Genomic DNA, 258,080 nt, shown 5'->3' on the forward strand with positions numbered 1-258,080 from the left:
TTCAGAAAAGTTATCATACTGCTATTAAGTGAAAAAGCCAGGACTCAAATCCAGTCTTGACTCCAACGTCTAAACTGTTAACCACTATTCTACTGGCTTCATTGTCAGGATCTGGGCTAATCCATCCTGACTATACCTAGAAGGATGATGAAGGGAACAACAGACTTCTATTCTGCTGCTTACCACCTATATGTCATTAGGGTGGGGCATGAATTCCCAGTTCTGTTCCTCCACTTGCTGCACTATTGACTGCAGATATGAGTTCCCCTGGTTGGGAAGTTTCTCATATTATTACTAAAACTAGAGGCCTGGTGCACGAAATTCATGCATGGGCGTGGGGGTCCCTCAGCCTGGCCTGCACCCTCTCGCAATCTGGGATACCTTGGGGGATGTCCAACTGCTGGTTTAGGCCTGATCCCAAAGTCGGGCATCCCTCTTGCAATCTGGGATCGCTAGCTCCTAACTGCTGGCCTGCCTGCCTGCCTGATCGCCACTAACCATTCTGCCTGCCTGCCTGATCACCCCTAAACACTCGCCTGCCTGCCTCATCGCCCCTAACTGCTCATCTGCCTGCCTGATCACCCCTAAGTGCTTGCCTGCCTGCCTCATCGCCCCTAACCACTCTACCTGCCTGCCTCATCGCCCCTAACCACTCTGCCTGCCTGCCTCATCACCCCTAACCACTCACCTGCCTGTCTGATCACCCCTAACCATTCACCTGCCTGCTTGTTTGCCCCTAACCACTTGCCTGCCTGCTTGATCGCCTCTAACCACTCGCCTGCCTGCCTCATCGCCCCTAACCACTCGCCTGCCTGCCTCAACGCCCCTAACTATTCTTCTTGCCTGCCTGATCGTCCCTAACCACCTCTGCCTTGGCTCCGACTGCCGCGGCTTCGTCTGGAAGAATGTCAGGAATGATGTCCGGAAGGTCGTTTGGCTGTCTGGTCTAATTAGCATATTATGCTTTTATTATTATAGATGCCTGTGTCTCTGAGCCTGTGGGCTAGGAAATCTGGCTAGCATCATGCCTTCACACTCCAACCTTCAACATTTTCACAAAGGTGCCCATGTCTTAGGGCAGAGCTATGGTTCTGAACAATAACTCTGTGACCATATAGTTTGGTATAATAGAAAAACCCCAGGCTTTGGAGCTACACAGACCTGGGTTCAAATTCAGACTTTGCTCCTTCCTTATTGTGTAACATTGGCCAGTTGCCCTTTCCACTTTCTTAGCTGTAAAGTTAATTTATTTAAGAAATAGTTGAGTGCTTACTTTGTGCCACACACAGTGGATACAACAGCAAACAACAATAGTCTCTGCTCTCACAGCATATTCTACAGGAAATGCCAACAGCTATCTCCAGTTGTTAGGAATCATTCATGCAAGAAAGACTGATTGCCTTCTGGTAGGGCAGTGGTTGGCAAACTCATTAGTCAACAGAGTGGCAAGCCGCAGTTTGCCGACCACTGTGGAGGGGAATATCTATCTTAAATAATCAGCAAGTACATCAAATACAATAATCATAAGGCTATGATGGAAAACTACAGGAAGCCATGAGTGGGGACTGAGGTCTGGTGGTAGGAGAAGAGGGAGGATTTTCTTGACCAAGTGATATTTTAGCTTAACCCTCAAGAGTAAGCAAAGGGTCAACCAGATGAAGGGGGTGAGGATGAGGAACATGCCAGGCAGAGTGAACAGTGACAGCCCTCTACCTACACTTGATCTTCCATACAACATTCAATCAAATAGTTATTGAGTGACCAACATACCATGTACTGTGCTATATCCATATAGTGAGGAATAAATACATGCAGGCTGCACTCATAACACTTGCATATTAGTGTGGAAAACAGGATATAGTACCCAAGAATCACCTGGAACCCAAACCTGCCCCTCAACTTTCCTTCAGCTCTCTCCCTCTGCACCTCTTGGGCAACTCCACGCCCTCCTCTGGATAGCACCCTTCAGAACTTTGAAAAGAGGAGCTGGTATGTCTTTTCTGAGTCTTTCCACCCCCAGGCATACAACCCCATTCCCTTCCTTTCTTCCGGACATATACCAGAAGATCATTGTTCTAGACATTTTTATGAATGTGCCGAAGACCACATTGGCTTTCTGTTTCAGTGGCCACTTCCCCCTCATCTTATGGTGGCCTGCCACCAGAAAGTGGGCCATCCCCCTGCCCTCATGGACCTTATATTCCAGTCAGCCATAAATAAACAAATATCCATAAAGTAATGAGATTGGCATAAGTGAGAAATAGGAAATGTGGTAGAGGGAGATAGGGACAGGATAGGTGTGGGAGGGCTTGTCAGGTGGCCTTGCTCAGGAGGTAACAGTACCAAGGCTTGAAGGAGCTGGGCAGGCAGAGAATAGAGGAAGAGTGCTGGGAAGGTCTAGTTTAGGGTAGATACTCAAAAGAATGCTTGTTGAAAGGAGTGAAATGTCTTCCTGACCTTTGAGTTGGATTTCGAAGGTCAGCATGGTAGCATAGGAGTGATATAATCCACAGTCCTAGCCCTGTCTGCCACTGGGTGCTTTTAGGAAGCTACTTAAACCCCTCTGAGCCTGTTTCTTCCTTTAAAAAATGATGACAGTCCATTGATTCAGTAAACATTTATTGAGTTGCTGTCATATGCCAGCACTGTGGTAGGTACTGGATTATGATCCAGCCCCAAGTAGCTGCCAGGTCTGTCTAGGGAATCAGATGAAATGATATACATTGAAGCATTTTGACCAGGATTCAGAAGGCTCTTGAAACTGAGGTTGAGTATTCTGTGATGTCTTGCTGATGAGGTGCTATATGAATAAAATATGGAAAACTTTTCACACCATGCTTCTACTCTGGGCTGCTTTCCTACAGAAACTCCAGTTCAGCGAGTTGGAGGTGTCCCAAGCGGTTGCCATGGCAAAGACTGAACTCTGAGACCTGGCTTAGCTGGGACTGTCATGGCTGCAGACTGAACTCCATGAGACCTGACAGTTTCTGGCCAATTCTGTCTGCCGAGTGAAAGAGCCATATCTTTACCATGCACTCATACTGCAATTTCAGCTTGGGAGTCCTGCGCTTGGTGTCCTGGCTGGACACCGGGTCTGCTCATTTTCCACTTGGTGCTGTCTGATGGGCACTGGGACCCACTAAAGAGACGCAGCTTAGTTGTGCATGTTATTTCTTTTGCAGTGATGGAAAATTGCATTGAAGGCTCTGTGAGTGCTTCTTGGAAACAAGGTTTAATTTCTCCAGATTTGTTGGAACTGAAGTGATTCACTGTGTTTTTAAATTCTAATACTACAAAAATTGCTTGAGAAGTATTCAATTCTTGGTTGCTTTGGGAGTCATGAGGCTTTATTGCATGATTTTTTTATTTTGTTCATTTGAATTTCCTATACAGCTGTGTTCCCATGTGGACTAGGCCAAAAGCATGTGAGCTGTTGTTTTCATTTGAAAAATCTGGAAGTCTTCTGTCAGATAATGGAAGATGCCTGTTTTTCCAATCTTAGAGCTTGTTTAGTATGAGATTGCAAGATAATGACAATTGGACTCCCAATTGTGCTACAAAAAAAAATGAACATAATCGTGAAACCTCAGCAATCACAGTTCCATTTTCTAGGGGGAACCAAGAGGTTGATATTTAAGCATTCCAGTCAAGTAATCTTTACTCACTTCCGGTCACAGACACTGAGTACCTCACATGGGCTGTGCGCTGGGCCAGGCACTAGTGGCACGGAGGTGACTAAAGCATTATTTTGATCTAAAGGCGACTGTGGCCAATTAGGTAAAAAGTATTTCAATTGTATGAAACTCATTAGAAAGTGATTGCTGTATGGAATTCAGGTCCCTCCCTAATTGTGGTTTATACTTGCCAGAATAATGAACCCCAAAGATGACTACACTGTAATCCCTGGAGCCTGTGAATATGTTGTTAAAGGAATTAAAGTTGTAGATGGAATTAAGGCTGCTAATCAACTGATTTTGACATGGGGAGATATTCCTGTATTATCCAGGTGGGCCCAATCTAATCACACAAGCCCTCCAAACTTTCCTGGCAGTATTCAGAGAAAGAGATGTGATGACAGAAGCAGGGTCAGAGAGATGCTACATTCCTGGCCTTGAAGATAGAAGAAGGCGGCCCCTAGAATCTGGAAAGGGCAAGGAAAAGGTTTCTCCCTTAGAGAACACAAGCCTGCTGACACTGGTTTTAGCCCAACAAGATCTGTGCCAGACCTGTGACCTACATAACTATAAGATGACAAGTGGGTGTTGTCTTAAGCCACTGAGTTTGAGGTGATTTTTTGTTACAGGGTCAATAGGTAACTGACACGCTGACTTGGAGGGAGAGGTGTTGTCTATGTTATATGCTGTTGTGAATGCCTGCTCTGTGTCAGACACTATGAATGGTGCTGAGGATACAAAATTTAACAAGATCCAGAGTCCACAATCCAGTGGGTAAGACTAGCAAGTATAGAGACAATGTGGCACCACAACGAAGGAAAGCCCGTATGATAATCGTACAACCTGGAGAAGGATGGGGAGGCTAGAGAAGCCCTGTCATTTCTATGACTTTAGCCTAGCAGCTTTAACTAACACTTCCACATTACTCACTGGTGTAAGAAAATTTCCCAGGCTGCCATGCCCACTACATTACCAGGAAGTGACAATGTATGGGATAACTGATCAATTTGGGTTCTAGAAAGATCACTCTCATTGTGGCTGCAGTGGGAAATATGGATTATTTGGATAGGGGCAAGAGTGAACACAGATGATGGTTAGAAGACTTGGCCTGAGGGAGAGTTGTGGGCTGGGTTAGAGAAATGTCAGTAGAGATGGAGAAGAGGGAATAAATGCAAGAGACATTTAGTCCAATTCAACAGAACTTGGACACTAATCCAGCGAAGGAGTGAGAGGGGGCCATTTACAATGATTCTCAGAAATCTGGATTGGGCAAATGGGTGGGTAGAATGGTAGTAACTATAGTTTTAGAACATAACTTTTATGACAGCAAAATTAAAATATGTAGCAGTAAAGGTACAAATCTAAATTTGCCTTTGGATCACATAGGTAAGGACAGATGGAGCCCAATTGGGAAAAGGAGGGTAGGAGAAGGGGACTAAGTGCCTCAAACAAGAAAGTTGGGAGAGGATGCAAGTTTGAAAAACACCGGGACTTGTAATCCATTCTCCCATTATAACCTAGGAACATCTGGAGTTTCCTGATATGGGTGGTGTCTGGGGAAAATAAGTGTTTAAACCAAAGCAGAAAGCTTCCAAAGTTCTCAGGGAAGGAGGGTGGTGTTAGGAATGTTTTAAAAGTGCCTTGCTCTGGATTTCGGTGTATCCTCCACTGGTCTAGCTGGAAGAATGAAAATATATGTTGTGGGATCTCTAAAATGCAGTTCTTAGCATTTTCCAGGAGGGTAAAGGGCCAAGAAATGAATACTGGATCTTGAAAGGAAGCCATGGCTAGTTAGCCAGACCCATTCTGGTTCTGTGGAGGATTATGTGCAAGCGAGGAGACTGCTTCACTTAGTGCTTTTCCCCAAAGGCTGTTGCAAGAGTTCTCTAGCGAATCCAATCTAGCATCCAAAGCCTTCGGGTATGCTGTTTTCAAACACTGTGTGCTTTTAGCTTGCTGAAACAGTCAGCTCCTGAGCCGCAGTCTTTGTGGACCTTTGAGCCAATTAGCAACAATTGGAACAGAGTTCACCAAATATACAGAGATACAAACTTTTTCAAAATCGATTTTTGCCTCAATAGAAGGAAATCAGCAATCAACAGTGTAAGTGACAAAAGAAACCGTAGATGCCTATATTACCATGAAGGAAACATCTGGTTTTTGTTTTCTTAATTTTCATTAATTCATCTGAGGTGTGAGTCACCAGCTCACCAGCCAATGTTTCCAAACTGAAGTCTTCCTTGCCTCTGGAATCGTTTGGAAAAGTCACTAGAGAACTACCTTGAGGGAAAGATGATTCACAGAAAGGTGTCATTTTAAAAAAGTAATATTAGTCCTGATCGGTATTTCTTGAAATTGCTTTTATGTTAGCCCATGATTACATTCATTCCTCAGCAGAATTTTATTTCTCCACCCAGAAATTGTAGGACTCATGTGCTCACTTTAAAATGTATATTCAACTCAGAACCTCACAAAGTACATCCTTCACTTATAAAGAAAATTTTATTGGCTCACTGTAGTCTTTCCCAGTAGCTGATGGAGTTAGAGCTGTAGCCCCTAGCAACACTAAGAAAGGAGACATTTCTCCTCTCCCTCTCGCCAAGGTTTTCCTGAACTGACACCAGTCTCACCCTACAAGGAAAGTTCAGGTGGAGACAGCAATGAGAGAGGAAGATTACTTCCTGGGGATGGTTAGACCCTACCACCATTTGGATTAGTGATTCTGTGTTGCACCCACTCCTCTTGATAACCAACATCACGTTTTCAAGATGACTGGTCAGAGTTCACAGCTGGCCTATGGTTATTATCTAGGACAAACCTGTCTGGTCTATACAATGATGGAGCCAGCAACTTTGCTCTCATTACACTGTATTCTCTCCAGCTGAACTTTACTCTTTCTGACTCATTGGTAGGAATATCTGCAATGGGGTTCAAACCTCTACCTTTCGTAGGAGACTAATTACTTGATTCTACTAATCATTCATTCATTCAACAAACTTTGAGTGCCAATCCTAGGTACTAGAAATTCAGATGTGAATAAGGCATGGTACCTGCCCTCAAGGAGCTCACTGTCTAGTGGTAGAGACAGATTTGTAATTAGATTAATTATTATTCTATGGTTCCTGAAGAAGGTGGAGTTGAATTGAGCCTTAAAAGATAAAGTATATACCAGTATATAAGCCTGAAGCACAGGAGAGAGGTCTTGATTTGGGCAGTGGATGAGATCACCAAGAGAAAGTATATAATAGAAAGAGTCCTAGGAAAAAAGCCCAGCAAAAGCAGTGGCATTTAAAGGGAAAGTAGAATAAAAGGAGACAGAAGGAATAACTAGAGAGGTTGGTGGAATACAAGGGGAGACTGGTATTACAGATATCAAGGGAAGAAAGTGTTCATAAGTTATTGTCAAAATCAGTAAAAGATGAAGTAACACATAGGAAGAAGAGCATCCATTGAATTCAGGAATATGGAGACATCACTGAACTGACCAATGGTGACAGTAAAGGAATGGAAAAAGCAGGTTTAGGGGAGACCTATTGACTGCTTGAATATGAGAGGTGAGGGAGAGTGGGTTGTTAAAGATAACTATCAGATTTCTGCACTTAGTGAGTGGTGGTTCCATTCCCAAGATGTGGAATCCAAGAAGAAGAGTATATTGGGGGAGAGGGAAAGGGAAGGAGTTCAGGTTTGGACACATTGAGCATGAAGTACCTGTGGAGCCATCCAGTAGACCATTAGCTATATGGGTCTAGAGCTTAAAATTCCTAGTTTGTAAATAAAATAGGCTATCATGGCCATTTTCCCCCATAAAGAACTCCATGCTATATTTTCATAATGCCCTTTACCAGGATCAATCTCTTAAATATTTTCTAATATTTGGTATTTCTCTGTGATTTCTCAACTGTGATTTTATTGAACAAGGAGAATCTGTACACACAGTTTCTGCACCATGCATTTAGAGCTACTTCTAAGGAAAACAAGAAGTGCTTACAGGTAAATTAAAAAGTAACTGGAACAGCTCTTCTCTCTGTATTGAACTAGTTGCCCATTTCCTTTCCAAAGCGCTGATATATATATTTTTAAAATATGTTTTACTGATTTTTTACAGAGAGGGAGAGGGACAGAGAGGTAGAAACATCAATCAGCTGCCTCCTGCACACTCCCCACTGGGTATGTGCCCGCAACCAAGGTATGTGCCCACGACCGGAACCGAACCTGGGACCCTAGAGTCCGCAGGCCGACACTCTATCCACTGAGCCAAACCAGTCAGGGTAGTGCTGATATATTTTAAAACTTTCTCTTGTTGTTAATTTAAAGAAAAAACAAAAGGGTAGGTTCAGTTTCTACCTCAATTGTACAGCATCTAATGTTAGTACTTACAGACAATCTATAGTAAATAAAACACAAAACAGTCCTAAATATTTACATGATGCAACTAAATTTGAAAAACAGTGTCTACCCTGGTAATTCAGGACAAGAATTGTAGCACCTCTCCCTATGTCATAAACACAGTAGGCCCTCAAGTCCTTATGTCTGAGGAAGGTCTTTACCTAGGTAGCTCTCTTCCCTTCATCAGATAATCTAAATTTCTTGCCACCTTCTGGCTCATATAGTTTCCTTCTCTAAAATAGTCTTTATACAGTGTTCCTTGCAGTAAATGAAAACTCAATCTTCAGAAAGAAAATTAGGTCATTGGCTTGCCCTTTTCTTGATTCCCCAACAGATTGAATTGAGATAGGATACTGGCAAGAGCAGCAGGATAAATTATCATTTGTGAAGTGTCTGGTCCAAAAGGGATTATTTTGACAGTCTGTTCTAACCATCCAAGCAATGTTTCCAATAAAAACTTTTATTAGGTATTGTCACAGATGTAAATGTTTCATAAAGATATACTCCAGTTGTAAATCATGTACTTGAATTCATACTAAAGTCATCTCATTAAATACCAAGAAAAACGATGTCTTTCACATAAATCCTGGTCTCAAGTGACTTAACAAAAAGGAGAAAAGAACAAAAAACAAAACTCAAGCCCCAGCCACCTAAAGCTGAACTTGGGGAGACTGACAGGAATACAAAATTTCCTTTATCTGTTTCTTTCATCTTCTTTACGAGATCATATATTCCAAGATTTTATTATAATTTTTTAAATTTCTTTATTAAGTTATTACATATGTGTCCTTATCCCCCATTACCCCCCCATCCCCCCGACTCATGCCCTCACCTCCCTGTTGTCTTTGTCCATTGGTTAGGCTTATATGCATGCATACAAGTCCTTGGTTGATCTCTCCCCCTTACTCCCACCCTCCCCTACTTTCCCTCTGAGGTTTGACCGTCTGATGCATGCTTCTCTGTCTCTGGATCTGTTTTTGTTCATCCGTTTATGTTGTTCATTATATTCTATAAATGAGTGAGATCATGTGATATTTATCTTTCTCTGACTGGCTTATTTCACTTAGCATAATGCTCTCCAGTTCCATCCATGCTGTTGCAAATGATAAGAGTTCCTTCGTTTTTACCACAGCATAGTATTCCATTGTGTAAATGTACCACAGTTTTTTAATCCACTCATCTGCTGATGGGCACTTAGGCTGTTTCCAAATCTTAGCTATGGTGAATTGTGCTGCTATGAACATAGGGGTACGTATATCCTTTTTAATTGGTGTTTCTAATTTCTTGGGATATATTCCTAGAAGTGGGATCACTGGGTCAAATGGGAGTTCCATTTTTAGTTTTTTGAGGAAACTCCATACTGTTCTCTACAGTGGCTGCACCAGTCTGCATTCCCACCAGCAGTGCATGAGGGTTCCTTTTTCTCCATATCCTCACCAGCACTTGTCATTTGTTGATTTGTTGATGATAGCCATTCTGACAGGTGGGAGATGGTACCACATTGTTGTTTTGATTTGCATCTCTCCAATGATTAATGACTTTGAGCATGTTTTCATATGTCTATTGGCCTTCGGTATGTCCTCTTTCGAAAAGTGTCTATTTAGGACCTTTGCCCATTTTTGGATTGGATTGTTTATCTTCCTTTTTTTAAGTTGTATGAGTTCCCTGTAAATGTTGGAGATTAAACCCTTATCGGTGATATCATTGGCAAATACACTGAGTGGCCAGATTATTATGATCTCTGAACGTATAATAATCTGGCCACTCAGTGTATATCCTATATAATAAAAAGCTAATATGAAAATTGTCTCCTCAACCAGGAGTTCGACCAGCAGGCAGGCCAGCCAAATACCCATGTCCCCTCCCCATGGCCAGGCTGGCCAGACCCCTCCCATGCACAAATTCATGCACCGGGCCTCTAATATATATATACTGAGTGGCCAGATTATTATGCATTCAGAGATCATAATAATCTGGCCACTCAGTGTATGTTCTCCCATGCACTGGGCTTTCTTGTTGTTTTGTTGATGGTTTATTTTGCTGTGAAAAAGCTTTTTATTTTGATGTAGTCCCATTTGTTTATTTTCTCTTTAGTTTCCATTGCCCTAGGAGCGGTATCAGTGAAGAAATCGCTTTGGCATATGTCTGAGATTTTGCTGCCTGTGGATTCCTCTAGTATTTTTATGGTTTCCCATCTTATGTTTAAGTCCTTTATCCATTTTGAGTTTATTTTCGTGTATGGTGTAAGTTGGTGGTCTAGTTTCATTTTTTTGCATGTATCTGTCTAATTTTCCCAACACCATTTATTGAAGAGGCTGTCTTGATTCCGTTGTATGTTCATGCCTCCTTTGTCGAATATTAATTGAGCATAGTGGTTTGGGTCGATTTCTGGGTTCTCTATTCTATTCCATTGATCTATATGTCTGTTCTTGTGCCAGTACCAGGCTGTTTTGAGGACAGTGGCTTTGTAACACAGCTTGAAATCTGGTATTGAGATCCCACCTACTTTGTTCTTCTTTCTCAGGATTGCTGTGGCTATTCGGAGTCTTTTTTTATTCCAGATGAATTTTTGGAAAGTTCATTCTAGGTCTGTGAAATATGCCATTGGTATTTTAATGAGGAGTGCATTGAATCTATAGATTGCTTTGGGTAGTATGGACATTTTGATGATGTTGATTCTACCAATCCATGAACACGGTATGTTCTTCCATCTGTTTATGTCTTCCTCTATCTCTTTTTTCAGTGTCCTGTAGTTTTCCGCGTATAGGTCTTTTACCTCCTGAGTTAAGTTTATTCCTAGGTATCTTAAGATTTTAATTATCTTCCTACGTCTATCAGATTCTCCTGAGGTAATAAAACTGGAGAAATAATTCAGATTCTAACTTTAAAAGACACTCTGATTTATTGTGTGGAGTCAAATCCTTTTTCGTGAAAAGTTCTGTGAGTTTCAAGAAACATATACAGTCATGTCACTATCATTACAATAAAGATACAAAACATTTCCATCACTCCAAAAATCCCCATGTCCTTTTGTAGCCCCTCTTGCCCCAGGCTCCTGGCAACCACTGACCTGTTTCCATCCCTATAATTTTGCCTTTTCCAAAATGTCGGATAAACATAATCACACAACTCATAACCTTTGGCAGACTGTTCACTTGTAAAATTAATATTATTTTTCAGATAATAAAGATTAATACATGTTCATTGTAAAAAAGAATATATTTAACTAAGAAACAAGGAGATATAAAAATGTTTCCCAAAGATAAACACTGTTAATGTTTTGATGGGTTTCCTTCCAGTCTTTTTCCTGTAGATGCATATGTATTCCCAGGTACAGGAACAAAATGTACAAAATTGGAATCCTACTGTATACAGGATTGTCTTTATTTTGTATTTTGTTACTTAATATTGTGAGCATTTTCTTAAAGATTAACTGCCTTGAGGATTGGAGGCAAGAGCCTAATCAACAGGTTCAGGGATGGACGAGAAATAGAAGCAGAGTCATCATGACCCAGACAAACCAGCTCCAAAGCTGCTTTTGCAGCCTCTCTGCATTCTGCATTGGTTTCCTGGACTGCTGAGTTCCACTAGTTTTCATCAAAACCTCTTTCTTGTTGTTGCTGCTTGCTGTTTCTCAGACGAAAACATGCGCCCCCTCCACCCCCATTCTTCTGAGGACCCGACAGTACCCTGTGTTCCTCTCTGGCAGAGAACGTACCACACCACATTAGAATTATTCATTAACTTTGTCCATCTCCCCTACTCGACTGTGAGCCCCTTGTCTCATTCTTCTCATCACCCCCCCCCATGCTTGTGTCATGTTACTCAGCCAAGAGTAGATACTTGCTAAGAATGTAATGACAAAACTAATGAATGAACAAATGAACACAGCAAGATGAAAACTGTCCTTCACTGGACTGGTTGCTGCCACTAATTTTTTCACCCTTTTGCTTTATGCTCAGAAGAAGGTGTGGGAGGGGGGGTGGAATCCCTTTTGGGGCATTATTTTTGGTGGCCAACACAGAAGGGTTGGATTTTTCTTTCAAATGCCTTGGCACTTCTGACTCACAGCTACACAGCCTGGCAGGAGAGCCAACAAACTACTTGTCACATTGCTATGTCATGCCTCATGTGTTGCTCCGTGGAGCCGGGCCAAAGTTGTATTGTCAAGGAGATGTAACATGCAAAAAATGGACCAGGCAGGGAGGAAGAAAGAGGCAGTACGCTCAGAGTTGCTGTTGATGGGCACACCGGCCTGTGAGTGATTGATTTGTGCTTCTCGATGGCCGGATCAGCTCTTGCTTGCCCTGCCTGCCCTTTTAGGGGTGGGGAGAAATTGCAAGAGTCTGTGTTAAGAGCCAAGAAGATGAGGTGAAAAGAGTGAGGGTGAGGGAAGACAGAAGTCAGAGCTGACACTGTTCTAATTTCCCCCTTTATTTTTCACATGAAATAATACTAATACTAATAATAGTTGCCACTTATTGAGTACCTAATATGGGCCAGGGACAAGGTTAAGACCTTCACATGCATTGCCTCATTGAATCCTTACAACAACCCTCTGAGCTAAGCACTGTTATTATCACTCTCTTACAGGTAAGCAAGAAATTGAGGCTCAGAGAGGTCCAGTGAATGTCTAAAATGACACAGCTACTCAGTACAGTGCCTGGACTACAATGAACACTCTATCAATGGTAGCGGTTATGGATATTATCATTATTATTAATCATAAGAAATAGCTGATGCCATAGTTGCAGAGAGTCAAAGCAGGCTCTGAGATACAGACTCCTGTAGGCCTCCTTGGAGCTTTCAGAGGCCTGCTCTACAAGCAGGAAGTCCCCTGACTTCTCTTTGCCTCTTCAAGAATTTGGAAGGTGTCTCCTTGGGTGGTGGGAAAAATGATGCCATGCTTGTGTTTGGCTCCTTCTTGGTTCCCACAAATGCCCTTAAACTTTTCCATTTTCTGAGCGCTTTTGTGAAACAGCTATGATGTGGTTGACAGTATTTGTAGTCAGAGCCAAGTCAAGCCTGCCTCTGGAGGAAAGCTGGAAGCCTTTAAGGGTCTTGTCAGGGCTCACGTAGCCCACAGGCCCCTTCTCAGTGTCGCTCAAGTCCGAGGCTTTCCCAGCAGGCAGCTGCCGAGCACAGTGCCCTCATTGATCCCTGCGCTGTTTCCCTGGGTGGGGAAACCAACACTGTATTGGCAAGGCTGGGACCTTTCTCCAGGGAGGCCTTTGCTGGAGCCCCTGATCTGCCTGTGATGCTCTTCGTGGTTTAGGGACCGCTGCAGACAGCTCAAGATGATTTCCCTTTCCGTGTTTTCTGCAGCTTTCCCCTTCCCCCCCCCCACCCCGGCCCCAGGACCGAGGAGAAACTTTGAAACTTAAAAAGTTATCCACGTGCCAGGAATCCACACAGCCTCCTTGTGAGGGGTAGATGAGCACCATATGCTGTTTATATAAAACTAAATGGCTTCCCCCCATGAAGCACCCAGGCCTGAATCCCTGGCTAACCCCTCTTTTATCTTAGCAGCTGGAGCAGTGGCCCTCTGGATGAGAATGTGTATGTAGAAAGCACTTTGGCATGAAAAAGCCCCCAACAGTTTGTTTGTATGAGCTGCGTCTCCTAGGAAGGCAGGTGGTAGGCAGGCCAGTGGCCCCCTGTGGGACCAGCTGAAGAAGACAAGAGAAGACAATCAGATAGTGCTGTACAATGGCCTTCTGCCTCCCCAAGCAGATTTTCAGAGGGGTTCCCCTCATCCTCATGACCCCCCTGTAATATTATGAGCCCTAGGAATAGGGGGAGAGGGAAATATCTGTTTTTGGGGGAGGGGACTTCAAACACCACACCACAGAGCTTGGCTTAGGCAATTGGTGCTCATTCATTCATTCATCAAGCAATTATTGAGCACCTACCACATATACATCTTGACATTGCACAAAGTCCAGACCCAACCATTTGCTCTCTCTGTGATAATCCAACCAGGACACTGAGTCAAAACTAAACGTTTGGATGTGAAGCAGGCTGAAATTCAACAGCCTGGGCAGCTAGTGAGTGAAGGCATCAGTTTCTGCATTTCAGTGAGTTTTCATTCATTCAACAAACAATTCACGAGTGTCTATTATGGGCCAGACACTGTGGTAGAGACTAGAGTTATCGGAAGGGAGAATCCCAACTCTGATAGAAGGCAATTTCAGATAACAGGAGCTAACATTTATTGAGTGCTATGTGTACCAAGAACTATGCCGAGTACTTTTTGTGCCTTATTTTTTTGAATCCTTATTCCAGATCTGTATAGATGGGTAAACTGAGGTTCAGAGATTTTACTAACTTACACAAGTTCACTTAGCCAAAAAATGGCAAAAGTAAGCTTGAAAACTCAAATGAGTCCAAAGGCCTGAGGATGTGTTCTTTGTGCACCTGCTGTCTACTGCAGGGTCAGTCAATTGCAGCCTGCAGTGTAAATCTGGCCCACTGCCTGGTTTTATACTGCCCGAGAGCTAAGAATGACTTTTATTTATTTATTTATTTATTTATTTATTTATTTATTTATAATATATTTTTATTGATTTCAGAGAGGACAGAAGAGGGAGAGAGAGATAGAAACTCAATGATGAGAGTATCATTGATTGACTGCCTTCTGCAGGCCCCACACTGGAGATCAAGCCCACAACCCGGGCATGTGCCCTGACCGGGAATTGAACTGTGACCTCGTGGTTCATAGGTTGACACTCAACCACTGAATCAAGCTGGCCGGGCTAATAATGACTTTTAGATTTTTAAACGGTTTGAAAAACCAAAAGAAGAATATTTCACAACATAAAGATTATATGAAATTCAAATTTCAGTATCCATAAATAAAGATTTATTAAGATACAGCCATACCCATACCCATTTATTTGCATATGGTCTAAGGCTTTACCACTGTAACAGCAGAGTTGAGGAATCTTGACAGAGGCTGTTTAGCCAGCAAAGTCAAAAATGCTATCTGGATCTTTGCAGGAAGAGTTTGCAGTGTCCCTGGCCACATAGGTCACTTGCAGAAAAGGAAGCAGGTCTCAGCCCATATCTGAACTCAGGTGGTTTCAGGACCTCTGTCCTCTGACCTCAGCCTCTTCTTCAACAACTCAGGCAGATCTCCAGGGAGGCTTAAATGAGCATTTCAATGATGGCTGCCTTTGAATTCTTTCAACACTTCTTTTTTTTTTTTTTTTTTTTTTTTTTTTTTTTTTTTTAAATATATTTTATTGATTTTTTACAGAGAGGAAGGGAGAGGGATAGAGAGTTAGAAACATCGATGAGAGAGAAACATCGATCAGCTGCCTCCTGCACACCTCCTACTGGGGATGTGCCCGCAACCAAGGTACATGCCCTTGACCGGAATCGAACCTGGGACCCTTGAGTCCGCAGGCCGACGCTCTATCCACTGAGCCAAACCGGTTTTGGCTCAACACTTCTTTTAAGAGTCTCTGAGGACTGAGATGTTTAGGGTAGTATTAGGTTTTTTCTAATGTTTAGATGAAAATGTAGACAGCAGATCTTGGGTTATTTGTGAACAAAACCATGTCCTGTTGGTCTTTGCTGAGAGATGCCAAATTATCTCAGGCTCCACTGGGAGCTGCCTGCGGGGGCCTTATATGGGCATAATCTCCTAACCCAGGCCTGTCTCCTTTTCTGCGGTATGGTCACATCCACTTTTAAGGTTATGTGTGAACATTTCTGGTCTTTCCATTTGCTCAAGATGTGGGGAATTTAGCTTCTGCCGCATTTGAAGGAAACATGACTGCTGTCAACTTCTGCACATGTCTTATTTTACACAAAAGAGGACAGTTGCCTTCCTTTTGGCATTCATATTTATTAACATTCTTCTGTAGGTGCAGGGGAAAATTTTGGAAATGCTAGAGTGGGGAAAATGTAGTTTGAATACTCTGTTTTTCCCCCAGGGATTAATGTGTTTGAAAAGATATTGATAAAGCAAACATTTAAAGTATGACTATAGGCAATGGGTTCTGTGTGAGGTATCCCAGGTATGTTACTCAGATCTCACAACACTCATCTATTCAACAGATATTTATTGAATATCTTTAGTAAATATCTGAATATTTACTAAATGCCCTATCTGTGCTAGGCCAGGGCTACAACAATGAATGAGATAGACAGTCCCTGTCCTCATGGAGCTAACCCTCTTGTGGGAGAAGCAGTTAATAGACAAGTAAAGAAATCTTAGAAATCAGGACAGATTATGATGAGTGGTATAAAGCTGAAAAACAATGCACCAAAACTGAGTAATTGGGTGACCTACCCAAGACTATGGAGTTAGGTAAAGCCTCTCAAAAGAGAACACATTAAAGATGAGAAATGAAGGATAAGAAGGAGCTGGCTGGGGGACTCTAGGTGTTTGGACTGGAAGTCTTGGTGATTAAGAGTTTGGTTAAGGAAGTTAATGAAAGAGCTATGACAGTGCCCGGCTGGTGTGGTTGAGCATTGACCTATGAATCATGAGGTCACAGTTCAATTCCTGGTCAGGACACATGCCTGGGTTGTGGGCTAAATCCCCAGTGTGGGGTGTACAAGAGACAGCCGATCTAAGATTCTCTCTCATCATTGATGTTTCTGCCTCTCTCCCTCTCCCTTCCTCTCTGAAATCAATAAAAATATAAAAAAAGAGCTATGACAGTGACTCAGTTGACTGATGCCTCACACTAAGGAATACAAAGCTACAGATGGTTATGTTCTAGCTAGGGCCTTTAACCTGGAGTCCTAACTAGGCTAGCCCTGGAAAATACAGCTCTGGTTCAAAAGAGAACATTTAGGCAAGTAAGGTGCCCCACTATTGGACATCTAAGTCCACATATTTATGGAGCTCTTTCCATGAGTCTAGCACTGTCTAGGCTCTGGGGATCTAGAAAAGAATCAGACAGCAAAGAGCCCACACTCTAGTGGAGGAAATAAGTCATATAATCAGGTAAATGAATCCATAGTGTGGTAAATACAACAGAATATGTGCAAGATCTCAAGGAAGCACAGAAGAGGGGGCACTCAACACATTTGGGAGAGCCAGGGATCAGGCAAAAGAGGCTGCATTTTGAAGGGCTAGAAGGGCCTTATAAAAACGAGGAATGCCAGTGAGAAAGGCCCAGAGGCATGAAGCCACATGCCCCGGGCCACTGGAGAATTAGAAGTCATTATGTTATGAATTTCTGAGCCTGGAGTACAAGATGGAGAGTAGTGGAGATTGAGGTTGGAGATTTCAGCAGGAGCAGGTCATGGGAGGGCTTTGTTGAATAAATGTTGTGGATTTGAACTGCACTAAAGGTATGTAAAAACAAGAAACAGATCTCCCCATTGATTTGCCTTGATAATGCCCCTCTTGTTATCTAATCCCATGAGTTTAGACTTGATTTTCTAGGAAGCTATGGCATTTCAAAGAAACTGCCTGATCCTTTTCTAGACAAATTTCATGCTTTTGGAAATAACTTCCCTCCCCCCCCCCCAACTACTTTATACTTTTCTTATAACTTTTCAAAGCATTACCATATGGTATTTCTCCCAAGTGAGAGATTATTATCCCTTTATTTGGGGGAGCTGAAATGAAGTCATCTGTCCTCTGGAGTGACAGCTGCAAGCAGAGATGTACTCTCCAGGGCAGCAGGCCTGCCATCGGAGCATCTTCTCTGTGAGTGTCTGTCTCCAATCAGCCGCTCATTGCTGCTTTCCCTTTTTCCCTTGCTTCCCATTATGTAAGATCATTTTTTTTTTTACAGAGATGAGCTCTGGGCTTGTTCTGAATATTTTAGGTGTCAAACATCCTGTTTTTCTCTCAGCAATGTGACCCTGTCAATGACCCGCTGCATTTCAGAATGACATCATGGGATTAAACTCAGAATGGTTGAAGAGAAGTGATTATGGGAGCCTAGGGACCTCTGCTTGTCTCTTTACCTTTCAGCAAGTTGTTTGAAGATGTTGAACAAGAAGTCTGCAAATGAGTGTTTGCTTTGCAGAGAACAGGGGTCATAACCTATGGCCTATGGACTAAATTCTGCCTACAGAGCAAATCCAATCTGAGCTGTTTTTGTAAATAAAGTTTTATTGGCACTCAGCCACACTCATCAGTTTGCATATTGTCTATGGCTGCTTTTGCACTGCAAAAGCAGAGTTGATCCTATGTCACAGAGCTCATATGGCCCACAAAGCTGAAAATATCTACTATCTGGAACATTTTGCCAAGCCCTGCACCGAAGCCTTCATCCTTCCCCTTAGGAAGAGAGCATGTGAATTTAGTGTTGTCCCCCGTTCCCTTCCTCTCCTCCCAAACACATGGCACACAAAAAGTAGAGATTGAGTTTTAACAAGCATATCAGAGTTTTCGTATTTATTCAATTACATCAGCACTTTTACATTTATTAAATGTGTTGCCCTTCCAAGAAGTTCCCTTGGGACATTGCACACTTATTCCGATGCTGCTGCCAGTGTGCTGGACATCTTGGGGGCTGCTCTTCAGAGCCAAGTTATTTGATACCTGAGAAAATTCCCTTCACCTTCTTTTTGGAACCAAAGTAATGCAGCCTTGTCAGAACATGTGCCCAGTGGCCATGGAAAAATGTTGGCCAATTTAAAAAATTTTCAATCTACCACTCAGGCTATCCCAAGGAATTGGTTGCAGGTTCTGAAGATAGTTCCCTAATAAGTGCTTTGCACATGATTTCTTCAGATAAAACAGGTTTGCCTCACCCAAGGAATTAGGAGTCAAGATTATGTTTTGGAAACACCTTTTGGAATGTTGGTGGGCGTTTTCAGCATTTGGGCCATTTGATTTATCACAAAATAAGACACTCAATGTGTGGCTTTCTCCTCCCTATTCAGAGACTGTTTTTATATTCCAAACGCCTTTACCATCTGTCCCACATTTCCCCAGCTCTTTATAGCCGCTGGCAGTGGGTTTTGCTGTGGCTTGCTGCATTGTACCCATTTAGCTAAAAACAGAATGGACTAAGAGATGAGGGAACCCTTTGCTCAGTTCCCTTTCTCACAGCCAAGTCTGAATGGGAAAGAGTCTCCTAGGAGCTGGGATGTGGTATACTGTGGGTGGGCCAGGGATTGCTGGGAGAGCATAGAGGCAGTGGACATGTCAACTTTTGGTAGTCACTCTTGTCTCACGAACCGCTGTGTGTTCTGGACTGCTGTGGTAGAGAGGGTCTGGAGTTTGGTGGTTTCTGAAAACCATGAAATGCCTACTTATTGTTCCACATTTCTGCTTTTATATTTTCCTTAAACTCTTTCTGCAATGGGAATATTGTGTGGCCAGCCCTGAAGCAAAAAGATAACCAGTTAAGCAAGTTGCTTTTTTTTTTTTTTTTTGTCCTTTATTACTTTTTCCCTCCAAGAGCCACTGGCTCCCACACAAAATGTCTACATTTCATGAGCTCACAGTTGCTTCACTGATTTATGCTCTGCCAGAGTCTCAGATGCAGGCCTCCGGGGAGTTACTCATACCATGTTTATATTTGTACTAGAGGCCCAGTGCATGGATTCATGCACCGGTGGGGTCCCTCAGTCTAGCCTAGGGGATAGGGCCTCCAACATCCCCCGAGGGGTCCTAGATTGCAAGAGGGCACAGACCAGGCCGAGGGACCCCACCAGTGCATGAATCCGTGCACCGGGCCTCTAGTATGCATATAAGATATTTGGTTAATCTCTTCCTGCCTACCCTCTTCCCCCTTCCCTCTGAGATTCATCAGTCTGTTCCATGTTTCCATGCCTGTGGTTTCAGCTCCTGCATTGAGCATCTGTCCCCTGGTGGTCAGTGCATGTCATAGCTGCTGGTCAGACAGTTGGACAGTTGCTTAGGCTTTTATATGTAGAGAGATTTCCCATTGAAATAGCTCTGCTTGTGTGATGGGGTATGACTAGGTGGATTACTAAGAATCAAGGAGGATTAGGACTGGAGCCACAAGTGTACATTCATCGCCAGTGCTCCCAGATTGGCATCCCACCACAGTTCTGGGGGCTGAGGGGCTGCTTTCTAATCGAACCTTAGTCAAGTTGGGGGGTAGTTTCATTTGGAAGATGCTTTTGCTTTTCTTAGATTATCTTGCTCCATGAACCAGAATTTAAATTTGAGCTGTTATTTAGAGCTCTGGGTGGGAAACTGGTCCTGGTCTTGGTATTCTGGAGCCAGATCTCTTGTGTCCTGGGTCCCTCAAGGAAAGCTGAGAGCCTTAGGCCACTCACAAGAGGTGGTGCAGAGAGAGAATGCTGGGCATGCCATATGTATCTGTACTACACATTTTTCATTAACAAGTATGCTCTTCACACATATGGTAATCTGGTCCCACTGTACCCTTTTGAGGGTAGAAATTATGTCTTCTATTGTTTGGGCAGCACCACACAGGGTCTCTTGGATCAGAGGATACATAATGCTCTGATTTGTCTGCAACAATGTGTGAAATAGCAAATAAATGGGACTTCAGGGCATTTGGTTTTATATTTTAAGCTTATTGTCTATTCTGGTAGTACTTAGTAATCAAGTGGCCTTCGGGTGGGAATCCTCTAAAGGTCGAATCCCACAGGACTTCCATCAATCAGGCAGCATTTGAAGCAACTTGTACTTTGTTCACAAAATGTCTGGCATAAGAAGTCTGGTCCTTGGGAAATGTCCAACTGGCATGGCTCTCCACCAAAGCGAGAAGTGGAGGAGGGGCTTTTTGCAAGAGAGTTCTTTAGTTTGCCATTAAAAAAAGAAAAGAAAAGAAACAGGGCAGCTTCGGAAATGTTTGCTGGAAAGCTAAGAACCTTGATTTTGATGTTGAGCAAGAAAGAAGTTATGTTGGCAAGAGCACTATTGAGTTTCAGTTCTTAGTATTCATAGGAGTTAAGAGCTTGATTTAGTAGGTTGGACATGTTCCTGTGGACAGAACTTATGGAGTTGGAATGATGGCTTTCTGTTCTTGCTATTGGTGGTACGGGTAGGGGGACATGCAAGGTAGGGGAAAGAGAGCGGAGAAGTTGAAGACAGAAGCAGGGCAGTGATGGAATGCAGAAATATTAGCTAGTATTCCTCTTCACTGTCCTCCAGAAAACCTGAGACTGTTCAAAAGAGCCATTCGACACCGGGGAGGCTCAGTCCTTCTCTGGGTCTCATCACTAGCGAATGGTATACTTGTTTTCAAGTTTACCAGGCCTTATCTGTCACTGATTTAACCAGTCATCAGCACCCATTAACAGTTCTGAGAAGCCACCCTCTGCCACCCCTTCCTTAAGCCCTGGGGGTTATTTTTTCTTCTTTCCATTTTTCCTTGTAGTGTTTGCCCCATTTGGAAATTTAAAAAACAGTCTTCCCCAGTGTTCTCCTTTCATGAGTACCAGAAGCAATTCATACTGGGAGAATGTAGGCCATGGCCCTTAGGCAACCACTGATGACCTATCTTAGGCCCCAACTGAGGCTTCACAGGCTCTTCATTTATTTTATCGTTTCTACTTGAAGACTGCTACTCTCCTCTGAGGGTTGCATCTGATTGACTGAATCATTCATTCATTCATTCATTGGTTCATTCACTCAATTCATCCAACATGTACTCATCCAACTTTCATCCTGCCACATGCCAAGCTTTAATCTAGATGCCATGTTATAATGTAGGGCAAAACCAGACAAGTTCTTTGTTCCCATTGAGCAGATATTATTGCTAGGGAAGAAAGACAATAAACAGACCAAAAAAACCCACATGAGCAAGGGAAATATCCAAGAGTAGCAAGAGTAACACAAAGAATGAAAGTAGGATGTTATAATGGAGTAACTAGGTGACTTATCTCAGATAGTGTGGACAGCATCTATGAGGAGATGACCTCTAACCTGAGATCTGAAGGATGAGCAACCAGACTTTTAAAGAATGAGAGTGAGGAATATTCCAATGTAATAATGAGCTGCTGCAAAGAGCCTACTGTGAGCTAGACACAAGGCAGACAGAGATTAACAAAATAGAACAAGTCTTTGCCCTCCAAAGCTTCTAATATAAATGGAGATACAGAAAATAGATAGGCAATTACAATGCAATTAGATCAATGCTATGACAGGAAAAGTATGTAGAGTTAGAGCAAGGGCTCTGAAGGCTAAGATGGAGGGTTAGAGTAGGCTTCCTGGAGGAAGTAGCATTTAAGCTATTACAAGAAGGATGAGGAGAAGTTAGCCAGGTCAATAGGTTGTAGGTGAGGTTAGGAGAAGGGACAACATACCTGAAGGGCCAGTGATCACAGTGCATAAATGTATCTGAAGGACCAGGGAAAGTTCATAGACTTTGAGGAAGGAGAAGGAGTCGTAGGCAAGGAGACTAGAGAGGTAAACATGGTCATGTTATGAATTTGTGATTTGTATTCTAATAATAATGGAAGAACTATTAAATAGTGTTATGTTGGGAAGAGACATAATCCAATTTATGTTTTGAAAAGACCATTGTTCTGGCTGCTATGGGAAGATTGGATTGTATGTAGAGGAACAAGGGTGGAGGCAGGAAGATCACTTAGGAGATGGGTCCAGTCATTCAGGTAAGAGAGGATGTTGCCAAGGACCTGGGTGGTGGATGGAGATGAAGGTAAGTGGACAGATTCATGAGATACTGAGAAGACAAGACTGGCTGGGCTTAATGAAGGATTTTTAAATGGAGGTACATGAAGGATAGAGAGAAGTCAATGGTGTCACCTAGGTTTTTGTCCTGAGCAACTAGATATATGTTGGTGCCATGGAGATGGAGGAGACACAGTATGAGATTTGGTGAGGGAGGTGGAGGCAAGATGAAGATCTCTGTTCTGGACAAACTCATGGGGTTTGCATTCCAGTGGGAGAGACAAAAAATAAGAAAATAAGTGCCCTAGCTGGTTTGACTCAGTGGATAGAGCATTGGCCTGTGGACCAAAGGGTTCCAGGTTTGATTCCAGTCAAGGGCACATACCTTGGTTGCAGACTCCTCCCTGGCCCAGGCCCTGGTCAGGGCGTGTGCAGGAGGCAACCAACCTATGTGTTTCTCTCACATCGATATTTCTCTCTATATTTCCCTCTCTCTTCCACTCTTTCTAAAAATCAATGGAAAAATATCCTCAGGTAAGGATTAATAATAATAATAATAATAATAATAATAATAATAAAGAAAGTAACTAAATAAGTATGATATTTTCAGATAGTGTTGAGTGCATTAAAGAAAACAACATAGAATAATAGGATGCACAGCAATGGAAAGGGGAGGAGACAGAGTGTAAGAGAGGCTCATTTAATCAGGATAACCAGAGAAGAGTCTCTGAAAGGGAGACATTTGAACTCTACAGAACTTCACTTGTCTCCTTCCTCCTAATAAAGAAATAACAAGGACATGTGCTGGAGCTGCTGCCACAACATCTTCTAATACCACCGTGCCACTTCAATACCCATAAGGAAGAGCCTTCCATCCCTAGCCTTTCAGTTCCTTGACCTCCTTTCCTCCAACAGTCTTGTCTAACCCTTGCCCCACCTCAGCCACTCAATTCCATGATCATACCTTATACTGATCATTACCAATTTTTCTACCAAAACTTTCACTGTCTCATTTCACTAGCATCTCCTCTCTGTCCAGCTCATCCCTGTAGTGACCCCAACTATTTTTTTACTCCAGTGATCCTACTACTGTCCATCACCCCATTGATGTCCTCTCTTCCCTCCATACTTAACTTACATTCCATTGTCAGTCATTATAGAGATGAGTAGTAGAGGCAGGAAAAAAATAATTGTATTCACTCAGTTGCATATGCTCCAACTCGTTGTCCTTCTCACATTAACATACTTATTTAGCAACACCCCAAACCCGGTTAAGTTCATTAATCTCTCTCCCTACTTTGCACCTGTAGCTGAAATGTGGCTAAAGGAAAATACAAAACCATGATATCTGGTCTCACTTTAAATTCATGACCACTAACCACAAGTAGGTCCTTGGAGTTGCCTGGCAATCTAACCATTTCCCTAGATATTAACTCTCCAATTCTTGAAAAATATGTCACATATACTCCTCTCTCCTCAAAACTCCATCACCTCTTTCTCTATTTTTCACTTTCAGTAGGTGATCTAGTTTTCTATTTTATTGGAAAAACAGAAGCAAGCAGAATATAAAAAGAACTTCCAAAAGCTCCCACAAACAAATCTGTTACAATGGAAGAGGTGTTTGTCTCCTATCTAAGGGCAACTCTTCCACTTCTTCATGAGATTCCCACCTCCTATCATTTACTCAATGACATAGCTATAAAAATTCTCCCCAGTGTGATGTTAACAGCTATTGCTATTACTAATCTAATGCATAATTTCAACTGAGGACTGCAAAGTGTTGATGTTAGAATTCTGCCATACCATCTTCATTTATTAGCTGGAAATACTTCTATAAATAGAAATGTCCCTACATCTACTATATGCTTTTACTAGTATAATGGTATAGTGGTACCATTTAAAAATTTTTAAATTTATTGATGTTAGAGAAAGAGAGGAAGAGAGAGAGCAAGATATTTGTTGTTCCACCTATTTATGCATTCATTGGTTGATTCTTGTATGTGCCCTGTCCAGGGATCAAACTTGCAACCCTGGTGCATCGGGACAATGCTCTAAAAAAACTGAACTACCAGGCCAGGGCCTAGTGTTTCATTCTTTCTCTCTATTTACCAATTTTCAAAATAATGAGTTAAATCCTAGCATCCTCCAACAGTGATAAATGGCTCTACCCTCCCTCCCCCCCATCTCATGCCAGTCAAGTTTTCACCATCACCATTCCACCTAAATAGCTTCTGTCAAGGTCATAAATGATTTTCATGATGCTAAATCCAATCATATAGCCTCAACCTAGTTATGTCTCAGGAGCATTTGACATACTCCTATTGAAACTTATTTTTCTCTTTCCTTCTAGGACAATCTACTTTCTTGATTTTCTTTCCACCTCACTGATGGCTCTTCAATCTCTTTTGTTGGTTCCTCCTCTTCTCTCTTCTTTTTTAAAAAAATTAAGATAGAATTTAAAAACCATAAAATTTGCCATTTTATAGTGTACAATTTAGTGGTTTTTAGAATACTCAGAGTTGGCAATTAGCACAATGATCTAATTCCAGAACATTATAATCACCCCAAACAGTAACCCCTTATCTACTAACAGTCATTCTTTATCCCCACTCCCAGCCCCTGACCACTGTAATCTATTTTCCATCTCTATGGATGTGCCTATTCTTCTCCTTGACTTCTTAACATTGGAGTACTCCAGGGCTCAGTTCCTCTTCCTCTTTATCTATCCTTACTTTTTGGTGATCACATCCATTTCCATGGCTTTAGGTATAATCCATACACTGATAACACCAGCATGGACCTCTCCCCTGAATTCTAGACTTGGATACCCAACTTCCTATCTAATCTGTCCACATGGATGTCTAAAAGACATCTCAAACTTAACATGGTCTGCCCTGGCCAGTGTGGTTCGGTGAATAGAATGTCAGCCTGTGCACCGAAGGATTGCGTGTTCAATTCCCGATCAAGGGCATGTACCTAGGTTGCTGGTTCCATCCCCAAAGGAGGTAACCAATTGATGTGGCTCTCTTACATTGATGTTTCTCTCTCTCTTTCTCTACCCACCCTTCTACTCTCTCTAAAAATCAATGGAAAAAATATCCTCAGGTAAGGATTAACAATAACCACCACCACCTCAATATGGTCAAAACAAGCTAATGGTCTCCTAGAATCTATTCCACTTGTATAGTCTTCATTTCAGACTATGACAATCCCACTCTTCTAGTTGCTCAGGCACCAAAACCTTGCAGACATCTTTGATAACTCTCTTTCACTTACACCCCACACTTACAATTAGGAAATCCTGTTGGTACTAACTTCATAATATATCCAGAATCTGACCACATCTCACAACCTCCACTGCTGTTACTCTTGTTGAAGCCACCATCATCTCTCACCTGGTTATTTTAATAAACTCCCTGTTACCACCATTGTGCCTTCTATAGTTTTCAGCTCAGAAAAGGATGATTCTTTAATATTTATAACATTATATAGTAACACCTATTACATATATAACACCTGCTACATGCCAGACATTACGAGGCCTTACAGGATATGGCTCCCATTACTTCTCTGACCTCATCTGTAACTACTATCCCCATCATTCATACCACTCTACACTGGCCTACCAGCTATTCTGAACACCCTATGCATATTTCTGTTTTAGGGTTTTGAGTGTTATTCCCTGTGCCTGAAACATATTTACCCCAGATATCCTCCTGGTTCATGGCTCATGGCTCACTCATTCACTTCCTTCAGGTCTTTGCTTATATGTCATCATCTTAGGTAACCACGCCCTCAAAAATTGCATCCCCACTCGGTCCCAGGACCCCCTAATCTCCTTTTCTGCTATGTTTTTCTCCATAGAAATTATTGCCTCTAGCAAACTATATGTTTTACTTATTTATTTTATTATTTCTTTCCTTTCTGTAGGTTTACAATCAGTTAGTGAAGGGATTTTGGTTTCATTTTTCACTGCTGTATTCCCAGCACCTAGAGCAGTGCTTTGCAAATAGGTGCTCAATAAGTATTTGTTAAACTACTGAATAATAGTACCAATTAACAGACACAAATTGTGTAGCTATACACCTTACATTCATGACATCACCTAGTTTTCATAACAACCCCAAGAAGTTATATTATATACATATTTTGCAGATGAGGAAACTGAAGTTATGTGAATTGCTCAAACTCACACATCCAGAAAGTGCTAGAACTCCAAGCTTCCACAGGTTCACAATCTGGCCTCTCTTGCCTCCCCTCAAAGTGCCTTGTCTGAAAAGAGCATTATTCTATGGGTATTTCTGGAATCTCAATGCAAACATGTAAATGGGACCAAAATAATGACATTTAGATTTTAGAAGTTGCCCAAAAGCAAGCTGTATTTTGTGGGTTTATTTTTATTTCATGGTTTTTCATCTTTGGAGCTACAGCCACAAAGGACAAACTCGGTCCTGCTCAGACTGCAGAGATGAAGAAACTGACATCCGCATCAGTGGGAAAGAACAATGTGATGGGAGTTGGAGATGAATTATCTTCTGGAATAAAAATTGTGCACAGCAGAGGCAATTTATCATGTCATATCATTTGTGAAATCATCTCCCTGCTGCCTGCCAGCCCATCAGAAGCTTTGCTTCAGTGGCTTCCTTACTGTTCTTTAAGCAAATGAAATATGCTTGCTTCTAGCTTTATTTGTTTATGTAATTTTTGTATTGTTTTAGTAAGGGAATGTGTTTTAATAACTTTATGTACTTTACAGATAGTCATAGATACTTGTGACAACATTTTTGCATCTGTATAATAAAATAAGCATTGCATTCTGGACAGGGTCAGATTGACTAAAACTTGCTGGCATAATCTTTTATATTTGATGCCAACTCTACTAAATTAAATACAGTTAAAGCAAAAACACTTTATAGTGAGCATAAAGATCTGGTTTTCCACATAGTTGGACTTTAGTTTTGGAGGAACAAGAGGACTGTGGTTGAAGAGGATGTTTATAAAAGGGCCATAATAAGCTGTTTACTATGCAACTTGACAGGGGCAAGATTTTGAAATGGGTGGCCCCATAAATGGACTGGAGAGTCTCTACTGCATTTGGAACTGGTCTCTCTTCTGAAAACATCATACTGAGGGGTTCATATGAGCTCCATTCTACAGAGATGCCTCGGGGAAATTACAACCTTACTTTCCATCTCTGGTCCATTTGTAGTTAAAAATGTTTGGTGTTTCACCTTTATAGACATCTCCACTGACCACTTTTAAGAAATTGAGAATGGATAGTAATGATTGAACATAAGTGTTAGCATGTTTCCTTTCTCATTATCTTTGAGATTTCACCTTCCTTCTCCTTAGTGCCATTCTTCACCTCTCATCTAGAAAGAGGCACTATGCAGCAGGAGTCCTCTGAGCACTATCCAGCTCGTGGCCATTCCATGAAGGCTTAAACTCTTTCATGATGGTCAGCTCTCTTTCTTTTGCAGGGTCCCGGGTATTAGGAGATCACTTCTTTTTTTTAACTTTTTATTTTTTTAGTTTTTAAAATATTTATTGTTGAGAGTATTATAAATGTCCTCCCCTCTTTTCCCCCTTGCCCTCCAGCACCCAGTTTCCACCCCATGCAGGCCTTCACCACACTATTGTTTGTGTCAATAGGGTGGCAATGCATATATGCATATAAATTCTTCAGTCAATATTTCCTACCCCTTTCCCTCTGAGATTCATCAGTCTGTTCCATGTTTCCATGCCTCTGGTTCTATTTAATTTAATTAATTAATTTATTTATTTATTTTGGCTTTGAAATGCATTACATGCTCACATTTTTTTTAAATAAATCTTTATTCAGATTATTACAATTGTTTCTCCTTTTTCCCCCCATAGCTCCCCTCCACCCGGTTCCCACCCCACCTTCTGCCCTTACCTCCCCCCTACTGTCCTCATACATGGGTGTATGATTTTTGTCCAGTCTCTTCCTGAACCCCCCCATACCCCTTTCCCCCTGAGAATTATCAGTCCACTCCCTTTCTCTGCCCCTGATTCTATTGTATTCACCAGATTATTCTGTTCCTCAGGTTTTTAATTCACTTGATTTTTAGGTTCACTTGTTGATAGATATGTATTTGTTGTTCATAATTTTTATCTTTACTTTTTTTCTTCTTCCTCTTCTTTAAGAATACCTTTCAGCATTTCATATAATACTGGTTTGGTGGTGATGAACTCCTTCAGCTTTTTCTTATCTGTGAAGCTCTTTATCTGCTCTTCAATTCTGAATGATAGCTTTGCTGGATAGAGTAATCTTGGTGCAGGTTCTTGCTATTCATCACTTTGAATATTTCTTGCCACTCCCGTCTGGCCTGCATAGTTTCTGTTGAGAAATCAGCTGACAATCGTATGGGTGCTCCCTTATAGGTAATTAACTGTTTTTCTCTTGCTGCTTTTAATATTCTCTCTTTGTCTTTTGCTCTTGGCATTTTAATTATGATGTGTCTTGGTGTGGTCCTCTTTGGATTCCTTTTGTTTGGGGTTCTGTGCACTTACTGGACTTGTAAGTCTATTTCTTTCACCAGGTAGGGGAAGTTTTTGGTCATTATTTCTTCAAATAGGTTTTCAGTATCTTGCTCTCTCTCTTCTTCTGGCACCCCCATAATTCTGATGTTGGTACACTTGAAGTTGTCCCAGAGTCTTCTTACACTATCTTCAACTTTTTGGATTTTTTTTTCTTTTTGCTTTTTCGGTTGAGTGTTTTTTGCTTCTTTGTATTTCAATTCTTTGACTTGATTCTTGTGTTCCTCTAGTCTGTTGTTGGGTCTCTGTATAATATTTTTTATTTCAGTCAGTGTATGTTTAATTTCTAGTTGGTCCTTTTTCATATCTTCGAGGGTCTTGTTATATTTATCGGCCTTTTCCAGGATATTCTTGAAAAGCCTTATAACCGTGGTTTTGAATTCTATATCCAGTCGTTTGTCCTCCTCCATTTCTTTCGTTTGTGATCTGTTTCTTTGACGCCGCATTTTCACTGCTTCCCCGAGTCGGCAGGGTAGATCTGTGTGCTAGGTTTCCTATATGGCCCAGTGGGTCGGCCTCCCCAGTTAACCTGAGGTGGACACTCTTGGTGCACCCCTTTGTGGACTGTGTGTACAGCCTTGTTGTAGTTAAGTCTTGATTGTTGTTGGTATCACTGGGAGGACTTGACCTCCAGGCCAGTTGGGTGTAAGGATCAGCTGTGTCTATGCTGGGAGAAGTTCGGTGCTGGAGACAGCCTTATAGGATTAGACTTGCCAAATTGCAATAGCCTCTGTGCTCAGCTTGGATGGGGTGGAGTCTCAGGGCGGAGCAGACAGTCTTGGCTTCCAGTCAGCCTTGCCCTTGCACACGTGCGCGCCTGCAGACCTCTGCCTTCCCCGGCTCCCGAGACTCCTCCCTAGAGTCCAGATTCCCCCCACAAGAGCGTGGGTCCCCAGGGGCTCGCCTGGAACTGGGGTTCAGTGCAATCAGAACTGGGGCTCAGTGCAGTCAGGAGCTTCTGACTCCCTTCCACTAGGGAAAGCCTGTGGCAACCTCCGCAGCCTTTGTGCGCACTGGCATGCGCGCGCCTGCAGACCTCTGCCTTCCCCGGCTCTCGAGTCTCTGCCTGAGAGTCCAGATTCCCCCCCGTAAGAGCCCGGGTCCCCAGGGGCTCGCCTGGCACTGAGGTTCAGTGCAGTCAGAATTGGGGTTCAGTGCAGTCAGGAGCTTCGGACTCCCTTCTGCTAGGGAAAGCCTGTGGCAACCTCTGCAGCCTTTGTGCACACTGGCGCACGCGCCTCCAGAACCCTGCCTGCTGGGGTTCCCCCAGGTCTCCCCTGGGTCTCCGAGTCTCCGGGTGCCTTTCTCTCTACCTGACAGTCCAGACTCCCCCTGTGTGAGCCTGGGTCCACGGGGTTTCGCCCGAGACTAGGGTTCAGTGCAGTCAGAACTGGGGTTCAGTGCGGTCGGGGGCTTCCTTCCCCCTTCCGCCAGAGAAAGTCAGCCAGGCTCTCAGCCACCCTTCCTCTCTGCGCGCACAAAGACCCTTGGCCGTACCTCCAATTCTCTGTGAGCTTTTCTCCTTCTAGTTGTAGAATTTTCACTCAGCCAGCTTTCCTGTGGTTCTGGATGGTGTCCGTTCTGTCTTTTAGTTGTAGTTTTGAAATTGTTGTGCGTGGCAGCAGTTTAGGTGCTTACCTATGCCGCCATCTTGGTTTCTCTCCCTCTGGTTCTATTTTATTCATCAGTTATTTTGTTCATTAGATTCCACATATAAGTGTGATCATATGATACTTGTCTACCTTTGACTGGCTTATTTTGCTTAGCATAATAATCTCCAGGTCCCTCCATGTTGTCTCAAAGGGTAATAGATCCTTCTTTTTTATGACTCAGAGAAATCCACTGTGTAAGTGTACCATAGTTTATTTTTTAATTGATTCATCTAGTGATGGGCACTTCTGCTGTTTCCAAATCTTAGCTATTATAAATAACACTGCTATGAACATAGGGGTGCATATATTCTTTCTGATTGGTGTTTCAGGCTTCTTAGGATAACCTCTTAGTACAGAACTCAAGTCAGATTCACCATCACACCTACCTGTAGGTTTAGCTCTGCCATCAGGAGTGAACAGATATGCCTTTTTCCATATGCCAGCTCTTTCAATATTAAAAAAAAGTCCATGTCCCTCCTCAGTTGTTTGTCATAAGCTCCTCCATATATGACAGGGCCACCTCTAGTTACCATCCTAACTCTTGGCCTCTGTATCCTCTTAAATTTGTCAACAACTTTTGGAGAGTGTTGCTTCTGGTCTCTACGTCTAATTATAGTTATAAAGAAAACAACTCATTGGACTTTTGCTCAACACTAAAGATTGTTATCTTAGTTAGAAAGATAGTTCCAAGACTTTATTTTCCTAGTTAAGAGTTCTTTCTGCAACCCCATTCTGTCCTACATGACAGAATTAAGAGCCAAAGAGATTTCAAAATGAAGGGTTAGAACCAACAAGATGAAGTATAACAGAGACTTTTGCATCTGCCAAAGCAGCTTAAATTACATGCACTTTTAAAGTTGTCATGTCACATGGTTGACTCATGCAGAACTTGTGGTCACCTAAAGGCCCCAAGTCTTTCTCCGTACTGGCAAAGTAGGTCTTCCTCATGTTCTGCTTTAAAATTCTTAGAAATTAAAGATCATCTCTTTGTTTCAAGTTATTATTCTAGCCTAGCTTGATATTTTTTAAAAATTTATTGAAGTATAATTTAAGTGCATAGGTGTTAAATGTACAGTTTGATTGATCTACACACACACACACACACACACACACACACACACACACACACACCTCTGTAATTACCACTCACATTAACAGAACATTATCAGCAACCAGAAAGCTCCCTTGTATCTCTTTCCAGTCAATAACTTCCACCTCAAGGTAACTACTGTCCTGATTTCTAACACAGTAGATTAGTTTTGGCCTGCTTTTTAATATCATATAAATGGTTCACACACTCTTTTGTGAATGGCTTTTTTTTTGCTCATCCATTATGTCAGCGAGTTTCATCTGTACTGCTGCATACAGTAGTAGGTTATTCTTTTTCTTTCTTTTTTAATGCATTCATTGGTTGATTCTTTTTTAATTTTTTTATTGATTAAGGTATTACATATGTGTCCTTATCCCCACATTGCCCCCCACCCCCCACTCACCCCCCTGATGTCTGTGTCCATTGGTTAGGCTTATATGCATGCATACAAGTCCTTTGCTTGATCTCTCCCCCTGACCCCCACCCTCCCCTACCTTCCCTCTGAGGTTTGACGGTCTGATCAATGCTTCTGTGTCTCTGGATATGTTTTTGTTCATCAGTTTATGTTATTCTTTTTTATTGTTAAGTAATAGTTTGTTGAGTGGGTGTACTACAATTTGTTTATCCATTTTCCTGTTGATAGAAATTTGGGTTGTTTCCAAGTTCAGGTCAATACAAATAATACTGTCATATTCTTGTACATGACTTTTGGTGGATACATGGATTCATATTAATTATAAACAAGAAGGATACTTGCGCCAAAACCGGTTTGGCTCAGTGGATAGAGCGTCAGCCTGCGGACTGAAAGGTCCCAGGTTCGATTCCGGTCAAGGGCACGTAACTTGGTTGCGGGCACATCCCCAATAGGAGGTGTGCAAGAGGCAGCTGATTGATGTTTCTCTCTCATCGATGTTTCTAACTCTCTATCCCTCTTCCTTCCTCTCTGTAAAAAATCAATAAAATATATTTAAAAAAAAAAGAAGGATACTTGCTGGGTCATAGAGTGCATGTATGTTTAGTACATGCTGTAAAACAGCTTTAAATGTGATTGTAGCCTGGCCAGTGTGGCTGAATGGTTGAGTGATGACCCATTAATCAAGAGGTCATCAGAACGAATCCCAGTCAGGGCACATGCCCAGGTTGTGGGCTTGATCCCTGGTAGGAGGCTAGCAGGATTAATGTTTCTCTTTCATCGGTGTTTCTCTCTCTCTCTCTCATCAATAAAAACATTAAAAACTTTAAAAGTTAATTGTGGCAATTTACAGCCTGTGCTGACCTTTTATGTGTCCTTGGCTAGGCTACAGTCCCATTTATTCAAGCAAACGCTAACTTACATTGTGCTATAGAAGTATTTCATTGATGTGACAAGTCCATAATCAGTTGACTTTTAAGTAAGGGACATTATCCTAGATAATCCTGGTGGGCCTGATTAAATCAGATGAAAGGTCTTAAAGGTCAAGCTGAGATGTCCCTGAAGAAGAAATTCTACCTCTGGACAACAGCTTCAGCTCATGACCAAGTTCCAGACTTTCCTGCTGATCTGTGGATTTCAGATTTGCCTAGCCAAATCTCTCTCTCTCTCTCTCTCTCTCTCTATCTATCTATATATATATATATATATATATATATATATATGTGTGTGTGTGTGTGTGTGTGTGTGTGTGTGTGTGTAGATAGAGATAGAGATAGAGATAGAGATAGATAGATAGATAGATATAGAGATAGATAGATAGATAGATAGATAGATAGATAGATAGATATAGATATAGATATTACTGATTCTGTTTCTCTGGTTCTCTGGTTGAACCCTGACTGATGCAGATTTTGCCATAACAAATACCTAAATATGTGAAAGTGACTTTGGAATTTGGTAATGGGTAGAGGCTGAAAATTTTTGAAAACCATGGTAGAAAAATCCTACATTGGCTTGGACAGACTGTTGACATGGATGTTAAAGATTCTGCTGTAGAGGCTCAGGAGGAAGTCAGGAGCATGGCAAATCATCTTATAGAATTCATATGTCATCATAAAGAGAATGCTGGTAGGATAGTTTATCCTCTTCATTTTTCAAATATAAATAAATCAAAATGTAATTCTAAAAAAATGTTCAAGTGATCCATAGGAATACAGGAAAAAACAAACAGAGAGAACAGTAAGAAAACAAATAATGAAATGGCAGACTTAAATCCTAACACATCAATTATTATATTAAACTACAGGCATGTTGCACGGATTCGTGCATGGGTGGGGTCCCTCTGCATAGCCTGTGGGGATCAAGCCAAAACTGGCAGTCCAACATCCCCCGAGGGATATAGTAATGTGTGAAGCGGCGGGCAGCCGAGGAGGAGCCCGAGCCCAGGTAGGTGCCATATCACTCCGGCTCATCCCGGCCCTGCTGCTCCTGCCACCGCCGCCACTCCACTGCAGTCTCTGCGCCCGTCCTAGGGCGATACCGGCATGCCTGTGACTGAGAAGAGGCCATGGGCTCAGGCTCTTGCCCAGTTAGTCTCGATCCCGGTCCCGGTTCAGATGGGGGAGGAGGACGCAGGGGTGTGTCTGCAGGAGAGGCTCATGCCACCACAGCTGTGCTCGCCAGCCATGAGCCCAGCATCTGGCACCCCTCGGTCAGCTGAGCAGTGCTCCCACTGTGGGAGCACGCTGACCACCAGGGGACAGCTCCTGCATTGAGCGTCTGCCCCCCAGTGGTCAGTGCGTTTCATAGTGACTGGTCGAACAGCCAAATGATCGAACGGTTGCTTAGACTTTTATATATATACTAGAGGCCCGGTGCATAAAATTCGTGCACGGGGCGGGGGGGTGTCCCTCAGCCCAGCCTGCACTCTCTCCAATCTGGGACCCCTTGAGGGATGTCCAACTGCCTGTTTAGGCCCAATCATGGTGGGATCAGGCCTAAACGGGCAGTCAGACATCCCTCTCACAATCCAGGACTGCTGGCTCCCAACTGCTCGCCTGCCTGCCTTCCTGATTGCCCCTAATCGCTTCTGCCTGCCAGCCTGATCACACCCTAACCACTCCCCTGCCAGCCTGATTGATGCCTAACTGCTCCCCTGCCAGCCTGTTGCCCCTAACTGCTCTCCCCTGCAGGCCTGGTCACCCCTAACTGCCCTCTCCTGCAGGCCTGGTCTCCCCCAACTGCTCTCCCCTGCAGGTCTGGGTCCCTCCAACTCCCCTTCCCTGCAGGCCCAGTCACCCCCAACTTCCCTCCCCTGCTGGCCTGGTCACCTCTAACTGCCCTTTCCTGCAGGCTTGATCGCCCCCAACTGCCCTCCCTTGCAGGCCTGGTTCCTCCCAACTGCCCTCCCCTGCTGGTCTGATCACCCCCAACTGCCCTCCCTTGCAGGCCGGGTCCCTCCCAACTGCCCTCCCCTGCTGGCCATCTTGTGGTGGTCATCTTGTGTCCACATGGGGGCAGCCATCTTTGACCACATGGGGGCAGCCATCTTGTGTGTTTGAGTGATGGTCAATCTACATATTACTCTTTTATTAGATAGGATAGAGGCCTGGTGCATGGGTGGGGGCCAGCTGGTTTGCCCTGAAGGGTGTCCCGGATCAGGGTGCGGGTTCCCTTGGGGTGCAGGGTGGCCTGGGCAAGGGGCCTGTGGTGGTTTGCAGGCTGGCCACGCCCCCTGGCAACCCAAGTGGAGGCCCTGGTATCTGGGATTTATTTATCTTCTACAATTGAAACTTTGTAGCCTGGAGTGGAGCCAAGCCTCCTGCTCGATCTGTGGTGGCAGCCATTTCTGTTGGGATTTATTTATCTTCTATAATTGAAACTTTGTAGCCTTAAGCGGAGGCCAAGACAGGCCAGGGCTGCAGAAGCTTGGCTTCCTCCATTGCTGGGGGCAACCCTAGCCTCCTGCTCTCTCCACTCTGTGGCTGCCGCCATTTTTGTTGAGATTTATTTATCTTCTATAATTGAAACTTTGTAGCCTTGAGTGGAGGCCTGGGCCCACCAGGGTGTGTGGAAAGTTTGGCTCTTCCATCACTGGGGAAACCCAAGCCTCCCTCCTGCTTGCTCTGTGGCCGCAACCATCTTGGTTAGGGTTAATCTGCATACTCACTCCTGATTGGCTTGTGGGCGTGACTTGTGGTTATAGTAGAGTGATGGTTAATTTGCATATTACTCTTTTATTAGATGGGATACATATATATATACACACATATATATATGTAAAGAGTCTAAATATATCAATTAAAAGAGGGAAAATGAAGAGTGAATGAAAAAGCATAATCTGCTAGAAACTATATCCTCTCTACAAGAAACTCTTCCACTGTAACAACAAAGTAAAAAGACAGAAAAAATTGTATTGTCCAATCACTAATTTTTTAAAAAGAGTGACTATATTGATATTATATAGAGCAGGCTTCAGACTAAAACCGAAAACTTACCAGGTAAAAGAGAGAAATTACACAATGATAAAAAGATCAATCCACCAAGAAGACACAGTGATTCTAAAAGTGTATTTATCAAAGAAACATCAATCCTAAATGACTCACTAGACCAGATGAAATTAATTGACATCTTCAGAACATTTCACCCCAAAGCCACAGAATATACATTCTTCTCAAGTGCACATGGGTCATTTTCAAAGATAGACCTTATATTGGGACATAGGCAAAGTCTCTTCAAATTCAAGAAGATAGAAATCATATCAAGCATCTTCTCAGACCACAGTGGCGTAAAACTGGAAATCAACTACAATAAAAACAACCCAAAGAAATCAAACACATGGAGACTAAACAGCATGCTATTAAACAATGATTGGGTTACCAGAGAGATCAAGGAAGAAATAAAAAACATCATGGCAACAAATGACAATGAAAACACTACAATCCAAAATCTATGGGACACAGCGAAAGCAGTCTTGAGAGGGAAGTTCATAGCTCTACAAGCCTACTGCAAAAAACAAGAAACAATGGTAATAATTTACCTAACCCAAAAACTCAAAGAGTTAGAAAAAGAGCAACAAGAAAAGCCCAGTGTAAGCAGAAGGAAGGAAATAATAAAGATCAGGGCGGAGATAAACGACATAGAGACCAAAGAAACAATACAAAAGATCAACAAAACCAAGAGCTGGTTCTTTGAAAGGATAAACAAGATTGATGAACCTCTAGCCAGGCTCACCAAGAAGCAAAGAGAGAGGACCCAAATAAACAAAATCAGAAATGAAAGAGGTGAAATAACAACAGATCCCGCCGAAATACAAAGGATTGTTAAAAAATACTAAGAACAACTCTATTCCAACAAACTGGACAACCTGGAGGAAATGGACATATTCCTAGAAAAATATAACCTTCCAAAACTCAATCAGGAAGAATCTAAACAGCTCAATATGCCAGTAACTATGGAAGAAATTGAAGCAGTCATCAAAAAGCTTCCAGCAAACAAAAGCCCGGGACCAGACGGCTTCACAGGAGAGTTTTACCAAACATTCAAGGAAGAACTAAAACCTATACTCCTCAGACTATTCCAAAAAATTCAAGAGGAAGGAACACTTCCAAGCTCCTTATATGAAGCCAGCATCACCCTAATACCAAAACCAGATAAAGACAACACAATGAAGGAGAATTACAGGCCAATAACCCTCATGAACATAGATGCCAAAATCCTCAACAAAATTCTAGCAAATCGGATCCAGCAGTACATCAGAAAGATCATACACCATGACCAAGTAGGGTTTATCCCAGGAATGCAAGGATGGTACAATATCCGAAAATCAATAAATGTGATACATCACATAAACAAATTGAGAGATAAAAACCACATAGTCATATCAATTGATGCAGAAAAAGCATTTGACAAAATCCAACACCCTTTCTTGATAAAAACTCTCAACAAGGTGGGAATACAAGGATCATACCTCAACATAATAAAAGCTATATATGATAAACCCACAGCTAACATCATACTCAATGGGCAAAAACTAAAACCATTTCCCCTAAGAACAGGAACAAAACAGGGATGCCCACTCTCTCCACTCCTGTTCCACATAGTACTGGAAGTATTAGCCATTGCAATTAGACAAGAAGAAGAAATAAAAGGCATCCAAATTGGAAAAGAAGAAGTAAAGCTGTCCCTATTTGCAGATGACATGATATTGTACATAAAAAACCTGAAAGACTCCATCAAAAAACTAACAGACTTAATAAATGAATTAGGCAATATAGCAGGATACAAAATTGACTCCAAGAAATCTATGGCATTTCTATACACCAATAGTGAACTTACAGAAAGAGAGTCTAAAAAAAGCAATCCCATTTACCATCGCACCAAAAAAATTAAGATGCTTAGGAATAAACCTAACCAAGGAGGTAAAAGACCTATATTCGGAAAACTATAGGACACTGAAAAAAGAGATAGAGGAAGATGTAAACAGATGGAAGAACATACCATGTTCATGGATTGGTAGAATCAACATCATCAAAATGTCCATACTACCCAAAGCAATCTATAGATTCAATGCACTCCTCATTAAAATACCAATGGCATCTTTCACAGACCTAGAAAGAACTCTCCAAAAATTCATCTGGAATAAAAAAAGACCCGGAATAGCCACTGCAATCCTTAGAAAGAAGAATAAAGTAGGAGGGATCTCAATACCAGATTTCAAGCTGTATTACAAAGCCACTGTCCTCAAAACAGCCTGGTACTGGCACAAGAACTGACATATAGACTAATGGAATAGAATAGAGAATCCAGATATCGACCCAAAGCAATATGCGCAATTAATATTTGACAAAGGAGGCATGAGCATACAATGGAGTCAAGACAGTCTCTTCAATAAATGGTGTTGGGAAAATTGGACAGATACATGCAAAAAAATGAAACTAGATCACCAACTTACACCATACACAAAAATAAACTCAAAATGGATACAGGACTTAAATATAAGACGGGAAACCATAAAAATACTAGAGGAATCCACAGGCAGCAAAATCTCATACATATGCCGAAAGAACTTCTTCACTGATACTGCCCCTAGGGCAACAGAAGCCAAAGAGAAAATAAACAAATAGGACTACATCAAAATAAAAAGCTTTTTCACAGCAAAAGAAACCATCAACAAAACAACAAGAAATCCCACTGTATGGGAGAACGTATTTGCAAATGTTATCACTGATAAAGGTTTAATCTCCAACATCTACAGACAGCTTATAAAACTTAATAAAAGGAAGATAAATGATCCAATAAAAAAAATGGGCAACGGACCTAAATAGAATCTTTTCGAAAGAAGACAGAAGGAAGGCCAAGAGACACATGAAAACATGCTCAAAGTCACTAATTATCCGAGAGATGCAAATCAAAATGACCATGTGATACCATCTCACACCTGTCAGAATGGCTATCATCAACAAATCAACAAACGACAAGTGCTGGCGAGGATGCAGAGAAAAAGGAACCCTCGTGCACTGCTGGTGGGAATGCAGACTGGTGCAGCCACTGTGGAGAACAGTATGGAGTTTCCTCAAAAAACTGAAAATGGAACTCCCATTTGACCCAGTAATCCCACTCCTAGGAATATATCCTAAGAAACTAGAAACACCAATCAGAAAGGATATATGCACCCCTATGATCATAGCAGCACAATTTGCAATAGCTAAGATTTGGAAACAGCCTAGGTGCCCGTCAGCAGATGACTGGATCAGAAAACTATGGTACATCTACACAATGGAATACTATGCTGCCATAAAAAAGAAGGAATTATTACCATTTGTAGGCACCTGGATGGAATTAGAGAACATTATGCCAAGTGAAATAAGCCAGCCAATGAAAGAAAAATACCACATGATCTCAGTCATTTGGGGATAATGAAAAACAGTATAAACTGATGAACAAAAAGATAGATACAGAGGCAGTAAAGCACCAAACAGACTGTAAAATTACAGCGGGAAGGTTAGGGAGAGGTGGGGGAAATAAGAGATCAACTGAAGGACTTATATGCATGCATATAAGAGTAACCAACAATGCAAAACATTGGGGGGGTGAGGGCATGTATGGGAGTGGGGTAGGGGGGGCAATGTTAAGATATGTACACATATAATACCTTAATAAAAAAAAATTTAAAAAATTGTATTTATCAAAAAAACAAAGCTTCAAAATATCAAGGAAAAACTGACAGAGCTGAAAGGAGAAATAGAAAATCCACAATTAGAGTTGGGGAATTCAACACCCTGCTCTCAGCAGTTGATAGAACAATTAGAAAATCAGCAATGCTATAGTACAGTGGTTCTCAACCTTTCTAATGCCACGACCCTTTAATACAGTTCCTCATGTTGTGGGGACCCCCTACCATAAAATTATTTTCGTTGCTACTTCATAACTGTAATTTTGCTACTGTTATGAATTGTAATGTAAATATCTGTGTTTTCCGATGGTCTTAGGCGACCCTGCTAGCTGTTCTCAACCTGTGGGTCGCGGTTCATTAACAGTAGCAAAATTACAGTTATGAAGTAGCAACGAAAATAATTTTATGGTTGGGGGTCACCACAACATGAGGAACTGTATTAAAGGGTCATGGCATTAGAAAGGTTGAGAACCACTGCTATAGAATAACTCAACAAAACCATGTATCAAGAGTATCTATTTGCCCTAACTGGTTTGGCTCAGTGGATAGAGCATCAGCCTGTGGACTCAAGGGTCCCAGGGTCGATTCCAGTCAAGGGCATGTACCTTGGTTGCAGGCATATCCCCAGTGAGGGGTGTGCAAGAGGCAGCTGATTTATGTTTCTCTCTCATCAATGTTTCTAACTCTCCCTTCCTTTCTGAAATCAATAAAGATATATTTAGAAAATTTTTAAAAAGAGTATCTAATTGACATTTTAGAACACTCCACCCAACAACATTCTTTTGAAGCATCCTATATAATAAAAGGCTAATATGCAAATTGTCCCCTCGGGAGTTCAATTGCTTGTTATGACGTGCACTGACCACCAGCAGGCGGTGCGAAACATGGTGGGCAACCAGCGGTGGTGGCCGGGCACTGAGGGAGTGAGGGCAGGAGGAGGCGGGGAGGCAGGGAGGTGGGGAATGGCGTGGTGGCGGCCCACAGGCTGGGAGGGAAGGAGGAGGTGCGGAGGCAGGGAGGCAGGGAACATGATTGGCCCTGATCGCAAGCCAGGCCTAAGGATCCAACCCGTGCACGAATTTTGTGCACTGGACCTCTAGTTTATATATAACATTCACCAAGATAGACTCTATCTTTAGCCATAAAACAAACCTGAACAAATTTAAAAGAATTCAAATCATATAGAGTGTGCTCTTTAGCCACAATGGAATCAAACTAGAAACCAACTAGGGAGAGAAGAGGGAAGGAAGAAAGAAAGGAAAGAAGACCAACAGCAAGTGCATCACCAGCTAGCTTGTTACACATGCAAAATCTCAGGTCCACTACACACCTGCTAAATCAGAATCTGCATTATAAGAAGATCCTCAGGTGATTGGTGCCCATATTAAAATTGGAGAAGCATTTGCCAAGGCTAAATGGGAATAGAGAGGAAGTTATAGATATGAGAGAACTATTAAGGTGGAACTGACAGGATTTAGCATCACATGTAGTGATCCTTTGCAAATTAACTTATTTCTCCATCTGTTGACATATCCACTTTTTCATCAACTAGAGTTCCAACTGACCACACACTCTCCTGGATTGGGTTCACACCACAGCTGAGGAGCTGGCCTTCTCTTTTGGGTTAGAGCTATCTGTAGACAGAATGTTGGTTTCTTTTCAGGGGCCCCAGCAGATGGACCCTTATGCAGTTCAAAATCAATAAAATGTAAAAAAGAACAATGCAGGATATTTCCACATATTTTCTGTTTTTGCCAAAGCAGATTTAGACTTCAGCTGTTTCAGTAATTTCTTTAAGTTTCTTCAAAGACAACAGTTGACTTTCATTTAAAAGCACTGGAGGGGTGGCAGGAATTGAATTACCCTGAGAAGTTTTGAAAAGTAAAATGTAATCTCTTTATTTGAGTTGCAAAAGACAAAATGCATCCTTGCTTTCATTGTGAATACATATCTTAAAATCATGAGTTCATGGGTTTCTATAACTATTTTTTTAAACCTCACCTGAGCATATTTTTCCATTGATTTTTTTAGAGAGAGCTAAAGGGAGGTAGGAAAGGGAAGGAGGGAGGAAGGGAGGGAGGGAGGGAGGGAGGGAGGGAGGGTGAGAGAGAGAGAGAGAGAGAGAGAGAGAGAGAGAGAGAGAGAGAGAGAGAGATGTAAGAGAGACATCGATTGGTTGCCTCCAGAACCCGTCTGGACCAGGGCTGGGTATCAGACCTGCAACCCAGGTATGTGCCCTTGACCAGCAATCAAACCCACAAACCTTCAGTGTGTGGGTCCAGGTACCATGCTCTAACCACTGAGTGAGCACACTGGCTGGGGCTCTATAACTGCTATTTAAAACAGGGAGAATGGTGGGTAGCTTGACCCAGAGCATCCAGGCAGGATTCCTCCCCGTGAATAATAATTACAATATGCCAGTTTTAGAAGGACATTGAATCCCTTCATGAGTCAATATGTTTATTCCTGTGAGATTAGGATGACAGTTACTTCAGTTGTTGACCTGTTCTCTGTCCTTCAAAACCTCCAAGGAAAGTTGTCAACGAAAAAGAGTACTCGCCACTAGTCCACAGCAGCCATGGTGGAAACGCATGAGACTCCTTGCTGAGTAATTTCAAGTTAGGAGGAAACTTAATCAGAAACTTATTCAGCAAAAACTTATTGAATGCCTACCAAGTTCAAGATGTTGTGCTTAAAGGGTTCATAGTTTCAGTCTAGACTAAAGAAACCAACTCTGGTTAAACTAAGGAGAAAAGGAATTCACTGGCACAAAATCAGATAGCAAAGAGAATTGATAGAAAGGCTGCTGAACCAGGCTTGGAAACAGTCTAAGGCTGAGGGAAGCTTGGGGTCAGGGTCCCAGCCAGCCAAGCTCACATCACAGGAACAGACTGGTTCAGTGCTTCTGTCATACTCACTGGACACTGCATGCTGACACTATCACTACCAACCACTGCCAATGACTACTTTGATGCCCCAGCTGCTGCCATCAGAATGAATTTGGAACTGTCCCTTGCTTCTTTGCAACACTGACTCCAGATTCAAAGTCCTGCACAGTATTATTAGGTTGGTTGAGCTTAGATCACATGTCTATGCTTAGGCTGCTAGGGGTCTGAGACAGTGAATGTGCAGCACTTTCAATTTCTTCAGTGGAAGATGGGCCCTGCCTCCCATCACGATTCACACAATGGGGATTCCCCAACACACTCTCTCCCTCAGTGATCTCATCCTGCCCCTTGGCTTTAAATACTGCAGCATACTGATGGCTCACAGATTCCTATCTCTATCGAACATCTCTACGAGCTCCAGACTCTTATGTCTGCATGCCCACATGGTATCTCCATTCGGATATTTTATTGACAAATTAAATTCATCATGGCAGACAAGAATTTCTTGATTCACCCATCTCCACCCCATATAAGCCTGCATCTTCCACATATTTTCCTTCCTTAGTAAACAGCACCACCAACACTGAAGCCAACATCATAGGAATTTCACTCCATTCTTTTCTTTCTCCTATCCTCCACATCCAATCCATAAGGACATCCTATGGTTTCTACCTCCAAAACATACTTCGTATCTGCCCTCTTCTCATACTTCCAATGCTGTGGTTCAAGCCATAAGCATCTTTTTGCCTGCATCAGTCACTTATGCCATTCACGGCACCAGTATGAAACAAATGGTTTAACCAAAAAGAGTGTAATAACTATTAATTATAAACCATTATATATTATCCTATATAATAAAACCCTAATATGCAAATCGACCAAACGGCAGAACAACCAGCGGAACAACTGGTCACTATGACACACTGCGTTGAGTGTCTGCCCCCCAAGAGGGAGACGATCTGCCAGTGGCAGCGATCGGGGGGTGGGGCCAGCCAGTGGGTGGCGCCAGGCCTCCAGCCAATGCAGGTGCCCCCCCAAACGCCCCGCCTGCTGATCACCCCACAGATGGCCCTGATAACTGGCCAGGCCTAGGAACCCTACTCTATATATTGGGAACAGTCTCTTTTATTTAAAAATTAAAACTTGGCAATGCTACTCTAACACTGAAAAAAACAGGATGATGCAGCGATGACATGCATGGACTCTGGCTAGCACATTTTGGGGTCAACCCTGATTCTGACCCCTTTTTCACACAGCAGAGTATCACTTTGAACTTATGTATCATCATATTTACTGGTGAAATACTTTTTTAATTTTTCTTTATTGATTAAGGTATTAAGGTGTTCTTATCGCCCCATTGCTCCCCACCCCCCACTCATGCCTTCACCCCTCTGTTGTCTGTGTCCATTGGTTAGACTTATATGCATGCATACAAGTCCTTTGGTTGATTTCTCCCCCTTACCCCCACCCTCCCCTACCTTCCCTCTGATGTTTGACCATCTGATCAATGCTTCTCTGTTTCTGGATCTGTTTTTGTTCATCAGTTTATGTTGTTCATTATATTCCACAAATGAGTGAGATCATGTGATATTTATATTTCTCTGACTGGCTTATTTCACTTAACATAATGCTCTCCAGTTCCATCCATACTGTTGCAAATGGTAAGAGTTCCTTCTTTTTTACCGCAGCGTAGTATTACATTGTGTAGATGTACCACAGTTTTTTAATCCACTCATCTGCTGATGGTCATTTAGGCTGTTTCCAAATCTTAGCTATGGTAAATTGTGCTGCTATGAACATAGGGGTGCATATATCCTTTCTGATTCGTGTTTCTAGTTTCTTGGGATATACTCCTAGAAGTGGGATCACTGGGTCAAATGGGAGTTCTATTTTTAGTTTTCTTGAGGAAACTCCATACTGTTCTGCAGAGTGGCTGCACAAGTCTGCAAACCCATCAGCAGTGCACCAGGGTTCCTTTTTCTCCACATCCTCGCCAGCACTTGTCATTTGTTGATTTGTTGATGATTGCCATTCTGACAGGTGTGAGAGATAGTACCACATTGTTGTTTTGATTTGCATTTCACGGATGATTAGTGACTTTGAGCATGTTTTCATATGTCTCTTGGCCTTCCTTCTGTCTTCTTTCAAAAAGTATCTATTTAGGTCCCTTGCCCATTTTTTGATTGGGTTGTTTATCATCCTTTTGATAAGTTGTATGTGTTCCCTGTAAAAGTTGGAGATTAAACCCTTATCGGTGATAACATTAGAAAATAAGTTCTCCCATGAAGTGGGCTTTCTTGTTGTTTTGTTGATGGTTTCTTTTACTGTGCAAGAGCTTTTTATTTTGATGTAGTCCCATTTGTTTATTTTCTCTTTAGTTTCCATTGCCCTAGGAGCAGTATCAATCAGGAAGAATCTAACAATCTCAATAGGCCAATAACTATGGAAGAAATTGAAGCAGTCATAAAAAACTTCAAGCAAACAAAAGCCCGGGGCCAGACAGCTTCTCAGAGGAGTTTTACCAAACATTCAAGGAAGAACTAAAACCTATCCTCCTCAGACTATTCCAAAACATTCAAGAGGAAGGAACACTTCCAAGCTCCTTATATGAAGCCAGCATCACCCTAATACCAAAACCAGATAAAGACAACACAATGAAAGAGAATTACAGGCCAATATCCCTCATGAACATAGATGCCACAATCCTCAACAAAATTCTAGCAAATCGGATCCAGCACTACATCAGAACGGTCATACACCATGATCAAGTAGGATTTATCCCAGGGATGCAAGGATGGTACAATATCCGCAAATCAATAAACGTGATACATCACATAAACAAATTGAGAGATAAAAACCATATAGTCATATCAATTGATGCAGAAAAAGCATTTGAAAAAATACAACACCCTTTCTTGATAAAAACTCTCAGCAAAGTGGGAATAGAAAGATCATACCTCAACATAATAAAAGCCATATATGACAAATCCACAGCCAACATCATACTCAACGGGCAAAAACTAAAACCATTTCCCCTAAGAACAGGAACAAGACAGGGATGCCCACTCTCACCACTCCTCTTCGACATAATACTGGAAGTATTAGCCATTGCAATTAGACAAGAAGAGGAAATAAAAGGCATCCAAATTGGAAAAGAAGAAGTAAAACTGTTCTTATTCGCAGATGACATATTGTACATAAAAAACACTAAAGACTCCATCAAAAATTATTAGACTTAATAAGTGAATTCGGTAAGGTAGCAGGATACAAAATTAATGCCAAGAAATCTATGGCATTTCTATACACCAATAGTGAACTTACAGAAAGAGAGACTAAAAAAGCAATCCCATTTACCATCGCACCAAAAAAATTAAGATACCTAGGAATAAACTTAACTAAGGAGGTAAAAGACCTATACGCAGAAAACTACAGAACATATCTACTATAGAACATATTTGCAAATGTTATCACCAATGAAGGTTTAATCTCCACCTTTTACAGGGAAATCATACAACCTAATAAAAGGAAGATAAATGATCCAATAAAAAAATGGGTAATGGACCTAAATAGAATCTTTTTGAAAAAGAGATAGAGGAAGACGTAAACAGATGGAAGAACATACCATGTGCATGGATTGGGAGAATCAACATCATTAAAATGTCCATACTACCCAAAGCAATCTATAGATTCAATGCACTCCCCATTAAAATACCAACAGCATATTTCACAGACCTAGAAAGAACTCTCCAAAATTCATCTGGAATAAAAAAAGACCCCGAATAGCCACAGCAATCCTGAGAAAGAAGAACAAAGCAGGGGGGATCTCAATACCGGATTTCAAGCTGTATTACAAGCCACTGTTCTCAAAACAGCCTGGTACTGGCACAAGAACGGACATATAGACCAATGGAATAGAATAGAGAACCCAGAAATCAACCCAAACCACTATGCTCAATTAATATTTGACAAAGGAGGCATGAACATACAATGGAGTCAAGACAGTCTCTTCAATAAATGGTGTTGGGAAAATTGGACAGATACATGCAAAAAAATGAAACTAGACCACCAACTTACACCATACACAAAAATAAACTCAAAATGGATAAAGGACTTAAACATAAGATGGGAAACCATAAAAATACTAGAGGAATCCACAGGCAGCGAAATATCATACATATGCCTAAGCAATTTCTTCACCAATACCGCTCCTTGGGCAATGGAAGCAAAGGGAAAATAAACAAATGGAACTACATCAAAATAAAAAGCTTTTGCACAGCAAAAGAAACCATCAACAGAACAACAAGAAAACCCACTATATGGGAGAACATATTTGCAAATGTTATCACCAATGAAGGTTTAATCTCCAACTTTTACAGGGAAATCATACAACCTAATAAAAGGAAGATAAATGATCCAATAAAAAAATGGGCAACGGACCTAAATAGAATATTTTTGAAAGAAGACAGAAGGAAGGCCAAGAGACATATGGAAACATGCTCAAAGTCACTAATTATCCGAGAGATGCAAATCAAAACGACAATGCGGTACCATCTCACACCTGTCAGAATGGCAATCATCAACAAATCAACAAACGACAAGTGCTGGCGAGGATGTGGAGAAAAAGGGACCCTGGTGCACTGCTGGTGGGAATGCAGACTGATGCAGTCATTGTGGAGAACGGTATGGAGTTTCCTCAAGAAAACTAAAAATCAAACTCCCATTTAACCCAGTAATCTCACTTCTAGGAATATATCCCAAGAAACTAGAAACACCAATTAGAAAGGATATATGCACCCCTATGTTCATAGCAGCATAATTCACCATAGCTAAGATTTGGAAACAGCCCAAATGCCCATCAGCAGATGAATGGATTAAAAAACTGTGGTACATGTACACAATGGAATACTAAGCTGCTATAAAAAAGAAGAAATTCTTACCATTTGCAGCAGCATGGATGGAACTGGAAACCGTTATGCTAAGTGAAATAAGCCAGGCAATGAAAGAAAAATACCACATGATCTCACTCATTTATGGACAATAAAGAACATTATAACCTGATGAACAAAAAGATTGATACAGAGGCAGTAAAGCCTCGAACATACTGTCAAATTAAAATGATAAGTTTGGGGAGTGTTGGGAAGGGGGGGAAAGAGATCAACCGAAGGACTTGTATGCATGCATATAAGCACAACCAATGGACACAAGACACTGTGGGAAGGGGGGGATGAGGGCATGTGACAGGGCTTAGGGGAGGCTGGGGGAATGTCAATGGGGAAAAAAGGAGATATATGTACTACTATATGTAATACTTTAAACAATAAAATAAAACTTAAAAAAAAAAGAAAGAATGACTGACTTCTGGATATTGCTGAGAGGCTAAATAATATAAAGACAGAATAACGTTCCTTTGATTTGCCAACATGGAGTTGGCTGCCTCAGCAAGAGTAGTTTCTGTGTAGTAGAGAAACTGGAAGACAGATTGGGGTGATATGAGGCATGGATGGTAGCTGATGAAAAAGAGGTAGTGTAAGTGGATGAGTCCTTGGAAAAGTTCAGCTGTGAAGAGGGCAGAAAAAAGAATATCAGATGCAGAGAGCTGTGGGATCAATGAAGGACTATGCATGACCTAGTGTTCCTGCCACACTGTCCTTCTAATAGTTCTCCCCAACTTGCCTCTGTCCATACTATTCTTTCCACATGCAAAATTACTCCATACTTCACCACCTGATAGGATCTTATCCTCCAGCACAGAGGGCAGGAGTGCTTAGCTTGTGAAAATCCATCTATCTCTACACTTAGACCAAACAAAAAGCTTTTTAAATGCACAAAAATAAGAAAATGAAAAACTGTTTCCCTACCCATTGTTCTTTAGTTTAAAATCCAATTACTGAATATCTACTATGCTCCCAGCCCTATGCTAGGTACTTAGATGACCCCAGCCTCCCTGTCTTTCTCCAGCTCTTAGTCTATGCTGTCTGGAGTCTGGAAAAATCATAAACATATCTTGCTTCTAGGACTGTGTTCTCCAGAATGGTCAAATTCTTGCTTGGCTCTGTAATATAATTTACAAGGAGTTCAAAAATGCTGGATAAACAACGAAGATAAATTTATAAATGTTTTGGACTGCATGCTCTACTTCTGTTAGTATATTCTGGAAAACAGCAAGGTCTTTTGCCATAATATATTCATATTTCATATTCTGCTTGTGATGATTATCCATAAATTCCTGTTGGACCACATGCAATTAACCTATAATAACAAAATTCTGAGAAACTGATTTCTGCACCAATGTAATGGAATGTTCTACATACTTTTTAAAGGTTCGAAATAAATTTTTCATATGTTGCACTAAAAATAAAGAAGCAAACATAGTATTTCTTTATTTGTAGCATTGGAGTATATTACTCACACTTAATCTGTATTTAGCAATTTGAAATGGGGCCTTAAGGGTATTTGAACTCCTGGAGCCCTTTCACATTTCCAGACATCAATTGAGTGAGATGAACACACTACAAGAGTAGTCGTCTATAAACAGGGAAAATCAACCCATATTAAGCCATTGGAATCAGAATGTGGTTTGTGTAACAGTCCAGTTAGAAGCCTAATTCTGGCTAAATGTCTGCTTCAGCTAAATTGTTCAATTTCCCTTTTCCTTAGGCTCTCTAGCTTATAAAATGGAACTAATACTATGATCTTTAAGATTAGTAATTAGAAAATATATACTAACAATTATAGAGCTGTTTGCTAAGAAAAAGTATGATTACCCATATGAATCACTTTATCTGAAGGAAAGATAATTCTGTCCTCCAACTACAAAACCTCCTTAGGTGTTTTTATGTAGAAATCTTTAAGAAAACATAGGGGCATAGGGAATTGTACATTTAAAACAGGTTAATTTTATGGTGTGTTAATGATACTTCAATAAAGCTGCTTTTTTAAAAAAGATATAGGTCCATTTGAGTACAATGTCCCCAATATAATAGGACCCACAAGAGATATTTCTCTCAGGCTTCTATACCAGAAATAACTATTCTTTTTTTAAAATTTCTTTATTGATTAAGGTGTTACATATATGTCCTTAATCCCCCATTACCCCCCCAACCCCCCACTCATGCCCTCACCCCCCTGTTGTCTGTGTCCATTGGTTAGGTTTATATGCATGCATACAAGTCCTTTGAATAACTACTCTTATACTGAGCAATATTATGGTTTATCATATTGACCCTGAGAAAAAGATACCCACCAAAAAGGGCTATTGGTGGCTAACTGGGCTCAAATTTAGAAGCAGAGACTACTAGTAATTTATAAACAGGAGCTTCTCACCCAAGTCATGCTTCAGGAAGAAAACTGCACTAAGATACCTGCCACCCCCACTGAATTACCTGCCTGCACTCTGTTCCTGTCATCTGAGCCAGCTCTTAAGAAAGGAATTCCTAGCCGAAACCGGTTTGGCTCAGTGGATAGAGCGTCGGCCTGCGGACTAAAAGGCCCCAGGTTCGATTCCGGTCAGGGGCATGTGCCTTGGTTGCGGGCACATCCTCAGTGGGAGGTGTGCAGGAGGCAGCTGATCGATGTTTCTCTCTCATCGATGTTTCTGGCTCTCTATCCCTCTCCCTTCCTCTCTGTGAAATATCAATAAAAATATATTTAAAAAAAAAAAAAAGAAAGGAATTCCTGAGGAGAAACCAAGATGGCGGCATAGGTAAACACCTAAACTGCTGCCTCGCACAACAATTTCAAAAGTACAACTAAAAGACAAAACGGACATCATCCAGAACCACAGGAAGGCTGGCTGAGTGGAAATTTTACAACTAGAAGGAAAGAGAAAAGCACACTGAGACTCAGAGGAGCTGCAGGAGGCAGAGGTACTGAGACACGCATGTGGAGAGGACTGGCAACTGAGTATGCGGCTGGCTTTCTCAAGTGGGAGGGAGACAAAAGCTCCCGACTGCACTGAACTCCAGTTCTGGGCGAGACTCTGGGGACCCAGACTCATACGGGGTGAAACTGGGCTGTCTGGCAGCAGGTGGAACTCGAGGGCGACTTTCTCTCAGAGGTGCTTGCAGCGATTACCATGGGACACTGAGACACAGGGGCCTATTAGGGCAGGGCTGACGGGAAAACAATGCTGTCTGCTCCGCCCTGATACTCCGCCCCATCAAAGCTGAGCACAGAGGCTTTTGAAAGTCTTGTCTCATAAGAGTGTCTCCAGCACAGAAGTTCTCCCATTGTAGACACAACTGGTCCTTACAGCCAGTTGGACTGGAGGTTAATTCCTCCCAGTGATACCAACAACAATCAAGGCTTAACTACAACAAGACTGTGCACACAGCCCACAAAGGGGTGCACCAAGAGTGTCCACCTCAGGTAATTAGGGAGGCTGAGCCACTGGGCCCTATAGGACACCTAACACACAAAGCCACTCTGTCAACTCAAGGAAGCAGCCAAAATGCAGACACAGAGAAACAGGTCACAAATGAAAGAAATGGAGGAAAGAAAACAACTGGATATGAAGTTCAAAACCACGGTTATAAGGTTTTTCAAGAATTTTCTATAAAAGGCCGATAAATTTAGCGAGACCCTCGAGGATATCAAAAAGGACTAACTAGAAATTAAGCATACACTGACTGAAATAAAAAATATTTTACAGAGATCTAACTGCAGACTAGAGGATCGCAAAAATCAAGTCAAAGATTTGAAATACAAAGAAGCAAAAAACACTCAACCGGAAAAGCAAAAAGAAAAAAGAATCCAAAAATATGAAGATAGTTTAAGGAGCCTCTGGGACAACTTCAGGCGTACCAACATCAGAATTATGGGGGTGCCAGAAGAAGAGAGAGAGTAAGATACTGAAAACCTATTTGAAGAAATAATGACAGGCCCTAACTGGTTTGGCTCAGTGGGTAAAGCATCTGCCTGAGGACTGAGGGGTCCCAGGTTCAATTCTGGTCAAGGGCTTGTACCTAGGTTATGGGCACATCCCCAGTAGGGGGTGTGCAGGAGGCAGCTGATCGATGTTTCTCTCTCATCGATGTTTCTAACTCTCTCTCTCCCTTCCTCTCTGTAAAAAAAATCAATAAAATATCTTAAAAAAAGAAATAATGACAGAAAACTTCCCCCACCTGGTGAAAGAAATAGACTTACAAGTCCAGGAAGCACAGAGAACCCCAAACAAAAGGAATCCAAAGAGGACCACACCAAGACACATCATAATTAAAATGCCAAGAGCAAAAGACAAAGAGAGAATACTAAAAGCAGCAAGAGAAAAACAGTTAGTTACCTAAAAGGGAGCACCCATACGACTGTCAACAGATTTCTCAACAGAAACTATGCAGGCCAGACGGGAGTGACAAGAAATATTCAAAGTGATGAATAGCAAGAACCTACAACCAAGATTACTCTACCCAGCAAAGCTATCATTCAGAATTGAAGGTCAGATAAAGATCTTCACAGATAAGAAAAAGCTAAAGGAGAGGGGGAAAAAATGGCGGCAGAATAGACAGACGTGTCCCGAGACTTGTCCTGGAGTAGATAGAAAGAACAGCTGAGGGTCGCACGGGAAGTGTCTGTTGGTGAGTTAAGGGACAGATATACTTCAGGAGAAGGTGGGGGAATGCTGGATGGGGCTCCCCTGACCGGGCAGGAGAAGCATGAAAATCTACAACTGCAGCACCCACAGAACAGCTGCGAACCCAGAGCACCAGTCCCCAATTGGCGCAAATACGTGGATTCAGAGGACCTCTACACTCCAACACGGAAAGGAGAGAGAGAACTACATAACCAGACACCCGTAGAAGAGAGACCATGGGGAGACAAAGAAACAGCCCACATACGAAAGAAAAGCAGAAAAGGAAGTAAAAGAAATGTAGGCAAGCAACCTGTCAGAGAAAGAACTCAGAGAAATGGTCATAAGGTGGCTGAAAAGAATGGAAGACAAATTCGACAATATGAGTAAGAAACAAGAGGAAATGAAGAAGAACCAAGAAGAAATGAAAAATGATATCGCTGTTGTAAAGAACTCAATAGAAAGCATCAAGAGTAGACTAGAAGAAGCAGAGGTCCGCATCAGTGAGCTAGAAGACAAGGTAGGAAAAAATACCCAAGTAGAGCAGCTTCTAGAAAAAAAATTAAAAAGCAGGAGGAGAGCCTAAGGGAACTTTGGGACAACACAAAACAAACAACATCCGCATAATAAAGGTTCCAGAAGGAGAGGAAACTGAGCAAGGAATAGAAAACCTGTTTGAAGAAATAATGACAGAAAACTTCCCTGATATAGGGAAGAAAAACCCACACAAATCCAAGAAGCTCACAGAGTCCCAAGCAAAATGAACCCCAAAAGACTGACACCAAGGCACATTATAATTAAATTCGCAAACACCAACGATAAAGTAAGAATCTTAAAGGCGCCCAGAGAGAGACAGAAAGTTACCTACAAAGGAACCCCCATCAGACTAGCGACTGATTTCTCAACAGAAACTCATCAGGCCAGAAGGGAATGGAATGAAATATACAAAGTCATGCAAAAGAAGGGTCTGAATCCAAGAATACTGTACCCAGCAAGGCTATCAATCAAAATTGAAGGTGAAATCAGGAGCTTCACAGACAAAAAAGGACTAAGGGAATTTATTACCACCAAACCAGCAATGCAAGAAATGCTAAAGGGTCTGCTGTAAAAAAAAAAAGAAGAAAAAGAAAAAGAAAAAGAAAAGAAATAGGAGGCGAAGAAGGAACATAGGGGTAAAGAAAAAAAATGGTGACAAATAAGCACCTATCAATAATAACTTTAAATGTAAATGGATTAAATGCCCCAATCAAAAGACATAGGGTAACGGATTGGATAAGAAAACAAGACCTATATATCTGCTGTCTACAAGAAACCCACCTCAGAAAAAAAGACACACACAGACTGAGGGTGAAGGGATGGAAAAAGGTTTTCCAGGCAAATGGAACTGAAAAAAACCTGGGGTAGCAATACTTATATCTGACAAAGTAGATATCAAAGTGAAGGACATAACAAGAGATAAGGAAGGCCACTTCATAATACTAAAGGGAGCAATCCAACAAGAAGAAATAACTCTGGTAAACATATATGCACCCAATACAGGAGCACCCAAATACATAAAAAATCTCCTGGAGGATATCAAGGCAGAGATAGACAGCAATAAAATCATAGTAGGAGACTTTAATACCCCATTATCACCATTGGACAAATCCTCTAAACAAAAAATCAGCAAAGAAATATCAATCCTAAATGACTCACTAGACCAGATGGAATTAATTGACATCTTCAGAACATTTCACCCCAAAACCACAGAATATACATTCTTCTCAAGTGCACATGGGTCATTTTCAAAGACAGATCATATGTTGAGACATAGGCAAAGTCTCTTCAAATTCAAGAAGAGAGAAATCATATCAAGCGTCTTCTCAGATCACAGTGGCATAAAACTGGAAATCCACTACAATAAAAACAATCCCAAAAAATCAAACACATGGAGACTAAACAGCATGCTACTAAACAATGACTGGGTTACCAGAGAGATCAAGGAAGAAATAAAAAACATTATGGCCCTAACTGGTTTGGCTCAGTGGATAGAGCATCGGCCTGTGGACTGAAAGGTTCCAGGTTCAATTCCGGTCCAGGGCATGTACCTTGGTTGCGGGCACATCCCCAATAGGGGGTGCTGGAGGCAGCTGATTGGTGTCTCTCCCTCATCGATGTTTCTAAATCGCTATCCCTCTCCCTTCCTCTCCTTAAAAAATCAATAAAATATATTAAAAAACAAAACAAAACAAAAAAAAACATCATGGCAACAAATAACAATGAAAACACAACAATCCAAAATCTATGGGACACAGCAAAAGCAGTCTTGAGAGGGAAGTCCATAGCTCTACAAGCATACTGCAAAAAACAAGAACCAATGGTAATAAATTACCTAACCCTACAACTCAAAGAGTTAGAAAGAGAGCAACAAGAAAAGCCCAGTGTAAACAGAAGGAAGGAAATAATAGAGATCAGAGCAGAGATAAAAGACATTGAGACCAAAAAAACAATACAAAAGATCAACAAAATCAAGAGCTGGTTCTTTGAAAGGATAAACAAGATTGATGAACCTCTAGCCAGGCTCACCAAGAAGCAAAGAGAGAGGACCCAAATAAACAAGATCAGAAATGAAAGAGGTGAAATAACAACAGATCCCGCCGAAATACAAAGGATTGTTAAAAAATACTACGAACAACTCTATTCCAACAAACTGGACAACCTGGAGGAAATGGACATATTCCTAGAAAAATATAACCTTCCAAAACTCAATCAGGAAGAATCTAAACATCTCAACATGCCAGTAACTATGGAAGAAATTGAAGCAGTCATCAAAGAGCTTCCAGCAAACAAAAGCCCGGGGCCAGACGGCTTCACAGGAGAGTTCTACCAAACATTCAAGGAAGAACTAAAACCTATCCTCCTCAGACTATTCCAAAAAATTCAAGAGGAAGGAACACTTCCAAGCTCCTTATATGAAGCCAGCATCACCCTAATACCAAAACCAGATAAAGACAACACAATGAAGGAGAATTACAGGCCAATATCCTTCATGAAAGTAGATGCCAAAATCCTCAATAAAATTCTAGCAAATAGGATCCAGCAGTACATCAGAAAGATCATACACCATGACCAAGTAGGATTTATCCCAGGAATGCAAGGATGGTTCAATATCCACAAATCAATAAATGTGATACACCACATAAACAAATTGAGAGATAAAAATCACATAGTCATATCAATTGATGCAGAAAAAGCATTTGACAAAATCCAACACCCTTTCTTGATAAAAACTCTCAACAAGGTGGGAATAGAAGGATCATACCTCAACATAATAAAAGCTATATATGATAAACCCACAGCTAACATCATACTCAATGGGCAAAAACTAAAACCATTTCCCCTAAGAACAGGAACAAGACAGGGATGCCCACTCTCACCACTCCTGTTTGGCATAGTACTGGAAGTATTAGCCACTGCAATTAGACAAGAAGAAGAAATAAAAGGCATCCAAATTGGAAAAGAAGAAGTAAAGCTGTCCTTATTTGCAGATGACATGATATTGTACATAAAAAACCCGAAAGACTCCATCAAAAAACTAACAGACTTAATAAATGAATTCGGCAATGTAGCAGGATACAAAATTAACACCAAGAAATCTATGGCATTTCTATACACCAACAATGAACTTACAGAAAGAGAGACTAAAAAAGCAATCCCATTTTCCATCGCACCAAAAAAATTAAGATACTTAGGAATAAACCTAACCAAGGAGGTAAAAGACCTATATGCGGAAAACTACAGGACACTGAAAAAAGAGATAGAGGAAGATGTAAACAGATGGAAGAACATACCATGTTCATGGATTGGTAGGATCAACATCATTAAAATGTCCATACTACCCAAAGCAATCTATAGATTCAATGCACTCCCCATTAAAATACCAACGGCGTATTTCACAGACCTAGAAAGAACTCTCCAAAAATTCATCTGGAATAAAAAAAAGACCCCGAATAGCCACAGCAATCCTTAGAAAGAAGAATAAAGTAGGAGGGATCTCAATACCAGATTTCAACCTGTATTACAAAGCCACTGTCCTCAAAACAGCCTGGTACTGGCACAAGAACAGACATATAGATCAATGGAACAGAATAGAGAATCCAGATATCGACCCAAACCAATATGCGCATTTAATATTTGACAAAGGAGGCATGAGCATACAATGGAGTCAAGACAGTCTCTTCAATAAATGGTGTTGGGAAAATTGGACAGATACATGCAAAAAAATGAAACTAGATCACCAACTTACACCATACACAAAAATAAACTCAAAATGGATACAGGACTTAAATATAAGACGGGAAACCATAAAAATACTAGAGGAATCCACAGGCAGCAAAATCTCAGACATATGCCAAAAGAACTTTTTCAGTGATACTGCCCCTAGGGCAATGGAAGCCAAAGAGAAAATAAACAAATGGGACTACATCAAAATAAAAAGCTTTTGCACAGCAAAAGAAACCATCAACAAAACAACAAGAAACCCCACTGTATGGGAGAACATATTTGCAAATGGTATCACTGATAAAGGTTTAATTTCCAACATCTACAGGCAGCTTATACAACTTAATAAAAGGAAGATAAAGGATCCAATAAAAAAATGGGCAATGGACCTAAACAGAATCTTTTCGAAAGAAGACAGAAGGAAGGCCAAGAGACACATGAAAACATGCTCAAAGTCACTAATTATCCGAGAGATGCAAATCAAAACGACAATGCGATACCATCTCACACCTGTCAGAATGGCTATCATCAACAAATCAACAAACGACAAGTGTTGGCGAGGATGCGGAGAAAAAGGAACCCTCGTGCACTGCTGGTGGGAATGCAGACTGGTGCAGCCACTGTGGAGAACAGTATGGAGTTTCCTCAAAAAACTGAAAATGGAACTCCCATTTGACCCAGTAATCCCACTTCTAGGAATATATCCTAAGAAACCAGAAACACCAATCAGAAAGGATATATGCACCCCTATGTTCATAGCAGCACAATTTACAATAGCTAAGATTTGGAAACAGCCTAGGTGCCCATCAGCAGATGACTGGATCCGAAAACTATGGTACATCTACACAATGGAATACTATGCTGCCATAAAAAAGAAGGAATTACTACCATTTGTAGGCACTTGGATGGAATTAGAGAACATTATGCTAAGTGAAATAAGCCAGTCAATGAAAGAAAAATACCACATGATCTCACTCATTTGGGGATAATGAAAAACATTATAAACTGATGAACAAAAAGATAGTTACAGAGGCAGTAAAGCATCAAACAGACTGTCAAATTACAGGGGTAAGGTTTGGGAGAGGTGGGGGAAATAAGAGATCAACTGAAGGACTTATATGCATGTATATAAGAGTAACCAACGGATGCAAAACATTGGGGGGTGAGGGCATGTATGGGAGTAGGGTGGGGGTGGGTGGCAATGGTAAGATATGTACACATATAATACCTTAATAAAAATTTGAAAAAAAAAAAAAAAAAAAAAAAAAAAGCTTCAAGCAAACAAAAGCCCGGGGCCACATAGTTTCACAGGGGAGTTTTACCAAACATTCAAGGAAGAACTAAAACCTATCCTCCTCAGACTATTCCAAAAAATTCAAGAGGAAGGAACACTTCCAAGCTCTTTCTATGAAGCCAGGATCACCCTAATACAAAAACCAGATAAAGACAACACAATGAAGGAGAATTACAGGTCAATATCCCTCATGAACATAGATGCCATAATCCTCAACAAAATTCTAGCAAATCGGATCCAGCACTACATCAGAAAGATCATACACCATGACCAAGTAGGGTTTATCCCAGGAATGCAAGGATGGTACAATATCCGAAAATCAATAAATGTGATAAATCACATAAACAAATTGAAAGATAAAAATCACATAGTCATATCAATTGATGCAGAAAAAGCATTTGACAAAATCCAACACCCTTTCTTGATAAAAACTCTCAACAAGGTGGGAATACAAGGATCATACCTCAACATAATAAAAGCTATATATGATAAACCCACAGCTAACATCATACTCAATGGGAAAACACTAAAACCATTTCCCCTAAGAACAGGAACAAGACAAGGATGCCCACTCTCACCACTCCTGTTTGACATAGTACTGGAAGTATTAGCCATTGCAATTAGTACAAGAAGAAGAAATAAAAGGCATCCAAATTGGAAAAGAAGAAGTAAAGCTGTCCTTATTTGCAGATGACATGATATTGTACATAAAAAACCCGAAAGACTCCATCAAACAACTAACAGACTTAATAAATGAATTAGGCAATATAGCAGGATACAAAATTAATGCCAAGTAATCTATGGCATTTCTACACACCAACAGTGAACTTACAGAAAGAGAGACTAAAAAAGCAATCCCATTTTCCATCGCACCAAAAAAATTAAGATACTTAGGAATAAACCTAACCAAGGAGGTAAAAGACCTATATGCGGAAAACTACAGGACACTGAAGAAAGAGATAGAGGAAGATGTAAACAGATGGAAGAACATACCATGTTCATGGATTGGTAGAATCAACATCATCAAAATGTCCATACTACCCTAAGCAATCTATAGATTCAATGCACTCCCCATTAAAATACCAACAGCATATTTCACAGACCTAGAAAGAACTCTCCAAAAATTCATCTGGAATAAAAAAAGACCCTGAATAGCCACTGCAATCCTTAGAAAGAAGAATAAAGTAGGAGGGATCTCAATACCAGATTTCAACCTGTATTACAAAGCCACTGTCCTCAAAACAGCCTGGTACTGGCACAAGAACAGACATATAGATCAATGGAATAGAATAGAGAATCCAGATATCGACCCAAACCAATATGCGCATTTAATATTTGACAAAGGAGGCATGAGCATACAATGGAGTCAAGACAGTCTCTTCAATAAATGGTGTTGGGAAAATTGGACAGATACATGCAAAAAAATGAAACTAGATCACCAACTTACACCATACACAAAAATAAACTCAAAATGGATACAGGACTTAAATATAAGACGGGAAACCATAAAAATACTAGAGGAATCCACAGGCAGCAAAATCTCAGACATATGCCAAAAGAACTTTTTCAGTGATACTGCCCCTAGGGCAATGGAAGCCAAAGAGAAAATAAACAAATGGGACTACATCAAAATAAAAAGCTTTTGCACAGCAAAAGAAACCATCAACAAAACAACAAGAAACCCCACTGTATGGGAGAACATATTTGCAAATGGTATCACTGATAAAGGTTTAATCTCCAACATCTACAGGCAGCTTATACAACTTAATAAAAGGAAGATAAAGGATCCAATAAAAAAATGGGCAACGGAACTAAATAGAATCTTTTCGAAAGAAGACAGAAGGAAGGCCAAGAGACACATGAGAACATGCTCAAAGTCACTAATTATCCGAGAGATGCAAATCAAAACGACAATGTCATACCATCTCACACCTGTCAGAATGGCAATCATCAACAAATCAACAAACGACAAGTGTTGGCGAGGATGCAGAGAAAAAGGAACCCTCGTGCACTGCTGGTGGGAATGCAGACTGGTGCAGCCACTGTGGAGAACAGTATGGAGTTTCCTCAAAAAACTGAAAATGGAACTCCCATTTGACTCAGTAATCCCACTCCTAGGAATATATCCTAAGAAACCAGAAACACCAATCAGAAAGGATATATGCACCCATATGTTCATAGCAGCACAATTTACAATAGCTAAGATTTGGAAACAGCCTAGGTGCCCGTCAGCAAATGACTGGATCCGAAAACTATGGTACATCTACACAATGGAATACTATGCTACCATAAAAAAGAAGGAATTACTACCATTTGTAGGCACCTGGATGGAATTAGAGAACATTATGCTAAGTGAAATAAGCCAGTCAATGAAAGAAAAATACCACATGATCTCACTCATTTGGGGATAATGAAAAACATTATAAACTGATGAACAAAAAGGTAGTTACAGAGGCAGTAAAGCATCAAACAGACTGTCTAATTACAGCGGTAAGGTTAGGGAGAGGTGGGGGAAATAAGAGATCAACTGAAGGACTTGTATGCATGCATATAAGAGTAACCAACGGATGCAAAACATTGGGGGGTGAGGGCATGTATGGGAGTGGGGTGGGGGGGCAATGGTAAGATATGTACACATATAATACCTTAATAAAAATTTGAAAATAAAAAAAAAATAAAACCTATCCTCCTCTGACTATTCCAAAACATTCAAAAGGACGGAACACTTCCAAGCTCCAGCTATGAAGCCAACATCACCCTAATACCAAAACCAGATAAAGACAACACAATGAAAGAGAATTACAGGGCAATATCCCTCATAAACATAGATACCAAAATCATTAACAAAATTCTAGCAAATCGGATCCAGCACTACATCAGAAAGATCATACACCATGACCAAGTAGGATTTATGCCAGGAATGCAAGGATGGTACAATATCCGCAAATCAATAAACGTGATACATCACATAAACAAACTGAGAGATAAAAATCACAGTCATGTCAATTGATGCATAAAAAGCTTTTGACAAAATCCAACACACTTTCTTGATAAAAACTCTCAACAATGTGGGAATAGAAGGATCATACCTCAACATAATAAAAGCTATATATGATAAACCCACAGCTAACATCATACTCAATGGGCAAAAACTAAAACCATTTCCCCTAAGAACAGGAACAAGACAGAGATGCCCACTCTCACCCCTCAGTTTGACACAGTACTGAAGTATTAGCCATTGCAATTAGACAAGAAGAAGAAATAAAAGGCATCCAAACTGGAAAAGAAGAAGTAAAGCTGTCCCTATTTGCAGATGACATGATATTGTACATAAAAAACCTGAAAGACTCCATCAAAAAACTAACAGACTTAATAAATGAATTCGGCAATGTAGCAGGATACAAAATTAACGCCAAGAAATCTATGGCATTTTTATACACCAATAGTGAACTTACAGAAAGAGAGACTAAAAAAGCAATCCCATTTACCATTGCACCAAGAAAATTAAGATACTTAGGAATAAACCTAACCAAGGAGGTAAAAGACCTATACACAGAAAACTATAGGACACTGAAAAAAGAGATAGAGGAAGATGTAAACAGATGGAAGAACATACCATGTTCATGGATTGGTAGAATCAACATCATTAAAATGTCCATACTACCCAAAGCAATCTATAGATTCAATGCACTCCCCATTAAAATACCAACTGCATCTTTCACAGACCTATAAAGAACTCTCCAAAAATTCATCTCGAATAAAAAAAGACCCGGAATAGCCACAGCAATCCTGAGAAAGAAGAATACAGTAGGAGGGATCTCAATACCAGATTTCAAGCTGTATTACAAAGCCACTGTCCTCAAAACAGCCTGGTACTGGCACAAGAACAGACATATAGATCAATGGAATAGAATAGAGAACGCAGAAATCGACCCAAACCACTATGTGCAATTAATATTTGACAAAGGAGGCATGAACATACAATGGAGTCAAGACAGTCTCTTCAATAAATGGTGTTGGGAAAATTGGACAGATACATGCAAAAAAATGAAACTAGACCACCAACTTACACCATACACAAAAATAAACTCAAAATGGATAAAGGACTTAAACATACGACGAGAAACCATAAAAATACTAGAGGAGCCGCAACTGGTTTGGCTCAGTGGATAGAGCATTGGTCTGCAGACTGAATGGTCCCGGGTTCGATTCCAGTCAAGGGCATGTACCTTGGTTGCGGGCACATCCCCAGTAGGGGGTGTGCAGGAGGCAGCTGATCAATGTTTCTCTCTCATCATTGTTTCTAGCTCTTTATCCCTCTCCCTTCCTCTCTGTAAAATATCAATAAAATATATTTTTTTAAAAAAATACTAGAGGAATCCACTGCCAGAAAAATCTCTGACATATGCCGAAGCAATTTCTTCACTGATGCTGCTTCTAGGGCAATGGAAACTAAAGAGAAAATAAACAAATGGGACTACATCAAAATAAAAAGCTTTTGCACAGCAAAGGAGACCATCGATAAAACAAGAAAGCCCACTGCATCGGAGAACATATTTGCCAATGATATCAACGATAAGGGTTTAATCTCCAACATTTACAGGGAACTCATGCAGCTTAACAAAAAGAAGATAAACAACCCAATCAAAAAATGGGCAACTGATCTAAATAGATAATTTTCAAAAGAAGACAGAAGGAAGGTCAAGAGACATATGAAAACCTGCTCAAAGTCACTCATCATCAGAGAGATGCAAATCAAAACAACAATGTGGTACCATCTCCCACCTGTCAGAATGGCTATCATCAACAATTCAACAAATGACAAGTGCTGGCGAGAATGTGGAGAAAAAGGAACCCTGGTGCACTGCTGGTGGGAATGCAGACTGGTGCAGCCACTGTGGAGAACAGTATGGAGTTTCCTCAAAAAACTGAAAATGGAACTCCAATTTGACCCAGTGATCCCACTTCTAGGAATATATCCCAAGAAACTAGAAACACGAATCAGAAAGGATATATGCACCCCTATGTTCATAGCAGCACAATTCACCATAGCTAAGATTTGGAAACAGCCTCGGTGCCCGTCAGCAGATGAGTGGATTAAAAAACTTTGGTACATCTACACAATGGAATACTATACTGTGGTAAAAAGAGGGAGTTCTTACCATTTGCAACAACATGGATGGAGATGGAGAGCATTATGCTAAGTGAAATAGCCAGGCAGAGAGAGATAAGTATCACATGATCTCACTCATTTGTGGAATATGATGAACAACATAAACTGATGAACAAAAATAGATCCAGAGACAGAGAAACATCAATCAGAACGTGAAACCTCAGGGAAGGTAAGGGTCGGGGGGGTGGGTAAGGGGGATTGATCAACCAAAGGATTTATATGCAAGCATATAAGCCTAATCAATGGACACAGACCACAGGGTGGTGGGGTCATGAATGGGAGGTGGGGGGTAATGGGAGGATAAGGACACATATGTAATACCTTAATCAATAAAGAAATTTTAAAAAAAGAAAAAGCTAAAGGAGTTTATCACCACCAAACCAGTATTATATGAAATGCTGAAAGGTATTCTTTAAGAAGAGGAAGAAGAAGAAAAAGGTAAAAATAAAAATTATGAACAACAAATACATATCTATCAACAAGTGAATCTAAAAATCAAGTGAATAAAAAAATCTGATGAACAGAATAAACTGGTGAGTATAATAGAATCAGGGGCATAGAAAGGGAGTGGACTGACAATTCTCAGGGGGAAAAGGGTGTGGGGGTTCGGGAAGAGACTGGACAAAAATCGTGCACCTATGGATGAGGACAGTGGGGGAGGGTAAGTGCAGAGGGTGGTGTGGGAACCACATGGAGGGGAGCTATGGGTAAAAAAGAGGAACAATTGTAATAATCTGAACAATAAAAATTTATTAAATTTTAAAAAAAGAAAGGAGTTCCTGTGTTACATTTACACAATGGAATACTATGCAGCCATAACAAAGAAGGATCTCTTACCCTTTGAGTCAGGATGGAGGGACCTGGAGAGTATTATGCTAAGCGAAATAAGCCAGACAGAGAAAGATAGGTATCACATGATCTCACTTATATGTGGAATATAATGAACAAAACAAATGCAGAGATATGGAAGTATGGAACAGACTGTGGAATCTCAGAGGGAAGTGGGGAGGGCAGGAAGAAATTAACCAAAGAACTTATATGTGTAGATGCATAACCCATGGACACAGACAATAGTGCGGCAGGCCTGCTGGAAGTGGATGCGGGTTAGAGTGGGGTCAATGGGAGGAAAAGGTGGGCATCTGTAATATTTTCAACAATAAAGGTAATTATTTTAAAGGAGTTCCTGCAATTGTATTTCAACCAAGTGGACTGAAACTTTCCCCATCCAATCAGAGCTGTGCGGCTGTATCCTCATCAACATCTTCACAGACCAATCAGAGTGGCTCCATTTTGACCAAACAGGACAGTGGCTTTTGGACCAGTTGAACTGTGAGAATTTGGAGTCCTCATTGGCATGAGGATGGACCAATCAGAGACCAGGAGCAGGGACTTCTTTCTATATAAGTCAGCTCCCTGGGGAGCACATTTTCCCTTTCCATAGGAAAATGAAGACTGCGTTTTCCAGCTGGAGCTGAAACATCAAAGACATCTTGCCAGAGCAGAGTGTGTAGACAGGAACAGAGCACAGCAGAGTAGGTAGAATGAACAGAGCAGAGTAGAACAGGTGGAGCAGACCAGAGTAGGGCAGAGCAGACAAGCCTAGAGAATAGGGAAGCAGACATGTCTGAGAGGCAACTGCCTGAAGCCATGTTTTCCACAGCTGTGCTGTTTCATAAGCTGTAACACTATTGAGCTATTTCGCAGCCATGCGGTTCTACAGCTGTGCTGTACCACAATTGAGCTGTTTGAACTGAGTAAAATTTCATTTTTTACCGCACCCCAAATTGGGGATTCCTGTTGGCATTGAATTGGCACCAATGACCATTGGTTGACAGTCTTATAGGCAATATGAGCTTGGTCTTGTTTACTTCTTTTTTTTTTGTCCACCAGGCATCCCCTATCTAGGTTTGTGATTTGTTTGTAGCATTTCAGCATACTGTTTTAACCTAACTTTCAGTTTTCTTTTCCTACCCATATTTTCCTTTGGTCTTGAACTTTATCTATTGATTACTTTTTTATCCTGTTATATTACATGAATTTATGTGACCAACTTCACATCCTCTTTGGAAGTAGGAAGTATGTAACTGACCAAACTACCACTTAGTTACTTAATAACAGAAGAAGGCAGTATGAGCACAACGAATATTACTCCATGTTGAAAACACCATCCCTGCTAATCATTTTAGAGAAAGTGAAGGAGGAATGGACTTGGCTTTACCAGGTTACTTGGTCATAATGATCTACAAGAATAGGTTTGCATATAACCACTGTACTCAAAGATTCAGTAGGATATCTGTTAAATATTTAAAACCAAGGCTAATTTATTATGCTTTCAGACATTGCACATTTCAGACATTTTACCTGTACCCATCTGCCAAATGAAAGTTTATGGAGAAAGAGCCACTCTAGAACAGAAGACCAAAGAACAGTAGACTATAAGCAGCTTTTTCATTTTCTCAGTGCACTTAGAATAAGAACCCCACTCCTCCCTGTGGACTAGAGCTGGCCCTTGTCTGTCTCTCCACCCTCGTTTCCTTCCAGTCTACCTTTTGTTTACTAGGCCACACTGGAAATGACCAGTATTTTCCCATCTTGGATATGTTGAATGTTGTTTCCCCAGCTGTGGGCCAGCTAGTTCCCTCTCACCCAGGAGGCCTCAGCTGAAATAGCACCTCCTGGGAGAGGCCTTCACTGATCACCATTTGTTCCTTTATTTCTTAATTAGGTTAATTTTTTTTTGTCTACTTGTTTTTTGTCTGTCTCCCTCACTAGACTGAAAACTTCTCAGGGCAAGGCTGTCTTATTCATATGAGAGATGTTGAACCTCCATAGTAGTCTTCTCCCCTCCAGTGACTTTTGCCATACCTCCCTGTTTATTTCCATCATAGCTCTACTCACAACTTGAAATGTTCTCTTTTTGTTTTCTTGTTTATGGTCTTACTCTCCCTACTAAATTGGGAGCATCATGATGGCAGGGAGAATGTCTGTCTTGGTCCCCTTCTGTATCTTAGTGCCCAGCACAGGTCTTGACACTGGATGAATGACAGAGCCCTAGTGTTTGTATATAAGAAAAAAACATCAGACACCTTCCTGAGTAAACACTGCCTGCTTGTAACTGTAAAGTTTAGAATTGCCATGGTGTTGGCTGTTGATTCCAAAGGTGTTTTAGTCTGTTTGGGCTGCTATAACAAATTGCCACAGATTAGGTGGCTTATGAACAACAGAAACTTATTTCTCACAGGCTGGAGGTCCAAGGTCAACATGCTGATAGATTTGGTGTCTGATGAGAAGCCTCTTCCTGATTCATAGACAGCTTCTTCTAGCTGTGTCCTCACATGGCAGAAGGGATAGGGGAGCTCTCTGTAGTCACTTTTATAAGGGCACTAATCACATTCATGAGGGCTCCACTCCCATGATCTAGTCACTTCCCAAAGGCCTCACCTCCTAATAGCATCACATTGGGGGTTAAGATTTCTACATACAAATTGGGGAGAGGGAGATATAAACATTCAATATATAGCAAAATAATAAGAAATGAGATGTTATCTTTCCTATCCCTGTAGTGCACTGAAATCATGGAGGACTTAGCACAGCTTTGGAATGGTATCATAGGAATGCTAAAGTACATAGCACATGTTTAGGAGATTGGACAACTATTTGTGTTACTTAGCAGCTGCAATGTTGAGAAACTTTTATGCCTTGTGGGCACTGAGACAGTACAGTCTTTCATTTCTTAGCACGCTCCCAATTCTTAATTTTAAAAATCTTTTTCATATTACAAAAGTAGTAATGAAACCAAATAATATAATACAAGTTACATTGACTAGCTTAGAAATTCCAGGGGTTAACAGGAATTAAGTGTTAACTGCTACAAGTTGAAGCAAATTGCGAGGGTCCCAAATTTTGAAGGAGGTATTTTTTGAGGTGAAGCAGCCACTGAGAGTTGTGATGGAATGGACCTGGCTGGGGATATTAAGAAATCAATGAGGCCAAGTAGGGAGAGAGAAAGCAAGTGCAATCCCCAACTTGCACCCCTCTGCCACTAACATGATTCTTGTTTTCCTCCCCTGCATGTGTCTTCTTGCCTTGGTAACTTGATTTTGTGCAGTTAACAGATATGTTTTATTTTATAGATACAATACAGTGTCATGCTCAAATAAGATTCTAAACTTAAATGTCTAGGGATGTGAAGCCACTACACATAGATGAAATAATTTAGTCTATAACCTGCCTTATAATTGCTGAGATGGTGGGATTTATATAGAATCCAGCCTTGCTTGTGTCTTACTAGAACTTCTGCTTAAAAGTTAAAGTGTCAGAGTTCAGAGAGGATTCAGGAAGTGAGCTTGCAGATGAAATATACACTGAGCTGTTTTCATCTAGTGGGTAACCAACATCTTTCTTATTTTCTAATATAATGACGCACATTGGCACTGCTTATAAACAGTTGTTGTATAGCTTGATCTAATACTTCTCAGGTGCTTAGACTCTTGGAATATTTCTTTCTCAAATTCCAATTAAGCCCGTGGGGATTATACAAAATTCTCTTCAAACACTTTGCTTGAAAATATCTGGATCATGGTTTTTCAACTCTGCATTTGATCAGGGTCTATTTGTTAGAGATAAAGATAATGAAATCTTGGAAACCCTAAAGCTCTTAGGTCCAAAGAGAACAAGCCTTGCCCTCCGTTCCCTCTACCCCTTTACCTGGGAATGCACACATCAGGATTACAGATTTTGTCTGTGCTGAAGTGAGCTGTCGCCCTGCTTCCCATAAGATTGAATCTCACTGTATTCTGCCTTTTCTAGGGAAAGGAGAGACAAGAGCAGGGGTGGGCAAACTTTTTGACTCGAGGGCCACAATGGGTTCTTAAACTGAACCGGAGGGCCGGAACAAAAGCATGGATGGAGTGTTTGTGTGAACTAATATAAATTCAAAGTAAAGGAGCGGAGGGGAGAGCAAGAGAACCCTCTGCTCTTTCGGCTCCGCTGGCCGGATAGAACAGCCGAATGGGCCGGATCCGGCCCGCGGGCCATAGTTTGCCCACGGCTGGACAAGAGTGATGTGGCTATTGTTTTGTTGCCATCTAAGGAGGATTTCATTTTATAACTGAGCACCATTTTAGGAATCCGAAAGAATGCAATTTGGCCTTGCAAAAATGTGTCAAGATTTATTCATTCATTTATTCAACAAATATTTATCAAGATTTTACAAGTGCCAGGAACTATGATAGATGCTGGGGATACAGCAGTGAACAAAATAGACAAGGTCCCCACTCTGAAGATGTTCTAATGAGACTCCTAACAGAAAAATGTATTTGTGAATATAAATGGAATAAATCTGGTTGAACATTTTTTTGACCAGCCTAGTTCAGACCCTTATTATCTTAGGAATATTGCACTATCCTTCCAATTAAGTTGCTTTTTTTTTAATCCTCACCCAAAGATATTTTTTCCATTGACTTTTAGAGGGAGTGGAAGAGAGAGGGAAAGACAGAGAGAAATATCAATGTGAGAGAAACACATCAATTGGTTGCCTCCTGCATGAGCCCCGATCAGGGCCTGGGCCAGGGAGGAACCTGCAACTGTGGTAAGTGCTCTTGACCAGAATGTACTCTTGACTGGAATCAAAGCTCTTGACTGGAATTGAACCTCTTGACTGGAATCGAACCTGGGACCCTTCAGCCCGCAGGCCGACACTCTATCCACTAAGCCAAACTGGTCAGGATCTAATTAAGTTTCAATCCTCTACAGGACAATCTTCACAGCATACCCAGAGTTAGAATTTGTATAAATGTATAATTGAAAATATGTATTAATATAACATGAATATTATAAAAACCAAAGAATTCAGAATCAAATATCACATAATGACAAACTACAGTTCCCCTATCCACATTTTTCTACACCCTAATTCTGTTCCACAGAAGCAACCACTTAAATACTTTTAGCTGTTTCTTCTAGTAATTATAACTGAGTTTCTTTACAGTATGATTTTACTGGTATTCTTAGATTCATCAGTTTCAGACATCACCTATTGACTTCTTGTTAGGCTAGAAAATTACCAAATAGATTAAAATCTAACCATCTGACACTATATAGTTGTATTGTAATTATAGTTTAAAATAAAACAAGTGTTTACACTATTACAATTATGTTAATACTAGAGGCCTGGTGCACAAAATTCGTGCACAGGGGGCGGAGGGTGTCCCTCAACCCAGCCTGCACCCACTCCAATCTGGGACCCCTTGAGGGATGTCCGACTGCCTGTTTAGACCCGGATCGGGCCTAAACGGGCAGTCGGACATCCCTCTCACAATCCAGGACTGCTGGCTCCCAACTGCTCGCCTGCCTGCCTTCCTGATTGCCCCTAACTGCTTCTGCCTGCCAGCCTGATCACCCCCTAACCACTCCCCTGCCAGCCTGATTGATGCCTAACTGCTCCCCTGCCAGCCTGTTTGCTCCTAACTGCCCTCCCCTGAAGGCCTGGTCACCCCTAACTGCCTTCCCCTGCAGGCCTGGTCTCCCCCAACTGCTCTCCCCTGCCGGCCTGGGTCCCACCCAACTCCCTTTCCCTGCAGGCCCGGTCGCTCCCAACTTCCCTCCTCTGCCAGCCTGGTCACCCCTAACTGCCCTCCTCTGCAGGCTTGATCGTCCCCAACTGCCCTCCCTTGCAGGCCTGGTCCCTCCCAACTGCCCTCCCCTGCTGGCCATCTTGTGGTGGCCTTCTTGATTCCACATGGGGGCAGGATCTTTGACCACATGGGGGCAGCCATCTTGTGTGTTGGAGTGACGGTCAATTTGCATATTATTCTTTTATTAGATAGGATAGAAGCCTGGTGCATGGGTGGGGGCCAGCTGGTTTGCCCTGAAGGGTGTCCCGGATCAGAGTGGGGGTTCCCTTGGGGCGCGGGGCGGCCTGGGCGAGGGGCCTGTGGTGGTTTACAGGCTGGCCATGCCCCCCGGCGACCCAAGCGGAGGCCCTGGTATCTGGGATTTATTTATCTTCTACAATTGAAACTTTGTAGCCTGGGGCGGAGCCAAGACTTCTGCTTGCTCCATGGTGGCAACCATTTCTGTTGGGATTTATTTATCTTCTATAATTGAAACTTTGTAGCCTTAAGCAGAAGCCAAGGCAGGTCAGGGCTGCAGAAGCTTGGCTTCCTCCATTGCCAGGGGCAACCCTAGACTCCTGCTCTCTCCAGCTCCATGGCTGCCGCTATTTTTGTTGGGATTCATTTATCTTCTATCATTGAAACTTTGTAGCATTGAGTGGAGGCCTGGGCCGGCAAGGGCAGGCAGAAAGCTTGGCTTCCTCCATTGCCAGGGAAACCCAAGCCTCCCTCCTGCTCTCTCTGTGACCACAGCCATCTTGGTTGGGTTTATTTGCATATTCGCTCCTGATTGGCTGGTGGGCGTGGCTTATGGGTATAGCGGAGGTACAGTCAATTTGCATATTACTATTTTATTAGATAGGATCATTTACTATAGAGTTGAGTAATATATTATTTTTCTTTTTTGTAGTATGTTTTTTTCTGGAACTTCTAATTATGTTTTGTTTCATTTTCTTTCACCTGAAGCTATCATCCACATACCCTAAATCTTCTACATTAGATATTCCATCAAATCCTCTTTCCCCCCGTCAGAAATCACCTTCTTAGGGTCTCCCATCTTCCTGCACCAATCTAAGCTGGTTGTTTTTCAGGTTTGCTGCACAGTTGTCATACTGAAACTTCCCTACACCATTCTCCTAGGTGGGATCAAGTTTCCTAAATCCTATTGCTTCTCTAGTCTTGTTTTATTCCCTCGTTTTGCTAGAGTGCATCTTCCAGAAGTTTCTAAGAAAGAAGCATAAAAGACAAGGCTTTTGATCCCTTGAATTTGTTTCATTGAATTCATGGTTGAATATTATTTTCTGTCACATTTTTATGGCATTGCTCAATTATCTTTTAGCTAGTGTTGCTCTTGAGAAACTTGATACTGTTCTGATTCTCCTTTGTATCATATATGACTAGTTTTTCAGAAGGTTTAAGAGTTTTTTGTAATCCCTACTGTGTGATTCAGGATAGGGTGAGAGTGGGGTGGACGTAGGGTCAGGTGGCAAGGGTATATGTCTAAAGCACAGTTCTGATCATGTAACTCTCTTTCTCAAAAGCCTTCATGTTACTCTCTTGCCCAGTGAAGCAAATCCGAACTTTTTAGCATGGCATTCAATGCCCTTCAAGATATGGCCTAACCTGCCTTTCCTGTCTTAGACGGTAACTATCCCCAAGATTTTACCTTCAGGCTAACTCAAGTAATTGACATTTCCTAAATGCAATTGATGCTTTTCACTTCCATTGTTTCTGCTGTGCATTCCTACTGGATCCTGCCCTCACCCCACCACACACAGCTAGAATGCCTTTCTCACTGAACTATACCTGTCAAAATCTCAGTACTCTTCAGTGCCCCTAATGGCACCCCCCCCATTTAGAATAGATCTTATACTCATCATAACTTTTGGTACCCCTTGGGGTTCAGTTCTCACTTTCTTTCATGTATTGTAGTCATTGATGCACAGGTAATGTAATGAAAGCTCTTTGAGACAAATTTGACTAAGTGTAGTGTTTTGGCTCCAAAAGAACTGAGCACAGCACATGGCATATAGTAGATACAATGTTTGTGAAGTAAATAAGTCTGCTATTTGTGTAAATGTGGAAGAACACCATCACATTATAACAGCTTTATTTAGATACTAGAGGCCCAGTGCACAAAATTCATGCACTTGGGGGGTCCCTCAGCCCAGCCTGATCCCTCTCACAGTCCCAGAGCCCTCAGGGAATGTCCCACACGAGGAGCAGGCCTAAGCCATCAGTAGGACATCCTTAGCACTGCTGCAGAGGCAGGAGAGGCTCCTGCTACTGCCGGTGTGCTCACCAGCCTTGAGCCTGACTTCTGGCTGAGCAACACTCCCCCTATGGGAGCACACTGACCACCAATGGAAGTGCACTGACCACCAGGGGGCAGCTACTGCATTGAGCATCTGCCCCCTGGTGGTCAATGTGCATCATAGCAACTGGTTGATTTGCATATTAGCCTTTTATTATATAGGATAATTCACATACCAGACAATTCACCCACTTAAAGTGTACAGTTCAATGGTATTTATCTTTCATTTAATATTCACATAATTGAGAAATCATCACCACAGTCAGTTTTAGAACATTTTCATCACCCCAAAAGGAAAGTTGGTAGCCATTTAGCAGACACTCCCCATTTCCTCCCAAACCCCCAGTGTGAGGCAAACACCTACATTCTGTCTCTATAGATTAGCTTATTTTGGATATTTCATGCAAATGGAACCATAAATATGTTTTTCACAACTGGTTTCTTTCACTTAGCATGTTTTCAGGTTAATCTATATTATACCATGTATTAGTACTTCCTTCTCATTGAAAAAAATATTCCATTGTATGAATATACCACATTTTATTTATCCATTCATCAGTCAAATGACATTTAGTGGTTTCCCCCTCCCCCCGGCTTTTTGGCTATTATGAATAATGTTGGTACAAACATTTTTTTCTGGTGGACATCTCTCCTACTTGGACATGTTTTCTGAAATATGTAGTGTTATAAGCCTTTTTCATAGTTTGGGGCAGGCAGATGGTGCCTGCTGACTCAAGATGAGATGAACCCCTTTCCACCTGACCAACTAGTGCCCTCCCCCCCTCCACTTGACCAACTTGCACACCCACACCTTGACCCTATACGGCATACTTTTACCGTATATAAGAGAACCTAACCACACCCTTGGGGCTGACACTGACACAATGGTCTCAGCCCACTGTAAGAGTAGCTTTACAGCAAGTTTTGATATTGGGAAGTGTGAGTCTTCCAACTTTCTTCTTCTTTTTTTCAGTATTGTTTTGGCTATTTGGGACTCATTGTCATTCCATATGAATTTGAGAATGGGCTTTGCCATTTCTACAAAAAAGGCAGTTGGACATTTGGCAAGGATTACATTGAATTTGTAGATTGGTTGGGAGTACTGCCATCTTAAATATTATTACCATATTAAACCTCTGCTCCATGAAAGTGGAATGTCTTTTCATTTATTTAGGTATTTTTTAATTTCTTTGTACAATTTTTTGTACTTTACAGAGTACAAGTTTTACAACTCTTTTATTAAATTTATTCCTAAGCATTTTATTTTTTTATGCTATCATAAATGAAACTCTTCTTAATTTTATTTTCAGATTATTACTGTAAACTCTTGAATAAGAGGCTAAAATTTACATTGATCAGCCTGGCCAGTGTGGCTCAGTGGTTGAGCATAGACCCGTGAACCAGGAAGTCACCAGTTCACATCTCTAGGTTGTGGACTTGATCCCCAGTAGGGGTCATGTAGGAGGCAGCCCATTGATGTGTCTGTTTCTCTATCCCACTCTCTTCCTCTCTCTCTCTAAAATCAATGAAAACATTTTTTTTTAAATTACCATGATCAAATTTTAGGTTTTAAATCAAAGGGTGTTAATATTTTTAGGTTGTTGTTTTCAGTGGTCCCAATGTTTTACAATGGTCTTCATGGTAATAAAGCTTAAAAATTATCCCATTAAAAATTATTCCATTAGCATTTTTGGTAATGTAGAAACAAATGACTTCACTAATGGATGTAATATTATCATAAAAATTTCAAGCCAATCCCATCCTATCTGAGAAAAGTTAATGTGAAAACTGCTTACTTTGGTTCTTCCAGAAACTTGTTGGATAATAGTGAAAGTATTTAATATTCTTTTTGGATGAGTGGGTAGTACTATATAGTTCTTTGTCTAAAGGACATGGAAAATTCCTGGGTGCTGGTATTAACCTCCTACTTTCTTTAATGAACTGAGAATCTGATCCAATGTGATGAACATTTTCTCAAATATCAAGATAAGACTCAGCTGTTAAACCTCTGGATGATGCCCTAAAAGGTTTGGCTCAGTGGATAGAGCTTTGGCCTGCAGACTCAAGGGTCCCAGGTTCAATTCTGGTCAAGGGCATGTACCTTGGTTGCAGGCACATCCCCAGTGGGGAGTGTGCAGGAGGCAGCTGATTGATGTTTCTCTCTCATCGATGTTTCTAACTCTCTCTCCCTCTCCCTTCCTCTCTGTAAAAAAATCAATAAAATATATATTTTTTAAAAAAGCTCTGGATGAATTTTGTTTTTTGCATTAGACATAAATTCACACCAACCCCTCACCTACAGAGGTTAGTTTGTTTGTTTCTACACCATTCAGGCCTTGAAACATCATAGCTAGCATACTCTCCTCTCTTTAGATTGCTGGCTCCCCTTGTTCTGTGCTTAATTAAATAGTGAACAACTTTATCAAAACATCTAGTATAATTGGTCAGAACTTAAGTACACATTGAATATTAATGTATTTGACTTGAAACAATGTCTTCTTTTGATCCTAAAAAAGGATTCTATGCTAATAAGGGTTTTAAACTGTGTACTCAGTTTTTGTGTCAACTTTAAAAACAATTTCATAGACTAGAGGCATTTGAGAAGTTGGAAGGAACCTTAGAAAGCCAGGGCAATGGTCTGTGAGCCAAGTTCAGCCTGTAGACATGTTTTATTTGGCCCCTGTGGTATTTTAAAACTATTTAGATTAGTTGCCAACATTGAAAAATCAGACAGTTTCACATAAAAATCTGGATTTGAAAAGGGAACCCTCGTGCACTGTTGGTGGGAATGCAGACTGACTGGTGCAGCCACTGTGGAAAACAGTATGGAGTTTCCTCAAAACATTAAAAATGGACCTGCCTTTTGACCCAGAGATCCCATTTTTAGAAATATATCTGAAGAAACTGGAAACGCTCATTTGAAAAAATATATGCACCCCAATGTCCATTGCAGCATTATTTACAATAGCTAAGATTTGGAAGCAACCCAAGTGGCCATAAGTAGATTAGTGGATAAAAAAGCTGTGGTATGTTTACACAATAGAATACTACTCAACTGTAAAAAAAGAAGGAAATCTTACCTTTTGCAACAGTATGGATGACCTGAAGACTATTATGCTAAGTGAAATAAGCCAGTCAGAGAAAGATAAATACCATATGATCTCACTTATGTGTGTAATCTAATGAACAGAATAAACTTATGAACAAAATAGAAACAGAGGTATAGCTATATGGAACAGACTGACAGCTGTCAGAAAGGAAGGGGCTGGGGAGCTAGGTAAAAGATGTGACACATGGACACAGACAACAGTATGGTGATAGCAATAAAAAAGGGGGTGGGGGAGATGGAAGTGGGCAAAGGAGAGAAAAATAGGGATGGAGAGAATTGACTTTGGGTGGTGAGCGCACAATGTAATATGCAGATGATGTTTTATTGAGTTGTATACTTGAAACCTGTATGGTTATATTAACCAGTGTCACCCTAATAAATTCAACAAAATTTAAAAATGTTTTTAAAAATCTGGATTTCTGGCTTATCCTGGAAAAAAAATGGGTAAACCTAGCCATGTCATGGCCAGAATGCTGTATGGCACATAATGGTGCCATGCATGCTCCAGTTTGTTAAGATCCTCCCTGTATCACCCACCTGGCCCCAGGAAGACTTGTGTCTATGACTCCTGAGCTAATTCAATCTCCTCCTGAGGTTCAGAGAAATCATTACTGATCAAAATTAGTCAACAGCTGATTAGTTATCATTTTCTCAATTTGTTTCAACTCAAATACCAAGAGTATTATTTGTAAACAAATAACGTTAGGAAAGGGCCAATTATTCTAAATGTTCAAAGGCTTTTCTTGCCTGAATGGTGTTCTTATTGATGAACTTAGACTTTTTAAATATAATTAACTGATAGGAGTTAAAATAACGACAGCTAAATAAAGATTAATAACATCTAAAAACAATAAAATGTGCTCTGAATCATCATTTTTCAAAATCTATCTCTCAGTTTAACTCTCACTTCCTCTTTAAAATTTTCTTTTGCCTGGCCAGTGGCTCCATGGCTGAGTGTTGACCTATAAACCAGGAGGTCATGGTTCAATTCCCAGTCAGGGCACATGCCTGGGTTGCAGGCTCAATTCCCAGTAGGGGGTGTGCAGGAGGCAGCTGATCAATGATTCTCTCTCATCACTGATGTTTCTATCTCTCTCTCCCTCTCTCTTCCTCTCTGAAATAACTAAAATTATATATTTTAAAACATTTTATTTCACTTCTCTTCTTCTGAACCTCTATGATTTTATTTACCTAGCTAGGTAACAAGTTAGCACTTATTCATTCATTTATTCAATAATATTTATTTGAGCACTTGTTAGATGCCAAGTGCTGTTCTGGGCACTTTGGATAATACAGAGAAAAAGAAAAATTTTTGTGTAGCTTCCATGCCAGAAGCAGAAAAAGATAATAAGAAAACCAGTTCTAAAAAACAAAAAACCCAGTTCTGCTAATTAAAGGAACTATCTCTCTATATAAAACCCTAATATGCAAATAGACCAAATGGTGGAGCAACCAAACAACCAAACAGCCGGTTGCTATGTCGTGTGCTGACCATCAGGGGGCACACGCGGAACATGGTGAGCATCAGCCGTGGTAGGATGGTGGAGCTGTCATCGGGGCAAACCTCTGGTGATTACTGAAAATTCTTTGCTTCCGCATGCCAAGGTCCCACCTGGCACTTGCACCTGCTGCTGGTGCCAGCCCCGCTCTCACCCGCTGCCAGCACTGGAGCTGCCACTCGCACCTGTTGCCAGTGCCCGGCACCGTCCCCAATCACTCAGCGCCATAAGCGGGTGCAAGCGGCGGCTGCCAGCCCCGATCACCCGTCAGGGCTTCTCCACCTCCCCCTGCTCCTAAGGGCAATTGGGGCTGGCAGCTGCCTCTCACACCTACTGCCAGCGACTGCCCTGCTCACACCTGCTGCCAGCGCTGGAGCCGCCATTCGCATCCACTGCTGGCGCCAGCCCTGCTCACACCCACAGCCAGTGCCGGAGCCACCACTTGTACCAGCTGCCAGTGCCTGGCGCCGGTCCCCATCGTTCAGCGCCGTCAGCGGGTGCGAGCGGCAGCTGCCAGCCCTGATCACTCCTCAGGGCTTCTCCACCTCCCCTTGCTCCTGAGGGGCGATTGAGGCAACAGCCGCTGCTCGCACCCACTGACGGCACTGGCACTGCCCAGCCACAATCACTCTGTGCCGTTAGGTGCCAGCAGGGCCAGCGCCCATCAACCATGGTGGTGGGAACGGGGCTGCTGGCAAACAGGGGACTGGGGGCCACAACGGGAGGGGCTAGGCAGGGGCATGGAGGATGGGCCCATCAGAGCCTCACGGCCCACAATTCCTTTCAAGGTGCACAAATTTGTGCACTGGGCCTCTGGTCTATATATATAAAAGCCTAAGCAACTGAATGACCGGAACAACCAGTTGCTAAGATGCACACTGACCACAACGGGGCAGACGCTCAATGCAGGAGCTGCCCCCTGATGGTCAGTGCGCTCCCACAGCGGGAACGCTGCTCAGCTGAGACCCATCCCAGCAGCCCACTGGCCCACCGGCCCACCGGCAGCCATTCACTCCCTCAGTAGTCCTGCAGGTCCAATCTCTGGAGAACGAACCAGACACCGATGGACCAGCGGCGCCAGCACAATCCTAACAGCGCTGCCGGCCTCCTGGAAGTCAGCCTCAGGCACTGCAGCTGCTTCCCCTCCCTAGATGCTCTGCAAGGAAGAAACAATATAAAAGCGGCCGCCAGGTGGCTCCTGATAACTGGTGCGAATGTCAGCAGGACAAATCTGGATCCCGGGATGGCAAGGGCGTCCCACAGCCTGCCCGGAGGGCCAATTGTGTCCCAACCTCTCCATCCCTCTCGGGAATGCCCCCATGCACAAATTCCCCATTGGTGGGGTTTCCATTATAGGATAATGTGAAGGTAACCTGGAATTGAATGTTATTTACATAGAGTGATTAGAGAAGAATACTTGATGACAAGGAACAATCATAGGAAGGTATGGGGGAAGATTGTTCCAGGCCAGGGGTGGGGAACCTTTTCTCTGCCAAGGCCATTTGAATATTTATAACAGCACTAGAGGCCCAGTGCACAAATTTGTGCACCAGTGAGGTCCCTCAGCCTGGCCTGCAGGATCAGGCCAAAACCAGCTCTCTAACATCTCCCAAAGGGTTCCAGATTGTGAGAAGGTGCAGGCCCAGCCGAGAAACCCCACTGATGCACAATTGAGGCCGGGAAGGGATGTGGGAGGTTGGCCAGCCAGGGAGGGCTCCAGGGTGTGTCCAGCTCATCTTGCTCAGTCCCAATCCATCTTGCTCAGTCCTGATCAGCCAGACCCCAGCAGCAAGCTAACCTACCAGTCGGAGCGTCTGCCCCCTGCACATCACAGCAAGTGGTTGAGCGTCCTTAGCATATCATTAGCATATTACACTTTGATTGCTTGAACGGCCAACTGGATGACCGGACACTTAGCATATTAGGCTTTTATTATATAGGATTCTCAGGCCATATAAAATTATCAGCTTAATCGCCAATAAGGGTTTAATCTCTAACGTTTACAGGGAACTCATACAACTTAACAAAAGGAAGATAACTCAATCAAAAAATGGGCAATGGACCTAAATGGATATTTTTTGAAAGACAATATACAGAAGGCCAAAAGACATATGAAAACATGCTCAAAGTCACTAATCATCTGCGAAATGCAAATCAAAACGACAATGCGGTACCAACTCACACCTGTCAGAATGGCTATTATCAACAAATCAACAAATGACAAGTGCTGGCAAGGATGCAGAGAAAAAGGAACCCTCGTGCACTGCTGGTGGGAATGCAGACTGGTGCAGCCACTGTGGAGAACAGTATGGAGTTTCCTCAAAAAACTAAAAATGAGCCCTAACCGGTTTGGCTCAGTGGATAGAGCGTCGGCCTGCGGACTGAAGGGCCCCAGGTTCTATTCCGGTCAAGGGCATGTACCTTGGTTGCGGGCACATCCCCAGTAGGGGGTATGCAGGAGGCAGCTGATTGATGTTTCTCTCTCATCGATATTTCTATCTCTCTATCCCTCTCCCTTCCTCTCTGTAAAAAAATCAATAAAATATATATATTTTTAAAAACTACCTAAGAAAATAGAAACATGAATCAGAAAGGATATATGAACCCTTATGTTCATAGCAGCACAATTTACCATAGCTAAGATTTGGAAACAGCCTAAATGCCCATCAGCAGATGAGTGGATTAAAAAACAGCGGTACATCTACACAATGGAATACTACACTGCTGTAAAAAGGAAGGAACTCCTACCATTTGCAACAGCATGGATGGAACTGGAGAGAATTATGCTAGGCAAAATAAGTCAGTCAGAGAAAGATAAATATCACATGATCTCACTCATTTGTGGAATATAATGAATGGCATAGACTGATGAACAAGAACAGATCCAGAGACAGAGAAGCATCAATCAGACCATCAAACCTCAGAGGGAAGGTAGGGGAGGGTGGGGGTAAGGAGGAGAGATCAACCAAAGGACTTGTATGCATGCATATAAGCCTAACCAATGGACACAGACAACAGGGGGGTGAGGGCATGAGTGGGGGGGAGCAAAGGGGGGATAAGAACACATATGTAATACCTTAATCAATAAAGAAAATTAAAAAATCATAAAAAATTATCAACTTAAAAATTAGCCTGCTATATTTGGTAAAACATTTAATTAAGTCACCCCTAATGGCTTGGAAGGGCCAGACCAAATGATTTCTCAGGCCTTCCTTATATGGCCAAAGGGCCAGACGTTACCCACCCCGTTCTAAGCAAAGAAAAAAGCAAGCACAATGGCCCTAAGGTGGAAATAAATTCAATATGTTCAGCCAGTGTCGCTGGAGCAAAGGAAAAGAGGAGGAGACTGGTAGGAGCTGAGATGCAGGAGGGAGGCAAGGGCAGGCATGCAGGGCCTTGTGGGTTGTAAGCCATAACAAAAAAGTTTAGATTTTATTCTGCTTTAGAAGCCATTGGTGGGGTTTCCATTATATTGGCCATGCCTTCTATTTATTCTGAGTCTTCCACAGCAGACTGCACAGTGTAAGGCAGTGAATAAATATCAATTGATTATGATATTCCAATCTCTTCAAAGCAGGCTGTCACTATGAGAACCTGGCGTGGTAGGGTTAAGAACGCTCCATTTGCAAGAGATAATTTCCCTAGGATAACTCAAGGGGAATAGAAGTAAGCATGAGGCGTTCTTTAGTCTGCATCTTGTATGATGTCATGATAACTCTGTAATGCCTCTGTGGAGAAGAGAACAAACCTACAACTCAGATCCTCAAATGAGAAAGGAGAAACTGTAACTGGATGTCATCAGTGTCTATCCTCTTGTGTATGAACGATGAAAACAGGTCTCCTCAAAGAGGAAGAGCAGTGATTAGGTGGGGCTCAAGTGTTTGGCTGTGGACAAGCCTCTTATCCTGTGGCCCTTGGAGAACTGCAACTGACAGTGGTTGTTGTGGTTGTTATTGTTGTTCTTGCTGTTGTTGTTGTGTGAAGGGGATTTGGCTCTGGAATCTGCTCAGACCTTTTGAAATAGTTTAGACAAAACTAGCAACAGAGGTAAGAGAAACCAGTGCTGGTCATATATGATAATTATTAAATAGTATTGAGTAAAAACCAAAGGTGTTCCACTGAGCTCCTTCTGGTTGCATTCTGTGAGTTCTAAACTTTCCATTCACTGATTTATTAAAAGTGACAAGGATAAGGGAATCTTGCTGATCTATGATCAAAAATTCCTCTCAAACAATAATGTAAGTCAATGGCAAATCATGATCCAATCTCTCTCTCTCTCCATATATATATATATATATATATATATATATATATATATACACACATACATATATATGTATATATATGTGTGCATGTGTGTGTATACACACACACACACATACATACATACACAATGGTGAGGAACACATATATGAAAAGAAGTCTATCTATGCAAGCATAGAGGTCAGAGTACCTGGGCTTGGATATCAGTAACCCTTCTTAATAACTGTGTGACTGGCAAGTTGCTTAACCTCTCTGAACCTTTAGTTTCCTCATCTATGAAAAGTACTATACTATCCTATTTTATTTTTTAATTTATCTTTATTGTTGAGAGTATTACAAATGTCCCCCATTTCTCCCTCCACCCCTTACTCCCCTCTACCCTTCTCCTACCACCCCAGGCCTTCACCACTCTATTGTCTGTGTCCATGTGTTATGCATATTATCCTATTTTAAAAATATTTTTATTGATTTCAGAGAGAAAGGGGGAAAGAGAGAGAAACATCAATGATGATAGAGAATCACTGATCAGCTGCCTCCTGCATGCCCCCTACTGGGGATCAAGCCTGCAACCCAGGCATGTGCCCTGACTGGAATTGAACCATGACCCCCTGGTTCCTATTTTAAACCAGGGTTATTGTAAGGATTCAATGAGACTATACATATAAAGCTCTTAAAACAGTGCCAGGCAAAGAGTGATCAACAAACATTAACTATTTTTATTTCTTTCTTAATTCTTGCATTGTTTATAAAAGCACATAGAGCAGCTGACATTTGCACTGAATTGGCAACAATTAACAATGTGTTTATCTGAGCTAAGAAATTTGAAGGGGGCAGACAGAAAAGAAAAAGTAACTCCTTAAACTGATGGTAATTTCAGTTGCTGCCTTCTACTTTGTGGCTGTCTTCATAATGAGCTTTAAATTTTTTATTTTTTCTTAAATTACAGTTGACATACAATATTATATTAGTTCAGGTATACAACCCAGTGATTAGACATTTATGTAATTTATGAAATGATCCCCTCCTGATAAGTCTAGTACCCATCTGACACCATACTAGTACATAGTTATTACAATATTATTGACTCTAGTCTCTATGCTGTCCTTTATAGAGAAGAACCTCTTACCCAATTCCCAAATATAGGCCTAATCTCAACTGAGAATGGCTCATACTCCTAAAACATTACAGTCTAGAAAACAAGCGAAGAATTTATTTGCCTCCATTTTTATTCCATTTTGCCAAAGCCATCAATCCATAAACAACATAAAGTGTCTAGCTCTTTAGAATTTAACAGCTGTTAATATTCAGCTGACTCTAAACTCAATTTAAACTCAGGCTGAGAGGAGCTGTGCATATTCATACCATAAGCATATATGGTAGAAGTCTGCCTGTGGCAATCTGGACTAAGAAAATAATTACATTCATGTGATTTAACCCTAAAGAGAAAAAAACCTCCCAAGCCTAAGTGGGCTCTACCTCAGTGGGTTTCTCTGGTTTCCCTCAGCACTCATAATTCTATAATCAGTGGCTTTCAGTTCTGAAGTAACAGAAAAATGGCTCAATATTACATTTAAATGTTCTGAAAATGGATGTACTTTTGTCTTGAATTGCGTTGTCTTCAATGATATTGTTGGCGCTTAAACAGTGAACAACTGAAAAATTAATGGATGAAAAGTAATATTTAATTAACTTGCTCTTATCAAACACCATGTCCAACTGCTATATTTAGCAAATGAACTAACAGAGAAAGCTGCTGCAGAATTAGTCAGCACATCAGCCTGTTAAATATCAAAGAGCAGAGGAGGACTTTTGTCTCAGCCTTGAACCAGAGACTGAAAATGCATCTAATTTTAGCATTTCCAGAGGAGGATGAAAAGATGTGAAACACAATAATCAAGAAAAATGTCACGCACAGTCCAAGTACACATTCATCAGAGGAGAAATGCTGGGAGGGTGGCAGCAAGTAAGAGGTCTGCCTGGAAACCAGAATTCATCACAAGTGAATTCTTAAAAAGCCAAGACTCTCATCTATACAAGAGGTCCAAGGGAGTAACACAGAGTATTGAGTAGGTGGCAGGTTGTTTTTTTTCTAGAAGCAGTTTCATGTGGTCTATGTTAGCATTTAAAGGCTCCAGAGTTTCATCAGTGCAATTGAAGGGAATGATTAAAGGAATAAAGGAAAAGCTTTCTTTTCAGGGTGAGTTTTTATTTTCTATTAGAAAAGTTCCTTTTATTTTGAGAGTGATATCCAGGTGTAGGAGTGGGGCAGGGAAAGGAAGTGGGTGAGATGAGTAGTCCTTCAAGAGAGCCTAGCAACCCTAATATATTTATTTAAAAAGGTTTTATTATATTATGAAGACAGGGTGCACATTCTTAATAATGTGTAAAAAGAAAAAATGTGAACTTTGATTTAGTTTGATGTCCCAAGGCCCTGGAACAATGGTTGGCAAATAGTAGGTCTCAAAAAATATTTGTTGAATAAATGAATTAATGGTTTCATGTCAAGATGGAGAAGTGAGTATATACATAATTCTCCCCATACAATTTAAAACACATAGGGCCCGGCCAGAGTGGCTCAGTGCTTGAGCATTGACCTATGAACCAGAAGGTCACAGTTTGATTCCTGGTCAGAGCATATGCCTGGGTTGCAGGCTATATCCCCAGTGTGGGGCGCACAGGAGGCAGCCAATTGATGATTCTCTCTCATTGATGTTTCTATCTCTTTCTCCCTCTCTGTTCCTCTCTGAAATCAATAAAAATATATTTAAAAAAATAAAACATATAGGAATTATTTATAAGGCATTTAAAAATATATTTGAAAGTACATAAACAATTGTGAGAGGAAAATAGGCATGGACCTAAACAGAGAGAGAAACTGACTAGTAAGTCACAAGTAGTTGGGGCCATGGCTTCAAGTCCATAGGGGAATGGAGCCATACTTTCCCAGTATGTGTAAGCCATCACCTAGGACCATGGTTTCTCCCTAATCTTACTTTGTAGCATTGACCCTCCCCCTCTCCTGGGGGTGGTGTGGAGGTGCGGGAGTTCCAAACAAAAGCACTAGCCAAAATAAGGGTGATGGTATAGAAAAAAAGTGAATGACCCTAATCACTGCTTAGCAAGACCTTTTGCTTTTCTTTCAAGAAAATTGCTGAAGGATCTAAGGGAATTGCCAGCAAATAAATCATTAAAATTAATGTTTGATGATAGATCACAATCAGATTTTTGATACACAATTCAGAAGAAATGCAAAGAATTGTTTGACAATGCTGTGAGAAATTTTTTTCATTTAATTCTACCCATTTCTGTGAACAAAGTTTCGTAGCATTTACATTTTTAAAGTAAAAAAAGAGAATTAAAATTGAATCAATACCGAACCCTGTCTCATTCTAGCAATAAATAATATTTAATTCCAAATGCATGAACTAACTGAAAAACACCTCATCCATCTTTAAGAGATTCAGTTCCAAAACAATTTTATATTGTATATTTAAATTATTTTTAATTTTAATAAAATTTTAAGTTCTTTTACTAATTGTGTACTAAGCATAATTCGATCTAGAAAAATTGTTTTTAAACACATGGAGCCTTATGGTGATAAGAAATTTTTAAAATTAATTTTAACTGCTATGGCTATTGGTGGGATGTAAACTGATGCAGCCACTATGGAAAATAGTATGGAGTGTTCTAAAAAAATTAGAACTATCATATGACCCAGCACTCCAACTCCTGGGTATTTATCCAAAGAAACCCAAAACACTAATTCAAAAGGATATATGCATCCCTATGTTCATTACAGCCTTATTTACAATAGCCAAGATATGAAAACAACCTAAATGTCCATCCACAGATGAATGGATAAAGATGTGAAATATAGTCCTAGCCAGTTTTGTTCAGTGGCTAGAGGATCAGCCCGTGGACCAAAGGGTCCTGGGTTCATTCAGTCAAGGGCACATAACTTGGTTGCAGGCCCCTCCAAAACCTGGTCAGGGCTGGTGCAGGAGGCAACCAATTGACGCTTCTCTCTCACATCATGTTTCTCTCTCCCTCTCCCTCCTACTCTCTCTAAACATCAATGGAAAATTATCTTTGGGTATTAACAACAACAACAACAACAACAACAAAAAGATGTGTGATATATATACACAATAGAATATTATTCAGCCATTAAAAAGAATGAAATCCTGTCATTTGAGACAACAATGGATGGACCTTGAGGGCATTATGCTAAGTAAAGTAAGTCAAACCAAGAAAGACAAATACCATATGATTTCTCATATATGGAATCTAAAAAAATAAATAAAATAAAAACCAAGCTCATAAACACAGAGAGCAGATAGGTGGTTGTCAGGACCAGGGGACTGGGGATGAGAGAAATGTGTGAAAGGGATCAAAAGATAAAAAAATTAATTTTAACTTATGTTCATACTTGAGGCCCAGTGCATGAAATTTGTGCATTGGGGGAAGGGGGTCCCTCAGCCCAGCTTGCACCCTCTCACAGTCTGGGACCCCTCAGGGGATGTCCACCTAAGCTGGCAATCAGACATCCCTCTCATAGTCCAGGACACCTTGCTCCTTACTGCCCGCCTATAGAGGCTCCTGCCAACGCCGCTGCGCTTGCCAGCTGTGAGCCCAGCTTCTGGCTGAGCAGCGATCCCGCTGTGGGAGCGCACTGACCACCAGGGGGCAGCTCCTGTGTGGAGCGTCTGCCCCCTGGTGGTCAGTGTGTGTCATAGCAACCGGTCATTCTGCCGTTTGGTCAATTTGCATATTAGGCTTTTATTATATAGGATTTTTGTTGCAGAGAAATTATAGAGTGATCAAAGGCAGACTTACAGGCATAAAATATATTACATTAGGATGAAATTCTGTGGGAGAATTGGAATGGAAATGAGTTTAGGGAGAAAAAAAGGAACAATGTAAAATTTCCAACTCTTAAAAATATATTAAAAATGTATTTTTTAAATAGCTCATGGTGGGCATGAAAAGGCTATTATATTAATATTCAATTGGACAGACTAAAATAAGGTAAGGCAACCACTTTATTTTAGAGTGTCCATATTGGCTATATACAAAAATAACTTACTTTGTAACTATTTAAGCATGGGAGGAAAACGTTTAGCTATCAACTTACAATATGTGAGGGGGTAAACATTATTTTAGGGAGTATGTGAGCAAACACTTCTTGTTTTTAATCTTTTAAAAAATCTCCCCCCAGCCCTTTTTGCTATAGTCACCAGCAAAAGTTTGAAGATACTTGAGTTTATAATTTGCCCTGGGCCACACAACCAATAAGTGGCCAAGCTCAAACTTGAACCCATGTCTGCAAAATTCCAAAGCCTATGGTCCTCTGACTATACCCAAGGGAGACAAAGGATTCTATGCTTTATATTTCAAGGGTGCTTTAAATTCTGTTGAAATCTAAGACCCTTCTCCTCATGCCTGTTTCCTTACTCAAAAAGAAACGAAAAAGATCAGCTATGAGATTATACCATCTGAATTTAGTCATCCTGAAATAAATTAAACAAATTTCTTTTTGCTTCTTGGTGCTGGAAACATTACCAGAATGTAACACACAAGTTCACAATTTGGGCAGCCTCTTTCCTTTTATCTATTTTGCTTATTCTGCAACAGAGTCCCCCACATATTTTAAGTGGAATAATGTGGCCACATGACCCACAATAGTTGAGTTCAAATCCAAAGAGATGAAGTGTTAAGAGGCAGGCAGGACGGACCAATCCCAAGAAATGTGGGAGATCACTGACTGGCACCTAGTAGAACATTACAAATATCTGAAGAAGGGAGGAAGGAAGGGAAGAAAGGGCAGAAAGAAGAGGAAAGGAAAGATGGAGAAAGGAAGGGAGAGAAAGAAAGGGGTCTTGTGAGAAATGACCCACAACTAACACTGATTGAGTGCCAAAGGATGGCCAGATGGTTCCCTGGGAGAGGGCCTTTCATCTGAAGCCCTCCAGCTTGGGTGCCTCTTGGCTATTTGGGGCTGCACACTGGGCTGGTATTCTATTTGGGGAGTCCTTGCTTTGGAGTTAATTGTTCTCAGAATCAGGGTGGGGCAGATCAGCTCCTTCTTTTCCTAGCAAGTGTGAAGGAGAGTCTCTCTTACCACCCAGAAAGACGAACTTCAGTGTTTCACAGGGCTTAAAATGGGAAAAGGGGAAGGCCCAGATCCCTGGTGCCTGGGAGATAGAAGGGAACTTTACAAGGGCTTATGCTTTCTCCTAAAGGAGGCCAGTGCCCAGTTTGTGAACCCAGTGGGTTGGGGGGAACAGAAGTCATCAGATTGGAAGTACACAGCACACTTCCTACACTCCATCCCCTGATCAGCATATACCTTCCTGGTCTTTACAAAGGAGAATGCCCTTTAGCAGGTGGAGGGCCCATCCTCCCAGTGCAATCCAGCTCTCACATGGCAGGGACTACTTTAGTAAGCCCTTCCTTCTCATCAGCAATCCCTCCCTACTGATTTATTCCTAAACACACTCTCATCTTTCAAATTAAAAAGAAAGAACTTAACCTTCTTTTGTCCCTACTTGTCCCTCTGTTCTACTCTACTTCGGTTTCCCTTTACAGTGAAATGTCTACACTATGTTGTGTCGACTTCAACTCCAATTCCCTCTTCAGACCTGTTCCATCAAACCCTTAAACTTCCCTCCACAGGCACCATCTTCAACTGAACCACCATCAGTTTTGACAAAGACTATTGGGAAAGCCTTCTAACTAGTCCTTTGATTCTCAATCTCCTCTAAACCTTTCTGATATCCAGGTGGTCTTTGAAAAATATAAGTCAGACCTGTAATACTACTCAGCAATAAAAAATAATGAAGCTGAGTGAAAAAAATAATCCCCAAAGGTTACATACTATATGATTCATTTACATAACAGTCTTGAAATGACAAAACTGTAGAAACAGAGGACAGATTAATGGTCACCAATGGCGAGGGACTGGGAGAACTGGGTAGGAGGCTGTGGCTATAAAAGTAACAGGATGGATCCTTGTAATGATGGAACCATTTTATATCTTGATTGTGGTGGTGGATACATGAGCCTACACGTGATAAAATTGTATAGAATTAAACACACACAAGTAAATCCAGGTAAATCTGAGTAAGATTGGTAGATTGTACTAATGTCAATATTCTGGTTGTGATCATGTATTTTAGTTTTGCATGGGAGCAGGAATGGGTAAAGGGTACATAGGATCTCTGTTTTATTTCTTAAAAATGAATGTGAACCTACAATTACTCCAAAAGAAAAAAAGAATTATAAATCAGATCATGTCATACCACAAGGTAAAACCATTCATTCAATGGCCTCCCATTTATTTTGGAATAAAACGGTCTGCCCATTGACTAGATGCAACTTGTCCAACATTTTGTTATGCTACTCTCCCCAGCTCTTTTGGTGTCCATCATAATCACCACCTTAGTTCCAAGGCATCGAGGTTTGTCCTCTGTTTCTGGCTTTTGTACATCTGCTCCTTATTTCTGGAAGGTTTTTCCCTGGCTGTTTTTATGGTTGCTCCTTTCATAACTTTCAGGGCTCAGCTTAAATGCCACCTACTCCTTCCTAACCACACAATTTGCACCCTGTTCTTTTCCTGCATGGGTCTTATCCCAGATTTGATTATTTTATCACTTCTTTATCATCTGTCTCCCCGACCAGATTGCAAGCACCCAGGGCAGGGTGGAGAGTGTTCTAGGACTCTGCGCTGTCTCTCCAGCGCCTGGCATAGTTCTTGGCACATAAGTGAGGGCTCAGTAAACTGAATATTAAGTGAATGAATGAGTGACCACGTGCGGCTGCCATCAGTGTTTTTCTGAGTGATGTAAAGCCCTCTGGATGGTGGCTTTGGACTTATGGATGAGGCTCCTTTCGCCCCTTTCCTGCTTGTTACTAAGGGGAAGGGTCGCTGGTGGGTCCCTAGGCGCCACTCTGAACCACGGAGTTACGCAGTCGGGGGCGAAACGAGGTACGTTCCGGGCCCCGGTCGCTTTGCAGGGAGTACGCAGGTTAGCGGAGGCCCCTGGCCAGGCCACCTTCTCTCTACTCTCTTTGTTACTCCCACCTCCCCAGCACTGGGCGAGGCTGCCTGCAGTGACTCGTGACTCCCCACCCTGTTCGAAGGCTGCAGCGCGAGGGAGGAGGGCCCCGGGAGCCCCTAGCCCGCCCTCCTCTCCAGGCCAGGGTCGGCCCTACGGAGAAGCGCTCACCAACACCACCCCGCAGCCGCCTTCTCCGCGCGCCCACGCCTTTTAGGCAGCACCGCGGCTACTGAGAGCAGGGCACGTGGACGCGCGGAGTGCGCGGTGCTCCCGCCCCCAGCCCCCTGCCAGACCAGCCCCCAGGCGCTCGCTCCGCACAACAGCCCCCCTAGGCTGGCGTGCGCCCCGCCCCGGGCCAGCGGCGTCCGCCCCTGCGCGCGCTCCCTCCCCTCCCCGCCCCCTCCCGCGCCCCTCCCCTCGCGTCCCTCCCGCGCCCTACATCTCGCGCCCGGCTGAGGGGGCTCAATCCGCCGCCGCCACCACCGCTGCCGCCGCCACCGAGCTTCGGTCTCGGTGCAGGTAGCGGCTGCCGCCAGGACATCTACGCTGCCAAGCATCCCCAGGCAGTAAGCCCGTTTTCTCACCGCGAGTGCGTGCATGTGCGCCTCCCGCCCACCGGCTCGGGTCCCCCGGGAGCCACTGCCCTATTGCCCCGCCGCCTCCGCTGCTGTCGCTCTGGTCTGCCCGGCCTTCAGGGGCCGGCTACCTGCGGCCTCTGGCCCCAGCCGCTAGGCCGGGGGAGGGGGCTGGTATCTTGTATGATATCAGCGTGCAACGGGCTGCACGCTGCAGGACCCCCATACGGGGTTCCCCTCTGGTGTAGGCTTCGGCCTCCCGGGGGCTTTCGCTAAGGTGGTGGGAGATGGTGGGCGGTGGGGATGGGGAACGACTGGGGAGGGAGAAGGTGGAGATGGGGGGAGGGGCAGGAGCGAAAGGGGGGCTCTCCGCGCTCTCCTATGCGGAATGATGGGGAGGAAGGAGGGAGAGAACAGGGCTCTAGGTTTTCTCCCCAGGATGTCGGGCAGTGGGTGTGGGGCAAGTTGGGGGCACATCTTGTTTTCTCAACAAGGAGAGTTAGCAGGGTTTGTGGGGAGCGGGTGAAGTGGGGGGCTCCCCTTGGTTTTCTAATCAAGGATGGTGGGGATTGGGGAAGCAATGAAGGGGGACCTGCCTCAATAAGGGTGGTGGGGGTGGGGATTCGAGGGAGTGGAGGTAAAGGGCTTGCCTGGGTTTTCTCCATGGAGATGCAGAGGGGTTGGAAGAGTGGGGGAGGGTGCAGGGAGAATGGGGAGGGAGGGGAGAGCCCGCTGCGCTTCACTATAAGGGAAGGGCGGGGGATTGGCGAATGGAGGTGAGGAGAGTGGTGGATTTCAGCTCCAGCGTGGAACCCAGAGAAGCTAGAGGAAGGTTCTATCACGTGGGTTGAGCCTTAGAAGGTGGATTTTCAAAACTGCAGGGTGTAACCTTTCCGCCTCAAAATGCTTGAAATCCCTACAAGGTGCCTTCTGTTCTAGGCTCTGGGGGAGCGCTTTTTGCTTTCGAAGTTTCTCTTTCCATTCCTCAAGGCCTCTTATCCTCCAGGACGAGGTGGACTTGTGGAAATCTGCAAAGGAAGTCTGTGTGTGGTTCGGGTTCAGTGCTACATTATTTTCTGCATTTTGGGACTGTGCGAGTCTCTCGGGTTTGTTTTGATTTTGCCCTTTACAATAAAAACCCTGTACCAGGGAAACCCCTTGGGAAAAGAAGAGAATACAGTTTATTAAAGGGACTCCAGGTTTGGATTTTGAATATCCTGAAGGGCAAGAGATCTGTCGTAGCATTTTTGCTTGGCTTTCAGAAGAGGTAGAAATAGAATAAATATCGAATGTCTTTGCTGGGAGTCCCCTATATTCATTTAAATTATTCCATCGGGATTGTCCAAGCCCCCTTTGATTTGAATTTGGAATAGATCCTGTTTTCCTAATTGGAGTCATCATTTTGCAATTGCCTGTAATTCTTCCCTGGGTTATCAAATCTATGGCAAGCTTATAGAGCAGCAGGAATAATTTTTTTCTGTTATCTTGATTAAGACAGTTTTAATGTAAGTTTTATGTTGTTACTTGGAAATGTGAACATTTGCAGAATAGCATAAATTTAAATTATGGGCCTCTTGGAATTTTGCAAAGCCTTTCCATCCCCAGCTCTTCTCAGGAAACAGAATCCCCCTACACACCCCATTCTTTACACTGAAGAAGCAAGGGCTTCTGGGATGGTAGCTTTGCCTTGGAAACTCATGCTCTTATTTGCTTAAGAAGAATACATATTAAAGAGGCTAAGGCCTTTAATGTGGTGATGCTATATACTGCTTTCCCATTTTGGTTACATAAGGTTCCAATCTAGTCTTTACCTTCAGTCTTTAAAATGCTTATTTAACATTTTGAAGAGCAAGTACAATCTTTATGCAACAGGAAATTGGTCAGATAGGCCATGATTTGTACAAACCACCTCCCAACAATTACAGTTTAATACTACCATATAGGTTTTGTAGCCATATCTTGTTTTTTAAATTCTAAGCTACCATTCCCCTATTGAGTTTTTGGAGAAGGAAGGAGTTGTGTGTTTTTTTATTAACCAAGTCTAGATTTTGTGTGAAACATTAAAAAAAATGTGTAAGATTTCAATTGTTAAATTTTTCTCTTTTATGATACCAGTGTATTGGAGCTAATTTAATAAGGATCAAATTAGTGAACCACTGAAATAAGATAATTATTTGTTTACTGGAAATGCTAACTTGAAAATGTTTAAGTAGAGATTTGCATCTCAAAGATTAATGCAACTACATTTAAATAAACATTATTATATGCACCATTTCTAATGTTAATGTGATACGAATTCTATGCATAAGCAGCAGTCTAAAAATAGTACAGTTGACACTAAAACAACACAGGTTTGAACTTCAAGGGTACACTTATAAGGTGATTTTTTTTTCAGTAAATACCCGTACTGTTTTCCATCTGCCTCGAGAGTCCACAGATATGTAGGGCCGACCTTCTGCATTGATCTACACAGTTTTATACAGACAACTTGAACATGCACAGATTTCGAGTATCTGTGGGGGTCCTGGAACCAATCCCTTGAGAATAACCAGGAATAGCCCTTAGGGAGTGAAAAGTTAAACTTTTTTTTTTGCCTTGGGGATTTAACTCTGGTTGTTTTTTCTCTTAGGAATAGAATCCTGAGAGGTAAAATCTTTTAAAGAGAGGAGAATGTTGATGGGTGGTGGGCCTCAAGTTTTTGTATTTAAAAAAGTGTAAATTGAGTGTCTTTTACCCAGCTTTTTGAGAACCTGTTGTTTGCCCTGTGGGACTGGAAGGGGAAAAAAAGATGACATTTCAGAAATTAACAAATATATGATCAAATATCTTTCTAAATAGCCTTAAAGATTTTGTTAACATCCATTTGAAAAGTAATTTGTGAATCAAGACTTTGTGTAAGAAATTGCCCCACACCATTTAAAAAAATGACATTTTGTTGAAGGAATGGAAGCTAACATCCGGAGAGACTGATCCCTGTTTTCCTGCCCTCCACTTCCTGGTTCCCTTCTTCTCCACACCCTTCCCTTTCTCCCCTCCTGTGTCAGTAACATTGGCTTTTATAACCTTGTGGGAGTTGAACAAATGTTGGCACTTGCTGGCACTTAACTCTTTGGCTGCTTTCCCCAACTTTTGCCTACAAAATTTTTTTGGTTAATTGAACTTTCCAGTTGTTGGGATTTGGGGTAAAAGGGAGTCAACCGTAATTATTTTCTCTTAAAAGAGCTTTTCTTTCAGCTCCTGTTGGATAAGAGCAAAGAAAGGGTTGGGTTGTTTTTTTTAGTCAATAGAATACTTAATTAAGCAGAATATCTGACCATTCATTTATTCAACAAACATTACTGAGTTACCTCCTCTGTTGGGGCCTCTGTGCTAGGTGCAGCAATGCACAGTGGATAAGAAATGACTTCTGCCTTCTGGTGCGGTTACTAAATGAAAGATAGACAATAAATTTGTTGTGAATAATTGAGAGTTGTCCAGTCTTTTGGACATTAGCATAGCACTTTATTAGATATATTAAATATGCTTTAGCCATGCAAACAGTGGAGTCATTTCTTTCCAGAGAATTGTTCCCTGCATAAATTTTATCTCACCTCCCCAGCTAAGACATACTTTTCATTTTGAGTAATAATATAATTTTTAAGTCTTAAGCGTTATGGTCTTTTTTAAAAGATAAGTTTTATGTAAAATAAATAGGATATAGTAAAATTCTTGATATTTCGGTTCAGCATTTTGTATCCCTTAATAGAGTAGTGAGAAGATGGCCAGACCAGCATTCCTTTCTGTGACTTAAAGCATCTTCTGACAGCATATTGGGCCAAAAAATTTATTTTTCTGTGATCAACTTAGAATTATCCTATCCTATATAATAAAAGGCTAATATGCAAATAGACCGAACGGCGAAACAACAGGTCACTATGATGTGCACTGACCACCAGGGGGCAGATGCTGAACGCAGAAGCTGCCCCCTGGTGGTCAGTGCGCTCCCATAGGAGGAGCGCCACTCAGCCAGAAGCCGGGCTTCTGCCTCTGTGGCAGTGCTAAGGATGTCCCACATACCCCGAGGGCTCCCAGGATGGCTTCCAGACTGCGAGAGGGTGCAGGCCGGGCTGAGGGAACCCCCCACCCCACTGAGTGCATGAATTTCGTGCACTGGGCCTCTAGTGGATAATAATAGATTATGGAGCCCAGAAGAATGGTTAATACTAAATAGTAGCTCCAGTAAACCCTTGCCCTCCTGAAGGGCTACCTCCTGAGATCTTTGAGAATTCCCCTTTTTGTGAAGAATGCAAGACCAGTGATTTCTATCAAGGGCAGTTTTGCCCCCAGGAAACATTGAACATTGTCCAGAGACATTTTTAGCTATTACAGCTTGGGGCTTGGCATGCCTCTGAGAGGCCAGGAATGCTGCTTTAACATTCTATAGCACACAGAGCTGGCTCTCACATCCCCCACCAACAAAGTGATCTAAACCAAAAAGTCAATAGTGCTGAGGTTGATGTAATTTCCTCTACAAAATGCTATAAAATGTAACTTCAGGAGAGTAGAGAACAATGACAGTTTCTTGATGTGACTTGAGTAGTTTGTTGAGCTCACTTTACTAGTCTTAAAAGTGACTGATTCCCATGCATGGACCTAAATAATTAAAAGACCAATAACAGCTACCATTGATGGTAATTACTCTGTGCCAGGCACTTGTATGCATGGTATATCCTCTTCATTTTATAAATGAGGAATCAGGCTCAGAGTGGTAAAGTAACTTGCCTTAGGTCTCACAGCTGATCGAGGTTGGAAGTAGACATCAAAATATTGTTTACTCCTCAGAAGTTCATGGTTTTAAGCACAATATCATACTGTCTCCCTTGGGGCATGTGCTCTATTCAAAATCTTGCTTAACAAAATTAAAATTATTACATGTTCTATATATCATTGAACTTGCTTGAGAGTAATTAAAACCATGAACCCTAAATTTGATCATACTTGGTATAAGTAGCCAGGAGTAGGGGGGAAAAGGGAACCAATATTACATGGAGGCCTATTACAATTCTAGAAAATCCATGAGTTGAATTTACACCCATTATGTAATTTTATCTTCCAGCAACTCTGCAAAGTAGTTATGCACATTTCACAGGTAAAATTAGTGAAGTAACTTGTCTAAGATTGCACAACTAATAATCAGCAGAGTTGGGATTAGAACTTAAGTCCCACGACTAAGCCACTTCCCCTGCTGCTTGATCTAAAAGTATGGGGTTGATGAAAGGAGTGAGTTGAGGAGCAAGCTGCAGAGAGGTGAGTAACCAGTCCTATAAAAAGTAATTTCAGCGGTAATGTGTTGTAGTTGCTGGATTATATTCAGGTAGAGAATGGAGAGGTGAATTGCTGTACCTTCCTCAACAGATAAGAACTGAGTGCAACGTGGTATTTGTTCTGGAGATCTACCCAAACTAAGCCTGTCATCATTTTAGAAACTTCATTTTCTATCTTGAATTTTTGGAAAACTTTTGATAATTGTACAACTGGAAGGTACTAAATTGTGTTTAGATCCTTTCTGCAGCTTACCTTCTACCTTCTCCAGGACTGCCATATAAAACGTAGTAATGCAATATTTGGTTTGTCATCTTTTTACACAATTTAAGCATTTTTTTCTATGAAAGTTATTGGAAGTTGTTTTTATAAAAAAAATTCATCAAATTCATACTTGCGTTTTTCATATGGGGGTGTGTTTTGTTTTGACAGCTAAATATTTCACTTTTGATATGTTGTGTTTTAGAGCATAAAAAGAGGAAAAATAAGAAACAGCCATTAGCAATCATATTTTGTCTGGCAAGCTTTTTTGTGGGTAGAAGAAGAACCTCGTGTTTCATTTCCTTTACTTTAAATTGGAAAGGAATTTTAACCATGATTCTCAAGAGCCAGTATGCTGGGGGAGAAAAGAAATATTATTTAGATAAAATGCACGTTTTGATTTCCACTTGGGACTGTGAACTGGAGATTTTGATTGTAATAATAATGTCCTGATTCTGACTACAGCAATCAGCCACTTGGGTAATCAACCACTATGTATGGATACTCATTGTGATACTGTCTGATTTTGTGACCCCCTCCCATTGATTTTAGAATAGACTTGAGAGATCAGATCAAACTTGTAAGAACACACTAGTCCTTTTGAAAATCTAATTTTTTAATTATGAGTAGTACTTTTTCATTGTAGGGAAATTCAGAAAATACAGAAAAGTCTAAAGAAGAAAATAAAAACGAGTTACAATCCACCACCCAGAAGTTAGTGACAATGTTTTGTATTTCTTTATATTATTTTAACTAGAGGCCCAGTGCAGGAAATTCATGCATGGGTGGGGGGTTCCCTCAGCCCAGCCTGCACCCTTTCCAATCCGGGACCCTTTGGGGGATATCTGACTGCCGGTTTAGGCCTGATACCGGCAGTCAGACATCCCTCTCACAGTCCTAGACCGCTGGCTCTTAATCACTCACCTGACTGCTTGCCTGATCACCCCTAACTGCCTCCGCTGCTGGCCAGGTTGCCCCCAACTCCCTGGCAGCTTTCTCATTTCACTCCTTATGCCCATGAGTTCTATCTAGAGCTGCAACAATAATTCAGAAATTTTGTTAAAATTAAAAAAATTTAATTTAGACTACACTTATAGGTTAGAGATTTTTACAAAGAACTTGAGTTCACAATTTAAAAAAACAACAACACTGCATTTTAAAAAGAAATACAGCCTGGCCAGTGTGCTCAGTGGTTGAGCGGCAACCCATGAACCAGGAGGTCATGGTTCAATTCCAGTCAGGGCACACACTCGGGTTGTCAGCTCAATCCCCAATAGAGGGCATGCAGGAGGCAGCCAATCAATGATTCTCTCTCATCATTGATGTTTCTATCTCTCCCTCTCTCCCCCTCCCTGCCGGCCTGGTCGCTCCTAACTGCCCCTCCTGCCAGCCTGGTCACCCCTTACTGCCTCCCCCTACCGGCCTGGTCACACCCAACTGCACCACCCCCGCCAGCCTGGTGGCCCTTAACTGCCCCCCCCTGCTGGCTTAGTCACCCCTCACTGCCCCCCCTGCCAGCCTAATCACCCCCAACTGCCCCCCCCCGCCAGCCTGGTTGCCCCTCCTGCCCCCCCCCCCTGTCAGCCTGGTCACCCCATGCAGCTTGCTGTTCAGTCCTTTGGTCGTCCCTCACTAACCGCCCTGCTGGCCTGGTTGTAGGCAGCCATCTTGTGAGGGTGAGGGTTAATTTGCATATTACCTCTTTATTATATAAGATACGTTTTTATTGATTTTAGAGAGAGGAAGGGAGAGAGAGGGAGAGATAGAAACATCAATGATGAGAGAGAATCATTGATTGGCTGCCTCCTGCATGCCCTCTATTGGGGATTGAGCTGACAACCCGAGTGTGTGCCCTGACTGGAATTGAACCATGACCTCCTGGTTCATGGGTTGCCGCTCAACCACTGAGCACGCTGGCCAGGCTGTATTTCTTTTTAAAATGCAGTGTTGTTGTTTTTTTAAATTGTGAACTCAAGTTCTTTGTAAAAATCTCCAACCTATAAGTGTAGTCTAAATTAAATTTTTTTAATTTTAACAAAATTTCTGAATTATTGTTGCAGCTCTAGATAGAACTCATGGGCATAAGGAGTGAAATGAGAAAGCTGCCAGGGAGTTGGAGGACTGTCCTGTGTCATGTTCATGCAATCCCCTTAAAATTTCTCCTCCTCAAACTTGAGTGATAGAATTTCAGTGCTAGAAGGGACTATCAATACCCACCCCCTTCATTTTTCAGGTGAGGAAAAGGAGGCTCAAAGAGGTCAAGCACCTGTTCCAATATCATATAATGTGTTAATGTTGGAGTTCCAGTTTGAAGTTATAGTTCCTCCATATTAGGTAAGTTTTTATTTTCTAATTACAAACTTCTCATAGCCAAGAACTTTTTGTTAGCCTGTCCCTCAAAAGAACAGGCTTTTATGGTGGAAGTAAATTAACTATACTAAAGGATACCAAAAAAGACCCAAGTATTTCCTAATTTCAGAAAATGATCAAAACAGTTGTGATCAATACAAGAATTTTTCATATAATTTACTCTGTTGAAATTGAGTATCAGTGATCAGGAACCTCTTTTGTGCATCTGGCCCTCCTCGGTTTAATTTTCCCTGGCCTATGGGGCAAGTACCAAGGCATATCAAACAGGCCAAACAAGAGGAACGGAAAACAACTTTTATGAGTCTTTACACATGGGAGCCAGAAGAACACAATTAAAGCTGTTGCTGTACAAAATTATTTGTTTCCTTTATAGAATGAGATATCTGTTAAAATTGTGGGAAAGAAATTTTAAAGATTGCATCTGCTTCCAAATTTAGGTAAGAAGTTAAGAAATTATAGCAAATGCTGACAATGTGGCATCATTAACAAACATAATTGTTGTTTGAATTTGGCACTATTAAAAAAGTTTTTCAGCTTTCCTCCCTCTCTGTTGCCTGCTCTCTTTGTCTCTCTTTGTAGCTGTGTGGCTCGCTCTCTCTTTGTGTCTCCTTTGCCTGTGTGTCCTTTTCACTCTTAGGGTGACTTTTTAGTACAGTTGACTCTACCCACTTTCTTTTTTCTTTTTCTGGTTCTCAGTGTATCCACATCATCATTTTCACGTTCTACTGTGTACCCCTTATCCCATTCACCAGTATTATAGTTACCAACCTGGACTGGGCCAGGTCCTTTTTTTCAGCCTAAGATGGGCAGGGAAGCTGCTGTTGGGAGCAAATCTGGGCTAAGAAGAGCTGGTGTCATTCAATGCAGAAAGTCACTGATAGAATAGAACTAAACAAAAATATGATCAGAAATAACATAGGCTGCATATACAGAGTGGGACAAAAGTAGGTTTACAGTTGTGAGTACAAGAAACAGTTTGGTGGTGTATTATTTTTCATATGAACAACTAAACTTTCTTTTACCCCTATACTTGTAAACCTGTGAACACAAAATTATCCCTTCTCTATAGCCAGGACCCCAGCAAATGCTAACCCTGTGTGAGATAATGCATATGAATACTCAGTGCTAAGGGCTTACTATTTGAACAAATGAGGAAATTTTACCCTTGCCTAGGGGTGTGTTCTTAAAGAGTTTTTGCTCCTGTTTCTCATTCATGCCTGTTAATGAATGTGTGCATTGTCAGCTCTTCCAAGCTTCCTGTAGCACACTGTATGCCTAGTAGAAAATGGGTTTTCTTCTATATTTAAACAATGATATTTATTGTACTTTATTTTTGAACTTCTGTAGGTGGGAATGCACAGATAGATAGAAGATCTGTGTGTACTTTTTTTTTTTTAATGCAGTGAAACCTACAAAAAGAAAAGAACAATTGCCTGGCCCGTGTGGCTCAGTGGTTGAACATCAACCCATGAACCAGGAGATCACAGTTTGATTCCTGGTCAGGCCACATGCCCAGGTTGCAGGTTCAGTCCCTTGTTAGGGGGTGTGCAGGATGTTTTCCATTGATGATTATCTCTCATCATTGATGTTTCTCTCTCTCTCACTCTCTCTCTCTCTCTCTCTCCCTCCCTCCCTCCCTCCCTCCCTCCTCTCTGAAATCAATAAAAATATATTTTTAAAAACATTTTCTTAAGAAGAAAAGATCAAAATAAGTCTTTGTGGTCAGCACATTACTTCTTGTAGAATTTATATTTTAATTATCCACATAAAACTCTGGATTTTATATATATTCCAAGACACAAAATGATCCATTCATAGTCTAATCACAAGAATTTATAGTATCCGCAAGGTTTTACATATACTTTTCAATACTAAGGTAGTGATAGCTAAGGATACTTAGATTTTATCATCAACGTTTTTTAAATTGATTTTTAGAGAGAGGAAGGGAGACAGAGAAAATGAGAGAGAGATGAGAGAGAGAGAGAAAGAGAGAGAGAGAGACATCAATGTAAGAGTGGAACATAGATTGGCTGCCTCCTACACAATTCCCTATTGGGAATTGAGCCTGCAACCCAGGTATGTGTCCTGACCAGGAATCAACCAGAAACTTGATGCCCAGCCAACTGAGCCACACTGACCAGGCCTTATCAAGGTTGTTTTGACAAGGATGATACAAAACTAAGTATCTATACGTTTTGTCATTCACTTTCAGTTTTAGAGTGTGGATAAGGCTGCTTGACTCCTGTCAAGTTTAAAAATGTGTGCTTTGCCGAGGCCGGTTTGGCTCAGTGGATAGAGTGTCGGCCTGCGGACTGAAGGGTCCCGGGTTCGATTCTGGTCAAGGGCATGTACCTTGGTTGCGGGCACATCCCCAGTAGGAGGTGTGCAGGAGGCAGCTGATCGATGTTTCTCTCTCATCGATGTTTCTAGCTCTCTATCCCTCTCCCCTCCTCTCTGTAGAATATCAATAAAATATATTTTTTTAAAAAAATGTGTGCTTTATGCCCTGGCCGGTGTGGGTCAGTTGGTTGAGCATCATCCTGTACACTGAAGGGTCACCAGTTTGATTCCTAGCCAGGGCACATGCCTAGGTTTCAGGTTCAGTCCTCAGTTGGGGTGTGTCAGGGTTGTTGTGGTCAGAAACCAATTGGTGTTTTTCTCTCTCTCTCTCTCCCTCTCTTCCTCCCTACCTCTTCCTCTCCCTCTCCCTCTTCCTTTCTCTCTCTCTAAAATCAATAAAAACATTTTTTAAATGTGTGCTTTTATTAGGAAGAAATTAAGCATTGGTTTGTCAGTGATTGTGGGGTCTAGTTTTACATATCATTCTTGCTTGTGAAACTGTTAGCATCTGCCTATAGACATGATCAATCATATGGCTTCTCATGTGTCCAGGTGAGCTGAAGTAACAGGTGTCCCCTGCCCACTCAGGTTTCTAAGAGACTAAAGAGTACACACAGACACAAAGATACATACACATGGATTATAAAGTCTCAAAAATGTTATATCCCTAAGCCATAGTAGTGGATTTAGACATATAAATTAACAAAATTTTATTTTTCAACATATTCTAAGAAATGTCCTATAAAAAATTATAGCTTTAAATACTTGAAATGATAAAGTTCCTAGCCAGATAGCTTCTGGAAACTAAGGAGACACTGTAAGTTCTTTGTCAAAGATTCCACATCTCCAGATGCCAGGGTTAATTCAAGTTTTAAGATCCTAGGACCATTTTCCTCTAGGCCACAATAAGTTGTGGCTCTATTTTTTGTGTGTTTGTTTAAAAATTTTTTTTTTAAAATATTTTTTTATTGATTTCAGAGAAGGGAGAAGGAGAGACAGAAACATCAATGATGAGAGAGGATCATTGATAGGCTGCCACCCCCCCCCCCCCCAGCCCTGGCACGCCCCATACTGGAGATCATTGAGCCCACAACCCTGGCATTTGTCCTGACCTGGAATCGAACCGGGGCCTCCTGGTTCATAGGTTGACGCTCAACCACTGAGCCAGCTGGCTGGGCTCAAAATTTTTATGAGCTGAAATTGAATTTGGTTGTTAGATAACTTGTATTGTTATTCAAAGTCTCTTGAGCTTCAAAGCCAAAAACAAAAGTAATGATGGTCATGCATTTAGTATTCTTTCAAATTTTGGCTACAGGTAAACAGCAATTCTTCATTTTATGTGTGGTCCCTTGGGACTGTGCTAAGCACATCCAACTGCATCATGGCTTAGGATTTTCATACAACCTTGCTTTTCACCTGCTTCACTAAAGGGTACTCTAAAAACAGAAGGTTAATATTTAGAAATACTGTACTTAACCAGATCGAGAAATAAACATGTAAGTGAAATGGTCCAACAATGTGCTTTAAAAGAGGCAGAGCTTCAGTAACCTTTTCCCCCTAAGCTCTGCCTCTTTTTAAGGAAGGAACTCGGAAGGAATTTCCAGTGTAGTAAGCGTACCTAGGAAAGAAACCAAGCAGCTAATAAGCCAATAGGTGGTGAAAGTTTATACTTGCATATATAGCAGCAATTTTCAAATCTTTTCATCTCATGGCACACATAATCACTAAAATTCTGCGGCACATCAAAAAATATATTTTTGCTGATCTGAAAAAAAAGTTTAATTTTAATTCATGCACCCCGGATGGCTATTTTTTGTGTTGGCTGTTGTCATTTTTTTTTTTTCATTTGATAGTCTAAGGGAAAGGAAGTCAGTGCCCCTGACTAAATAGTCAGGTATTGTGTGTTTTAAAAATTTTTGCAGCACACTGGTTGAAAATCAATGATCTATAAATAAGCAGTCAGCCTTTCTTAGAGTTACTTTAAAAATATCCACTCCTCCCCACTTTATTAAGGAATAATTAACAAATATAATTGGATATATTTAAAGGGTACAATGTGAGGATTTGATATACATACACATTGTGGAATGTTACTATCAAGTTTATTGAGTATCATTTACATAAAATAAACTGCATTTACTACTTGAAGCATATAATTTGCTGTTTTGGCAAATGTATATACCCATGAAACCACTGCCACAATCGGGATGTAGAATATTTTTATCACTCACAAAAGTTTCCTCAGGCCCCTTTTGCAGTACATTCTTCCCTCTGCCCATGTCCCCAAGCCGAACCACTGAGCTGCTTTTGTGTGAGAGCCACTTTCTAAACTTAGACTTGAAAATTTTTGGAGCCTTCTCTATCCAAAGACTATATTTATATCCAAAATGCAATTTCTTTTCTATGTTTAAGAAAATAATACTATCCCAATTTTCTAAATATTAGTTCTTAACAAATTTGCCTGCAAGTAAACTACAGCATCCTTATTAAATAGCTTCATTACATACTTGGATCGAAGGGAAATTATAGCCAAGAGAAAAATAACTCTGATGAAATGGAAAAGTGGTGTATGTTCTTCTGAAGTAGTTGTAGTGAAATGTCAAATTCCTCAAGAACAGGACAAATAAAATAATTTGAAATGTATTTCATGTTTATTTGTAAAGTAAAAATGAAAAATGAGGGTAAATATTTTACATCGGTATGCATATATACTAGTGTGTGTTTATATATGTATATATCAGTACCTCCAGCTAACGTATCTTTATTATTACTCAGGAATATCCTATCCCTTGAGCTTTCCAAAAGATTTAAACTAGATTCAGAGTGAATTTTCTGTGCATTGGTGTATCATCTTTATGTACTTACACAAACTTTTAATATGCTCAATATTACTTTCTCACTGATATAGTCAATTGAACAAACAATTATTAGGCAATTTAAAGGCCATACTATTGTCCTTCCTTATTTACCCTCTCAAAAATTTCATGTCATTGTGCTTTCATGTCTAGCTGGCTCTCTGTTCTGTTGCTATCACTCTGTCCTGCATCTAGCCTCCATCTGCTACTCCTGACTTCTGTCTTCCTTCCCCAATTTTCTTCCTCATCTTTTTGTCCTAATGCCACTTCTTACACTGCTCCGCATTCTTATGATACAGCTGGTTTTGAGGGTGTGTGTGTGCAAGCCCTTTTATAACGCTATTTTGAAACAAAACAAAATCTTACAAAAGCAGTAAATATACAGAAAAAAAATAACTTGCTTCAAATGTCCCAAAGAGGGGAGGGGAATAAAGGGGACAATGCCACATGTTCAACAATAAAGGGTTGCTTTTCTTATTTTTAATATAAAATACAAGCAAAGGATACACATACTTAAAAAAAAAAAAAGCTCAGGAGCAGACACACAGCCCTAGAAACCCTTCAATAAAAAAGCTGGAGTTTGGTTTTTCTTTGTCTATGCAGGTACATCATACAAGTCTACCAATGTATGTTGCATCTATATAATTCATGAATGTGGTCAACAAAATCATGTTCACTTCAACCCAATTTCATGTAAATTTTTAAAAAATTTAATGACACAGCTATTTTTATAAACATATCCAGACCAAGTCATCAACAGACTAATGCCCCTTGCCAGATACCGTCTTGGAGGCTGTTTTATCATTTTTTCTTTTGTGGTCCAATAATTTCTTCAAACTCCTTTCATGTTTAGAGCCAAGCTGGAGGTTTGAGAGTTGTGAATGGTTGATTTTCAGATAATTAAAGTCAAATATGTTTGCAGGGTTATGTTATATACAGTCTTTGAAACCATGAATATTATAATATCCCTATGAAACTTCCTTTTACAAAACTAAAGCAATTAAAATTGTCTTTAGGTAAAGTGATTTATTATTCCTCAATGTATTGTGAAGGATTAAAAAAAAACCTTCAACATTTGTAAAAATTTGTGGAATGTACAACATAAAGAGTGAACCCTAATGTAAACTATGGACTTTAATTAATAACAATATATCAATATTGACTTATCAGTTGTGACAAATATACTCCAGTAATGCAAGATGTTAATAATAGAGGAAACTAAGAGAGGATGTTGAGTGTATGGAAACTATTTTTCACTCAATTTTTCTGTAATCCTAAAACTGCCAAAAATATATATATTAATTTTAAAAAACCTTTGTACATTTTGGACTCAGAAATACAAAGAATATATCAGGCAATTTTTATTATTAACTTGTAATTGAATGTGCAGTGTTTATTTTTAAGTACTATTAAAATAAGAGAAGTGCTTCTTGAGTGACATAACTTTGTATCATGGATCCCCTGAAAAGTGAGAGTATGAGCTTGTGGAAGAGCTGCCCAGTACCATCTGGTTGCACAGTAGTTATTGGACCAGTCATTGTGAGTATTGGGTTGGGACTTTGCCACCATTGGGATATTGTGCCATCTTTGCAATGTAGTGGATTTCCAGACTTGACAAATCCCCTGCCCTACAACCCAATGAGCCCTTTTTTACCCTTGCATTTGTGGTGTCACTAGCAGCAGTGACAGTTTGTGAGTTCATGCCTTCTTTAAGCCAATATCCAGGTTAGAGTTTGATTGCTTTGGGCCAAAGGCTATTGCAGGCCTCTTAGAAGCATTGACCTCTAACACCAGAACCTCCATGCAGTTACTCAGTGTAGCCAGCTCTACACTAATCTTTTCTACCTGTGTGAAAAGATGAGGTTTTTAAGTCTTATTGTAAATGGTTTCTATATATTGGAACTGGGTGCTTATTATGAGCAACTGCAAGTATGTGTTGCTTTCTTGAATTGGCTGTGAAACAGATCATTCTATGGTATGCAGTAAGTAATAAGGAAGGGAGCAAGAGAGTGGAAGATTGGGGCTGAGAAGGACATTGAGACTGAGAGGATAAGCAAATGTGGTGATGATAAAGTCATCGGAAGAGAAAAAACTGACAAGGCATCGAGAATTAGAACATAAATTAGCCCTAACCAGTTTGCTCAGTGGATAGAGCGTCAGCCTGCGGACTGAAGGGTCCCAGGTTCGATTCCCGTCAAGGGCATGTACCGTGGTTGCGGGCACATCCCCAGTAGGGGGTATGCAGGAGGCAGCTGATCGATGTTTCTCTCTCATCGATGTTTCTAACTATCCGTCTCCCGTCCTCTCTGTAAAAAATCAAAATATATTAAAAAAAGAACATAAATTAGAGTGATCACTCAAGGATTGGATATCTTTGGGATACAGTTGTGCATGGAATGTGTCCATCAGGTGTGTAATTAGACCTGGAGTGAGAAACTTTATACAATTACCTGAAAAAATACTAATAAAGCAGGGAATTGTTTATAGAATTCACCTATTTAACTTATTAAAAAAACTTAATCCTCACTTGAGGATAATTTTTATTGGTTATAGAGAGAGGAAGGGGGGGGAGGGAGAGAGAGAGAGAGAGAGAGAGAGAGAGAGAGAGAGAGAGAGAGAGAGAGGAGAGGAGAGGGGGGAGAGAGAGAGAAGAGAACAAACCCCACAATCTGGAACCTGGATAAGTGCCCAGACCAGGAATTGAACCTTCCACCTTACGGTGTAAGAGACAACACTCTAACCAACTTAGCCACACTGTCAAGGGCATTAACAATTTATTTTGTATATCAGAAGTAATTTTTTAGGTATGGATCTGTTATGTATACTCATTGTTACACCTGTTATTGGAAAAGTACATATTTTTTTCTTGGCTTCACTGCTTGCCTGATTGACTATACTGGCCTACATCTGTTATAAGTAGCAAATTTTAACGGGGAAGGAGAAAGAGACAAGACCGGAAACCTCTCCCTAGAGGTACAATCCATGATGGAAGCTGGGGATTCCTGTTCAGTTGCCAAGATTGTGGGTTACTCTGTGCCAGTGGTGAACCAAATAGTGGCACAGCCAGTGCATTCCTGTGGTCATCGTCACAATTAATACCAAGTTCTGCAGGTGACTTGATTATACAGCAATTCCTGTCCACTGTAGCAATGGCAAAATGATCACTCTGTCCATATCATAAGGTATAAATGGGCTCAGTGAGTCATAAGACCTAGCATAGTCATCCACCTACCAGTGAAGTTGCTGGAAATAGCTGGATGGTCTGGGGAGGTATAATGGCAATGGCATACAAGGCCAGGTGTGTGACAACATCCTTTTGCCCCTTGGGCTCACCCAACTGCTTCCCACAGAGCTTTAGCTTCATCTCCCTCCATCCCTCTCTTCTCTTTATCTTTAATTCAATTGCTTGTGGAATTTCTGTTAAGGAACAAGGAGGGCCTCACCACAAAAAAGTTGAGGGACCATTGGCCTAAGTATTCTAACTACCAAAGCAGTATATTTTAGACTTCCTTAACTGCCAGGTTTTTACTGCTGTTCTGGTTTGTTAGGTATAAAAAGGGTACGTTATAAACATTTTTCTGAACCCAACTTGAGAATTGAAGTGTCACCTTATAAACTTACCATTCCTTCCATTGTTAAAACCCCTATAATTTATTTGTGTTTATGTGCTTATTATTGTCCCCATAGCAGATACCAGCAATGTGATGCTGATGTGAAGGATTTACTCTATGGCTAAGTGATTGGAGCAGAGCTGCCCAATTGCCAGCACTATGCCAAACCCAGCTTATAAAGTATGAGACCGAGTATTTCATAAAATGAAATCAGTAAATGTTTATTGAATGCTTACTCCATGTGCTAAGCACTTTGCTAGGCTTGCTAGATGCTGTGGGGAATATCAAAAACAAAAGTGATCTCTTCAAGCAAGGAACGTCCATTTTAATTGGAGAAGTTGTTAGAGATGCATTAAGGATGTGGTGGAAAGAGTATTGAACTGAGGGGTAGGAGGAATTCAGAGTTTTGAATCTTAGCCCAAGTTCTGCCAATAACCCTATGATACTTTGGGCAAATCACTTCCCCTCTCGGAGTCTATTTATAAAAAGGGAATTGGACTAGATAATTTCTAAAACATTCTGAGGATTGGTTCATAAACAGATGTGTTAAAAAGTTAAACTAGCAGAACATACTACATTCTTTTTGCTAAAAAATTGTACATATAACAATTTAACTATTGTATGTACATATAATTATTATATGTCCAATAAGTCCTTAATGTCGTTGATAGGTTCTGAGACTTTAAGCGAAACAACATGTAAAGAAACCAATTTTACCATAGGCTAATTGATATACAAAAGAGTTCATTCCTACAGCAGCGCATATAACAAAGTGACGTTGAATGAAATGTTGTTTGATACATACCAGTATATTTACACTATATAATTATGTTAATTAAAACTGTAGAGCTGCGGTTCTCAAAGTGGGGTCCTTGGACCAGCAGCATCAGCATAACCTGGGAACTTGTTAGAAATGCCAATTGATGGGCCCACCCCAGACCTACTGAATCAGAAACACTAGGGGTGGGGCCCGGCAATCTGTTTTTCTTCTCCCCCCACCATCTGTTTTAACAACCTGCTTGCCCCCGGGGAATTATGATGTTCATTATACTTTGACAACTGTGCTGTAGGAATTTTGGGGTAGTTCTCAAACTTGGATGCACGTTGGTTTCATCTGGGGGAACTTCAGGTTCCCAAAACATAACTAGTTGCTCTGGGTCCCTAATGCAGCCCATTTTAGAATCACTGGTTTAGGGGAGGGTGGCATGAGCGCCTGTTATTCTCCAGACGTGACAAACATCGGAGGCATGGAGTGAGCCAAAACCGGTGTTGAGTTTGGGGAAGGTGAAAAGTGGGTTGGAATCTGATTGGAAGACCTTGCATTTCATGCTAGAAAAAATGGCATTTAGGTTACAGTAAAGGAAGTTCTTGGGGGAAAAGGAGTGATACTTGCAAGGTGGTCCATTTGAAAGATTATTCTGGCAGCATATAGAAGAAGGGAGCATGTCTAGAATTAAGTTTGATGAAGTAGTCTAGGTGTGAAGTGATGATGGGATAAATTAGGATTGTAGAACTGAGATTATAAGGAAGAAAAAAGTATGAATGCGCGTTTAGAGGACAAAATAGGATTTGGTGAAGGTTGTGAGAGTGAGAGGCAGTGTTTGAATGTCTTTAACTCAGGAGTTCCTCTCAGACTTCTGGGACAGCCAGTGCTATCAGAATTGTCACGTCTTATGGATATGTACTTATTTTTTTTGTCCTCCATTGCTTTGATTTAAGAGTTCTGATTTGGGGAATGGGTGTTCCCCAGTGAGTTACACAAAAAGACAGAATTGTAGTCACCCAGAAAGCTACTCAGGGTCATCATGGCAGGGGGGCAAAAACCCTGTCTCTCTTAAGGAAAGAATGTTTGGAGTTGTGGGAAAGTTGTAAACTTGGCAATGACTAATTCAAACCTATCAGTCAATTAAGTGAATTTTTATTTTATCATTTGTTTGATTTGGGAGCTGTTGTAATTGCCATTAAAAGGACATCAATCTCCCTATTTTAAAAACAAAACAAAAATACCATTGAATATTAGGAATTTCAAGGTTTTTTTACCTTTTGACTTTAGCAAACATTTGCTTCTCCATTATTTTTGCTGTATTTTGCCTTTTTCTTCTTTTTTTTTTTGCATTATTCCCATTTGTTCCTAATGCCTGATGATTTTAGTTTCCTCTCATCTGTTATTGACAGCTTTTTAAAGTATTCTTAATGTTTATTATTTTTTACTTTTCAATTTTACTTTAGTCTCATAAAGCTTGTTAGCCAGCAATTATGCAACAATATACACAGAAAAATAGTCATTTTAAAAAGGTTTTGACCCCCCTTCATCTATTTCTTCCACCCTCATGCCTCTAGCAACCACCAGTCCTTTCTTTGTATATATGCACTTGGTTTTTGTTTTGTTTTGTTTTATACTAGAAGCCCAGTGCACGAATTCATGTGCCAGTGGGGTCCCTCGGCCTGGCCTGCGGATCGGGCCGAAACCAGCTCTCCGACATCTCCGGAGGGGTCCCGGATTGCGAGAGGGCACAGGTCAGGCCGAGGGACCCCACTGGTGCATGATCGGGGCCAGGGAGGGATGAGGGAGGTTGGCCAGCTGGGGAGGGACTGCAGGAGGGCTCCAGGGAGTGTCCAGCCCATCTTGCTCAGTCCCATTGGCTGGATCCCAGCAGCAAGCTAACCTACTGGTCAGAACGTCTGCCCCCTGGTGGTCAGTGCACATTATATGGAGTGGTTGAGTGGCCTTAGCATATCGTTAGCATATTACACATTGATTGGTTGAACGGACGACTGGACACTTAGCATATTAGGCTTTTATTATATAGGATTCCACATGTAAGAGAGGTCGTATGGTATTTGTCTTTATCTGAATAATTTTGCTTAGCATAATGCCCTTGAAGTCCATCCATGTTATCGAAAATGGCAAGATTTTTATTCTTTTTTATAGCTAAACAATTCCAGTGTGTGTGTGTGTGTGTCACAATTTTGTAATCCACTTGTCCACCAATGGACACTTAAGTTGTTTCTGTGCCTTGGCTATTATAAATAATGCTTCAATAAACATGGGGGTATATATATATATATATATATATATATATATATATATATATATATCTTGTCAAGTTAGTGTTTTCATTTTCTTTGGATAAAAACCCAGAAGTGGAATAGCTAGGTTATATGGTAGTTCTAGTTTTAATTTTTTGAGGAACCTCCGTAATGTTTTCCACAGTGGCTGTACCAATATGCATTCCCATCAACAGTGCACGAGGGTTCCCTTTTCTCCACATCCTCGCCAACACTTGTTTGTTGATTTATTGTTAATAGCTATTCTGATAGATGTGAAGTGCTATCCTATCACATTGTGGTTTTAATTTGCATTGACTAATGACGTTGAGCATCTTTTCATATGTTTATTGGTCACCTGTATGTTTTTTTTAAATTATCTCTTCAGACCTTCTGCCCATTTTATAATCAGATTGGTTTTCTTTGTTTTTGTATGAGTTTTTTATATACAGGGTGGTGCAAAAGTAAGTTTACATTTGTGAGTACCCGAAATACAATTTATTCTTGTATTATTATTTATTAATTATTGTATTATTTTCCATGTGAACAGTTGTAAACCTACTTTTGCCCAACTCTTTATTTTGGATGTTAGCCCTTTATCAGATACATGATTTGCAAATATTTTCTTCCATTTAGTAGTTTGTCTTTTCTTTTTAAATATATTTTTTATTTATTTCAGAGAGGAAGGGAGAGGGAGAGAGATAGAAATATCAATGATGAGAGAGAATCATTGATTGGCTGCCTCCTGCACGCCCCCTACTGGGGATCGAGCCTGCAACCCAGGCATGTGCCCTGACTGGGAATGGAACTGTGACTCCCTGGTTCATAGGTCCACACTCAACCACTGAGCCACACTGGCCGGGCTGCCTTTTCTTTTTATTGATGGTTTCCTTTGCTGTGCAGAAGTTTTTAATAAGATGTAGTTCCTGTTGGTGCAAAAGTTCTCTCAAAGTTTTATTACTCCAGTCAAAAAACAAACAGATGTATTTTATTGCTTATCCCCCCTTTTGACCACAAATTTCTTTAAATTTGCATCCAAAAATGGCCCATCAAAAGAGCTCCTCAGCCCTAGCTGGTTTGGCTCAGTAGAGAGAGTGTTGGCCTGTGTACTGAAGAGTCCCGGGTTCGATTCTGGTCTAGGGCACATGCCCGGGTTGCAGGCTCGATCCCCAGTGGAGGGTGTGCAGGAGGCAACCAATCAATGATTCTCTTTCATCATTGATGTTTCTAGCTCTCTCTCCCTCTCCCTTTTCTCTGAAATCAATAAAAATATATTTTAAAAAAGAAAGAAAAAAAAGAGCTCCTTCGTGTGTACTTGGGACATGGTGGGGGTACTGCTCATGTTTGCACCTTTAGTGAGTTTATAGGTTGTGCCGTTTCCAGGAGGAAAACAGCCTTTATTTACTAGTTTGGAAGCCTATAAAAGCAAATTCCATATTTTAAAGGGTTATCTATATTCTAATGCAAGGTTTAAAAATGGTTCACCACTCTAATTTGGTAAAGCTGGGCACTTTTTAGTTTCCTGAAGAAACTGTAAAAATATAGGGAAAATCTAGAGTGGTCACAATTTTAAAAATGTAGTATATCTAGTAAATATAACTGTTAAAAGTATAACTTTATCTTTTCCCAAACTGAACAAGTATAAACCTTTCTCTTACAAATTGTGCAGAATATTATGATTATATCACATAAAATAAATTTAGAAACTTGTGTGGAATAGATGATTTTCTAGACATAGTATAGAGTATATCACCTGATACACATTACCAGATATACTCTAAAATAAATCTTAATTTAAGGACACAGAATTAGATTTTATCTTTATTGTTGAAAGTATTACAGGTGTCCCGTTTTATCCCCCCATTGAACCCCTACTCCCCAGTCCTGTCCCCTCTACAGGCTTTCACCCCACTATTGTCTGTGTTCATTTTGCTTGTCAGTTTATTTTGTCCATTAGATTCCACATATGAGTGAGAACATGTGATACTTGTCTTCCTCTGACTAGCTTATTTTGCTTAGCACAGTGGTCGGCAAACTTTGGCTCGCGAGCCACATGCGGCTCTTTGGCCCCTTGAGTGTGGCTCTTGCACAAAATACCACCTGCGGGCACGCATGTACAGTGCTATTGAAACTTCGTGGCCCATGCGCAGAAGTCGGTTTTCGGCTCTCAAAAGAAATTTCAATCGTATTGTTGATATTTGGCTCTGTTGACTAATGAGTTTGCCGACCACTGGCTTAGCATAATGCTCACCAGGTCCCTCTATGCTATGAACTGTGGAACCTCTTTTCATAGCTGCATAGTATCCCATTGTGTAAATGTACCACAGCATTTTTATCCACTCATCTACTGGTGGGCACTTGGGCTGTTTCCAGATCTTTGCTGTTGTAAATAATGCTATGAACATAGGGGTGCATACATTCTTTCTGATTGGTATTTCAGGCTTCTTAGGATATATTCCTAGAAGTGGGATCACTGGGTCAAATGGAAATTTCATTTTTAAACAAAATTAGATTTTATCATATTTTATATCATAATAGCCTTTTGGGTTTTGTTTATTTATTGAGATACTAAATATTTGATTATTTTGCAGACCTTGATTATGTTGAAATTATTAAAAATGAAGCATCTTTCCTCTGAGCAGACCACTTATTTATACCAATAAATTATTTTGCTGAATGAGAGCCAGTTTATTAGTTCTGCTAAAAGAAATGAACCAGTGGCTATCTCATGTGTATTTATTATTGGATTTTATGGTAACATTTAAAATGTGTTTTGAAAGGTACATATAGCAGTGTTTCTGACTACCACAGTGTAAGCATTTGAATAACAGTATATTGATCAATGAGAAGTCTAAGCCACCTGGTATCATCACAAATATACCTAATTAAGAATATATTTGGTGTTCACCGCTCTCTGGTTTCTAGGTGCGAGAGAATATTGTGAAGGACAATATTAAGGAATGGTTGCCATGGCAGTACTTCCAAAGAATTTAAAGGAGACAATGCATTTGTGGGGCTCATCCACTTTGATTGATTCAGCTGGTCTTTTAGGCTCATTCAAACAGCCATGGTCTCTGGATTGCATTTTTTTCACATAATTCACCCAATTGGTTGGTGATATGGCTGTCAGTAGTGATAGGGTAGCCAGTGGCCGTGACCACAATACTATTGTTAAACCTGAAGGAAAATGATTGTGTTTATGAAATGTGACAAGAACATAGCTACTGGCTTCTTCTAGAATGATACAAATGTCTAATTTCACTTATTAATTCTGTCAGGGTGGGATAAGATTAACATGATTTATTTAAAAGCATGACTGACCCCTAAAGTGTTTGGGTTTTATTTTGGATTTTTTGCTGTCATCACATTTTACCCAATGTACTTGGCTGCTGTTCTGTTTTTATTCTTTGACTTGCGCAATATTGTCAACACAGTTTGTATTATGTCTGGTCAGAGGCATACAGTTACACACTGCAGATTCAAAAGTATATACAATACTACCTGCTATGAGTGTCTTCATTCTCCCAACCCAACTAAATGTTAAGTGGGGCACACTACCACAGACAATGAAGTGAAACACAACTGAACATGATGTTAAAATCTTGCTGTCTATTTTTATCATTCTTGTGGTCTAGTTCTTGATGAAGAAGTTATGAACTATGGAACCTCCCCTGACAGGGCCCCAAGTTGGACCCAACGTGAGAGCTCTGCCTACTCAGCCTTTGAGCCTTTCTCTCTTCTGCCCTCTGGGGGATATCATGGAGCATGACATGAAATGACTTCTTGTGAAAGGCAGAGCCAGTCTTGTAGTTACTAGAAGACAAGTTCTCTGGTACCCCACCTGCCAGGAGCCCTTCAAAGCCTGAACATGTAGAGGTGGGAAGCAGACAGAGATAAGGCAGGGAAAGAACTGGTAGGGTTAGGGTCTTAGGGAAGAAGCTATTTTGGTTCTTTAAGTAGAGAACTGGATTCCTTCAAGTTGAACCCAGTATGTATCAAATCCATCTCCGCAAAAAAAAATCTATTCCAGAGAGTTCATAAAATGAAAGGTATACTAAATCTAGAGTGTGGTGGATTCAGGTTGGAAGTTCAAGTTTGGTAGAATCTAAAGAGGGATATATATGGTGCCAAGCATTTATGGTAGCATATGAAATCATTATCCAAGTTTGATAAAATTTTTACACCTGCTATAATTATAATACTTATCCAATATTCATTGAGTACCTTTTATGTGTGAAGAACTATTAAGTGCTTTATATGCAGTGCCCTCTTGCCACTTTACTGAACCTCTGTGACATAGGTTACTATTGTGCAGCTGAGTGAGGTTATACAGCTAATATGAGGTGGGGACCAGTATTTGAACCTAGGCATTGACTTTGGCACCCTTGCTGTGAACAGCTGTGCCATGCTGCATTCTTGCTGCAGCTGAAGAAAGGGTGTGGCACCTTGATTTCCATATGAATGGATGTGGGTAGTGGGAGGTGAGACCGAGCAAAGTGTTTTGTATATACAAACCATGCTAAGTAATGGGAGATAGAAAAGAAATAAGGAATTCTGTCCCCGCAACCAAGAAACTTGAAGTCCTGTAAGACAAAGGAGACATAACATGAAACAAGTAATACATATTCATATGATAGACTGAAAATATTCTATCTACTTAAGTATAGGCTGGAAGAGGACTAGAAGGTGTTCTTTCAAATATTTGCTTGTGAAAGTTAGCTCTTCACTGCTGGCACAAATTTGCTTTCCTCTGGGCTTTTGACCTGGTATACAAGAACCCTGACTCTATAGTCAGCAGACTTATCCATTTTGAGTTCAGAAGAGTTATCTTCAACGATGACAGTTGCCATTAAGATCTCTAAACAGACGATCCCATTAGCCTATTGAGCTAACTGGACCAGCTATTTATTTTCCAGTATGTTAACATTTTTAAAAATCTCTAGCCCTGGTCAGGTGGCTCAGTTAGTTGGAGCAATGTCCCATACACCAAAAGGTTGTGGATTCGATTCCCAGTCAGGGCATATACCTAGGTTGTGGGTTCGATCCCTAGTTGGGGCACATATAGGAGGCAACCAATCGATGTTTCTATGTTTCTCACATTAATGTTTCCCTCTCTCCCTCCCTAGAAACCAATGAACATATGCTCAGGTGAGGATAAAAAAAATGAATAAATAAAAGTAAAAATCTCTAACCACTGCTTGTTTGATGGTCAGCCTGGAAACGGTTGGGGGTGGGAGGGGACTATTAGGAGCTTGGTTATAATCCTTGATTTATGTTTGCCCTATTTCATTTGGTAGATACTTATGTATGCCTAGCACTGTTCTGGGCATGGGATTAGAGCAGTGAATAGAACAGACAGGGCCTTTCTCTCAGGAAGCTTTCTTTTCCTCAGATTTTTTGCTGTTTGTGAATTTCACAGTTGATATGAAAGTGTTCTTGGTATGAATTTCAAGATTTCACATATTAAGGATAATACAGTGATCACACTTCCTCTCTCCTTAGCCCTAGCCAGTCCTTTCTGAATAATGAGAGGCGGGTAATAAGGGGGATGACTGTGCCTGTGGAGAGGGCAGCAGATCAGGGTGACTGTCTTTGTGCTGTGATGGGAAAAGACCAGGGCACACCTGTTTCCTAGCGATGTGATGTGGAACCATCCGCACTGGGATGAGCCTGTTCATCAGCCTGCATCCTAATCCTGTTGTTGATTGGAGATAACTTCAGTGGTCACTGGGCACCTCGTCTCCATGGCAACACCTCTAAATATTCCTCTGGTAACTTGTGCTCTACATTTTGTCTGGATCTGAGCCCTCCTGTGGCAGAATATTCTAAAGATGTTAAAAAGGGGGGGGGGAGGCTCAACTAATAAATCTATTCTAAATGACTGAGTCATTTGTTTTGATTACCCGGGTGATTGCCAAATGTTAATTTAAAACTGAAATAGGCCATGAGCTCACTCCACTAACAATGCTGAGTGTTTGTGCTAATACAGCTTGATAATGAGGTGGCCAGATCCACTGCCGGTGCGAATGTTATATGATAAACAGACATTTCGGGAAATATGCAGAACATCTTGGCAGTTTTCCTTTAACTTTAAGGGTAATAAATACAAAGTAGAATGCGTTACCAAGAGCCATTTCAAAGGAAGTTGAACTTTTTTTTTTTTAGAATTTCATACTTTTCTTCTGAAGAGGTAATTTTTGTCTTGATTTTCATTTTTTCCTAACTTAGGCACATTGGAACTTGACAACTATATACAGTCCTTGCCAAATACATCCCATTGTCCACACATCCAGTGTGAGGTAAGTACTACTAATTGTTTTTTACACTGATCTCCAGCCTTCCAATTTGTAGTGTTATGGTTGACATTGTATGAAGAGCTTTATTTGTACAGTAGATTTAAAGGGGTTCATTTTAATTGACCCAGCCAACCATTATCCCTGCTTTCTAAATATTAGCTCTCTGGGGAATGCCTTTTCAAGGGAAAAAAACTCATTTGCTTTTAATTTGGGGGCATGAAAAGTGAATGTGTCAAGTACAGCAGAACTGTTAGGTTATGTCTGTTTGAAAATAAAGATCTGCCCATGTCACAGCATGAACAGTAGGGAGCAGGAAAGCTGCGTGGAGCAAATACTGGGATGGAGGGCAAAGATTCCTACTGACAACTGTAAGGAGTTGGACTGACCCAGTCAACTGTCAATGAAAGGAGCCAAGGTGCAGGATGGCTCTGTACAATCTGATGGTACAAATGCCAAAGAATGTTTCCATTGGCTTACATTAACATGGGCCAGAAGATTTTTTTTTTCTGATTAGTACTAAAGTTCTGAGCACTGCTGCACTGGTGGGAGCAGCCAGATCGACCAGCCTTTTCATTTAATACATTGGATAAGCATTCTCTGTCCTCTTCATTTAGCTATGGTGGCTTATGTCTTCTTCGTGATAATCCAGGGTTACCCATTTCTCTCTTTGAGAGACTGGATATTCACTTTTGAAAATAATAAAAGGAGGGAATCTCAAAGATGGTTCATCCAGGCACAATGGAAGAGGCCCCAGTTTTCTGCTTTTCTGCCCATCTCCATGCATTTACGAGAGAGGATATAACATTTGCCAGCACCAGACCAGCCAGGATTTCTAGTTTCATCCATCAACAGGTTTTGTCTTCCCCTCCACCCTGCCCTGCCTCCATGCACAGTTCCACATCTAGTGTAGCTCCCTGTATTTCAATTAGGGTAGATGCTCACTAGGTGGCAATAGTTGCATTTGTTACATCTGTTGCTGCAGAATAATTCACAGATTAAAAAATAGTCAAATACCTAAATATATTAAACCTTAAAGAGTAAAAAAAAAAAGTAGGACTGAGTTTCTCTTAGCTGCCAGAGATGAACGCTTCCATCTTCAAGTCTAAGCCCTATCATCCTTGGCCTTTACTTAAAAATGTTGTTTTCAAACTTTTTTTTTAATGACAGAAACTTGTTTTCCAATAAAATCTTAGGATTAACCCCAATAGAGAACGCCAAAGCAAAACTGCTTTGGCTCAAGTAGGAGGTTGTGAGTCTCTCACCCTCCTCTGAGGAACCATTCCCAGGGCAGGTGGAAAGCACTGTGCTCTGCCTAAAAGCAGAAATTTTAGCTCTGAGCCCTTTCACAGCTCTTACTTTTATTTTCCCACAGAAACAGAGACTAGATTATTCAAGGAAATTTATAGAAGGGGAAAGCATCTTTCAAACAGTTTAGTTGGAAGTGCTGGCTAGGTGAAACTTAGCCATTCATATACATTCCACAGCAGTCTGCCGGTTTGACAAACTTCATCAGTAGAAAACTTCAATATATAGGTCATGTATCAGAATTATACACTTGAAAACTTATATAATTTTATTAACCATTATCACCCAATAAATGTAATTTAAATTTTTTTTTAGTTCTGGCCTGTGTGGCTCAGTTGGTTGGAGCGTTGTCCCATACACCAAAAGGTGGTGGGTTTGATTCCCAGTCAGGGCACATACCCAGGTTGCGGGTTCAATTCCCAGTTGGAGCGTGTGCAGGAGGTAACAGATCGATGTTTCCCTCTCACGTCGATGTTCCCCCCTCCCTTCCTCTTTCTAAAAAATCAATAAAATTTAAAAATTTTAAGGAAAAAAACCTATTAGAAACTATGTATACAGGACTGTACTCTTAAAATGGAACCTTTTAATTGAAGCACTTTGACCAAAATTTGGGTTTTCTTTTAGTGTACTGAGTTTCTCAGCTGAATTATTAAATATAACCTGTTAAATCTTTTGCACCACGACAGAAATATATAGGATTGATGTAAAACAGTTCAAGTCACGATGCAGTTGTATCTTGTGATCTTTCTTCCTTTCATTCATTCAGCCCTACTATGTACCAGGTCAGGAGTGTAGGAGTGAGCAAAAACAAAAAGAATAATACATTTTGGTCTGATATTCTTCAAGGGTAGGACATCCCTAGATTATTTTCCCTTTTGCAGATGAGATAACTGAAAACTGATTTCCCTTTTTAAATTAAATTGCCCATTATTAAGTAGACTAGTTTGGGTTCATGAGTGCAATTCAAAATCCCTGTATCCAGTCTGCTCTTTAAGTCTATGATTTATGCCACCCCCATAGATGCATGTAAAAATAATAAAGTATGCAGTAATTGCTGGAGATGTGGCTGTGCCTGGGATGCAAATGCCCCCCAAATGAAAACAAATGTAAAGGGTGTATTTCACAGTCTATTTTTTAAAAGTTTGTTTGGAATAATTAGACAGTTTAGGAAAATGTACTTTGCAGTTTCTACAGGAGGGTATTTTGTTTTTTTAAGTGATGTTTCCTATTTTATGTTTAGCATAGCATTTATCACAGGTAAAGTTTATAACCTAAGAGTCTAAAATTATTCCATTTGGCTGCCTTTTAGTTATGGAATTATTCTTGAACACAATATAATTCTTAATACATCCATGAGCAATCTTCCAGTTTGATAAACTTCATCAGTAGAAAACTTCAATATATAGATCATGTATCATGCAATTATACACGTTATTGGCTTCTGTGCTAGGGACAAGATTGTTAATTAAACATGTATTTAACGTCTAGGAAATATTTATATCACTGATATATGGTCACTTTCATTACTGATTTGGCAGTTTTTAACAACCACATAACACACAAAACACAAAATTTTAAAATATAGTAGTCATAGTGATTTGATTTATATCATTTATATTGATGTGACTTCTCTCCTTGGTGCACTAGCAGTAAGCATGAAAATCAGCCCAGATGGCTTGCACAAAATTAAAGAGTTTGGAAATCATCAGTCCAGAGCCAAGGTCTCAAACTGCTGGGCTGGATCTGGCACACAAAGGTTTTTAAATTTTTATGTGAATTGCCAGCATTTAAAAACTTAGAGATTTCACATTTTCAAAAATCCAGATTTTCAGCTTCTCTTCTGAAATATTAGAAGATCTGGCAACATTGAGCCTGCATTCCTATTTGGTAACACTGGGCTGGAGCCAAATAGCTGCTGTATCTTTAGATGGAACATGAACTCTGAAATTTGCCCACAGTCTTCATCACTGTTATCTCTTTGACACTAAGGACAAGGGCAGTTGCCATTTTCTGACTGTATTACTCATTTATAAGAAAAAACCTTAGCTCTCACAGGCATGTATGTTTTCAACCTCAGGTCTAGATGAAATTGAGGCTGCAAACTTAGATCTGTTCTTTCTCTCAAAATATCATCTTGTTACTTTTTGGGTGCACGATGTTGGACAATGTTCATTTTAAGGGGGTGCATTAAATGGACTGAGGGTAAATATTTAAGGGGAGGGATACCTTCTGATGATGCCTGATTGAGAGGAGCATCAGCAGAATTTGATGGATTCCTGTGGTCTTACCCCAGTGCTTCTCAGACTTTAATGTGTAGATTCTGATGTGGCAGGTCTGGAGAAAGGCATGAGATTCTGCTATTCTAATCAGCACCAGGTTATACCTCTGCTAGTCTGAGGTCTCACCTCTCTTTGAGTAGCAGGGGGCTCTACCCTAAAGTGATTCCAAGAAAAGGCAGTCATGAAATGAAGACTCTAAATATCTTCTTCTTTGGCCTGAGAAAGAGAAGTAGATCTTAGCCAGGCTATTTGGGGTTGAATCTTTATAGATAAACCTGTGTTCACTTCTAGTTGCAGCATGGTAAGTTAAAAAAATTAATTACTTTAATACAGCATAGCTCGTGTAAACAATAAATCTAACTTTCATTTTCAGACTTGTTTCAAATTAAGTGCTTCTAGTAAAAAAAAAAAAAAAAAAAAGATAGACATGTTAAAACTCAAGCATCATGAAGTGGGGATTAGAGCTTTTTATTTTATAACTAGAGGCCTGGCCAGCAGGGATCAGGCTGAAACCAGCCCGGTGCATGGATTTATCCAAGGTGTGTCCTGCCTGTCTCACCCAGTCCTGATTGGCCGGACCCCAGCAGCAAGCTAACCTACCAGTTGGAGCATCTGCCTCCTGGTGGTCAGTGCACATCATAGCGACCAAACGAATGGTTGGACACTTAGCATATTAGGCTTTTATTATATAGGATTATAGGAGACTATATTTATGAGACTTACAAAACTGATAAATAAGACCACAGAAAATAGATAATTATCAAATCCCTGGATATATAACTTTGTAAGCTATAATATTATAGAAGAAGTCACAAAGGAAGAGATCAACAGATTTAAATATATAAAAATGTGCTGAGAATAGATCTTATGTATTCTCACCACACACACACACACACACACACACACACACACACTGGTAACTCTGAGGTGATGGATGTGTTAATTAACTTGATTGTGGGAATCATTTCACAGTGTATATGTATGTCAAGTCATCATATTGTACCTTAAATATGTACAGTTTTGTTATTTATACTTCAATAAAGGTGGAAAAATAACTAATGAAAAGGAAAACACACCAGGAAAAGTTTGTGTGAATTTGACAAGATAATTTCCCTATTATGCACAGAGTGCATACAGATCATAAGGCCCGGCACAGGCCTGACATAGGGTAGATGTGGCATAACTATTGACTAAATGAATTCTGTATTTGGTAGGTAGGCAAAAGACACTCATGTTAAATCACAAAGTAAATAAATGCATGGAAGAACTTTTCAGCCTCTCTGGTATGCAAAAACAAGCATATTCAAATGGCAACAAAGTACATTTTTCACCTATTAAGTCAAGAAAAACCAAAAAGAAACCCTATGCTAATATGGTTATCTTGAAGCTGATAAACACTGACTCATTGCTGGGAGCATTGTAAGTTGTTTAAACGCCTTTTGGAACATTATTTGGCTTAGTATATATAGCAAAAGTCACAAAGTTTGATACCCTTTAATGCAGTAATCTTATTTTGGGAAATATAGTCTAAGAAACAAATTAGAAAAGAAGGAAGAAAGCTATATGTTGTAGGTATTCATCACAGTACTATTTAAAAGGAGACAAAATTAGAAAGAATTCAAATGTCCAACACGAGTAATGGTTCATTTGTTCATCAGATATTTTGGGTTAAGCAATTATGATACTCTATGCAGTGGAATTCCATTAATCTGTTCAAAATTGTAATTCTGACACTTGCAGAGCAATATGAATTTGTGTAATATAGCTTTACTAAAAATGCAGGACACAAAATTGTGTACGTGCTGTGATTGATAACCTTGTAAAGAGATATGTACACATGGACAAGAACTAGAAGGCAAATGGACAAATGTAAGTAATACTTTACTTGAGGTCTTATTTGTATTATTGTCCTATTATTTATACATTTTACCATAAGTATATGATTTGAGGATCTTCAGCTTTTACTTGCTTAAATCAGCTCCATATCACAAACAGCAATATTCCCACTGGTCACACAGTGGGTGTTTAGTAAATAATTCTGAAACACAATGAGGACTGATGCCCAGAGCATAAACATGGAGTTCCGATGATGCAGTTCTTACTTGCTGCTTCGTTCCATCATCTGAGCTCCCATTTTTCTTTCTTCTGATTCCTGTGGTTGGTACAGAGGCATCTGGGCATCCCACGTGACAAAATATAAATATTTGTCTCAGAGGTTTTCATTAAATGTACAGAAGTGCCAGGGAGTGAATCTTACGTCTAGACTCAGTGTACACTGAGGTAGAACCTTAATGGAGCTATAATTCAAGGGAATGCTTATTTTATCTTCTGGTTTTATTTAGGTAAGTAACAAAAATTCACTCTAGTGTCATGAGCCTTCTTTCAGTATCCCCTCCCCTCCAGTTGCAGTCCCTGTTTCAGATATACTTGTTTCCCTGCTGTAAGTATACTTTTCTCCTTTAATTAGGTCAGTTACTTCATGTCTGTTTTTCTTTTTTGACATGGTTTCCTCTGGCTTTAGCACCACATATTTTCCCCATATGTCATTGCCTCTGGAGCTTCATGTTGCAATCGTTTTTCAAGGGGAATGGAGAGCACATTACAAAGGGGGTAGCTCTTGACTCCTTGCCTGCCCTTTGCCTGCTTGAGCGTTCATATTTCTTTTGGGCCTAGTTCTGTTTGGTTTTGTAGTCTTCATCATCAGTTATGTTTGGACTGAAAGATACTTAAGTAAAAATAATGGTAAGTCAAAGATATGTCTGGCAAAGGTGCAGCACATTTGTTAAGGTTACTGGTTTATTTATCTTCCCTGTCTCTATGGTGACTAAATCCGGGGCTGGGATTTAATGGACTTAATTTTGACCTCTTGTACATCTCCTAACTTTCCCAGCCTCTGATTTAGAAGGAATTCATTTTCACTTTAGGAGAGAAACCACCCCACTTAGAGAAAGGGTCCTAACTGGACTCTTGAAAAGTAGAATCTCCCAAGTCTTCTATTCTTATGTCCTCTTCGATCAGAGTTCATATAGCACTTGTATAGAAAGCTGAGAAGTCTTTTAGATAAACACACACATGCACACAACATTGCTAATGGCCCCAGGAAGTAATTTTCTTTTCAATGAAATAAAATATTTAGTTAATGTGAATGAACTGCATATAAGAACTTTTTATAAGTAACCTTTTATAAGTATTAAATCAATGGGAACATTGATTTATATTACAATTTTATTTTTAAGAAGTATCTCCTTTATAGATTACAGGGCTATAAATTTGCTTGCATATATATGTTCAAACCATATTTCAGAATTCAAGTGTATTGAACTGTACTATAGAAGTCCACAATAAAGGTTGGGCTTGACTAGGATTCCCATGGAAGAAGTCAGATCTGGACACTGAAATTCAAATCTAGTGTTCCATCTATTCCCAATTGATGTGAAATAAAGATCTCTAAGGTAGCTAGAGTCACACCATACTGGATTTCAGTTGGTTCAGATGACCCTTTAAAACTTTTTATCCTCTCCCATATGATCCTTTGAGATTTGCAAGGATACTCCAGTTTTAGAAATTTAATAATTTATCCAAAATCAAATCAGAGTGCTTTACTTTATTTAAGGCTAGTGTATATTGTGTTTACTCATGGATAATTTATTTATTTACAAGTCCTTTCATATTCTCTAGGAACAAACTCATATATGTTTATTTTCTTTAAAACCAGAACAAAGGAATCAGTAAATGATAATGCTTATATAAAGGCTGAGACAAGGGAAGTGATGTAAGTGCCCTTGCATATTTATTCACCAATATAATATTAGAGTTCAGCTCTGTCATGAAGTTCAGTTCAAGTCTAATAGGGAATTGTGAATACTTGTTAAGATTTTTAACATCATAAAACTCAGTGGGTATGGAAGTTAATTTTAAGATTTTCTCCATTGTCAATTCTTCTGTTAATAGGGCAGAGACTTGTGAAGCCAACAGCCGATGCTCAGTTGTAGAAGAGATCCATACTTGTGAGATGAATGTGGGATACTCATGGTGTTCTGGGCTTGAAACCTTGACTGATGAGTCTTGTTACTTGAACTTGGAAAATGTATTAGGTTAAGGTCATAGATAAATCATATAAATTTTATTATGGTCAGTACAATAAGCATTGCTGAGGTCAAAACTTTTACAGACATCAAAATGTTAAGGCCTGCCGAAACCGGTTTGGCTCAGTGGATAGAGCATCGGCCTGAGGACTGAAAGGTCCCAGGTTCGATTCCGGTCAAGGGCACGTACCTTGGTTGCGGGCACATCCCCAGTAGGTGTGCAGGAGGCAGCTGATCGATGTTTCTCTCTCATCGATGTTTCTAACTCTCTATCCCTCTCCCTTCCTCTCTGTAAAATATCAATAAAATATATTTAAAAAAAAAATTAAAAAAATATGTTAAGGCCTGAAGCCCTTAATGATGCTGCAGAAGGAGTAGCACTTTTGTCATTATCCTTGTCATCATCATTTTCTTATCAACCTTATATGTTGAAAGCCCAGTATGGAGAGCTGTGCTAATAATAGCTATAATTTCTTTTATTACTTATTTAACTGTTAATATTTCAATTTTGTTTAAACAGCTCTAAGGATCAAATCAATTTAAATAAAAATGGATGAAATACATAAATCTGTATTTAGAATGGTAGCCTTGTTCTCTTGTCCTATCAGCCAGATAAGCTTCACATTTTGCATAGCATCTCTCAAGGAGGGATATCCATTTATTGGATAAACCATTAGTTTAACATTTCTTCACCTAAGCACTAAAGAAGTGATTTCAGGTAGTTCAATGAGAATTTGTGGTCTTTGCAAGTCTGGGCATAATCTCTTAAACCATGTGATATGACCATTTTTGTGCATTTTTAGGGTTATAAATTAATAATTTATTTAAGATATTCCCAGTATTTCTTTCCCAGAACTGGTGGAGCATTTTCTGTGGATTCTAATGAGATTTTGCATATGTAGTTGTCAATATACATTGGCTAGTGGAGTCATAATCCATAGTGTCTGTTGCTCACTAAAGTTGTACAAGTGCTGACTAATTGGAGAGGATGAGTTCCACTCTTGGCATTGGTCTCACATGATGGGTTTGAACCTGAAAACAATACAATATGTTCTGTTATTTTTAGCCCATCCTTTATGTTCTGAGCTATGTCCTCTGTATTGTCCGTCCTCGTAGATTTACACAGGATACTGACCAAAACTCTGGTCTTCCCATGGGTATTTTCCTTTTTTTTGCAGGGAAAATCTAAGACAATCTAAGAGTCAGGATTTAGTTGGAATCACTGTGCTTTTTAAATTATACTGTGCTTTTTCCAGGTAACTGGAAGCTTCCTTGGGAGCAAGTATACTGATGTTTTCTCTGGTGTCTTCCATATCATTTATTATTTAATGCCAGAGGCTTAGTAGGCATTTACTAGAGATACAATTAAGTGAAAGGCACTTTATAAATTACAAACTACAGCTTTCCTGTGGTGTTACACAGGAAAATCTCAGGAACTTTGTTTGACTCTGTTCCACTAATGTCAGTATTCTGACATCATTGGAGCATGTTCTTGAATGGAATGGTAATTCCTACCACATGGCATCATTTTTTCCAACATTTTATTTTGAAGTTTTACAAACAGAAAAGTTGAAGTGAACACTCATATTCCCACCACCCAGGTTCTACAATGAAACATTTTACTATATTTGCTTTATCACATATCCATTCATCCATTGGTCCATTTTAATATTTTGAATGCATTTAAAAGTGAACTGTAGGCATCTGTATAATTCACCTCTAAATACTTCACTATGCATATGATTATGTAGTTTAAATTTTGACGTACTTAGAGCTGCTATCAGATTTGCTAAGATTCTCACATTGGTTTTGGTGGTGGCTAAGAAGAGGTGGTAAGTTGAATGTGAAATAATCTCTTTTGAGACGTGGGTTTTTTTTGTTTGCTTTTAACTACCAGCAAGTATACAAACATAACATTCTGCCCCTTTCCTTTCACATCACATGGTCACATTGATTGTTTTGTTGAAACTTGGAAGGCCAGTCTAAGAAATAGATGGTCTTGTTTATATGAGTAAAAATGAAGATTTGGGGTTGAGGATAGTGGCACAGAATGTTAGAGTTAGCTACTGTAAGGGAGAGAAAAAGAGATTCAGAATCAGGAAGTTACCTGTGGGGTACCACTTACTTATATGTACATACTAGAGGCCTGGTGCATGAAAATTCATGCACTGGAGGGGGTCCCTCAGCCCAGCTTGCCCCCTCTCACAGTCCGAGAGCCCTCAGGGGTGGGAGGTGACCCAGTGATCAGGGAAAAGTGATGCCCCCATCACACCTCTGCTGCTGCCACTGCCAGCGACTCAAAGCCTCGGCTGGCCCTGGTTACCTGAACCTCAGGCTGGCCCTGGGCCGCTGGGGGGCTGAGGGGACTAGGGGACTCCGGAGGCAGGTGCGTGCCTGCTGCCCCTGTGGGGCTGAGCGGACTGGGCACCACCATCTTTGAGGGTGTGGTGGTCAATTAGCATATTCCCTCCTTATTGGCTGTGGGTGCTGCCATCTTTGAGGGTGGGACAGTCAGTTAGCATATTCCCTCCTTATTGGCTATGGGTGCTGCCATCTTTGCAACAGTGTGAGGGTCAATTAGCATATTCCTGCTTTATTAGATAGGATAGGATAAGTCTAGAGAGGGTTTAGTGGCTGTTTATATTACCTAAGGGTCACGGATTAAATAAACACTAACAGTACAAATAGAGGGTCCTTCTAGTCTAGTGGTTTTCACATTATAGTCCACAGAACCCTAGGATTCATAGAAATGTTTCAGAGGTTTTACCACCATTCGAAATAGATTTTTAAATGTATATTGAACTATTTTAAAGAACTAATAAAAAACAACACGTATATTTCAACTATGTCTTGTAGTAAATACTTACTGATTGACTTTAAAATAAGTAAAGGTTATTAATATCAGCCTAAAATACAGTTTTGAATAACACTTATCTGCCATCCATCAAAGCCAGGTTAATGTTTCTGATGTGGGAATAAAGACAAAAGGTCTTCAGCAAGACTATTACACTAAAGCCGTGGTGTTAACTGGCCTGCGAAAGCTGAAGTTACATTTTGGTTTCCAGTTACCATGAGCACTTATCCATCTGTTATATTTAGATTTTTTTTCTAGTACCTTTAGAAATTTGGAAACAGATGCTTTCAACTTGAAATGACCATAAAAGTGAAAAGGTAGTTAAGAGGCTGGAGGCTGGCTCTAGTGTCATCCCTCAGATGGGGCTGTGTGAATTGATTAGGGAATCTTCAGAAAGGTTCCCTAATTGCTCAACATAAGTCTGAAAATGTATGTGTGCAATATTGTAGTTAATTATGAGGTTTTTATGGCTTCTTTGATTATGCCTAAAAAGCTTTACAATAGCTTTGGCAGATTACTTTCACTTGGAGGCTGTGGTGCTTCTTTTGGTCCCTTTATTTGGATTTTACCACATTCTGTACCTGTAGTCTAAAATGCCTTTTGAAAGCCAATACCTGCTTGTGTGTAGCTGCAGTCATTTTTTTTATTATTTTTAAAATTGATTTCAGAGAGGAAGGGAGAAAGAGAGAAAGAGATAGAAACATCAGTGATGAGAGAGAATCATTGATCCCCTGCCTTCTGCATGCCCCCTACTGGGATCGAGCCAGCAACCCAGGCATGTGCCCTTGACCGGAATTGAAACTGGGACCCTTAAGTCCACAGGCCCGACACTCTATTCACTGAGCCAAACCAGCTAGGGCTGCAGTCAATATTTTAAATGCTTGCTTATCTTTATTTTTCTTATGACATTTTATTATGAAGATGTTCAAAGTTGAAATTATTTTGCAATGAACACCTGTGTACCCATCATTAAGAGTCTACCATTAAAAACACTTTACTATAGCTGTTTTATGACATCTATCCATCAATCTATATTTTCAGATGTATTGCAAAGTAAATGTAGATTTTAGTTAACTTCATATGTTGTATACACTTGGAGTCTGGCATTTCAAACATTACACAAATTGTGTAAATTGTCATTGAATCCCGTGAAAGATGTAAAATAAATGCCCATTTTGGTTTTACTGGGGAAAAATTAGGAGCCTTATTTAAAAAGTAACAGATTTTTCTGGAATTCTGGCATGGACTTGGAGAAGAATACTAGTTTATTTTTAAATCTGAACTTTATCATGACTCAGACATTGCTGGCCCCTAATAAAGAGGGGTCTATACTTGTAAATTTTGTTTTCATCATTGAAATAGGAGCCAAATAACTTCCAGTTATTATAGAGAGGATCATCTTTAAAAGTGTTATATGATACTATCAACAATAAAAATATATTTAAAATGAAAAAAAGTGTTATAAACATCAATATTGGTCACTGCAGCAAAATCTATTGGATTTGGAAAGTAGAGGAGCAAGTTAACTGAGTACTAAATTGGTCTATGCTGGATTTGATCCCAAACCCTGGTGTGAAGGTGTTAAATGCAATTTATTAAAAAACACTCTCCTTGCCCTACCTGGTTTGGCTCAGTGGATGGAGCATCAGCCTGCGGACTGAAGGGTCCCAGGTTTGATTCCGGTCAAGGGCACATGCCTGGGTTGCAGGCTTGATCCCAAGTGGGGGGCATACAGGAGGCAGCCAATCAATGATTCTCTCTCATCATTGATGTTTCTATCTCTCTTTCCCTCTCCTTTCCTCTCTAAAATCAATAAAGATATTAAAAAAAAAACACAAAAAAACACTCTCCTTACCACTGGAACAGCAGGAACAGGATGAAGATTAAAGATGCTGGAGTATGGTTTCTGCCCTATTTATGTGGCAAGCACTCCCTGCGTTCTTGCAAAGCTTCCTTGTTGTTCCCTTTATACTCAATCCCCAGAGTTATGTCCAAACACTCCCTTGGCCCATTGGGTGGTTTGGTATATTTCCTCTGGAAGTGTTCACTTGCACTCTTGAGTTAGCTGGCAGGAGATCCCTTAAAATCTTTTCCAAGCTGTTTTTCCCACTCTCTTATGGGGCTAATCCTGTAATTTCCACTTAAATTTCAGCTGCTGTTGCCTGGGTAGAAACAGGTCTCTGCTGTCTTCCCAATCTCTGGACTTCCCAAGAAAAGTTAATGTTTAACAACATAAAATTAAAATAGAAAATCTTAGAGGCAGGAGTTAAGTAGGGACTATGGATGGAGAACTTGATGATTTGATATATTTTATTTTACTTTATTTTTAATATGGTTTTATTGATTTCAGAGAGATGAAGGGAGAAGGAGAGAGACAGAAACATCCATGATAGAGAAACATCAATCCACGCCCCCTACTGGGGATCGAGCCCATAACCCTAGCATGTGCCCTGACCAGGAATCTAACTGGCAACCTCCTGGTTCATGGAACAACATTCAACCAAATGGGCTACACACTGGCCGGGCTAGATATATTTTAAATGTGTCAGTAGATCATGAATTTAAAAAAGACGTATGTATAAGGAGTTGTAAACATTTTACCAACCCCCTCAGGCAAACACACTACCATTTAAAACCCATATAAACTCCTTGGCACCACGGAATAATATGTACTTTGTTCTTGGAAAAGACTATTAGGTTGCAAAGGTTTATTCCTCTACCACTTACTTGCTCTTTGATCTCAGAAAGTGACTAACTTGTTCTGTAATGGTTCCATAAGTACTGATAATAAAACTGATTTACTGCATATAGTATAATAGAGGAGTTTAAGACTATATCTAGTTGCTGTTAGGCCTTAAGCTTTTGGAATTTTATAAATTTTTAGATATTAACAGTATTAACATTAATACTATTAACATTAATATTATTTGAAAAAAGTTGTTTTGTGTCTGAATACTGTATATTCTATAGTCCATATACATTGGACCACCCTTAATTAAATATTTTGACAAATCAGTTTAGAAAATTCATTTTACTGCAAAACATGTTTAAAGCACATAAAAATTGATTAGACTGTGTACTTATTGCCAGCAGGAAGGTAGAAAGTGTCCTAGACTTATGATTAGGACAGGTGACAGTACTTGAGCTTCTATTCTTAGCTTGACCTTGCCCCCCTCTCTTAAGGCAAGTCACTTAATCTTTTACTGTCTCAGTTTATCTACCTATATAACACCTGTAGTCTTATTTCATGAAAACAGTACTGATTTTTATTTGACAGCATTTGAGGACTTGATGTAGAAAGTGGCACAGAGATTCAAATTATTATGCAGAAATTATTTGTATGTTGAATGATAATCTTGGCAAATTAGTAATTACTACATTTAGAAAGTTACAACTCTGGAGGGAATTGATATTTGATATTGTTTTCCTCTGTGTTCTAAGTTACCATCATAACAGTAGGAAAATAAACTCTGTTTTGGCTGCGTTACAAAGGGATTAACTCACTTCTTCAAGTTGTTACTAAATCTCCAGCCCTTTTGACAACATACATAAAAAGTGCTCCTTGTTTTACTTAATTTTTCTGGAATAAAAGTCTTCTATCTTAGCTTATTTTTTTCTTTCGTTGAGAGCTTTCCAAGTTATTCTCTTTGTGAAGAATGAACGATAAACCATGTCAGTTACTTAAAGCAACTAAAATTACCAACTGCAAATATGTAGAGAAGTATGCTTTTGATTTTTAGATCAAAGCAAAGAACTAAGATTATGTGGAGCTTGCTTATTGTACATTTGTTCCCAGCTACTTGTGTCTTTACAAATAATTAAATATTAACTAATTATCAAGAGGATTAAATAGCTACAGTAAAACTAAAATACCCATATGACCATTTTCTCAATTCTATATTCTTCAAAGCTTGGGCTAAATTGAGAGAATCCCTATCATGGAGATTGCCAGTATTTTCACAATGATCTGCTACTACATTTTTATGGTGCATGATAAATGTGTGTGTTTATTGTGAAAATTGTGTGAGTCATGTCAAAAATTAAAGCCACTTGAAAAATTAGAAGACACTACTTAAGTACAAAGTCTGATTTATGTATAGTTGACTCTCAACACAGGTTTGCACTGCATGCAGATAATTTTTTCAATAAATACTATAAATGTATTTTTTCTTTCTTAGGATTTTTAAATAACTTTTCTCTGGCTTATTTATTGTAAGAATATAGTATATAATACATATAGCTTTAAAAATGTGTTAATTGATGTTTTATGTTATTGGTAAGGCTTCTGGTCAACAGTAGGTTATTAATAGCAATGTTTTGAGGGACTCAAAAGTCATATGTGGATTTTTGACTGTGGGGGTCAGCACCCCTAACCCCCATGTTGTTCAAAGATCACCTGTATATGTATAAATGTATGTGTGTGTATATATATATGCACACACACACACACACACATATATATATTCCTTAATTTTTTTATTTTTCAATTACAGTTGACATACATTATTATACAGTATTAGTTTCAGGTATACTCCCCAGTGATTAGACATTATATGACTTACTAAGTGATCCTCCCAATAAATCTAGCACCCATCTGACACCATACATAGTTATTATAATATTATTGACTATATTCCCTATGCTGTACTTCATAATCCCTTCACCTTTTTAACCCATTCCCTCAACTCCCCCTAGACTGACAACCATCAAAATGTTCTCTGCATCTATGAGTCTGTTTCTGTTCTGCCTGTTTATTTTGATTTTTAGATTCAATTGATGATAGATATGTATTTATTGCCATTTCATTGTTCACATTTTTTATTTTTGTTTTTCTTATTATTCTTAAAGATGACCCTTTAACATTTCATATAATGCTGGTCTGGTGGTGAACTCCTTTAGCTTTTTTTGCCTAGGAAGTTCTTTCTATGTCTTTCAATTCTAAATGATAGCTTTGTTATGTAGAGTAATCTTGGTTGTAGGCTCTTGTTTTTCATCACTTTGAATATTTCTTGCCAATCCCTTCTGGCTTGCAAAGTTACTGTTGAAAAATCAGATGACAGTCTTATGGGAGCTCCCTTGTAGGTAACTAACTACTTTTCTCTTGCCGCTTTTAAGATTCTTTGTCTTTAACCTTTTGCACTTTAATTATGATGGGTCTTGGTGTGGGCCTCTCTGGGTTCATCTTACTTGGGATTCTCTGCACTTCTTGGACTTGTATGTCTATTTTCTTCACCAAGTTAGGGAAATTTTCTGTCATTTTTTCACATAGGTTTTCTTTCATCCTATATAATAAAAGGCTAATATGCAAATCGACTGAACGGTGGAACAACCAGTCGCTATGATATGCACTGACCACCAAGGGGAAGACGCTCAATGCAGAAGCTTCCCCCTGGTGGTCAGTGCACTCCCATAGGGGGAGCTCCGCTCAGCCAAAAGCCCTGAGCTGGGCTCACAGCTGGTGAGCTCAGTGGCGGTGGCGGGAGCCTCTTCTGCCTCCACGGCAGTGCTAAGGATGTCCGACTGATGGGGAGTGGGCCTAAGCCATCAGTTGGAAATCCCCTGAGGGCTCCTGGACTGTGAGGGGGCACAGGCGGGGCTGAGGGACCCCCTCGAGTGCATTAATTTCATGCCCCGGGCCTCTAGTATATATAATTAATTTCAGAGACAGGAAGGGAGAAGGAGAGAGAGAGAGAGAAACATCATTGATGAGAGAACCATTGATTGGCTGCCTCCTTCATACCCCTACTGGGGATTGAGCCCACAACCAGGAATCGAACTGTAACTTCCTAGTTCATGGGTTGATGCTCAACCAGTGAGCCACACTGGCAGGGCTATTTTTACATAGGTTTTAAATTTCTTTTCTTTTTTTTTTTTTTAAATAAATCTTTATTCAGATTATTACAATTATTTCTCCTTTTTCCCCCCATAGCTCCCCTCCACCCCTTTCCCACCCCACCTTCTGCCCTTACCTCCCCCCCACTGTCCTCATCCATAGGTGTATGATTTTTGTCCATTCTCTTCATGAACCCCCCTTACCCCTTTCCCCATGAGAATTATCAGTCCACTCCCTTTCTATGCCCCTGATTCTATTATATTCACCAGATTATTCTGTTCCTCAGGTTTTTAATTCACTTGATTTTTAGGTTCGCTTGTTGATAGATATGTATTTGTTGTTCATAATTTTTCTCTTTACTTTTTTCTTCTTCCTCTTCTTTAAGAATACCTTTCAGCATTTCATATAATACTGGTTTGGTAGTGATGAACTCCTTTAGCTTTTTCTTATCTGTGAAGCTCTTTATCTGCCCTTCAATTCTGAATGATAGCTTTGCTGGGTAGAGTAATCTTGGTTGTAGGTTCTTGCTATTCATCACATTGAAAATTTCTTGCCACTCCCGTCTGGCCTGCATAGTTTCTGTTGAGAAGTCAGCTGACAGTCGTATGGGTGCTCCCTTGTAGGTAATTAACTGTTTTTCTCTTGCTGCTTTTAATATTCTCTCTTTGTCTTTTGCCCTTGGCATTTTAATTATGATGTGTCTTGGTGTGGTACTCTTTGGATTCCTTTTGTTTGGGGTTCTGTGGGCTTCCTGGACTTGTAAGTCTATTTCTTTCACCAGGTGGGGGAAGTTTTCGGTCATTATTTCTTCAAATAGGTTTTCAGTATCTTGCTCTCTCTCTTATTCTGGCACCCCCATAATTCTGATGTTGGTACGCTTGAAGTTGTCCCAGAGTCTTCTTACATTATCTTCAACTTTTTGGATTTTTTTTTTTTGCTTTTTGCTTTTTCGGTTGAGTGTTTTTTGCTTCTTTGTATTTCAATTCTTTGACTTGATTCTTGTGTTCCTCTATTCTGTTTCTGGGTCTCTGTATAATATTTTTTATTTCAGTCAGTGTATGTTTAATTTCTAGTTGGTCCTTTTTCATATCTTCGAGGGTCTCGTTATATTTATCGGCCTTTTCTAGGATATTCTTAAAAAGTCTTATCACCGTGGTTTTGAATTCTATATCCAGTCGTTTGTTTTCCTCCATATCTTTCGTTTGTGATCTGATTCTTTGACCCCGCATTTTCACTGATTCCCTGAGTTGGTAAGGTAGATATTTGTGCTAGGTTTCCAATATGGCCCAGTGGGTCTGCTTCCCCAGTTAACCTGAGGTGGACACTCTTGGTGCACCCCTTTGTGGACTGTGTGTACAGCCTTGTTGTAATTAAGTCTTTATTGTTGTTGGTATCACTGGGAAGAATTGACCTCCGGGTCAGTTGGCTGTAAGGATCAGCTGTGTCTATGCTGGGAGAAGCCCGGTGCTGGAGACAGCCCTATAGGATTAGACTTGCTAAATTGCAATAGCCTCTGTGCTCAGCTTGGATGGGGTGGAGCCTCAGTCTTGGCTTCCTGTCAGCCCCGCCCCTGCGCGCACGTGTGCTTTCAGTCCTCCGCCTTCCCCAGCTCCAGTCTCCGCCTGAGAGTCCAGACTCCCCCCACAAGAGCGTGGGTCCCCAGGGGCTCGCCTGGAACCGGGGTTCACTGCAGTCAGAACTGGGGCACAGTGCCGTCAGGAGCCTCTGACTCCCCTCCACCAGGGAAAGCCTGTGGCAACCCCCGCAGCCTTTGTGCGCACCGGCGTGCGCGCGCGTGTGTACTTTCAGTCCTCCGCCTTCCCGGGCTCCTGAGTCTCCGCCCGAGAGTCCAGACTCCCCCCACAAGAGCGTGGGTCCCCAGGGGCTCGCCTGGAACCGGGGTTCACTGTAGTCAGAACTGGGGCACAGTGCCGTCAGGAGCCTCTGACTCCCCTCCACCAGGGAAAACGCGCGGCAACCTCCGCAGCCCTTGTGCGCACCGGCGTGCGCGCGCGTGTGTACTTTCAGTCCTCCGCCTTCCCCGGCTCCTGAGTCTCCGCCCGAGAGTCCAGACTCCCCCCACAAGAGCGTGGGTCCCCAGGGGTTCGCCCAGAACTGGGGTTCAGTGCAGTCAGAACTGGGGTTCAGTGCCGTCGGAGGCTTCCTTCCCCCTTCTGCCAGAGGAAGTCAGCCAGGCTCTCAGCCGCCCTTCCTCTCTGCGCGCACAAAGCCCCTTTGCCGTACCTCCAATTCTCTGTGAGCTTTTCTCCTTCCTTCTAGTTGTAGAATTTTCACTCAGCCTGCTTTCCTGTGGTTCTGGATGGTGTCCGTTCTGTCTTTTAGTTGTAGTTTTGAAATTGTTGTGCGAGGCAGCAGTTTAGGTGTTTACCTATGCCGCCATCTTGGTTTCTCTCTTTTCTTTTTTTTAAATATATTTTTATTGATTTCAGAGAGGGAGGGAGAGGGAGAGGGAGATAGAAACATCAATGATGAGAGAGAATCATTGATTGGCAGCCTTCTGCATACCCCCCAATGGGGATCGAGCCTGCAACCCAAGCATATGCCCCCGACTAGAATCGAACCCAGGACCCTTCAGTCCACAGGCCTACACTCTATCCACTGAGCCAAACCAGCTAGGCGGCTTTAAATTTCTTGCCTTCTCTCTTTGCCTTCTGGCTTGATTTTTGCTGTTCTGACTGGGTGTTTTCTGCTTCCTTATCTTCCAAGTCTCTGATTTGATTCTTTGCTTCTTCTACTCCACTGTTGATTTCCTGTAATATATTCTTAATTTCAGTTATAATATTCTTCATTTCTGACTGGTTCTGTTTTAAAATGATTTGCATATACTAAGTTGATTTAGAAACATTAAACCCTTTTCTTGAAATCCAAAGAGTTAATTTTTTATGTTAGCTGTGAGATTGGAGCGAGAGTGCTAGTGATATTTCTTTTTCTTGTTTGTTGAGAGAAACAGGGAGGTACAATCTAAGTTGGTAAATCAGTGACAAATAGAACACGAGTCACTTGGCTTCAGTTAGTTATGTGACCTTTAAATAATAAGTGCCCCTTTCAGAAAAGACTGTTTTTGAGACTACAGACATTAAGCAGACTCTTCTGCTTTAAAGAAGGAACACTTATAAGGGTTAATTTCAAACTCTGATACAGATAGAGTTGAAAAATCCATCGCAGGTTTCTATAACGAATGAGTGTGGTGTTTTGTTCTCCCAGCAGGTAGTTAAGGTCAGAGCTGTGAATCAGAGCTGTGCACTTGGTTGGTGATATGCATCATTGACATTGTGCCAGTCTAATAGTCCTCTAAAGGACTTGTGCCCAGCTCAGGTTGCTCCATTATAATCCCCAGCTGAGAAGCCACCTTTCATTTAAAAAAATAAATTAGAAAGAGAACATGAATATTTGAAAATCAAACACCACATGTACTTTATAGCTTTTCAGCCTAAAGACATGATGAACACTAAAATTTGAGAGGTAAATCCTTCATGCCATTAATCTGTCACAATCCCTCACTGTATAAGCGTACGTACATTTTGTCAGGATAAGTGTTTTACTGACTTTATTGTTTTGTAACTTATTGGCAAGGCATTGTGGTTTGGTGCAAAGAGCACTAGACTTGGAATCAAAAGCCACTTCCTGTCTGGGTGGTTTATTAACTGAGGGTAACCTTAGCATAGTTGGCATAGGATTTCCAGATGGCATATTCTCTGCATGAACAAAAATAATCTGCCATTTCATTAAGCTTTGGTGGGAGCTACCTGATCCACTTGAGGTCCTTTTATCCTTTTCCCTTTTCTCACTCCCCTCCCTTGTAAATTTCACAACTCTGTTCTTTTAGGGCAGCTGACCCTATTGGATGTGAGAGGAAGGCAGTCTGATTAAATCAACTTACTACATTTTTTTTTTAGTTGGTCCATTCCATCATTTTAAATTTTGTATATTTCTTACAGCATTGTTTGTAATAACAGACTATAAGCAACTTAAATGTCTGTAAATAAAGGACTGATTAAATTGTGGTATATCTACACAGTTGAATACTATGTACATGTTACTAAGTAGAAAGTCTCTATGTACTAACATGGAAAATTCTCTAAAATATATTAAGTAGAAAAGGTAGGGTGTAAACGAGTATGTATATAGTATATCACCATTACGTTTTTTTGAAAAATGTATATAGCTACCCATTTCTCATATGCCCAACATCTCTGGAAACATAAGAAGACACTGGTATCATTTGTTACTGATGGAAGGGGGAAGTGGGTGTCTGGGCAGAGCTAGGGGAGGAACATTTAAGAAATAAATCCACATTGGATGGTGAACACACAATACAGTGAACAGATGATGTGTTGTGTGATTGTGCACCTGAAACCTGTATAATTTTGTTAACCATGCCACCCTAATATATTTAATAAAAAGGGGGAAAAGAAATAAATCCACACAAAAAAAGAATGTTCACAACAGTATTAATACTAAAAAGTAGAAACAACTCCTGTCCATTAACTGATGAGTGAATAAAATAGAATGTGGTAATGCCGTACATTGCAGTATTATTAAGCTATAAAAATGATATGTTGACACACCTACAACATGCACAAACCCTGAAAACATGCTGAGTTAAAGAAACCAGCCACAAAGGTCACAGCTTGTATGATCCCATTTATACGAAATACCCAGAATAAGCAAATTCATAGAGATGGAAAGTAGATTAGTGGTTGCCAGAGGCTAGGGGAGAGGGATAGGGAGTGATTACTGGAGAGGTCCAGGGTTTCTCTTTTGGTGATGAAAATGTTCTGGAATTAGATAGGGATGATAGTTGCACAACTTTATGAATATACTATAAAATAACTAAGTGAAGTCATGAACATGTAAACTAAGTCTCACTGTAAACATAAAACAACAAACAACTTAAATTTCTACCTAAGAAATACTTCAATTGTAAAATAGTATCGCTGATAACTCCAGAGGACTTCATATCCTTTAGCTGCTTTCACTAACACCAGTGATCTTTTCATTTTATTGTTACCCCAAATGAAGTCCTAATTGATAGAATTTTAGGCAAAATAAAGGAGTTTGAATTATATGGGATTAAGATGTTGTGGCTGCAGGCGTTCCCCAAACCCTGCCACTAGGAGAGAAGGCTATGGGACTTTTGAAGAAATCTCAGAGAATCTTTTGGACCAGTCTGTCCTTTCTCTCCCCACAGCGGATCCCAGGACCCCTTCCCCTATCTTGCCTCCCTGGGCTGGTGACCTGCCCCTGTTCCCTTCTCTGTGTTCTTCTGGGTTGAGATGAGTCACAGGGTTTAAGGAGCCCTTCCTGATAGTGGATTAGCTTTGGGGTTCTTGGGTCAGATCAGTGGATCTAATAATACAGCTTCTCTTCCCCTAGTCACTGTAGATAGGTTCTGGGTCATTGTAGATTGTTATCCAACAGAACAACTGCCATTATAGCATATAGCCTTTCTACAGGTTGGTCAGATACCAGTCTTCTGTCAGTTTTTCCAACTTCTGGTGCTTTAAGTTGAATTCATCTTGGGGTGAGCATGGCCACAGTGTATCTTTGGTCAGGAGTGGGTTACACAATGCATATTTTAGTTTGCCACCCCTGAGACCTTAGTCATTACTGTGACCACTGAAGTTGTCTCCACACAGGCAATCATACCTCACCTGAGCTGCTGAGTCCTTCTTGTAAGTGGCCTAATAAGACGGGTTCTTTCAGATCCACATCTTTGGCATTCATTCAGAATTAACTCACATAGTATAAAACTGACTTACATTCTGGTTGGAGCTACTGTTCTGATGGTATAGGTAAGCCTCTTTTTGCTGTTGATCTTCAGGCCAACTTTAGATCTTGTTCATTGTATTAGAAAGTTTAATCATCCTTTGGACTTACTGGACCCTTACTTGATATGAGGGATATAGAGAAGAGCCTTCATTACCCCAAGACTGAGAAGGTGACCTAAATCTAGCAGACTTTTTATTTTCACTAGAGGATCAAGAGAGCAGAGTTTTGTTCTCCCTAGATCTCTGTCATCTGCTCCTGAACCCTCTTTATCTATGTGGGATATACTGCTCTTTCTTCATTAGGCTGTTCTGCTGCCAGAGGCTGATTCCTCTGAGTTACTAGGACTTTTATAATTGCTCTCTCGTGCCCTAAGCATTCCCAGGCCCATAACCCTTACAGCTGGACTCTTGGCCAAGATCCTGAGTGAGCTCTTACCTCTTCTCCACATATTCTTTGTGAACTGGTAAACTTGAAGATAAATTCCTCTTTTGCAGAGATCTGCTGATTGGGACATCCATATTTTTAGAGTGTAATTGAATAAAAACATTTTGTGCTTACTCTGTGCCAGCTACTGTGCTAAATGTTACAGATATTTACTACTTTATTTCTCCTAAAAACCCAATTAATATAGATATTATTGTTATCTCCATTCTACAGGTCAGCAAATTGAGTCACAGAGAAGTCAAGTAACACTTGCTTGCACACAACCAATAAGTGGTTGGAGGCAGGATTAGAGTCTAACCTACTGGCTCCAGAGTCCATGACCTTAGCCACCATACTGTATTCCCTTGTAACTTTAAAAAAATTAGATATAGCCATATTAAACTCAGAGCAAATTCCATATTATTTGTCTTAGAACAATGTTGTTCAAATAATCTTATACAAAATTAAGACTTTAATTTATTTCATGGAAATAATAAAAAAATAGCTATGATTGACTTGAAACTATTTTATCTGAACTCCATTGGATACAATAATAACTGTCACTCTTTGTTTAGTTTTCCATACCTTAGGAAATCTGGTCTTATTTATACTAGGTACATATTCACATATTTGTTCTCTTTGAGTATCACACTGCTTGAAAATGAAGAAGCAGCTTTGGAATTTGAGGTATATGTGATGTAATCTTTTCAAGTGCATGACCTTTGGTAGCTTCTGCCTCGCTAGCTGCAGACTCCTTTTCATGTTCTATTTGATGGACTTTTTGTTCCTATTGTTCTGTTCATGTACTTGCTGCCTGGTGTGGTGAATGTATTGCTTGACTTTAGAGCTTTGAAATCACTCACTCAATGCTCCTTGAGTGTCAGCTGTTTAGGCAAAACCTCTGCTCCTCTATCAACCTGGTCCTTATCTGTCTTTGCTCTGTATCAACTGCCATTTCCCAGTTATCTCAGCTGAAGTTTATGGTCTGTTTGACTTGACTTTTGCTGTAGCATGAGAAAATCTGCCAAGTGTTCATTGACAAATCATATAACTGTCCCTTAGTCTTGAGGTCTGTGATCTAGTCTCTGCTGATGATTATCAAAGTCAAGGGACCATGAACCCCATTTACCATAAACTGCATTCCTTGGTTTTACATTGTCGTGAGTAAAGAGCCCTTGCTGGAAGCAGCTTGATATGGTGCAAGGAATAGTGACTTGGAAGTCCAATCACCCAGGCTCTAGACCTGGAGCTGCTCCTAACACAGTGAAGCAAGTTCTCTCCCATCTCTGTGTCAGTTTCTGCATCTGTAAAATGCAGTGTTTGGACTAGATGGTATCTTAAGATCACTTCCATCTCTGTCATTATGCAGTCTTTATGAAGATGGAAACACGCACAGACCCCACCCATTATATTAAGTCCTGACTATGCACAGACTGACGGAAAAAAACAAGCTACCTTTTCAGGCAGTGACCTCACTGCAGGCTGCACACAATATCGCATTGGCCTTTAATCTACCGCCTACTGCTGTTTTCACATAATAGTGCCTGTCCTTGCAAACAGAATAGCTCTTTCCACAGAAAGTTATTCATGTTTGCTTTCTCAGCCAGGAATCACTGTGGACCACCACCCTCCTGGATCCTCCTTGAGTATCTGCTTCAAATCTAGATTGAGACACTGCTCAGGCAAACAAATAATGGCCCTTGGGGAAAACATGGCATATGGGGACCAAGTGAGGCTTTCACCTTAGGTACTTTCAATCTTCTAGAAATCCGATTGCCCCTGCTATTAATCAACCCTATTGTCTAACAAAATGTAGACTTTAAGTGACACCCAGATCACTGCTTTATCTCTTTCCTTTTCCTGTGCTCCCACTCCTGCTTCTGTGCACCTTTACCAACCTTTACTCAGAATTATGGAGCTATCCCCTCTTTGGGAATTAAAAACTACTAGTGCATAATAAGGTAACATTAATTATAGCCCCTTGGTAAATGAGGACAGCTTTTATGTTACTAGCTGAGATCTCACACCAAGAAGTACAGCACTCATGAGGTACTATGATAACACCTCTGGTCAAGGCAGTCTATCTCCATTAGAGCTTTAAGAATAAAGAGATTGCAATGGATACAGACAGTAGGGAAGTGAGGGCATGTGCTGAGGGTGGGAGTGGCCGGGGAGAGGTCAATGTGTGTGTGGGGGGAATGAGATATATGTAATACTTTAAACAATAAAGAATTTAGATAAAAAAGAATAAAGAGATTGAAGATGGTGGTATAAGTAAATGTGGTACTCGCCACCTCCCACAACCACATCAAAATTTACAACTAAAATACAGAACAACCATCATTGAGAACCACCTGAAATCTAGCTGAACTAAAGTCCTAATACTAGGGAATTAAAGAAGAAGCACATCAAGACTGATAAGAGGGGCGAAGACTGGGGTGGAATTGCAGAACCAACTGGTCCCAGTTTAAAATTGGGAGGGTTATCTTAGCTGTGGAGGTCTCTGAAGATCAAGGGGTCCCTGCTCCACACCAGGCCCCCAGACCAGGGTTCCACTGCTAGGAAAAGAAGTCCCCACAACTTCTAACTGTAAAAACCAGTGGGGATTGTGGCTGAATGAAAAGGAGGCTGCAGGAGTCCCAGGCAGGTCCTCTTAAAGGGACTGTACATGGACCCTCTGAGTTCCAGTGCTGGGGCAGCAGCTTGAAAGGAACCTGAGATATTAGAGAAGGAACTAACTTGTCTGGAATCAGGGCAAGAGCTAGAGTGCTGTTTTCTCCAAGACAGAAGTACGGGCAGAGGCTAGTGTTCCTTTGCTGAGGTCTCCCTGCCATAGAGCTGACAGGCTGCGCCATATCTGAATCTCCATTAACCTGACTCACACTTTTCACTCTACCCTGATGATTCCCTGAGACCCCACCCATCCCTATTACAGGCTCATTCAAGCCATTTCCAGTGGCTTTTCTATACAACTGGCCTCTCTTGCCTCATGCTTTGGACTTTCCTAAAATCTCTCAAACAAGCAGCAGTTGGCATCTGCAAGCCCCATACCTCACAATAAGTGGCCCCAGGCCCAGCACTAGCAGCAGCCCACCCTGGTTTACAGGTTGCCTCTCCTGGGCACCTCCATGTTCAACACAAGTAGCAGCCTTCTGCTGATTGCTTTGTAGCTCATGCTGGGTGGCCCTGGGCAGGGAACAGGAAGAGGTTGACTTTACACCTCCTGGGAAGCTCCAGAGCCAGTGCACCAGGTGGTCAGCTTCAACCACACAGGATTACAACCTTACTACCTCCACAAGTAACACACCCAAGGGGTGGACTTGGTGAGCAAGCCCTACTGCTCCATAAGGTTGACTCCTGCACAGCATCTCTTCAGCTGTAGTTGCAGCTGATCTTTGAAACTGATTGGCCTGGGGCTCAATCCCTCCCAGTGATGCCAACATAAATCAAGGCTCAACTACAATAGGACAGTGCACACAGTCCACACAGGGTGCACCTAGAGTGCCCAACTCAGGTGACTGGGGAGGCTGAGCCACTGGGCTTACAGGACACCTACCACACAAGGCCAGTCTACCAAGTCTGAGAGACATAGCCGATCTACCTAATACATAGAAACAAACACAGGGAAGCAGCCAAAATGCAGAGACAACATGTCATAAATTAAAGAACAGAAGAAATCTCCAGAAAAAGAACTAAATGAAATGAAAGCAAGAAAACTACCAGATACAGAGTTCAAAACAATGGTTATAAGGATGCTCAAGGGACTTAGAATTTTAAGGAACTTAGTGAGAATATCAACAACATAAAAAAGGACCAGTCAGAAATGACTGAAGTAAAAAATAATTTACATGGGGATCAACAGTAGAGGACATTGAGAATCAAATCAAGTATTTGGAATATAAGAAAGCAAACAATCAGAAAGCAAAGAGAAAAAATAATCCAAAAATAAGAAGATAGTGTAAGGAGCTCTGGGACAACTTCAAGTGTACCAACATTTGTCTCATGGGGGTGCCAGAAGGAGAAGAGAGGCAGCAATAAATCGAAAACCTATTTGAAAACATAGTAACAAACTTTCCTTACCTTGGGAAAGAAATAGACATACAAGTCCAGGAAGTGCAGAGAGTCTCAAACAAGAGAAACCCAAAGAGGCCCACACCAAGACACATCATAATTAAAATGCCAAGGGTTAAAGACAGAGAGAATTTGAAAAGCAGCAAAAGAAAAGCAGTTACCTACAAGGGAGTGCGAATATGACTGTCAGCTGGTTTCTCAACAGAAACTTTGCAGGACAGAAGGGAGTGGCAAGAAATATTCAATGTGATTAAAAGCAAGGACCTACAACCAAGATTAGTCTACCCAGCAAAGCTATCATTTAGAATTGAAGGTCTGATAAAGAGCTTTCTAGACAAGGAAAAGCTAAAGGAGTTCACCACCACCAAACCAGTGTTACATGAAATGTTAAAGGGTATTTTTGAAGAAAAAGAGGAGAAGAAATAAAAGATAAAAATATGAACAATAAAATGGCAATAAGTGCATATTTATCAACAATTGAATCTAAAAAAATCAAAATAAATGAACAAGGAATTTAATGAACAAAATAAATTGATGAATTAAATAGAACCAGAGGCATGGAAACATGGAACAGACTGAGGGACCTCAGAGAGAATGGGAGAGGGAGGTGGGAAGAGATTAACCAAAGAATTTATATGCATTACCTATGGACAGAGTCAATAGGGTTGTAAAGGCTTGGGTCAGGGTGGGAACCAGTTGGAGGGGGCAATGGGGGGAAAAGGAGGAATGTCTGTACTACCCTCAACAATAAAGGTTTAACAAAAGAATAAAGAGATTAAAGCTTATTTGATTTGCTGTTTTCTTTCCTGTTAATGGATATTAATCTACTTGGTAAATCATAGACTAGTGTAAAGCACATTTAGCCCTCAAGCATCTATCAGAGGCTTGAAATGTCCACAACAGGTGGGCTTGGTGAATGCCAAGACTTAGCATAATTGAAAGGGTGTTTTGAGTCATGGCACATGGCAACATGGAAATAAAACAGATATATCACAAGTGGGTGGTAGAAATAGACTGGAAGAGAATTTTAACACCTAAAACATGACAGATTTATCCCTACCAGCTTCTCAGGTTCCTGATACATTCATTTTCCCTTAATCTAAGATTCTGTATGTGTATTATATATTTCCTCCTAAAACTCTGTTTTCTGTTTCTTCTATCATTTTTCTCTGTATCTTTCTTAAGTGCCACTTTATTTTTGTAAAAGAACCTGAGATCATATAGTGGCTTGCTTTGAAAGTCATTTGTTCAGTGTTGTTCTGATGGTGATTTCTGGTTAGAGGCCCATAAACATATCTGTAGGATATGGGTGGGATAGTTCATACATCTTGGTGAGTCTCATAGCAATATAAGAAGGGTCTGACTTTGAGGACTGGAGACATTTGAAACTGTTATGAATCATTATGGGATGAAATTTCCAAAAATCAAGTGGCAAATGCCATGGTACATGTTTGAATTCTTAATCTCTGTGTGAATATTACAAAGAAACCTTTTAAACCCTGGTTAATTGCGAAATGAACATGTCTTTACTGGAATAAATGAGAATTTTCAAGGTGCTTTGCGATTTGCAGAGCTCTCTGTTTCATGTGTCTAACCTCATTTGTAACAGCTTTTACCCTTTCATAGCTGCCCTTTTCTTTGCTCTGAAACGCAGAGACCATTTGGGGAGGAAGAATTCCAGCTTTGCTTTCATTTGGATCTTGCATGAGATTGTCCTTTGGGTGGTTCTGGTGCGGCTCCCTTGTTTTACTCTGACAGATATGCCCTGAATTGTGACATTTAAGCAGTGACTTTGCAAAATTTGATTAGTCAGTAAGAAAAAGTACTCTTCCCACCCTAAAGATTGACAGGAACATGAGATGGCAAGAGCACATAGGACAAGAAATACTTGTGAGAGCTCAGCATCGGATCCCATCATATCATAGTACATGACTAGATGCCTAATCTCGTAGTTGGAGTCACTCAGTAAAATTGTTGGCGAAGGGACTAGTAGTATGACAAAGTTATGTTGAGAAAAAACTTGCAGTGTATTAATTTATTAATAGTAGGCATGAGGAGAAGAATAATGTAAAAAAAAATGGAAATCAGACACTGATAAACCCACAAAGATTCCATTCCAGATTGTCATCAGCCTCTTGCCTTTGCCATGCCCAATGGCCAGTAATTGTCTGAAGAAATTTTGAATTTGGAAATTTCTTTGGTAAACGAAAAATATAATAAAGGGAGAAGGGTGACCACAAGCCAAGCTGTGAACTAAGAACTTTTGAGGCATGGGCCAACTAGGCTACTGAATTTTCTGCATTTCACTCTTAGATTGAACCACTTTAAACTTTGGAAGTCTGATCCTCCCTGTGGTGTTACTGAGGTAGAGAGGCTGGGATTAGATTGCAGTGGGAGAATCTCCACAAATGTGATTCCACCATAACCTCACCAGCAGCCCTATTTCTCTCTTGACTTGACAACTTGGATCCCATTAAAGGGGTTTAGTTATTGATATTTCAGAAGAACCTCATTATAAAGCACCACTCTTCCCCCCACCAGTGCCACCTCTCAGATTCCCCATTATTTCCCAGATCACCCAGAATCACCAAATAAAAGGGATCACCACCTCCTTCCCCTTCAATACACCAAACCTGTCCTGTCAGTCCTGCCCCACAGTGGCCCTTACAACTCTTCTTTCCTTTCCATGCCCATTGCCACTGTTGCTCTCATTCATTCAGTCCCCCCTTACGTCTCATCTGGACAACCGCAATACCTTCTTGATTCTCCCAGCTACCAGACTTTCTTCTCCAGGATCCACCCTTCTTATTACTGCTTGCATTATCCTAATCTCACCCTTCCCTTGCACCAATTGCAAAAAGGCCCTTCACACTCTGGCTTTCCCTTCCTTTGTAGCTTGGTGTGCTCCTATGCTGGTCTGTGTCCTGCTTCTGGAGCAGCCCCTTTGTTCTCATACCTTTGCTCACACTATACTTTTTCTTGGAATTCTCTCTCCTCTTCTTGTGCTAAAGTCTTACCCATTCTTCAGGGACCAGGTCAAATATTATCACATTCACCAAGTCTTGTCTGAACCCCCCAAACCTGATGTGATTGCTGCTTGTGATAAACCTCAATACCACTTTTTATCTCATGCTCTGCCTTGCCTGACAGTTACTTGTATATTGATCTTGGTACACTTGGAAAGAAGGACTGTGTCTTACTCTCTGTGAACAGCAAAATACCCTGCACCACATAGTAGAACAACTGTTCCATAAGTATTCATCTTATAAAATACATAGATGGATGGGGTGGTATCATCTACAGGTGGGGCCCAAGGGTAGGTTAAAATGTAACTGCTGAGTTGTTGGAAGACAAGAATGTGTATATAACCTCTGAAGTAAATGGTTCTCAGAGGATCATATGCAAGAGGGAGCTTAGGACTTTTGATGCCGAACACTCACTGAAAAATCATCCTGATGTACACTGGATTGCTTAAGACTAAAAGGTCTGAAATGTGACACTGAAGAGATTTGTTAATCAAACACCAGACAGCTCCACCAACAGTATACAAAGGTGCTTTGTAAACAGTGCAGTGATTATTAAGGATATTATTAACATCATACTGTTAATGTGTAATGAAGTTGGCTCAAATGCTAATAAAACCAGTGATTGCTTGGGTGTGTGCTAAATAATCAGCAAGGTTTCTGAACTACTGATCCAAGACAGGGCAAACTTACTAGCTATTCTTACTGAAAAATTGTGTTTCACCTCACAAAGGGCCTTTTGTGTTTTGGTTTTGTGAAAGTTATGGTTTTGTGATTTGAGGACATGGGCATGGGGATAAATGTAAGAGCAGGCTGTGGTTATGCTTCAGGAAGTTTTTAGGAAGGCCGACTTAACCTGGTTGAAGTAAATTGCATATAGAATAAGTGCCATTGTTGTAAGGCCAAGCTCCCAGCTCACACTGACTTGTAGTTGACTTAATTAATTGTCAGGAAGTAATGCTCTTGTTTTTGTATTTTCTCTTGTGTTTCAGGCAAAATAGATTTATGTTGATTTGCTAACCTCATAAGGCAGTCACTCTGTCCATATTCGGTTGTTGCTTTTCAAAATGATCAGATGGCTGGAACCACCACACTTGCTAAAAGAATATACCTCTTGATGCATGGCTTGAAACTATAATTGACTTCTTAAAGGAAAGCGTTTGGCACTCTACTTTTATTGTTCACAGCACTACAAGAGGGGCATAAAAATACCTTGGATCTACCTAAAAATATACCACAGTGAAATCTAAAATTTGGGGTTCATAGAGGTTAATCATCTAATAAGATAGAGAATTTCCTCAGGGTGGAAAGTTGAAGTTTATTTTAGGGGTGTGGTATTGTTTAGACTGGCCAAGCTCCCAGCTATAATGCAATCAGGCTGGATAAGAAAGAGGCTGGAGTCATGAGGGAGAGCACAGTGTCATTTCCCTTCTTTTCCCAGGTTTATTTTTTTACATTATCATGCAATTTGCCTTTAACATATATTGGCTTTTATTGTTAGGCCATTTTTTTCAGCTAACTAGGAGATCCTGACAATTTCAGCTGTCTTTTAGATTAATTTTTCACTAAATGTTTGAAGAGCATAAGAATTATGAAACACATTCATTTATCCATGAAGCTTGTATTGCTTACCTGCTATGTGCTAGGAATAGGAAGACAAGTAAAGCGTATTCTCAGCCCTCACCCTGGTAAGGGAGATGTATGAATAGGGCAAAATCAATGACATGCACTAGACGAGACTGTCTATAAGGTACTAAGCCCAGGGCCTGTTGGAGAGTGTAGGTTAGCTGCCTTCCTTGAACTTCAGTGGCCAAAGCCATTTTTAGGGCTCCATGTGGGACTATGTTTTGATTTTATGAGGCTTGATTAACACTTTTTGCTTCTTTTAATTAATTTTTTTCAACAAATAAGTATTGTGGGGAACAAATTGAGGAAGGGGGTAGGAAACACTAGGGCAGGGAGCATGGTTACAATTTTAAATAGATTGGTCAAATAAGACATATGCATAAATGTCACAATTCAGGGCATATCTGTCAGAGTAAAACAAGGGAGCCCTGCCAGAACCACCCAATGGGCAATCTCATGCAAGATCCAAATGAAAGCAAAGCTGGAATTCTTCCTTCACAAATGGTCTCTGAGTTTCAGAGCAATGAAAAGGGCAGCTATGAAAGGTAAGAGCTGTTACAAAAGAGGTTAGACACATGAAGCAGAGGAGCAACTGGGAAAGGCTTAGTGCTGAGGGAATCAGTGTTGAGACCCTGAGGTGGGGCGTGTCTGGAGGGTGCAAGGGATAGCTCCCAGGCCAATGAGGCTGTAGTTGGAGGGAGCGACAGCGCGGGGGGAGGGGCAGGGATAGGGCCAGAGAAGGAACAGGGCCAGGGGGTCATCGAGGGACTTACAGCCATCCTGTGGCTTTTCCTAGAGTTTGTTCCTAGTGACCAGCCTCCAGCCATCAGATGGCCTGTTGAGCTGTTACAGCATAATAGGTTGCCATTATCGTTTCCATCCATATTTTTACTTTTATTGTCCCTGCAGTGAAAAGCAAGATATTTCATTTGTGGGACAAAGTCTCTTCCTTGTGTACATAGCGGGTATAGGAGTGTTTGTCTCTATTCTGCCTTGCTCTGTCTGACACTAAGGAGATGTGTGGCTAGAATTGTTCTTTTCAGTAATTCTGCTAATCTGGTACATACCAAGGAGGACATAGATAATGCCTGTGGTCTCTATATTCATATTGTCTAATTCCTTTCAATTACACTGGTAACATAAGTCTATCTCTTATAGTTACTTTTATCATTAATGGCACAAAAATGAATTTTTTGTAGGGCCAAATACAAGCCCTTTAGGCATATAAAGTGGGTTAACAAGGTGGCTCAGTGTTAAGCTATGCCAGAGCTGAGTCCAAATTTTATTCCGGTACAGGGATGACTTTCTATGTGGCCTCTCTGGCTCTGGAGCTAATTTGGATGCTGAGTAGCCCCACAGGTATTTATATGTAGTGTTTGGTATTTTTACTGGGTTCTATTCTTCTCCCTTGGATCACCTAAAATGGTTAAGAATTTTCTAGTGGGATTAAGGTTGTGATCTCTGGGGAGGGGTGGGCCATCTGCTCTCGGTTATTTTTGTGTTAGCCGCTTCCCCTTAAATGTATGTTCACAAATGAGCCAGAGCCTTATCAGCTGGGGTCCAGGGAGGACTGGTCTAGGTACTGCTCCTGAACTTGGTCTCTGAGCCATGGCTTCCCATAGACACTCAGGTAAAAGCTGCATATTCTTTATCTTCTATTGAGCACAAGTTTGCTAGGGCAGTAAATCCATCATTTGCCTAAAAGATACTTTTTGGTTAAATGAATTTAGTGTTGTCTAAATAGTAAATAAGACATTGCTCATCTCTGTTCTGTCCTTGCCTTCTGATGCTGTTTTAAAGACAAAATACTATTCTTATTCTAGTAAAATTAGCAGTTTGAATGACTTATTTTATTAAAAAATATAAGCATTTTACTATATTGTACATTTTTCAGGACATTTTATGAAACTGTAAGAAAAATTGTGTGAAGACAGAGGTTTTCTTCGTTAGAAATTTTTGGTGATATAGAAGATACAGATTCTTATCTTGACAGTGCTTTAAATCAAATGTAAGGTGTTTGGGAAAAGGTCAATCGAATATGGAGCTGGAAGGAGGGATATTTATAACTAAGAAATTCCATAGTAACTTACCACATATCTTCACTTTTTCTGAACAATGTTTTTAGTCTTCCTGAAGAAACAGCTATGATCCTTTTGCTATAAGACTTAGGTTATTAATTGGAAAGGGGGCAAAATTTCAGAACCTCCAGACCGTCATTACTCTAAGAGTCTTCCTCTTTTTTTGTAATGTGATGTTAAGGAAGCTTTTTGGCCATGGACAAGACATCGCGGAATAGAGGTCAAAGGACTAAAGGACAGGCAATCTCCTCAGAATGCCCTGTTCTCTCTAGTCAGCCTGCTGCCTGTTTCTCCTCCAAAGCCAGGAATGTTATTGCTGCTTTGTTGCCCTCTCCCTAAGTAACGGTTCCCTTTCTTAGAAACCAGGCACTTTGTCCTGTCTCCCAGTTTTCAGATTAAGGGACAAAGTAATTATCAGTGGCAGTCTTTTAGAAAAATTGTTTTTGAAAACTTGTGATTACCTCTCAAAATTTAAACAACGGGAAGTTTAGAAATGTTTCCTTTGGTGTTTTAAAACAAATGTGCTGCAATAGAACTTCCTACTTTAATGAATTAATATGCAATGTTTTCCTTGTTCAAGAGTTCAAGAGCTATTTGTTTTTCCCCCACTCCTTCCAGGATCCATTTTACAAACATGGCACCGCATGCCTGAGATTATGGTAATCAGCCAGCTTACACATTCTCTGGGTATAGGCACACTATTCAGCTGTACCAGTTGTTCCAATGGATCTTGAATGCATGTTAACTGGTAGAGTAACTCCCCGTTTTATTTACTAATTACATGACAAAATAGGGACATATTGTATTTAAAAAGTGACATAATTACAGCACACCCAAGCATATTTTTAAATTGCACCTAACCCCAACTTTATTGTTGCTTAAATCTGGAGGCTATTACTGTGACTAAATTAGATAAACTAATTGACACCTTTTAGATGGGTTTTTAAATCAGGAACTATTGTTTTGTATTGTCTTGGGCCTTAGGCCCATGAAAGCAAAGGGAAGAGAAGTACTCACAGAAGGAAAATCCACATTGCCCTGAAATGGGCTTTGTGTGGACAAAACTGGATCAGAATCCATTTTTAGTGACCATCCCCATACTGAGAGGACATTTCAAGGACAAGAATTTATACTTTTGTTATTGAACACTTACAGTCTATAAAATTATGTAGATTGAAATCCTATACCCTTTGGCCTTTCAAGTTGAGGAGTGAGGTGGGGTATGGGTGAGAGGGAAGTAATATCATTTGCCATACTGTGCAGGCATTAATTCCCTTCACCAGCCACTGTCCAGTGGGTTACACAGTCCCAGCAGTCTATTTTCAGGGCAGGGATGGAAAATGAAAAGGTGAGTTGAGAGGGAATAATCAAACTGGATTGGCTTTAAATAACTGAAAAAATGGTACTCAACTCAGAAGATTTGGTTGAGGGTGAAGCTGAATGTTTTGTACTTTTAATCACCACTAAACGACTGCCTACTACTTCAACTAAAGAAACTAAAAACACATGTTCTGTTGCTGTCAGGTTGGAAGTGCTTTTTTTCCTATAGGGAAGACAGAATGTGCTGCACATAATGTATACAACATTAAGGAAAGCTTCGCCCTGGCCAGGTGGCTCAGTTGGTTGGAATGTTGCCCCGTGCACCAAAAGGTGGTGGGTTCAATTCCTGGTTAGGGCACATACCCAGATTGCAGGTTTGATCCTGGGTTGGGGTGTGTGTGGGAAGCAACCGATCAAGGTTACCCCCATGTCCCCCTCTCTCTCTCATCAATTTTTTAAAAAATGTTAACAAAATAGCACTAGAATAGAATCTCACCTAGTGGAAGTTCAGTGACATGATTTTTTGTGTAATAATCTCTATCCCTCCTGATACCAGATGTAATCTAAATTTTGTTACCTGTCTATCAGTGATCCAAAAGAGATTTATATGTTTTTTTTCCCTAAATGCAGTGTACAAGTGAAGTTGTTAATAACATTGAATCATTCTGCACACATTCTGTTTTTAAGGGAAAAAACACTTTCTGATTTTCTATGAAATTCTATGAAAGACTACTTTTCAACCATGACTCATGAACTTCGCCTCATTCCAGCTACTTAGGCATTTATTCCCAAATGTCTGACAACACCCCCAGGTGCGTGAGCATGTCTATTAAACAAGGGTCTTATTCATCTGCTAAGGCTCCGTTCCATTTGTTGAATGTTCTCAGGAAAGCAATATACCGTTTCTTTAGAAGCCAATATTTATACACAGAGTGACTAACATACTGGTATGTTGGACTTAGCAATTAACAGACCAGAAATAGCCTGAACTTTTTTTTTTTCCATTTGGGTTGCTGTTCACTGTTTACACTGTACATTATACCACTCAGGGAAAGTGCTTAGTTAGAAAAATGCTACCTAGTTATAATATTCACTTTTTCCTTAAATATTCTTATTTTGAGCCACTTAGGCAGGAGGGGAAAATGAACATTAGTATGAAATATGTGAGAAAATACACATAAAATGCTAGCAAGATTATTAAATACAAATAGAAATTTGTCTAATGAGAGATTCATAGTAAAAAAAAGTTGCAGTGCCCTAATGGTTTGGCTCAGTGGATAGAGTGTCGGCCTGCGGACTCAAGGGTCCCGGGTTCGGTTCCGGTCAAGGGCATGTACCTTGGTTGCGGGCACATACCCAGTGGGGAGTGTGCAGCAGGAGGCAGCTGATTGATGTTTCTCTCTCATCGATGTTTCTGACTCTCTATCCCTCTCCCTTCCTCTCTGTAAAAAATCAATGAAATATATTTTAAAAAGTTGCAATGTTATATTATTTATATATGTGCTTGATTAAATAAAAACCCAAAACTTTTTATTGATATACTGAGGTTTATGTAGCACCTCATAGCATGTTGGATGTTGTTCAGGAATTTTCTGAAAAGAGGACGCTTGTTTATTAAGTGAAGAATGATGTGGCTTTTGAAGCAGGCACAGCATGAAAGTCAGGCTACCACCTTGGAATAAATATCTAAAACTTGATTGTCCAGTTACGTTTCCAACTGCATTCTAACCTACTAAGTCTATAAAGGACTGTCGGTTAGATGTCAGCACCTAAGGGTCACAGGAATTGCCCCTGATTTTCCAAAACAGAAATATTTGTTATAAAATGCTTTTAATAAAGTAAGTTTTAAAAGCTTTTAATGGTGGTAACTTATCTCCATCTGTCAGTCAATAGGCATGTACTGTGTTACTTGTGTATACAAGGCCCTGAATTAGGTTCCTGGGGCTCTTAGTATATTGGCAAACTTTTCTGTGATAGAGAAACCTCATCACCATGTCCAGATGAGGACCACACTGAGGTTAAAATTAGAGAGTTACCCTAGGGCCGTGGTCGGCAAACTGCGGCTCGTGAGCCACATGCGGCTCTTTGGCCCCTTGAGTGTGGCTCTTCCACAAAATACCACGGCCTGGGCGAATCTGTTTTGAAGAAGTGGCGTTAGAAGAAGTTTAAGTTTAAAAAATTTGGCTCTCAAAAGAAATTTCAATCGTTGTACTGTTGATATTTGGCTCTGTTGACTAATGAGTTTGCCAACCACTGCCCTAGGGCAAACATGGCCTGAACAGAGACAGGCAGGAAGGGAAGCAGTGCTGTAGTTATATGTATCCAAGTTTCATTTAATGATTGATGACATGCCCTTTCCCAGATAACAGCACTAGGTCAAGGCAAACATCTGGAAGTTTGGGGAGGTTAAAAGGCTTCTGATTTCATGTACTTAGAAATTGGTAAAGGGATAAAAATTGTTCCCTCGGAGATAAACACCTCAGTATATGTCATTAATTAAGATTAAAGAGAGCCCCAAAGAAAAAAGATCAATTCCATGATTATTTTTCTCTATTCTCTTATTTACAACAAAGGGAAAGAAAGGAAAGTACAAAGCTTTTCTCATCGTGAAGTCAGCGCCTAACTATATCTCATTTCGATGGAGCCCACAAATCTGGGTATTTTCTGTCTTTTGGAAGCTGTCAGTGTTGTCATTTATAAGCTCTTAGAGTTGTTAATCTCTTTGAAGATAAGTGGTAACAAAATATTTTGCTCTTGTACACATCGTTCATATTTTATGCAGAGTTTTGACATGGTAACTATCTCATCAGCAGGAATGTATTATTCCAGCTTCCTCCTAAGCACACTGTGTGACAGTTTGAAATAGTTTGAGACCAAATAATCATAAGGTTAGAAAAACACGAGGTAAGCTAATTCGGGTTGCCGAGTTCCACTTAATTGGATTTATTGCAAAAGAGCAGTAAAGTTCACAAATTTGCCATCAACATTGTTAACTTGCTTTAAGTATTTCCAGCCTGTCACTTATTAGGCAATAAAGCCAACATTCCTAGAAATGCCTATTTTATCTTGACAAATAAGTGTTTCCACACATATGAAAGATGCCCTGGCTGCTGTGGCTCAGTTGGTTGGACATCTTCCCATGCACCAAAGGGTCATGGGTTCGATTTCTAGTCAGGGCACATACCCAGGTTGTGGGTTCGATCGATCTCTGGTCGGGGCATGTACAGGAGGGAACTGATAGATGTTTCTCTTACACATCAATGTTTCTCTCTCTCTCACCCCCCTCTCCCTTCTTCTCTTTTTAGAATTAATGAAAAACATATCCTCAGGTGAGGATTTTTTTAAAAAAGAAAAAAACTTGAGTCCACTATGGAAATCATATCTAAAAGGGTGACCCTGGATTTTTCACACTGCATAAAGAAAAAAATAATGCCTAAAGCTAGTATTCCAAAGCATCATTAACTTGGGATGGATTCATTTAATTTGCCCTTTGCTTGGGTTAAGACCCTATACTATAAGAATGATAGAGTGGTGAGCAACTTCATTGAATGTGACTCCATGTACAACACACTCTGGTACTTCCATGTTCATTGGGAAACCATGGATTATTTCATCATCTTGATGCCTAGAAGAGAGTGAGATTAAAATGAGTAATGTTCAAAGTTTTATTCTGTAAATAGGGACTTTGGTAAGAGAGGAGGGATTTTCAAATATGGTCCAAGACAATAGTCTGAAGGGCTAAACCAGCTGAGATAACCAGCCAGTGTAGTCTAATCTTATAGATTCTGATTTCCTGCCAAATGGCATTTAGGAGCCACTGATAATTTAATTTCCTGGCATTTACTGTTACTGGAGCTTTATTTGGTTTCTGTACTCGGCTCTTAACAGGAAAGTAAATTTTTGTTGAGTGCACAATTTCAATATGGAAAGGCCAGTAAGATAAAGATTTTATGTGACATGTGAAGGACCAGCAAGAATGAAATAGGAGAGTGATTTTCAACATGCTATCACTGTGACAGGCACATTTTTCTATATGTTGAGGCTAAAGGCAGTTTCAAAGCTGCCTTATGTAAACTGCATAGTTCAAGGAGATGGACCCTGGTTTCACCATGTCTCTACTTTTCATTTCTAACTCAATTGTGTAAGGGAACATCCTGCTTTCCTTTTTGGGGGAAAGTACTAGTAAGAACCATTCTCTGGTCTTGATAAATCTCTGCTGTGATACAGCTGTCTCGAGCAATTATCTTTGCCCAAGAATGTTACTTAACTTGCTTCAATCATTGGCTCTATGGAGATGAGGGGTCTGTCTGTATGCCAGCACAAGCTGGATCTGGGCTGGCTCAGAACATGATGCTTGTCAGTGGTCTGATTCCCTCTTTTGCTGGGCTGGCTTTAGAAACTGACTCAATTCTGAGTGACAGTTCACCAGCCTTCACCGAGGCAGGGTCTGAGACACAGGGTGCGGTTTCCTTAGCTCACACTCTGCTATTTGGTTGCCTATGGCAACAAGATCCAAACAAATTGGACATGTGTTTGTATAAAAAAAAAAAAAGGCTGGGAATGGGACCCAAAGAGGGAGTTTGGGGCTGTTGAGTTAGTGGAAGAGCTGTGGTGAGTATCGGGCAACTGCTCATTGCTTTTCCCTCATTCTTTCTTTATAAATTATGCCGGGGATATCTGCTAGCACAGTGGTCAGCAAACTTATTAGTCAACAGAGCCAAATATCAACAGTACAACGATTGAAATTTCTTTTGAGAGCCAATTTTTTTTAACTTAAACTTCTTCTAACGCCACTTCTTCAAAATAGACTCGCCCAGGCCGTGGTATTTTGTGGAAGAGCCACACTCAAGGGGCCAAAGAGCCGCATGTGGCTCGCGAGCCACGGTTTGCCGACTACTGTGCTAGCACAATAACCATGTTTGTGGGTAGTTGAACAAAATAGTCTCCATTCTCATGTTTCCTGAGCAAATTCAGTACTTGCTATTTATTTGTCTGTGTAAGTTTCTTGTTCAGGGAGAGACAAACTAGTTAATGTATGTTTAAGAAGCTGGGAACTTGCCGAAACCGGTTTGGCTCAGTGGATAGAGCGTCGGCCTGCGGACTGAAGGGTCCTGGGTTCGATTCCGGTCAGGGGCATGTACCTTGGTTGCGGGCACATCCCCAGTGGGAGGTGTGCAGGAGGCAGCTGATCGATGTTTCTCTCTCATCGATGTTTCTAGCTCTCTATCCCTCTCCCTTCCTCTCTGTGAAATATCAATAAAATATATTAAAAAAAAAAAAAAAAAAGAAGCTGGGAACTTGTAAATACATTTGGTACCTTTTTGGTGACAGGATTAACAGGGTGCCTTAGCAATGTTTGTAATTGCAAGTGGGTGATCTAGAGTCAGTGGTGGGTGGGGGTCAGTCAGGATGGTATGAGGGAACTTGTTCATGTTAAGGCAGTGGAAGAAGTTGGGATAATCAGCTTAACACTTTTTATAAGTTATCCACCCCCCCCCCCCGATTTTACTTGAAAATTGCAATTTTTCAAACAGCCAATCCTAAATAGTATCACTTCATTGACTATATCTATCCTCTCACTTGCTTGAAGAAAGGGGGATTTAATTTTGGCATGTCCCAAAACTGCACATCACTATGACAAGGAATTCACACTCGCAAAATTTGCCAGTACTAGTTGAGAGTGCCACTTTAATAAATTCTCTCTTGCTTGATTGCCCAGGTCTCAAAAGTCAGTCAGTTTACCTTGGACAAAACTCCGTAGGATATAAAAGTGTTCTGCCAGATTTAAAGTTAATGCAGACATTTTAAGCAAATTAATAAGGATTGCTTGGGTGCCTAGCATTGTCTAGAGACAGCAATAAGTCCTTGTTAAGATTAACTGAATTTTACAGTTAGGAGGAAAGTGAGGCTTCCGGAGGATGCTATTCCACCACCCCAACCCCCACCCCACTGAGAAGTTATGGAGGAGGAGCTGGAAGCTGGCAGGGAGGTTTCTGGCTTACTGTCTTGGAACAGCGGTCGCCAACCTTGCGGACCTCACGGACCACCTGTGGTCAGCAGACCACTGATTGGTGACCGCTGGTCTAGAATGTAGCCCGTGAAGCAGAGGGTCTGGGCACCTCCCTCCCTCCGCAAGCCGGCTGAGCCAGCCAGCCTGTGACTGTGCTGAGCATCTCCTTCCCCACCCCCACCCCACCCTGCAGCTGCTGCATGCAGACTGTGCCTAAAGCTGTGTGTCCCTTTGTGTAAAGCAATTCCTTCTCTCTTGGCTGCTCCGTCACACCCCTGCACTCCTTCACATCACTGCTCAGAGCCACTGCACTGCCCAGAGCCCCTGTCGTCCAACACAAGCTCTGATCCACTTGTCCCTCTCAGTGTCCTGTGAATCAGCACAGCGGGATATCCCAGTGGGGGTTTCTCCCAAGTCCCCAGGGACTTCCCTGACCTTTGGTCTTCTGGCCCCTGGGGCTCTTTCTTCCTAGGAGTCTTAGTGAGGTTTCTCTGGCCTTGGTCCCTGCAGGCCCCATGTGGCCTTGACAGCTGTTCCCCGGAAGCCTCTGTGGCCCAGCACGCTGGTCTTTCCATTGGTCATTTGTTCTTTCTGTTTGCCCCCATAGGTCCCTCCAGGTACAAGGTGGGCACCATGGCTGAGAAGTTTGATTGCCACTACTGCAGGGACCCCCTGCAGGGGAAGAAGTACGTGGAGAAGGATGGCCACCACTGCTGCCTGAAGTGCTTTGACAAGTTCTGCGCCAACACTTGTGTGGAATGCCGCAAGCCCATCGGTGCGGACTCCAAGGTAACATTGGGATAGGACAGGATGGTTGTCCTGTGACTGAGACAACAAAAGCTTACCCTCTCCCAAGTCCTCCTCATCATTGCAGCTACCCATGTGGAAGGCAGGACAGGCAGTGGCACAGAAACAAGGAGGCCCTGGCCCAGGAGCCAGCCACCCTTGCTTCTAGTGCTTATTGCCTTGACAGTGTCCTGAGCTCTCTGTGTGGGACTTGGAGTGGCTGGTGCCAAGGCCCATGCCAGTTCTGTTGGTTGTACTTGCTCTTGTTTCAGGAACTGTGAGTCTTCCATCCTCACCTCGGTGTCCTTCATGTTTCTCAATTAGAACATTCATGTCAGGGCACCCCCAGGTGTAAGGGATGGTACCATCTCAGTAGTAGGCCCCTGCCCCACTCTTAGCACCCCTGTGTCACTCACAGCAGCCCATCCCTTCTGCTTGGTTTCCAGGAGGTGCACTATAAGAACCGCTACTGGCACGACACCTGCTTCCGTTGTGCCAAGTGCCTGCACCCCTTGGCCAATGAGACTTTTATGTCCAAGGACAACAAGATCCTGTGCAACAAGTGCACCACTCGAGAGGACTCCCCCAAGTGCAAGGGCTGCTTCAAGGCAATTGTGGCAGGTACTGCCCATACTCACTCCTGGGGTGGCCAGGGAGGAGGGGTGGGCAGAGATGATGTGGGGTTGCTTGGGACGATGGGGTTAATGCTGCTGGGAGCTGCTTTTAGCTTTTAGCATATATATGCACGCATATATATATATGTATACATGCGTACACATATATGCTCGCACACACGCACACATTCGGAAACTAAAGACCACTGGAGAGGACTGTCTGTGGCAAGAAAAGGAAGTGAAAAGTATGTAGCACTTTCTCATTTGGGTAGAGTAAGTGATGGAAGCATGCTTTTTCCTTAGGGTGTAACTCTGGGTCAGACAGTCCCTTATAGAATCTCTTAAGTCCACAAAGGGTGTGGGAGTGGGGTCTCGGGTGTCTATTCCTCAAACACTACAGCTGGGGTCCCCTCCCCGACAGATCTGGGTTGGCACACCCACAAGTAGGCCATTGTTGAGAAACCCCCCCACGGGTAGGTTCATCAGAAGCGTGAGGCCAGTAACTGCAGGGCCTGCATTCCCTCACCTCTGGAGGGCCCATGGTTGGAGTTGAGTGGATGCAGCCCCCTGCAGAGCACTATCAGTGGGGCTATCCAATTGCTTCCTCCCCCTGCAGGAGATCAGAATGTGGAGTACAAGGGGACCGTCTGGCACAAAGACTGCTTCACCTGCAGCAACTGCAAGCAAGTCATCGGCTCTGGAAGCTTCTTCCCAAAAGGGGAGGACTTCTACTGCGTGACTTGCCATGAGTCCAAATTTGCCAAGCATTGCGTGAAGTGTAACAAGGTATGTTGTCAAGGGAGTTCTGAATGGACTATTATTTCTAGAAGCGTTTGACAGTTGGCAGAGCACTTGCACACACACTATCCCATTCCATCCCCACGACGGCCCTGTGACGTGGGAATTATTATGCTCATTTTACAGATGAGGAGACTGGGAGTAGAAAACAGTACCGGGCCAACTCAGGCTGTCTGAAAGGCACTCACCCTGGAGGCACAGGCAGCCCGGGCTCTAGAGACCTGCCTCCACCACCTAGTTCGCCTTCTCTGAGCCTCAGTATCTTCACCTGTAACTTGGGGATAATAATAGCACCTGCCTCCCATGGCCGTTGTGGTGATTAAATGAGATACTGTAGACCAAAGCGCCCAGCACAGTGCCTGGTACATAGTAGGCATTCAACAAAAGGGTTGTTGAATCTGAATTCGGTGCTACACTCCCTGGTCTAGGCCATCACATCTGGAGGAATCACTTACCAGGATCAGCCCTGGCATGCCGAGTGCTTTGTGTGTGTTACCTGCTCTAAGAAGCTGGCTGGGCAGCGTTTCACCGCTGTGGAGGACCAGTATTACTGCGTGGATTGCTACAAGAACTTTGTGGCCAAGAAGTGTGCTGGATGCAAGAACCCCATCACTGGTAGGCTAAAGAGTCCTTGCTAAGTCGGCCAGGCTAGATTTTGCGCATGGTAAACCAACTCTCATTTTTCCTACTTCGGTTTCATCCATAAAGGCCCCAAAGAATGCCCCCTTCCCTTGCCATTGTGATCCTGAAGGCCCCCAAATAGTTTTGAATTCTCCCCCAGGCCAGGTTAGCCTTTGCAATACAGAACACTTCCTGACTGCTGCTGACTAACGATGCTGTGCTGCGGAGTTCACGAGCCTGAGACCCACACCATGGGCAGGCACTGCGCACGCGTGGGATTCTGGGGGTGGGGGCGGGGAGGGGAGGAAAGGGTGGTGGGGGTGGGGAAGAGGCTAAGGGAAGGGGAGGGAGGCTGAAGAGTGATAGGCTGGGATCATAACACCCCATAGCTGAAGGCTAGCTCAGAGGTGCCTGTGGGCAGCTTTGTTGCCACCCAAGCTAATCATTTCATTCCTCATCTCGCGGCCGCGATCCACGTGCCCTGGGCCCTTTCCCCGCCTCCACTGTTCCCATCTCCCCGGGGAGCCTTGAAATGTACATTTGAGAAGACTTTTGCCATCCTCAGGGAAAAGGACTGTGTCAAGAGTGAGCCACCCAGTCTCTAAAGCTAGGAAGCCCCCAGTGTGCCACGGGAAACGCTTGCCTCTCACCCTGTTTCCCAGCGCCAACCTCCGGGGCAGGCATCCGGGTGGAGAGAGGACTTGTCCCTCGTGGGTGGTGGTTCTTTATAGAAAAAATCGAAGCTTAGCAGCTCCTCGAGGCCCGGTAAGTGCATACCCCACGAACAGCCCAAGTTTGCCTCCTGGTGGCCACTTTGATGCCATGGCCCTGACCTAAATCAAAGAAACTGGTTATGCTGGGAGGTCGGTGCAAGTGTTACAGGGCAATTGCAGTGGCATGGGATTGTGGGTTCTTTAAATCACAGAAGCCTTTGGCTGAGCTCTGGCATCTTCTGAGGTCCTTGAGAGCTGTAGCAGGGTCACGGCGGCATGGCGTAGGGGACAGATCATGGTGGAGAGGGGTGGCCTGGGAGCTGGGCAGATCAGATCCTGCCCTGCGTGCTTATTAGCTCTGTAAACGGGCAAGGCAGCCATGTATCTCTCACTTGTATTCACTCAATTTTCTCTTTTGTTCTCTTTTGTGTTTTCCACAGGGTTTGGTAAAGGCTCCAGTGTGGTGGCCTATGAAGGACAATCCTGGCACGACTACTGCTTCCACTGCAAAAAATGCTCCGTGAATCTGGCCAACAAGCGCTTTGTTTTCCATCAGGAGCATGTGTATTGTCCCGACTGTGCCAAAAAGCTGTAAAGTGACAGGGGCTCCTGTCCTGTAAAATGGAATTGAGTGTTGTTATTTGTGTCCTCACCCTCTGCCCTATACTATCCATAGGGAAAGAGCGGCCTTTCACCTCTTCAAAGTTGTTCCTGTCTTTTCTCCCATTTTACAGTATTACTCAAATAAGGGCACAGTGATCATTCTAGAATTTAGCAAAACCAACTCCACAGCAAAGTTAATTTTGCAATGGCTGCATTAAAAAATGAACACTTAGATTGACTCTTCTGCATGTTTATCATAGAGCAGAAAAGTGCTAACCATTTAGCTGCTTAGTGATGTAAGCAACAAGCCTAAGAAATAAAGCCCCCACTGAGATGCCCTTCGTGACTCAGCTGGGATCCACCGTGTCATCACACGGCACACAAGAGTTGTAGCGGCTGCTTCAACTCGCTGCTCACCCTGTGTTCTGTGAGCAGAAAGAGAATTTACCGAAATGCATGGTTTAACTTCCTCATCAAAACCTCCCTTCTGTTCTTTTGTGCTTTTGATCGACTAATACGAATTTCTAGAAAATTAACATTTGAACTTAGCTGTGATTCTAGATTGACCTTTCCCCCGTACTAACATTTGAGTTCCCCGTGTGCCGTGTTTTCTGAACGTTCCTACTTTCAAGCATGGAACATGCAGGTGATGTGGAAAGTATAGGCAGATAAGAGAGAACGAGCCTGTTTCAAAGGAACATCGTCACAGTGAATAGTTCTGGAAGCTTAACAAAACTAACCCAGCTGTTGGGTGTGTTTTTTAATTAATAATATTTTGTTTTAATTAATAGCAACATAGATTATGGGTTTGGAGACTTGCATGAAAATATTTTAGCCCCCTCAAACGTTCCTTCAGTTTGAAATCATCCTATAGAAGTAACCATAAATCTCTAGAGGGGTAGCTGAGCAGGCATCAGGACTGTCATTGACATGGATGTGACATTTCCAAACAGTGGCAAGTTGAATCCCTTGTAACATAGTAGTTGCTGTTCTTTTGTTGATTTGTTAAAGAGGCTCACCAATGTCTCTTGTGATTCTTAGGACTGTTCCTCAAGAGCTTAGCTCGATTTCTGGGGGAGTGGGGAGGTCACTGTCCTCACAGGCAGATTTCCATGTAGTGCTTACCTGAGATGCCGTATCACCTACTTATGTATTCTATCTAATTGTTATATTACATAATAGAATGAGATGATATCAAAGTGAACATGTAATGACAATACATATTAACATTCTTGTAGCTATGGTTAGAGAAGCCGATGCCTCATTTCTACATTTTGTCATTAGCTAATATCATCTAACATTTCAGTGTATCCTTACAGAAATAAAAGTAGCATATAAATAACTTGCCTCCTGTCATTTTATTCTACTCAGTGTAATTGCTATAAGGTGTCACTACTGATCCTAAAACCTGAATGACGTTTTTTCTTCCTTTAAGGACATACTCAGTTCCATGCAATTGCATGGAACACAGAAATTATAAACGACAAAACAGACCTATAACAGTGCTTGGATCCAACTAAAAACAACAAAAACCCATTCTGACCCAAAATAGCACTTCCCAGATGTTGCCATCCCTTAAAAGGGGCAAATTGATCATCTTGGGACAGAGGGACAGGGGTAGGAAGGACACTGTGGCTGAAAGGTATCAATTGAGAAATCATCACAATCTATTTTGTTGGCTACCCTTACCTTGTGCCTCCTGGAACCCCGGGCCCCTATTGAACACTGCTATGTCCTCAACCGCTGATCTCCAACATTGGGCCTCTCCTTGGGGACAGTGCTTATTTGGAAGGCTGCACATTTGGGCCCATGGACTTCATTCAATGAGGGGGATGAGGTGGGCAGAGGTTGCAGCTTCTAGATCATTGCTACACATCTCTGGGGCTCATGTTCTCGAGCTATTCAACCTACCCACCCACACATGGTCATTGCAGGACAGCACTGAAGGTCCAGGGAGACAGGTGCCTTCTGCATGCTCCCACATGACGGAAGGGTCACCAGAACATAAGGGCACTTAGTCAAACCACATTTCAACTAAAGACAGAGTTGGGAGGAGAGAGCAGTAGTCGATGAGCCTCAGGCCCAGGCCACTACAAGCAAAGGGCAGAACCCCTTGGGTTCTAATATTTACTGTTATAAGGGAATCAGAACTTCTCAGCAAGAAACTATGAGCACATTTATGAATAGGGAACATCCCCTTGTGTTTTCCTGGGAAAATGAGCAACCCTTAAAACAATGAAGAGTCTATCTGTTCATCTGGGGTCCCAAGGAAGTGGGTGGGGTGGAAAACTCAGATGACACCCCTCTGCTTCCTCAAACCTGGGCACAGGATAGAGCCCTGAGGGGACAAGTCTCCCAATTCACTCAAGATGTGGGCTTGTATTCTTTTCTCCATAGGAAGAGACCATGACACATCTCTAATACCCTCCTCCTCTGCTTGCTCCACTTCAGCAAAGCCTGGACCTTTGCAGCATCTAGACTCACCTGTCCTCTAATGATGCCTTCTTCTTAGTCCTACATATTCTCACTGAGTTCATTCTTTGCCTTTCAGTCCACTGACTGCTCCAGGTTATTCTCTCAGCCCCTCCTGGCCCTTCCTCTGTATCTGCCTTAGATTTTATGCTGTCACTTCAACCATTCTTCATCCCCATCCCCTCAATCCTGTTACCCTTTTGCCTTCCTTTTCCACTTGGCCTGCAAAACTCCAGCCCACACCAAGGCCAAAAAGCTCTGATGAGAAAAGCCACACAATTACAGACTGCAGCCATCAGTTGCATGTACTTCTGCCAAGCCCTCAGCCCTGTATCGCCACTGCACCACTCGCTCTACTTCCTAACAGACTTCTCCACCACCTTCCTTGCCCAGGAAACAGACCCATGGGAGTCAGCCTATGGCTATTGCTTGCCACATGATGCCTGCTCTTAACACTTGAGCATCTTTAGAAGTACATTCAAACCTGGGTTCTTGAACAGCTCCTATCTCAAACAATTCATTTCTCAACCAAGTTGTTCACGAAAAATGTCTCGGCTATGGAACAAAACTTCAGTTCTTGACCTGAAAACCCTTTCATGCTGATACCTGTATGATCAGTCACGCATCTCTCAGGGGACAAAGGAGAGAATGCATACATGCATATAAGTCAGATTACTGCTAACCCTCGTGTTTTCAATATTTCAGGAAATTGTACTGTGAATATTTTCGTGTTTATTATACTAAAGGTAAGTCCTACTGTGTACATGAATTTTCATTTTTTGCTATACATTTCATTTCCTTTTTGTTGAATTTTTCATTTACATTTCATGTCCTTTTTGTCTTTAAAGTGTTTATTTATAGATTGAACAGTACATTAAACATGTACTGTGTATAAGAAAGGTTAAAACGGAATCATTTGGGAGTCTGGAATGGATTAATTCAATTTACATAATTTCTGCCCTGGCCAGTGTCGCTAAGTGGTTAGAGCTTTGGTCTGCAGACCAAGGAGTCGCTGGTTGGATTCCAGTCGGCACGTACCTGGGTTGCGGGTTTATTCATTCCTGGGCCTCGGCCTTGGTTGGGGCATGTGCGGAGGCAGCCAATCAATGTGTCTCTCTCACACGAATGTTTCTCTCTCTTCCCTCCCCCTCGTTCTCCCTTCCACTCTCTAAAAAATCAATGGAAAAAGTATCCTTGGATGAGGATTAACAACAAAATTTACATTATTTCTAATGGGAAAAAAATGATTTGATCTTCGAACAATTCACTTCTGGTAAAGCTTTCCTGAACGAATTAAGTTTGAGAACTGAGGTTCCACTGTAAGTGCCTTATACACATTGTATCGGACCCTCACATCCAACACTGGCACTCTTGTCCCTATCTTCCAGATAAGAAAACTGAAGTTCTGAGAGGTTATTTGGTTTTCCTAAAGTCACACAGCTAGTAAGTCACAAATCATCACCCTGGACACACCTGTAGCCCATTATGACACTGCATTGCCATAGAAACGGTGAGCCCCGCCCTAACCAGTTTGGCTCAGTGGATAGAGCGTCGGCCTGCGGACTGAAAGGTCCCAGGTTCGATTCCGGTCAAGGGCATGTACCTTGGTTGCAGGCACATCCCCAGTAGGAGGTGTGCAGGAGGCAGCTGATCGATGTTTCTCTCTCATCGATGTTTCTAACTCACTATCCGTCTCCCTTCCTCTCTGTAAAAAAAAATCAATAAAATATATTTAAAAAAAAAAAGAAACGGTGAGCCCCTTTGGGCAGGGACAGTGTTTGACACATCAAAATGAGGAAACTGCCATGCTCATTGACAAGCATAAGACTCAGGAGGAAGGAGGGGAAATTTTAGTTACCAAATTTCCAGCAGAAAAAACCTTTTCTCCCTCATAATTAATGGGAGCAGGATATCAATAACACATCTATTTGAGTCTCAATTGAGTGAGCCAGCAAGTGAGCAGAGGGATGTTCCAGAGCAGGAGTGGAGCAATGCCCAAATTAAAGGGACTTGTTTCTTCCACCTCTTCTGGCAGCAATTCTGACAGTGAAGTTAACAAAATATTAAAGGAGAAAAGGCAAGTTATTTCAGAAAACCCTGTAAAGAAGCAAAAGACTGGTGAAATTTCAAGAGCCCTGCCATTTTTGAAGCAGAACAGCAGCAGCAGAGATGACATGTTTCAGATTGGGAAGATGAGGTGCCCTAGTGTTCGGGACTTTCAAGGAAAAGTCCTAATTGATATTAGAAAATATTGGATCACCCTAGCCAGTTTGGCACAGTGGATAGAGCATCGGCCTGCGGACGGAAAGGTCCTGGGTTCGATTCTGGTCAAGTGCACATGCCTCGGTTTCAGGCTCCTCCCCAGCCTGGCCCTCGTCAGGGCTCATGCAGGAGGCAACCAATCAATGCGTTTCTCTCACATAGATATTTCTCTCTGTCTTTCCCTCTCTCTTCCACTCTCCCTAAAAATCAATGGAAAAATATCCTTGGGTGAGGATTAAAAAACATAATAAAATAAAATTGTTTAAAAAATATTGGATCGATTCAAAAGGTGAAATGAAAAAAGGGTCTTTCTTTAAATCCTGAGCAATGGAGCCAGCTGAAGGAACAGATTTGTGACATTGATGATGCAGTAAGAAAACTGTAAAATCAGAGCCAAATAAAACTTGTACTGTTGCTTTAATCTGCCTTTTTATATTGTCTTGTTTTATAAACATTGTTTTCCAAGATATTGTATATTTGGATTGTAAAACAATTTGTAAGAACACTTTCTTAAAAAAATGTGGATTATTTACAATGTTCTCAGTGTGCCCTAGCTGGTTTGACTCAGTGGATAAAGCCTTGGCCTGCGGACTGAATAGTCCCAGGTTTGATTCTGGTCAATGGCACATGCCCGGGTTGCAGTTTCAATCCCCAGTAGAGGGTGTGCAGGAGGCAGCCAATCAATCATTCTCTTTCATCATTGCTGTTTCTATCGCTCTCTCCCTCTGCCTTCCTCTCTGAAATCAATAAAAATATATTTAAAACTTTTTTTCTGAGTGAAGCTAATTGTCAACTTTATTAAGGGGGATTGCTCTCTGTCCACCACCTAGTATAAAATGAAATCAGGCAATACAATCTTAATTGTTGTGGTCTTGTTTGATCACAAGAATTGGTACTATTTAAGGCCCAAAGTTAACAGTTTATAGACCTTTTAATTTACACTCAGCTTTTACATTCAAAGGGATTTATATTTTGTTGAATTTATAAACTTTTTATTTATGAAATCCATAGTTGATCTTTTTTCTCCTAAACAAATGTCTAGGCTTTGATTTCCCGCCCTCATGATACTTCACTTTCCCCTTTTTATCTTTACTTCATTTTCCTTTAATAACTTGTTATGTTCAGTTTTCATTTTAGTTTTTGCTTTTTCTTGAATATATTATGTTAATCTAGAAAACTGGTGAAACTGTCAAAATGTTAGTTATCTCAATAAAGTACTTGTAATTAAAGTATTATATGAGAACTACAATCACTAATTCTGTATTAAAGATCAGGAGATATCTATAATAATAAAAGCATAATATGCTAATTAGACCCGATGTCCTTAGGGACGACCTTCCAGATGAAGCCAGGTCCTGGTGCTGGAGGGAAGCCCAGGTCAGGGTGTCAGAGGGAAGCCAGTGCCAGCAGCCAGGGGAAGGAAGGCCAACTTTTGCACAACTTTTGTGCATCGGGCCTCTAGTAGTTTGATAAACAACATGGCTTGTATGAAAACTCTAAGCAAGTTAAGTGTATGTCATTACCTGTAGTGTTCTGTGTAGTAGTTATCTTATTGCTTAGTCTGTACAAAATAATGATTTAGATGTCTGATTTGCTTTCACTTATTAAACATCACCACAGGATGTCTATAAAATCAGATATTGTTAAATTAGACTAGGATTTAATAAAAATTGTGAAAGCTTACTGGCCTAAGATTGCATTTTATAACATTAAGTATGGATTATATATAGCCAGAGATATCACTGAGCTTTACTGTTATAGTAGGTAATGTAGTCAGTTTTTAGGGGAAAGAGCATATACTTGTGTTTTTTGGCCTTTGCTTCAGTAAGCTTGGGTCTTTTGCAGTTATCTACTGGACTTAAATGTTACTAAATTTTAGCAGAGATTCTGATATGAATGTCATTGAACCATGATGACAAAGCAGACACAGATTAAGGCACAAGTTTCAGGGGCTTGGCAGCAATAGACAGGGCATGGTGTGCCTTAGAAAAAAAATGTAAAGGAACTATTAGCAGTTAAAGAAGGCAGTAAAGACAAAGAAATTCTCTTCAAACTAAATTATATTTTGATCACATGGATAGGACACAATTCTAGATAGAATAGCAAAAAGGTGTAAAGATATGTAAATAATCCTTTTTGACAAATTATTTTGGATAGCTAAAATAAAATTAAAAATGGCTACTGCCATATCAGACTTGCACTATTATACTAAGTTGGATTGTTAACTATATCCAAAACAAGACGCCTGGTGCACGAAATTCGTGCACGGAGGTGGGGTGTCACTCAACCCAGCATGCACCCTCTCCAATCTGGGACATCCCTCTCACAATCCAGGACTGCTGGCTCCCAACCACTCGCCTGCCTGCCAGACTGATCACCCCCCCCCCTTTTTTTAATATATATTTTATTGATTTTTTACAGAGAGGAAGGGAGAGGAATAGAGAGTTAGAAACATCGATCAGCTGCCTCCTGCACACCCCCCACTGGGGATATGTCCGCAACCAAGGTACATGCCCTTGACCAGAATCGAACCTGGGACCCTTCAGTCCGCAGGCCCAGGCTCTATCCACTGAGCCAAACCGGTTAGGGCCTGATCACCCCTTAAACACACCCCTGCCAGCCCAATTGCCCCTAACTCTCCTCCCCTACAGGCCTGGTCACCCCCACCTGCCCTCCCCTGCAGGCCTGGTCCCCCCCAACTGCCCTCCCCAGCTGGCCTGATTCCCAACAACTGCCCTCCCCTGCAGGCCTGGTCCCTCCCAACTGCCCTCCCTTTTAGGCCTGGTCCCTCCCATGCAGGCCTGGTCCCCCAACTGCCCTCCCCTGCAGGCCTGGTTCCTCCCAACTGCCCTCCCCTGCAGGCCTGGTTCCTCCCAACTGCCCTCCCCTGCAGGCCTGGTCCCCCCCCCCCCAACTGCCCTCCCTTTCAGGCCTGGTCCTTCCCAACTGCGCTCCCCTGCAGGCCTGGTCCCCACCCCCCAACTGCCCTCCCCTGCAGGCCTGGTCCCTCCCATCTGCCTTCCCTTTAAGGCCTGGTCACACCTAACTACCCTCCCTTTCAGGCTTGGTCCATCCCAACTGTCCTCACCTGCAGGACTGGTCCCTCCCAACTGTCCTCCCCTTCAGGCCTGGTTGCCCCTAACTGCCCTCCCCTGCAGGCCTGGTCCCCTAACTGTCATCCCCTGCCGGCCCAGTCACCCCCAACAGCCCTCCCCTGCAGGCCTGGTCCCCCGCAACTGCTCTCCCCTGCATGCCTGGTCGCCACCAACTGCCCTCCCCTGCTGGCCCGGTCACCCCTAACTTCCCTCCCTTGCCAGCATGGTCACTCCTAACTGCCCTCCCCTACAGGCCTGGTCACCCCCACCTGCCCTCTCCTGCAGGCCCAGTCACCCCCAACAGCCCTCCCCTGCAGTCCTGGTCACCCCCAACTGCCCTCCCTTTCCGGCCTGGTTTCCCCCAACTGCCCTCCCCTGCAAGCCTGGTTCCCAACAACTGCCCTCCCCTGCAGGCCTGGTCCCCCCCAACTGCCCTCCCCTACAGGCCTGGTCCTCCCCAACTGCCCTCCCCTGCAGGCCTGGTCCCCCCCAACTGCCCTCCCCTACAGGCCTGGTCCTCCCCAACTGCCCTCCCCTGCAGGCCTGGTCCCCCCCAACTGCCCTCCCCTGCAGTCTGGGTCCCCCCCAACTGCCCTCCCCTGCATGCCTGATCGCCCACAACTGCGGTCTCCTGCCGGCCATCTTGTGTCCACATGGGGGCGGCCATCTTTGACCATATGGGGGTGGCCATCTTGTGTGTTGGTGTGATGGTCAATTTGCATATTACCTCTTTATTAGATAGGACATCTATACTTATAATAGGGTAATATACAAATTGGTCCGGGATGCCGTCACGTAATGACCGAACAGCAGGAGGGTGGGGCAGCAATCTACAAGTGGTGGAGAGCTACAGGAGAGTGGGCAGCGGGTGGAGAGCTACAGGATGGCGGGGCAGCAAGCTACCTGCAGCGGAGAGCTACGAGCAGCGGTGGGCGGGGCCACCAGCTGAGGCAAGAGGCAGTGAGCTACTTGTGCGTGGATTCGTGCACAGATCCACTAGTTTTATAGAATTGCCAAAGACTTGATTTCAAAACCATCTGCTAAGGCCACATATAGTTATCAATTTATCTGGCAGCTATTCTACCTCATTTTTTTTTTTACATTTTAGATTTTTTTTTTAGCGTTTTTAGCAGCAACCCTAATCAGTGTGTAATTGGGGAAATAAAGAAATCCTTTTCTGGTATTTTACCCTTCATCAACTAATAGGTACCAAAGTGTTCAAATAATGTTTTAGACAAATCATACTTGTTAACTTTCCCTTTTTTGTAAACATTTTTATCCTGTTAATTGGGGAGATTTGTATTCCTTATATATACAGAAAGGGTAGTTAGAACACAGAACTTTGATCTTGGTGTATATGGAGAGGGGATAATGGTTGAATTTCCTAGGTTTATATGAATTTAAGGAGTGTATGTATTTTGAAACATCTGCTAATAGAGAGATGGTGCTGAAATCTATTATTACCTAGGCATTTTCTAGCTATTTAGCTTATGCCATAAGTTAAACCTTCATATAAGGAAGGCAAAATTTGTTGACTGCTAAACTTATTTAAATAATGTTACTAGATATGCAGTATGTAGAAATTATTAATGTTTGGTGTGTAGGAAAGGATGAAAACTGGGTTAAAATAAGAGCCAAATTAACTTGTACTGAAAGGGCACTTTTGTTTTCTGTTTAAACTTTATCTTCTTAAGGTTTCTTCAGGAAGAAAGCTTGGCATTTGGGGGCAGCCATTTCTTCCAGTGTAATGCCAAAATGAATTTAATTAATACCAGCCCTTGAATGTACTCAGCAGCAGGACTTTTCTAATTGGGTTTTACTCTTTGTCTTTTAAAGTACAAGCAGCATTTGACCTATTTCCAATGCTCTTGGCACTTTATTAAAAGAATCAATAAAAAACTATGTATAATTTAATTATTCTCTTTTGTTTTGCTTCATAAATACTTAAGACTGTCTTTTGAAGACTGTTCCTACCTCATTAGCTAGTCAAGATCCTATGATGATCAACCTATTCCAAATAATGTTTTTGAAAAAAAACAAAGATTTGAAAATAAAAAATATGTACATCTTGGGCCTTGGCTACTGAGGAGAAAAGAAAAAAAAATTGAGAATTAAGTGTTCCTGACAGGGGCATGTTAGAAAAGTACTATAAAAGTTTGAAATATTCAAAAAGTTCTGGCTAGCCTTGGCTGGTGTGGCTTAGTTGGTTGGGCATCATCCTGTGTGCCAAGAGGTTGCTGGTTTGATTCCTGGTCAGGGCAGATGCCCATGTTGTGCACAAAATTCCCAGTAGGGGGTGTGCAAGAGGCAGCCAATTGATGTTGCACTCTCACATTGATGTTTCTATCACTCTCCCCCTCTCCCTTCCTCTCTCTCTCTAAAAAAATAAATTATTTTTAAAAATTTTAAAAAATTAGAAGTACTGGCTATTATTTAGGAATCTCTCCTGATATTCTTTGCTATTCACTTTTTATGGAAATTAATTAAGTGAAACACTCAAAACTTTTTATTGTTTCTTAGTGGTGTTTTTCCAGATAAATTCTAGGGGTAAATATTTCCAGCCACAAGTATGTAATTCTGTAACGGTGGAATACCTGTATGCTTTGTTTGGTGTATCTCCCACGGAGATATCAATGAATATACTACTCCATCTGTGAACATTTTAAATGCTGAAATTGTTGTTAACCGAGTGGGTTGTAGAGCCCAACTGCTGGGGTTCAAATCCTGGCTGCTCTGCTGTTTTAAAGTTATGAACCCTTGGGCCAGTTACTTAACCTATCTGAGCTTTTTTCCTCACCTGTAAAATGAGACTTAGAATCCCTACCTTGCAGAATTACATGCAGATTTCATAATGCAAATGCTCAGCAGGGTGACTGATAATCAATAAAAGCACTCAATAAACTTTAAGCATGTATTTTATCTCCATCACCAGAGATAGTATATTAACTACCATGCAAGCCACAGGACACTGTTCTCACTCCCCAAGCAGTATGGGTGTTGGTTTTATAATCAGACAGACTTAGGATTGATCAGCTCTGCCTTTCTGGTTGAGTGACTACCAATCTCCACAAACCTCAGTGTCATCCTAGGTAAAAATAAATAACCACACCTTGTAAGGGTTTGAAGTGATGCCTATAAAGTACCTGGCATATAGGATGTGCAGACTTTACAGTTATTATAACACTAGAGGCCTGATGCATGAAATTTGTGCAAGAGTAGGCCTTCCTTCCCCCGGCTGCCAGCACTGGCTTCCCTCTGGCACCCGGGACCCAGACTTCCCTCACAGCCCCAGCTTTGTCCGGTAGGTCATCTGATCTAATTAACATATTACACTTTTATTATTACTAGAGGCCCGGTGCACAAAATTCATGCACGGGGGGGGGGGTGCCCTCAGCCCAGCCTGCACCCTCTCCAATCCGGGACATCCCTCTCACAATCCAGGACCACTGGCTCCTAACTGCTCACCTGCCTGCCTGCCTCCCTATCTGATCGCACCTAACTTCCCCCCCTGCCGGTCTGGTTGCCCCTCACTGACCCCCTGCTGGTCTGGTCACCCCCAACTGCCCCTCCTGCAGGCCTGGTAGCCCCATGCAGCCTGCTGCTCAGTCGTTTGGTTGCCCCTCACTAACCCCACTGCCAGCCTGGTAGCCCCACATAGCCTGTTCAATCGTCTGTTCAGTTGTTTCGGATGTGATGGTCACTTAGCCTTTTATATATAGACATAGTTGGTGAAATTATTAAACACTGGAATTGGATTGGTGGGGAGACCAAGGACAAAATAACCTTTCTGGGGCCTGCTTCAACAAACCAGACCTGGGGAAGGGGGTGGGCACTGAAAGTGACACAGGGAATTGACGTGATAAAATGTGACAGTATGCCTCCAGGCTTTTGCTTCCTGATACTTGCTACTGTTTTATTAGTCCCAAACCTCCAGCTCTTGCCAAAATGAGTTAGTGACTCTTCAGTATGAGAATGAAAGGGTCTACAGATATTGTACTGCAGCCCCCCTCTTGCCTGATAAAAGGGCTCAGAAGGGCCATAACGTACACAATCACATGGCCATAACTTATGCACACACAGGCACCTTGGCTAAGATTCATGTCTTCAGATCCCATTCTAGTGTCCCTTACATTATTCCATACCACACTTTGTGGTTGTCAGAGATTAGAGGGAGCCTTTAAAAGGCTTTACAGTGTTCATGACATAGGTGGAAGAAATGTGCTCATCCTCAGAATACACAAGAGAGAGGACACCAAGAGAATATCCAGAGAGGAAGGGAAACTGGAGGCAACCAATGTGTCCCCTAACAAGTTCAAGGGCACTAGCCCAGGGCAGGCGGGGGAAATCTGGATCATGTCCATCACTTCACAGCTATAAACAAGGTGCTTTGATTGCATTTCAAGTTGTGTGCACACCAGGGGTATCTTAGTTCAACAGCTCCAACAGAAAGACCAACAGAATGGAATGCCAAGTGGGGAATAGCTGCTACCATTCTCATAAGCACCAGACCTCAAAGACTGAGGATATACAGGACCTTACCTTATAGAATACAATAACTAGTGGAGCAGAACACATTTCAAGATTGAAAACAACCTTTATAGGCAGATCAGAACACTGGTCTCACCACGCATAGTAAGTGATGTCATGGAGAGATGGGTATATAACAGTATAATCACTGCCTGAACACACTCAGACTTAAAAATCAAGTGTGTTTTCCTCGTCCATGGCAAGTACCAAAAGTGAGCTTTACAAGGGCCAGGAGAGGAGGAATGGGGAATGACTGTATAAAGGGTCCAGGGTTTCTTTGTAGGGTGATGAAAATGTTCTGGAACTAGATGGTGGTGATGGCTGCACAACACTGAAAGTACTAAATGCCACTAAATAGTGACTTATGTGAATTTCACCACAGTAGAAAGAAAGGTACTTTAATCACTGGCTTCAAGTATAAGTCAGACCATCACAGGGAAAAGTAACACAGGAAAGAGTAACAAGCATTGGAATAGGTGCAGGAAGACCAGTGTTTTGAAATTCACATCTTACTGTCCCACAGGGGGAACTCTGCCAAATCCCTGATTAGCTGGAGAGAAGCATCAGTGGTTTTTTCTTACTGAACTTGCTGGTTGCCTGTGTTCATGGCTTGGTTAACAACTGGTGTCACCTCTATACTTCCACCAGTACATTTTGTGTTATTATAATGAAAAGAAAACTTGGCTTTATCTGCAAAGTTTATTTCACAGAGCACACATTTATATGGAGGTATAACAGAGTGTTTCAATATGTAACATTCGTGCGGAAAAATATCAGAAATATTGTTAGGATGATTGTCTGCCTCCTATATAAAAGAATTAGCGTTTGAAAATAGTTTTAAAATCTAAGGCATCAAGCTCTAATCTGTAACAAAAGGTATAGTACTCTGAATAGCAAAGAACTAAGAAACAAGAAAGAATAATTACTTCCTTTTACTAATCCAAGACTGGTGACTAGAAAGAAACATGGGCCTGTTTCAAACTATTTGTGATTCGCCAGAAAACTCACTAGCATTAGGACAACTAAATTGCATTCAAGTTTTAGTCAATAGTTTTTTGTTGTTTCTTTTTTAATCCTCACCTGAGGATATTTTTTCCATTGCTTAAGAGAGGGAGGGAGAGATTGAGAAACATCGATGTGAGAGAGATACATTGACTGGTTGCCTCCTGCAGGTGCCCCGACCAGGGATGGGGTGCCAACCTGCAACCCAGGTACATGCCCTTGACCGGGAATCAAATCTGCGACCCTTCCTGATGCTCGGGCTGAAGTCCTAACCACTGAGCACCAGCCAGGGCAAGTTTTAGTCAATTCTTTTAATTAGGACTCAATGCATTTCAGCACATATACATCTGTGTGTGTGCATGCATGTGTGCCTATCTATCACACGGACTAAAGAATAACACTGTTCCTGTACTCACTTGCAGCCACTGGTTACAGAAAGGCAAGAAAATTTTGGTTCCATATCCCAAGCCTGGGTGTATACTGAAGGGCAGGACTGGAGGGTATAAACAGAAAAAGATTATATACACAGTAAACATTTAGAGGAATTAAATATACCCCACCAGACAACAGCCAAATACTGCTTTATGTACACAATAAAAACAATACATGTTTTTGTAGATAAACCTTAGTATGTACTCCAAAAGGAAATACTGCTAAGAGCACAAAATATCCTAATTGTTCCAAGATCACATCTTCTAGGACTCCTAGCATTTGGGGGCATCACTGCTTGTGCACTCAGCTGGCAAGGTTAAAAATAGACATATATAATAGTAACATATGCTTTACTCTATTTTGCAACCTTTGGTATTGGTATATTAGAAATAATCCAACATAGCTCATGTGAGCAATCTTGAGTCCTTCACATAACATATTATATTCTCTACAAGATCAAACAGGAGTTTTTAATTGTTAAACAGAACAAACATCATTTTAAGATTTCAAACATGTACTGAGAGAATATTATTCTTTCAGTAGAAATTCTTTTAGAAGTACAAGAGTTACTAGTTTATAAACACAGCCTCAATGCACACTCAAACGCGTGTTGGTAGGAAAATACAATGAGATACAATGGAGATTTTTACGGGAAAACAAAACAACTTTTTACTAAGAACCCTTCCTTGTGGAAGTCAAGATGACATGAGTGAGCGAGCATCTTCTGAGACTTGTTAAGATGACTTTTTGATGTTTTCCCATTTTTTAGATTGTTATTTTCTTTGCTTGGTTCAAGTCAGAGGTGGAGTAATTTTGGGAGATGGGCCTAGAATTTGAAACCCAGAGTGGAGGATAAATTCTCTTCTAGGCTGCACGAGGTTTACATGTCTGACCAGAGGGAAAAAGAAAAGAAGATTAGTAGAGAAGATGCTGGTCTCACAGCAACTGGGCCCTGGCCTTCCTTCCTTCAGGGTGGGTCCGGTACCCTCAGCAGCCCCCTTGGAGTTGCTGACACACATGTACTCTTATAAATGCTCTCAACATCCCCAACCCCCAAACAAGCCCATGCTACCTCTCAACTTCAAAGAGAGCTTCTCAAGGAAAGAAAAACAAAGGTCTTTTGGTTTTGGAGACACAGGTTGAGAGGCAAATTCCATAGACCTCACAAACACTCTGCCCTAAATGATAATCTTCGTGCTGTAAAGCAGCCAGTGTGAAAAGAACCTACTTTGTATTATCTGGCAGGAAATGCAGGACATTAAACTAGAATCAAGTCATTTAATTTACTCTAAAAACTAATTCAATGGAAGAGTCTTCGGCATCAATGTAACTTTTAGACCCACCACTGTCTTCTTCCTCACCTCCCAAGTTACATGGGGCCAAAGTGGCCCTGGAACAGCAGGAAGCAGGATTATTCAAGGTCAATGGTCTTGGAAACAAAATGAAGATGGGATAAAAAAAAGCCTTACCTGATCAAGCAGAATCAGATTTTTCTATTTTTGTCTGGGGATTTCGGTGGAATGTTGTGGAACCTTTCAGATGGTGTTTTTGGCTATCAGGAAGGTTAATAGAAATGAGTGGATCGATCTTTCGAGTGCTATCTAGTATCTGGTCACACACACATTCCTGTGACACTGAATGTAAACTTTCAGATGGTACCATGGTATTGCTGGTTTCGACTATCTTTTCAGTTTTTGTTACTTGGTTGGTCATTCTTTTGATGGACAGCCTGGAAAGAGATGTTTTGGTTAGAATCTTGATTATCCCCAAGCTAGAGCTTCATCCTGAAAGCAGCTTTATATTTTAACAAACTTTTAAGAAATGCCTTGGAAGTAAATGAACTTTCAGAATGATAAAATGGGAAGGCTGGAAGGGGCCCTGGATATCGCAGAACACACTGGTTTTCAAATTGTGTCCTACAAAGTCTTAGGTTCCATGGGCATGCTAATGGACTGGGAGCAGTTAAATGTGAAGGCTGCAGGAACCCTGTCCCTACTTCAAGCTGATCCATGACATGGCTAGTAAGGTGAAGTGAGGACTAACGTGGATTTTCTAGCTCCAGTGCTCTTTCCAAACCATCACTGTGTCTCTTAGCACAGTGTTTCCATGGGCCTTGTAGGTTAATGTCTTTCAAGTAATCGCCCAAAGATCCTTCTTTTCTAGACTCTGTTCGCACTCTTCTGACCTAATCTGTGACCCTCAGTTTCCCCATATGTAAAATGAGGTCATTAATATCAAACTCAGAAGTGCAATGATAATTAAAATAGGTTATGTAAAATAACTGGCATACAGCAGCCACTCAATCAATGACCCCTTCCTTGATTTTATGAGACAACATTAACCAGCGTGAACAAAAGGACAGTTTGGAGTCAGATGTATTTGGGTGTGAATTTGGGCTCTGCCCTGGAACAGTGGGATGTTGGGCAAATAAGACCCATAATCTCTCCATGCCTAAGTTTCCTGATTTGTAAAGATGGGAATGCTAACACTACCTAACAAGACTGCTGTGGATTAGTTTGTTTCTGTAAGACAAGTGCTTAAAATAGTGTTTGGTACAAGTTAAGAGCTCAGTCAATAATCTCATGCATCATTCTAAAAATGCCTATCATAATAACACCAAGTTTATTCTGAAAAGCTTGCCGAGTGACTAACCTGATACCCTTGGCCTGAGCCAAAGGGTCTTTCACTTTTTGTCTGACGTTTTTCATGTCACTTTTTAAAGATGCTCTTGTCTTTGTATAGACTTTGTCAGAATTGACTTCTAAAGACAGCAGCCTGGGGGTGCTCTTCACATTTCTAAAACTTTTCTTGAGTTTTCTAGATGAATTCATGCCATTTGTAAAGGCTAGAAAAAAAAGGGAATAAGATTAAAACCGGAGCTTCAAGAACAAGACAAGAAGAACAAAGGCTGTGATGTTGATGAGCTGGGGAAGGGACCATCTGTCTGATGGCAGGAAGAATCATGGGAGAGGCAGGCCCAGCAGCCACCAAACTACTCTACTTTTCTCAAACATGGTCCAGGCTGCTGCCCAGCACACTTGCCCGAACTTTCCTTAGAGCATAAAGGGGCCACCTTTAAGAAACTTGCCCTTTCTCCTTTGGCAGGAAACAATGCCAGGCCAGATAGGACTGAACCATGCTTCTTACCCCTCCTCCTGATTACCCACCTACCCAATTCTGCCTCCATCTCTTATTTCAGTCTCACTTCCAATGCCACCTCCTACCCTTTCCAGTGCCCTAAGGCAGACCCTATACTTACCTTGCTCCTATTGCTGTGTTCTCATTGCATTTTGCCAAACTTCTTTTAATGCAACCAGCTTGTGGTGGAATCATTATTTGCTCATATGTCTACCTCCTCTTTGGCTATCGTTCCTCAAGGCTAAGGGCCCTGCTCTTCATCTCTGTATCCCTGTACCTAGTAGAGGGCCTGACTTCTGGGATAAAGGGTGGACAAACAGTGTTTTTTTCAGATGCCAATTACTGTTGCCATAAAATGGTTCTTACTCATAAGGGAATCAATAATACATTTTAGAGGGCACTCATAATCATGACATGATTTTAATTTTTCTCAATGAATTAAAAAGTAGTATTCCACCTGTGGTCAATCATAGATGCCAGAGGAGGCCCTGAGCTATGAAATGTTAGTAAGCCTCATGTTCAGCTGAGAAAGAGCTGCCATCTACAGTCTTCTAGCACAACCTGTAAAATAACAACAGCCGCTGCAGCAGCAGTTAATATTTATTCAGAGTTTACTATGTGTCAGGCACTATTCTCTTAGCATTACACGGATTATCTCATTGTAATCTCATACCCACCCTAGAAGGACAATAGCTTCTTCTTTTTCAGACAGGAAAACTGAGCATACAGAGAGATTAAGTAACTTGCCCTTAGCCACACAGCTCAGAAGCAGAGGAGTACCTGAATGAACCTATGCAGTCTACCTCTTAAATAGTGACTAACAAAACTCAAAAGGTGCCCGGTGGTGTGGCTCAGTAGTTGAGTGACCAACCATGAACGAGGAGGTCATGTCCGGGTTGTGGGCTCGATCCCCAGCAGGGGGCGTGCAGGATGCAGCTGATTGATGTTTCTCTTTCATCAATGTTTCTCTCTCTCTCTTCCTTCCCCTCTCTCTCTCAAATCAATAAAAACATATAAAAAAACAACAACAACTGCCCAGCCATTGTGGCTTAGTGGTTGAGCATCAACCTATGAACCAGGAGGTCACAGTTTGATCCCTGGTCAGGGCACATGCCTGGGTTGTGAGCTCGATCCCCAGTGTGAGAGTGTGCAAGAAGCAGCCAATCAATGATTCTCTCTCATCATTGATGCTTCTATCTCTCTCTCCTTCTCCCTTCTGCTCTGAAATCAATAAAAATAACAACAACTCAAAAAGCAACCAAACCTGATGGATGCAAGTCATCAGAAGAATCTGCATCATCACTTTCGGGCTCATCCTCATCGTCTGCCTCATGCTCCTCGTATGTGTCACTGCTGGATGTTTGTGCATCCTATGATGAAAAAAGAAACTTATGGTTATATCTATATATTCAATCATCCTGACATAGTTACTTCAAATAAGACAGATTTCAAGGCTGGACTGATGGCTAATTTTCATCATTTCAAAGTAAAGATTTTATAAATCTAAACTCTTTGGTCCCAAGAATCTACAGGAAATAGGACAGATGGCCCTAGTTTTGTCTTTAAGTTAGGGGAGGACACTCAAGAATGAAAGACTTCCCTGAGTGGGAACCAACAGACAAGAGCTTTGGGTTAGCATGCGGACTCTTCCTGCTCCGAGTCTGAACTTTTGAGTTTTGTAAGCCAAGGTGGGGGCAACTGGTGAGTAGTTCAAAAAGTTCTTGGCTGCTGCTGGAGGTAAATTTCTCAGACCAATGGACTAAATGATCTTTGAGATAGTGACCCCCAGAACTTTTCAGAAATGATATTTCTATTCTAAATGTTCATAATTATACCAACTGGTCAACTGTAAACAGACAAAACATTACTTTTATAGCACAGAGGGTAAATAGCATAGAATCTGGAGCAAAAAGGCCTTGCATGCATGTGATCCATCAAAAGACAGGTCTCTGAGGTAGGCAAATACTTATGAGACAGATCCCCAAAGCAGTAACCATACATGAAGAAACTGGTAAATCTGAGTTCATTCAAATGAACTTCTGTTCATCACAGGATATTATGAGAGTGGGAAGCAAACTATACCATTGGGGCTGATATCTGCAATACATATATTCAAAGGCTCATAACCAAAGTCGGTAAAAACTCCTACAATCAAAAGGCAGGCAACCCAATAAAAACACGGGCAAAGGACTTGAAAAGGCACTTCTCGTCCTGGCTAATGTGGCTCAGATGGTTGGAGCATTGTCCCATACACCAAAGAGTCGCAAGTTGGATTCCTGATTGGGGCAGGTACAGGGAGCAGCGGATCAATGTTTATCTCTCACATCAATCTCTCTCTCTAGAAATATCAATTAAAAAGAAAGAAAAAGGCACTTCACAAAACCAAATATCCAAATGGTCAATAAGCATATGTAAATCCATTAGTCATAAAAAAATGATAAATTCAACAATGTAAAAATGAAGACAACATTAACAAAAGAAAGCCATAAAGTGGGAGAAGTTATCTGTAATACATATAACCAAGAAAGAAGTAGAATCTAGAACATTTACAGAACTATAAATTAGTAAGAAAAAGACAAATTAGCCCCAAAGATCTGGGCAAAAGACCTAAATAAGCATTTTCACACAAGAAAAAAAAACATGAAAGATAACTAAAGATCTAAGAAATATGCTAAACCTTTTTATTATCAAGGAAAATGCAATGTCATACTTTATTTCATTACCACCAAATTGACAAAACTTAAAAAGAATGTGCGCCCTACCAATGTGGCTCAGTGGTTGAACATCAACCTATGAACCAGGAGTTCATGGTTCAATTCCCGATCAGGGAACATGTCTGGGTTGTGGGCTCAATCCCCAGTAGGGAGCATGCAGGAGGCAGACGATCAATGATTCTTTCTCATCACTGATGTTTCTATCCCTCTCCATCTCCCTTCCTCTCTCATAAATCAATAAAAAACATTAAAAAAAAAGAATGTGAAGCAACAGGAATTTGTATATACTGCCAGTAGGAGCACAGAGACTACCTTTGAGGTGTCCGAATCTGTCTTTCTTGTCCGCTTCATAATTTCCTCAATTCTCTGTTTAAAGGAAAATAAAATTTCAAACATGAAAACAGATTAAATGCAAAAGAGTGGTGATTACTCCCATTTTCCAGAAGTGGATAATATCAGTGACTGCTCCAAAGCTACACACTTAACCGACACAAGGTGTTGGGTGGTAGCTGATTCCTTCCTTCAGTCCTGGTCTCAGTCGCCTTTGAGTGGTGATAACTGTACTTGTTTTGGTAACACAGAAATCCAAATGATTCTTCACTCCTAATTTTGCAGACTTTGAAATGCATTACTTAGACTAAGCACATACTACTGCAAACCAATTAGAACTTTTACTGGTAAACATAATTGTAGTCTGAACAGACCATGACTGAGGCCGATGTTAATGACAAGAATGTACCCCAATGATGTGACACTGTCAGAGCTTTTGTTACTAGAAAGAGAACACACATAGGAGAGCTAAGAATTCTTTTCCCAGTATACACTTCTTTCCCTGTAATTGAGGAGAGATGCAGCTCTCTGGCCTCCTCAAGGTGATGGATCTGACAGAGGCCTTGCAGCACCTCAGCCAGGACTGGAGCCCTTCCTTGCTCTCAGATGAGGCACATGAGTTACACAAAGTGAACTCCTACTATACAAAAAGCCTGCACCTTGGCCTCTCAGGTTAGAAGAAAACCTTATTTCCACCAACCCCTACCATGACCTGACTAATTCTGTTCAAAGGAGCTTTGCTCCCAGAGGTTTGCTGTAATGGCCACCACTGGTCAATGAGGGATAGGTACGGTCAATCAAAGGAGACCCTTCTAGGTAGGAGAGGTCAGATCCTTGGCTAAGGAAGAAAAGAGTAGAATGGGAAAACAACCATTGTCACTAATTAGTGATTTTCATATCATGTGCCCAACATTGTTTTACACAAAGAATCAAACCCCCAAAACACACACACACACACACACACAGAGAGAGAGAGAGAGAGAGAGAGAGAGAGAGAGATTACCTTTTTTCTTTCTAATCTTTCTTGTAAATTCTGCAACATAATTTTTTCCTGCTTCTTTTTGCGTTTGTCGGCTTCCTCCTTAGCTTTTATTTTGGCGTCCCCTTTCTAGGAAATTTATATAAAAATGTTTCATGTCAATATATCTGAATTACATCAGGCAACACTAGTTTAAAAAGTTAAATGTTATCCAGCTAAAATAAAGTCACCTTTTGATTGAGAGTACCTATAACATATACGGAATGGCCGTTTTTAAAGCATTAGCTAAAATGTACAAAACTAGGCTATTATCTTAAGGATTTAGAAGACATGTGTTACTCCCCTCCAGGACCTCAGGACTATCATTAATAGTGGTTCTCAAACCACTATAGTTTCAAAATATGTAACAGTGTAGCTATTAACATTAACATAGCAACAGGAATCATGTCTTACATTTCTCAAAAGCATCAAGAGGATTCTTAAAGCTACCTTCTCCAGGAATGCAAGTGCATATAATCATTTATGTGACATCTAACTGATTTTGATGAATGATACACTAAAAGTGGAATGTAAAATAGGTTATTGAAACTGAGCTGAGTTTGGGGAATTATTTACCTGGTAATTTGAATTTACATGGGTGAGACATTCTTATTGATAAATTTGATGACTTTAAACTTTTAGAGGTATTCGTAATTTTTATCTTATCTGTTGGGGGGATGTGGAGTGCAGTTGTGTGTGTCACCGCAGAACGCAGGATTGGGACTATTCACATAGGACGTTTAATCTGTGTGAGTGGTTTGGATTCCTGAAACCAAGCTGCAATATTGTTTATGTAGACAAACTAAAGGGCTGTTCATCTATAATTTGCTGTTTTCTGCTTTTGTTTCCTTTAGTAAACATTCTTGGATTTTGCCAAGGGTGGCTGAGAATGACTTACAGCGATGTGAAATGTTAGCTAGACTGTAATGTAAAAATGCAGCCAGAGAAGGTGGCCTCCTTGGAGAAGCAGGTTTTTGCTTTAGGTTTCAACAGAATTTTATAACCGGGTTCTCATCCCCTGATAAAGTGCAGACTCAGCAAACCTGTAATAACAGTCGCTGGTTTTCCTGATCTTGAAGTCCTTCCTTCTTTTTTATTTCCTTTTGTTGCTGTCCATGGTCAAATTTTGAGAACCTTTCTTGGCCTTCAAATGCTTTCTTTGTCACGTTTTTCTCTTTCCTGATAACACAAATATTTAAATAACTCTTAGTATTTATCTTGGTCTCTACCATACATGGCTTGCAGTAGGCACAATTTACATTTATACCAGATTCACTACATTTTATGTGTTGTTACTCCATAAGATATGCAGAATTTCACCCTTTTAAAATGGAGAAAACTAGCCCTGACCGGTTTGGCTCAGTGAATAGAGCGTCAGCCTGCGGACTGAAGAGTCCCAGGTTCGATTCCAGTCAAGGGCATGTATCTTGGTTGCGGGCACATCCCCAGTAGGGGGTGTGCAAAAGGCAGCTGATCGATGTTTCTAACTCTCTATCCCTCTCCCTTCCTCTTTGTAAAAAATCAATAAAATATATTTTTAAAAAAATAAAATAAAATGGAGAAAACTAGCCCTTGGGAATAAGAACTATCAAGTGACGGGCTACTTTGCATCTTAAAATATGGGGGGAGGGGGGAAGAAGGGAGAATATCACTTCTTATACATGGGACTCTCCACTTATACATGCTCATACCCAGTATCACATGGGAATGTGATTGGGATAATTTAGAGGAGGGTCTGGTGGTGCCCAGAGGAAGAAAACCCAATCAACAAAGACCAGTACTGAGTGCTTTTAAAATGCTAAATCAGCCTTGGAAAGTTTGGCTAAGTTGGTTGGGCATCATCCTGTGCACTAAAAGGTTTGAATTCCAAATCAGGACATAAGCCCAGATTTCAGGCTCAATCCCCAGTAGGGCATGTGCAAGAGGCAGCCAATCAATGTTTTACTCTCATATCAGTGTTTCTCTCTCTCTAAAAAAAAAATCAATTAAAAGTCTTTTAAAAGCCCTGGCCAGTTTTGCTCAGTGGATAGAGCATCGGTCTGTGGACTGAAGGGTCCCGGGTTCAATTCCAGTCAAGAGCATGTACCTCGGTTGCAGGCTCGATCCCCAGCCCTGGTTGGGGCACATGCGGGAGGCAACCAATTGGTGTATCACTCTCATATCAAAGTTTATCTCTGTCTCTTCCCCTCCCTTCCACTCTCTCTAAAAATCAATGTAAAAGCTATCCTCTGGTAAAGATTAACAAAAAAAAATTTTTTTAAAAAAACTAAATTGGGCCCTAGCTGGTTTGGCTCAGTGGATAGAGCATCGGCCTGTGGACTGAAGGGTCCCGGGTTCGATTCCGGTCAAGGCACATGCCTGGGTTGCTGGCTCGATCCCCAGTGGGGGGCGTGCAAGAGGCAGCCGATCGATGATTCTCTCTCATTACTGATGTTTCTATCTCTCTCGCCCTTTCCCTTCCTCTCTGAAATCAATATATATAAAACACAACTAAATTGCCCCGGCCAATGTGTCTCAGTGGTTGAGCATTGACCTATGAACCAGGAGGTCATGGTTCGATTCCCAGTCAGGGCATATGCCCAGGTTGCAGGCTTGATCCCTAGTAGAGTGTGTGCAGGAGGCAGCCAATGAGTGATTCTCTCATCATTGATGTTTCTATCTCTCTCCCTTTCTCTCTGAAATCAATAAAAAAAATTTAAAAAGCTAAATCAGCTTTGTTTACATGAGGGGATGAGTAATACTCTTCAAATTATAGTTTTTTGCTATTCACAATATCCTCTTCTCCTTTCTCCCAAAGCCATGTACAATATATGGAAAGTATGTGATTGTATTTAAAAACACTTAATACATAAAACCAGTCAGGCAGTGACATTTCAGGGCCCCAACTGGAATGTCCTTAAGATGGAGGATCAAGAAACCTTTCGATCAAATTAGAATGCATACAACTGTACATGAGATCTACTGACCACAAGAAATCCTTCTAGCAATGACTAATGAAATGCAGGTGTCCCAAAAGTCACTGGAAAGCACCCTTAGTAAAACACAAAAAAGTATACTTTCTAAGGTTTACAAATTCTACAGTTGCAAGACCTTTGAAAAAGATAGGGGCTGACATCAGTGAATGCTAACAGAAACTGCTGAGATCTAGGATCCTCACATGAGTTTTAGTCTCTCTTTTTTTAAAAAAACGTATTTTATTGATTTTAGAGAGGAAGGGACAGGGAGTGGAAGATAGAAACACCTATGATGAGAGAGAATCCTTGATCGGCTGCCTCCTGCACGTCCCACACTAGGGATTGAACCCGAAACCTGGGCATGTGCCCTGACGAGGAATTGAACTGTGACCTCCAGGTTCATAGGTCGCTGCTCTACCACTGAGCCACGCTGGCCGGATGAGGTTTGGCCTCTTTATGCATCTCTATAGCACACCTTCAAGATTCATGATGCATGAAGGCGAAAGAGGCCTATACCATTCATCTACACACCAGTGTCCTCTCTCTGCTTGACATGCTTCCCGCACTCATTTCTGATTCATGTTGAAGAAAAAGTCAATCACTCTTTGAGAATTTATAATACATTTAATTTGATAAGTTTTGACTTTCAAACTTTAGGCCCAGGCAAGATTTATAGCATAGAAAGGATGATATTGTACTTACCTTTGCTCCATTTCTTTTTGTAGTTTTTCTTCTTTTTCTTTGTGTTCACGAGCAAGGCGTCGTTTCGTTGCCAAAATTTTTGTTGCCTCCTCAGCATTCATAATCCCTTGTGTGCTTTTATTACCAGACTCTACTTTAAATTAATATGTGAAACAGTTAGTTTAGGGAACTTACTGCCTCTCATTCCAATACAGAGATGCAAGACAACCAATAGTATAAAAAATGAACAATATGTATATGGTCTAAAATGTATAAAAAGCAATCTATAAGTGACTGTAGAACAGATTTTGTTCAAAATCCCAACTCCCCCAATAACAGAAGTAGCCTTTTGTTTCTTTTTAACAGCTACTTGTTCCAAAATGAAATAATAAGCTGCTCCCTCCTACTTTGGTTTAGCTGTTTTAAGATAACTTACTAAATTGATCCTATGGGAAAAAAGATTTATACTTAATACAGACGTAAACAAGCTTATATTCAATCTAAATGAAGTGTACAATTATTAAATACTTGACTAAACAAAAATATATCCAGCATACATTTTAAAATTTGTTCATCATTTTTACTAAATAATTACTGTGTAGCTAACCATTGATACTAGTGTATTACGATAGTTGGTTGATCATAAACTGGCTAACTGTAGATAACCAAAGAAACCAAGACTATCAGTAACATAAGGTGACTGCATGAAGGCTTATGATAATATTTTAGTCCATGTGACTAATTTCTTTATTTTAAATAAACAACATATGAAAATGAGGGTCATAAGACATCTAGAACAAATAATTTATAATAAAAAGATTATTCCTGATATAAATAATTCACTGTGGAATTCCTTCATAAAGCAAAATTCCCCAGTATATTTAAAAGTAAGCAATATCTTTGAATATTAAGAACACATGTGACAGGTAAAAATACCAATTTGGTACTTTCGGGAACCCAACTACATGCTAGACACCTTATAGCCTATGCACAGTAACTGACCTACAGCTTCTCATAGAAACCCATTCAGCCATTCATAGAACCATCCACTACCAGAGCTGGAAGACACTACAGGGATTACCTCCTAGACCCATGGTCGGCAAACTGCGGCTCGCGAGCCACATGCGGCTCTGTGGCCCCTTGAGTGTGGCTCTTCCACAAAATACCACGGCCTGGGCGAGTCTATTTTGAAGAAGTGGCGTTAGAAGAAGTTTAAGTTTAAAAAATTTGGCTCTCAAAAGAAATTTCAATCGTTGTACTGTTGATATTTGGCTCTGTTGACTAATGAGTTTGCCGACCACAATATTCTCATCCAAGAAGTACTTTTAACACCAGTTCTAAAAATGGATTTTCCAAAACAATTAAAGGGTGGGTAAAGTAGCTCTCACAAGGAAAAGTAAGCAGAGTGCCAGTGATTGGCAAAATTCTCTTTATCTAAAAGAAAGCTCGCTCCTTAAAGTTCTCTGAATTGGAAAATAAAATAGAGCTGACCATTCCCATACTTTATTGCCAAAATATAAACTCAGTGAAGGAACTTACCATCATAGGTCATATGCTTTTGGTTCACAGCCTCAGAGCTTTTAGTGGTTTTTTTAGAAGCCGTTTTTTTTTTCCTTCTGATAGTACCTAATACATTTTGTGTATGTAGGGTATGTTGAGCAGGAATTATTTTACAGCAAACAGAAGATTGTGCTGATTGTTTTGACACAACTGGTGAAACTGATGGTGGGCAATTCTTTTGTATTTGCCTACTGAGGAAAAGCAATAGTTAATGGGGGAAGTCTGATATGATTTTGTAATTAACATGTACTATTTAATTATTAGTGTACTATTTCATAAAATATGAGATCATGATATTTTATAATAGATGAAGGTAAGCCCTTTGTCTATTAAAGGTTTTTCTAAATATTTACATTACCATGTATACTACATTATTTCAATTATGAAACACTGATGTAAAATTTATTCTGGTAAAACACATATCAGGAACAGTTGCAAATAGCTACTTACTTAGCACTTATGGGAGAGGGTGAATCCCATACGTTTGTAGAAGATGGCCATTTAGACAATGGTGAATGTGTCAATGTGCGCTTCTTGTTTACAAGGGTTGATTTCTGAACAGATCAATACAATCAGATAAGAAATTATTAGCAATAACTTTCTTCAGCTGGTTTTTCTTTTTAAGAGAAAAATATTCTGAATAATACACAATGATAGCTCCATAAATGCCTAATTTTCCTTACATGCATAAGAATTAGCTATAGAGATAAGTTCTTCCAGAAAAACAATATTACACAATTCTAGAAAGCCATAGAAATAATTAATTTAAAAGAAATATTTTACTTCAAAACCCAATTCTATTTTTAAATCCTAATTAATTTTAAATCATTAAACAAATTTACCTTATTTTACTAATTTTATTGCTGAATGTTATAAATAAGTGTTTTTATTGGGAAACCTGACCTATCAAATCATCTATGCAATTAAAAAAAGATTTTTAATAGATTAGTCAGTAAAGGTACTTGACAAACCTGTGGAGTGTCTCTCACGTTCACCTCAGGGCATGACTTGGACTCGGGGGATACACAGGCCTTAGGGGGCACTTCCATGTTCTCTTCAAGGACTGCTTCTAAGCTTTCCTCAGGAATCATTTCCATGTTCATCTTGTGGAACACTTCCATGCGAGCCTCGGAAGTTGTTTCCATGCTCACCTCTGGGTATGAGTCCAAGCTCACTTCAGAGGACGAGTCCATGCTCACCTCAGGAGATGGATCCACACTCATGAGGGACATGTCCTCACTTCCCTCAGGTGATGTTTCCAAGCTCTCAAGAAGTGGTTCCACACTCATCTCGGGGAATGCGCCCACGCTCACTGCAGGGGCTGCTTCCATGCTCACCTTGAATGGCGCTTCCACACTCACCTCAGGGTGTACTTCCATACTTGCCTCAGGAGCCGCTTCCACACTCACCTCCAGGGCTGCTTCCATACTCCCCTTGGGGGCTGCTTCCACACTCACCTCAGGGGGTGCTTCCAGGCTCACCTTGAGGGGTGTTTCCACTTTCTCCTGGAGAGGTACTGCCACTGTTGACTTGCAAAGTACCATGGTATTCTTCAGTTCATCATTGTTATGGCTAAGCAAGGGCATGTTTGTAGACCGTACTACAGGGCTGTAGATGCCTATGGGTGAATGAGGAGAGAAAATGAAATTCCAGTTAGAAATCTGACAAGACAGAAATGTACCAGGAAACAGTATAAGAACAGGAAAAGAGAAGAGAGAGACTGTGTTTATTAGGAAATGACAAGGATTGCACATAACACAGAAGTGTTTAGTGAAATGAATCACAGGACAGAAGCATGGCAAAATTGGTGCACTTCATAAGCACCACCACCAATAGAATCACTGTGAAAGCAATAATCCATTACAGATAAATATAAGATGCTTCGTCAAAGTTGATGTTTGCAATAGCCATTTCCGTTTTAATCACACTATAGTTCAGAATGATTTTCATAGAAAATTATAAGATTTTCAACACTTTTTGAAAGTAATCTAAACAATTACACCAGGGCCAGAGAACTCACTGTTACAGATGATTATGTAAGACATACATGATTGTTTTAGAATAGAATGAAAAAAAGAGCACTTTTTTTCTGTCCCATACTAAAAAATTGTACATTTGCAACAATTTGTAAACCTTAGAGTATCATGCTAAGCAAAATAAGTCAGACAGAAAAGAACAAGAACCATATGCTTTCACTTATATGTGGGATATAAAACAAAATCCCACAAATGAACAAACATGCAAACGAAAAAACTCATTGACTCGGACAATAGTATGGTGGTTACCACAGGGGAAGGGAAGTTAAAGAGGGCAAAGAGGGTCAAATATATGGTGACCAAAGGAGACCAAACTTTGGGTGGTCAGCACACAATGCAATGTACAGATGATGTTTTATAGAATTGTATTATTTGAAACTTATTAACCAATGTCACCCCAATTAGTTTAATTTTTAAAAACTGTAATAAGATGTTAATCAGAATGGGCTGGACCTCTAAGGTCTCTTCCAGTTTTCTTCCCCTCCCCCCCCCCCCCCCGGCTTTTGTTTATCTTTTTTTTTTCTCTTCCAGTTTTAACAATCTAAATATTTGCCTAATAAATGGACAAAAATGATAATACTTGTTACCAATTTTGGGAATGGGGCCACTTCATAAACTGCTGGTGGGAGTATGGATTTGCATATGTTCCATGGAGGGCATTTTGGCAATAATATATCAAAAGCCATTTTTAAAAGTACACATTCTTTGTTCCAGCAAGTTCACTTCTAAGTTTATCCTTAGGAAAAAAATCAAGTAAATGAAAATGCATTTACAAGGTTATTTATAATAGCATTTGTTATAATGCTGAAACTACTGAAAATAGTACTAAGATAGTCATTAACAGTAATAATATGCTATTTTGGGACATAAAAACAATATATATGGAGAAACCAAGATGGCGGCATAGGTAAACACCTAAACTGCTGCCTCGCACAACAATTTCAAAACTACAACTAAAAGACAGAACAGACACCATCCAGAACCACAGGAAAGCTGGCTGAGTGAAAATTCTACAACTAGAAGGAAGGAGAAAAGCTCACAGAGAATTGGAGGTATGGCAAAGGGTCTTTATGCGCACAGAGAGGAAGGGCGGCTGAGTGCCTGGCTGACTTTCTCTGGCAGAAGGGGGAAGGAAGCCTCCGACCCGCACTGAATCCCAGTTAGGTCTGAAGGCGCGCGCGGGCCAGTGCGCACAAAGGCTGTGGAAGTTGCCACAGGCTTTCCCTAGTGGAAGGGAGTCAGAGGATTCTGCTGCACTGAGCCCCAGTTCTGACTGCAGTGAACCCCAGTTCCAGGCGAGCCCCTGGGGACCCACGCTCTTGTGGGGGGAGTCTGGACTCTCGGGCGGAGACTCGGGAGCCGGGGAAGGCAGAGGACTGAAAGCGCGCGTGCGCGTGCCAGTGCGCACAAAGGCTGCGGAGGTTGCCACAGGCTTTCCCTAGTGGAAGGGAGTCGGAGGATTCTGACGGCACTGAGCCCCAGTTCTGACTGCAGTGAACCCCAGTTCCAGGCGAGCCCCTGGGGACCCACGCTCTTCTGGGGGGAGTCTGGACTCTCGGGCGGAGACTCGGGAGCCGGGGAAGGCAGAGGACTGAAAGCGCGCGTGCGCGTGCCAGTGCGCACAAAGGCTGCGGAGGTTGCCACAGGCTTTCCCTAGTGAAAGGGAGTCAGAGGCTCCTGACGGCACTGAGCCCCAGTTCTGACTGCAGTGAACCCCAGTTCCAGGCGAGCCCCTGGGGACCCACGCTCTTGTGGGGGGAGTCTGGACTCTCAGGCGGAGACTCGAGCTGGGGAAGGCGGAGGACTGAAAGCGCACATGAGCGCAAGGGCAAGGCTGACAGGAAGCCAAGACTGAGACTCCACCACATCCAAGCTGAGCACAGAGGCTATTGCAATTTGGCAAGTCTAATCCTATAAGGCTGTCTCCAGCACCGAACTTCTCCCAGCATAGACACAGCTGATCCTTACAGCCAACTGGCCCGGAGGTCAATTCTTCCCAGTGATACCAACAACAATAAAGACTTAATTACAACAAGGCTGTACACACAGTCCACAAAGGGGTGCACCAAGAGTGTCCACCTCAGGTTAACTGGGGAAGCAGACCCACTGGGCCATATTGGAAACCTAGCACAAATATCTACCTTACCAACTCAGGGAATCAGTGAAAATGCGGGGTCAAAAAATCAGATCACAAACGAAAGAAATGGAGGAAGACAAATGACTGGATATAGAATTCAAAACCACGGTGATAAGACTTTTTAAGAATATCCTAGAAAAGGCCGATAAATATAACAAGACCCTCGAAGATATGAAAAAGGACCAACTAGAAATTAAACATACACTGACTGAAATAAAAAATATTATACAGAGACCCAGAAACAGAATAGAGGAACACAAGAATCAAGTCAAAGAATTGAAATACAAAGAAGCAAAAAACACTCAACCGAAAAAGCAAAAAGCAAAAAAAAAAATCCAAAAAGTTGAAGATAGTGTAAGAAGACTCTGGGACAACTTCAAGCGTACCAACATCAGAATTATGGGGGTGCCAGAAGAAGAGAGAGAGCAAGATACTGAAAACCTATTTGAAGAAATAATGACCGAAAACTTCCCCCACCTGGTGAAAGAAATAGACTTACAAGTCCAGGAAGCGCACAGAACCCCAAACAAAAGGAATCCAAAGAGGACCACACCAAGACACATCATAATTAAAATGCCAAGAGCAAAAGACAAAGAGAGAATATTAAAAGCAGCAAGAGAAAAACAGTTAATTACCTACAAGGGAGCACCCATACGACTGTCAGCTGATTTCTCAACAGAAATTATGCAGGCCAGACGGGAGTGGCAAGAAATTTTCAATGTGATGAATAGCAAGAACCTACAACCAAGATTACTCTACCCAGCAAAGCTATCATTCAGAATTGAAGGGCAGATAAAGAGCTTCACAGATAAGAAAAAGCTGAAGGAGTTCATCACCACCAAACCAGTATTATATGAAATGCTGAAAGGTATTCTTAAAGAAGAGGAAGAAGAAAAAAGTAAAGAGAAAAATTATGAACAACAAATACATATCTATCAACAAGTGAACCCCAAAATCAAGTGAATTAAAAACCTGAGGAACAGAATAATCTGGTGAATATAATAGAATCAGGGGCATAGAAAGGGAGTGGACTGATAATTCTCAGGGGGAAAGGGGTATGGGGGGTTCATGAAGAGAATGGACAAAAATCATACACCTATGGATGAGGACAGTGGGGGGGAGGTAAGGGCAGAAGGTGGGGTGGGAAATGGGTGGAGGGGAGCTATGGGGGGAAAAAGGAGATATAATTGTAATAATCTGAATAAAGATTTATTTAAAAAAAAAAAAAACAATATATATTGAGTTTAAACAAAAACAAGTTATGCCCTGGACGGTGTGGCTCAGTTGGTTGGAACATTGTGGACTGAAGGGTCGCAGGTTCTATTCCTGGATAGGGCACATGCCCAGGTTGTGGGTGCATACGGGAGGTGACTGATGCTTTCCCCCTCTCCCTTCCTCTCTCTCCCAAAAATATAAAGCAGCTTATTATCCCATTTTGTGGGGAAGAAAAAACATAAACACAAAGAAAAACATGCAGTAAACATTTTTTAAAAGATATTTGATAAATTTGTCACATTATCTTTACATATGGGCAGAACATTTTAATATGATCTTATCAAATAATAAAAATAGAACAATTATCAAAGATTGACTTAGTCCCTCACTTTTGGTAAAGAAAGCATTAAATTTTTTTAAAAATTGATTTTTACAGAGAGAGAGAGAGAAAGAGAGAGAGAGAGAGAGAGAAATTGGTTGGTTGCCTCCCACATACACCCTGACCAGGGATTGAACCCACAACCTGGGTATATGTGCCCTGACCAGAATCGAAACTGCCACACCTTTTGGTGTATTGGAGGATGTCCCAACCAACAGAGCCACCCGGCCAGGCAGGGCTGGTGGAGCAAGCATTTTATTTACATATCCACATGCACCAACAGTTTGTGTTACAGAAGATATAGTAAGTATAATAACTTAATTTCTATTAGCTACAGAAATTTAACACAAAATGTTGAATTTTTTGATGGGAGTAATATATTAAACCAGGCATCCTCAAACTACGGCCTGTGGGCCACATGCGGCCGGCCGAGGACATTTATCCAGCCCGCCGGGTGCCGCTGCCTGTCCTGCTTAGCAGACGACTCGTCCCGGGCCCGCAGTGTGCATAGGAATTTGTTCATAGTTTTTTTTTAAACTATAGTCCGGCCCTCCAATGGTCTGAGGGACAGTGAACTGGCCCCCTGTTTAAAAAGTTTGAGGACCCCTGTATTAAACAGTGTGGCTAAGTGGTTGAGCATGGACCTATGAACTGGGAGGTCGTGGTTCGATTCCAGATCCGGGCACGTGCTCGGGTTGGGCGAGAGGCACGGCTGATTGGTGATACTTTCTCATCATTGATGTTTCTACATCTCTCCTTCTCCCTTCCTCTCTAAAATCAAAAAATTATTTTAAAAAATGAAATTAGAAATAGCTTACCACAGATTGGAGGGAGAGTGGCAGAAAATAATCTGACATACATATAAATAGACATAAACAAAGTCAGAAATTTGAAACTAAAGAAGTAAATATGCACTACTAGGAAAGCGAGAGCATTTTGATTTACTTTATGAATCAAATGAATATTGACTGAAAAATATCAAAGGGGTGGGATATATTCTGAAAATTTAAAAATGGAGAAGGGGAAAACAAATGATGGGAACAATGTGTTAGAGCTCTCCATTACTGAGGATGTCTAACTACCCACAGGCATGTCTAACACTAGACGTGACCTAAAAATGAGAAAATCCCCATAATCCTGAAGACTTATTTTAGCAACCATCTTTATATTCTTAGTTAAAAGCCAAAGAGCAGAAAGAAAAAAAAATGGCAGCGGAATAGACAGACGTGTTCCAAGCCTTGTCCTGGAGCAGAAAGAAAGAACAGCTAAGGGTCGCATGAGGAGTGTTTGTTGGCAAGTGAAGGGACAGATAAACTCCAGGAGAAGGTGGGGGACTGCTAGATGGGGTTCCCCTGACCGGGCAGCCCCAACTGTAGCTGGGTCCCCTCCGGGAGCTACGGGCTCAAACGTGGAGACTGTGCCATCTTGAAAGGGAAAGTGGAGCTTATCAGAAGCCTGAAAATCCACAACTGCGGCACCCACCGAACAGCTGCGAGCCCCAGAACACCGGTCCCCAATTGGCGCTAACGCGCGGATTCGGAGGAGCTCTACACTCCACCACGGAAAGGTCAGATTTCGCCTGGGATAAGGAGAGAGAGAACTACATAACCAGACATCCGGAGAAGAGAGACCATGGGGAGACAAAAAAACTGCCTGCATATGAAAGAAAAGCAGGCATCACCAGAAAAGAAAGTAAATGAAATGGAGGCAAGCAACCTTCCAGAGAAAGAATTCAGAGAAATGGTCATAAGGTGGCTGAAAAGAATGGAAGACAAATTCGACAATATGAGTAAGAACCAAAAGGAAATGAAGAAGAACCAAGAAGAAATGAAAAATGACCTCACTGCTGTAAAGAACTCAATAGAAAGCATCAAGAGTAGACTAGAAGGAGCAGAGGACCGCATCAGTGAGCTAGAAGAGAAGATGGGGAAAAATACAGAAGTAGAGCAGCTTCTGGAAAAAAAATAATTAAAGAGCAGGAGGAGAGCCGAAGGAAACTTTGGGACAACACAAAACAAAACAACATCCGCATAATAAGGGTTCCAGAAGGAAAGGAAACTGAGCAAGGAATAGAAAACCTGTTTGAAGAAATAATGACAGAAAACATACCTGATATAGGGAAGAAAAACCCCACACAAATCCAAGAAGCTCACAGAGTCCCAAGCAAAATGAACCCCAAAAGACCGACACCAAGGCACATTATAATTAAATTCGCAAACACCAATGACAAAGTAAGAATCTTAAAAAGCGGCAAGAGAGAGACATAAAGTTACATACAAAGGAACCCTCATCAGACTAGCGACTGATTTCTCAACAGAAACTCATCATGCCAGAAGGGAATGGAATGAAATATACAAAGTCATGCAAAGGAAGGGTCTGAATCCAAGAATACTGTACCCAGCAAGGCTATCAATCAAAATTGAAGGTGAAATCAGGAGCTTCACAGACAAAAAAGGACTAAGGGAATTTATTACCACCAAACCAGCAATGCAAGAAATGCTAAAGGGTCTGCTGTAAAAAAAAAAAGAAATAGGAAGCGAAGAAAGAACACAGGTGTAAAGAATAAAAATGGCGACAAATAAGTACCAATCAATAATAACTTTAAATGTAAATGGATTAAATGCCCTAATTAAAAGATAGGGTAACGGGTTGGATAAGAAAACAAGACCCATATATCCGTTGCGTACAAGAAACCCACCACAGAAAAAAAGATGCACACAGACTGAGGGTGAAGGGATGGAAAAAGGTTTTCCAGGCGAATGGAAATGAAAAAAAAAGCTGGGGCAGCAATACTTATATCTGACAAATTAGATCTCAAAGTGAAGGACATAACAAGAGATAAGGAAGGCCACTTCATAATACTAAAGGGAGCAATCCAACAAGAAGAAATAACTCTGGTAAACATATATGCACCCAATACAGGAGCACCCAAATACATAAAAAATCTCCTGGAGGATATCAAGGGAGAGATTGACAGCAATACAATCATAGTAGGAGACTTTAATACCCCACTATCACCATTGGACAAATTCTCTAAACAAAAAATCAGCAAAGAAACATCAATCCTAAATGACTCACTAGACCAGATGGAATTAATTGACATCTTCAGAACATTTCACACCAAAGCCAGAGAATATACATTCTGCTCAAGTGCACATGGGTCATTTTCAAAGATAGACCATATGTTGGGACATAGGCAAAGTCTCTTCAAATTCAAGAAGATAGAAATCACATCAAGCATCTTCTCAGACCACAGTGGCATAAAACTGGAAATCAACTACAATAAAAACAATCCAAAGAAATCAAAAACATGGAGACTAAACAGCATGCTACTAAACAATGACTGGGTTACCAGAGAGATCAAAGAAGAAATAAAAACCATCATGGCAACAAATGACAATGAAAACACAACAATGCAAAATCTATGGGACACAGCGAAAGCAGTCTTGAGAGGGAAGTTCATAGCTCTACAAGCATACTGCAAAAAACAAGAAACAATGGTAATAAATTGCCTAACCCTACAACTCAAAGAGTTAGAAAGAGAGCAACAAGAAAAGCCCAGTGTAAGCAGAAGGAAGGAAATAATAAAGATCAGAGTGGAGATAAAAAACATAGAGACCAAAGAAACAATACAAAAGATCAACAAAACCAAGAGCTGGTTCTTTGAAAGGATAAACAAGATTAATGAACCTCTAGCCAGGCTCACCAAAAAGCAAAGAGAGAGGACCCAAATAAACAAAATCAGAAATGAAAGAGGTGAAATAACAACAGATCCTGCCAAAATACAAAGGAATGTTAAAAAATACTACGAACAACTCTACGAACAAACTGGACAACCTGGAGGAAATGGACATATTCCTAGAAAAATATAACCTTCCAAAACTCAATCAGGAAGAATCTAAACAGCTCAGTATGCCAGTAACTATGGAAGAAATTGAAGCAGTCATCAAAAAGCTTCCGGGAAAAAAAAGCCTGGGGCCAGACGACTTCACAGTAGAGTTTTTCCAAACATTCAAGGAAAAACTAAAACCTATCCTCCTCAGACTATTCCAAAAAATTCAAGAGGAAGGAACACTTCCAAGCTCCTTCTATGAAGCCAGCATCACCCTAATACCAAAACCAGATAAAGACAACACAATGAAAGAGAATTACAGGCCAATATCCCTCATGAACGTAGATTCCAAAATCCTCAACAAAATTCTAGCAAATTGGATCCAGCAGTACATCAGGAAGATCATACACCATGACCAAGTAGGATTTATCCCAGGAATGCAAGGATGGTACAATATCCACAAATCAATAAACATGATACATCACATAAATTGAGAGATAAAAATCACATAGTCATATCAATTGATGCAGAAAAAGCATTTGACAAAATCCAACACCCTTTCTTGATAAAAACTCTCAGCAAGGTGGGAATAGAAGGATCATACCTCAACATAATAAAAGCTATATATGATAAACCCACAGCCAACATCATACTCAATGGGCAAAAACTAAAACCATTTCCCCTAAGAACAGGAACAAGAAAGGGATGCCCACTCTCACCACTCCTGTTCAATATAGTGCTGGAAGTACTAGCCATTGCAATCTTTCAAGAAGAAATAAAAGGCATCCAAATTGGAAAAGAAGAAGTAAAACTGTCCTTATTCGCAGATGACACGATACTGTACATAGAAAACCCTAAAGACTCCATCAAAAAATTATTAGACTTAATAAATGAAATCGGCAACGTAGCAGGATACAAAATTAACGCCAAGAAATCTATGGCATTTCTATACACCAATAATTAACTTACAGAAAGAGTGACTAAAAAAGCAATCCCATTTATCATTGCACCAAAAAAATTAAGATACCTAGGAATAAACTTAACTAAGGAGGTAAAAGACCTATACGTGGAAAACTACAGGACACTGAAAAAAGAGATAGAGGAAGACATAAACAGATGGAAGAACATACCATGTTCATGGATTGGTAGAATCAACATCATCAAAATGTCCATACTACCCAAAGCAATCTATAGATTCAATGCACTCCCCATTAAAATACCAATGGTATATTTCACAGACCTAGAACAAACTCTCCAAAAAGTCATCTGGAATAAAAAAAAAAAAACCCGAATAGCCACAGCAATCCTGAGAAAGAAGAATAAAGCAGGAGGGAGCTCAATACCAGATTTCAAGCTCTATTACAAAGCCACTGTTCTCAAAACAGCCTGGTACTGGCACAAGAACAGACATATAGACCAATGGAATAGAATAGAGAATCCAGATATTGACCCAAACCACTATGTGTAATTAATATTTGACAAAGGAGGCATGAACATACAATGGAGTCAAGACAGTCTCTTCAACAAATGGTGTTGGAGAGAGAAACCAAGATGGCGGCATAGGTAAGCACCTAAACTGCTGCCTCGCACAACAATTTCAAAACTACAACTAAAAGAACAGACACCATCCAGAACCACAGGAAAGCTGGCTGAGTGAAAATTCTACAACTAGAAGGAAAGAGAAAAGCTCACAGATAATTGGAGGTACGGCAAAGGGTCTTTGTGTGCGCAGAGAGGAAGGGTGGCTGAGAGCCTGGTTGACATTCTCTGGCGGAAGGGGGAAGTAAGCCCCCGACCACACTGAACCTCAGTTCTGACTGCACTGAACCCCAGTTCCGGGCGAGCCTCTGGGGACCCACGCTCTTACGGGGGGAGTCTGGACTCTCGGGCAGAGACTCGGGAGCTGGGGAAGGCAGAGGTCTACGAGTACGCGCAAGGGCAAGACTAGCAGGAAGCCAAGACTGTCTGCTCCGCCCTGAGACTCCACCCCATCCAAGCTGAGCACAGAGGCTATTGCAATTTGGCAAGTCTAATCCTATAAGGCTGTCTCCAGCACCAAACTTCTCCCAGCATAGACACAGCTGATCCTTACAGCCAACTGGCCTGGAGGTCAATTCCTCCCAGTGATACCAACAACAATCAAGACTTCATTACAACAAGGCTGTACACACAGTCTACAAAGGGGTGCACCAAGAGTGTCCACTTCAGGTTAACTGGGGAGGCCGACCCACTGGGCCATATAGGAAGCCTAGCACACAAATTTACCCTACCAACTCAGGGAAGCAGTGAAAATGCGGCGTCAAAGAAACAGATCACAAACGAAAGAAATGGAGGAAAACAAACGACTGGATATAGAATTCAAAACCATGGTTATAAGGCTTTTCAAGAATATCCTAGAAAAGGCTGATAAATATAACGAGACCCTCGAAGATATGAAAAAGGACCAACTAGAAATTAAACATACACTGACTGAAATAAAAAATATTATACAGAGACCCAAAAACAGACTAGAGGAACACAAGAATCAAGTCAAGGAATTGAAATACAAAGAAGCAAAAAACACTCAACCGAAAAAGCAAAAAGCAAAAAAAAAAAAAAAAAGCCAAAAAGTTGAAGATAGTGTAAGAAGACTCTGGGACAACTTCAAGCGTACCAACATCAGAATTATGGGGGTGCCAGAAGAAGAGAGAGAGCAAGATACTGAAAACCTATTTGAAGAAATAATGACTGAAAACTTCCCCCACCTGGTGAAAGAAATAGACTTACAAGTCCAGGAAGCGCACAGAACCCCAAACAAAAGGAATCCAAAGAGGACCACACCAAGACACATCATAATTAAAATGCCAAGAGCAAAAGACAAAGAGAGAATATTAAAAGCAGCAAGAGAAAAACAGTTAATTACCTACAAGGGAGCACCCATACGACTGTCAGCTGATTTCTCAACAGAAATTATGCAGGCCAGACGGGAGTGGCAAGAAATTTTCAATGTGATGAATAGCAAGAACCTACAACCAAGATTACTCTACCCAGCAAAGCTATCATTCAGAATTGAAGGGCAGATAAAGAGCTTCACAGATAAGAAAAAGCTGAAGGAGTTCATCACCACCAAACCAGTATTATATGAAATGCTGAAAGGCATTCTTAAAGAAGAGGAAGAAGAAAAAAGTAAAGATAAAAATTATGAACAACAAATACATATCTATCAACAAGTGAACCCCAAAATCAAGTGAATTAAAAACCTGAGGAACAGAATAATCTGGTGAATATAATAGAATCAGGGGCATAGAAAGGGAGTGGACTGATAATTCTCAGGGGGAAAGGGGTATAGGGGGTTCAGGAAGAGACTGGACAAAAATCATACACCTATGGATGAGGACAGTGCGGGGGAGGTAAGGGCAGAAGGTGGGGTGGGAACTGGGTGGAGGGGAGCTATGGGGGGAAAAAGGAGAAACAATTGTAATAATCTTAATAAAGATTTATTTAAAAAAAACAACAAAAAAAACAAATGGTGTTGGAAAAATTGGACAGATACATGCAGAAAAATGAAACTAGATCACCAACTTACACAATACACAAAAATAAACTCAAAATGGATACAGGACTTAAACATAAGACGGGAAACCATAAAAATACTAGAGGAATCCACAGGCAGCAAAATCTCAGACATATGCCCAAAGAACTTCTTCACTGATACTGCCCCTAGGGCAATGGAAGGCAAAGAGAAAATAAACAAATGGGACTACATCAAAATAAAAAGCTTTTTCACAGCAAAAGAAACCATCAAGAAAACAACAAGAAACCCCACTGTATGGGAGAACATATTTGCAAATGTTATCACTGATAAAGGTTTAATCTCCAACATCTACAGGCAGCTTATACAACTTAATAAAAGGAAGATAAATGATCCAATAAAAAAATGGGCAAAGGACCTAAATAGAATCTTTTCTAAAGAAGACAGAAGGAAGGCCACGAGACACATGAAAACATGCTCAAAGTCACTAATTATCCGAGAGATGCAAATCAAAACGACAATGTGATACCATCTCACACCTGTCAGAATGGCTATCATCAACAAATCAACAAACGACAAGTGTTGGCGAGGATGCGGAGAAAAAGGAACCCTCGTGCACTGCTGGTGGGAGTGCAGACTGGTGCAGCCACTGTGGAGAACAGTATGGAGTTTCCTCAAAAAACTGAAAATGGAACTCCCATTTGACCCAGTGATCCCACTCCTAGGAATATAGCCTAAGAAACCAGAAACACCAATCAGAAAGGATATATGCACCCCTATGTTCATAGCAGCACAATTTACAATAGCTAAGATTTGGAAACAGCCTAGGTGCCCGTCAGCAGATGACTGGATCAGAAAACTATGGTACATCTACACAATGGAATACTATGCTGCCATAAAAAAGAAGGAATTACTACCATTTGTAGCAACCTGGATGGAATTGGAGAACATTATGCTAAGTGAAATAAGCCAGTCAATGAAAGAAAAATGTCACATGATCTCACTCATTTGTGGATAATAAAAAACATTATAAACTGATGAACAAAAAGACAGATACAGAGGCAGTAAAGCATCAAACAGACTGTCAAATTACAGCGGGAAGGTTAGGGAGAGGCGGGGGAAATAAGAGATCAACTGAAGTACTTATATGCATGCATATAATAGTAACCAACGGATGCAAAACATGGGGGGTGAGGGCATGTATGGGAGTGGGTGGGGAGGGGCAATGGTAAGATATGTACACTTATAATACCTTAATAAAAAAAATAAAAAAAAATAAATAAAAGTAGGCAGAGGACCTGAAAAAAAATAAAAAAATAAAACCCAAAGAGCAGCTCAATATTATTCTTTCATATTTTAGGGAAAAAATGAGGGTAAAGTAGGAAACTTCCTACCTTGATATTAAGTTTTTCTATACCTTTAAAATCTAGTACTTTTTACAGTATTGTGACACATTTAAGCAAGGTCAAGAAAACCATAGATCTCTGTAATTTATGCACCACCAAAATTACCTCTCTCATCCTATAAATTACCTATTATCCAGATAACTACTCTACATTTCTAGAAGTCATAAAATAAAAATGCAACATAAACTGTTGGGTAAAATCACTCATTTGGAAACTACTGATTCAGATTATTTTCATGCCTTATTGCAACAAATTAAGTGATACAACCTACTCTTTAACCAACACTTTCCAGCTTTTTACCCTATGCCTGTTACCTGGAGTATCTTTTCCAGGGATTGATAATGAAGCAGCACTTTTGCTCCTGGCTAGTGATGCTTTTGTTGGGGCGATCAGACGCATGATTAAATCATTCTCCCAAAGATCGGTGTACAGTTGCTGAACTAAATGATGAGAACAAATAAAAAGGATTCAATTTGAGGCCTCACAAACAAATGCCAAGCAAAAAAGAACATTGTGAACTGCTGCAAACAACTTTCTCAGCCGAAAAGTAGAGGCAATGAGAACACATACATAATAGTGAACACTGCCACCTGACCAGACTGCATTGTTAGGGAACAGAGTACCTGAATAAAAGGGCAAAGGCCCCAGCATACCACAGCAACACCAATGCAGGAATCTAGGTAATGTACCTAACAGAGTCCAACAGATGGAGTCTTTATGGAGAAACTCACATATGGAGAAAAACGTTGTACATGACAAACAACTTTGCTAACAATCATACTACTCAAGTCCATTGCCAAAAGCTCCAAGGTATTGACAGAATTATTCTGCAATAAATTTTTATTCTCATAAGGATTGCTGTGACAGTGGCATTTGACCAGAATCAATGAAGTGAAGGGTGTTGAGTAAATGAATGGTTCGGTATGAAACAAAAAGCAACAATCATGTTGGACAGGAAAAAGTTAGAGGGAAAAGTATGAGAAAGAAACTACTTTAAATAAAGAAGTAGTTCAGTAATAATTGTGATAACTTGCATGCCATAATCAGTGGGGAAAGCATTCACAAAAGAAGGAAGTGGGGTAACAGAACAAAGCTTTGAGGTTCAAAATATGGCTGGTAATTTAGGACTTCTAAATGCAAATTGATGAGATGTTTAAAGGAAATCAAGTCCTCCAGTACAAAAGTATCTCTTCCAACATCTGTCATCTACTTTGTCAGCCTCATTAAAGACCTCTTGTTCAGATAATGGCAGAATTATGTATTTCATTTAAAGACAGCTCTCCTAGCTTCAGCCAAATAAGCATGGGACCAAAGTACATTTTTTAGTTAAAGAAGGGATATTTTGACTTCTACTTTTAGGAATGACTTTGCAAGCAACTGAATGTTGACACACATATATCTCTTTTAAACCACTATTTAAGACTGGTACTTAGAAATAACTACCTACCTGATTTTCTTTCTACCTTTTCAGCTTCTGTAGAGTAATGTAGTTTGCTATATCTTTTATTCAAAGACTAGAGGCCCAGTGCACCAAATTCATGCACTGGGGGTGGGGGTGGGAGTCCCTCAACCTGGCCTGCACCCTCTCACAGTCCGGGAGCCCTTAGCAGACATCCCCTCACACCTTACCTCCCTGCTTGCTGCTCCTTCCTGTTCCCAGCAGTGAGCCCAGCTTCTGGCTGAGTGGTGCTCCCGCACATCATAGCCACCGGTTGTTCCACCTTAACAGTCGCTGAGCTTTTATTATATAGACTAGAGGCCCGGTGCATGAAATCCGTGCACGGGGGTGGGGGTGGGGGTGGGGGGTCCCTCAGCCCAGCCTGCAACCTCTCCAATCCGGGACCCCTTGGGGGATGTCCGACTGCTGGGATTGGGCCTAAACCGGCAGTCAGACATCCCTCTCACAATCCTGGACCGCTGGCTCCTAATCGCTAACCTGCCTGCCTGCCTGGTCACCCCTTACTGCCCCCCTGCTGGCCTGGTCGCCCCTCACAGCTCCCCCGCCGGCCTGTTCACCCCATGCAGCCAGTGTTCAGTCCTTTGGTTGTCCCTCACTAACCCCCCCTGCCGACCTGGTCACCCCATGCAGCCTGTTTGTTCAGTTGTTTGGTCGTCCCTCACTAACCCTCCTGCTGGCTTGGTTGCCCACTGCAGCCTGCTTGTTCAGTTGTTTGGTCGTCCCTCACTAACCTCCCTGCCAGCCTGGTCATAGGCAACCATCTTGTGAGGGTCAATTTGCATATTACCTCTTTATTATATAGGATAAGCACCCTTTTTTTCTGGAGATCAAGGGCAAAGCAATATTATATTTTACAAGCTGTTTAAATATATTTTGATAGTGAGTCACTCCTTTTGTCAAACATTTTCTATCTTCTCTGCAATTTCCTGTAAGAATTTAAATTTCAAATATGATGTAGAGATTCTACATCCTAAAACTTAAAAAAATAGTTTACTCTTTAAGTTATCTAAAATGAAATAAAATTCTTTAGAAAATGGTAAAATTTAAGAGGGTAAATATCCCATACTACCTGACCACATCAAAGTTCCCAAATTAGGAATATACAACCTTTAATTGTGGATATAATCTATAACATCTATTACTGAAGTAACTTATACTTCAGTTATAACTAGTATTTTTAAACAAAAATGATCATTAATATAGATGTACAATTTTAGCAACCCAAACCATTCATAGGGAAATAGTCTATTTTGTGTAGACACTTTTCCATTTCACTTGAAGTATTCTGGCTCAGAATATTGAGGAATGTCTGTTTAATAATTTCTCTTTTGGGGACCTGCCAATTAAAGTACATATTGACAATATAGCATAATTTGAAAATTCTTGAATAGATAATATAATTGAACATCAAAGAATCAAAGAGGCGTAACTGATTCATTCAGGTAATTAAATCACATGTCCTTTATCATCATACTGCAAGAAATGACAAAATGATATAAATAATTATTATGAGGCAGCAACAAGCATAAGAAAAATAGACTATTTGAATCATTCATTCATAGTAGATAAAGTATTCATAGTAGATAAATTCATTGTGGTTTTAACTATAAAAGCAGAACAGTAATTACACTTGCCTGTCAACTTTACAAGGCTGTTGTGAACAAATATATATAAAGCAGATCAATTTGTCCACTGCTATATACATTGAGTGGCCAGATTATTATGATCTCTGAACGCATAATAATCTGGTCACTCAGTGTGTATATATATATATTAGAGGCCCGGTGCATGAATTCATGCATGGTGGGGTCTGGCCAGCCTGGCCAGGAGGAGGGGACATGGGCGGTTGGCTGGCCTGCCTGCTGGTCACACTCCTGGTCGAGGGGACAATTTGCATATTAGTCTTTTATTATATAGGATATACACTGAGTGGCCAGATTATTATGCATTCAGAGATCATAATAACCTGGCCACAGTGTATATATGCTATTATTTTCCTTAAATGAGGTAATATTCATGAAACTTAATGAAAATTGAATGACTAGTTTAACTAGTTCCTAGAAAAAATTATTTCATTTATAGATTAGAAAGAATATGAATTAATTTTAAAATAAATTATTGTGCCACTTAACAGTGATGACTTTTGGTCAAAATATGTTTCACATTCTCAATGTCACTAATCAGAGAAATGCAAATTAAAACCACAATGAGGTATCATCTCACACCTGTCAGAATGGCTATCATCAATAAATCAACGAACGTGTTAGCGAAGATTTGGATAAAAGGGAACGCTAGTACATTGCTGGTAGGAATGCAAACTGGTGCAGCCACTATAGAAAGCAGTATGGAGTTTCCTCAAAAAACTGAAAATGGGACTGCCACTTGATCCAATGATCCTACTTCTAGGAATATAAGCTAAGAACCCTAAAACACCAATTAGGAAGAATATATGCACCCCTATGTTCATAGAAGCACTATTTACAATAGCTAAGATTTAGAAACAGGCCAAGTGCCCATCAGCAGATGAGTGGATAAAAAAGCTGTGGTACCTCTACACAATGGAATACTATGCAGCTGTAAAAAAAAAAAGGTCTCTTACCCTTTGAGATAGCATGGATAGACCTGGATATTATTATGCTAAGTGAAATAAGCCAGTCAGATAAAGACAAATATCACATGATCTCACTTATTTGAACAAATAATGAACAAAATAAATGAACCAACAAAATAAGTCAAGAGGGGAAAAACCAAGATGGCGGCATAGGTAAGCACCTAAACTGCTGCCTCGCACAACAATTTCAAAACTACAACTAAAAGACAGAACGGACACCATCCAGAACCACAGGAAAGCTGGCTGAGTGAAAATTCTGCAACTAGAAGGAAAGAGAAAAGCTCACAGAGAATTGGAGGTATGGCAAAGGGTCTTTGTGCGTGCAGAGAGGAAGGGTGGCTGAGAGCCTGGCTGACTTTCTCTGGCGGAAGGGGGAAGGAAGCCCCCAACTGCACTGAACCCCAGTTCTGACTGCACTGAACCCCAGTTCCGGGCGAGCCCCTGGGGACCCACACTCTTACGGGGGGAGTCTGGACTCTTGGGCGGAAACTCGGGAGCCGGGGAAGGCAGAGGTCTGAAGATGCGCGCGTGCCAGTGCGCACAAAGGAAGCGGAGGTTGCCACAGGCTTTCCCTAGTGGAAGGGAGTCAGAGGCTCCTGAGTGCACTGGGCCCCAGTTCTGACTGCACTGAACCCCAGTTCCAGGTGAGCCCCTGGGGACCCACGCTCTTACGGGGGGGAATCTGGACTCTTGGGCAGAGACTCGGGAGCCGGGGAAGGCAGAGGTCTGAAGGCGCATGCGCGTGCCGGTGCGCACAAAGGCTGCGGAGGTTGCCACAGGCTTTCCCTAGTGGAAGGGAGTCAGAGGCTCCTGACTGCACTGAGCCCCAGTTCTGACTGCACTGAACCCCAGTTCCAGGCGAGCCCCTGGGGACCCATGCTCTTGTGGGGGGAGTCTGGACTCTCGGGCAGAGACTCGGGAGCTGGGGAAGGCAGAGGTCTATGAGTGCGTGCAAGGGCAAGGCTGACGGGAAGCCAAGACTGTCTGCTCCGCCCTGAGACTCCACCCCATCCAAGCTGAGCACAGAGGCTATTGCAATTTGGCAAGTCTAATCCTATAAGGCTGTCTCCAGCACCAAACTTCTCCCAGCATAGACACAGCTGATCCTTACAGCCAACTGGCCTGGAGGTCAATTCCTCCCAGTGATACCAACAACAATCAAGACTTCATTACAACAAGGCTGTACACACAGTCTACAAAGGGGTGCACCAAGAGTGTCCACCTCAGGTTAACTGGGGAGGCCGACCCACTGGGCCATATAGGAAACCTAGCACACAAATTTACCCTACCAACTCAGGGAAGCAGTGAAAATGCGGCGTCAAAGAAACAGATCACAAACGAAAGAAATGGAGGAAAACAAACGACTGGATATAGAATTCAAAATCACGGGTTATAAGGCTTTTCAAGAATATCCTAGAAAAGGCTGATAAATATAACGAGACCCTCGAAGATATGAAAAAGGACCAACTAGAAATTAAACATACACTGACTGAAATAAAAAATATTATACAGAGACCCAACAACAGACTAGAGGAACACAAGAATCAAGTCAAGGAATTGAAATACAAAGAAGCAAAAAACACTCAACCGAAAAAGCAAAAAGCAAAAAAAAAAATCCAAAAAGTTGAAGATAGTGTAAGAAGACTCTGGGACAACTTCAAGCGTACCAACATCAGAATTATGGGGGTGCCAGAAGAAGAGAGAGAGCAAGATACTGAAAACCTATTTGAAGAAATAATGACTGAAAACTTCCCCCACCTGGTGAAAGAAATAGACTTACAAGTCCAGGAAGCGCACCGAGCCCCAAACAAAAGGAATCCAAAGAGGACCACAGCAAGACACATCATAATTGAAATGCCAAGAGCAAAAGACAAAGAGAGAATATTAAAAGCAGCAAGAGAAAAATAGTTTTAATTACCTACAAGGGAGCACCCATACGACTGTCAGCTGATTTCTCAACAGAAACTATGCAGGCCAGACGGGAGTGGCAAGAAATTTTCAATGTGATGAATAGCAAGAACCTACAACCAAGATTACTCTACCCAGCAAAGCTATCATTCAGAATTGAAGGGCAGATAAAGAGCTTCACAGATAAGAAAAAGCTGAAGGAGTTCATCACCACCAAACCAGTATTATATGAAATGCTGAAAGGTATTCTTAAAGAAGAGGAAGAAGAAAAAAGTAAAGAGAAAAATTATGAACAACAAATACATATCTATCAACAAGCGAACCTAAAAATCAAGTGAATTAAAAACCTGAGGAACAGAATAATCTGGTGAATATAATAGAATCAGGGGCATAGAAAGGGAGTGGACTGATAATTCTCAGGGGGAAAGGGGTATGGGGGGTTCAGGAAGAGACTGGACAAAAATCATACACCTATGGATGAGGACAGTGGGGGGGAGGTAAGGGCAGAAGGTGGGGTGGGAACCGGGTGGAGGGGAGCTATGGGGGGAAAAAGGAGAAACAATTGTAATAATCTGAATAAAGATTTATTTTAAAAAAAATAAGTCAAGAGGCATGGAACAGACTGACATAACTCAGGGGAGAGGGGGTAATGAGAAGAGATAAAGTAAAGAACTTATATACTTATATGCATAGCCCATGGACACAGAAAATAGTGTGGTGAAGGCCTGGGGGTAGGTGGGGACTGGGCAGAGGAGGGTATAGGGGAAAGGGGAAATGGGGGACATCTGTAATACTGTCAATAATAAAATATATATATTTAAAAATAAAATATTTTTCAAGTAATAAAAAGAAAAACAAAAAAAAATACATTTTTACCTTAGGCTACCTGAGCCCAACAAACCCTTCTGATATGATTAATACACAAATCAGCCCAGCGGGCATGGCTCAGTGGTTGTGCATCGACCTATAACCAGGAGGTTGTGGTTAGGTTCCCGATTAGGACACATGCACAGGTTGTGGGCTCGATCCCCAGTGTGGGCATGCAGGAGGCAGATCAATGATTCTCTCTCATCATTGATGTTTCTAGCTCTCTCCTTTCCTCTTTGAAATCAATAAAAAAATATATTTTTTAAAATACACAAATCACTAAAAGAGAATTGATGCTGATATTTATATGATATATTGATTTTATATATACATACATTGGTAGTTATATTGATATATTGATGAAAATACAAAATAGTAATGACCTCTATTGTGAAACAATGTGGTACTCTTCTGTAATAAATCTAAATGTGGCACAATCTAAAGAAGTGGTACTATAAAAATACATATAAAGAATTGATTTTGTTGATTTGAAATTCAGTGGAATACATGAAATAACTACTTACTCTTGGCAATAGAATTCTGAAGACCAGGAGATGACAGTGTCATTTGTTTGTGTGATCCAGAAGTATCCTGTTCTAGCTTTTCAGTAGATACAGACCGTTTCTTGACTGAGAAAAGATAGAATTTTTACTGTACTCATATTTTTAAAAAGCATCATTAGCTGAAACAGAATGAGTTCGTGATATAGTTCTATGGAGCCTAAACAGGCATTAATTAAGCATACAATGTGAGTCATTCCTTAAAAGCTATGTAATTTAACTTATGTTTTATGAAATTGTGTAGTTATGTCACATGTAGGATAATTTACAGTATGTTAATAGTAAACAGGGCAGGACTAGTTTATTTTACAGCATGGATGGAACTGGAGAGCATATGCTAAGTGAAATAAGCCAGTCAGAGAAAGATAAATATCACATGATCTCACGCATTCGTGGAATATAATGAACAACATAAACTGATGAACAAAAACAGATCCAGAGACAGAGAAGCATCAATCAGATCGTCAAACCTCAGAGAGAAGGTAGGGGAGGGTGGGAGTAAGTGGGAGAGATCAACCAAAGGACTTGTATGCATGCATATAAGCCTAACCAATGGACACAGGCACCACGGGGGTGAGGGCATGAGTGGGGGGGTGGGGGGCAATGGGGGGATAAAGACACATATGTAATAACTTAATCAATAAAGAAAAAGAATTTTTAAAAAACTATGCATTAGAAAGTGTCAAGCTTATTTATTGTTAATCATTTTATACTAATTGCAAGTTTAACTGGGTAAGATTTTGGATATACTGGATAAAATAAAGTTATAAAAGTTGCACCTGTTTCTTTTGCAATCTCACAACACAGGTGAAATACTGTACATGCAAAAAAGTACATGGGGCATTTTCATTTAACATACAAAACTCAAAACCTTGTGGTAAATGCAACCTATACTAATAGACAATATTTAAACATCAGCATGAATAAACTTAAATTTTAATTGTTGTATTAATTACCCGTTTTACTTTCAGAGTTCACTGTCGTAGAGCCTTCCCATGACCATCTTTTTTGACGTTGTTCAATACGATTGCTCCGCTCCAATGTACGAGAGACAACAGCTTTGAATTTCTCCTGTTTAAAATAAATGCAATAGTATGGTAGTTCCCAGAGGGGAGGAGGTAGAGGGCAGTAAAGGGTAAAGGGAGCCAAATATATGGTAACAGATTCATAGTTTGGGTGCTGACACACAATGCAATATACAGATCATGTATCATAGAAAGGTACACTTGAAACCTACATGACTCTATTAACCAATGTCACTCCAATAAATTTAATAAAATAAAAATGTTTTAAATTAAATAAATGCCAAATTAATTATTAAATGCCAACAATTTTTACATATTCTTTTTAGTGGTTAGTATAATTTTGATTTGTGGGTTATAAAACAATACCATCATCAAATTTTTCTATCAGGCAAAAATTTTTTTATATCAGATAAAAGTTAAAAATAGAGACATGTCTTGCCTGTCTGGTGTGGCTCAGTGGATGAATGTTGACCCATGAACTAAGAGGTCACTGGATCAATTCCTGGTCAGGGCACATGCCTGGGTTGTGGGCTCCATCTCCAGTAGGGGGCGGGCAGGAGGGAGCCAATCTATGTTTCTATCCCTCTATCCCTCTCCCTTCCTTTCTCTCTCTCAAATCAATTAAAAAGAAACATTTAAAAATAGAGACATGTCTCAGGTATCAATCAATATCAGTGCTTCTACTGAATAATTAGGTTTTAATCTTATAAATCTGAATCGAAGAACTGTGCTTCCCTCTGCTTATATCATTAGGAAATTTAGAACTAAAATTTGTAGCCTATTTCTATCAACTATACAAAGACTGAGGGTCCAATTTTGTGTTTACTAATCATACATTATGTTCTATTATTTTCCCCTCTGCTTGAGAGAGTCAAGCATCCATCACCTGGTTGTGGCATGTATTTTTTTAAATATACCCATTTATAACATTTCAAATTCTGGTGTTAACTAATCCAGTTTTAAAAAAGATAATAAATGTGCTTGTCTTGAGCTCAACTTCATTTTAAACTTCTCAGGATTACAGCTACACAAATGTCAATGTCACAGTTTAGCAAAACAACTCCATTGCCAGAAATGAGATGGTTTTCTTTACTCAGATATTTTTCAACCTTGTGCTGTAATATACCAGGGGCTATACTCAGGTGAAAAAAAATCAACTTCAGGACCAGGTTTTCTATTTTTCCCTGACAACCACTGTTTCTTAGCAACACCATCCTTACAATGTCCCCACTGTTTCTGAGGGCAAAGAGGGTAAACATAACAGGAAAATGGAGAATCGTCCATATCCTCTGAGAGTAGCAATCACAATTCTTGAAATAAAATTTATTAAAAAATGCATCTACAGGCAGTATTTTAAAATTATATTTCTACCAGAAAATTGTCCTAAATTACTTAGAAACCCAGACAGTATAATATAGACCAAAAGTAGAAATTAATATTGTATTTGTTGAACATTACTGATTTCTAAGAATTCTATCCTGCTATTTCCAAATGAACCTGTGCTCTCGGGTTCCTTCCTGCATCTGTGGCTCAGATATATCTCCCATCACCCCTCCTCAGCACCACAGAGTTTGGTTTTTCCCCTGATCTACCTGCAGCCTACTTACAGTGTCCCATGTCCCTGCTCTACTCCCCTACATCAGCTCTCTGGTGTTCTTTTTGCCTTGTCTCATCTTTCTATCTCTTTTCCTGCCATGTTTCTGGCTCCCTTTCTGTCTACAGTTTCATTTTGCTGCATTTTCTTCTCTTCTGTGTTATTTCTCTGATTCCTCTTTCTCTAAGATGGTTTTTTTTTTTTCTCAGTCCCCTGATACTGCCTCTCTCCTCCAGGGTCCCTCCCCAACTCTGCAGTTTTCTGTTTTACTTTATTTGGTTCTATGTCTCTACTTAGTTCATATTCATTCTCATTCATTCTCTCTCTCCTTTCTCTTTAACAGAGAGAAGTAAATTAAGGAGATGTCTCACAGAGAAAAGGGAAGTGACAGAAATTCTAAACAAGAGTCCATCAAATACTGGAATGTAAAAAAAACACAAAACAATAACATAAGAAACCACATAAAAAGGCCCAAAAAGACAGAGAAAGTGATAGTGGATCATGGATGGGGAAGAAATTGCACACAAGGACAGTCCTAGAATAAGAAAGATCCCCAATGGAGGTAAGGGCTGGGAGTGAGGCACGTGCAAGAGCAACTGTGTGCACAAGGAAGGAGGAAAATTGAGCACCAGAAAAAGACACAGAGAAGAAGGCTCATGGGGGAGAAATGGAACCAAAGAAAAAAGAAAAAGAAATGTAAAAATTAGAGCAACAGAAAAAGAGAGGAATATAAAAACATACATACTGAGAGAACAACAGGCAGAAAATACAAAGATGAGGAGAGAAAAAGAAACTAAAGCAAAGAAAAGGGAGGCACTTCAGACAGAGAACCAGAAGACAGATTAAGACTTACTTAGGGACACTTGAGAATCACTAGAATAAAGAAAAGAGAGTATGCCAGCACGAAAAAGAATGGTGTCACAGAGAATTTTCTGGATTCAGAAGAGTCAATTTACTCAGACTAAAGTAGTGGAATGACCTACAGGAGAAAAATTTGGTGTCAGAGAGAATCATACAGAATGAGACAGGGAGCCAGATGTCCATGTGTAAGTAATGAAAGACAAACTGAGTAAAGAGGGACAGAAGGGAAAAAGAGAGGGCATCACAAAGGCAGTGACTCATGCCAAGAGAGTGCCAAAGACACTAACAAAGAGTCCAGAAAGGAAAATAGAGCAGTGGGCCACAAAACAACAGACAGAAAGATGGGAATGTGACAAATGAACTAGAGGGAGAAGGAGACGGAGAGGGACACAGAGAGAGTGTGTAAACATAAGAGGGAGTCAGGTGAATACATAGGAGTAGATTTGGCTGGGACTCAGTCATGCAATCAGAGTTGTAGTTGTAAGAAGTAAGCCCATCAGATGGGGCCTTGTCAGGGAGGGCCATACTGTGGGTCTGTGCATATTAGGAACTGGGCCAACACTGAAGTAGGAGAGAGAGCCTCTCAGAGTAAACCCCAGGCCACAGGCACCCCGTGTGTCATGTTCTGAAGGTGGACAGGATTCTTCTCCTGAATATGCAAGGCTCCTCTTTACGTAGGCCAGTGGGTCTCAATTCCCGGGTCTGATTGGGACAGGGGCAAGAGTCTCTAATATTGAGGGGAAGAAATGAAGACATAGGATTAGTTCCCTTCCCACAGGTTGAACCAGTAAAGGCAGAGACAGGCTTAAAAAAAAAGTATTCTACCCAGTCAGCATAGCTTAGTGGTTGAGCGTTGACCTATGAACCAGGAGGTCGCAGTTAGATTCCTGCCCAGGTTGCCAGCTTGATCCCTAGTTGGGGGGCGTGCAGGAGACAGCTGATTAATGATTCTCATCACTGACGTTTCTATCTCTTTCTCTCTCTCCCTTACTCTCTTAAATCAATAAAAATTATTTTTTCAAAAAAGTATTCCAGACCCAGGTAACATAGTATATCATCTGATTAACAGGCTAGAAAAATATGTACCCTTTCTTCCTGTAATTTTTGTTTTCTTTTTTCTTCAGCTGATATTCTTCGCTGTTCATCTTTCTGTTTTTGTTCTCGCAGCTTTCGTTGTTTTTCTTCCATCTGTTTTTCATACTGGATCTTGGACTTTCTTTCTTTTTCAAGTAGTTGTATTTCTTTTGTAGCTGAAATATTCCAAATACAAGGTATAAGATCAAGAAAATATTAGTTTTCCACATAACACACCAAGGATAAAGTTAATATATCTCATTCTCTTTCTTAAAAATAACAACATGATGGGGGGATGAGGACAAATATGTATATCTCAATCAATAAAGAAATTAAAATGAAAAAAATATAACAACATGCACTAATAAGCATTTATTGTATAAGTGTGGCCACCAAACAAAAATTCCAAAGAACTAAATTAACTTAGATGACTCTCATCCTGTTTAAACCCAAATTCCAAATTAAAGAAACGTAGTTTCATACATTTGATGTTTCTGCTGATTTGAGCTAAAGTTAAGCATTAAAACAATATTTTTTAAAAAACACATGGCCAGAATCGATTTTTGTCCATTCAACTAGGAAACTTCTTTTAAAAACCTCATCTATACAGGCCATATTAAGCATGCCAATCATGGCCTTTGTCACATACTACATTTTGATGTTTTCCTATATTCAATTTTCCCTAGTTTAAGCATGGAGAGCATCTAGCAGTTATAAAATAGTCTCTGGCTTAGAGCTAGGAAGAAATAGTTCCTTATCAAAACAGTGGTAATTGATATTCCATTTGAATAAAGTTGGGCAATAATATTGTCAGTGGATTTGTAAAACCAGAGGAGAAAAATACACAGTTGAAAAAGCATTTTTTCAAGATGTAAAAAGATTATGCTTTTAGATCTCAATTGATCCACAGTAACACTTGAGAAGCATAGCAATCAGTGAAAGATTCTATGTTAGGATTCTTAGCAATTTCATTTTCATGTTTAGTATTATTTTACTGAAATCCCATTCTGCTGTTTCTAAAAATGTTTAAGAGATATTCATATCTTAGTTTTCAGAAAATTAAAGCTAAAAGAAATTACTACTTCAAAAATTAAACAACCAGTTAAATTTTTTTCATGGGCCTTCTTTATCTGATTTAATACAAACATTTAACCCAATATAATACATACTATAAAAAGTAAGATCTATCATATAATCAGACTAGGAAAAGTAAGTAAAAACCAATTTGGAAATATATAACCTTCATATAAAATTCATTCATTGGTTTTTTTTTAAAGTCTAAAATATACCATCTTGTTGTCGTCTTCTTTCTTCTCTGCGCTCCTTGGCTAATTTTTGTTTTATATCATTTTTAAGTACAGATCCATCTATCACTAAAAAAAAGAATATAGTTAGACATTAATAGGATATCAAATTTTAATGATATGACACATGACATCTTCCAAAGCATTCTAGGAATTATACCTGGTTTAAATGCTGATCTTGTATTTGAGGATTGGGGTGGAAGGGAGCTAAATCCACTCTGATTGCGTCTTTCTTGAGCAATGGCATGAGCGGCAGCAACTAAAATACAGGGAGATAAAGAAAAGGGATTAGATATTAAGATTACAAACAGCTAATACAGGGGGCTGCAAAGCACAGCCAATTGTGTCTTTGATGATGAAATATAGCATATCTTCCATAAGGGGAAGTCATGGCGGGTTAATCTAAGTCAACAACAAAGACATATTGAGTTCATGATGTTCAACAATAATTTCACAAAAAATTAAAAGTGTGTGCTGTGGATGTGACAGCATAACTGTGACATAAAGAGAGTTGTTAGTGGAAGTAGCAGGACAAGTTTGTGGATGAATAGTAGCTAGTGATTAATAGCCTTCAAAATGCATCAGACAAGACATTCTGCCAAGAACTAGAAAAACTGAGCTGGCAAGGAATTGGAAAAAAAGTTTCGCCATAACCTGGGACTTCAGAAAGCATTTGGAGTTTATGGATATTAATTTGGAAGCAAAAGTGTCAACAGTGATATCCTCAGAGATCGGCCCAAATGACCTAGATCAGGGGCTTTCTACACTGGCTGCAGCCACCTAAACTGCTTTAAAATAATTAGCAATGCCTGCCCCTCCCAGCCTCCACTCTCTGGGGGGTAGGACCCAGGCCTTTACAGTTGCAAAAAGCTCTATTCTGATGCATATTGATGGTGGTGAACCACTCAAGGAATTTCCAGTGATGGTATTATTCTAGGTAGAAAAATGTCAAGCAAACAAATGTAAATTATACAATACAAATTTACATATGTCTTGTGTAAACAGGTAGAAAATTGAGAAATAAACTTCAATAAGAGGGATGGAGGTGGGTGGAAAAGGTGAAGAGGAATATAGTCAATAATAGTGTGATAAGTTTATAGGGTGACACATGATTACTAGATTTAGTGTGGTGATCCCATTGTAAAGGTATATAAATATCAAATCACTATATTGTACACCTGAAACTAATATAATATTGCATACCAACTATTTTTAAATTTAAAAAATAAATAAAACTTCAATAGGAGTATAAGGGGGGCACAATTTGAGGGAAAGTAAGAAAAACTACAATTCTAGCGTGATACACATATAATTTATTATAAAGAATTTCCTGAAACCTTTAATTCCATATATGGCTGTTTCTAAAAGGCCCCCCAATACTGGGCATCTTCAGGAAGGATCTGTAGAACAACAATGAAAATTATTTTCTACCTTTGAATGAAAGCATAAGAAATATGGCCCCGTGATACTGCATACAACTCTCATTTCTATATATCAAGGAAAATATAACAGCTGAAGATGGGCAATGAAAATAATTAAGGGAACAGAGGTGCTGTCCTTGTACTCATAGAATGAACGGACTCTGAGATGTTAGTTGCCTCTGAAGAAAGATATCTGGGAGTCATTTTACAGAGTAACCTTGAAAAGTGACATCATAATGGCTGCCATAGGGATCACCATTTCAAAAGGGAAAAAGGATTTTTTTACCCCAGAGACCTAACAGCTCAGATAAAACATGACCTAGCTAAATTTGAAAATTAGACTCTTCTCACCTTCCTTAATAATTCAACTACTGGCAATTTTGTAGACCACAATTACCCTTTGAATTTGAGTACTAGTGTATTAAGAAAAATTCTTAAATACAGTCTAAAAATTAATCCCTCTATACACCCCCTCCAACTCCCAACATTTCTATGTGCGCACAGAGAAAACAAGTAGTTTTTGCACATTCGGTTTTCTTAAAAGTTCCAAGGAAAATTCATATTTTGTACATTTTGAGAGAAATTGTCCTTTTGGTCAGCTAAATTGTGCCAAAATATGGACTTTCCTTGGGACTTCTAAGAAAACCGAATGTGCAAAAACTACTTGTTTTCTCTGTGGGCACATAGAAATGTTGGGAGTTGGAGGGGGTGTATAGAGGGATTAATTAAACAGAAGTAACCTTAGAATTAGCTATGGTGGGAATAATGAACCAAATGATATAAAGGTTAATGTGGTAATATAACATCAAATATGATGTTTAGATCTTTATATCCAAATTCCTACTGGCAAAAAATATATTCACCAAAAGGTGAATAAAGGATTAACCTTTAAAAAAAAAGAAAAAGAAAGCACTATTATGCTGGGGCTAAGACAGGACTACATTTAAAGAAAAAGTGTAAAAGACATTACAAGAAAACCAATCTCCTTCAGGGAAAACTTAACAATCAATCATGCTATCTAGCCCAATATAAGCCTCAGAATTAAATGGAAAGAAAAATGGGTGCCACTAGCATGCCTAAGTTAAAGAATGCTTACACTTACTAGGTTTTTAAAAGATGTCATTGAGATTCTGAAGCCCCCTTTGGACATAAAACATTTTAGCTCATTACTGACTTCATGTAGAAAATTTCTGCTTCTCTCTGGCCCTTTTCCTCAACACATACACATACAATCACATACATACATACATACACACACATGACCTGTGTCACTAGAGTTCTGCTCCATTAGGGCAAAGTAAATGCAAGAAAGAACACAACATGACTAGTAAAGAGGGTCATCTTTCTAAGACTTCACACAAGCACAATCAACCCCAAATGCTAAATCCCATGGGATGTCAATGATATGCACCCCCATACTTATTCAGCAATTCTATATTGTTTGCCAGAGGTTGCTCTTGAATCCCTCTCAGAATTCAACATAAAATGTGTAGCCCTGCTTGCCTATGACTTTTCCTCCCCATGATCCTTTCTTCTGTATTCATCAGAAATATTAGGTCACAAAAACTACTATTTTTATTAGGTAGGAAAGGGCATAGATTGCAAAAAATGATTGAACAGGGTTTTTATTGTTATAAAAGGGATATGGTTGTGGCAGAGAACCATACTATGAAACTAACTGGTACAGATTAATAGATTTAGTGCTAATCACTGTTATTTGGACAACAGAATAAAAAGAAGCAAATGCTACAAAGTGCCAAACATTTCATTGACTCTGTCCCCATCAGGAAATGCTGAGACCAGGAAGGCAGTTCTGGTTTAGCATGTGATGCTTTCAATTTCTAACATAAAACGGGCAGCAAGGATGTTGGTCAACTAAGGTTCTGTGTTAAGCCTTTTTTGCATGGGTTTGTAAGTTTTTCGTTTGAAATACTGTCAATTCAAACAACTGTCCTATACGAGATTTTCAAATACTTTTCAAAGTTCAATATACAAATGTTTTGGGGGATTACCCGGAATGCTGGTTAATTTAAATCAATGATATAAAGCAATGTCAGAGAGTTTTAGGTGTCTTTAAGCAATAAAACAAATGTGAATTTATTGCAAACTGTCGCTCTAGAGACAGAAAAGAATTTTCTCCCGATGGAAAGTGTATTTGCTTCTGACACATTCTTTGGGGAGATCATTCAAAGCGTTCTGAAGTAACATAAATCTAAATTAATTTTTCAACTGCAAATGAAAAAAAAACAACAACTCCCTAAGGATTTCAGTAAAAATCAATAAGATAGTTTTATTCAAGCTCATACAAGAGGAAACCAGCCTGAGAACTGGCGAAAAGCAACCTGCTACAATCAAGAAATACTATCTCCCTCAGGTAGTGAAACAGTCTCGTGGGCTAAGAAATGTGCAACCAAATTTTACAAAATTAACGATTTGGGGGGGAAAAACTCTGGGGCACTGGGATAAGTTTAGGAGAAGCACTCAATTAGTTCAGCCTAGGGTCTGCAAGATGTCCCAGGAAAGGTGTTATCTTGGTGGAGTCCTGTGAATCAGGAGGTAGAGAGAGCCAAGTTTCACCCCAACTTAGGCTCCCTCTCCATCCGACCTTGACCAGGAGGGTGCCAGAGGTAAGGTTTTGGAGAGGCGTGGATTGCGACCGTGGGAAAGAATCAGAGCGCGAGCGCCCTGGGCAGAAGGAGAACTCCAACCACTGATGCCTGGAAGGACTGCGCCCGGCCGGGGAGGCGGTCCCGGTGCACAGGGTCCTTCGGAGCGCTCGCGCATCCTCAGCAGCCCCGCGTTCGTTCCGCCGGTTGCGGGGGCGCACGCCTTCCTCCCCACCTCCCCTCCCACCCATCCCCAACAACAGGCGGGGCTCAGGAACGTCCTCGGAGTCCGGGTTTCCAGGCCACCCCCCGCCCAGCAGCGCCCATTACTTCCGTCGCGCCCTGCTCCCAGGGTTCGACTGTTGGCGGCGCTGGCCCGCAGTTTCCCCATCCGTTCCTGTCCCATCACAACTCCCCGTCCCGTTCCAGAGGACTCCTGCGGGGATAAGGACGGGACCGGACGGCGAGAGGCGACTCCAGAATAAAGTTTTCTGGCGCCCACCGCGCAGCTCCAACGGTCTCCGGGCCGCGGGAACCCCGCCTCCCGCGCAGCCCGAGCCCCCGCACCCTCCCCCCAGGAAGCCGCCGCCGCCCGCTCACCCATGCGTTCCCGCATCCCCCTCAAGGATGTTCCGCCGCCACTGGCGGCGCGTTCCGCCATCTTCCAGCAATTGATCCCTGAGCCTCTACTGTCGCTGTCGCCACAGTGCGCAGGCTCCCGGCGCGGCCACCGCTCAGGCCGGGATACCGCCGCCAGAAGGCGTGTCGGAGCGGCTCCGCCCCCGCCCCGCCCGCCTGGGACCCCCTAAGTGGGCAGCGCTGCTTTCCACCCACCACGTGGTGACCTGCTTTGCCGAGACCACCTAGTCTAATGAAACCCTCCTGTGTGTTCCGAGCTCTCCCACCCCCATTGTGGGGGCCAGCCAGTCAGCAAGCGGCTTGGCCACCCAACATTCCTTTTCCCCTTTCGTCACTTCTACCTGGCAATGCAGTAATATTCCTTCCTTCCTACCTTCCTTCCTTCCTTCCTTCCTTCCTTCCTTCCTTCCTTCCTTCCTTCCTTCCTTCATTCGTTTACTTAGGGAGCTCGTACTGATTATCTCCTGGATGCGCTTGTATCACGAGTTTGCTAGTCTTTGGAACACTGCACAAAGAAAGGCCCAACTTGGAGGAAGAGGCTCAGGGAGAGGTTGGAAGGGAGAGAGGTTTCTATGAGGTGCTAGGGGCCCGATCATGAGCAGAGACGTTCTTAAATTGTTGCAAAATAAATTATGACACTGTTAGGTCTCAAAGTTGCGCGAATTATCTACAGGGTGCTTATGGGTCTTTTAAGTGAAGGAGAGTACTCACTGGCATTAATCTCTCCAGATATTGGAGGAGGCCCTTGGAGTTTACAGAATGTTTTTCCCACCCACAAGGAAAAACTTCCTTGGCTGGATGTGCCTTTGAAAATACGTCACTTTCATGGGTGCTGCCTGTGCAAAGTGGAGTCACCCCCTTTATTAGTATGATGTGGCACACGGTTTTAAGGAGCAGTTTATCGAAAGGGTAGGAAACTCCCAAATGGGGCAGGAGAGCACTTGTGAGATAAACACTTATGAGCCCACTGTGTCTCAAAATTACATAGGAGCTGTAATATGGGAGAACTTAACAACAGCAAACACTTACTGACTCTTACTATGTACCAGGTACTGTTCTAACTGCACTGCATTTAATAATTCATGTAATCCCCTACTATCCTATTAGGTAGGTACCATTACCACTCCATTTTATGGATTAAAAAACTAAAGCAGAGAGAGGTTAAATAATTTTCCAGAGTCACACAATTATAAGTAAGGGAAGTAGAATTTGAACTCAAAATGTCTGAACACAGTATCCATAAGCTTAGCCTTGTGCCATGCTCTTTCATGAGATTTCAGATATATGGTATATAATTCATAAATGATTAGTACCCAGAATACATAAAGATCTAAAAACACATAAGTAAAAGACAACCTCCAAAAAGTGAGTAGAAAACATAAACAGGCCCTTTACAGGAGAGAAAACACAAAATGGTCAATTGGCATAAGACACTCAAGCTCTTTAGCAGTCCAGAGAATACAAAGGAAAAGCACATAGTATCTTCTTAAACCTACAGATTTGGCAAAAGTTAAAGATCAGGCAATAAACAAGTGTTTGTGAGGCTATAGATTAATACTAGTAGGGGAGAAAGTTTGGAATTATAGCAAAACCCCTGCTCCTATGCATATACAGAGAACAATGCTTTGCCTGACCTACATGTTTATTAATATGGCACACATGTGATTAGGGTGCCAGCAAAGCATATGTTCTGTACACACACACACACACACACACACACACACACACACAAATTCAGCTTTGATGAATTTATCTGGAACTTCACAAATAAAAAACCTAGAAAAATGCAACATCACCTTTGGAGTTTCTTGCAAAAATATTGAAAATGTTGAACCCATTCAGACAAATACAAAATACTGTGGCATTTTCTACAAAACACTTGGCCTAGATGCTTCAAAATGTTAATGTCATGAAAGATTAAAAACAGACACCCAGGAAGTGATCCAGATCACAGGAAGAGACCAAGTGTAATACAGTATATGATCCTTGATTAAAACCTAGATTAAAACAAAATCTGGGGCACTTATAATAGAGACAATTGGGGAAATTTGAATAAACTGTATATTAGATGATCTTATTGTATCAAATTTCTTGGGTGTAAAAATGATACTGTGGTCATCTAGGAAAATGCCCTTTTTCTTAAGAAATAAATACTGAAGAATTTAGGGGTAAAACATCATAATGTCTGAAACATTAAGTAGTTCAAAGGAAAAAAAAACAGCAAATATCAAAAAATGTTAAAAATTGGTGACTAGATGGTTACAAAAATGTTGATTTTACTAGTCTTTCAACTCTTCTGTGGGCTTGAAATTTTTCAAAATAAGAAGTTGGAGAGTTTTCATTTAAATCTGGAAATTTTGTCTTTAGTTTACTTGTACATACCACCACTTTGAAAAATGAAATCTGATTTGGAATTGCATATGGAGAGTCACCCTTCATATTGTTTTCAGTATTTAAAGCCTCTAAAGGCACTAATCCTACCCAGGTGGGGGCAGGGAGCAGGGGTGATGTCTACAAAAACAAAACAAATACAGGCAGCATATGCTGGGAGCTGGGTGAGGAATTAAAATGTGTTCTAAGAACTCAGCAGGATGAGAAATCATTCCTAGTTGGGGTGATCAGGCAAACTTTCGTGGAAGAATTGGCACTTGTTCTGAACCTGAGGCCCAAAAGAAAGCAAGCTCTCCTTAATTCCAGCCTTGATATCCAAGTGAAGAGATGGGCCCATCTGTGGCCAGATATTCCCATTTTTCAAAATAAGCTGAAAATCTGGATTTTAATGTTAACTCTCTCTTTTTTTTTTAAATGACAACATTAAAAGTTTTGCAAAAACACATTGCAGGGCAAACAAAAATGATCAAAATATCTAAATCAGTGTTCAAGTTTCCCAATAGTCTCAATTTTTGTGTTTGAATAAAAATCCAAACAAGGTCGCCATATGACATTAATTGATATGCTTTTTAAGTGTCTTTTAATCTATAGATAAACCCTGCTTTCTCTCTAACATCTCTGATAGATCACTGTGAAGTTTAGCACTCATTCATTCATTCAGTAGGTAAGTCATTCGATGTAATTTTTACTGACCACCTACTCTGTGCCCAGCAGATTGGGGAGAAAGAGACAGAGAAGGAGCCCTGTCCTTCACTGATTCTAAGTAAATGATTAGATGTCAGGGCCCCCTTAGGCAGATGTTTCCTTGGGGTTAGAACAACTCTCTAAGGAGCTCCCTTGAGATTGTCTGTACATTTCTCAGAAAAATATTGGAACTGAAGGCTGCCAGTTTGGGGAGAGTGAATCTATACCGGAGCCAACTGAGACTCAGAGCTGGGAAAGAACCCAGGCCGCTCCTCCCCTCTCCTTCCTTATTTGGACAAAAAAAGAACTGGAATCTTCATTTTTTTTTTTCTTACTTGGCTTCCACTCCCCTCCCCTGCCCCCTTAAACCTGACACCAGCAGGAAAAATATTCAGAAATCACAATCATAATAGTTCTAGGAACTTTCAGGTGTTTTTTTTTCTATTAGATGTTTTTAAAAATTAAATTCACATGTAATAAACACTTCGTGGACTTACCAAGTCTAACAAATTTGCATTTAAACTGCTACCACCACAGCACTGTACTAGAATTTTTTTGTTTTTATAAATTTATCTTTTTTGTTGAGAATATTACAGATGTCCTCCATTTTCCCCAATTGCTCCCCTCCACCCAGTTCCCACCCCAGCCCAGGACTTCACACACTATTGTGTCCATGGGCTATGCATATATGCATATAAATTCTTTGGTTAATCTCTTCCTGTCCCCCCATTCCTCTCCTCCCTTCCCCCCTCCTCTCTTCCCTTTGAGATTTGATTGTCAATGCCCTGCTTCTATGCCCTGGACCTATTTTGTTCATCAGTTTATTTTGTTCATTAGATTCCACATATAAGTGAGATCATGTGATACTTGTCTTTCTCTCACTGGCTTAGTTCACTTAGATTATACTCTCCAATTTCTTCCATGCTGTCTCAAAGGGTACTATGAGTTTTAAGCGTCACTGCCATGAGCTGGATCTTCTTCTCCATCCTGAACTATTTGTCAGATTAATCCATCAAGCACACAGTGGACACAAGGCTCTGGTTTTTCATTCCTTCTCTCATTTCTGACTTTTGCCTTGCTTCTATTGCAACATAGCTGTGATACCATAGCTGTGAATGTTTCATTTTGGACTCATCTCTTGCCAAATCTACTCACATTCTCCATTCTTTTCCTGAATCTGCACTTTTCTTCTTTCCTAAGTTACATACTTACCTGAGTCTCTGCTCATTTCTCGATTGGTTGATGGTAGCCTTCCCAAATCCCCCACTGCAGCATCATGCACTCCACCCCACCCTCCACCCTCACCCCTCACCATCTTCTATGACCCTTCAGTACTCCTTGCTTCCCTTCACCCTCCCATTTGCATGGAGGAACAGAGTGACCTTGCTTTCTGTACCCTATCCTTTCAGGGAGCCCCCGTTCTTTCTTGGGGTGTTTGGGGTATGATTCTCATGGCCTGAGCTCACCAGGGTGTGTGCAGTGAGCTTCTGAGGAGTGGAAGAAGAGGCCATCACTCCCAGTTTGGAGGGTATTTCCGTCCAAATTGTAATTTCAGACAAACCCCAGAGGGTGTGATGGGAGCCATGGTGATCTGCTTGGAGCAGTGTGTGACTCTTGGATACTTATGGGTAGATAGTAAGAGCTGTCATTTGTCCAGTGCCTACTCAATGGCAGGCAGTGCTAAAGATTTTACACAGATCACTTCACATAATCCTCACCACAACTTTATAAGGGATCATCTATTATCATCTCATGTTAAGGATGTGGAAACAAGCACATGGAGGGAAACTAACCTGTCTCAGTTTAGCAAAGCTAGGAAGTGGCAGAGTCAGGATTCAAGCCCATGCATATCTAGTACTCCTTCTATCTTGTTCCCAGATTTAACAGGTGCTGAGCCCTAGTCCACTCTGAATTCCTAACCCATGTCTTCCTCTTCTTAATTGATCCAATCTCCACACTGAGGCTACTGAGCCTTTTCATACTTGCACTTTCTATAATTGGTAAGGTCTTCCTACAACTACATCTAACCCAAGGATCCATAAAGCTGTCTCTTAAGCCTTTAATAGAATTGAATCAAATGATTCAATAAGAAACCATTGATCTCTAGCTGGTTTGGCTAAGTGGATAGAGCGTCCGCCTGCGGACTGAAGGGTCCTAGGTTTGATTCTGGCCAAGGGCACATGCCTGGGTTGGGGGCTTGATCCCCAGTAGGGGGTGTGAGGAGGCAACTGATCAATGATTCTCTCTCATCATTAATGTTTCTATCTCTCCTTCTCCCTTCCTCTCTGAAATCAATAAAAATGTATATTAAAAAATAAACAATTGAAATGTGCATTTAACCTATGTCTTGCAGTGGAGATAAATGTGACTTCGCTTAAGCAGCCTTCCTTCTAGAGAGGCTCAGCAGAGTCAATTAGTGCTGAGTACTAGGGACTGCCTTCAAAATGCATGTGTATGGAAATATGTGCCACTGCTATTGCACTGTTTATTCTGCAATGAATAATTATGAATGAATGAAGAAGAATAGTAGAAACATCCAAATTACTGAAGGAAGAAGAAATGAAAATATTTTGAATGGCTACTGGATTGTTGAAAAGATCTAGACAATAAACAGGGCAAGAAAATGTCCTCATTTTGTTTTCCCCTTGACTTTAAATAAAGTAGAGCAAACATGGGCTGTGACTTCTCATTCTAAATACATGCCTGCAATATACAGGAAGTTTCAGAGGGTGCCAAAAAACATAAAATACCAAGGAATGCCCTTTAAAGACACTTTGAAATTTCTAATAAACTTAACAATTGGTAAAATCCAGCCGAAACCGGTTTGGCTCAGTGGATAGAGCGTTGGCCTGCGGACTGAAAGGTCCCGGGTTCGATTCCGGTCAAGGGCATGTACCTTGGTTGCGGGCACATCCCCAGTGGGAGGTGTGCAGGAGGCAGCTGATCGATGTTTCTCTCTCATCGATGTTTCTAGCTCTCTATCCCTCTCCCTTCCTCTCTGTGAAATATCAATAAAATATATTAAAAAAAAAAAACAATTGGTAAAATCCAGATGGGAGAAAATGAGAATAAACATCTGGATGGTTTGTTAAAACACAGATTGCTGGGGCCCATTCCCAGAGTTTCTGATTCTCTAAGTGGTATTAATTTTATGACATACCTCTAAGGAAATGTCTAGTATGATGTCAATTACAGCTAAGTACTTAATATATCATTTCATTTTGCTGATGATAAATATTAAAAATTCTAATATAGATTGAGTGTCTTGTACATCCTGAGAATTTTTTTTTTTTTTTACTAAGGGCAGGCAGATGCTTTGCCCTTGGTGTTACTAGTGAGCATTACATAAGGGAAGGGCCATCACATACAGGGAGTTGCCTGAGGAGGTTTTTGTTTGTTTTTGTTTTTAAATATATTTCTTTATTGATTTCAGAGAGGAAGGGAGAGGGAGAGAGAGATAGAAACATCAATGATAAGAGAGAATCATTGATTGGCTGCCTCCTGCATGCCCCCTACTGGGGATTGAGCCTGCAACCCGGGCATGTGCCCTTGGCTGGAATCGAACCTGGGACCCTTCAGTCTGCAGACCAACGCTCTACCCACTGAGTCAAACTGGCTAGGGCCTAAGGAGGTTTTTTACAAAAATTTCCTGCAACAGAGTCTGATACAACACACCACAAACATGGTTTTCCTCACCCCCACCATGTGCGTGCGCACGCACACACACACACACACACACACACACACACACACACGACAGTGCATGCTCATTCACACCTACATTTTAAAAGGAGATAGTTAGCCCAGCCGGTGTGGCTTAGTGGTTGAACGTCCACCTATGAACCAGGAGTTCAAGGTTCAATTCCTGGTCAGGGCACATGCCCAGGTTGCGGTGATCTCCAGTAGGGGGCATGCAGGAGGCAGCCGATCAATGATTCTCCCTTATCATTGATGTTTCCATCTTTCTCTCCCTCTCCCTTCCTCTCTCTGAAATCAATAAAAAATATGTATAAAAACACAAAAATAAATAAATAAAAGGAGCTAGTTAGGTGGATAAATAAATAAAGGAGCTAGTTAGGAGGGGAAAGTAGAGACATTTAGATCACACACAGGAAGTGAAATGCAGAAGAAACCTCTCTCCTCCTGCCCCAAGAGAGCTGTTTCCCAGGAAACCCTGGTCAGATTTAGGGCAGACCATTGCCCCTTGACCCACTATACTCAGGCTCCAGTTTATCATACAGCAAACTCAGATGCCTCTGCAGCACAGGGAATAAATAGTTTGTTGCTTTGGGTATTGATCTAGATGTTTGTAAGTTGTGCAGATGGAAGGAATCTCATCTATATTTGTACACCACTAGAAGCCCAGTGCACGAAATTTGTGCATGGGGGTGTGTCCCTCAGCCCAGCCTGCACCCTCTCCAATCTGGGACCCCTCAAGGGATGTCTGACTGCCCGTTTAGGCCCGATCCCACCGGGTCTAAATGGGCAGTCGGACATCCCTCTCACAATCCAGGACTGCTGGCTCCCAACCGCCCACCTGCCTGCTTGCCTGCCTGATTGCCCCTAACCGCTTCTGCCTGCCAGCCTGATCACCCCCTAACCACTCCCCTGCCAGCCTGATCAATGCCTAACTGCTCCCCTGCTGGCCTGATTGCTCCTAACTGCCCTCCCCTGCAGGCCTGGTCGCCCCAAACTGCCCTCCCCTGCTGGACCGTTAAACCCTAACTGCCCTCCCTTGCCAGCCTGGTCACCCCTAACTGCCCTCCCCTGGTGGCCTGGTCACCCCCAACTGCCCTCCCCTGCAGGGAGGTGACCAGGCTGCAGGGGAGGGCAGTTAGGGGTTACCAGGCCGGCAGGGGAGGGCAGTTGAAGGGGACCAGGCCTGCAGGGGAGGGCAGTTGGGAGAAACCAGGCCAGCAGGGGAGAGCAGCTGGTCCCCACTAACTGTCCTCCCCTGCAGGCCTGGTCACCCCCAACTGCCCTCCCCTGCTGGCCTGGTTGCCCCCAACTGTCCTCCCCTGCAGGACTGGTTGTCCCCAACTGCCCTCCCTTGCAGGCCTGTTCCCCCCCAACTACCCTCCCCTGCAGGCCTGGTCCCCTCCAACTGCCCTCCTCTGCAGGCCTGGTTTCCCCCCAACTGTCCTCCCCTGCTGGCCTGGTCCCCTCCAACTACCCTCCCCTGCAGTCCTGGTTCCCCCCAACTGCCTTCCCCTGCCGGCCTGGTCACCCCTAACTGCCCTCCCCTGCCACCTGGTCACCCCTCACTGTCCTCCTCTGCCAGCCCGGGTACCCCTGACTGCCCTCCCCTGCTGGCCTGATTGCCCCTGATTGCCCTCCCTTGCAGGCCTGGTCCCCCCAACTGCCCTCCCATGCAGGCCTGGTCACCCCTAACTGCCCTCCCCTGTCGCCTGGTCACCCTTAACTGCTCTCCCCTGCCAGCCATCTTGTGTCCACATGGGGGTAGCCATCTTGTGTGTTGGAGTGACAGTCAATTTGCATATTACTCTTTTATTAGATAGGATTCTGCACTTCATTAATCAAGTTCTATCAGGGACTATATGATGTTCTAAAAGTCTTGGGTCTTTAAGATTTTGAGACTCAAACTAAAACTGCTCATACTGGTTAAAAATATCTGTCCTTGCCCTCCCTGGCCGGTGACTCAGTTGGTTGGAGCATCATCCCAAACACCGAAAGATCTCCAGTTGGATTTGTAGTCAGGGCACATACCCAAATTTTGGGTTTAATCCACGGTAAGGCACTGATGGGGAGGCAACTGATTCATGTTTCTCTCTCTTATATCAATGTTTCTCTTTCTCTCTCTCTCCTGTCCTCTCTAAAATCAATAAAAATCATATCCTCAGGTGAGGATTTAAAAAAAAAAGGTCCTTACTGGGGCTTTTCTTAGGAATTTCCCCTTGCCAAATGCAATTGTTTGTCAATGGACAATAAAGTGTGTAGTCGAAAAACTGCACTGTAAAACTCATTGTTTCTTCGTGGCCAGCTCACAGATATATTTAGATAATGTGTATTTTGAGTGAAAAAAAAAGGCTCAATTGAACAAAGAGACCTGTGTGCATACTTCTTGTGGCATGTGAGTCTATCAGAATGCATACATGGGCAGCCAAGAGCCAAATAACTTTTAGCCTATAGGTTCTCATCATGTCTGCATGCATCTGGGGTGAAGGACTCAGCAACACAGAGCAAACTTCTAAGGGTCAGTTTAGCCACACAGCCAACCCTTCCAGGCCACCAAGGAAAGTTTTCAGAGAAGACTCTTGGGATGGATGGGGAGGAAAAGAGAAAAAGGACAGGATATCCCTGTAGCCAGTGGGTAAACCAACCATATTTTTCTATTCTTATGAGAGACACATACTTTGACTTTGCTTTTCTTTAGTTTCTAGATATTACTATTGAGGACAGATCACAGAATGTGAAAGCTAGGAAGAACCATCAGAGCCACTTGGTTTAGTTCTCTCATTTTCCCCTGAAGCTCAGAGAGAGGTATTGTCTCAAGTTCCCACAGCTGGAACCCAGGTCTCCTGACATCCTATTGAATGCTCTTTTCTCTACACACATGTGAAAGGCTGTCCAAACAATCTTTTGGAGGAAGAAAAAAAAAGGAAGAATTGCTGATCCAGTGCTAGGAACCATTATGTAATCCAGCTGGAATTTGACCTATATCCTCCCAATGAAACAGAAACAGAGATGGAAGGGAAATAGAAGGAGATACCACTAAATTGGGAAAGGCGAACTTGAATGTTTAACAACAGTTACTTTTGTGAAGGCTCCAATTAGTTGGCCCCTACCTGCTGCTCCAGCCCCATTTCCCTCTATTTCCTCCCAGGAACCCTTTTTTTGCATCAGCAAAACAGGCAAATGTCTTGGCTCACAAGTGCCTCTTGATCTTTACTCTTCCGCCACCCCACAGGGGTACAATTCAAATTCAGAAAAACCTGACTCCAGAGTACTGGAGCTTTCCAGAGGTATGAAGAATCAGAGCAGAGAGCTTTGTTAGAAACAGTGCTTGGTAGCCTATGTCACGGGATAAGAGTGACAAAATCAAATTACTATTTAAATCTGGGAATAAGGGTGGGAATAGGGGAGATGGGCAAGTGCTAGCATAGCCTGAGAGGCTTCATGGAAGAAATGGCTCTTAAAACCAGGCTGTTAAAATAGTCTCTATTTTTTTGGATGGGAAATTCTTATTATCCCCAGAACCCTGCACAGTATTCTGTAGAAGGTTTATGTTCAATACATTCCTGTTGTTGCTTATAATATTGATTATTATGCCTGGGAATAATCAATTCAACTGAAACATACCCAGAGGGAACTGTTCAGTCTTCTGGAACTCACCAGTTATTTTCTCCTTCTGGTAGGAGGAGTGTGTATGCCAAATTCTGGTACCTTCTGGATATGTGTACACTGGGAAACCATGGATGAGGCTGACTTCAGAAGGAAGGTGTGAGAAATAAAGCACTGATTTCAATTTTAGTTCTGTAGAAATATTTGGGAAGCCTGCTTGGTGATGTTTTCATGATTTAAAATGACCCAGTGCATATGCGCTTGACAGGAACATGGGCCACAGCAGGCTTGACATATGCTTTCCCCCATCTCCATATGTCTCAGTCTGCTGAGAAATATCCCTGTAAGATTGCACTTTGGGGACTGCTCTCAGTTGGTCTCATGCTATTTTCTTAGCCTATGGTATTCACATATCCTCCACTGAGCTGGAATCTGGCCCTGGGTCTATGGAATTGACATTGGATGACTGCAGGGGAAAGAAAATTTAAAATGTGAAATGACTTGTTCAAATGTGAGTCAGGGATGTGTTAGGTCTGTTTATAGAAGGAGGAAATGACATTCAAAGAAAATTGGTTCAGGGAGAAATGCTGTCATTATCTAAGCATTTGGAAATTAGTAACGGACTGCCTACGAGAGTAACAGATTGGCTAAGTTGTAAAGTCCCTCAATGAGCCCTTTACCCATTACAGTGTGGTGAAAAGAGTGTGGGCTTTGGAGCTCAATACATCTGGGCAGGGGTTCCAGGCCTGCCACTTAACAACTATTCAACCCTAGAGTCTTACTTTACTCATCTGTAAAATGAGGGTAATAACAGTAGCTTAAAAACTGTTTCATTGACCTTCAAATCAGTTTATATAAAGGATTGAGTATAGTGCTCAATATACTGTGAGTGTAATAAAAATAGAAGTAATAACAATAGCTAATATTTTAGAGGCACCTACTATGTGCTAGACACTAAGTTATGCACTTTTGTCACATTGCCTCACTTAGTCCTGATAATAATGCTATAAGGTCAGTAGAATTATCCCTTAAACTATCTAACACTATTAACAATAATAATATGCCAACAGCTTAGACAGGAATAGATAATTCCGGGCTTTCTAAGCCTGCTTTTTCTTCCTCATTTTGCCCGCACACCTTCCTCCACTAGGTTTTGGTAGCCCAAAGGCTGGAGATGTTTCACCAGGTGACAGGAGAATAAAGACAGGAGGTGAAGAAAACAAGCATTTGCAATCTAAATGCTGGTAGAGAGGTTTGCAGTGAGATGTAAGAGAACAAGTTTTCATGCAAAGAATAATAATAGTGTCTGACTATCTAACAAAGAGGCTTGTTTGGGTGGGGGTTGGGGGGTGGACAACACAGGAGCCTTTACATATGGAAATCTTTTAAAACCAGAATACTGGAGCTTCACAAGTGTCTGTACTCTTTGTGTTTCTGTTCTCCCCTTCCGTCTCAGCTTCCCTCACCTGCTGCAGAGAAGGCCTGTTTCAGAAAGGGACAAGGTAGGGTCTATTCCCTTGAGGTGTTGGTAAAGCAAGTCCTGCAGGCACAGATCCACTCCCCCCACCCCCCATGCCAGGCACATCTCCTGTGGGTAAGCCAGAAGGCAGGCTCAGATACAGTCAAACATAGATGCAGCCACTAGGATGCTTGCATTCCCCTCATTCCTTACAAATGGAAATGGCTTTATTGGAAGATAGATCTTGCAAGAAGAGAACATCTCTCTGAAGAGTAAGGCCAAAGTTGAAGCCGCATCAAATCAGAATCCGAACGGAAGACCATAGCCTCATCACTTTATGGTCAACAGGGAAATACAGGGCCTGGAAGAACACCAGGTCTAGAAGGGGTTAACCCAGGTCACCACATTGGCCAAACACATTGTTCCACCCATCTCCCAAGGACAGCTGCATTTGGGGGGAAATAGTGACTCCTCCAAGACTGTGACAAGGTTATTTTACTGCAAACTGAATTCAAGTTTTCTTTTGGCCTCTGGAATGCCACAGCACAAATTTCATGTGTTTTTCACTTAACACTATCTGTGCATAGTTCCAAATTATTTCTGAGTATGCTTCCCCCTTCCTCCCTCTCTGCCAATGTTCTGGGTGTGGTGGAAAGGAAGCACTTTCAGTCTGGGCTTCAAAATTCATGGAAATATGAGTGACAGTAATATAATATTTTGAATTGTGTATTGTTTTAAAATAGGAAAGTTAGTTATATTTTCCCATAGTGGTATTTTGCACCATTCCTTTCAAAACAACATGTTGTTATAGGAGCAAGGGTTCCCAGAAGCACCAGATACAGAAAAACTAAAATTATGACTTATTTGATATCTCAAAGGCACTCAATTTTGAGAGCTAGAGATTTAGAAGTATCAGCTTCCTCTTCATTTCACAAAGGAAGCAACTTAGAGGGAGTGACTTGTCCAAGGTCACACAGCTAGTTAATGGCAGAGCCATTTATTTTAAAGTTCCATTTTCAAAATCTTGTTCTACACAACCAAATTAGAATCCAAGAGGGGCATTTTTGTGTGTAGAAATTGACAAAATGATTAGTTGTCATGAGGATTAAATCAGATAACATCTATAAAGTGGCATGCACAGTAACCAAATAGAACTAAGTTAAAATGTTCTATCTACTATACATTTTTTTCTTTATATTCATATCCACATATATTTCAGGTTTACAGAGTTGTAATGTTTCTCTATACCACATTGTGATCTCCTTTTTTCATTTAGCACAGCCTGCCTACTTACCATTTTCATGCCTAAAGAACATTCCATCTGGTTGTTAGGCTCTACTTTTTTAAGACACTGTACATTATTGAACATTTGGGTTGTTTCCAGTTTTTCACTATTATAAATAGTGGGGCTTGGAACAACTCCACATAGTTTGCCACCCTCCCACCCCCTGTGCTCTTTTGGGGGGTGTTTCTTTGGAATATGTTCTCAAAAGTGGAATGAGACATAGAAAGCTTTCAAACCAGATTGCTCTCCAGAGAAATACCACAGTTTACTGTGTGTGTGTGTCACCAGTGATGGGAGACTCTATCATGGGCGGGAGTGGGGGCAGGGAATGGTTTAACTATCCTCCCTAGGCATAGAAAAGGAACTTGGGGATTCTTGGCTGAAATTTCCTTCCTCACTAATCCCCACACCCCACCCCACCTCTCACTGCCCCTCTATTCTTGGCAGTGTTAATGCTTTCCTGGCCTTTTTCTAACTTCCTCCTTCTGCTCAGAGTCTGGGAGCAGAAGTGACCATGCTAATACAGAACAGGATGAACAGTTTCTTTATCAATACTATGCAAAATCTAACAAAAGCAGCACAAGAAGTGTGACTATCTCAAATGCTTCACCAAATAAAATGTTGGAGATTGCCCAGCTGTTGTTACTCATTGGTTGAGCTTCAACCTGTGAACCAGGAGGTCATGGTTGATTCCTGGTTGGGGCATATGCCCTGGTTGGGGCTTGAGCCCCAGTAGGGGGTGTGCAGGAGACAGCTGATAAATAATCCTCTCTCATTATTGATGTTTCTGTCTCTCTTTCCCTCTTCCTTCCTTGTGAGTTTCCATCATAGACTAAAGATGATTTTGATTTCAAAGATCATCTGTTAAGAAAAGCCAGCCAGCTAACTGGTTTGGCTCAGTGGATAGAGCATTGGCCTGTGGACTGAAGGGTCCCAGGTTCGATTCCGGTCAAGGGCATATACCTTGGTTGTGGGCACATCCCCAGTAGGGAGTGTGCAGGAGGCAACTGATCGATGTTTCTCTCTCATCGATATTTCTAACTCTCTATCCCTCTCCTTCTCTCTTCCTCTCTGTAAAAAGTCAATAAAATATATTTTAAAAAAGAGAAAAGCCAGCCATTTCAGAAAGAAAAGTCTAATTGTATATGTGTATGTATATATATACCCACATGCTTGAAATAGAACATTTGGCCCACTGGACTTGTGATTCCTGTTCTGAGTTCTGTCACTTAAAAATTGTCAATGATTTCATAATAAGTCATAGTTTAAAGTGTTAAGGCCCCTTGTTTAATTTCAATTATAGTTGACATTCAATATTATTTTTTATTAGTTTAGGTGTACAGCATAGTACACATTAGTATAATTTACAAAGTTATCCCCCCCTTAAGTCTAGTACCCAACTCACATCAAAACTCTTTGTTCCCATGCATCATCTCATTTAATGCTCTTAACAGCCCTTGGAGTGGACACTATTATAATCTTCATTTTACAGAAGAAGAAATGGAGACTTAAAAAGATTATTAACTTACCCAGAGCCACACAGCTAGGCAGTGTCAGAGCTATGATATGAACTTTGATTCAAAGGCTTTTGTGCTTGAACTGTCCTGCCTTCCTTACTCTCATTTATGAGATGGTGACTTATCTGCCACAGTGCTGTATCAAGATGAAATCAGGAAAAAATCCCAAAGTGCTGCCTTGCCCTAAGCTTTCTGGAGAGACTCGGTAATATTTATCCTACAAACAATTTTCGAGAAGTAGATCCCCAATTATAGTTATCCTATGAAATTTACAAACACAGTGCTCTCCAAAAGTAGAGTTGTTAGGAGAAAGACAAGACTTACCTTTGTTAATGTTGGTGTTTCTGGTGGTCTTATGCATGTTTCAAAAGGAGTATGATGAACTAGACTTGGGGGTTGTATTCAGAAGATATCCCTTTGGGGCAAGCCCATCTCTTCTATCTCAGGTCTTATTGTTGTGGTGAATGATGAAGCTGGAGATAGTAACTGAATACGTCTCTTACTTTCTCTCCTAAGGGAGAAACCTGGAGTTAGACACAGTTCACCTCAATACCCAAATCAGAGAGTATTGGGAGACTATTAGCATTGCGAGAACTTAGATATCCTCTCATTAGCTACTGACCCCTCCCATTTTTATTTCCTGAATAAAGCTTTATTGTTTTGTTTAAAAATGCATGCACTGTCCTCTTGTGTGGAAAAAGAAGGAAAACCATGTACCTATTATGTTGTATTACATTCTGTTATGGGAGATTGTGGAACAAAATGCCTTCAGGCATACCTGTGTGTGATGCACCTGCCTGTCTGTGACACGCCTCTGAGTGTGAAGTGCCTCTCTGTCTCTTACTGCATGGTTTCTAATTCTAGTAAAACCCTGTGAGGTAGGTAGTATTATTATGCCCATATTACAGATGAAGAACTCAAGGCCCAGAGAGGTTAACTAGTCTGTCTCAGAGTACAGTTTCTAAATGAAACTATTCAGCATATTCACCTCCCAAAAGAAGGCAAAGGGAAATGATTGAGAGTTAAGAGACTTGAGTTCTAGTTCCAATTCTGTCACTAGCTACATGTATGACCTTGGGCAGGTCACTTTAGTTTTATTTTTTATTTATTTATTTATTTTTATTTATTTATTTATTTTTGGTCACTTTAGTTTTAATTCTCTGCAAATAAAAAGGTAATACTCAGTTATTGCTTTAGTTATTTTCTGGCTTTACATTCTATGCCTTTTCCTGAAATTTGTACCATTATCTGTGATTATTTGTATTTGGAAAGGAATCGCTTCAGTTGTTCAGGAAAATAGAAATAAAAAGTATTGAGATGCTCACAAATCAAACGTAGAGATGATAGAAATGACAGTAGAAAGGACTTTTTGTTTTTAGCAAAGCTAAGTTTTGCTGCCACCTAGTGTGGAAAAGGAATATGGCTTCTGGTCCCATGGTGGCCAAGGCAAAAAAACTACCAGAAACCATCCACTTAATTGGGTAGATAATTTATGGGATTTCGCAGATATGTCAAATCTTATAGTCTTTTTGCAAGCCAATCTCTTTCCCTTTGACTAAAATGAGGTTTGGAGAAGAGCTTCTCTGGGTAATATTATTAAGTAGAAGTGACTCTTTTTTGGCCTCCTCCAAATGTGTACATACTGTGTCTTTTCCCATGGTGTATATACTAGTACTGTGTCCCCCTGAGACCAGCAGAAAGTCTGAGCAGGAAGGAACTATTCTCAGAGAATTCCTAGGGCAACCATCTCATAGTACTGAGGAAAAATGTCTTGACCAAAGTCACACAGGTAAACATAGGCAGGGGTGACAGTGGACTGGTCCCAGAACACTAAAAGCTGGTCTGATCAAACCTACCCAGAATGGATAAGATATTTGCAAAATCATCTTCAGAAGCAAATAGAGCTCCTGGGCCTGTATGTAAATCGATGGTATTTACATATTTAAAGGAAGCCTTAGTCTTTCCTGTGGCGAGGAATGGCTAGTCTGGCTGGAAACCCAGAGAAACTGATGCTGTGGGAGTTTTTAAAAAAATATGTTTTATTGATTTTTTACAGAGAGGAATAGAGTCAGAAACATGGATGAGAGAGAAACATCCGTCAGCTGCCTCCTGCACACTCTCCACTGGGTATGTGCCCGCAACCAAGGTACATGCCCTTAGACGGGAATCGAACCCGGGACCCCTGAGTCTGAAGGCCGGCCAATGCTCTATCCACTGAGCCAAACAGGTCAGGGCGCTGTGGGGAGTTTTAAGCACTAGAAGAAGGCTCTCTGTGCTGGGTTGAAGAAAGGGCTCACTCACTGGGACTCCCAGAGGTCTCCAGCTAGAAAATCTTAATCTTCTGGAGAGACATTCCCACCCTTGGGGGAGCTTCCATGGCTCTCAGTGCACCAGGTATAATCTTACTTTTTCCTCTGCCAGCAGGAAAGACTATCAGACTTAAGAGTGAAAGAAAAGGTTATTGCAGCATAACCTGCATCTGCTAGAATGTATTTTTTAAAAATCAAAAGCTTTTACTATTATAATAAATCGCTTGCAACAAACTCACTGCCCCTAGGTAAGGTGGTCCATTAATTCTTGTAATAATTCTTTGTACAGTTAACAACAATAATAATGTCTAACATGGCCAAGAGCATTCATTGAATCAGCGACCTTGCATTCATTATCTGATTTACATATGACAAAAACGCAATGAGGTAATAATGATTATGATTTTAATTTTATAGCCGAGTAAACTGAGGTTTAGAGGTCAGTTTGCCCAGAGTCCCACAGCTCCCCTATCTCAGCCCTTAATCACTACCCTGTACCACCTCCTCCATGAGAGGTTGGCCTCCAGATTTGCAAATACCAGGGAGCAGGAGGTGCGAGTGAACAGCCCAACAAGTGGACAGGTACATTTCAATCTCTAGGAAATGATTCCTGCCTTGCCACCATAGATTCCATAGTAAAAGAGTACAGAGGCATTCTAGTAATATGACCTCTCCTTAGGGATTTGATCTGTCAGCTTGGTATGCTAGCTGCCTCTAGGGGGAGAGATTACCTCGGGGAAAACGTTTTCCTTAATTTACAACAAATTGTTTGCTGGGCAGGGGTTGGAGGGGGAGGCAGACTGTAGGAAGACAGGTGACTAATTAAGGGGAAGAATCTTTGATTATCTGTTGTTTCACCTTATTGGAGCAATTGCTTCTCTCTATTAACATGGATAATTAAGAATCGACTATGTAGTTAAGTGATTCAAACCTTCCTCTCTCCACACAAAATTCTCTTCATTAATAAGCAAGCATGTGCAGAATTATTCACTGAAAGGAATAAACTTCTTTCCAATGTTTGTTGTCAAATATGATCCCCTCTTTCTCCCATTAAATTATCAAACAGGTGAAAAGTATCCTTAAATAAGAATCTATCTATCTATCTATCTATCTATCTATCTATCTATCTATCTATCATCTATCTATCTATCTATCTATTAATCTAATCTAACATCTACTACATATATTTGTGTGGTATGAACAGAATATACAATAATAATTTTACTCTTGCCTCACCCCTCCCCACTTTTGACTTTTTTTGTTTTGTTCCTGAGCCTAAGAACACATTTTGTGCATTGTTTCTCTATAGTTTTTTTTTTAAGGCAGGGAATAATAAACAAGGGCATTTAGAAAATGTGAACAGGAAATAGTTGAATATATGCTGAGAATGGTGTTAAAAAAGGAGGAAGTGAGTCAGGGAAGCTTTGTGTTCAGAGGATCATCAAAAAATAAAAGATCCTCTGACATGCCCTGACTGGTTTGGCTCAGTGGATAGAGCGTAGGCCTGCGGACTGAAGGGTCCCAGGTTCGATTCTGGTCGGGGGCATGTGCCTTGGTTGTGGGCACATCTCCAGTGGGAGGTGTGCAGGAGGCGGCTGATCGATGTTTCTCTCTCATCGATGTTTCTGGCTCTCTGTCCCTCTCCCTTCCTCTCTGTAAAAAATCAATAAAATATATTTTTAAAAAAAGATCCTCTGACCAGTGTTCCAGTTAGGTTCCCAGTCAGGACACATGCCCAGGTTGCCAGCTCTATCCCCAGTAGGGGAAGCAGCAGCAGATCCATGATGTTTCTCTCTCATAGATGTTTCTCTCTCTCTATCCCTCTCCCTTCCTCTATCTCTAAATATCAGTAAAACACACACACACACACACACACACACACACACACGTGTGTGTGTGTGTGTGTGTGTGTGTGTGTATCAAAGAAAAGATCTATTTTTTAAAAAGAGAGAGAGCCCTGGTTGGTGGCTCAATTGATTGGAGTGTCCTCCCATACACCAAAAACACCAAAAGGTTGTGGGTTCGACCCCTGGTCTGAGTGGATGCAGAAGACAACTGATCGTGTTTCCTCTCTCTCTCTCAATAAACATATCCTCCAGTGAGAATAAAAAATAGTAAAAATTTTTTGAAAAGAGAATTTTCAGCTATGTCCCAAAAATAAGCCCAAGTTGCAAATATACCACAAGTTGCCCTCCAACGGTTGAGATTATGTCTTTTATATCATTAAATCCTCCAGGTTGTCTTGCCTCATTTTAGCATGTTTTAGCTGCTTAATATTTAGTGAGTCAAATGGACATTGTAATCAGGTTCTAGATTTCAAGAATCAAGTTGGTTTTTTTGTTGTTGTTTTTGTTAAATGGCAAAAAGAAATGATAAACTATGGAGATTTTATTTCAGAGTGTGAAGGGGAGACTGTAACGATAGTAAATGTTCTCATCTCATTTTATATGAATCATAACTGTAATAATGCAGCCAGCAGCACAGATGTACAGTTCTTTTTTTTAAAAAAATATATCTTATTGATTTTTTACAGAGAGGAAGGGAGAGGGATAGAGAGTTAGAAACATCAATGAGAAACATCAATCAGCTGCCTCCTGCACACCCTGCACTGGGGATGTGCCTGCAACCAAGGCACATACCCTTGACCGGAATCGAACCTGGACCCTTCAGTCCGCAGGCCGATGCTCTATCCACTGAGCCAAACCGGTTAGGGCAGATGCACAGTTCTTTAGCAACTTGGTACAGCCGCCTTCTAATCTAGCTGTACAATTCACTGAAACAATTTTTTAATGAAAAAAAAAAAGAAAAGAAAACTGCCTCTCGCTTCCTCTCTCTTTTGCATGTGCATATGCATGTGTGTATATGTGTATGTGTTTAATCTAGAAAAGCTAGTATTGAAAATAATTTTTATAATTAGGGCAATTCTAACTACCAGAAGTCTGTTGTCACATGTTGTGGTGTGTGCGAAGTTCCCACAGACACCCCGTTATTTCCCTAGCTCCCTCTCCATGCCTTTCTCCTCACATGTGAATGCTACTTCAAATCCTGAGGAGGGAGGTAAGGTTTTCTTTCTCAATGTCCTCTGTTAAAAATCATACATTTTGGAAGAAGGGAGAAGAAAACATCTGAAAACTTTGAAGGGAACAGTTATTATGGGTTAGGCATAATTCTGGCAAAGACATATGAAAAGATGTCCAACCTCATTGGTCATTAGGAAAATGCAAATGAGAGCCAGGTGAGACACCGCTGCATACCGACCAGGATGGCTAAAACAAAAACAAAGCAAAGCCAAAACCGATGGTCTCAAATGCTGGCAAAGATGCAGAATATTTAGACCTGTGGTATATTGCTGATGAGATGAAAAGTCTTCAAGGAAAGCATATAAAAATGTGTAATGATTTGGTCTCTTGTCTAGAAAGGAGCTTTTCTTGTCGGGTGCTAAAATATTGTTATAAGCAGATCCTGACAGGGGCAGTAGCTAAAAGCAATAGTGGCCATGTGTTAGGTGGTGACTAAATCACTTCAGAATAAAATGGAGAACCCTGGAGAAAGACTATGTTCATGATCTCAGCCCAAAGCCTGCTTCAAAGAAGGCCATTTATTTGAATTCTTTCTATAAAAATTACATACTTCTGGAAATCTACTTTGTACCATTGAGACAATACACATCTTTCAATTTTAAGAAATGTATTACTGCTCTAGATCCTTTCTAATAGAAAGGAGTTTGTACAATTAGAAAAAGAGAAAGAGACACCTTGGTGACTATGTGGTATAACTCTTCTTTTGCCGATGGACCTAATAAGGCCCAGAGGAGAGGAGAAATGGTCCTGGGTCTCATTCAGAGCTCCCTGTAATGACTGTATCATGCTGCCTTTTAGTCCTCTGGTTTGTGTACAAATTTGCTGTGTTCCAAATTGGTCCCAGCAACCTGAGCTTCCCAGGATTTGCAACTCTTGGAGAACACCACCTGATAAGGGGATGCATGTGGTCATAGGATTTACTGTACCTTTCACAATCAATACTGATTACTTCCCTCCATTAATGGCTTCTGCTTGCAGCAAGAGTAGGGCACCTCCCCAGTTTTGGCATTTTCCTGACAATTGTGAATTGCAGTTAAGGTTACCGTCTTATCTCCACCTGACTCAAATCATCTTCCTGACTTGGGAGCTCTGGGCAGCTTACCAGACAAATATTACTATGGTTGTGTTTGCCTGAATACTTGCCAATTTGGTTAATTGTAGGCAAGTACAATGCTCTCTGCCTTTTACCTCTGGAGGAACCCTGTCTGGAGGTATTTGAAAGAGAGAGCATCCAAATAATCTGAATAAATATACCTTGTGTTACACAGGGTAACTAAATAAAGCTGCAGAATAATCTAAAGTAATGATTACTATGTATAAGCAAGAGTCCAAGTTGTTACCTAGTAGAATTGCTCATGTGGTGGTTTTTTTTACTAGAAAATTGCCAGTGAATGCACAATTAATGGGATTGCCATCTGGTTGATTTTATTCTGGTTAGTTTGGCTGAATACACCATGAACCAGAAAACAATCCAGCTGACTATAGTCATTTCTAATTGTTCTGACAGAAGTGATTGATTTAGGTCTTTTTCACTCATGGAAACAGACTTTTTCTTTTGGTATGGCTTTTGGATTCCTTTCCCTGGATAAATGATTCAAAAGTTCATTTTTTTCTTAAATAAAACACACATCTGCCTGAATGCTTAAAGTTTATAATATATCACATACTTGTATAATTAAATGATGAAACACTCTGAAAATGATCTTTCTCTTCACCTCAGTCTTGCATCATCTCAGGGATGACTTTAATATCTATATCCCTTCACATAAAGAATACTCTAGAACTCCCAGCAACCCCCACTACTTACAGGGGCCTACACAAATGAGGGGCCCTGAAGTTTACCCAAAGCTTCATTAGCTTCCTTAGCTTTATGGTATACTGCCTTTACAGAGAACCTATCTTAGTTTTGAGTTATTGAATCATTAATGAATCTATTTTATTGATATCTTACTCCCCTAGTAGACTAGGTTCTATGAGAACAGGGACCATGTCTAATTTTGTTCATTATTAAATCTGTAGTATTTAGTGTGGTGCCTGGAATAGAACAGGTGCTCAATAAATACATCTTTGCTTAGCACAGTGCCTGATGGGACTCAGTGCTGGGCTGAATGAAACAGTTAAAGAGAGTAAAGAGAAGCCCTACCCTTTCTAAATTTTCTGTAGGCAGAATACCAACCTCCAAATAGTTGATGTAAACAAAGATGTCTGGGCATATTTACAAGAGAAGGGGAATGGGGAAGGAAGCAAATAGCATGCTTAGGCTGGCCTAGACTGGCCGAGGCTGACCTAGACTGGGAAGTTAGGGATATTAGTATGAGTGGGGCTAGACCTGTGGTCATACTTTAGTGTCTGTCATTATTCCTTTAAGCCTCATGGGGGATGGGCTGGAGGCTGTGCATAATAGCAAATCAAAGGGAAAAGGTGCAAGGAATCAGAGAACAGTCAGTGAGCATTATTAGACTGAGCTAGTAATGATCATAATAACTGTCATTTACCAAGTTTCAGGCCCCATGCTCAATACTTTCCCATATATTATATCATGCCTTCCTCATAATGTGTCTGTGAGAGAGATATTATGTCCATTTCATGCTGTGGAAACTAGAACTCAAGTTGGAACAGAATTTGGCAGTGTTCCCACTAAAGTCCATGACATTCTAGCCCTGGTCTTCCTGGTTTCAGATCCAGAACTCCCTTTTAACCACTATACTATTCACTTAAAGAAGACTCTAGAAAGATGCAGAGCCTCCTGTGAGTAGGGGTCAAAGTAGCTTACAGGGTGTACTTGATAAGTTAGTTGTGAGAGAACCAGACAAGAAAGATATCTTATACATTTGGGTAGGGGAACTATGGGAGCTAAATTTGGCTTGAGTCATGACTATGGCTGGAAGTAGGATGGCACCAGGAAAGGACAAGACCAACAATAATGAAAGGGAAATATCTAGCACCTAGGAGAGCTCCACGTTTGCATCTCAGTGGAGCAAAGCTGGACTTGGCAATGCTATTGGCCCTCTATTTTGCCTAAAGAGCTTCCCCATCTATTCAGAGATGTGGCTGGGTGGCACACGCTGCTGCTGCAGGAAACTTAAAATGGGAGCTGTGTGTTAAGATCAGTCGTGGGCCAGACTTCTAAGGTATAGCCCAGCTAAGCTGAACATAGCCCTTGCCCTGAATTCTTGAGCAGGGGAAACAGCAGTGACAGCTGTGGGAACAAGCAACCCTGCTTACCTTGGCATTTAGGTATAAAGCAGGCCATCATTGGAGAGGGAACCAGTAACATCTGCTTTTCCTGGCGCTTATTTAACTCATTCTAGTTAAGCAGTTTCTCCATGTTCTTACTCTTTAACTACTGTAAATGATGCAGAGGAGGCGAGAGAGATCGAGACTGAAAGAGTGAATTTGAATTAATTTACCACTGGGTGAAATGAAAATGCACTGAAGTGTAATGGAATTTCATTAACTTTGGAAATGACGATGAACGCTGTCCAAATAATTCTTACTAATGCATAATTCATAGCTGAAAATAGAGCCAAACTCTCCTAAAAAGCACATCCATTTATGCCCCCAAATTGATTTGGTGTGTTATTCAGTATGGTTGACAGGATAAAAGATCTACTATGAAATGTAATCATCTATTACGATTGGGAATCTATGCATCTTTTTAGTTTAGTAGATGATGGTAGCTGATAACAAGTGGCATCTTCAGAGGCAGACACCCACAGTCCTCATTCTCATAATTTGAATTTCCCCAAAGACATCATTTCAGACATAACCACAGAGAAGTTAGGATGATCTTTGAGATCTCCATAGCAACCATGGCTCAATTCATATATATACCCCCAAAGCAAATTAAAATCAGTTTAACAATATTTAAATGGGGTCAGGAAAAGGCCCATACATTTTCTGACAGGCTGTTTTTACATTATATGCTTATGTAGTATGTAAATTCTATAGATTATATATATATATATATAATATAGGCTTCACTTAATGTAATACTATCTATCATATTCTGCGAACTTTTCATCACTTAATGTCTTAAGACATAATCTCTGCATTAAAAGCTGCTATGCTTTTTGTATACTCAGGAGAGTGGTAATGGTAGAAAGACCTTTTAACCTTTAGATCTAACATGAACCCCTACTGTGGTTTGCAGAGAGACACTATTATTAAGTAAAAGGGTAGCTATTGGCCCAGTTTCCACAAGTGGGACTATGAAGCTTCAGAGGATAGTCAGCACCTCACAATGGAGGCATAATGACTCTTTTGCCCATGGGTCCCTTCAGCCAATTGAAGAACATCTTGGTCTGACATGTAAATAGTAGTCAGGAAGACTTCTGGAACACACTGAACTCTTTCCCCAAGATGGACTGCACTCTGTGGAGATGGAGGTGTCATAGGGTGCTGGAGTGGTAAACAAGTACACTGGCTTCTGATACTGTGAATGTGACTAACTAGGAGGCAGCCATTGACTAGTTTCCACCAACGGGAGACCTTAGTTTGTCAGACCATGAACACCTCACAGTGGAGGCATTATGGCTCATCCCTTCTCCCTCACCAATCCCCATGGGTTCTGGAACCACTTGTGCTGAGATAGCAACATCAGGGATGTCTTCTGCCTTCCTCTATTTCTTCACCTAGAGCAGGGTACAGTGTGCAAATATGGAAGTGTTAGGGAGGAGCGCTACCTTTTAAGGCCATCCCTATTCCTCTTAACTCCCCTACCCTATGATATGTATGCTGAGGTGGGAATCAAGTACATTGGCTTCTCAGACTACAAATGTGATTAAGTAGGAGGCAGCCAATGGTCAATTTCCACCAATGGGAAACCTTATGTTCCCAGGCCATCAATGCTTCAAAATGGAGGCTCCTCCCTCCCATGGAATCCTTCAGGCACTTAGAACTTTGCACTGACGCATAAATAGTTATGTCAGGGAATGTATCTCTCCCTCTGAATAGCTTCCATTAGCAGAAATGCAAATAGAGAAGGCTGTTATTAACGAGAAGGTTCATGATGTCTCTTTTGATCCCATTTCCACCCCCCTGTCCCCTTGTATTCCCACCCAGTCTCCCTGATGCTATTTTGTGGTGTAATCGATTCCTTACACCATACTACCCAGGTAACCCTTGTTAAAGCACTTGTTTCTATTATTCTTATACTTAGGGATATATGTGCAGTTACACCAAGTCACATTTAACTTATTATCCAATATATTTTCTAAACATATATCTAAGTTTTTCACACTCCAGAACTTTTGTAACTTGCTTAGTGCTTGCAAAAGAGCCACATTCTGCTCATTAGCAGGCATTCAGGACCCCATATGATTTGTTGCTTGTTAGCCATCAGTTTCACCTATTTCCCAAGGCTCCTCCCCATCATCTCCACTCTAGGTAGTTTACCTAGGCCTAGTGTAGGTATTAATGCTTTATCTTGGTCTAAAATGCATGTTAGTTAATTTCCACTCATACAAATGTCACTTACCTTTCAAAGTCCAGATTCATTATCTCCTTTGAAGCCTTCTAACTTTTAGTTAATGCTCCCCCTTTGCTGCTAGTTTGAATTGAGACCCAATGTCAGAACTGGATCTTTACCTTGCTCCTGGAGTAGGTTACCTATTTAGTACCATTATTCCTTTACCTTCTATTTCTTACTTTATTTAAAAACTAGTGGCCTGGTGCATGAAATTCATGCACATTAAACGGGAATTAATTAGATGAAATATTTTAATATTGCTATTTGCCCTTTCTTTATAATAGAAGTGTCAGAGATGAAAGGAAATTAGTAAAATATATATGAAAATCTTCCTCCTGTCAGAGTCTGGGGAGTGCTGCGGGACCCAGAGTCAAGTCCCCGCCCACCCGGGCACGCCTCGAACTTGTGCGAGACCCAGACCCGGCCGGCCCCACCCCCATTGGGCGAGATCCAGACCCGGCTGGCCCCACCCCTGTCAAGCTCTGCCTGGCAGGAGGCACAGCCTCAGGTCCCCTGGCACACCCTCAGGTCCCCTTGCCCAGTGCCAGGGTGGGGGATGCGGCCTCAGGTCCCCTGGCCTGGTGCTGAGGCGGGGAGCACGGCCTCAGGTCCCCTGGCCTGGCACCGGGGAGGGGGACACTGCCTGAGGTCAACCATCAAGCCCCACCGGGCAGGGGGCATGGCCTCAGGTCAACAGTCAAACCTCACCAGGTGGGGCCGCGGCCTGAGGTCCCTCGGGCCAGCGCTGGGGTGGGGCGACGTGGCCTAAGGTCCCCTGTCAAGCCCTGCTGGGTGGGGGGTGCAGCCTGAGGTCAACCATCAAGTTCTGCTCAGCGGGGGGCATGGCCTGAGGTCCCCCAGCCTGGCACCAGGGCGGGGTGCATGCCTTGAGGTCCCCTGTCAAGCCCCGCCAGGTGAGGTCTCCCGTCAAGCTCTGCTGGGTGGGAGGCATGGCCTGAGGTCCCCTGTCAAGCCCTGCTGGACGGGGTGGGGGGGCAGGCGCAGCCTGAGGTCCCCTGTCTCGGTGCTGGGGAGGGAGGCTCAGCCTGAGGTCCCCCATCAAGCCCCACTGGGCAGGGGGCTCAGCCTTAGGTCCCCTGTCAAGCCCTGCTGGGTGGGAGGCACAGCCTGAGGTCCCCTGTCAAGTCCTGCCGGGCAGAGGGCGCAGCCTGAGGTCCCCTGTAAAGCCCCGCTGGGTGAGGGGCATGGCCTGAGGTCCCCTGTCAAGCTCTGCTGGGTGGGAGGCATGGCCTGAGGTCCCCCATCAAGCCCTGCTGGATGGGGAGGGCGCAGCCTGAGGTCCCCTGGCTTGGTGCCGGGGCAGGGGGCTCAGCCTGAGGTCCCCCATCAAGCCCCTCTTGGCGGGGAGTGCGGCTTGAGGTCCCCCAGCCTGGCGCCAGGGCAAGGGGCACAGGCTGAGGTCCCTCGTCAAGCCCCGCTGGGAGAGGGGTGCAGCCTCAGGTCCCCCGGGGCTGGCCCAGCGTCACGCAGCCTCAAGTCCCTGCTGATCACTTGTTATGGGAATTCTGCCTCTGCTGTGGGCACAGCCATTTTGTGTGTTGGGAACCCTGCCTCCGCTGTGGGCGCAACCATCTTGTGATGATGTGAGGGTTAATTTGCATATCACCTCTTCATTATATAGGATTGTTTAGATTTATATTTTGAATGAATTCTTGTATGTTCTTTCCATTTTATGGAGCAAATACAATAAATAATAAACAGTCTCTCTTAAAGAGTTTTACCTCTAAGCCCTAGCTTGGTGATCATTCTTCTACTTGTTCTATGTATCCTATCCACCATACCTCCCATTACCTTGTTCTCTCCTTTCAGCCAAGCGTGCTTCTTCTGATGGGACTTCATTGATGTCAAGCGTAAGTAATCATCTAGTGGGTGGATGAATGTTGATAATTCTCTGGGTATGCGCTCTCCCACGAAGAAGGGTTTCTGATGTCTTCAGCAAGGCTCTTCACCAGTGTCTGAGCTGTCCAAGGGACTAGTCTGTATTTATACCTGGCTCCACCCAAATTGTGTGTTAATCAACCTATTATGAGCTGGCCTGAATTATGACATAAGTGGACCAGGACTAGCTTATATATTTCAATGACTACTTTTCAAGGCAGAAGAAACATATTTGTACATAAGCACAAAGACTGGTACAATAACTGTTTACCAGAAATTTTTTCTAGAATTTTAGATTCACAAGCCTGCTTCCATTTTTGTTCATAAAGAGTGTGAATGGGCACTAGGAATACTGCCTTAGTTACATGGGAATAACCAGAGGTGTATTATTTATTTTAGTCTTTCATTAGACCCAATAGCCAAGAAATATCCCCCTTGTGTAAGAGCTATAACAGTAGTAGTAAAACATGTAAAAACTTCAGTTAGTTTAGTTCTAACTTAATCTTAATGGTTGACCATGCTGTAAAACCTCTTGTATTTAAAGAACAATGGCTACCACTTTTTAGTTTATTACCTATCTCCCATAAAGTGTTCTCCTCTAAACATCACTGTCCATTGCTGCAACACTATAAACCCAGCCTCTTCCCTTTGCCTGAAAAAGGAACTTGATAATTGCTTACCTCTTAAAAAAATCCATACACTGCACAGACCTTCTAGAGATTCCCTTGAGTAAAGCTAATTTAAGTGTGTTTGTTAATTGTTCATACATAAGAAGTATTTGTTCATGCACAAAAATTGACAAATAAGCTATGCTATCACAGACTTAATTTACTCTTAAAATATGAACTTTTACCATAAATTCAATAGGTTAGATGGCTTAATTGGTTGCCCTTGCCTAGACCTACCAACTGACAGAAAATAGAATGATATTTATATTGATACAAGTACATAGTTATAGGTTAATCTGACTTAAAAATTCTTTGAAATACAGAGGTTTTCTGACCTTAACTGAAATACTTATAAAAATGGACAAATTGAAGAACTTTTAGATGCTGCTAACTAACTTAAAAAATAGCTATAATAAAGGTGGAGCATTATTCAAAACACAAAGACCCAGAATCTTATGATAAAACCACTATGCTAAACAAGCAGCTTTCCTCAAGATAATTGCTCTCAGAGGAAGTAATATATTTCTCTAAGACTGTTTTTTATGTATTTTTATTGATTTCAGAGAAAGAGGAAGGAAAAAGTAGAGAGAAAGACTGATTGATGAGAAAGAGAAACATCGATTGGTTACCTCCCACATATACCCCAGCCTGGGACTTAACCAGCAACCTCGGCATGTGCCCTGACCAGGAATCGAACTGATGACCTTTTGGTGCACAGGATGATGCTCAACCAACTGAGCCACACCGGTCAGGGCTCCCTTTAGTGGAGTTAAACAGTTTTTGTAAAGCAGGTTGAAGAGAACAAGCAGATCATTGCAACCAGGATATTCCCAATATTAGTATCTACTTTTGATTGATTAGGCCTTGATAATAGGATTATAATAAAAGGGTAATATGCAAATAGACTGAACGGCAGAACAACCAAATAACCAATCAAAGCGTAATATACTAATGATATGCTAAGGCTGCTCAACCGCTCGCTATGATGTGCACTGACCACCAGGGGGCAGACAGTCAACTGGTTGACAGGTCGCTATAATGCTCACTGACCACCAGGGGGCAGATGCTCCAACCGGTAGGTTAGCTTGCTGCTGGGGTCTGGCTGATTGGGCCTGGGCGAGATGGGCCAGACATGCCCTGGAACCCTCCAGCAGTCCCTCCCTGGACCAATCATGCAACAATGGGCTCCCTCAGCCTGGCCTGCACCCTCTCACAACCCAGGACCCCTCAGGGAATGTCAGAGAGCAAGTTTCAGCCCGATTCTGCAGGCCACTCCCTTTGGGAGGGTGCCAGACGCAGGGCTCATGGCTGGTGAGCACTGCTGTGGCAGCATGAGCCTCTCACGATTGGGACTGATTGGGCATGAACCTGTGGTAGGCACAGTGGGGTCAGGATGAGCGGGAGTGGCAGGTAGGAGCTGCAGGCAGTGTTGGACTGTGGGTTTTGGCCTGATCCCTCCAGGCCACCCAGAGGGACACCATCCATGCACGAATTCGTTCACCGAGCCTCTAGTAGGATTATAATGACTTCAGCAAAAGCATTTTGTTGATGTGAGGTCGAGGTCCAGTTTTTACAAGACTAAGGGTTGAGTTTAATACTGTGAGGGAAACAAGCACCAGCCGGAACCTGTAAAAGGGAATCTACCTCCTGAAGTGCTTAAAGGAACAGCTATTAAATTTTTGCCAGCAGGTTTAGGTAGGGGGTAACAGGCACAGCAGTCAGTTAAATTTAGAGCAGTGGTTACAGGAAAACCACATAAGAGAGTTTTGTTTTATTTTATTTTATTTATTTATTTTTTTAAATTTATTTATTGATTAAGGTATTACATATGTGTCCTTATTCCCCCATTACCCCCCCACCCCCCCACTCATGCCCTCACCCCCCTGTTGTCTGTGTCCATTGGTTAGGCTTATATGCATGCATACAAGTCCTTTGGTTGATCTCTCCCCCTTATCCCCACCCTCCCCTACCTTCCCTCTGAGGTTTGATGGTCTGATCGATGTTTCTCTGTCTCTGGATCTGTTTTTGTTTTATTTTTTTAATCCTCACCTGAGGATATGCTTTTATTGGGTGGGGGGAGGGAGGGAGAGAGAGAGAGAGAGAGAGAGAGAGAGAGAGAGAGAGAGAGAGAGAGAAAAGAAAGAGAGAGAGAAATATCGATTGGTTGCTTTCCATATGTGCCCCAATCTGAGATCAAACCTGCAATCTAGGTTTGTGCTCTGACGAGGAATCGAACCCACAACCTTTTGGTGTATGGGACGACGTTCCAACCAACTGAGCCACTTGACTGGGGCTTGTTTTATTTAAAGTTGTAGAAGGAAGCATAGGGAAGTAAAAATAATTGGATGGATACAAGGATGTCACATTAGTGTTCTAGAGGGCATCAAAGTAGGATAATAGGCAAGATTAGCGGAAGAGTAAAGGAACAGAAAAAGGCATTGAAAATTCAGAAAATTAATCTTATTCTGTCACCTTGGACAGAAGCTGTCCACCTCTGACATCAGCAGCCTCTGGAGGATTCCTAACAATCCAAAGTTTAAGGTGTCCAAGTGGAATGGATGTTGGTAATCAGGATGAAGTAATGGATATCTTTTGAATTGGAACCATGAATCCAAGGATCTGTACCTTGGATCTGTACTGCTGTGGAAGTTGTTAATAGTACTTGATACAGTCATATCTGTTGGAGTTCAAGAGTAGTTCTTCTCCAGTGTCTTTTAGAAAAGACAAAATCTCCAGGATTTAGACATGTAGAGGCTGTTTAGGTAGATATTTTGGAAATGTGGCTTGTATCGGTTGAAGACAAACCCAGAGATATTGTATGAGTCTCTTGCATTAACTAATCATATCTGTTTGTGATAGGGTAGAATCTAAGGTTGAGAGTGAAAATTCCAACCACATAAGAACATATAGGTTTATTATTTTATTATCTCACTAGAGGCCTGCTGCACGAAAATCGTGCACTGGTAGGGTCCCTAGGCCTGGCCAGTGATCAGGGCCCATTGGAGTCTTCTGGCTGCCAGCTGGGGCCTCCCTTCCCCAGCTTCCAGCTGCTGGTCAGGGCCTTCCTTCATTCTGCACCACCCCCTGGTGGTCAGTGCACGTCATAGCGATCGATCGATCTCCAGTTGAACTCCCACGGGGAAAATGTGCATGTTAGGCTTTTATATATATACTAGAGGCCTGGTGCATAAAATTCATGCACTGGGGGGGAGGGGGTCCCCTCAGCCCGTCCTGTGCCCTCTTGCAGTCTGAGAGCCCTTGGGGGATGTTGGACTGCCACAGAGTCAGGAGAGTCTCCCGCCACCACCGCTGCACTCTCCCGCCATGAGCCTGGCTTCTGACTGAGTGGTGCTCCCCCTGTGGGAGCACATTGACCACCAGGAGGCAGCTGCTGCATTGAGCATCTGCCCCTGGTGGTCAGTGTGTGTCATAGCAACTGGTCATTCTGCCATCAGGCCGAAACTGGCTCTCCGACATCCCCCGCAGGGTCCCTGATTGGGAGAGGGCACAGGCCACACTGAGGGACCCCACCGGTGCACGATCAGAGCCAGGAAGGGACACAGGAGGTTGGCCAGCTGGGGAGGGACTGCAGGAGGGCTCCAGGGCATGTTCAGCCCATCTCGCTTAGTCCCAATCAGCCAGAAACCAGCAGCAAGCTAACCGATGCTCTACTGGTCAGAGCGTCTGCTCCCTGATGGTCAGTGCATTCATAGTGAGTGGTTGAACAGCCTTAGCATATCATTAGCATATTACACTTTGATTGGTTGAAGGGCTGACCAGACAACAGGACATTTAGCATATTAGGCTTTTATTATATAGGATAGATTAGTGGCCCGGTGCATGAAATTCGTGCACAGGGGGAGGGCTCCCTCAGCCCAGCCGGCACCCTCTCCAATCGGGGACCCCTTGGGGGATGTCCGACCGCTGGTTGGACCCACACTGGCGCGTTGGACATCCCTCTCACAATCTGGGACCACTGGCTCCTAACTGTTCACCTGCCTGCCTGCCTGATCATCCCTAACTGCCTCTGTGTGCCTGCCTGATTGCCCCAAACCCTCTGCCTGCCTGCCTGATTGCCCCTAACCTCTCTGCCTGCCTGTCTGATCGCCCCTAACTGCCTCTTCCTGCCTGCCTGATCACCCCTAACTGCCCTCCCCTGCCCTTAATGGCCTCTGCCTTAGCCCCCACCACCATGGCTTTGTCTGGAAAAAAGCCAGATGTCCGGTCGACACAGTCTAATTAGCATATTACCCCTTTTATTAGTATAGATAGATTATATAGGATAGGATTGCTTAAATGGGGGGGGGGGGAGGCCTTTTTCAGCAGGAGGAAATGCTCTTGGTAGACAAAAATACAGAATCCCTATATCTGGACTGATAGCCAGCCATATGCACTATACTGCCAAACCGGTCATTAAAAAATTGAACCGCTTTCTTACACCTTACACCAAACAGCTGTTGCCCTCCTCAGCCCCCGTCTTATCTGTTGGTTCTGCCTTAGCAGTTCAACCAGGGTTTGGTTCTGATTGGTCAGTTTCTATGCCAGTCCACATCAAAAGCTCCGCCTCCTAGGCAGCCATTGGCTCCTCACACTTCACCCAGATTTGGTTCTGATTGGTTGGTTTCTATGCCAGTCAGAGAGGGTTGATTTTACAGGCATTAAAACTAATGGTAATACTTTAGGACATAAAAGTTTTAGGGTTTCTGGGAACTTTGCTACTTTTACTTTTAGAATTCCATTAATTCTCCCAATTTTTTATGAAAACTCTGGATGATAAGGACGATGGAGTTTTGGGGTAAAAGGGAGAAGTTTACAGAGCTCCTTAGTAACAGTGCTAGTAAAATGACTTTCCCTGTCACTAGAAAGGTAAGTTGGAATTGTCCAGGTTGGAAAAAACAAAATTAAGATTTTATTATTGCCACAGTTAGGACCTGTTGTAGAATTGTGTACCCCCAAAATTCATATGCTAAAGGCCTAATCCCCAGTACCTCAGAATGTGGTCTTATTTAGAAAGTGGGTCTTTGTAGATATAAAGTTAAAATGAGATTGTCATGGTGGTCCCTAATCCAATATGACTAGTGTCTTTATAAAAAGGATAAATTTGGACACATAAAAGGAAATTGATGTAAAGAAGCATGGGAAGAAGACAGCCATATACAAGCCAAGGAGAGAGGCCTGGAACAGATAATTTCCTCACAGTCTCAGGAAGAACCAACCCTGCCCACATCTTGATTTCAGACTTCTAGTCCCCAGAACTGTGAGACAATCAATTACTGTTCTTTAAGCACCCCAGTTTGGGGTACTTTATTACAGCAACCTTAGCAAATACAGGGCTGTAGCCCTCTGACAGGAAAAGCTTTAACCCACCCTGAAAATAAACAGTAACCAGATATAGCTATATCCTATTGAGGAGACATTTGTCCTGAAGTGGTTCAGAACAGGCCTCCCCAAGATGTGCCACTTTGGCATGTGAATTATTTTGAGCTGAAGGTAACAGAGACCCTGCAGGTTCAAAAGACACTTTTACCTCTTCCTTAAAGAATTTAAACTAGAGACCTTGTCCATAATAAGAGTTACCACAAATAATATTTTATGACCTATCTACAAGACAGGGAAAATTTCTAATTACTGAACATCTGCTCTTCTTATCATCCTGCAAATGACCTTCCTCCCCTCTGAAACCATGAGGTACCTCACCTTATCCTTAGCTCAGAATGTTATCTATACCTCATTTTCCTTTCCTGTCTTTGATCCTCTCAAGTATATGGGGGTCTTTGATTATCATGTATATAGATTTTCTATATGTATGTATGTAATTAAATGTGATCATTTTGTCTTGTTATTCTGATCTGTCTCATGAAGATTTCATTATTAGACCAGCCAAAAGAACCTAGGAGGATAAAATAAAGTTTCTTCCTCCCCCTCAGTATAAAGTATATTTGGCAGTGTTCAAACGGTCCTTCAGGCGTTGGTTCTGTCCATCACCCACCTTTACAGTTTAACCAGGATTATGTTGTTAGCAGGTAGGGAAGGTTTTGGAAACATCTTTCACAACACCTCTAAAATTATCCCAGAAATGTTAGTGTAATATCATGGCCAGTTTTTCTTCACTGTTGTGGATAACATCATGAAGAATTCTTGCTAAAATACATTAAAAAATATTTGGCACTACCAGTTAGCCATACTGAGAGTAACAATGAGCCTCCAATTTTTTCCATCTTGAGAGACACAAATTGGTTCACTCTCATTGTAGTAAATAATAATTATCCTAATATATAAAAACCCAGGGTCCATAATGACTGACTGAAGGCTCCACTGAACACTGGAAGTCAGTCCTGCAGTCAGTGCTGGGTTACCATGGCGACCCAGAACTGACTGCTGAGGGGGCTGTGGATCAGGCCCGGAGAGAGGTCCAAAAAGAGAGGCAGGGTCTGATCCGCAGCCTCCGTGGCAGCTGTTGATCAGCCGTTGCCTCTCTCTTTCTCTCTGGGGTTCGCCATAAGCTGCGCCTCTGTTTCTCTCCAGGCCTTCACGGTGGCTGCTGATCAACCCAGCCTCTCTGATCAGGTCAGGTCCAGAGATAGGCCCGGATACGTTGACTGGCATAGAAACCAACCAATCAGAACCAAATCTGGGTGAACTGTGAGGAGCCAATGGCTACCTAGGAGGCAGAGCTTTTGGCGCTGACTGGCATAGAAACTGACCAATCAGAACCAAATTGGCCAGCAGGGGAGGACTGTTGGGGGTGAGATCAGGCTGGCAGGGGAGGGCAGTTAGGAGTGATCAGGCATGCAGGCAGAGGCAGTTAGTGGTGATTAGGCAGGCAGGCAGAGAGGTTAGGGGCAATCAGGAAGGCAGGCAGAGGGGTTAGGGGCAATCAGGAAGGCAGGCAGAGGCAGTTAGAGGTGATCAGGCAAGCAGGCAGGTGAGTGGTTAGGAGTCAGGGGTCCCAGATTGCGAGAGGAATGTCCAAATGCCGGTTTAGACCCGATCCCCGATTGGAGAGGGTGCAGGCTGGGCTGAGGGAGCCCTCCCCAGGCCCCTGTGCATGAATTTCATGCACCGGGCCACTAGCAGTGTTAATAATATGCTCTCATCTTCGTCATTGTCGTCGTCGTTGTCGTCGTCATCATCATCATCATCATCATCATCATCTATTAACAGTAATATCCAACACATATAGAGCTAAGGTCTTTGAATATATTTTCTCATTACACTAACCACAGTCTTATGAGGAAGGGTATTATTATTATTACCATTTTATAAATGAGGAAACCACAGCAAAGGGATGTTCAGTACCTTGCCTATAGTCATACAGTTAGGCATGTGTCAGAGCATGTATTTGACTAGTGAGCTTCAGCGGCAACCCATTCATCCCCCTCCCTGCTGCAGGGAGCTTCTCTGTAATAAAAACTTTGCTCACCTCTTGGTCCATGAAACACACTCTTTGATTTCATGAGATCACAAACCTGGACTCGACTGGAATTTTGGTATAAATGGAGAGCCATTGAACAATTTTGAGGAAGAGAATGAGAGAATGATGTGATGTGCTATGCCAGTGGTCGGCAAACTGCGGCTTGCGAGCCACATGCGGCTCGCGAGCCGCGGTTTGCCACTCTGTTGACTAATGAGTTTGCCGACCACTGTGCTATGCTATTTAAGGAAGAGTGTAGGAGAGGCTGGGATAAACAGGGTTATGTTTCTTCTGGAGGCTTCACCAGATAATCTATTTCATTCCCTTTTCCAGCTTCTAGAGGCTGTTTGTATGTCTTAGTGGACAGCACCTTCCTCCACCTTCAAAGCCAGAAGTACAGCATTTTCAAATCTTTCTCTCACATCTGCTTCCATTGTCAAATCTCCTTCTCTGACTCTGATCCTCATGCCTTCCAATTATAAGAGCTTGTGATGACTTTAGGTCCACCTGTTTAATCTATACTAGTAAAAGCCTAGGTGGCCCTTGTGCGCAATGTCATCACAAGATGGCTGCCACAAGATAGCCACCACAAGATGGCCACCACAAAGATGGCTGCCACAAGATGGCAGGGCCCAGCGGCTGCTCTGCGCAGTGAAGCCTGGAGGTTCCACGGCTACACATGGTGTGGAGGAGGCCGGTCCTGGCGTCACCGTCGCCTCATGCGGAGGAGGTAGGTCGCGAGAGAGAAGGCTGGTCGCAGCAAGGGAGGGCAGTTGTGGGCGATCGGGCTGGTAGGGGAGGGCAGTTGGGGGCCATTGGGCCATCAGGGGAGGGCAGTTGTGGGTAATCGGGCTGGCAGGGGAGGGCAGTTGGGGGTGATTGGGCTGGCAGGCAGAAGCGGTTAAGGGCTGATCAGGCAGGTGAGCGGTTAGGAGCCAGCCATCCCGGATTGTGAGAGAGATGTCCAACTGTCGGTTTAGGCCCGATCCTGCAGTCGGACATCCCCCGAGGGGTCCCAGATTGGAGAGGGTGCAGGCCAGCTGAGGGACACCACCCCCCATGCACTAATTTCGAGCACCGGGCCTCTAGTCTATGATAATCTCCCCAACTCAGGATACCTAACCACATCTGCAAAGTTCCTTGTGTCATATAAGGCAACAGGCTCTGGAGATCAGAAAATGGGCATCTTTGGAAGGGGCATTATGTAGCATTTCATGCCCGGACATCTCTTTCTCAAGCACCTTACAGAAAAATGGGTGTTCATCAGCTGTAACTATTTAGGTTTTCCTACTGGTACTTGGTGAACCTCTAGTGGAGATAGCATCTGGGCCAATAGTGGTCCTCTCCATTAGTCTCCCTTATTGCTCACAGAGGACCCTGAAATGAGACATGGGCATTGACTTCAGAAATCATCCACTTGGGGCCCCTGATTAAGCTGTTGCTGAGCTCAAAATTAACAGAACCTCAAAAGAGCTTAATTCAAAGACTTTCACTGAGATGTGTTTTTTTTTTTTGTTTTTTTTTTGCTAGGTCCCAGATTGCTAGGGATCGTGCCTAAACTGGCAGTCATACATCCCCCAAGGGGTCCCCGATTGGAGAGGGTGCAGGCTGGGCTGAGGGAACCCCCCTCCATGCATGAATTTCATGCACTGGGCCACTAGTATTCCTAATAAATCTGTGCTCTACTAGGGTACTACCGCTTATGTAGAAATCAGCCTTATAACCTTGAGAAGGCCACCCAGAAGCCTCCTAGATGAGGCAAACACAGGTTATTCAATAGAACTTCCAAGAGTGATAGCTGATTCCACTTTTATGCCTACACTATGAATTGCTGTTCCCATGATGGGGATAATCCTATATAATAAAGAGGTAATATGTAAATTTGCCATCACTCCAACACACAAGATGGCCACCCCATGTGGTCAAAGATGGCTGCCCCCATGTGGACACAAGATGGCTGCCACAAGATGGCCGGCAGAGGAGGGCAGTTGTGGGAGATCAGGTCTGCAGGGAAGGGCAGTTGCGGGGGAGCCAGGCCTGCAGGGGAGGGCAGTTGGGGGGGACCAGGCCTGCAGGGGAGGGCAGCTGGGGATGACAAGGCCTGCAGGGGAGGGCAGTTGGGGGGGACCAGGCCTGCAGGGGAGGGCAGCTGGGGATGACAAGGCCTGCAGGGAGGGCAGTTGGAGGGGGACCAGGCCTGCAGGGGAGGACAGTTAGGGGTGACCAGGCCAGCAGGGGAGGGCAGTTAGGCATGACCAGGCTGGCAGGGAAGGGCAGTTAGGGGTGACCAGGCCAGCAGGGGAGCAGTTAGGCATTGATCAGGCTGGCAAGGGAATGGTTAGGGGGTGATCAGCCTGGCAGGCAGAAGTGGTTAGGGGTAATTAGACAGGCAGGCAGGCAGGCAGGCAAGTGGTTTGGAGCCAGCAGTCCTGGATTGTGAGAGGGATGTCCAACTGCCTGTTTAGGCCTGAATTTTGTGCACCAGGCCTCTAGTAAAATTAGAAAGCCGGTCCAAATTTTGTCTCTGCTGCTAAAAGAAGTCATAAATGACATATTTCTTCTCTGGAAGCCCAACAAACTAGTCTAAATTTATTATCTAGAGTTGCCACGGACAATTATAATGCCCTTGATTTCCTTTAGAGCAGGGGTGAGGAAGCTTTTTTCTACCAAGGGCCATTTGAATATTTATAACATAGTCCTCGGGCCAAAGAAGATTATCAACTTAAGAATTAGCCTGCTATATTTGGTCAAGCATTTAATTAACTCACCCTAAATGCTTTGGCAGAGCCAGACCAAATGATTTTGTGAACCTTATGCAGCCTGAGAGCTAGACGTTCCCCATTCCTGGTCTACTCTGTCAATACCAATGCATCTTCCTGCTTCCTTTTTAGTCCTTTTAGAATCAATTTTTAGCATAGCAGCCTGAGTGATCCTATAAAAACATGTCAGGTCATGTTATTCTTTTGTTCAAAACTTGGCCATGACCGAGATCTTGGTTACTAGACACCATTATCCACTAAATGGAGCCAGCGATCCTAAGAGAAATGGTGTATTCTAGGTCTGAGGCAGGGAAAATGCAAGATAAAACTGGAAAATCTTGTGTAAGAAAGTAAGAAAGTGCTCAAAGAATTATGGGAATATGTCAAAAGGACACAGAAGCCAGCTTGAAAGAGCTCTCATTGGACAATTTGTTCCATCTAGGACAGTTTGAGCATAAATTAATAGTAATGGATAATATCCTACTGAAAATAAGAACCCATGTGAATAAATGAATGAATAAATGAATGAATATGGGAGAAGGGAAAACTCTTTCTGTAGAAAGATGACTAATAAATGTAGGAAAAATGATTAAAATAGAATATTGCCATTTGGCAACCATCAGGCAAATATGAGCAATGACTGCTAAAACTATTAAAGGTTTGAGGAGTGCTATACAA

The 258,080-nt window shown here is 41.4% G+C and overlaps 2 protein-coding genes across 38 annotated transcripts; one reads left to right on the forward strand and one right to left on the reverse strand.

Moving 5' to 3' along the window:
- Window positions 1–88,772: 88,772 nt before the first annotated feature.
- On the forward strand, window positions 88,773–161,877 carry FHL1 (four and a half LIM domains 1). 32 transcript variants are annotated; one of them, XM_080653428.1, is made up of 10 exons: window positions 88,773–88,970; window positions 97,414–97,514; window positions 108,760–108,873; window positions 114,531–114,552; window positions 115,633–115,703; window positions 157,008–157,189; window positions 157,633–157,807; window positions 158,417–158,586; window positions 159,027–159,213; window positions 160,373–161,877. In XM_080653428.1, the coding sequence occupies exons 6-10, from the start codon at window positions 157,034–157,036 to the stop codon at window positions 160,525–160,527; spliced, it is 843 nt and encodes a 280-aa protein (XP_080509554.1). In that variant the 5' UTR covers window positions 88,773–88,970; window positions 97,414–97,514; window positions 108,760–108,873; window positions 114,531–114,552; window positions 115,633–115,703; window positions 157,008–157,033; the 3' UTR covers window positions 160,528–161,877. The 32 variants fall into 32 exon arrangements, with proteins under 32 accessions (XP_080509554.1, XP_080509558.1, XP_080509567.1 ...); XM_080653447.1 differs by lacking the exon at window positions 108,760–108,873 and adding an exon at window positions 159,785–159,984 and having other exon boundaries at window positions 88,809–88,970; XM_080653446.1 differs by lacking the exons at window positions 88,773–88,970; window positions 114,531–114,552 and adding exons at window positions 89,451–89,609; window positions 159,785–159,984.
- A 12,316-nt stretch (window positions 161,878–174,193) lies between these two features.
- Window positions 174,194–219,240, reverse strand: MAP7D3 (MAP7 domain containing 3). Of its 6 annotated transcripts, none has more exons than XM_080652755.1 (18): window positions 219,127–219,238; window positions 214,660–214,758; window positions 214,485–214,568; window positions 213,208–213,371; window positions 209,598–209,712; window positions 208,606–208,710; window positions 201,551–201,676; window positions 187,692–188,338; window positions 187,171–187,274; window positions 186,700–186,908; window positions 185,182–185,314; window positions 182,569–182,704; window positions 181,511–181,615; window positions 180,490–180,543; window positions 178,728–178,833; window positions 176,978–177,170; window positions 175,795–176,054; window positions 174,194–175,213 (listed from the first exon to the last, which is right to left on the reverse strand). In XM_080652755.1, the coding sequence occupies exons 1-17, from the start codon at window positions 219,185–219,187 to the stop codon at window positions 175,799–175,801; spliced, it is 2,697 nt and encodes an 898-aa protein (XP_080508881.1). In that variant the 5' UTR covers window positions 219,188–219,238; the 3' UTR covers window positions 174,194–175,213; window positions 175,795–175,798. The 6 variants fall into 6 exon arrangements, with proteins under 6 accessions (XP_080508881.1, XP_080508880.1, XP_080508879.1 ...); XM_080652754.1 differs by having other exon boundaries at window positions 185,182–185,311; window positions 186,700–186,911; XM_080652753.1 differs by having other exon boundaries at window positions 186,700–186,911.
- Window positions 219,241–258,080: the final 38,840 nt, after the last annotated feature.

The sequence above is a fragment of the Plecotus auritus genome (assembly GCF_963455305.1).
Source record: "Plecotus auritus genome assembly, chromosome: X".
Classification (NCBI taxonomy): Eukaryota; Metazoa; Chordata; class Mammalia; order Chiroptera; family Vespertilionidae; genus Plecotus; species Plecotus auritus.

Bases quoted from the DNA above. Each gene is read 5' to 3' on its own strand.
- FHL1 (XM_080653441.1), top strand. From the start codon at position 157,034: ATGGCTGAGAAGTTTGATTGCCACTACTGCAGGGACCCCCTGCAGGGG. The intron at 158,587-159,026 runs GTATGTTGTCAA...TCCCTGGTCTAG, and splicing joins ATTGCGTGAAGTGTAACAAG to GCCATCACATCTGGAGGAAT. The intron at 159,985-160,372 runs GTAAGTGCATAC...TGTTTTCCACAG, and splicing joins TAGCAGCTCCTCGAGGCCCG to GGTTTGGTAAAGGCTCCAGT.
- MAP7D3 (XM_080652753.1), bottom strand. From the start codon at position 219,187: ATGGCGGAACGCGCCGCCAGTGGCGGCGGAACATCCTTGAGGGGGATG. The intron at 201,677-208,605 runs GTAAGTAGTTAT...CTCATCATTTAG, and splicing joins TCAGAATTCTATTGCCAAGA to TTCAGCAACTGTACACCGAT. The intron at 178,834-180,489 runs GTAGTCTCTGTG...TTTTCATCATAG, and splicing joins CAGATTCGGACACCTCAAAG to GATGCACAAACATCCAGCAG.